The 288,358-nt window shown below is 38.7% G+C and overlaps 1 protein-coding gene across 1 annotated transcript; it reads right to left on the bottom strand.

Moving 5' to 3' along the window:
• Positions 1-121,554: 121,554 nt before the first annotated feature.
• On the bottom strand, positions 121,555-279,670 carry LOC122801248. Its single transcript, XM_044070801.1, has 6 exons — positions 279,376-279,670; positions 268,621-268,845; positions 180,077-180,163; positions 160,802-160,846; positions 148,329-148,471; positions 121,555-123,276 (listed from the first exon to the last, which is right to left on the bottom strand). The coding sequence occupies exons 1-6, from the start codon at positions 279,668-279,670 to the stop codon at positions 121,852-121,854; spliced, it is 2,220 nt and encodes a 739-aa protein (XP_043926736.1). The 3' UTR covers positions 121,555-121,851.
• Positions 279,671-288,358: the final 8,688 nt, after the last annotated feature.

Here is a 288,358-nt window from a genome sequence, read left to right as displayed (position 1 = left end):
AATGAAGAAAGGGCTTGCTGAATATGAGACAACATAAGAAGAGATGTTTCAAAAAATAATAGAATTAGAGGACAGAGCACATAGGGAAACCGTGGAATTTTCGGCTGTACCAGAGAAACTGGAAGGAACAGACTGTATTAATTTTATGAAAGCAAAAATCTGCAACTGGACTGGTATTCACAGCAGGAGTTGTCAATTGAAAGGGCACACAGCACAACGTGTGTATGTTCCAAACCTTGCTATGTGAAAGCAACCCAGACCTTTAATAATAAAGATGCAATCCTACCAGTAGAAGGAGTTGATTCTGACAAAACTGCAGCAGAAGGACAAAGTACTAAAAGTGGAAGACAGCAGAGTGTTTGAGGAGAATGATTACTCATTGTACACTAGGCAGAAGAAGAGTAAATTTATATCATTATTCAGGGAATGCCAAAAAATCAGGTGTGACATTCAAACTGCTGTACCCAGCTATCCTCAAAATATTCTTCCTTGGAGAGGAACAATCATTTTTGGATGAAGTACATACTAAGGAAGAAATACAAAAGTTTGTTCGAGGAAAAAGTGAGCTGTGAAACTGAAGGAGATTCTGTTTATTGTTCTGGTAATAAAGACCTCAGATGAAGTGTACCAGTGAAACCTTTTCCAGTGTTTCAATGGAAAATGCTTGAGAGAAGGATAAAACACAATAGTCGACTAGAAGAATCAAGATTATGTTTGAAATGAAGTAGAGCCAGGATTTTGGAGAGGGAGATGAAGAGGAATAAAACCAGTAACTTGGAAATTGACACATATGGGATTACAAAGCAATAATTATATTTGTGAAGCATGACAGGATAAGAACATCTGGAAATATTGGACTTAGGGGATTCTAAAGCATATGTCCTACTTCATGTCATTAACGTTCATAAATATACTTAAGAGAGGGGAAGAGGAGGGGAAAAGTTAACTGTAAGTAAAATACATTTCTTCTTAATACTGCTGTTTTTATAGTGCATTACTTTCTTTGCATGCTATAAAGTAGTTTTCTCAGTTATGTTTAAATATAATGGGGCTACTAATGTAAACAGGTGTTACTATTTTTATTCTTTTTTCTTTCTCCATTCTTCTCTTTCTCACTGTTCATTTTTAAGAATGTAAAAAAAATCTGGTTAAAAGAACATGATAAAAGAAAATCAGTGTGCTTTTTCTTATTCTTGCATAGGGAAATGACTGGATTAAGGCCCTTAGATTGATCTAGTAACACATTTTAAGAGAAAGCAAGTAAATGAAAAAGAATACTGAATATTATAAGGCTTTTTTTCTAGCAAATAAATGTATGCTTAGTAGCAATTCTGTATCTGGTCTACATGTCTCCTGGAGACAATCTGATAAAGAGAAATGGCTAGGAGATAATGTTTAACTAGCTGGGAGAGCTATAAAGATAAGGGAAAAAACAGACCACACTTAGAAGCACAGGTTGCACCACGTGTCTTAGCATGGATAACTTACCTTTAGGTTAACTCAAGTCTTTGAGTGTGGTTGTCAGTTTGGAACATTTGTTCCTATTAGGAGGTTAAAACTTCAGTATTTGAAGATGTACATAGTTTTGTGTGTTAGTATTAGGTAATAGGTTTTAGGTGGCATTAGATTTTTTTTTGAGAGCTTTCTATAAAGAAAAATGTTTTGTAAGATGTGACATAGGCTCAACTGGATATGACAAGAAACAACTGTATAAAAGATCAAACTTCCAAACAGTGTTGGCATGCAACACAAAAGCTGGAACTTGACAATTAACAAAAAAGCTGTTAAACATAAAAGGTGGGACTAATAACTTTTTAATATAATAATGTTTTCTGTAATATCTTTAAAAGTCAATGGAGTACTGAACTATATTAAAAATGTAGAATGCAAATAGCTATGTCACAGGAGACACACTTGGAAAGAACTAAACATGTGAATTTGATAAAGAAAGGTTTTTGGGATTGTTATTCAGCAGAATACCTGGGACAAAGGAAAAGAGGAGCATTTATACTAATTGCAAGAGGAGCTCTGATAGTGATAGAAGATGATAAAGAAGATAATAATGGTAGATTTGTAGTACTAAGGGGTTATTGGCAAGGGAGGAGTATTACACTGGTATGTATTTATATTCCACCTAAGACTGCTATAATAGAGCTTAAGAAAATTCTGAGAGAAATAATCAGCTTTCAGCAAGGGATGTTACTTATAGATGGGGAATGGAATTTGATTTGCAACAGTGAAGATGTGCCTGGAGGAGGACCAGAAGGGAAAATATAACAAAGGAGAGTAGAGTTTTGAAGAAATTTATGAAAATATTTGGCATGTAAGATGTGAATTCAGTACTAGGAGTTTGGAGTGAATTTACATATTATTCCCCAAGATACAAAAACTGGGCTAGGCTAGACAGAATTTACATTTCATAGAAACATGTGCATTTAACTGAAGGCTTTGATATATACCCAATAACTATTTCAGAGCATGCGCCAATAATAACTAAAATAGAAGCAAAGGGTAATGAAATAAAAATGAGACACAGGTGCTTTTTCACCTGTCTGTTGAAAAGAAAGGAATTTAAGGGATGAGTAGTGGAAATTATTCAGGAGCTATTACAGAAGATAGAAATTTCTACGGAAAATATACCTAGGGAGTGGGATAAAATTAAAGTGGAGTTTAAAAATAGGGTGGAGATAAAAGAAGGGAAGATATGGTTAAGAAGTAACAAGAATTATTTAGAGGAATTGACAAATGTTAAAGTATTGCAAAATAGGGGGAATCTCACAGAACAAGAAGAAGAGCCACTGCAGAATGCTAAATAGAAAATAAGGGATTATCTTGACAATGTGCATGCATTTAGAAACATTGCTGTTAAGCAACTTTTTTATAACAACTGTAGAGCACAAAAACCTTTAGCATAATGACTCAGGCAACAGAAAGTAGAAAGGGCTGCCACCAAGCTTAGAAAGCCTATAACAAGGAAGATAGCAGGAAATCCTGTAGAATTATCAAAAATATTTTGTAAATTCTATAAAAGTCTGTATAAAACAGAAAAATAAGGAAACTATGAAAAGATACAAATGGAAATGTTTATGGAAGAATTAAATACACCAAGGTTAGAAGTAAATGAGGCTCAAATACTAACAGGAGAGGAGACCATGAGATACAAATGGTGATGTGATGTATAACCAATCTACAGAAAAGTCCCCAGGAATAAATAGCATTCTTGTGGAAGTTTGGAAGCTAAGAGGGAAAAAACTGATAAAGATCTAGAAGGTTTTGTTTTACAGTATTTTAAGAGGAGGAGAAGTACCAACATCCTGGAAGAAAATGATGGTGGTGGTAATACCTAAACAGGGTAAAGACCCATCAGATCAAGCTTCATACAGGCCCATTTTAATACTAAACCATGATTATAAAGTGTTTATGTCTATAATGGCTATAATAATGGCAAAAGTGATCCCAAAACTGATAGCTATGGAACAATGTGGTTTTGTGGAGGGGAGGCAAAGATTTGACAACATTAACAGAACATTAAAAAAGAAAAGAATACCTCCAACAGGAAAACAATGGGAACTTCCTTAAGCAGCAAACGTTCAAAAAGAAATAAAAAGAAGTCCCAATAGCCAAGGTGGTTGAAATAAAACTAATTTAATAACACAGTAAGCGCTTTCAAACACAAAGTTCTTTGTCAGACTGTATAAGATAACACCATCAAAATCAAAAATTTAAATAGTTACACAGCCAATAAGAACATCCAAACAATCATCCATGTAAATCCCTGTATTTCAGAACAGGCTTTAAAGAGACCCTGTCATTTAACCCTGGTTTCCTATCAGCACAGAACTTACAAATCCAATAAAGTTCCCTTTCTTCCATAAAATTACTATAGTCACCACCTCTTGGTCCCTTGTAGACTATTTCCACAACTTTAAATTTAAAGTAGTGTAGAGAGCTTAACTCCAGTACATGTCTAGCAAGAACACTTGTTAAATCAGCCTTCTTTATAGCATATTTCTGTTCACGAATTCGCTCATACAACATTCTGTTTGTTTTGCCCAAAAAGAAACTTTCACATGCTGTGCATGTTGCTAGATAAATAATATTCCTAGTCTTACAATGTGCATTTAAATTAAACACAAACTCTTGTCTAGAAGCTGGATGTATCAATACATTTTGTGTTTCTATAGATGGGCAGTGTTTACAATTTCCACAGGGAAAAGTACCATAAGTTTAATGTTCAGCAGGCATATCACCTTGAGCATGCTTATAATCCCTATAGCAAAGCAGTCGTTTCAAAGACTTTTTATTTTTATAGGTATAAAGGGGTTTCACACCCACAATATGTCTAATGCTATTATCCGTAGTCAGGATACTCAAATTTGCATCCACCACATGTCTAATCTGCCTAAAATCACTTGCATATGGTAAAACTAGTGGCACATTATTAGGCTTCCTAGTTACAGAATGATATTCTTCAGCAACCCTATCAGAAAAATAGTGAAAGGCTGAAGTGGACCTCAGAGTTTTAACATCTTCCCTCATGGCTTTTATTTCTCTAGCACTATAACCCCCGGATGCAAAATCATTAGAAAGTCTCTCAAGGTTATTAACAAAGCCTTCATCTGTGTTATTCAAGCAAGAGATTTTCACCCCCTGAGCTTTCATGATGTTCCTGTATACGTGAGAGGGGTGCATACTATCACGCTTAAGGATGTTGTTTTTCCTACAAGGATTCCTGTAAAGCCTGGTCACAAAATTTCCCATTGTGTTCTTTATCACTTGCACATCTAAGAATGTCACTTCTGTAGATCATACATGACAAGTAAATCTCAAACAGGAAGTATTAGTATGTAGATAGTTGACAGAGGCTGATAACTGAAGCTTATTTCCATCCCAAAGCAGAACCATATCATTAACAAGCCTCCTACAGAACAACAATGAAGGTTTGTATATACTATTAAAAACAAATTGTTCTTCCCGTTGAGCCAATACCATGTTGGCGTAGCTATTGGCACATGAAGTGCCCATAGCTACGCCAACTTTCTGCAGATAGTATCCATCTTGAAACAAAAAAACATTACTTTTATTTCAACCGCCTTGGCTATTGGGACTTTTTTTTTATTTCTTATTAACAGAACATTGATGATCCAGACAGAAGCAGAATGTAAGAAAGTGCCACTGTTGTTGAAGGGTCCTGATGCAGAGAAATTATTGGACAGATAAGTGTTATCAAATAATGTTTACTAGTTCAATAATGAATGGTTTTACTGTGTAGTGCATTTTGTAAGATATTATAGTGAAGCACTTTCATATGTATTACTGGAGAGATTCTTTTTCTGTGTCTTTCTTTCTTTCTGATACTAATTGGGGGTACACCTTTAAGCTTGGGTAGAATTTTGTAGCAATTGGTGTATATTAATTGAAATTTATTAGCACATTTAAATGATGGGATATAAAAAGGCTGCTTAAATTGCACTGTTTTATTCCTTGAAGGCTTGTGTAGCCAAGGTACCACTAGAATTAAAAATACAGAAAAAGCAGCTTAATCCTTTTGCTTTTTGACTTCAGTTTTTGGGGGATAATTCCTTGTTCCCTTTTGGGATTGTTGGTTTACTTGAATATGTCTTTGGAAGGAGCATCTGTGATTTCTGGGGTGTTTAAAACCCAAGCTGATATGGAAAGATTGTGGTGTACAGAAATGTGGAAAGAAAGAGATGATAAATTGGTCAATAATGATCCATGGTCCATGGGATTGGAGAGCCGAGTAGATGAGAGGTATGAGCAGTTTGAGAAATTATTTAAAAAGGTAGTTTCCTTATATTGTGATATAAGACTGTTGAAGAAATGTGTCAAAATGAATATTACTCCAAGGGGGTTAAGAGTGGACGGCTGCCAGCATTTGACTTTTCAGAAGATGAAATAGATTTGTTGGAGGAGTGGAAGGCAGTGTCTTTCTTGTGCACCATAAACTGGCTTAAAATCCTAATAAAAAGGAATATCCATGCCACTGTATAACTGCAGGAAGTATTGCTAGCAGAGACATCTGAAAATACCTTTTCCAGCAAACTTCGTGAAATTAAGCTTAGAGTGGCCAAGGATGAGTCGGAAGTTGTTGAAAGAAAGAAAAAGAAGCTAAACTGAGATATCAATGACTATAGCAGCGGTATAATTTTCTCTTAGCAGTGAAAGGATGGAAGGCAGCATATGAATCAGGCCAGTAGAAAAAGTATATCACGTTCAGGTCCTTCCTCTCATGATACATCCCTCTCATCAGGTGAATTGGTGTCCAACGGCCGGAAGTGTTTCATTCGAAGATGTGAACAAAGCGGCTGGTGGGCCCCTTCAAACTGAGGATATGGAGAGTATTGAAAGACAAAATCGGGGGAAAGGAAGGGGAAGAAGATTCCAGGGAAAGGGGAAAAAATTAAACTGTTCTTCCAGACAGAGTAAGGTATGTGCTGCTTATGATATAGACAGTACATTCCCTGTATACACTTTCCCTCAGTCTTTTTCTGTTGAAACCTGAAATTCTGAAAGAACTGTTGTTAATGCCATTTCCAGTAAGACCGTAGAATGTGCTTTTCCAGCACCTTGTGTAGTCAATATGGCTGGTGATGATAATGCAGTGGATTCGGTGCTAACAATTAACCAAAGGAGGAATGTTAATAGTGACATGTCTACAGTAAAAACATTAATTATTGTGAATTTATTGGATTTGCTGTTAACAGATGAAGCAGTGAATGTCCTCCTTAAAGGTAGCAAGTTTGTTCCAACATTTTTTCCTACGCTTGCTGATGTGTTGGGCAAAGTTAAGAAATTTTGCAGGAAACTACATTTGAAGGTATTTTTTGCAAAAAAGGGGCAAAGTGATGTCCATGTTGTTGTACCTAATGATGAACATGGGGAGCGCTCACTGCTAAATATGTCAATTTATGGTAACCCATTTATGGACTGGGACAATGTTTTGGATGTGGAAACTGATACTGATTCTGACTTGTTCAATGATGAAAATATCTTTTTTTCTACTGGATATGGTAAATTGAATGTACCTAAGATTCCTTTTGTTAGTTCTTTTGTACCCCCTAAAGTTTCAAGTGCAGTTAATGTGTTTGAGAATGCATTATGTAAACAAATTGAAGTTGCCTATAGCCAGTTTGTTAAACATTCAAAAGTTTGGAATTTAAACAAGGAGCAATGGTTGGCCTTAAAGCAGCTATGTGGTTTAACTGCAAAATATGTATTTACACAAGCAGACAGGGGGGGGACTGGGTCATAATGGCAAGAAATGATTATAACCGTATGGTATTTGATTTGTTGTCTGATAATACAGTTTATAGAAAATTGCATTCTAATCCTGTAAAGGAATTCAATGAGGGCCTATTTGAACTATTGGAAAGGGGAGAAAGGTTGGGATTTTTTGATCGAAAAGATGTTAAAAAACTATATGTTAAGAATTCTAAGGATGACAAATTTTTCGCAATCCCCATGTTGCATAAATCATTAACTAAACCCCCTGGAAGACCAATAGTCTCGAGGGTGGGGGCATTCTTGCAAAATTTAGGCATCTTTTTGGATTCTCATTTGAAAGTGTTTCTTCCCAGAATTCAGTCACATATTAAGAATACTGCCCATGTCCTAGAATGCATTGGTAAAATTCAATGGAGTTCTGACTATTATTTTGCTTGTGTAGATGTAAAATCACTTTACACAAATATAAAAATAGAAAAGGGCTTAAAAGCAATTGTAAAAACATTGGGTGAGGGCCCTAAAACTGCTTATCTATGTCAGCTTTTGGAATATGCTTTGACACATAACTATTTTGTTTTAGAAGTTTATTATTTGCAGTTAGAGGGAACGGCAATGGGAGCGGAGTTTGCCCCATCTTATGCTATATAGTTTATGGCTTTTTTTCAAAATATGTTTATTTATCCAAGTTTTGTCAAGAACAATGTAATTATGTTTAAATGCTTCACTGATGATTTGATATTTATGTGTAGGGGTGATCAATGTGAATTTAAAAATTTCATGAGCAGAGCATATTAAGCCAGAACTCTTTTGGTTTAGAGTTAACATATAGAGTTAATGATAGAATTATGCAATTTTTGGATGTGAATTCTATGTAGATATAAATGGGAAGTTACAATATAGGCCCTTTCATAAAGCAACTGCTGCAGATCATTTTTTGGAAGCTAGCAGTGCACATCCTTTGCATTTGATTAAATCTTTACCTTATGGGGAATTCAAGAGAACTATGACAAATACTTCTGACAATAAGGTCCTGGAAAATGAATTCATTTTGGTGAAAAATAGATTATGTAAGAGAAGTTACAAAGATGTGTATATTCAGGGAGCTTTGAACAAAGTCAGAGGGGTGGTGAATAAAAGTTGTGATCTGAGAAGTCCCAGGGTTCATCAGAAAATCCACAAAGCTAAAGAAATAGTAAAAGTGGAGTCTATATTTTATGTAACTAAATTCTTACCCTTTTTGGACACATTAAGAGAGTTGGTTAACAAATTATGGCCATTGATTTATAGGGATGAAATGGTGGGAAATTGTTCCCAAAAAAAGTAACTTTTTCATATGGCTGATTCAGTAACTTAAGGAAACTATTGAACCAAAAAACACAGAATATAGTGGTGAAGAGGCTGGGAGCATTCCCCTGTGGAATGTGTAAAGTATGTAAAAGAATAAAAAATCTGGATGGTTGGATAATTAATGGAAAGAAGTTTTGGATAAAAAATGAGTTTAAATGTGACTCATGTGGGGTTGTCTACATCATTGGGCATGGATGTACACCCACAATGTGGTATACAGGACAAAGAGAAAAGTAAAGATAAGAATATTAGAACATTTGGGACATGTTAGGAATAGAAGACTGGAGAGTCCAGTGGCTCAGCATTTTTGTACAATCCATGGAGGAGATGCTGACAGCTTCTTCTTCAGTGTTCTGGCCCAACCCTTTGGATGTCAAAATACAGGGGGAGATGAATTTAGACGTAGACTGTTAAGGTTAGAAACTAAAATTATTGTGAATTTGGGAACTTTGTTCCCCCATGGGTTAAATTTGGAAATAAATTGGAATGTTTAAGGGAATTATAGGATTTAGAATGAGTAATAAGCAGAAATGTGAAAACAAATAAACAAGAAAATGGTATGAGGAACAGCAATAATAGTGAAAAGTGCAATAACGGGTTAGTTACATGTAAACTATTGAATGAAAATTAAAAAATAAATAAATACATTTAGAATAAATATAAGTATTGAATAGAAGCATTTCATAGAATTAATATTAATTTGTTATCAGTTAGTGTTTACTAGTTCAATAATGAATGGTTTTACTGTGTAGTGCATTTTGTAGGATATTATAGTGAAGCACTTTCATATGTATTACTGGAGAGATTCTTTTTCTGTGTCTTTTTTCTTTCTGATACTAATTGAGGGGTACACCTTTAAGCTTGGGTAGAATTTTGTAGCAATCGGTGTATATGAATTGAAATGTATTAGCACATTTAATTGATGGGATATAAAAAGGCTGCTTAAATTGCACTGTTTTATTCCTTGAAGGCTTGTGTTGCCGAGGTACCAGAAGAAGTAAAAAATAAAGAAAAAGCAGCTTAATCCTTTTGCTTCCTGACTTCAGTTTTTTTGGGGGGGAGAATTCCTTGTTCCCTTTTGGGATTGTTGGTTTACTTGAATAAATCATTGGACAGAGTAAAGTTGGACTTTATCATCATGGCATTAGAAGCATTTGTATTCCCTGATAAAATTATAAGGCTGATTAGGATATATGAAGGATCGGTGGTGAAACTTACAGTGGGTGGGTTCCTATCTGATAATTTCTGCTTGAGCAGAGGAACCAGGAAGGGGTGTCCTCTTTCCCCTTTGTTATTTGGATTATTTTTAGAACCACTGACAAAGAAAATAAGGGACTCAGAAATTAAAGGATACAGTTGGTAGGGTAGTCAAGAAAAGCTAGCTCTATTTGCAGATGATATTATTTTATACCAGATTAACCATGAAAGGACAATATAGAGTTACAGAACATTTTGAGACAGTTTCATATCTTCTTGGGACACAAAATGAATGCAGCTAAAACAAAGGTAAGAGTGGCAAATTATGTATCCACACACCAATCGGTTCAGCAATTTCCATATTTATGGAGACATGATAAAATTAAGTATTTAGGAGTATGGATTAAAAATGATTCTGGTGTGGCAGCTAAGGATATGTGGGAAAAGACTAAACAAAAGCTAATTTAAAAACTCAAAAATTGCAATCTCTGTTATAAGAATATGGACGATAAAATACAAGCAGTTAAAATGTTTTTAGTCCCTTTAGTCTAATACACAAGTCAGGATTATTTTTTATTAACAAGAGGAGAAACTGTGGACAGGAATTAATAAAGAGCTAAAGGATTTTATCTGGGAGGGGAAGACAGCAAGTGTCAAGTGGGATAAGCTGATTCTTCCAATAGAACAAGGTGGATTGGAATTATCCAGTCTGATGGGGTATTTCAGAATTACACACTTAAGGCTCCTATACATAGCACAAGCAGAAACCTATAATTAAAAGTGGAAAGGGATGATGATGAAACAGGAGAGAAGCTCAAGAAACAAGGAGAGACTGTGATTTGGAATGTAGACCTTTAAGGAGAATAACAGTAATCATATAGAATATTATATTCATAAAGTAGCAAAAAGTATTCTAAGAATTAAGTCACCTCAAGAATGGAGAGAGGAGATTCTGACAATAGGGATGACTGCAATTAGGGATATAGACAACAGGCAAGATGGGGCTTGAATTTATTGGAGAAAACTGGCAAAGGAACTGGAACCAATGTATTGGGAGCAAATAACTAGAGAGAGAAAGGCAACAGAATGGGGAAATGCCAAGAATTTATTTGGACTGCAGGTTAGTGATTGCCTTCCCTATCAAGGACTGATATCAGAATATAGGCAAACAGAAAGAAATGGGAGTCCTAAATGACAGACCAGCACTGGTAGATTTTTAATAGAATATAGAACAGAAGTTGCTATTAATAAAGGAATAATTAGTAGAACCTATAAAGTATTGCATGATAACTATAAGAATCAATCAGAGAAAGTTAAAAAGGATTGGGAAGAGAGATTGGAAAAGCAATTAATAAAGAAACAATGGGAGGTATATGCTTGTTTCCCAAATATGCAACACAATCTAGAAGATATAGGATTTTTGCTTGGAAATGTTTACATATATTTTTTATACCCCAAGTAGACACCAGAGAATTTTTCTTCAGGTAGATAGCAAATGATGGAGGTGTGATGGGGAAGAAAGAGGTAATTGGGAACATATTTTCTGTGAGTATTATGAGTTGGCAGACTTTAAAGATTTGTAACCTCAGGACATTCTGGCATAAAAATCACTATAATGAGAAATAACACTTACGCACCCCATGAGCATCTCAGCTCAGGCTTCTTTTTCTCTTACCACTTTACTTCACCAAGAAGCAGCCTTCCACAACTAATAATTCCACAACTATTGTAAGTTGAACAAAATACAAAAATTGGAGACATATAAATAATTAATAAAAAATCCTTTTATTCTGAGCTAAGCACTTTCATCTCAATACACAACATAAACTTCATCAGAGATAAAAATCAGCTTAGACCACTTCAGTTAAATACTAATTCATTTCTTTAAACATCCAAAAAAAGTCATTGACATTTAGAAGCATCATCCCTGGTTCAAGAACCACATACACTTTTCTATTTAGTTCTTGTAAGATACCCCCAGTAAATTAATTTCTATTTGTAAAATATCTAGTCTATCTACTGTTACGCTTAGCAATAAAAATTAATAAACATCTCTAAAAATTAAAGATTAAAAAATAGAAAATTGTCTTCCCTCTGTTTTAACATACTGTACAGAGAAATCATACTGTACAGAGAAATCATGTAATTTAAATTGGGCTTGTGTCTGGCATTAAGACATAATTGCCGCATCAGTTCTTTATGCTGCAGTCTTAGTTCACTGCTTCTACCTCTTAACAGTCAAAACCAATTTATCTATAATAAAAAATATATTTTTTGGATCTATATTAAATCAGTGAATGCTTAAAATAGCAAATGCTGATTTTATCGACCCTTTAAGAGCAAAACCTGACAATCCTGAAGACACAAAACAGCGATTGTTTTCCCAGTGAAAAAAAAAACGCTGGGCTGTTTTTGGGACTTTGCCATTTCCTCCACTGTGGTGCGATCTCGGAGTTGGTATATATATAAGTAGGGGGGTGTGGGGGTGAAGCTCCCCAATTTATTTTGTGTTTTGAACTTTTTTTTTTTTTTTTTTTTTTTTTTTTTAGTGTAACAGTGATTTTTTTTCCCTGGGAAAAAAATTGCTGTTCCGTGTCTTCGAGATTAAACGGTTTCGCTCTTAAAGGGTCGATAAATCAGCATTCACTATTTTAAGTGTTCACTGATTTAATATAGACCCTTTTTTTAAAAGCCAAACAGCCTAAAGGATGTTTACATACAGCTTTAATTTGTTTTCCTTTTTTAATATCATATATATGCTCATAGATTCTTTCTTTTAATGTCTGCATCATTTTAACAATATAATAACACTGACAGGAAATACAATTAGTTATATATTCTACCATTTTTGATTTACACTTACGTCTACCGGGATACGTTAAAGTTTTATCAAAAGCGTATAGTATTATATTCTTAAGACTGACACCTTTTTTGTACATTTATTTTAGGATACATTCTTAATTTTTGTTTATATTCCAAAGGGAATATAATTTCCCATGTCTTCTTTATAATATATTTTACCTAGTTGATTGTGTTCAACTGTCATTGCACCTATTTTTTTTCCTTTTTTATTGTATTTTCTTTTATTTTTGTTACTATAAGTTATGTTTCCTATAGTAGGATGGGGATGCTCAGTAAGTCCTTCCCCAAATTAGGAGCAAACTTCCCACTTCTTCCTTTCATATCATCATTTTAAATCAGATAATGTTATAAATTCTAAGATGTCAAGATGTGGCACCTGCAAGTATTGTAGATACAGTAATGATTGACTGTACATTGTTGTAGAAGGTTTTGGTAAAACTTCAACATTTCCTGATAGAGGTAATTATAAATTGAAAATGGTGCTATATATAGCTAATTGTATTTCCTGTCCATGTTATAGCATTGGTAAAATGACACAGCCATTAAAAGAAAGAATCTATGAGCATATATATGAAATTAAAAAAGGAAAATAATGCAGCACTATATGTAAACATTCTTTAGACTGTCCGGCTTTTAAAAACCTACTGGGCAAGCAAATTGGTGTAACTACGGCAATGATTTTTTGAGCTATGACATTGAATCAGATTTGTCTAGACATAGTAAAGCCTTCCTGAGTCTAATTATGGTGGCTGTCAAAAAAGCAATTACTAGAAAATGGAAATCAGTCTAAACCAACTGTAGTAGAAGTAGTGAATATAGTAACAGAGATAAAACAATTGGAATTTGGATCATTAAAAAAAGGTAGAAGCAAATTACATAGGAAAAAATGAAAATTATGGGAATAATACATACGGGGAAGAATGAGATTTAAAAGATGGTAGAATGTGAATGAGTGATGTAATGCTTGACTGACAATCATTGGGTAGGTTATAAGTGATATATAATGTTTGCAACTAAAATTGTGTCAGTATGGTTCATAGGTTCATAGGTAGGTACTAGGCTATTGGCCCAAGGGCCTATGTAAGCCTAGCCAACAAGATTCCCTGGCTTACGCCACCCAAGAAAGTTATTTTCCTGTGCCACTGTCGAGCAGAGACACAGAAGTGATCCCCGGGGTGTATTTCCTATTTCCCACCCACTCATTAAGATTTTTCTTGAAGAGTGCTAATGAAGAACTTTGCTTGACATAGATAGGTAGCCTGTTCCAGAGTATGGGAAGTCTCTGGGACAGGAATCTATCCCTGCAGCATGTCCTGTTTATTGTGGTGACAAGGTTTAGGTCCCTAGAGCGTGTAGCTCAGAGGGATTGGGATTTCTTTAGGTGTAGCATGTCCAACAGCTCTGAGTTTGACATAGCTTTATATGTTAGGCAGAGATCACCTCGGAGTAGGCGATATGCTATGGAGTAAAGCTGGCATTTTTTGAGGCGGTCAGTATAGGGCATTTGTTTGAGGCCAGTAATCCTCTTTGTGAGGTACTTCTGTGGCCTTTCCAGCTGCTGCAGATGTCTTGTGAGTTACATTCCAAAAGGGGTGTTGTACTCTATAATGGGTCTAATGAGTGTCGAATAGAGGGGAATAATGACCTCTTTTTTCCTGGATGAGAAACCTTTTATGATGAGGTGTGCCATGTAGAAGGATATCCTGACTACTGTGGCGATGAGACTATCAAAGGAGAGAGTACTGTCCACCTGGTTCCCAAGGTCTATTATCACACATTCGGTGTTATGTAGATTGCTGCCTATGTGGTAGTTCATGGGTACAGAGTTTTTACTAAAGGGGATGACACTGCACTTTTTGGCATTGAGCTTGAGGCCATGGCTCTGACACCAGGCATCTGTCTCAGTGAGGCCCTTCTGTAGGATGTCCACATCATTTGACTATGGCTGCTAGTTTGCAGTCATCTGTGAACTTCATTAGCCAGAGGCCTTCTGTATTAGCCTGTACTTCAGAGAAGTAGATATCAAACAGGAGAGGTCCCAGGACGGAACCCTGTGGTACTCTACTTGCCACTGCTTTGAGGTCAGATTTGGAGTCTGCAGCTTTTACAGTGTGGGTTCTGTCAGTGAGCCAGTTGGCAACCCATCTTGTGATGCAGGGATTTATACCTAGTTTAGTGAGTTTAGCTATAATTCCAAAATGGGGTATGGTATCGAAAGCCTTGGCAAGGTCAAGATAGGCTGTGTGAACCACCTTACCCTCATCTACGGCTTTGGTGACTGCCTCAAAGAAGTTGCTCATGTTCAGGAGGCATGATCTGCCTTTCACAAATCCGAACTGGGTGGGATCCAGAGTTTGGAGGTTACCAATGTCTTTTTTTATGAGTTCCATGATGATACGTTCCATGGCCTTGCAGACCAGGCTCATCAGGCTAATAGGTCTATAGTTCCCGGAATCAATGGTGGCTCCCCCTTTGTGGAGTGGGATAACTGTTGCTGTGTGTCATTCAGTGGGCACAAAGCCTGATGCAAGGCTATTATTGAAAATGGTGCTTAAATAGGGAGCCAGTTTGTTCTGAAGTTCATGTAAAACGCAGCCTGGGATGTTGTCTGGTCCCATGGATGCTGTGTTTTTGGCTTTAGAGAGTGCAGCTTTTACCTGCGTAGTTGTGATTACAGGGACTCTGCATTCTTTCTGTATAGATATGGGCCCTTTACGGGGTGAGGGGGGGGGGGTAAAGTTAGCACTGAACCTATCTGCCAGGATGTTGGCAATATCAGTTGGTTCTGTAATTTTCGTGCCGTTGTGCTGTAACTCAGAGCAGATCTGGGTGTTGCCATCGAGATTCTTGACATAGCTATAGAATGCTTTGTGGTTGTCCTTAGAATTAGTGGTGATTTTGTTTTCATAGCTAGCTTTGGAGGATCTTATAAGGGATCTCAGCTTCTTACTGAGGCTGACCAGGGATCTCCTCCAGTCATGGGATTTTACTCTCTTTTGCAACCGTTTCTTCCTTCTGTTGTACAGTTTGTTTATGGCAGGGGACCACCAGATTGGCTTCCTTTTTTTGGAGGATAGCATCTTGGTTCTGTTTGGGATAGCGCGATCCATGCACTCGTGTAAGTGCTTATAGAGTGCATTTGTGTAGGATTCAGCAGTTGTAACTGTATTGTCCATCTGCATGGGTGTCATGAAGTTCACCACTTCTGTCTTAAGGAGCATGAAGTTGACTTTGGAGAAATTTTTTACCATGGTTTCCTTAATGGGGGGTGGGGGAGGGATGTGGATATCAAGGGTGATTAGCTTATGGCTGGATTTGACCAACGAGGAGTTGACTTAAGGTGTGGAACACCTGTCACTCATGTTGGTAATGACTAGGTCTAGGATATTGTTGTCCCTGGTGGGGGTGTGAATAAGTTGATCCAGGGCATTGGAGTTTAAGAATTCCAGAAAGCATTGGGCTAAGGAGTTGGTACATGAGTAGTTTTCCCAGTTAATGGTGGGGTAGTTGAAGTTGCCCATTATTAGGGTGTTTGGTTGAACCCTAATATTTTCCAGTACATCAAGAAAAGAGGAGTGGGAATCCTGGGTATGGTGGGGGATCTGTAGCAAGCTACAATCTGGATTGCAGTTTTGCTCAGAGTTAGTTGCACTTGGATAACCTCGGATGCATTATGCTGAGCAACTAGCCTGGAGGTGTGGATATCCTTAATGAATATGGACACACCTCCGCCTTTGGTGTTTCAGTCCAGGTTACATGGCCGAAAAGTGTGGTATGAGTTATAGCCTGGTAGTGCAGGGGTGCTCTCTGGAGCCTTGAACCAAGTCTCAGTCACTGCACAGATATCAATGTTCTCCATTTTAAGGAATACCTCGAGTGAGTGCATTTTGAGATTTAGACTTCTAGCATTGAGTAGCATTACCCTCAGTTCTTGCTTGCCTATTCCTGTTACGGTGGTGAATTTCTTATTTGAACCTTGCCTAAAAAAGGCACTATAGGGGCAGCAAGAGTCTTAGTTAGTATCCAGAATCCCAGGGGCGACAGGTGCAGGCCATCTGTGGCAAAGCATCGTGATCTGTCGACCATGTCATCCCAAGCAGACAGATACTGGATCCCTTTAGAATGACACCATAAGCTTAGTCAATTGCTGAAGTCAATCATTTTGTCCTTGTACTGCAGTATTATTCTGGGTGATGGCATAATGCTACTCAGGACTAGGGTCATACCTGCCTGGGCTACAAGATCAGAGAGCTCTTCCATGTCTCTTTTATTCATGTAGTCCAGGGAGGTACGTCTCAGATCATTCACACCAACATGGACAATGACAGAATCATATCTGTACTTGTTGTGGAGTGACCTGAGTGTGTGGGTTATGTGGCGGATCCTGGCACCCAACAGGCAGCTGACAGTAACCTTCTCCTTGTTTAGCTTGGTGAGTGGGACATCAGTGTGCCTGACTATAGAGTCACTTATGAGTAGTGTGTTGGGTACGTTGTTTTGCCTTATTGGCTGTGGTTGAGTGTCACAATGAGTCTGTGGGCTATGTGTCATTTGGGTTGTGTTTGGGGATGGAGGTTGCTTGCATTTCTGCTTTGGAGGTCTCTGTAGCTTAGACAGATTATTAATGAGAGCCTCCGTGAATGTTTTTGTGTTACTATGTGTGGATTTTGGTGGTGTAGATTTAGTGAGACTATGTGATGAGTGTGGTGTGGTGCAAATGTTTACCTTCTTCTCATGACTGTCAAGTTCAGTCTTGGTTGGAGAGAGCTTTACCTCCAGTTTGGCTAGATAAGTGCATCTCTCACAGGTTGTAGTGTTGGGTGGTAGGAGAGGGTTGTCTGTGTACATGAGGCAATTTCTACATTGCCTCAAGATGCCCAGATTCATCAGATAGACAGGCGAGAACACTGGGAGCTGATCCTTGGACATGCCTGAATAAAAAAATATTTTCCTCTAAGTGAGGAAAGTGAGTACAAGAGCTGTTTTTCTCTAAGCAAGTGAGAAAAGTAAGTACAAAAACTGTTTTCCTCTACGTAATGAGGAAGGCTGAGTGCTATAGTGATTAGTAGCTTATTTAGTGCTTACAAGTTCTGAACAAGTGCTGAGCACGAATAAGCAAATTTAAGTGCTAAAACTAAGAACCTGTATCTGCACTAGATGAGTTACAGGACAGTTTGTGATGTAAAATGCTTATAGCTGGGATTATGTCACTGTGGTTTGTTTTCATTTCTATAAATGTATGATTGCCTATGTCATCAGTGATAATTTAATAAAGATGTTTCTTGTTTAAAAAAACAATATTATTTACAAAAAAGACTGCAGCAAGTACTTGGTACATTTGTAGCATGCAGTTTGCTATAGCTTAAATGAAGAAAACATTTGTTTATTTTTTAAATTAAATCCCAAACTCTGTAGTGCCTATGCAGGCAGAGTATAAAACTGTAGCAACTGTTTGCATTTGTAGTAAGTAATTTGCTACAGTTTTGCAAAGAAAACATTTGTTTGTACTAAAACCTGTGAGCCATATCACTCTGTGCATGCAGGGTATGTTGTTTTTATATCACTCTGTGCATGCAGGGTATGTTGTTTTCCTTTCGGCTTTTACTGGTTAGGGGTCGCCACAGTGGACCTCCGGTCCGCTAATGATTGGTAGTAGATTTTTACGGTGCCGAGGTGCCAGCTCAACGCCCAACCTTCAACGAAGGCACAGCCATTCACACATGTTTTTCGAATGCTACTCGACTGTGGGGAGGACATGCAGACTCCACACAGAAGGTGCTCCAGCCGAGAATTGAACGGGAGAACCTCTTGCTGTGAGGTGACAATGCTACCACTGCACCACCATGGCTTCTGCACCAACTGTTTGCTACACTTGTAGCAAGCAGTTTTTTACAGTTTAAAAGAAGAAAACATTTTTTTCAGTCTAAAACCTGAGTGCCAAAGTGCAGGTGGAGTACAAACTATAACAATTGTTAATAACATTTGTAGCAAGCAGTTTGTTACAGTTTTAAAAAAGAAAATTGTTTTTTAAACTAAAGCCTGAGTGCTGTAGTACTACATGCAGGCAGGGTACAAATTGCAGCAATTGTCTTCTAAATTTCTAGCAAGCAGTTTGCATAGTTTAAAAGAATAAATTATTTATTTTTACTTCAGTGTGAGGAAGGTGGATCAGTTTTTTGGACAAGCATGGGGCACTAGTTGAGCCAGCTACACTTCTGGAAATGGTTATCCTTTGATATATTCCCTCACATTCAACTATTTAAATCCAACTTCAGTCTAATCTCCACTCCTTTAATAACTGGCTAAAAAAACAGAAGCTACACACAAACCTCTCCAAAATAAAAAGTATGATATTTGGAATCTCATAAAACTTGAAAAAATTGTTCCACAAAAATGGTTCCCCAATAGAAATAGACTTACCACCTGTCCCACTTTGTGAGGGACAGTCCCTTTTTGGGCAGTTGTGTCCTGCAAAAAAATTGTAAAAATGGCAAATGTCCTGAGATTTTAGGACAAAATCATTTCCTATATTTTATGTAATAGTTGCATAAAACAGTTATTCTGTTTTTATTATTTTTATTGTTTTTATTGCATAAAACAGTTATAACACTTAAATATTGTAAGAAACAGAATAAGCAACTACAATGCTATAAGAATAAGCTTTTATTCAGACAAAAAAGTTAAGTTCTGCCCTTTGTACTGGCCGTGGGTATGTTTTGGGCTGAAAAATCTGATATTTGTACCAAAAATGTACCACTTTGGGCATTTGAAAAGGTGGCAACCCTAAATAGAAACAACCATATCCTTTCAATATTTAGGTTTATAGCTAGATCAGTCACTTAACTTCCAAAACCACATTGAAAACAGCTTGAAAAAAGATCAGTTGTCTTTTATTGTGAACCTAGAAAATATTTCCTTTTCTTTCCAGACCAGCTACAGCTGCAACAGCAAAGGAGTCCTCCTTGAACAACTTAAATATGGAGTCCCTATCATAGCCATAACTTAAAAAAAAAAACTCATCCATTCTACAGTCCACTGGATATAAAATCTGCCAATTCAGGAACACCACTGCACCACCTTTTCCAAAGCCAAATAGCTACCAGTCACCTACAGAGTTGATCTAGTCCTAGGGGCTCTTCTTTTCAAGTTACTTGAACCAGATGCATCCCCACCTGTTGCAGCCATACTCCATAATAAAACCACCCCTACAACCTCTGTAATCTCTCTTAATTAATTCCCTCACACCAGACACACAAACCAAACTGCACTGTACTGACCATTCCTTCTTCACTCTTGCAAACAAACTCTGGTAATTCCTCACCATTACTTAAAAGAAGTTTCATCTCGGCCCACTTTGAGAGCACAACTCAAAATACACCTTCATCAAAAGTCTGACTGCAAGTGCTTTTCCTCTGGCCATCACCTAACTCACTCCACACTTACATCACTCCTACTTTGACCCTCTGTTCTCACTGGCTGCTTCACTCACATATTTATTACTAAAATTAATCCACTTTTGATTTTCTAGTTTGTTAATAATTACATACTTTTTTGTTGTTTATGGGATTCTCTACCTTCTGTGATTACTCCATGTTTGTGAATTTTGTTCTGTTTTATTTTCTTATGAATTTCTTGTGTATCTAAATTGTCTATTGTAATCAGTGTAGTACCCTGGAAAACAAATTAACTAATTAACTAACTGAATAAATAAAGCAGGACAGCACCCCAGTTTTAATAGGGAGGCTTTAAAGTAGTTAGCAATTTCATCTTAGATAAATCAAATCCCTTGGCAGAATTACACATAAAAGCTCAAAATGTAATAAATAAATGCATGAAAACGGCATAATAGTGTTATGCATGGTAGTTGTCAAATAATTCAGACGAAAATAATATGCATTTGCTTATTGGTGTAATAGTTAAGGTGTTTACCTCACAGATTCAAGGTACAGAGTTTGATTGTCACCTTTGAAAGGGAAATTAGCTAGGCTTAAAATGACACACAAGAGCAGTTATCCTAGTATGAACCTATGAATAATGAACTATTAGTAATGCCTGATAGAGAAGGTTGAATTTTTAGCTGATGACCACCTCTCCTTTAATAATTGTGAATTACATTCTGACAAGTCATAATGCAGTCTGCGTATATCTAGTTTATAATAGTCTGTCACAGGACAACAATAAGCAATGCAGGGTAGCCCTCTTAGTGCTAAATGATTCCAAATCCCAAAACCTTCATCAGGCGAGAGTTAAATAAGTACATTCAAAGCATTCCCATAGTAATTATGCACATATACAAATGGGTAAGCTGCAGGATAGAACTAAAGTCTGTATGTACAGTAGCAAAAGCTCACTGACTAGTCAAAAGTATATAAGGAAATAGAAAGTTCAGGCAGGGTCACCCAACATGTTGCTAAAAGTTGTTTAGTCACAAGTAACATAAGCATAGTTGGAGCAGCCAGTGCCCTGGGTTGGTACTATGAGCCAAATCTCCACATTGGCTTATTACAGTTAGAGCTATGCCCCCCCCCCCCATTAAACTGGAAAAAGAAAACAGATATTCCTTCTACTGGCACACCAATCAGGTGCAGGACATGCCCACCCCTCATGTCCCTGACATTCAGGTCCCATTTCTGTGCCCTGCCTCCAACCCTCATTCAACTTATTTCATTTAAAAAAAGTCTTCTTTTCAACTGTAGCAGTTGCTACAGTTTATACCCTGCCTGCAGAGACCACTATGGCACTCATGTTTTTGTTTTAAAAAATCTTTTTAGATAGTAGCAAAGTTCTTGCTACAAATGAAGGGAATGGTTGTTACAGTTTATACCCTGCCTACATGGAGCACTACAGCACTCATGTTTTAATTAAAAAAAAAACTTCTATATAAATTGTAGCAAACTGCTTGCTACAAATGTAGGGAACAGTTGCTACAGTTTATATCCTGTCTGCATAGACTGCTATAGTGATCAAGTTTTAGTTAAAAAGAAACTGTAGCAAGCATTTGTGCAGTTTAGACCATACATGGAGCACTACAGCACTCAGGTTTGATCGCAAATGTAATATCAGCTTTTAAAAGCCAATATTGCATTAAAGAGAGATTGGGATGAGCTGATCATGCCCCAACACTTTGTGCCCAGGGCAGTTGCCCATTTCCACCCGCCCTAGCTATGCTACTGACAGGTAATTAAACTTTCCATATGAAAATGCCAAAACTGAATTAGCCATAGTGCTGAAAGTTAGATCAGATTTATATTTGAAATGAGCTTCACTACAAGCCCTGGGTATTATGGGATTAACCAGATAAACTGCTAGCCTTCAGATTAATGAAATATTATGAGAAGGTCAACATCATATCACTAAATACCCTAGGAGGATCAGTTACCTCTCTAGATGTGACATTATTTGTATATTTTATTTTTCATAACAAAAGATCTTCCTAACAGTATGTGGAAACTAACCAGGCAGTCACCAGTACATAATGTGAGTAACAAAAGAGCAATAAGCTGCAATATGGTAGGGATAAAAAGCTACTTGTTATATATAAAGTTTGAGGTAAATTGCCTTAGGAAATAGAAGAAGTTAGTTCTGAAAATAATTTTAATGAGGTGGCCACTAGTCAGTCAAGAGGTTAATACAGTAGTTATTAAAAAAAAAACATGCACTCTAAGACTTTAACAGTAAGTCCCAGCATGTGACTAACTGGTTGCTAAAGCAATGTGAATAATGTGAATAACATTGTGTTACTAAGGCAACAGATGTTAAATTGCAATAAGTTAAATGTAATGCTCTTATATAATAATCCTTGCCAACTCTCCAATCATCCATCCATCCACAACACCTTTTTCCCATGGGGTCGGGGTGTATTTATTATCAAATCAGCACAGGAGAAAGTTTAGAATATTACAGCAGTTGTAAGGGTGGTCAATACCAATGACCATTAGCATTTGTCATTAAAGTAATTTTATTTGTTCTTTTGCAAAGATGGACCGAAGGGTTTTCTGGAATGTTTGCAAATGTTTGCACTTTCTGATATTCTCTGGGATGACATTCCACATATCTGGTGCAGTTTTTGAGAAATCGCTTTCACAAATGCTTAGTGTGCCTGATTAACTGAATAGTGCCCTTGTTTCTAAAAGTGTAAGTATGATTTCTGAATTTTACTTTCTTTAGAAGTGGGGGCAGTATCTTTCATATAAAAATGTTTAGGGTAACTATAATGTAACTTTTGACTGGAAGCTATTTACTTGAGTTTAAAGTAGTATAGTTGTGATGATGTTCCTTGCTAACTTGATAAATCTGAACACTTTATTCTTAGCGAGTTGAAGGACAGCAATATTCTGAGTGGAGACAAGTGCAGTTTCTGAGAGACAGCAAGGCACTTGACCAGGCAGTCATCCTTGAAAAGGGTCATGTGCTCACTTGGTTTACCTTGTTAACAAATATATAAAATAAAAAAATATATATTTCAGACAGGAGAGAAGTGCATTAATGGTGATAGCTTATCTTCCCTCTTTAGTGAGTAAATGGATATTTTATATGAGACTTTAAGCTGAATAAAGACTGTGAACTTGTGATTAATGCTGAGATTGGCACTTTCTGCCCCAAACCATATTACGATCTAGGACAAGTTCATTTAGACTCACTACTCATCCTGCACAGCTTCCTTTATTAGTCACACCTTCCTTCTCCCAATTCCAATATGTCTACAAGACTAAGTTAACCAATCACTATTAAAGAGATAAAGGAAACTACATACTCTATTCATTTCTGGTGTCATTCTAAGGGGATCCAGTATCTGTCTGCTAGGGACAACATGATTGACAGACCTCAATTCTCTGTCACTTCTAGGTTTCCGGGTACTGGCTAAGGCTTTTTCCACCCCTATAGTGCCTTTTTAGGCGGTGTTCTGAAGACCAAATTACCACTGTAACAGCTATAAATAAATGCAGTTTAAAGGTCATGCTGCTCAATGCTAGAAGTCTAAATCTTAAGATGCACTCGTTCAAAGCACTCCTCAAACTGGAGAACACTGACATTTGGACTGTAACAGACACCTGGTTTAAAGCAGCAGAAAGCACCCCTGCGCTACCAGGCTATAACTCATTCCACACCTTTCAGCCCTGAAACATGGACCATAGCTCCATAGGCAGTGGTGTCTCCATATTCATAAAGGATATGCATACCTCCAGACTACTTGTTCAGCATAACACATCTGAAACTGTTCAGGTACAACTAACAGTGGGTAGGATGGCGATCCAGGTCATAGCCTGCTATAGGTCCCCAACCATGTCCCTAGACTCTCACTCCATGTTCCTAAGCACCCTGGAATCTGTCAATGTCCAGCCCAACACTCTCATACTAGGAGACTTCCACTACCCCTCCATCAACTGAGAGAACTACTCAAGCACCAATACACTGGCCCAATGCTTCCTGGAATTCATCAAGTCAAATGCCCTGGACCAGCTCATTCTGACCCCCACTAGAGGAAGCAACATCCTTGACCTGGTTATTACTAACATGGGCAACTGTTGCTCTACATCAGTAGTCAATCCCTCCCTGGTCAGATCTGACCATAAACTAATCATCATGGAAATCCATATCTCACCCACACCCCCCACAAAGGTAACCAGCTTGAAAAACTTCTCCAAAGCTGACTTTGGGCTCCTAAAAACAGAGGTGGCTAACTTCACGGCAGTGAAAAAAATGAGAGCCAGCAGACTGTAGCATAAATATTTAATAACTCAAAAGGCATGAAAAGGAGACCAAACAGACCGGTTCCGGCTGTGAAATACAAAGCCTTATTCAGTGCAGTAAAAACATATTCACTTGTTCTCCTTTTTATAGCTAAACACTAAATGAAGCTCCAACTTAGTAAATTAATTATTCAATTAACCATACCAGTTAAAGGTATTCATTAAGCCCTGGTGAAAACAGTGCCCCCAGTTTGATGATCCATTTCTTCTCTTTATTATTTAACATCTGATGTCAACCTGATTTATTTGTTCTCTGTCCAATGATTCTATCAATCACAGTAAAGATGAAGGATGCAGTGTTATGTACCCCAGTATGTTTGTATAAAGCATTCGTAAGCTTCTTGTGTCTGATGTCACTTAAATGTTCAGAGATTCTGAATTTTAAAGGCCTTGACGTTTGGCCCACATAAAATCACCCAGTCAGTCTGACAGTTAGCAAAAAAGAAAATATCAAATACTTGCCCAGTATTCTTGCTGCTGAACTGGCATGTCTTCATCACTCTTCTGCAGTGAGTGCAATGGCCACAGGGAAAACATCCCTTGAGTTGTTCCCCCACAAGAGTTGTTTGTATAGCATCACCTTTACTTCTCCAACTTTTATAATGATTTAAGAATGAGCCCAAATTCATGCCTCTCCTGAAAGAAAATTGACATCTGTCATCCAGAAACTTGCATATTTTGTTATCTGCCAGAAGTATGTTCCAATGTCTAAGACACTATTGATTAGGACATCAGTGTTTTTACCATACGTCGTGACCAGATGGATGGCTGAATCTTTGTTCTTAGTCTTATCCCTATATGTTAAGAGATCCTGCCTGTCACAATTAGCCACCCAATGTCTGGCCCTTAAGATATTCCACATTTTATGTCCTCTGTTCCTGAATCTAGTGGTAAGGACTTCTTGTTATACCTGATAAGTAGCATCACTTGAACATATGTGTTTCATACGTAAAAATTGTGATTTTGGGATGTTTCTGCGTATATGTGGAGGATGAAAGCTGGTAGCATGGAGAAGGGAGTTGTATTGGGGATACTTGTGATACACTTCCGATGTTAAAATATGATCATTGTTCCTAATAACTAAGACATCTAGAAAAGTAATCTTACTGATGTCAAAGGTAACAGTAAAGTGTATACCCCATTTCTTGTCATTTAAGTATCCTACAAACTATGTAAGGTAGTCAAGGTCCGATCTCCATACTAACCAGCAATCATCTAAGTATCTTCTCCAAATATCAATCTCATTTAAATAGATGTTATGTTCATCTTCATAAAGGATGCCAGCAACAACTTGCTCACCACCCCACAGGACATCAAAGGCAGATGGAGGGAGTAATTCCAGCAGCTTCTGAATGAAGAAAACCCCACAAAATTTGTACTGTTCCAAAAACAGCCTACAATGAGAGAAGAAGAGCAACCCACCCTAGAAGAAGTAACAACATCACTAAGGAAAATGAAGTTAGGGAAAGCAATAGGCTGAGATGAGGTCACAGCAGATGTGATGCTGGGTGAGATAGGGAGAAATGACTCCTGAGGGTACTTATAACAGTGTGGAGAGAAAGGCGAATCCCAGACAACTGGAGAATAAGCATACTCATGCCAGTGTACAAGAACAAAGGGGACATCCACACCCGTGTGCAGTACAGAGGCATCAAACTCCTATCACATTGCATGAAAGTTCTGGAGAGGGTGATTGATCAACAGATACACAGAGTAGTAGAACGTAAGATGGGAGATGAGCAGTTCAGATTCAGATAGGGATGCAGCACAATTGACCTGATGTTTGCTTTGAGACAGATACTTGAAAAGTAGCGAGAGGTATGGAGAGAGCCAACTGGGCATTCCTAGACTTGGAGAAAGCATATGACAAGGTCCCAAGAAAGCTGATCTAGGCAGTACTGCAATGGTTTGAAGTCCCAGAAACATAGGTAGAATTAGTGTAGACTATGTGCAAGGACCCAATGATTCAAATACAAACAGTGTTTGGCCTCACAGAGGGGTTCCCGGTGAGAGTGGGTGTACACCAGGGTTCAGCTCTGAACCCACTGATGTTCATACTGGTGATGGATTAGCAAACAGGTCTGAGGGGACAGATCAACAAAGTTACTGTATGCAGACAATGTGGCATTGCAGGCAGACTCTGAGCAAGAACTTCAGCAAAAGATAGGAGAATAGAATGCAAAACTGAAGGCACATTGAGATGTACCTAAGCACAGATAAGACAGTGATTATGGCAGCAAATTGGGGAAATCAGAAGAAGTTGAGAACTGAGATAGAAGGGAAGATAGTGGAACAGGTAAACAGCTTCAAGTATCTGGGAGGGGTAGTTGAGAAGAAGGGAAATCTGAATGAAGAGATCAAAGCTAGCATCAGAGGGGCTACAGCCAACTGGCATAGAGTGTCAGATGTAGTTTATGACAGAAGAATTCTAAAGAAGCTGAAAAATAAGTGCACAAGGCAGTGGTGCAACCAGTACTACTGTATGGTACAGAAACCTGGGCAGTAAAGTCAGAACAGTTGAAGAAGCTAGATGTGATGGAAATGAAGTGCCTGAGAAGGTTGGTAGATTGCACACTGTTGGACAGAAGAAGAAATGACGAAATCAGAGAAGAAACCAAAGTATTTCAAATTGCAGAAAAGATCAAACAAAACAGATTGCAGTGGTTGGATACATGTGCAGAAAAGCTGAAGAAAATCTGGTGAGGAAGATTTGGGAGAGACAGGAAGAAGGCAAAAGGAAGTGAGGACATCAGGCAAAGAGGTGGATGGATCATGCGAAAGAAGATCTATGGCAATCAGGCATGAGTGTTGAAGAAGTCAGGAGTGTGGCACTGAATCAAGAGAGATGGTGACAGTTAACATGATACTCCAACCCCATGTAGAAAATTGGAAAAAGCGGGCTGATGATGATGACTCGATGCCAGAAAAGAATTTGATTCAGTTCGATGGGACTTTATGCATCAATGCTCGAGTACTACACACTTGCTCACCAACAGCACAGCTACAAAATCTCTGTATCACCACAACTATACTAAGTACTATCCTGTACCTCACTATCTCCAACCTTTCATCTAGCAATTAGTACAAGACAGTGATGCCATCTCTCCTTTCCTTTTTCCTTCTTTCCACAGATTCAGTGACCCAATATATCCAAAGGCCTCACATGTTACACAGCAAGAAACTAGGATGGACACCTTTTCAGGTACACTAAGTAAGACATTTTTTATGAAAAGGTGTTATTTTCGGGTTAAATAATTTTCACTCTCAGTGTAAGGACTGAATTTGCTTTTACCAGTATACCAGAAAAACTTCAACAATTGCAAGTTCTTCCCTGCTCCTTAAGTGACTACTTCCCAGTTATCTTCACATGGTCACACAAATGTAATAAATATAAACCTAAATTCCTGACAACCAGGTCAAACTCCGACACTTCTGCTGATATAACTTTGTCTGAGCTAGCTGCATTAGACTGGAAATAATTTTGCCAAAATAATGACCCCACATCAGTCCTCTCCATTCTATGCAACCTACTCACGCCACTATAGCAGAAATTGTTTCCCTCAAAATAAAAAGTATTCAGTTAAGCCATAGTCCTTGGATCACCACTAAGCTCAGACAATTAATAAAAAGCATCTACAACATTTGTGTTGAATGAAAAAAGATCCATCCGATGAACAAAGATGTTATACATATTAGTAACTAAAATGCCAATCAAGGATTTCTGTCAGTAGTGAAAAATAACACACACACACACACACACACACACACACACACATGCACACACACGCTCACACACGCTCACACACGCTCACACACAAACACATGAAATTCCCAGGGAAAGCCATCAGAATTCTCCAATTCTCTACAGCTTTCTTCTTGATACAGTAGTACTGCCACCAATCTGGAATGACATAGGACTTCTTGTTAGTTGCTACTCCTATTAATTAAATTTAATATAAATACAAAAATTGATATCTTTCACTGGTAGTAGGCCTGAGCAGTCAAGTGGTATTCATGCCACACAGCTTACTAACCAAAAGCATAAAAAATTATTACCTTCTCCTCAGATAAATAACAGTATGGATATATCTATATCAATTTAGGATTATAGGATCATAGAAGGTTCATTTGCTATCAACACCAAGGTAATTTCAAGCCTAGCTGTTTCATCCCAATGTAATACCATAGATACTCTAGTCAATACCCAGGACTGTATTTAGTAATGACTGCCCATGTCCAGGAGGTTTGTAAGCACTATCATCGGTATAAATTTATGGTGTTCCATCCACTCGTTCAGGCTCCTTTTGAACAGTGTCATAGAGTTCCTCTATTTCACATGAATTGGCAGCTTATTCCAAAGATGTGTCAGTCTCTAGGAGACAAATTTGTCCATCCAGCATGTCCTATTCAGGTTGCAGGTGATATTTTGGTCCCTGGAATGGGTATCTCTAGTCCTGTTTGATTTATGGATATGCAGCAGATTCATTAGGGTTGGGACGGAGATTGCTCTGTAAGCCAGGCATAAGACTCCCCTAAGAAGTCTATATGATACTGAGTATAGTGGCAGGAACTTTAGTTGGTCTGTGTAGGGCACGTGCTGAAGCCCCTTGAACTTCTTAGTTAGAAACCTCTGAGGTCTCACCAATTGCTGGAGTTGCTTTGTACAGTACATTCCAAAAGGGGTGTTATACTCAACTATGATCCTGATTAGTGATGAGTATAGAGGGATTATAACCACCTTTGCTCTAGAGGAGATGCCTTTGCTAATCAGGTGTGCTATGTAGAAAGCCTTCCTTACTACAGCAGACACATGGTGGTCAAAGTTAAGGTCGCAGTCTACTTGTGATCCCAGACCTCGTACCACTTCTTGGGTACATAGGGTATTGTTGTTAATTTGATAGTGTAAAGGGACATTGTTTTTACTGAAAAGAATGATGATGCATTTCTTTGCATTCAGTTTGAGACCACGGCTAAGACACCAGTCATTGGTCTTTGTAAGACCTTCTAGAAGTATACTGACATCATTTAGGGATTTGATAATTGCATCCAGTTTACAGTCATCTGCAAACTTGATTAGCCACAGTCCTTAGTTTTGCCCTGAACGTCTGAGAAGTATATACCCCAGCACTGACCCTTGTGGCACCCCGCTGGTGACAGGTATGCTGGTTGATATAGAGTCACCCACTTTGATAGTGTGTGACCAGTTTGTTAGCCAGTTGGCAGCCCATCTTACAACAAAGGGGTTTACATTCAGTTTGCTAAATTTATCGGTAATGCCTGAGTGTGGGTTTGTGTCAAAGGCCTTTACCAAGTTGAGGTATGCTGTGTACACAGATTTGCCCTTGTCAATGGCCCTGATCACTTTTTCGAAGAAATCCACCAGCTTTAACATGCAGGATCTGCCCTTGACAAAGCCAAATTGGGTTGGATCCAGGGTTTGGAAGTTGCATATCTCTTTATTTACTGTATGTGGTCCATGATGATATGTTCCATGGTTTTACAGAGGAGGCTGGTCAGACTCATGGGTCTATAATTCCCTGGGTCTGTTGCTAAGCCACCTTTGTGGAGGGGAATAACTGTTGCTCTTCTCCATGCCACAGGAACAAAGCTTATGGTTAGGCTGTGATTGAATAGGGTACTTAATCGTGATGCTACTTAATGTTTCAGTTTGTTTAGAAGACAGTCCGGGATGCCGTCTGGTCCCATATAGGCTGTGCTTTTGGCCTTAGATAAAGCTTTAATGACCTGGTCTTTGGATATGTAGGGTGGGGGGAAGTTGGGGGCAAGGTTTGTTATAAGTTTTGATGGGATAAGAGAGTGAAATTTTTGCTAAATCTGTCTGCTAGCAGGTTTGCTATCTCTGCGGGATCAGTGTGTGTGATACTGTTAGTCACTAGTTTGTTACATGTTGGGTTCCATGTTTTAGGCTACGTACATAGCTATAAAAGGCCCTATGGTTATCCGAGGCTGTGATTTTTCTCAAAATTATCCTTAGAGGATTTGGCATGTTGTCTTATTTGCCTGTTGAGGCTGAGGAGGTTGCTTTTCCATTGCTGGGGCCTCACCTTAGTTTTTTTAGACAGCAATGTTTTGTGTTTGTTATAAAGTTTGTTGGTGATGGATGTCCACTAGTGCAGGTTTTTTTTTACTTTGGGCTCTGGCTTTGATTCTCTCTGGAACAGCAGAGTCTATGCACTTGTACAAGTGATTATACAGGGCTTTAGTGCAAGCTTTGGTATAGTTTACACTTCCAGCTGGGAGTGGGGCTTCGAATGAATTTATACCTATCCCTAGGAGGGTATAGTTTGCTTTGGTGAAGTTTTTTAGTCTGACTTCACACTTTGTGAGTTCTGGTGTTAGTGCCAGTTCAAAGACGACTGATTTGTGGTCAGATTTAACTAATGAGGGTCCAACAGTTGCTGAGATGCATCTGTTTGTCATGCTAGTGAGGAACAGATCTAGTATGTTTGTGCCTCTTGTTGGGGTTTGAAGAATTTGTTCCAGTGTATTTGAGTTAACAAAGTCAAGGAACTTATGTGGTAGTGAGTTAGCTCTAGAGTAGGTTTCCCAGCTGATAGTGGAATAATTGAAATTCCGCATGACCAAGGTGTTTGGCAATATTTGGATTGACTCAAGTTTGGTCAAGTAGGCCTCATGTGCATCATGATCCATAGAGAAGGATCTATAAATAGCTATGACTTGAATGGAGGTCTTACCTACAGCAATCTGAACTTGGAGTAACTCCATGAAGTTGTCCAGTCTAACTAGTCAGGAGGTGAATTTATCTCTAATATAGATTGAAACATTGTCTCCTTTGGATATCACATGTTCGTTTATGTGGTCTGAAGGTGTGGAAAGTATTGTAGCCTTGCAAGACCAGGGTACTCCCTGAGGCGTTGAACCAGGTTTCTGTGACTGCACAGACATCTACATCCTCCAGTGACAGGAATGCTTCCAGGGTGTGCAGTTTTTGGTTTAAGCTCCTAGCGTTTAGCTGCATAACCCTTATTTTGTTATGGTTGGCAATTTTCATGTCAGCAATTTTGCTTTTGAGACCTTGCCTAAAAAAAGGCACTATGGGGGAGGCAAGAGCCTTTGTCAACAGCCAAAAGCCTAGTGGTGACAGGTGCAAACTGTCTCTAGCAAGTCAGCGAGGTTTGTTGACCATGTCATCCCAGGCTGACAGATACTGGATCCCCTTTGAATGACACCAAAAACTAAGCCAATTATTGAAATCGATCATTTTTTGTTTATACTGTGGCATCATTGTAGGTGAGGGCAATATGCTGCTCAAAGCTAGGTACATACCTGCTTGGGACACATACTTGGAGAGCTCAATCATATCTCTCTTCATATAGTCCAGTGAGGTACATCTCAGGTCATTCACCCCAAAAGAGTCATATTGGTACTTGTTGCAGAGAGACCTGAGTGCATATGTGATCTGATGAATCCTGGCACCAGACAGGCGGCTGACATGACTTTCTCATTATCAAACCTGGTGAGTGGGACACCTGTGTGTCTCAATATGGAATCTTCAATTACAAGAAAATTTAGGTGAGACACTGGTGTTGCATGTGTCTTGGGTGTTGTGGGAACTGTGTTAATTATACAGTCTTTTGTTTTGGAGGTCTCTGGCGTGTTTCAGTAAATTTTTTGAGAGAACCTCCGCATATGTTGAGTTACATATCGGATGCATACTATGTGTATGAGTCGTGGTACTATGTGCATGATTAGTGGTACTATGTGTATGAGTAGTGTACTATGTGCATAAGTAGTGGTACTATGTTCTTGAGTAGTGGTGAGTGAGCTGACAACCTCTTCAGTGTTACTGTTTCAAGTGCACGAGAGCAAGGATTCAATATCCTTGGTGTAGATACATCTCTTGCACTCTGTACTAGAGTGAGTTATTAGAAGGTTTTCAATTTACGTAAGGTAGTTGCTACACTGCTTCAGGAGACCCAAGTCAACAAGGCTGGCAGGAGAAAAAAAGGGTAGTCCAACTGTCCATAAATCTAGCTTTGAAGAACTTTTTCATAAAAAGGGTGCTTTCAGGACTGATCTAGGAGGTGCTCTGTAGATGGTTATTTCTGATGGGGTTTTTGGCTGGTAGTTTAATAGGTCACAGCTCACTAGCAATACTTCTTAGATCAGATATATATATATATATATATATATATATATATATATATATATATATATTAAATCTGTGTGTGTGTGTGTGTGTGTGTGTGTGTGTGTGTGTGTGTGTGTGTGTGTGTGTGACAGAGTTTAGATTCCAGTCACAAGTACTGAAAAGTGAATACATGAACTCTGTTTAATTAATAAAGAAAATAATGCATATTCAGATTAAAATATATGTTGAATGGAATTGGCACGCACAGAGAAATAAAATAAAAGACAAGAAAACTAGGACACATACAGAAAATCTATGCTTCACATACTTAAGTTCACTGTCTTTTACTGGAGAAATACTGTCCTTAACTTTCATTAAGTTAGTTAAATTAACAACTAGTACTCACAGATGGGTCTATGGCAAACAAGACAGCATTTCCCAGAGCAAAGTATAGCATGCATTTATACGCAATGTTTTTCCCCAGCCCTCAGTGTTTATTTACTGTTTGTTACCCAGGTATATGGGCTAGTCTAAAGACACAACACAGGCTCAAAGAATAATTTTATAAGAAAAAAAAAACTGTTGCAGTACAATAACTGATTTGTACAAAGTAAAACTGAACATTAATAACAGTAACACAATGACACTCGGTATGTATGTCATTATGTCACTGTGCTTCTGTATGACATACAGTATGTGGAAACTAAAATAGTGAACACCTCCAAGTATACTAAAATAGCAAACACCTGCAAGTACACTATATACAATATTTTGCAAAATTATCAGAAACGATAAACATCTCTATGTACTATTTATCTATCTATGACTATACATATATATATATATATATATATATATATATATATATATATATATATATATATCATGTGTGTGCATGTGCGTGTGTGTTTGTGTAGCAGAATCCTCTGTTGTGAAACATTGGTTACACTGGTTACAGGATGGTTATGTGTAATATGTAGTAATTTCCCTTCTCAACCATTGGTCCTTATACATGTGCACTTGGCTTCATTGTGTAAGTGAGTTTCTAATATTTTTTGTCATTCAATGTGTCTAGATTTTCTTTTACTGGAGTAGATGATTCCATATGACAGGTTCCAGCAAGAAGAAGGCTTTCTCACTTGTTGCAGTTTTGAAGTGGGGTTGAATTACAGTAAACCTACCAAACTAATTGTCCTGGAGGGAGTATGCAAGTTGATTTAAATGGAGGTTTACTCTTAATGGAGATAATATCCCAGTATCATACTCTTAAAAAGTAAGCAGCAGAGAAGATATGTGGCTGTGTGTGTGAGTGGAGGTCCCTGGTGTTTCAGTAAGTTTTTTGTGAGTACCTCCGTATATGTTGATTTATGTGTTGGATTCATACTATGTGTATGAGTAGTGGCATTATGTGCATGAGTACTGGTGAGTTAGTTGACAACCTCTTCAGTGGATGTCTTTTACTGACAGTAATGAACTTAGGAACTTGCTAGTACTGAAAGTCAGAATTTTTTTTCTGTAATGTGGATTCTTGATGTGTTATATGATGAGTGAAGGGCTATTATTGGTTTACAATATTCTAGTTTAGGCAATTGAAAATTTTTAGCTATGCTCTTGTATCAAAGTTTTAATTAGGATAGAATTCTGATGCTAATAATCTCAGTATAAGCACTGAATGTAAGTAAAGGTTCTGGAGTGAGGTCTAAGTGTTTGCTTTCAGTAGTGTTGAGGATGAAATTACCTTTTACAGCTTCTATCCTGACTTCTGGTACACTCAGTACTTTGGTGGTGATGTAAATAGCATGACACTTTTTTGGGGGGGGGTTAATAAGTCATTTGTTTGCAGTGGACCAATTATAAAGTTCAGGAAAGGTTTTTTTTTTTTTTTTACAAGTGAGGACTGCAGTTCTGAATGACTGTTGTTTGCCTCAAGTAGCAAGATATCATCTGCCTATACTGTTCATCACATGACATCTTTCTTTTGCTGGCATGGATCAAAACAGGTAGTTAGGTCAGTCTATCCACTTGGGATTAGAGCCGAATAATGGTCAAATGGGGCTCTAAGCAGGATAATTGATTGGGAGCCCCCCTCCCCCCACAGCAGCCATTCCAGTGCCCCATTAGTTGGCTATTTCTCCTTACCATAAACACTGTTCAGACCTGTTAGTGTGCATACCAGCCAGGGAATTGTTATGGCTAGGCTTGTATAGGCCCAAAGGCTGATAGCCTAGTACCAACCTATGAACCTATACTATTTTCTTCTTTACATCTACAGTGATTACGGATATTTGGATTTAATTTAAAACTTTTAATTCAAATTTTATTGCACAAACACAGTTACACATTTCTAAACAAAACAACACATTCTCATAATAAAAGCAGACTTAGCATTAACAGTAAACTTCCCTGCCCTTGTTTCATTTACAAAGTTGGTGCCTGCTGCCCTTTAAGAATAAATGACCTGTGTTACATAAAAAAATGGTAATCTGCTAATATTGCAATAGGGAATCAATAGCAAAACAACAACAGGTTCATAGTTACAACAGATCTCATCCAAAGGACAACACATTCAGGACTGCAGCATCCCACCTCACCCTTAAAGTACAACACAGTATCAGCAATCCATCTACAGGGGCAGGAGCAGAACCCACAGACGTCTGCATCAAAACTAAGTATGTTACCTGTTGTGCTACTAACACTGCTTTCAAATTCTCTAGCACAAACAGAAATGACCATTTGCTAAACAAAACAGCTGCACATTGAAAATAGACTTGGCTAACCCTGAAGCTCACAATTCCTTGAAGATGCACTAAAGCTAATAGTCTGGTAGTTGGTGTATTGGATTCAGGCTCTTGTCTCCTCTAACATGGGTACAGGGTTGAGCCTGGTTAAATTAACTAACCTGTCACCCCTAACTACAGCATTTCACACAGGTGTGCACGGACACACACACACACACACACACACACACACACACACACACACACACATGCACACAAACACAAATACATACCCACACACACAGCCACAGACTCAGAACATACATACATACATCATTCAGTTGAATTCATGAGCCTACACAACATGCCTGCACAACCCGGAGACATACACACGTACACACACTCAAGGCTCCACTATACTTACCTATACTGCAAGTACGCCCATAGGAGTGAATTGGTGAATTCCATAAAAAAAGAACATTCATATTTTCCTCTTAAAGAAAAATGTAAGAGTTAATCAAGAGTTACTTACATTTTGGGGGGAGTACACCCGGCTAATTAGCATTAGCCACCCCTCCAGGCTGCCATATTAACAAGCAGCTTCCTCAACAGGACCACTTTCTACACTAAGGCCACTATCAGGAGAAACCATAGTGGGAGAGTGGTCCATGAATTGTAAAGGCTTACCACAATGTGGAAACCTTCTGAGATAATGCTTCTGCATCATTATAAGCCTTCTGGAATCCCAGAAAATAATTGGCTATTCCAGTGAGTAAGATTAAACTTGTCAGCATGTCTTCAACACAGACCTTTCAACTTCCCTTTCACATGATGGACCTCTTCTTGGAGGCATGTTCCTATTTTTAGGTTTGATTTACCCGGTTCTAACAATCTTCTGAATCCTTCTTATCACATGTGATTTTTGAAGTTGTTTAGTACAGAAAGAACATACTGCATGACCAACATACTACAGGCACCAATAATTTAAAAAAATAGGACACATATATTACATCTTCCTATTTCAGAAGCAAAAATAAATGACTTTGTGTGGTAGAATTTTTCACTGCAGTTTTCTAAATGTGTTCTGAATAGAATCCCACATTCATGCTGGAAACAAGAATAGTTGTTTGCTATTGGCTATTCAAACTGTATGCTAATGAGATGTCTGCATTTTTGTCTGGATGCATCTTTTTTTCAAGGGCCTTTGTCATATTTTCATTGTCTGCAGGTTGAGAGGCATGCTTCCTCTACAATATATGGCTTTTTCATTTCTGGTTCCTTGGCAGTTGGTTGTGAATAATCCAGTGTTGTCATTATTTCTTCCTTCCTTCTCTTCCTTGTCATTTATTGGTTCACATCTCCAGTCTTTCCCAACAACTTGTATATCATGATATTTGTATAATTTCAATTTGTTAACCTTGCCATATCATTATGTCCTCCATTATGTACACCCTGAACAATAAAAGTGTCACAGCCAACTATAAGTACTTTTACCACTTGTTCGTCTTTACCCAAGACAGCTGTGTCCTACAAAAAAAGCAAACCATGAAAATGCCCAATGTTCTGAGATTTTAAGACAAAAATATTCCTTAAAATGTTGAATAAAACAATTATTCTATATAGGAAGCAATAAAACAAGTACAATTCTACAAGACTGAGCTTTTATTTTTTCAAAAAAGTGAAATTAAATCATTTGCATTGGTCTTCAATGTGATTTATCCTGCAGAATGTAGCATTTCCATAAAATAATGTCCCAGTTTGGGTACCTGAAAAGGTGGCAGCCATAACTACAGGGTGTAATCTGTTGTTTCTAGGCCTGTATTAAAAATCTCCATTCATGTGTATTTTTTGCAAATTATTTGAATTACTTTCCTGAAGCCAGTACCTTCATCTGTCATTAGCATTTAAGTTCACATCACTATAAATATGACTGTTTTTGTTATTTCTGCATGTTGATCTCGCACCTTTATTTCATTCTTGTGCTTTTTTCCACATTTTTCTGCTACCGATTATTCCCCACTTCTGGTTTTAATTTTTCATTATTCATATGTTATTAATGAGTTTAATAAAAGCAATTTATAAAGATGGTCTGGGTTTAATGTGGTCATATTATGTATTCTAGCAAGATGCAACAAGGTGTCAGGTCAAGAACAAAACTACAGACTTGATTCTAGAGGCTGTTTATTTTACTTAATTTCTCAAATGCGTGTGTTTATTTTTTTTCTTCTTTTGTTTCTGATCCTCTGTAGCTCACAAAAAGTGAAGTTTTATGCTGTTAATCCAGTAGAGGGCAGACAAGCAGTTGCATTACATGCAGATCATTTTTAACATAAACTATAGAGTTGCTTGTAACGTCTCCAACTACAGAAGAGGTATACAAGAAAAGCTACCAAATGGGATTGTAAAGTATGTCCTGCTCCAACAAAAATGGAATGTTTCCTCTTACTTCCTTGCACAGATACCTATCTATACTATTCCCAAGTTAACATTACTAATACTGTAATAACTATGTTCCAATAATGTAAAGTTAATTAATGACCAAATAATATACTTTTGGGGTGACATAATGGTGAAGCACTTAGCACTGCTGCCCACAGCACTTGGTTATTTAAATTGCTTCTTGGATGGGGTACCTTCTGGGTGGAGGCAGCATGTCCTTTCCATGTCCATGTGAGTTTTCTCTGGATGTCCACCTTCCTCCAACATCTCAAACATTTGTCATAGGTGAACTGGTATTCCTTCAAATTGCCCAAATGTGTGCAAGCTTTGTGAGAGTGAGTGAATGTGTGTGTGTGTGTGTGTGTGTATGTGTGTGTGTGTGTGTGTGTGTGTGTGTGTGTGTGTGTGTGTGTGTGTGTGTGTGTGTGTGTGTGTGTGTGTGTGTGTGTGTCTGTATGTGTGAGTGCCTGTGGGTGTGGGTGGGTGGATGATGGATGGATGTGGGTGTGCGTATGTGTATGTGTGCGTGTCCTGTGGGATGAGTTTCTACCCTGCTGATTCCAGCTCCCCAGTAACCCTGAAATGGATTATACATTAAGCAGTAAATGAATAAATGAATAATAGAACCAATGATGATTAATAAACAAAAGACAGTTTTGTGGGGTCCATTACTTATCAGCATGCATATATGCACCACATATGCACACATGCATGCTGAGAACTGATAGCTGTTATCTTTCCATGATGCAACCAGTAACTAGCCATGTTCTGGGCAAATATATGCCAGTTTCATAAGTTTCCAGTAATGCTGCATTTAAGTGGAAAGACCCTCTAGAAATGCAACTTCTTACACACACACATATACATACATACATACATACATACATACATACATATATGCATACCCATGTGTGTGTATTTATGTGTGCATTCTTTTTTAACATTATAGTAAGTAAATAAGTCTGTTTTCAAATTCCATATCACCTCAACGTTTGAGACATTGCGTCATATCTGAAAGACTATTATGTTCTCTTCTGTCTGCTCTCTGTATAAAAACTACTGGTTTTAGCTGTCACAGTCATAACAAGTGATCATCGTGAAAAACCTGAGGAATACTGAGAGCTTTCTCTGAGTAAAACTATTTATTTTCTCTTCATAGTCATTGAGAAGAAGAGAAAAAATGTTGTATTTAACAATATTGCTTCTTCCAAATAATTCTCAGATTTACCTAGAAGTTGTTGTTCTTCTTTCGTTTTTTTCCTGGTTAGGGGTCGTCACAGCAGAACTCCAGTCCGCTAATGATTGGCAATAGATTTTTACGGTGCCGAGCCCAATGCCCAACCTTCAATGAAGGCACGCCCATTCACGCATGTCTTTCGAACACCACTCGACCACGAGGAGGACATGCAGACTCCACAGGGAAGGTACTCCAGCTGAGAATCGAACGGGAGAACCTCTTGCTGGGAGGTGAGAATGCTACCACTGCACCACCGCGGCTTAAGTACCCACTATTATAACAGCCATTACTTAGTTTTGCATTATGGGAATGACTGTTATTTCAGTACTTGAACAAAACCTTCCCTTAGCCATGCTACCCAAAATGTATTTAAGAAATATATATATTTTTTCCTGAAGCATGAAATACCAAGCCAACAAATTTCATATAGTGTGGTATTTACTTTAAACCCACAAACTGTGGTTACACAGGGATAAGAATAAATATTAACAGGGTTCGAGGGCAAAACCCCTTTCATGGGGGTGCATGGCTGAACCCCCATACAAGAAATGGTTACAGAACACTATTTTTGGTACCATTTGAATTCTTCAACTTGGACATTTGTGGTTCGCAAAAATGTTGAGAATAGTAATATATCATGCATCTTCATTATATCTAGTCTGTATACACATGTGGCATTTAAACATTGTTTCTACTACAGTTTCCTCACAAAACTTCAGAACTACAGTACAGTGAACAATGGCTACATTTCATGAAAACAAATATCCATTCTGGAAAAAATATAATTTAGACAAAGAGTATCCTATATACTTTATCCCGCAGTGGTGGTGCTGCAGTAGCATTATTGCCTCACAGTAAGACGCTGTCAAGTTCGATTCTCAGCTAGAGCGTCTTCTGTGTTGAGACATGCGTGAATGGGCGTACCTTCGTTGAAGGTTATGCATCAGGGCTGGTAACTCGGCAGATAAAAATCAACTACCAATCATTAGCGGACTGGAGTTCCGCTGTGGCGACCCCTAACCGGGAAAAGCCGAAAGACACAACAACAACAGCTGTAGGACCACAAGAATTACCAGGCTAATAATATGGGCTGGCTAATATTTAGTTTACTCAAAAAGCACTATTTTATGTCCAATGTTCAGTATTTATAAATACTGTGTTGCGTGCGATCTTACTTTAATTTTAAATGTAACAGAACTCACACAAACTGCAGAGACTGATAACACAAGTCTTCTGATTTGTAGACAGAGCTGTACAGACCAAAAATTTTGTGACATCATGATGGTCGCTTCTGGCCTATTAATCAGATTTCCCTTGATTTTACAGGCATATGTCTTTATCCTATAGTTTAAATTAGTGAGGATGCAACATTTACAGATTCAGCGGTCTGAAACATTACATTTCCATACTAGTAGTACATAATACCATACACCACATGCCTGAAGCATTAATAATGTTTTTTGTTTTGTTTTGTTTTTTTACTTAATTAATGGATGCTGTATCTGTACATCTCAGCTTGTTTGGAAAATGGTTTGCTTTAAAATGCAAACTTATAGACATGCAAAAAGCCCAAAAGAAAAAGATCTTTGTTTTTTATTATGCTAACGTCTGAACTGCATCTAAACCCGTGTAGCTGCCCATGACCTTCCTGCCCCTTTTTTCATCTGCCTCAGACATCTTCTATTACCTCTGTCAATCTACAGAACACTGTCTAGTCTAGTTATGGATTTCTGGGCCAAACCACATCTTCTTTAAAGCAGTACCCTCTGAGACCAGAATGATGTCCTCCCTTTTCAGGGACACCTTTGATGATGCCTTCATCTGACCTGTCTTTCCTCCTCAGTAATGTGTTGCATGTTCCTGACATACTGTATCCATGTGACATGATCAGCTTCCCAGTGCTCTCCTCATGTTCCTTGTTTACTGCTCCCAGTATCATCCCATATCATATCATATCAATCATATCACATCATATTATATATTATATCATATCAATGACCTCCCAATGACCACTGGCAACCAGCTTGCTCTCCCACTTATCACTACCAAATAAAGCTTCATCAGTGCCCATTTAATAGCTTCTGCAATTCTTGAGAACAAAACTCTTGCAGAACATTACAGTATGCTGTTATCCTGTGTCATTGCCTATTGACGTTTTGAGTGTGTTTTAGCCTGAAAATTAATAAAGTTAATATCTTTTTTCTGTTTCCATAAATCCAGCCTATTGTACTCCTACTAACAGATATCATGCCTTAACGCCCTATTTTTTCTACCTAAATTTCACCAGTCCCTCAGTTTTCTTTGCCCACACAGTAAGTTGTACGAAGGTTATACTGGACGCTGGCCTCTAGGTTCTTAACCCCTTGTCTAGTACTGCTGCTAACAAGGCATAGTCTGTAATTTCTGGAGCCATTGTAATATTTGGAACAACATTATAAAAAGGACATGCTTATGCCAAGTCACTTCATTAGTCATTGGTTTCTAACAGTGTGTGCCCTACATTGCATTCATACTTAATTGCTTGGTAGCTAGTCAGTTCGCTGTCTATGTTACGTAAGTGAATTAAATTCCCATAGCTCAGTTGTATAAAAGCCTAGCTAGGTTTAAAAATGGAGAATTAAATGGATGGGTAGATGGGAGGAAGGAAGGGGGAAGGAAGGCTCCAAAAATGGGAAATGAAAAGAGCAGCATAGGGATAGTGAGAGAAGTGGGAAGTGCATCTGACAGGTGCTTAGGAAGATTCTGGGAATTTGGCTCAAGGAGTTTTGGGGATGTAGAGGATGTATGGTCTGCAGAAAAATGTGGAACTATGTGGCAAAACATGAGCATGAGAGATGGTTGTGCAATGACAAATCTGGTTAAGAAAGGATATTGTGGATCAGGACAGGCAGAGGCAACAAGAGATCAATGCACAAGATGGGGTGGAAGAAAGTGGGGGGCAGAAGAACATGAGCAGGGGTATTAGAAGATTACAAGCATGACGGCAGCACAGAGTAAGGAGAAGGAAGAAAGTGGGGGGCAGAAGAACATGAGCAGGGGTATTAGAAGATTACAAGCATGAGGGCAGCACAGAGTAAGGAGAAGGAAGAAAGTGGGGGGCAGAAGAACATGAGCAGGGGTATTAGAAGATTACAAGCATGAGGGCAGCACAGAGTAAGGAGAAGGAAGAAAGTGGGGGGCAGAAGAACATGAGCAGGGGTATTAGAAGATTACAAGCATGAGGGCAGCACAGAGTAAGGAGAAGGAAGAAAGTGGGGGGAAGAAGAACATGAGTAGGGGTATTAGAAGATTACAAGCATGAGGGCAGCACAGAGTAAGGAGAAGGAAGAAAGTGGAAGATGCAAAAAAAAGGAAGGAAAAGCAAAATGAGACCAAGATGGAAGCACAGGTGACACCTATAGTGACTAATGATGAAGGGGAGATAGAGACAGAAGGGGCCACGCAGCTAAAGACACTACGACATGCACAGGAAGAACGTGAGCAGGCAGGCTGAATAATTAGAAAGAAGAGCCAAAGGTTACAAGAGAGGGAGAGAGAGAGAGAGAGAGAGAGAGCAGTGGTCCTGTAGGAAGACTATGGAAGGAGTGATAATGAGATGCAGCAAAGTGAGGGTGGCAACTGCCGCAAACTGTGATAAGGGCTGGGAGTTATGAATGTGGATAGGGAAAGGCTGGAAATAAGAAGGGTGGACTCATGGGGTGGGAAGTATAGGAGATAGGAGCTAGTGTTTAGAGAAGATGGCTTTAATAATTAGAAACATTTCATGAAGAGTCTTGGCAAGGGAGGAACGGGACATCAGAGTTTAGTGAAACTCACCCAGTCAGAGTATTTAAATATGGTAAGACATGGGACAAGGTGACTAATGTGATCACCAAGAGATGGAGTGGATGCATGTTGTGGAATGTGTAGGCACTTTTTACCTGTCATAGGAGTCAGCTCCAGTGGTGCCAAGTAGGACTGGAGAATGGATAAAGGTGACAGGACAGGGGTTGGAGGTAGCATTCTCAGAAGTGTTACCGATACCAGCAGCCAGTATGGAAAGAAGAGGAATAAATAGGAAGTATATTAACTGCCTGTGGCAGTGCACAAAGGAGAATTTATGACTGGTAGGAGAACGGAAGAAAACATAACAGAGAACCAGCCCTATGACAGAAATAGGTTCTGTCTTACACCGGAAGAGGAGATGATGTTTAGTGCTGGGTTGGAAAGTCTGCGTGCATCATCTGTATTTTTAAATTGAGACACAAGTTAGAAGGGAGTGGCACAGAAGCAGAAGGCAGAAGTTTCCTGTACTCAGGATGGGAGGACTAAGATCACTTGACTAATGATAGAGTCCGTTGTGCTCATGATAGGAAAGGAAGGTAAGATATACAACAGGCATTTTTTTAATTTTAGAGCAGAGTACAAATAAGAGTACAAACTTATCCACTAGTCACTGACACTGTGTCAGTATACATGGTGGAAAGTTTCCATTAATTAGCCATGTGTTCATAGGATCATAGGATCATAGGAGGTTACTAGGTTATTGGCCCTGATGCCCTTATAAGCCTAGCCAAGAGTTTATCCTATGTTTAGATAAATCAGCACCCAATGCCCCTGTCCAGCAGGGACACGGGTGGAATCCCAAGAGTACATTTTTTGTTTCCTGATCCAGTTATCCAGGTTAGGTACTCTTCTTGATGTGGAGAAGGAGTCTATTCCATAGATGGGGAGTCTCTGGGACACAAATCTGTCCCGCTGACAAGTCTTGTTGATGTCGCAGACCAGGTTGTGGCCATGCATGTGAGTTACTCAAGTGGAGCTTGACTTGCAGATATGCAGCAGTCCCATCAAGGTGGGGTCCATGATCACCTTGTATGCCAGACAGAGGTCACCTTTGAGGAGTCTGCATGAAAATGAGTATAGGGATAGGGCTTTTAGCCTATCTGTGTATGGTAGATGTTTGAGGCCTTGGATTCTCCTGGCTGCATGTACTTTGTGAGATACATGCTGAAAGGGGCATTGTACTCAATAATGGGCCTTATAAGGGAAGAGTACAGGGATGTTATGAACTCCTTATCCCAGGGTGAGATACCCTTACTTATAAGGTGGGCCATGTAGAAGGCTTTCCATACAATGGAAGCAACATGGTTGTCAAAAGACAGGTTGCTATCAAGCTGGGTGCCCAAATCCCTCACGACTTACTGTGTGCTTAGGACATTGTTATTAATGTGATAATTTATGGGGATGTCACTCTCCCCAAAGGGGATGATGATGCATTTTTAGTATTCACCTTGAGGCCATGTTTCTGGTACCAGTCATTTGTCTGAGTCAGACCCTCTTGAGGATGCCCACATCACTAGAGAAATCGATGACAACACCCAGCTTGCAGTCATCTGCAAACATGGTCAGCCATAGCCCACTGGTTTTGGCCTGCACCTCAGAAAAGTATATCCCAAATAACAGAGGCCCCCCAAGACCAAACTCTGGGGTACGTCACTTGTTACAGGTCTACTGCTTGAGGTGGCTTCCTCTATTTTGACTACAGGGTTCTATCAGTGAGCCAGTTTGCTATCCATCTGCAAACATATGGATTGATGCCTAGTTGAGGGAGTTTATCTATTATGCCCACATGTTGAATAGTGTCAAAGGCTTTGGCCAGGTCAAGGTAGGTGGTGTGCACCATCTTCCCCTCATCCATGGCTTTGGAGACTGTCTCAAAGAAGTCGACCAAATTTACCAGACGTGACATCCCCTTGACGAAGCCAAACTGTATGGGATCAAGTGTTTGGAGGTTGCCAATGTCCTTGTTAATGAGGTCCATGATAATCTGTTCCATGGCCTTGCAGATCAGGCTTGTTAAGCTGACGGGTCTATAATTTCCCAGATCGGTGGATGCTCCACCTCTGTGTAAAGGGATGATGGGTGTCCTCCACTCAGCTGGGATGAAGCCAGTACTCAGACTTTGGTTGAATAGAGTGCCTAATGGTGCTGCAATTTCCTGCTTGAGTTCATGTAGGATGCAGCCTGGGATGTTATTGAGTCCCATGGAGGCTGTATTTTTTACCTTTGAGAGAGCAGTGATGACCTGTTTCCTAGACATAAGGGGAAGGGGACAGCTACTGGGGATGTCCTGATTTACTGATGGGGGAGAGAGGAGTAAATGTTTCACTGAATCTGTCAGCCAGCAAGTTTGCTATATCTATGGAATTTGTATATGTTGCATCCTTCACCACCAGTTCTGAACAGATCTGGGTGCTTCCTTTGAGGTTGCGGACATATGTAAAGAAGGCCTTATGATTGTCTCTAGTAGATGTGGCTAATTTGGACTCAAAGTTTGCTTTGGAGGATTTCACTAGTGCTCTTATTTGCTTGTTCATGCTAAAGAGACATTGCTTCTAATTGGGCATCTGTTCCTGCTTGGTCTTAGAGAGCATTGTTTTTTTCCTTTTTGTTATAGAGTTTATTTACTTATTACAGATGTCCACCAGACAGGTTTACTCTTCCTTGCGGGGGATGATTTAATCCTGTTGGGTATTCCTGATTCCATGCATCTACATAAATGCTTGTATAGTGCTTTGGTGTAGTTTTGGATATTGATGCCAGTGCCTACAGAGGGAGAGGGGGATGCAAAGCTGTTTATACCATCCTTCAGGAGGCTGTAATCAGCTTTGGAGAAGTTCTTATGTCTCATCCTAGCTAGAGGGGGGTTGGGGGAGATGGTGACTTCGAAAGTGACCGCTTTGTGATCAGATCTTACCAGGGAGGATGATACTACAGGGATGCTGCAGTGGTTACTCATGTTGGTTAATACCAAGTCCAAGATATTATCACCTTTTGTGGGGGTATCAACTAGTTGTTCCAAGGCATTTGCATTAACAAAATCAAGGAATCTCTGGGAATTTGTGTTCTGGCATGAGTAGTTCTTCCAATCTATGTTTGGGAAGTTAAAGTCACCCAGGATCAGGGTAAAGGGTTGAATCTTGACAGATTCAAACAGGTCCAAATAGGCAGACTGGTCTTCTTGAGTCAAATTTGGGGGTCGGTAACAAGCTATGATTTGAATAGGGGTCTTGGCAATGGTTAACTGCACCTGGAGTGTCTCCTGTGCATCACACTGTTTGACCAGCCTGGAGGTGTGTATGTCTTTAATGTATATTGAAACTCCACCTCCTTTGGCTTTACTGCCCACAGTTTGGGGTCAGAATGTATGATAGGATGAGAGACCAGGTAAGGCTAGGGTGCTATCTGCAGCTTTGAACCAGGTTTCTGTGACTGTGCACATGTCAGCATTTTCCAGGATTAGGAATGCTTGCAATGAGTGCAATTTCATGTTTAGACTCCTAGCATTTAGTAGCATGACCTTTAATTTGAGTTTTGTTGAAATTTTTATGTTGGCAGTTTTAACCTCATCACTTTTCCTAAAAAAGGCACTATAGGGGGGGCAAAAGCCTTTGCCAGAATCCTGAAGCCTAGGTGAGACAGATGTAGGCCATCTTTGGCAAAGCATCATGGTCTGTAGATCATATCTTCTCAGGCTGTCAGGTACTGGATCCCCCTGGAATGACTCCAGAATCTAAGCCAATTGTTAAAGTCAATCATTTTTTGTCTGTATTGCAGCATCATTCTGGGTGATGGCAGAATGCTGCTTAAGGCTAGGGACATACCTGCCTCAGACACATAATCAGCAAGTTCAATCAGGTCTCTCTTCATATAGTCCAGAGAGGTACATCTCAAGTCATTCACGCCAACATGGACTATGACAAGAGTCCTAACGGTACCTGTTGCTGAGAGACTTGAGTGCGTATATGATGTGGTGGATTCTGGCACCTGACAGTCAATTCATCGTGACTTTCTTCTTATCCAGCATGGTGAGAGGCACATCTGTGTGTCTCACAATGGAGTCTCCTATGACTAATATGTTAGGTTTATGGTGAAGCCTTAGTGGCTGTGAGGCACAGGTCTGTAGACTATGCATGGTATGTGGGTGTGGAGGGCTGTGGAGATCGTGTGTGTTTTTGCCTCAGAGGTCTCCTTTGTTTGGGTATGTTTATGTGAAGGACCTCCGCATATGTAGGTGTGTGTTGTGTACATGAGGATGGTGTTTGAGGTGTAGTGATTGTGTTGACAATCTTTTTGGTGCCAGATATACTGGCTTGAGGGGGAGAGAGCTTGGAGTCTAGGTTCCTAATGTAATTGCATCTCTCACAAATTGTGTTCCTAGGTGGTAGTAGTAAGATGGTTGCCCCTGTACATGAGGCAGTTGCTCCACTGTCTCAAGATTTCCATATCAACCAGACTGGCAGAAGAAACTGTAGGAAACTGTCCATCCATATTTGGATGTTCCTTTCTTGTTAGTCATGGTTCAGAGTAAGAATAAACAAACTAGGTGTTGGCCCATTTCTGTAGTTTGCTATGGAACACTGACACACTTACATCATTAGTTAAGGAAGGTAATGCTCCACATACTTAACCAGTGACAACAGTTCTGAAGAAACTAAAAGAGTTGCATGCAAGGAAGAGGCCATAGTCTTGGAATCTTGGAGTAACTTTAATAAGAAAGATGACATTGGAAGATAGTATTTGCACAACCCAACATGAAGACAATTGTTTGGGGTAGCAGGGCATAGATAACAACCAAGTTCTGGATTTGTCTGTGAATAATGATGATTAGTCTGAATGGAGTAAGGGTTCTTTCTTTCTTTCTTTCTTTCTTTCTTTCTTTCTTTCTTTCTTCATGTTTTGTTAGCTGGGTTAGACCCACTATTTTTTTAGGTGACTCCTGAGGTAGTATTCATACCGACTAGGGAATTTTTGGGGGGAGCTGATGAAATTCTACTCTTTTGAACAAGTGCTATTAGATCTCTTACATCCTCCTGACCTACCAACAACTCAGACAGGAGACTATTTAATTTTTTATCTAAAGGACTGCAATCTCAGAAAAACAGAACTCCCCCCCCCCCCCATGTTGTACTGCAGTGTCAGTATTGAAAGCTGAATCTAATCACCTGGTGTGAGAATAAAACCCACAGTCTTTTGATTGGGTCTATATTATATGAATGAAAGTTCATATAATCGAAAATGCCGAACATCTAACCCTTTATTGTGGGGGACTGGGCCCCCTGCACTCCCCAGTAATTATATATACCATCTCTGAGATCACACTACATTGAGGAAAGGGCAAATTTCCCGATCTTCACTGTACTGCGATCTCACAAAAAACACATCGATGTCTGGCATTTCCACTGTTTACAGCGTTCGATATTTTGGACTTTTGTTCTTCTAATAGGGACCCTTTTGATCTTCCACTATCAATAGCAAATATTCCACCTGATGAGATGTTGATATTGACAACTTTTACCCCAAAGTTAGACAATTCACATACAAGTATATGTAGCCATAGGGTGTATTTGGAGTTACTTACTCTGAATTATAGTAACCTATTACAGAGGTAACTCATTTTTTTCAAGAAAAAGCAAACGTCTGAACATGAAGTGAATAATTTTGAGGTGCTATATAGACAAGTAAACCTAAGGTTTCACAACATTCAAGAAATGAGGGTATCAGTATACAGATAGAAAAATTAGCATGTAGAGTCATTGGTAAAATAAAGACTACATCTGCTGAAGAAGTTGAGCTTAGAGTTGTGCCCGAACACTGTCACTGAGTGTTAAAAAGGCAACAGTTAACAGAATAACCCAAAGCAGTGACTGTAATGTTTTGGTGGCTTAAATAAGGAGACAAATTATTCTTTCAAATAATTAAAGTGAAAACTGTAGAGATGCATGAACAGAAGATTTTTGTTTATGCAGCTTTACTATTGGGTATATTGAGGAAAAGACATAGAGTGTTATGATCAGACCACCAACCGTAATGTTATTATGTGTTCGAGACATGGATGGATGCCAAGAAATTCACTCAAGAGGAGAGTCTTAGCATCCATGCTGAAAACACATGACAATGGGCTATGATTGGTGAGACCCAATCATAACTTTTCATAGTGCAAGGAGTTTTATTTAACTTTTACAAAAAAAAGCCAAAGAGTTTTACAATTTTTGTTGAGTAAAACACTTAGTGAGCGTTGTCACATAGACAGCAAGTAAGGAACAAAATCAAGGATAGTTTTTAAATACATCACTAAATTAAATAGGTTATGTATGTGGACAAAGGAGGAGAGATATTTAGAGAATGAAGAAACATAAGATCATAGGATCATAGGATCATAAGCTATCGACCTGGAGATCATTTCAAGCCTAGCCACTTCATCCCAATATAATAACATAAACATGTTAGTTAATACCCAAGACTGCATTTAATAATGGTTGCCCAAGTCCAGGAGGGTTATGAGCACTTTTCCTGGTAAGAATTTACTGTGCCCCATCCACTCGTCCAGGTTCCTCTTGAACAATGTCATAGAGGTGCTCTATTTCACATGAATAAGTTGCCTATTTCAAAGATGCATGTGTCACTGGGAGATAAAGCTGCCCCTCCAGCATGTCCTATTTAAGTCGTAGGCCATATTTAGGTCCCTGGAATGGATAGCCCTAGACCCGTTTGATTTATGGATATGCAACAATTTTGTTCGGTTTGGGTCTGTGATTGCTCTGTAAGCTAGGCATGTCTCCCCTAAGAAGTCTATACGATACAGAGAATAGTGACGGGGACTTTAGTCAGTCTGTGTATGGCATGTGCTGGAGACCCTTGATCTTCGTAGTTAGAAACCTCTGAGGTCTCTTCAATTGCTGCAGGTGCTTTGTACGGTACATGCCGACTGGGGCATTATATTAAATTATGGGCCAGAATAGTGCCAAGTATAGAGGGGTTATAACCTTTTTTGCTCTCCAGGCAATGCCTTTACTAATCAAGTGTGCTATGTAGAAAACCTTCCTTACTACAGTGGATATATGGTGGTTGAAGTTAACATTTCAGTCAACTTGTGATCCCAGGTCCCTTACCACTTTGTGAATACTTTGGCTATTGGTTGTTGATTTGATAGTGCGAATGGACATTGTTTGTGCTGAAGGGAATGATGATGCATTTCTCTGCATTCAGTTTGAGACCGTGACTAAGACACCAGTCGTTGATCTGTGTAAGACCTTTCTGGAGTATACTGACATAATTTGGGGATTAAATAATTGTACCCAGTTTGCAGCCATCTGCAAACTTGATCAGCCACAAACCCTTAGTTTTGACCTGAACTTCTGAAAAGTGTATACCAAACAGAAGGGGGCCCAGCACTGACCCCTGTGGCACCCTGCTGGTAACAGGTCTGCTGGTTGATGTGGAGTCACCCACTATGTTAGTGTGAGTTTAGTTTGTGAGTCAGTTGGTAACCTATCTTACAACAAAGAGGCGCAGATTCAGTTTGCTAAGTTTATTAGTAATGCCTGAAAGTGGGATTGTGTCGAAAGCCTTTGCCAAGTTGAGGTTTGCTTTGTGCACAGATTTGCCCTTGTCAATGGCCCTGTTCACATTTTTGAAAAAAATCCACTAGATTTAACAGGCAAGATCTGCCCTTGACAAAGCTGAATTGGGGGTCTATATGAGAACATCGAAATTTCACAATTTTGAATGTTCTAATATCGACCCCTATTCAGCAAACACTGAAAATAGCGAAACGACAGACAACCAAATTTTTTTCCTAGGGAAAGAATTTGGTTGTCCATTTCTGTCATTTCACTATTTTCAGCGCTGTGGCGGAAAGTACGGGTCAGGTTCAGGTAAGTGTGTGATTGGGCACGGGTTAGGTGAGTTAGGGTTAGGGCATGGGTTAGGTATGTGTGCGATTGTGTGGACATGAGGGTTAGGGTGGTTTAGGTGAGTTAGGGTTAGGGCGTGGGGGAGGTGAGTGTGCGATAGTGATGGACCTTAGGGTTAGGGTTTGGGTTAAGGTAAGTGGATAGTTAGTGGTGTTTGTACAGTTTAGTGTAAGGTTAGCTGTAAGATTTTAGGTGTATGTGTGTGGATTGCTGTTTGTTTTGTGTGCTTGTGTTTTGTGTGTTTCAGAACAGCTAATTTTTTCCCTAGGAAAAAATTCGCTGTTCTGCATGTTCAATGTTGTTAGCGTTCGTTGAATAGGGGTTGATGTTAGAACATTCGAAATTGTGAAATTTCAATGTTCTAATATAGACCCCCGAATTGGGTAGGATCCAAGATTTGGAGGTCACCTATGTCTTTATTTATGATGTCCATAATGATACATGGCCTTACAGATTAGGCTGGTCAGACTTTAGGTCTGTAATTCCCTGGGTCTGTTGCTAGGCCACCTTTGTGGTGGGGAATAACTGTTCTCCATTCTGCAGGAACAAAGCCTGTGGTTAGACTATGATTGAAAAGACTACTTAATGGTGATGCTAGTTCATGTTTTAGCCTGTTTAGAAGACAGCCTGGGATGCCATCTAGTCCCATAGAGGCTGTGTTTTTTGCCTTGGACAAGGCTTTGATGACTTGTTCTTCAGATATGCAGCATGGGGGGAGTTTGGGGGAAAGTTTGTGATAGGTTTGGAGGGGAAAAGGGAGTGAAATTTTCACTAATCCTATCTGCTAACAGGTTTGCTATCTCTGTGGGGTTAGTATGTGTGATGCCATTAATCACCAGTTCTGCACATGCTTGGGTCCTACCTTTTTGGCTACATACCTAGCCGTAAAAGGCCTTATGGTTATCCTTGGCTGTGCTTGCTAGGTTTTTCTCAATGAGGCCCTTAGAGGATTTGAGAAGATGTCTTATTTGACTGTGAGGCTGAGGAAGGTGCTTTTCCATTGTTGGTGTCTCGCCTTTGTTTTCTTGGACAGCAACTTTTTGCATTTAATGTAGAGTTTGTTAAAGTTGGATGTCCACCATGATGGCTTGTTTTTACTTGGGGCTCTGGCTTTGATTCTTTCTGGTACAGCCGAGTCTATACACTTTATGCAAGTAATTGTACAGGGCTTTAATGTAAGCTTTGGTATAGTTACCACTTACAGCTGGAGGTGGAGCTCGGAATGCATTTATGCCTTCACCTAGGAGGGTATAGTTTGCTTTGGTGAAGTGTTTTAGTCTGATTTCACCCTTTGTGAGTTCTGGTGTTAGTGTCAGCTTGAAGGTGACTGATTTGTGTTCAGATATAACTAAAGAGGTTCCAAAAGTTGTGGTAGTGCATCTGTTTAACATGTTAGTGAGGACCAGATCTAGTATGTTTGTTCCTCTAGTCTGGGTATGAAAACTTGTTCCAAGGCATTAGAGTTAACAAAGTCAAGGAACTTTTGCACTTGCGAGTTAGGGCTAGTGTAGCTTTTCCAGTTGATGGTGGGATAACTGAAATCCCCCATAACCACAGTTGGATTTTCTCCTGTTTGGTTAGGTAGGCTAGGCTTCATGAGCATCATGACCCACAGAGGGGAATCTATGACTTGAATGTGATTGTTACCTTTCGCAATCTGAACTTGAAGTAACTCCATGGATTTGTCCAGTCTAACTAGAAAGGAGGTGAGTTTATCTCTAATATAGATAGAAACACCGACTCCTTTGGTTCTCACATGTTCATTTTGCATTCTGAAGGTGTGAAAGGCATTGTAGCCTTCAAGGTCAGGGTACTCTCCAAGGCTTTGAACCAGGTTTCTGTGACTGCACAGACATCTACATCTTCCAGTGACAGAAGTGCTTCCAGAATGTTCAGATTTGGTTTAAACTCCTTGCACTTAGTAGCATGACCCCTATTTTGTTACAATTGACAAGTTTCACATTGGTAAGTTTGTTTTCAAGACCTTGCCTATGAAAGGCACTATGGGGGAGGCAAGACCCTTTGCCAGAAGGCGAAAGCTAGACCATCCTTTATTCCCGAATATAATAGTGCTTAGGAGGTGTATAACATTTGTTACACACCTTTGAAAGTGTTGTTACAGTCGTGTCTCACACAACAGGTGCTCATAACAGGTTTATCTTTTTTATTATTTTGGAGTGTAATCATAGCACTTCATGCACTACAAGTCTATTATCTTATAATGAAGAATCTATGGAGGAAAGATAATTTTTTCAGGAAAATTAAAAATCATCTGGAATGACATTCTCCTTTTTTTTTTTTTTTTTTTGATTTATACAACATGCAAAAATATGCTCAACAGCCTTAAGGATTTTACAGAAGGACTCTAGTTTACCTGCCTGACTTTAAGTTTCAGGATTTTTTCTTCTGGAACTCTTCTCTGTATGAAGCTCAATAGTATTCTTAGACGATAACAAGTAAGGATGTCTTTAAGCATAACAACAGAACTTTTTTATCTTTTATTCCGTGTTATTGTTCAGATCTAAGCTTTTGGTGATTTTTGCAACCTTGTAATCGTTAAACATTTAAAATGTTGTTATATGTTCATATGCACTTTAGAAGGGGATTGGTGAATAAGAGGGAGCATTTTTATGTTTATTTACTTGCTTACTTGGCCAACAACTTTATTGAGCCTAGTAATTGGCATTACATTTAAAGCAAATGTATTGTTTTCATTAATGGGAGGAAAGTTTCAAGTTGATACTCTTTTAAAGTTAGTAACCAATGACTTCTACAAGTATTAGAAGTACTCAGTGAGGTTATTTTGTCTATAAGTGTTAACATGTCGGATGCATTAAAAAAACAAAGAACAAATTCTGAAATATATTAAAGAACAGGGTACTATAGTTTGCTTACAAGAAACACACTGATCTGGTTTAGAAATTAAGAAGATAAAGGAAATCAATATTTAGATTTAGTATTTGTTCATGAATACTGGCACTAAGAAATGTGCTGGTGTAGCAATGTTTTAAGAGTACACAGACCATTGTACTTCAAGTAAGAAAGTTCCAACCTCAGCGGTTAACCAATCAGGAGATAGGTGTGCATTTTCTATACAGAATTAGATATACACAGGATTCAGAATCAAATAACAAACATAAAATAATCAAACATTACAAAGACATGCATCTGGAGCATTTCTCCTCGGGCCTCCACTGAAAATTGGCTTCGTTCCAAATTGGACTTTCCCAGTAAATAAATAAATAAATAATAAATAAAATTATATTTGAATTCAAAAGTAAGGGGATTACAGCAGAGACAAGACAGAGTATAGAATACAATGGCCATTAATTATTATGAACACTTATCTTTGTGGAAAGATTTAATTCTAGAAAGGTTATACTTAGAAAAGTGCCCAGATAACAAGAAGAGTTTAGACTTTAGAAAGCAAAAATGTATATGTTATACTGTTGAAGTGACAATAGAACCCATGTGGAAAAAATAGGAAAGGGTTTCAGATGGATGGATGGATAACTCAGAACAAAGTGATTGTAGCTCAGTGTAGTAAAGTCAGATACTGAAATACAATAGTAGAACAAAAAAATTATAATGAGGGAATATAACCTAGTGATCAATTAAGGATATCAGTAAAGGATATTCAATTTTTAACTCAACTGTGGACTACCTGCTATTTTATTATTTTGCAGTAGCTACTTTAAATTTCATTTTTTATTATTGAACTAGGTGCATAACATATTTCAAGGAGTGAACTTCACACTCTCCACACTGCTAAGTTTCTGCTTGGTTTGTTTTTGACCCAGTATAGGTTGCATACTGGGTTTTCTGAGACTTTTTCTTTTTGCTAGTGATCAATTATCTGATTATATCAAAGTCTTTTTTGAAAAAAACATATACAACTGTGCTTTAGAGGTTTTTGATGCAGATGTATTAAGATGGTTAAATAGCACTCTAAATAAAGTGAACAATATTAAAAAAGATATAAAGGTTGTTGATATAAAATATATATTATAAATGACATGAAGATGGGCAAAACACCAGGACTGGAACATTTCTCAAGAGAAGTCTATAAGAGTTTATCATACAGCCCATCTTTTATTTTATGACAAATTTTACATCTGGTGCATTCACCTTTGTGGAAGCTTCCTAATTCAATATTTGAAGCTGTAGTATTCTGCATCAGTACAGACACTATCTTTACTGAATAATAATTATAAAAATTGAGTGAAATTATTGCTTAAAATAATACTGAAAGCGAATAACATATTGCACCATTCAAAATGTGGGTTTTGTCCCAATAGACAAATAGCTAATGCTAATACAGTATTAAACACCTTATGTACCTCTTTTTTTGCAAAATAAGTTCTCTTAATTTAAAATTATAAATATAACATCATATGATGCTTATAAGGCCTTTAATAGGGTCAATGTGAAATATGTGAAACATGTTTAAGATATTATGAGATATTATGAGTAAATAATAGTTTCTGAATAATTTAAAAAATCTAATGGAGTAAAGCAAGGATGCCCATTAGCAGCAATTTGTTTAGTGTCAACAGTAAGGCCCTCTGTTTGATGTATTTCATAAAGGCCTAAGATTAGTTACTGATTCTATAAAATTTTCTGAAATCGCATATACAGATTATGCAGAATAATCACTATTTCAAAAATTCTGTGTGAACTTTTCAAAGTCAGATAGACTGCTAATTGTCCAAGAGGTTAAAGTCTTTGGTTCTGCATATATCCCTATGGTTTAGGAATGAAAGATTTAATATTTATTAGTGAGTTTCTGTTGGTATCATCTTAAGGGCGTGAAAGTCAGGTTAAACATACATTTACAGAGGAAAATAAACACACGTGAAGGCAATCAATCTGGTTAAAAATGGAAGAGGAGAACATCCCTCACTTCCTCCTTTATTATATAGCGCATGGTCATGTGACCTCTCTTGACCTCTCCACACCAATGACGTCAGTGTAACAGCACAAATACGATCATTCACTCTCTTTTATTATTATCAGCCAACACCCCCATTTGTTTTTATGCTGTATACAAATACATTTTAAGAACATATTTTGGATAACTTTTCCTTCACATTCCAAATACGTAATACATGAACTTTTCAATCTTCGACTTCGTAGCAGGTTTAATAAAGATATCTGCAACCATGTCTGTTGTCGGCAATATTCAATGCTTATTTTGTCATCATTAAGCGCTGACCTAACAAAATGATAATAATGTCAACATGTTTACATCTTTGTTGGCTTACTGGATTCTTTGACAAAGCGATTTCTCCTTGATTGTCCTCAAATATTGCTACTGAGATTGTCAACCAATATAATTAGGACTGTTTTCTCATTTTCAGCTTGTCTAGTGTATAAACGGTGGTCTGCAGGGTTTTGGATAAAACTATTTTAACAAAGATAATCGTGCAACATTTTGTTTCAATCCGTACAATGACTTATTCAGTTTACAAACCAATTTTTCATCATTATTTGATTTCTTTTCAAAGCCTTCAGGTTGCTCCATATATACCTCACAGTCAATAGGAACATGTAAATAAGCCATTTGTACATCCATCTGGTGCAATTCCAAATCGTACTGAGCTGCCATCTGCATTAGACTTCATACAGATGTCATACTTGCAGTTGGTGCAAATGTTTCATTATAGTCTATACCAGCGACTTGACTGTAGCCTTTAGCCACATATCTAGGTTTATAAGTCTCAGTATTATCTGCATTGTCTTTTACAGTGAAAACCCATCTACCCCCCACTGCATTTTTATCTTCTGACAGTGTGCTGAGTGTGAATGTGTTGTTTTCCTTTAAAGACTTAAGTTCCTCCTTCATAGTGCTGACCCACTTCTCCGAGTTAGACAAGGTCATGGCCTCTTTAAAGCTCTGTGGTGTGTTGCATATTAGTCTGTAACAATAGTCAACATTAACTGTCACATAATCATCGTTTTAAACTTTACACTCACAGTCCTTCAAGTATGCAAGTGGTTTTCTCTCTCTTTTAGAGTAGGGTGTTTCCTGCCTTTCCTCTTTTTGTCTTATTTTTCTATCTCCATCATTTATTGTAGATTCTGTGTGATTCACTTGTATTTCTTTTGTGATTTGACTGTCAGCTTTTGATTCAGACTTAACATGTATACTTCTTCTGGTATTAAAATCTTCATTCATCACTTCTGGGTCTGTCTGAATCAGGCATTCAGCTACATTCTTGGTTATGAACTTGACTAACCTGTGTCTAAGAACCCTTCCTGTGTCAGGATAATAGACCAGATATGATGGGCTGTTTTTATTAATTCAACAAAAATCCCCTTATCACATCTTGGGTCTAACTTCCTCTTATCTTGTCTATATGCATAGCCCACTGATCCAATTTCTCTCATTCTTGAAAGATCAGGTTTCTTTTCTGTTAGCATGAAGAATAGGGTCTGCCCCACACACCTGTTGTAACATCTGTTATGAATAAAAGCAGCAGTCATTACTGCATATGTCCACAACTCTTTAGGTAATTCACTCTCCAACATACACCTTGCCATTTTGAACAGTGTTCTCCAATTTCTCTCTGCCATTCCATTCTGATGGGGTGAGTAAGGTGCTGATGTTTCGTATCTTGTCTTATAACATTTTTACTCAGTAGTGACTGAAAGTCTCTCGACATGAACTCAGTGCCATTATCTGATCTGATGCACTTTACCCTCCCTTAAGGGGCTGAATCTGCAATGAACTTTTCAGTCGCTTTGACTGTGTCACCCTTGGCTTTTAGAAAGTAGACAAATATTACACCCGAGTAGCATCAGTAAATGCTAAAGTGTACTTAAAGCCATCCTTTGCTACTGGCTCAATTGGGCCTGCCAAATTAGCATGGGCTAGTTCAAACACAGCTTTTGCTCTTGCATCTGGTTCTGTTTCTGCTCTGGACAAATTTCCCTTACATACAGGTTTCACAATCTAGGTTATTATGATGCATCTCAGAGCTGTTATGACATTCAAGCATGGCATAAAATGCTTGGTCACTATAATTTCGAAGATGTGTCAAAATTAGAAAAGGTGGTAAAAGGAATGAAAATTAAAGGTAAAGTTGAGAGACCTAACCTAGATTGTGAAACCTGTACGGAAGGGAAATTTGTCAGGTTGGAAAGCTGCATCAAAGTGTTTAAACTTTTTCAGGTCGTTAATTATGTGTGATGTGGCGCCAGTGTCCACCATTAATCCCTTCTGTTTTAATTCATGAATCTGATGCTCATTTATTCTGAAGACAAATGTGTGATCATCCACGTCAGTTGCTTGTTTCACATTATCTGTCTTCTTTCGTCTATAGTTACTGTCCCTGTGGCTAGAGGTTTTACACAAACTACACCACTGTCTCTGGCCTTTATATTCTCTCTGGCATTCTCGTGCCTTGTTCCCCTTTTGGCCACAGCTATAGCATATAATCTCTGCTTTTACTCTTTCCCCAAGACCACTCACTTTCATCACATTATCATTACTTACGTTGGCATTAAATTTCTCGGTATGTTCATAGCTTCTCAACCTTGTTTTGAACTCACCAAAGCTCAACTTATCATCATCTTGCATGATGTGGACTGCAAATGGTTTAAAAGTTTTAGGCAACCCTTTCAGGATCATTGCAATTAGTAATCCATCACTGAGCTTCTCCCCAGCATTTCTAAGTGCTGTAATGGCCATTTCAGCCCTAATAATATAGTCTGTGACACTTTCACTGGCGGCCTTCTGGAGGCTTGTTAATTCGGTGTATAGGCTAATTACCCATGGCTTTCCTTTCCCTATATATATATATATATATATATATATATATATATATATATATATATATATATATATATATCATGCATATGTATGCACTTGCATTTTTTTTTATACAAATGTATGGCATTGTTCCATGTAAGAAAAAGTGTATATGTTAATGGGCTGTGAGTGCTGAGCTATTTGGCAACTGGGTGTGAGATGCTGAAGTGCCAACAACATTTATGTTATACTGCCATGTTATTTAATGAAGTTTCTTGTTTGCCAAAGATTACACTGAATCCTGCCATTTCTGAGGTGATCTTCTGCAGAAGAAGTCTGTATTTCATAGCACCACAAAACATGATGCCAGAAATGGGATACTCTCCATGAAGGTAAACCAGAAATGCCTTCATAAGTTATAAAACTGAGCTACTACTGAAAATCACAATCCTGCCTTGCAAAGTGCTTGTTTTACTGAATTGAAAATTATTATTTTTAAAATGCCAAATTTCTTCTGCCATGGCAAAGTTTAAACCACCAGAGACATTTGACTTTTCAAACCATTTGTTGGCTTAACTTGCCTTGAGACAGAGATTTCTATTTTATATAGCAGAAAAGCTAGGTCAGGAATCAGAAAAAATCCAAGTTAACATCATACCTCTCAACCTGGAAACATCAAAAATCTGGACAAAGGCCCATGAAAAATAGGTGCAAATTTGTACGCTGATTAACATAAAATCTGCATACATAATTATGTAACCCCACCCACTCCAGTGGGATTGTGGGATATCAACTTTCAAATGCAAACTGAAGAACAGGCAACCAAAATATGGCCCCAGAGACCCAGACCCTGTAGTAAATGGTATCCATTTTCTTTTAAATGTGTAGCAATGATGCTCACTGGGAAGGGAGAAGATGATAAACTTTAGGATTTTGTTTTTGGTGACTTGCAGTATGTGGGTTTTATGGTAAAAGTAGGGCATTTAATGGTAGGCAATATTCTAATCTTAGCAAAAGAATATTATAGTTTGCTAGGACCTCCAAAAGTCATTCTGCATGGCCTACTGATCAGTGGAGTATCTACAGTTTATGCCACCCAGGACTGTCTTTGGGTTTGACACCCTTCCCCCCCTCACAAAATCATGATTGAATGGGGCCTCCTTATATACAGCCCTCCCCCCTGCAGCCATTCCAATGTCCCATTACTTGGTTATTTCACTCCATTTACCATAAACACTGTAATGTGCATACTGCTTTACTTCTACGATGATTTGGATTTCATTTAAGTTTTATTTTACATTTTACAGCACAAAGACTAATATACATCTGCTAAACAAAGTAATGCAGTCTCACAATGAAAATAGACTTAGCATTAAAACTTCTCTCCCCTTGAAACTCTCATTCATCGAAACAGCATTGAAACCCACATTCAAAGAAAATACATCTGGCCAGTGGCAGATAAAGATTAACTCTTGCTGTTTTCAAATCATAGGCCCCTTGCACACGAAACATACATGTGTTCTTTGATACACCTTCCTGATTGTATTAAATTATATTCCTTGTATAATGCAGTACAGTTGTTAGAGGGTATTTTAAATTTGTTTTGAACATTTTTCCAGTAAACAATGAAACAAAATGCATGTACCAATAATGACAAAACTGCCCAATTCAGAACATTTCCATCAAAAAAGTCTACGCAAACATTTACACTCCACCAGTATCAGTAATTATGCACAATCTCTGCAGAAGTAAAAGCCATCTAAATAATTCCACATTAAAGAGATCTGTAACTAATGAAGAGGTTGCTGCTAGCAAACAACTTTATATTTCATTGTTTCATCTACAAATAAAGTGCCTATTGCCCTTGAGGAATACATTGCCTATGTTACATTAAAAAATGATAAGCTAGTAATATCTCAATAGGGAATGGATGGCAAACTGATAACAGGTTCATAGTTACTAGTTGTCGCTGCCAAAGAGGGACATTCTCAGGACTGCAGCATCCACCCCCTTTAAAAGTACAACACAGTACAGTATCAGGAATGCATCTACATACTGTGGGAGTAGAACGCACAGCCTTCTGCATCAAAAGCAGGCATTCAGCCTGTTATGCTATATACGATACATGCAAATGTAGCGTAAGCAGTACTAAACTTCTCTTCCCCTAAAGCTCTCAGATCCTTGTAAAGTCCACTCGACACTCAACTGTAGCTCTCAACTTTGCATCACAAGAAATCTGGAAAAAGCCAAAATGTATTGGGGGACAAAAGTCCAAAAACCAGGGACTCATTTTAAATATTGCTTGCATAATCTTGGAAAGTTGCTAAAATAAAATCTGTTACTGCCATCCATTTCACTGCCAAGTCTTGAACCCAGGTACCTGTGTACCAGGGTTAGAGCAATATACCACTATGCCAAATCAGCTGTCTCATGAAAGATAAGAAGATTGAAACTTAAATGGATGTCATTTAGTGAATTCAGTTCTCACCATAGTTCTCAACCTCTTAGCACAAAACACCTGGACAAAGTCAATAATGGGGGAATACAGCCCCCAAACATATTCAGTGAATTCAGTTCTCACCATAGTTCTCAACCTCTTAGCACAAAACATCTGGACAAAGCTAATAATGGGGGAATACAGCCCCAAAATAGGGACAAATTTCAAATATTGATCTTATATACTTAAAAAATTGCTAGAATAAAAGGTTTTGTGTTACCATGTATTTTCTGAAGAATATGAAGTCTGAAATTCAAATGCCTGTCATTATTTAGTGAATTCAATCCTTCACTGATTTGCCACAAAAATCCAGAAAACCACAGATTTTATGAGGAACAAAACAGAGCAAAAATATGAGGCAAAAATCTGAACAGTTTTCACAAGTGGCGGTGGGTAGGAAATTCAGGCGATTGTTATCTGTACCCAAGGTACAGGGTTTGAGCCTGACTAACTCTAGCCACCAGGTATATTTAAGTGGGGCATTTTACACAAGTACACACACCTACCATGCAGTGTCAAACAAACCAAATTCCCTTGCAGCTGTAATGTTCCCCGAGACAAACCAAATTCCCTTCGCTTGTAACAAATATTCCAGGAGGAATAAAATCATTCCATTGCAGCTCGCGGAAGAAAGTGTCTTTACCTGGAGCAGCTGGAAATGCTCTCACGTTACCCTTGAGCTCAATTCTGACAGGTTGTTCATGGAGCCGACGTCATTGCGCATGTGATGACATCAGGTCAAAAGGCCAATGTTTAAAAAAAATAAGCTGGGAAAATCAGAAATTAAGGGGTGCCACTTGGGAATCATGGCTCCCCATTATTTGGACCTCAAAGCCGGTAAAAATGAGAAATTCGGTATGGTTGAGAGGTCTGATGAACATGCTTTTGTACACCTTGGGGAGAGAGTTTGAAGAAATTAATAGTTCCTTTGCATTTGCATATGGCCAGTGTTACTTATGAGTCAGTTATTAGCAAGCTCAATGAACATTTTATGTCAAACAGAAAAATACATGAGAGATCAGGTTTGCACAGATTTGTACAAGTAAAGGGTGAGTGTAGAAAAGGGTTTATGAGGCAATTATATGAACATAGAGACAATTGCTGTTTCAACAGCACTAACGATTAACAGATAACAGAACTGTATCTGGCATAGATCTCAATCAGGGACAAATCTCTACAGAATTAATCAGCAGTTAAAATCTTTAGAAAATGAACTGACACTCAAAATACCTTTAGAAAATTCTTTAAGACAAACTACCTACTCCTAAGTGATACACTGAAAAGCTTCAAATCCCCACCAAACCACCAATTAACATTACTGAATGCACAGAATCATGCACCACCACATGATACCATCATATAAACAGCTGCACTGATGCAGCTGTACCCAGTAAGAGCAACTGCAGGGCAAACCCCATATGGTGAAACCATAATATCAACAAGCTTTATAATAAAAGGAAAATAATTTTGACCAAACGTAAGAAAAGTAATTCCCAGAATGTTAGAGCCATTGTCACTGAAATAGACAAAACACTTGGGAGCTTAATAAAATCTTCCAAAGCCAAGTTTGAGGGTAAAATAGCCACCCAAGCCATAGACAATCACAAGACATTTTTCTAGTTATGTTCATAATCTCAAAAGCACAATGCAGCAATACTCTAAGCTGATTGTGAATGATGTTACCTACACTGAGGCAGAAGATATAGCTATCCTACTGGCTAATAAATTTAGCTCTAACTTTACTTCTGTCTCCCCTCCATCTGTCTATCAACATATACCTGAAACTAGCTTGTTTCCAGTTATCACACAAGACCAAGTCCTAAAAGTGCTATACAAAGCTAAATATTCTGCATTGATGGTTCCTGACAATATTCCCGGATGCATCATAAATAGCATGAAGCACAATTTAGCCACACCCATAGCAACACTGTTTAATCTCAGGCTCCATACAGGTTTTGTACCAGGCAATGGAGAAAAGTTACAGTCATTCCCCTGCATAAGGGAGGACCTTTCACAGACCCAGGCAATTACAGGCCCATACGTCTGACCAGCCTCATATGGAAAGCCATGGAAAGACTTATGGAATTAATCAGTCAGGACACAGGGAACCTCCAAACACTAGAACCTTCTCAGTCTGGACTTGTCAAGGGAAAGCCATGCTTACTCAACCTGGTGAATATTTTTTAAAAGGTCACTAAAGCAACGGATGAAGACAAAATGGTATACATCTCGTACCTCAATCTGGCCAAAGCTTTTGACACAATTCCCCACTTGGGCATAGAAGAAAAGCTAAACAAAACTGGGAACAAAGCCCTATGTCACCAGTAGGATTTCCAACTGGCTCACAGATATTTTTTACCTTGTATTGTTTGAGAATGTTTTTAATTGAATGTGATTTACAATTGGCTGGCTGTGATCATATGTTTTAAACATTTTGTATTTAAAATGGGTGAAATAATTGATTTGCATTAGCAGTGAAGAAGGGAGTAGTCCCAAAAGCTTTGCAATAAAGTGGAGTTGTGGCATTCTTGAAGTTCTTTATTTCTGTACTGATTTGTCACAGATTGGATGTACATAATCAAAATAGGAGACATTACTGCAACAAACCAACCACTCACCAGTGGAGGCCCCAAGTTTCTGTGCTGGGACCTCTCCTGTTTGGCATCTACTTTTCTGAAGTAAAAGCCATTACCCAAGGGCTCTGGCTGATTAAGTGTGCAGAGGACTGCAAGCTAGGAGCAGTCATTAAATTCTCAAATGACGTAGCCATCCTGCAGGAAGGTTTCTCTCAAATAAATAACTGATATCAAAATCAGGATCCAAAACTAAATGTCCAAAAATGTGTTATTCTATCCTTTGGGAAGTCATCTGCTACAGGGAACTACCATCTTGAAAATACACCCCTAATATATGACACAGTTGTTTGGGATTTGGGAACATACATGGACAGTGACCTACCTTTTGACCAACATGTGTTTACCATCATAAAACAGTCCTTCTATATTGCACAGCTTATAGACAAGGGATCACGTCTAGATCTAGGGATGTCATTGTCCTCCTTTACTCAGCCCTCATTAGTCCAATCACTGAATATAATGCCCCCTTTGGCATTTATCTGTTCAGACACATGCAACATCTGGAATCCCCACAGAGATACCGTTACTAAAAAGACACAAGACCTAAACAACATGTCCTACATGGATCAACTCAGAGCCCAATCATTATAATCAATATCCTACAGACTGCTAAGATGTATCCTGTGTCTGGCATACAAGGCATCCTTTGACCCATTACTGATGGATTTACTTCACAACAGCAGTCAAATGGCATCAGAAATACTCAGTCTAGGGATCTAAACCTCTTCTGCAACATCAACAGAACAGTTTGTAGGGACAGGTATAGTTCATAGAGGTTACCGCTGGGGTGAAACAGACTCCCCAGCCACATAAAACAAAGTTCATTCCTGTCCATTTTCAAGCACAACATAGATCTATTGATAGGAAACAGAAAATGTACCCCATGACTGCCCCAGTACTATTAATGGACAGAGGTAGTTCCTAAGTGCTTTATCCCATACATGGGTCCCCCTCAAATTATCTATTGTATAATCCCAGTTATTCTCATTAGGGGTAATATGTAAGTATCAACCATGAGATGGGTAAGATCATTCCTCCAAAAAAAGGAAGCCAATCTGGTGGTCCCCTGCTATAAACAAACTATACAACAGAAGGAAGAAACTGCTGCAGAAAAGAGGAAAACCCCAGGATGCAAAAAGCTCCCTCACCAGCCTCAGTAAGAAGCTGAGATCTCTCATAAAACCCTCAAAAGCTAGTTACGAAAATAAAATTGCCAAAGATTCCAAAGACAACCACAAGGCATTCTATAGTTATGTCAAGAATCTAAATGGCAATGCTCAGATCTGCTCTGAGCTACAATAGAATGGCATTAAATATACTGATCCCAAGGATATTGCCAATATCCCGGCAGAGCGATTTAGTGCCAACTTCACCCCCCTCTCACCCCCCCTAAAGGGCCCATCTCAATACCAAAAGATTGCCAAATTCTGGTAATCACGGCCACACAGGAAGAAACCGCACTCTTCAAAGCTACGAATACAGCATCCATGGGACCAGATGACATCCCAGGCTGTGTACTACATGAACTACAAAATGAACTGGCACCTCACCTAAGTATCATGTTTAATCATAGCCTCACCTCAGGCTTCATGCCCACTGAGTGGCACACAGCTACAGTTATCCCACTCCACAAGGGGGGATCCACCTTGGATCCTGGGAACTACCGTCCCATCAGTCTGACAAGCCTGATCTGCAAGGGCATGGAATGCATTATCATGGAACTTATAAACAAAGACATTGGCAACCTTCAAACACTGGACCCCACCCAGTTTGGGTTTGTGAATGGCCAATCTTGTCTCCTGAACCTAACTGACTTCTTCAAATCAGTCTCCAGAGCTGTGGAAGAAGGTAAGGCAGCCCACACAGCCTATCTGGACCTTGGCAAGGCCTTCGACATCATCCCCCACTCTGGAATCATAGATAAACTTACTAAGCTGGGCATAAATCCTTATGTCACTCGATGGGTTGCCAACTGGCTTACTGACAGAACCCAGACTGTAAAAGTAGCCGACTCCAAATCCAGCTCCAGACAAGTGGAGTACCTCAGGGTTCAGTCCTGGGACCACTCTTGTTTGGCATCTACTTCTCTGAAGTACAGGCCAGCACTAAGGGACTCTGGCTAACAAAGTTCACAGATGACTGCAAACTGGGAGCCATTACTGAATCCCCAAATGATGTGGATAGTCTACAAAAGGGCCTTACAGAAACAGATGCCTGGTGCCAGAGCCATGAGCTCAAGCTTAATACCAAGAAATGTATACTAATTCCCTTTGGAAAAAAACATGTCCCCATGAATTACCACATAGGTGGCAGTAAACTAAACATCAAAAGTGTAATGAGAGACTTAGGGACACAGGTGGACAGTGGTCTCACTTCCGATAACCACATCACCACAACAGTCAGGAAATCCTTCTATGTGGCACACCTCATCACTAAGGGCTTTTCATCCAGAAAAAAGGAGGTCATTGTCCCACTGTACTCATCCCTCATTAGACCCATTATAGAATATAATGCCCCATTTGGTATGTACCTCACAAGACATCTGCAACATCTGGAAAGGCCACAGAAATACCTCACTAAAAGAATCACAGGCCTAAAGCAGATGCCATATGCTGACCATCTAAAAAAACTCCAGCTATACTCTTTGGCATATCATCTATTCAGAGGCGATCTCTGCTTAACATACAAGGCCTTGTCAAACCCTGAGCTGTTGGACATGCTCCACTTAAAGAAATCCCAATCCCTCAGAACCATATGCTCCAGGGATCTAAACCTTGTCATCACAATGAACAAAACATGCTGGAGGGAAAGGTTCCTGACCCAGAGACTCCCCATACTCTGGAATAGACTGCCCATACATGTCAAGCAGAGCGCCTCCTTGGCTGTCTTCAAAAGGAACCTTGATGATTGGATGGGAGATAGGAAATTCATCCCGGGGATCATGTCAGTTGCCCTGCTAGACAGTGGTCCAGAGAAGTAAATATTGTGGGAAGAAATATCCAGGGAATTGTTATGGCTAGGCTTATATAGCCCCTAGGGCTGATAGCCTAGTACCAACCTATGAACCTATGAACCTATAAGGCCAATCTATAACCAAATGGGATAGCTTATTTCAAGTACAAAAAGGGAAACTAGCTAAGCGTAAAATGTCCCACAAGGGCAGCTAGCCTAATACTTACCTGTGAATCTATGAGCCTGTAACAAATTGTTAAATAAAAGATCCAACATGATGCAGTTGGTTATAACAATGAATGAAAGATGTAGCTCAACTGGGTTCATAGGTTCATAAGTAGGTACTAGGCTATCAGCCATGGGGCCTATATAAGCCTAGCCAAAAAGGTTCCCTGGCTTTTGCCACCCAAGAAAATTACAGAACAGACATGAATAGAGTACACTATAGTTCCTACCACATGGCTGTATGCAGTTTTGAGGAAATAAATAGTAAATATTTTGTTTTTGATGGCAATATTTATCATCAAATTAAAAAGCATGGCCATGGGTGCTCTCCTTGCTCCAACATACATTAATGCAGTTGTGGAATTAATACACTTATTGTCATGAATTTGTGGAGATGTATGCCATAAAATACTTCACATCTGATAGTGAACCGACTTTCTTATGCAAGGGGGCTCACTAATAACAGAAAATGTATCTAAGGATTTGGGTTATCCTTTTTCTGGAAAGGTCTCTGAGTTACATATACATAGTTTGGATGTATCTCTTATAGGTGTGTTTGGTGAAAAATGGTTACAAGCCTGTATAGCAAAACAACTCTCTGTATTAATTATTAACACAGCAGTAGCTGACACCCACCCCCATTCATACCTCTCAACTGTACAGATTTTCACAGAATGTCCAGATTTGTGCTTTATATTTTTGGTCAATTCTTCATAAAATTGTGGCTTTCTGGCAAATTAGTGGCAAATCATTAAAGATTGAAGTTAGAAAATAATGACAGACATTTGAGCTTTAGACTTCATACCCTTCAGAAAATTCATGCTAATGCAAAACCTGTTATTCTATCAAATGTCTAAGTCTGTAAGAGCAATATTTCAAAAATGTCCCTATTTGTACTACTTTTTTATGGCTTTGGCCAGATTTCTTACTCTAAGAGGTTGAGAGGTATGCCCCCATTTACTTTCATCACTCCCCTAAGGGAAACTTGTTAGAATACAGAAAACTTAAGAAAAGAAAAAACTTTTGATGGAAGTTAAAACACCATACATATGTTCCTTAACAGAGGTTATGATTCTGACTTAGTTTTCAGTCATACTTTAAAGTGGCTTATTAAACAGAAAATGATCTACTGACCCAGTCCTCCAGAAGAATTTGTCTTATTTCATGACATAAGAATTTAAAAAATAATACAAAGATATTGTATTTTATGATAGACAATAACTTACTAAAAAAGCAATTGGGATTATTAAATAAAAATTGTTCATTTTTAACTCAGAATTTTTTTTTCTTAGAAGAACTTATGTAGAACTCCATATTTCATATAAAAGAGGTAAAAGAGCATTAGCGACTTCTTGATTCATAGTAATTTTTTCAAAATTTCAGGATAATTTACAGCTATTGTTAGCTAACCCTATTGGTAGTTTTGCCTGTGAATCTTGCAATGTATGTGTTTCTTTTTATTTGCTGAATAATGATAAATTTAAGCCCAATGGACACTGCTTTTGCAGGATCGAGGGTGCCCTGAGGTGCTTCTGTGGTCTTGTTTATATAAATAGGGCTACTAGATTTAGTACAAGGCTACAGTAGTACACAGAGATACGAGGAATAACAATATGGATTATCTTAGTGTCTCTTACTTTTCTTCTTGTGAATCTATCAAACCTAAGAATTTACAAGCTTACATCCATCAGAAAGTAGAAATAAATATTAGTTGTGGTAAAATTTAAAGGATTTATTACTTCATAAGTAGTTAATGTACATTCTAAAGTATAAAACCTTTAGTCCCCAGGATTTTAATACAGAGTAGAACTGGAAATATCTCCTTTATTAATTGTTCAGTTGCTTTTATACATTGAATGGTACTCATTGATTAATGTTGGGAGGGTGGCCTAATGGTTAAGGTGTTTGCCTTACAAACACAAGGTGCAGGGTTTGAGTCTCACAACGGATAATTAGCTAGGCTTAAAATGGCTCGCAAGGGCAGTTAGCTTAGTACTAATCTATGAACCTATGAATTAATCAACAGTTTTATAGCTTTTGTATTTTGACTGGTGCTTCTGTAGTAAAAGCTACTTCTGAATCTTTACTTCCCTGAAGGCTTTTCTGAGTTGTTCCTGTTATATTTTGGGTTTTTGTTTACCATTGCTTGATGTGAAGGTGGTCATTTGAAACAAGAAATAAGGACCTAGAGAAAATCCCACATATAGCAAAGTATATTGGTTAACTGCTCTACGGATGTCGAAAAGCATTTCTTCAACCTGGGGTTTGTGGACTTGTGGGGTGGTGCAGGAGAAGCAGAGAAAGGGGAAAGGTAGTAAAGGATTGGACACAGAATACCAAATGCACTTAAAATAAACTTGATAGGCTTATTGTCTTCCTATGCTGTCAAAGAAATGAAACACAAAGTCCAGATATAAGCCAGGTTCTGTTTGTTCATCTTAGCATTACTCATTCATTAGCTACATGCAACCTCTTGTGAGCTTCATAAACTATTGCGTTCATTTATCAATATGTTCATTCATTCATATTAGTTGAAAGTGAGTTTGAGAGGGAGCTTAACAAGCAAGTTAGATAAAACAATTCCATAGTTTACTTGCATAAATCATGAGTAAGACCAAATCTGCACTCAACTTAGCAAACAGAGAAAGTAGAAATAAAGAGATCTAAGCAGGAGAATATGCATGAAGATGCATTGACGATGCTCTTTCCAGAGAAACTTGGTTTGCTGTTTTGTGGTGGCAGTCAATTTAATGGCTTGCATTCATTGTCTGTTTTTTGCTTTGCTGATATATGTATACATCATCTTTTGTAGATCATACCAATGAAACACAAATGAATCACCACAAAAGAGTGAAATCACAGATGTGTAATGCACAAAATGAAAGACAGCAGGCAGTGAGAATTAAACCTTCACTCACCATTCTGTTATCTTAGAGTTGGAATATATAAGTAGCAATTGGTGTGGGGTTAGCAGGTGGACTTACCTCCTGCAAAAATGCTGTTTTATTTTTTTTCTTTTATTTTTCTGTGGTGAAAGTTTTGTTGTTTTTTCATCAATCTTTTGAGATTCAGTGATGTTTTTTTTTTTTGTTCACTAGTAACATACACACACACACACACACACACATATGGATACACACACACACACACACACACACACACACACACACACACACACGTGGTTCTACTCTGTATGATTGAATATACTTAATGTCAAATGCAAATACCTGCATTAAGATGCTCAAACATACAGAATATCAACCCCCTAAAGATTAACCCACAAAAGATTGAGAAAGAAAAATTATTTCCTCTCCTGATCTTCACACCAACCCCCCCTTCAGCCCCATAATACTTGCCTCTAATTCATCTGAGTAGTCGCAGTGTTACATTAAAGATTTAACAATTTTTTAAGGTAAAATATAGGGTTAGGATTGGAAGAAGGAGTAGCTCTGCCCCTTGTACCACCAATAAAGTAGACTACTTAAATGCATACAAGTTGAATCTAAAGTTCGATAAAATATTCACTGACCTGAAAATATCATGGAGAGGTTTAGACTACCTAAATGCATACAAGTTGAATCCAAAGTTTTGAGAAAAAGTTCACTGACCTGAAAATATCATGGAGTTGTTTACTTCAAATTGTCATGCTACAGTGCTACATTGTGATTTATGGCTATAGACCTCTTAAGAGGTTATAAGCAACCAGCTTCCAAGAGGAACAAGTCTAGAAGAGTTTCTCCCTGTATCAAGCATCAGTTCTGTATTTGAATATCTGCATCCTCGCTGAATGACTTATTTCCATAGACAGTTTGTTCTATCTCCTACCTGCCCAGTCCTGGAAGTAGTTAGTGCTCAGTTTTGTATGCATTTTCTGCTGTCCGTTTAGGGCATTATTATTTTTGGTATTAATTGGATTCCAAATGAAGATGTTCCCCATTGTACATCCTCTTATTTTGATTGGTCCTGTTTTATTTTGCTATAACCATCTTGTGTATGCAATACCTCTAATTGGTTATAACATGTTAAAGATTATTTTGATTGTTTTTTAATATTTCAGTTGACCAATGAAACAGTAAAATATATTGAACATTCAATATTTTCAGAACAGTTTTAATTAACTCTTGTTACTGATTGGTCATCTTTGTATTTAAATAGGAGGGAATAATTTATGTTTTTTAACAGATCTGAAGAAGGGTTTTAACTCAAAAGTGCATATTTGTACTACATTTCATGTTTGTTTTTGTTTTATTAAAGTATATGCTTTGGACCATGGTAGCCATATTGATTTTTGTTTCCATTGTACGTCCTATAATATCATGATTCATGCTTTTACATATCCATGTTAGGTTTATCTCTGAGCATACTATCATGTACTGAAAATGTTTGAAATTCTTTAATCTGTTATCATTACTTATAATCTTTTAACTCTTGATTTGTCTAGGAAAATTGTTCTGCATTTTCTCCAACCTCATTATGTCTTTTCTACTATATGCAGAAAAATAGGACTCATAATCCAGTATTGAGATGACAGTACTTATAAATTTAGGGATTAAGATGCTTTCATTTCTTAATTAAATACTTTATACTATTGTTTTGATTGTTCTAAAGCAACTTTTTACTGCTCTTGATTTCTGTCCATCAAATTTTAAAATCGAATCAATCAATATTCCTTGGCCTTCTCCTTCATTACATGTTTGAATTATGTAGTAGTTCAGGCTATATTACTACACTGGGTTATCAGCTCCAAAATTAATCAGTCTTCACTATTTCCTATTGGGTGTTACACCAATATTGATAACCCAACTATAGATCTTGTCTAAATAAGTCTGCATTCATAGTTGATTATTTATTCAAGTAACAAGTCTTGCTACTTTAGCATTGTCCACAAACCTTGCAGACCAACACTCTGGCACTTTTGGAATGGATGTCATCAATAAATGGAATAAAACTGGGACCGGTACTAAACCATGGGACAGCCCTGTTTCTATATTAGATCCCTTTGACTCTACTTCCTTCATACAAACTAAAGCCTTTCTATTCTTAAACTAGTTATTATTCCAAAAGCTGGTGTTCTGGTTGAAACTCCCCTTATTCAGGCATTTATAATGCCAGATGAGTAGAACAGAGTGAAAAGTGTTTGTAAGGTACAGGTATAAACACATCAGTAGGTAAGTTCTTATCTAGAGCTCTAAGTACATCTGAATAGAAGTAGGTAAGATTTATTGTAGTTGATCTCTCACAAATGAAGCTATGTTGATATAAAGCAATGAACTTTAACCCTTCAGAAAACTCTATGATACTTAATAATACCTTCTTATAACACTTTTCAACATGGTGGTGAGGCTTATTTGTCTATAATGTTCTGCCTTTAAGGAGTTCCTACCTTTTCATTTAAAACTATTAGTTGGCAGTTTCCATTGTAAGGGAACATATGCTGTTTTAAGGCACACATGTCAATACTTCCTGTACTAGTTGAGGTACCTTTCTTAACCCTATTCGGTGACTGTATCACACATTTAATTATAATTCTTGGACATTTAGCACTTGGTGTAACACATGGTATTAGCATTTATTACCCAACCAAGTCTGATGCACTTGAGAGAATGTGGTGGCACAGCACTCCATTATAACATCTGGAGATGAAATACTAGTGCCATCTATATTTAATATATTCTTCACATTTCCCTTTATATGCACATGCTATGAATTTAAACAAACTCGTCTTATTATCCAGGACATTAATAGGTACCCTATGGTCTTGCTTTCTTTTTTCTTATAATGACTCTAGACACCTCCATACTATTTCTAGATCACATTTTATTATACCTGAACGGGCCAGTTCTCAGCCTTTTTCAGTTTTTGATTTTGTTTTTATTCTAATTCTTTTGTAACCTCAGCTATTAACCAAGGAGGCTGCCTACTTACCTTCCTTTTCCATGTTTTGTCCCTAGTTGAATATTCTTCTATTATACTATACATCCATCCATCCGTCCATCCATCCATCCATCCATCCATCCATCCCTCCATCCATCCATAACCCTTTTTTGCCATTGTTGCACATGGGGTTGGGGTATCACATCAACAGTGACAATCAACTAGAGCCAAGGTTCACAATGCTATTACACTCTCCAATTTACCATGAAAAAACATTCCACATGACCTTAACATGGAATTCTTTGAATAGGTTCATAGGTAATTGCTAAGCTATTGACCGGGAGATCATTTTAACCCTAGCCATTTCAACCCAATGTAACACCATAGAAGTTACTAGTCAATACCCAAGATTGCATTTAGTGATGACTGCCCATATCCAGGAGGGTTGTGGGCACTATCCCTGGTAAGAATTTATGATGCCCTATCCACTCATCCATGTTCTTCTTAAACAGTGTCATACAGGTGCACTGTTACACATTAATTGTTAGCCTGTTCCAAAGTTGTGGCATATGCTGGGAGATAAATCTGTCCCTCCAGCATGTCCTATTTAAGTCATTAGTGATATTTAAGTCCCTGAAAAGGGTAGCCCTAGACCCATTTGATTTATGGATATGCAGTATGTTCATTAGGTTTGGGTCTTGGGTTGCTCTGTAGGCTAGGCATAAGTCTCCCCTAAGAAGTCTATATGATACAGAGTATAGTGACAGGGACTTTAGTCGGTCCATGTAAGACACATCCTAGAGGTCATTGATCTTCTTTGTTGGGAACTTCTGAGGTCTCTCTAATTGCTGCAGGTGCTTAGTACAGTACATACTGAATGGGGCGGGCGTTATACTCAATTATGGGTCGGATAAGTGCCAAATATAGGTGAGGTATAATGTTTTTTGCTCTCACGGCAATGCCTTTACTAATCTAGTGAGCTACGTTAAAAGCTTTCCTTACAATGGTAGATACATGCTGGTCGAAGTTAAGGTCATGGTCAACCTGTGATCCCAGGTCCCCTACCACTTCATGGGTACTTAGGGTATTGTTGCTGATTTAATAGTGTGAAGGGACATTGTTTGAGCTGAAGGGAATGATGATGCATTTCTTTGCATTAAGTTTGAGACCATGACTAATACACCAGTTGTTGGTCTGTGTGAGACCCTCCTGAAGTATACTGACATCATCTGGGGATTCAATGATTGTACTTAGTTTGCAGTCATCTGCAAACTTGGTCAGCCACAGAGCTTTAGTTTTAACCTGAACTTCTGAGAAGTATATACCAAACAGTAGGGGGCCCCAGCACTGACCTCTGTGGCACCCTGCTGGTAACAGGTCTGCTGGTTGATGTAGAGTCACACACTTTGATAATGTGTGTCTGGTTTGTGAGCTAGTCGGCAACCCATCTTACAACGAAGGGGTTTACATTCAGTTTGCTAAGTTTATCGGTAATGCCTAAATGTGGGATTGTGTCAAAAGCCTTTGCCAAGTCGAGATATGCTGTGTGCACAGATTTGCCCTCATCAATGGCCCTAGTCACACTTTCAAAGAAATCCACCAGATTTAACAGGCAGGATATGCCTTTCATGAATCCGAATCGGGTAGGATCCAAGGTTTGGAGGTCACCTATGCCTTTATTTATGAGGTCCTCCCATGGCCTTATAGATAAGGCTGGTCAGGCTTATGGGTCTGTAATTCCTCAGGTCTCTTGCTAAGCCACCTTTGTGGAGGGGAATAACTGTAGCTGTTATCCATTCTGCAGGAACAAAGCCTGTGGTTAAGGTATGATTGAAAAAGGCACTTAATGGTGATGCTAGTTCATGTTTTAGCCTGACTAGAAGACAGCCTGGGATATCTTCTTTTCCCATAGAGGCCATGCTCTTTGCCTTGGACAGTGCTTTAAGGACCTGTTTTTGAAATACGGAAGGAAGTGGAGGGTTTGGGTGAGGGTTTGTTGTATGTTAGGAGGGGATAAGGGAGTGAAATTTTGGCCAAGCCTATCCGCTAGCAGGTTCACTATCTCTGTGGGGTCAGTGTGTGTGATACCATTGACCACCAGTTCTGCACATGCTTGGGTCCTGCCCTTTACGTTATGTATATAGCTGTAAAAGGCCTTATGGTTATCCTTGGCAGTACTTGCTAAGTTTCTTTCAAAGGAGCTCTTGGAGGATTTGACAAGTTGTCTTATTTGCCTGTTAAGGCTGAGGAGCATTATTTTCCATTGTTGGGTCCTTGTCTTTGTTTTCTTGGACAGCAACTTTTTGCATTTATTGTAAAGTTTGTTGATGCTGAAAATCCATCATGGCAGCTTGATTTTGTTTGAGGCTCTGGCTTTGATTCTATCTGCTACAACCAAGTTTATACTCTTATGCAAGTAATTGTACAGGGCATTAGTGTAAGCATCTGTGTAGCTACCAGTTTCAGCTTGGAGTGGGGCTTGGAATGCATTTATTACTTCACCTAGGAGGGTATAGTGTGTCTTGGCAAAGTTTTTTAGTCTGCTTTCACCCTTTGTGAGTTCTGGTGTTAGTGTCAGTTTGAAGGTGACTAATTTGTGGTCGGTTTTAACTAATGCAGGTTCAACAATTGCAGCAGTGCAGCTGTTTGACATGTTGGTGAAGGCCAGATCTATAATGTTTGTTCCTCTTGTTGGGGTATGGACAATTTGCTCCATGGCATTTGAATTCACAAAGTCAAGAAATTTTTGTGCTAGTGAGTTTAGGCTAGAGTACATTTCCCAGTTGATGGTGGGATAATTGAAATCCCCCATAACCAGTGTGTTTGGTAAAATTTGGATTGTCTTCAGTATCGTTAAGTAGGCTTCATGGGTGTCGTGACCCATGGAGGGGAATCTATATCTGGCTAGGACTTGAATGGGGGGTCTTGCCTACCGTAACCTGAACTTGGAGTAACTTCATGGAGTTGTCCAGTCTAACCAGATAGGAGGTGAATTTATCTTTAATATAGATTAAAATACCACCTCCTTTGGTTTTCACATGTTTATTTTGCAGTCTAATGGGGTGGAAAGCATTTTAACCTTGCAGGGCCGGGGTACTCTCTGAGGCCTTAAACCAGGTTTCTGTTACTGCACTGACATCTACATCTTCTAGTGATAGAAGTGCTTCCAGTGAGAGGAGTTTTTATTTTAAGCTCCTGGCATTTAGCAGCATTGTTTTTGACATCTTGCCTAAAAAAGGCACTATGGGGGAGGCAAGAGCCTAGGGGTGCCAGGTGCAAACCATCTCTGGCAAATTAGCGAGATTTGTTGACCATGGCTTCCCAGGCAGACAGGAATTGGATCCCCTTAGAATGACACCAAAAACTAAGTCAATTATTGAAATCAATCATTTTTTGTTTATTCTGTGGCATCATTCTATGTGAAGGGTAGTATGCTGCTCAAGGCTATGGACATACCTTCTTGGGACATATACTCAGAGAGCTCAACCATGTATCTCTTCATATAGTCCAGCAAGGTTCATCTCAGGCCATTCACACCAACATGAACTATGACAGATTCATAGCAGTAGTTGCTGCTGAGAGACCTGATTGCATGCATGATTTGTTGAATCCTGGCACCGGACAGGCAACTTACCATGACTTTCTCCTTGTCCAGCCACATGAGTGGGACATCTGTGTGTCTCACTATTCAGTCTCCAAAGACAAGAAAACTTTTTGTCTAGTCCCATTTTCACAATTCCTCATTTATGGCTGTAAAATCTGCTTTAAAATAGCTGAAATAGTTCCTGTACATTAAACAGGCATTAGTTCCTGATTTGAGAGCCATAGTCTTAAAACATTTAATAACTGAATGGTCCAAGTTGCACTGATTTCCATACTAGATATGTTTACTCTCTTTGAAGTTGAAACTATGTCTAAAATGATATCAGTTCATGTTGGTATGTTTACTTGCTGGGATAGTGCCATGTGCACTGAAGTCGGACAGTAATATGATCTGACCTTTATTTCTCATCATATTGATCCAGTTTATTCCAGGTGAGTTCAGATCTCTTGACCTTATGATATCAGTCCCTTTTGACCACTTCAAGTTCTCTAGCAAAACCTTTCACTTCTACAACTGACTGCCCATGTCATCTGTAGAAGCACTTTATATTTAGGTTCAACTTTATTGCTTGTGTAAATACAGACAGAACTTCTGTCTTATCTGCATTAAAGTACAGTCTTTATTTCATGTAAATATAAATACCTCCTCTTTATTTTTTTTTGTTTTTATGAGCATTATGATAATGTATACATTCAAGAATTTCTGCTGGTTCTCTTGTCCCTTAAAACCAGGTTTCTGGAGTAATTCCCACATCTCTGATCTCTTTATGTCGTAAGATTTATAGTTCTGCAATTTTATTATTTGAACTTCTTGATTTGCATAGTATAAGCTTCAAACTGCATTCACTGTAGGCACAATTCTTCCTTCGCAGAGATTGAGTAACTACTTCTAAACAATTTACATTTTACTCTAGTCTGCAACTCAAAATCATATGAACTCTGTGGCTTACATGGCACCTATCACTGGCAAAATATTCATTTTTCCAGTCATATATTCCCACAGGCATAAGTGGCAACTTTATTTTTCCAGCATTTTTCTTTTAATTTCACTGTTATTTTAACTAGCTGCTTCTAATAGCACCTCATTGTAAAATACTGCTGGAATAATATCTATGAATAATACCTTTGCCATGTGCCTTATCTAATGTTTGTTAATTAAATAAACTTCTTTCATGACATATTCCAATTCTGTTTCAATATCATTATTTCAGAAATCAGTATACGAGAATGTTCTCACTTTCTGTTTACTAGTCAACATAATCTTTTTTCCTTATATCCAACATTTGTCATCCACTTAGTACAGATACTACAACACAATTTTTATGCATGTTTAATCATCTTTATTGAATTATCACTTATGGCATAGACAATCGTACATTTATATAAATAAAAACAATCCATATTTACATATTCTGAGTTACAAACATTATATATCACACATAATCTTCTGTACAGTCATTGTAAATCCAGCATTATATAGCTCATTCAAGTCCTGCCTTCCCTTAAAACTCATTCCTCCTCATCCAGAGCATTATTCTGCATATATTGTTCCCACAATTTCCATTTTTTTTCTATGTAATTTGCTCATACCCTTTTCTAAAGATTCAGCCTCCAGTTCTTTTATCTCTGTTATTATATTCCCTACTTCAAATACAGTTAGTTTAGACTTTGATTTCCTTTTCCTAGTAATTGCTTTTATGGCAGCCACTGGAATTAAACTCAGCAAGGCCTTACTATGTCTAGGCAATTTAGATCCAGTATCCCAGCTCAAAACATAATTTATTTAGCTGTATCAGTTTGCTCTACCAGTATTTCTGACAAAGTAGTATGTAGGGAATTTTTTAAACCCTGCTATTTCAAATACCTATGCAAAGACTTTGAAGCAAAAATCTTAAATATTCTAGACTGCTACATATTTGGGTGCCTTATACATATCCTGACAGTGTTTCTCTGTGAATAATTATTCATTTTCTCTTTATAATCTTTTCTAACCTCCTCTGACTGATTCCTATTTTTATCACAAAATATTTTATATGTCCTAGTAATTATTTCTTTTTTAACAGCAGCTTCAGTTCTATTTCTACCCTATTTTTAAACTCCACTTTCATTTTCCCACTCTCTAACTAGATCATCTAAAGAAATGTCTGCCTTCCCTAATAACTCCTGAATAATTTAGCCAGTCCTTAAATTCCTCTCTTTTTACAGATAGGTGGGGATGTACCAGTGTCTCATTTTTACTTCATTACCCTGTATTTTTAGCATAGTTATTATTGGCGCATGATTGGAAATAGTTATTCGATGTGTATCAAAACTTTCAATTAAATGCACATGTTTATGTAAAATATAATTTCTATCTCACCTAGCCAGGTTGCTGTTCCTTGGGGAATAATATGCAAATTTTCCCTGAGTTCTTAAATTCACATCTTCTATATCAAATATTTTCATAAATTTCTTCAGAAATTTACCATTTTGTTACATTTTCCTTTTTAGCGACCAAGATACATCCTCCCTGATAGAGATTACATTCCAGTCCCCACTTATAAGTAATATGATTACCCCAGCTGAAAGCTGATTATTTCTATTAGAATTTTCTTAAACTCTACTGTAGTAGTTTTAGGTGGAATATAAATGCATGCCAGCATAATCTTCCTCACTTATCAGTAGCCACTTACTATCACAAATCTACCATTGTTATCTTTTTTCCTCTTCTATCACTATTGGAGCTCCTCTAGCAATTAATGTAAGTATTCTCTTTTTCCTTTGTCCCAGATATTCAACTAAATAACAGTTCTGAAATAATTTCTTTATCAAATTTACATGCTCAGTTCTTTCCCAATTTGTCTCCTGTAACATAACTATTTGCACTCTCCATTTCCATATAACTGTGAGAACATACATGTTCTAAGGTTATATGGAAGGTGTTGCCATTATGATAATGAAAACACTCAAACAAAAAAACAAACACACCCCTGGAATACCGCCATAAACTATTAACTTAATACAAACATACACAAAACTATATATTTGTTCAAATAATGAAGTTTAACACTCCTAATAGGAACAATTGTCCCAGACTGACAGCTACACTCACAAGCTTTTATTCACTTATAATTAAGGTTATGCATGCTAAGATGCATGGTACAGCCTGTGCTTCTGCTTACACTAAGCGCTCTCTTCTTTTGTCTTATCTTTATTCCTCTCACAAATGTAGAAAACAATTTGACTGCTTTTAGAAACCATTAACATTTAGCCTTAAAAAAGGTATTGGCCTCTTTTCAGCTTGTCTCCATAGAAATATAAGAACCACATACATGGTTGCCTTCAGCTAAAAGCTTCTCATGTTACATTGTGAACATTTATTTGCTAAAGAAAAACGTTTTATTACATTCAGTCTTCTCTTATTTATTTGCTCCCACTTAAAATGTGTTGTTAGATGAACTCAAGGGCCTTAATCAACTAATTTCCCTATGCAAGAGTAAGAAAAGCATTTCAGCTCTATTTGTATCATGATCTGCATACTTTTATAGCCTACCACTCACCTCAACAACTCAAAATTACAGTCTATTATCTAAAATATGCTTTTGTCCAGGTTTTATTTTTATATTGCAATGCTTACATTGCTTAAAAATAAAAAAGAAGGAAAGAAAGAATGAAGAAAACGGAGCACGTGTTTACTTTAGTATCCATATAACACACAAAAATAATTAAAATGTTATGCTGTATAATATGCAGTTTATGCCATGAAATGTTTTATAAAAATACTGTTAAGTACAAACATGGTTTTATTTACAGTTACCTCTTTCCTTTAAATTAGTGCAAATGCTTTGGAGACCCATACTAGTTTAACAAAGTCAAAAAAGTCCATTATTTCTAGTTTTCCTGTTCAGCCATATTTCACAAATGTGACTGATGCTTAGTAATCACACATTTAGTCATTAATTTCAGAGTTGCTGATTTTCTTCCTGTTGATCTCCATCTCCCAACTCCAGTCTCTAGTTCATTTGTAACATACTCCTAGTTCTTCTAGTCCACTCCTGTGCTTTTCTCTGCCTCTCAAGCATTTTCTTTTGGAACACTGGAAAATGTTTCACTGGTAAAGGCTCTCTATGAGCTTTATTATCAGAAGAATGTCTCTATATGAGCTTTATTATCAGAAGAATAACAAACAGAGCCCCACTTCGTTTGATAGCTCACTTTTTGTTGGACAAACTTTTGTATTTCCTCCTTAGCCTGTGCTACATCAAAAACTGATTTGACCCAACGGGAAACACTATTCTTAAGATGTCTGGATACATCAGCTTGAATCTCACACCTGCCTCTCAACATTCCCTGATTGCTGGAATAAATTTGCTCCTCTTCTGCCTGGTGTATAGTCAGTAATAATTTTCCACAAACACTTTACTGTCTCCAACTTTTAGTACTTTTCCATTCTGTCCCAGTTTTGTCAGAATCAACTCTTCCTGCTGGGAAGATTGCATCTTTACTAATACAGGTCTTGGCTGCTTTCACATGACTAGACTTGGAGCATACGCATGATGTGCCCTTTTAATTAATAACTCCTGCTGTGAAATACCAGTCCAGTTGCTTTTTCATGCTTTCATAAAATTAATACAATCTGCTCCTTCTAGTTTATCTGGTAGAGCAGAAAATCTCACATTTTTCTATATGCTCTGTCCTCTAATTCTACCATTTTTGAAACATCTGTTCGTGAACAGTTTCATACCCAGCCAGCCTTTTCTTCATTTTTATCTCTGATTGTTGCAGTTTTATCAGCACATCTGAATATCTGTTTAAAGCTTCTTCCATTTTTCCAGCCCTTTGTTACTTCAGTTGATATACACAGTCAGTGTCTTTATTTTAATCAGCTCTGAGAACATTTGACCTAGTTTTAACTCTAAATTACTGGAAGTCACTGGTATTTTTTCTCATCTTGTAAATGTAACATGTACCCTTTTTTTATAACTTGTATTTTCAACTTGTTTTAACCATTATGTTGGAGCTTTTCTCCTCGGGCCTCTACTGAAAAAGGATATGTATCCAGCTAGACTAGCCCGGTTAACAAATGTAAAATAAATAAAATATATAAAATAAATAAGTCATGTCTTGCACCAAAGCTGGAGCTTGAATTACATTACATGAACAGCTGACGGAGTCTTCCCAGCCAGTGTCTTCTCCTCACCTTTTGTGGTTGATTTTCTTTCATGGTCTCTAAATTTCTTCTTTGTTGGCATTTAGACAGTGTATTTACTAGCCAGTAACTGACATTTACCCCAAAGGACAAATTCACTGACTCTCTTTTATGAGTTTCTGTTTTCACACTGAGAATGCTGAAATTAAGCTGTTACTCAGTGTGCAGTCATCTTGGAAGGCCCTCCCTGCTTTTATCCATTCTTGTTAAATAATTCCTCACTGGTTTTAATACTGAGTCACCTATTCTTAGAATTTGACTTTGTGTTGCATCTTCTGTCTCATGTTTGTGTGTACTATTTCCTTGTCACTTAAATTCCACCCACCCTTACCAATTACTACCCTTTGCTACTTATCCTAACTTGAACCTGGAATTTTATGTTATATTCAATTACTGAACTTGAAGAACTTACTACTTGCTGTTTTAAATACTCTTCAAATTACATTTACTTTCATATTTTGGCTATCTGTGGGCCAGTTACTTGCTTCTTTTTTGTTACAAATGGAAAAACAATAACATTATTTTTCCAAAAAAAAATCTTTAAAGAAAGTGAGAATACTAACAACACTGAAAGCTGAATTATTATTCAAAATTAATAACTTTCCAAGAAAATAATGCAGCTGACAGAAATAAATATAAGAGTAAAACTGTAAATAAGTAAAGTTATATTTCTGTAGCCTGGGAAAAGGGAAACTATTATTATTATTATTATTTTAAATACTGTATTGAAATGACACCATCATCAACACCAAACACATCACAGACAATGGTATACAAGCTCTTAACCAGTAGCATAATATCTAAACTTAACAAATATATTTACAGGTTAAATCCCCAACAACACAAGAAAATGGAACACCGTTCATTCAAGTCATATGTAGTGTTTTCTTTTAAAGCCTCATGTAGTCTCTTGATAAAACAATGAAGATCTTTGCATAAATTAGCAAGGAATGAATTCCAATACCTGAAAATTATAGCAGATACATAATTTGACAAAGAAAGACAACAAATGCACACTCAAACTATCTGTTCTGAGGTTTATATTTTGAATGCCCAACATCCAAAAAGCTGCATCTGAGAAGAAGCTGGAGACAGTGAAATTATTGCAGTTAGACATATAAGTTCATAGGAGATTACCAGGCTAATGGCTCAAGGGCCCTTACAAGCCTAGCCAGTTTTACACAGATTTTACCCAATTTTCTATCTCTAGGAGAAAGATAACAAGGGTCAGCAAGCAGGGTTTTGACAATTTTTTACAGACTGTCTCTGCCCATAAGGGACATGGATGCCACCCCAGGAGTGAATATGTGATTTCCCATCCATTGGTCCAGATTGCATTTGAAGATAGGGAAGGTCTCTGCTTCATGTAAATAGGAAGGCTATTCCAGAGGAGGGGCAATCTCTGGGACACATATCTTTCTTTCCAGCATTATCTATCCATGCCAGAGATCAGGTTTAGATCTGTGAAGTGGGTAACCTTCATGCAGTTAGTTTTGTGAATATGCAATATTTCCATCAGGGCTGTGTCAGAGAATGCTTTGTAGGTCAGGCATAGATCACCCCTCAGTAATCAGTAGGACACTGAATACAGTGATAGGGGTTTTAATCAGTCCGCATATGACATGTTGGTTATACCCTGTATTTTTATGGTGAGAAACCTTTCAAAACACTTCAACTGTTGCACATGCCTGGTGAGGGACATGCCAAGGGGTGCACTGTACTCAATTATTGGTCTGTTGAGGGCTGAGTACACTGGTACTATAACATCCTTAGATATGGATGCGGTGTTCTTACTTATAAGCTGAGCCATCTAGAAGGATTTTTGCACCACTATGGACATATGGTGCTCAAAGTTCAGATTACTATCTATCTGAGTACCCAGATCTCTCACCACTGGGTCCACTCTTAGGGTGGTGCTATCAATATTGTAATTTGTAGGGTCATTTGATTTCCAAAAGTGTATTATTATGCATTTCTTCACATTTAGTTTGAGGCCATGGCTCTGGCACAAATTATTAGTCTGCATCAGTCCTTTCTGTAGGATATCAACATCATTTGGGCAGTCAGTGATTTCCCCCAAATTGAAGTCATCAGCAAACTTGGTCAGTCAAAGGCCAACTGCATTTGCCATGACATCGGAGAAGTATATCCCAAACAGGAGGGGGCCTAGCTCTGAGACCTGTGGTACTCCACTGGTGACTGGCCTCTTGCTGGATGTGGATTGCCCCCACTCTAATAGCATGTCCTCTCCATGAGCCATTTTGCTATCCATCTAGTGACGTAGAGGTTTATGCCCAATTTTGTGAGTTTATCTATAGTACTCAAGTTGGTTATTATGTAAAATACCTTGGCCAGGTCAAGGTAGGGTACATGCATTTCCTTACCATCATCCATGGCCTTGGTGACCTTCTCAAATAAGTTTACCACCTAAGCAGGCAGAACTTGCCCTTGACAAAGCCAAAGTGGGTTGGGTCTAGAGTCTGGAGATTTCATATGTTGTTAATCAAGTCCAAGATTATCTTATACATAGGCTTGCATATGAGGTTAGTCAGACATATGGGTAGGTAGTTTCCCAGTCTGTTGATGATTCTCCCTTGTGCAGAGGGATGACTATTGCTGTCTTCCACTCTACTAGGACAATGCCTGTTTGGAGACTGTGGTTAAATGGAGATCTGAGTGGGTCCACTAGGTCAGTTTCAAGCTATACAATAGGCACCCTGGGATTCCATCAGGGCTCATTGATGCCATGTTTCTAACTTAAGAGATGACCTATTATTTTGTAATAAAAGGCAAAGGAATAGTAGGGGATATTTCATTGGGAATGACCAGAGGTGATGAGTGGGTGAAATATGTGCTGAATTTATCGGCCATCAGGTTTGCCATTTCTTCTGGTTGAGTATATGCAGTGCCATCTACAGACAACTCAGCACATTGTTAAGAGTTTCCCTTATAATTTTGGACATAAAAATGCTTTGTGATTATCCTTTGCTTTGGGAGGCTATTTTAGTCTCATATTTAGCTTTTGAAGAAGAAGAAGACTTAGCTTTTGAAGACTTGAATTGACTAGTTCCCTGATTTGCCTGTTGAGACGAATAAGGGAGTTTTATCTCTCTGTTGTGCACCCTCCCACTTGTTTCTACACAGAAATTGCTTCTTTCTGTTGTATCATCTGTTTATACCAGGGGCACACTAGGGTGACTTGTTTTTAATAGGATCATAGGAAGTTACTAGGCTATTGGCCCTCAGGCCCTTATAAGCCTAGCCAAGAGTTTAGCCCATGTTTAGACAAATCAGCACCTGATACCCCTGTCCAGTAGGGACACGGGTGGAATCCTAGGGGTATATTTTCTGTTTCCCATTCAGTTATCCAGGTTGTGCTTAAAATGGGGTAAAGAGGTATTCTGCTTGATGTTGAGAGGGAGTCTATTCCATTGAAGGGTGAGTCTCTGGGACACAAATCTGTCCCAGCAAAAATGTTGTTGATATCACAGACCAGGTTGAGGCTGCACATGTGGGTTACTCAAATGGAGCTTAACTTGTGGATATGCAGCAGTCCTAGCTAGACCTGGGTTTACTTTGGTCACGTAATGCTGTTGTTTTAAGTGATTGTACAGGGCATTCATTCATACTTCTGCATAGGGTTTCATGTTTTGAGGGTTATGGGGAGCTTTAAGATAAGCTATGTTATCACTAAATTAAAGCTAATTTGCCTTGGAAAAAGTCTTTAGGGTTTGATGGGGGTTCTACCATTAAATTTATTTCAAGGGAGACCAATTTATGAACCAATCTTACCAATGGGGACATTACACTGGGGGGGATGCAATGTTCGCCCATGTTTGTGAATACTATGTCATGGATATTTGAGCCCCTGGTGGGAGTGCAGACCAGCTGTTCCAGAGCATTTGCACTGACAAAGTCCAGGAATTTCTGAGACCATGTGTTAGTGGTCATGTATGTTTTACAGTTAATGGAGGGTAGTTAAAATCACCCATGAGTCATGTATTGAGCTGAATGGTAAGTGATTTTCATGGTTCATGGTTGAAAACCTCTAACTAGTGATTATATAGTCAGGTACTTTGCCTGTGGTCAGCTGTACATAGAATAGCTCAAGTCAGTCATCCTGCTTGACCAATCTTGCAGTGTGATTTTTTTTTTTTATGCAAATGGAAACACCTCCTTCTTTCATTTTTTTCTTTTCAGAGGATGGTCTGAAAGTGTGATAAACATTACAGCCTTGCACTGCCAGGGTGCTTTCTGCAGCCTTGAACCACATCTCTGTAACTGCACCGACATCAGCATTCTCCAGGATGAGGAGAGCTTCCAGGGAGTGCAGTTTCTTGTTAAGACTCCTAGCATTGAGCAGTAGTAGCTTCAGCTTGGCATTAGAAGATTTTTTTTCAGTGGTAAACTTGTTACTCTGATACTACCTAAAAAGGTTACTATGGGGTGGCTAATGCATTGTCCAGTATTCTAAAGCCTAGCAGCAACAATTGCATAACATCTCTGGCAAAGCACCATGGTCTATCATCATGTCATCCCAGACTGAAAAATACTGAATTCCCTTGGAATGGCACCAGTAGCTAAGCCAGTTATCAAAGTCAGCCATTTTCTGTTTGTATTGTGGTATAATTCTTGGAGAGGGTGGAATGCTGCTCAACACAAGGGTCTTACCTTCCTGGACACTTATTCAGAGAGGTCCACCATGTCTCTCCTTATATAGTCCAGGGAGTTATATCTCAGTTCATTCACATTTATATTCCCTGAAGTGGACAGGAACTCCTGCTACAAGCTTTTTTTTTTTTTTTTTTTTTTTGTAAATGCCTCTTCTAAAAGCAGTTTTGGGGGCAATTAATACAGACGACTAAAGCTCTGAGCTTTTAATGAGCTGCTTCCTGTGCCCATGGTACAGGGTTTGATGCCTTCTACCTTCTTTTGCCAACTATACCACTCTGAGCAAGTCATTTAACCAGACAATCCCTAAGTTACCTATGAAAATGGATGATTTGTCCAGTTGGCTTACTCTGTCAACACATGGGTGAAAAGAGAGAGGACTTGTTAAACAAAGAACTACTGTGTATGATCTTTGGAGAAGGACATTGTACAGGAATTGACAAAATAAAAAAAGCTCTTTTATATTGTACCCATTCCCATAACCATTCAATTCACACATTTCTCTTTCTGTTGGCTGCTGGATATTCCAAATGACTAGAGAATGCTCAGAATGTCAGAAAACACTTTTCAACTGATTATCAGTAAACTGAGATGGCTGCCTCATATAGCTTACTGGAGTACATAGTTACTTATAATGGTATTCAGTTCACCTCTGAGGAACATTAGCACTTCAAGAACCATCATTGTACATGCTTCTGGAATCCTTCTGCAAATGGGCTGGCACAGAGTTATATGCAAATTTCAAGATAGGCATGAGAAAGACTATGTACATCCAAATGAAGCAATTTGATAGGATTTCTTCTTTTTGTTAAAGAACCATTCTACTCCAAACTGCATATTGGTCATTCGCCCTCTAAACCCTTTCTTTAAAGAGATATATATTATGCTTGACTTGATTAAAAGCCAAAGCAACTCTGGCTGTTCATAGAAAGCAATATCTATAAAATGTACACGACAATCAACGTGCTGAGAACATATCCTTTGCTGTTTCTGATACAGTATACCAAATACCTTTGGAGGAGGATGTAAGTGGATCCTAGAGGCTGTGATCCAGCAAACTAGCCTAGTAGTCTATAAGGTGGGAGGAAGAGAGAAATACATTGTATGCTAGAGATAAGTGTATCAGATGAAGCTGAGGGGCATGGTGGGTACACCAGATCCATTGATATTTTGTTCAGCCACCTGTACATTTAGCCTTGGATGTGAAGAGTCTTCCAGCAATGTTAGTAAGTGCAGCACTTTTCAGAGTATTCCAAAAATCAGTGTCTGCAATAAGATGTACGGACAGAATACAGAAAGTCCGCATCATTCACAGATCACCTCAATTCTTAATCTTTAAGTTGAACTGTATACTCTGGGACTAAACAAATACTGTTAAATGTTCATTTTGCTTTTCTATACTAAACTTTCGTTAAGTAGGCCTGCTGTAAAATCAGGTTGAAATGCTAAAGTGTTCCTCCTTTCCTTAACAAAATAATGATAGGTGATGCTTTGGCAACGTAGGACATCAGATGTTAGCAAAGAAGTCTGTTTTTTTTCTCCCCTCTTCCCATACCTCTCAACCTGCAGACAATGGAATCTAGTACAAAGACTCATGAAAGGTAGGTACATCCAGAAAACAAAATACGGGTACCCAATTAGAATATATTTGGAATATCAAATAGTACATGATTTTTCAAATATGACTTTGGGATACTACTCAAAAACATGTTTAAAAACGGAGAGTAACAAAACACAATGCAAAACAATCTTTCACCTTCTTTTGCTCAAGAATCAAGAATCATGGACAAAGCTAGAAATAATGGGGGAGGCACAACATGACAGACAATGTTTAAATATTACTTTAATTTACTTAAAAAGTTTGGTAGATCAACAGCTTTTGCATCAAATTACAATTCCTGATGAATAAGTATAAAGCTGTAATGTCTGGCATTATTGATGGTATGTGTGACAAAGGGACATACTGCCAGCACAGCTATCTGGAATTTTGTAAATAATTATATATCATTTGTGAATATCAACATGATGTATATAAGATGCTTGTGTTACAAGTGTATTAGAACTGTGCATCATGTGTATATCAAACTGCTTGAAGGTATTTGCAAAGTGCAGTTTAAAATGTAATCTCAGTGTACCCTACTGGAATAGAACAGAAATGTACATCCATTAATGTAACTGTTTAAAATGTATATATTTTAACAGTAGAAACTGGACTACAGGAAGTTAACTTCAGAAAAATAGCTGAAATTAAATTAATTTATAGGCTAGGCTGGAGATATAATGTCTGTGCTGAGACACTTTCTGTATTATCTTCAGAGTGAACTAATTACTACCTCTAAAAGTATGAGGGAATGCAATTGTTTTATTACTTCCAGCATCTGCCAAAGATCTGAGGTCTATGCATTTTCACAGGTAGATGCTAAATACTGCCAGCTTCCAGCACTTGGGGTTTCACCTGGGACAGAATCAGATGACAAGAAATGATGTTATTCTGCAAGCTATTTTAGCAGTAATATTTGAGATATTAATTTGAGAACTCTCTGAGTGATAGACAGAGCATTCTGTATTCTGTCTTGGACCTGGCAACAAGAACCATTCACCACATCTGCCATGCTCTTAAGTAAGTTAACTAGGGTATAGTAATTCTCTTAGATTCAGTCAGGAATATAGTGAAGCATTGTTTAGATGTTTTTCGTTATTTATTTATTTGAGACTATCCTGCAATGTTGTTTTAAATATTTCCTGTGGTTTTGAACTCTGATGTCACTGTGAATATATACTGAGTATTTTTTGTTTTTTATTATTTATTATTAAATATATTTAAACATTTCATTGTGGCTGATCTTTGTGAGACATATTTAAGATTTGAGAGTACTTGCATATTTATTTGGTGACACTGTGGCCACTCCTAATATCCTTGCTCTTGGTCAAACTACCATTTGTATTGATATTAATATTACATAGTAAGATTGGACACACTTTGTTAAGGGCCTTAAAGCAGCTGATAAGAAGTTAGCTAGTGGCAGTGATCACTACCTTAAAGTTTGGGCACAAGGAGGCATAGCTAGCAAACCTGTGTCAGCCTTTCCCAGGTGTGTGTGTGTGTGTGTGTGTGTGTGAGCTACTTGGGCAGGGATACGAGGCACTGGTTGGACAGACAGGGTGCTGGAGGTCTTGGCTTGGCCACTCAGCTGAGATCTCAACTCTAGAGCTGTGCCAGTGGAGAGTCATACTGGGGATCTGCAGAAGGAGGGAGAAACCAGCCCTGGACTGACTGTAGTCTCTGTGTGCGCTTAAGGAAAATTACACTTGATGTAGAAAGCTGCATCTGGAAATAATGTGTGTGTACCTGTCACCCTCCCAGTGTACATCCCCCACTGTTGCCAGTGGTGAGGATTGAGGCTGCTGGATTACTGGTCCAGTGGTAGGTCATCACGGTCTGTAATCCTCAAAAATTCACAAAAAAAAATAAAAATAAAAATTTTACAAGGGACAATACAAAACTATGAGGTAAAATCATGAATAATTAACAAAATCACAGATAGCTAAGAGCTATGTCATCAGGTAGAGCAGCATCAGGTCTATCAGAAGTAAGAGTTTTACAGCTATCATCACATGAATAAAATTGTCAAAAATGATTTCAACCTTGTTAAAGGTCTGTACACAACTTGTATTATGTAATGAGAATGTCTATCATAATTGACTGGTTGCAATCCTCACTGCTTTACTAGAAGATCAACAGTACATGACAAAAATAACAGTGAAAATAATGGAAAATATGAAAATACAGGTACAGCTGAAAGCTATATCAGGTACAACAGCCTTAGTTTCGTGAAAAATATGAGTTTTTATAAACTATCATCACAAGAAAGAAATTCATTTGCCATAGAAAAATGTTGAAAAAGTCTTCAAGATGGCTGCCGTCTTCTTGCTTGCTCTACCATCCCCTCCCAACTGATGTTCTGTAAAACATAGAGACTAGAGCAAGAGAGAGACAGTAGCTGAAGGAAACACACACTCACACACACACATACACATACACATGCACACACACACACACACACACACACACACACACACACACACACACACACACACACACAAAATGCACATACAAATGTGCAGGTGCAAACCTGTATCCACATACACACATGCATAAGCATACATGGCTCAACAATTTTTAGCTACTACAATTTACTGAGAAAGAAAACAGAACAAAGAGTTTTGTATCAGTGTGCATTTCAAAAAAGAATAAGTATGCACCTATTACTAAGAAATAGTAAATGCTTTTGTGTTGCTGAGCTAGAAATAATTCTCAACACTTCTCTGAAGTTCTCCGCAATCAAACCTCTAATCTGAGCCCAAAAGACATTGCAAACATACAGGCAAACAAGTTTGCTATCAACTTCTCCCCTGTAACTACAAAACATACTTAATTCATCACAGGTTACTTCCCCCACCTACTATCACTAAGGGTCATGTGATTAAGGTACTTCCTAGGACCAAGGATACTTATTACATGGGTCCAGACAGCAAACAGGGTTGTCTAAAACAAAATGTCAAATACGCACTCACTGATCCCCTTCTTAAACTGTTTAACCTACGCCTAACTACAGGTTGTGATCCCTGAATCCTGGGGCACTGTTGTAGTGATGTACAGTCCTTGTAGAGTGCCTGGAATAGATTTGTCATAGTGTGCATCGTGATGTTATAAGATAGTGCCATCTGTGCCAGGGAGAGTAGGGCAATACATGTGTACATATGCCAGCATAGCTAGCTGGAGTTTTATAAATAATTTTTTATTTGACTATCACACTGATTTGTATAGATGTTTGAGTTAAAAATATATTTGTAAAGCTACATGTATTAAAAATGCATCAAAAGTAGGTCCTACTTGGCAGAAAGAATGTATGCCTCTAAATTAGGTTGTATTGTTTTAGCTGATCAAATGTGTATGTTTATCAGAGAACCCTGGCAGTTTGGAAAGTTTGAAATTGTGTTATATCTTTCAGATCCTGCCACAGACTTTAGCAAAGCTCTGAGTGTGTGTGTGTGTGTGTGTGTGTGTGTGTGTGTGTGTGTGTGTGTTTGTACAAGAGTCAGGTGACCAGAGGTGAAGTCATCCTCTAACCAGCAACTGGTTTCTTTGGAATCCTTGCAGCAGCACTTTGGAACCTGACAGCAAAGATTCCTGACAGGATATATCTCACACATCCACACAGACAGAGATACATCATCTGGCTTTTGCTGTAGTAAGACACTCAGCACACATCAGCTTGCCTTGCTTTAGTAAGTAGTCAGGGAACAGTAATTCTTTAGTCAGGGACATTTAGTGAGAATAGTTTAGTATTGTTTTCTGCATCTGTAAGAAACTATCCAACTATATATTTATTTATATCTCTGTGGATGAAACTCTATTGTAATCAGTATTCTCCTGCTTTCTGTTTTATTATTTATCATTAAATATTTTAATACCTTTCATTGTGACTGGTCCTTTAGAAAGTACTTTTAACATCTTGACAGTACTTATACTTGTTTAGTGACACTATGGCCGCTCCTGAAAGCCTTGTTGCTTTGGTCACACTACCATTTGTATTAGTATTAATTTTACACAGTATAATTCGGTACCCTTTGTAAGAGCCATAGGGTAGTTGACTGGTGGCAGTGTGATTACCTCAGAGCCTGGACAGAACGGGGCACAGTTAATAAATCTGTGTAAGTTTTTTTTCCCAGGTGTATATGTGTGTGTGAAACTCAAATATCCAAATGTGTGTGTCAGATACTAGGGAACAGAGACATAGAGCTCCAAAGTGGTCAGTGTGGGTCTAGAGAGAGGGAGAGTCCAGCCCCAGGTCTGGAGTGTGCTTCCTGTGTGCTCTTCAGGGAAATTGTGCATGGTGCAGGGAGTCCATCTTTGCTTTTACTGAATGGAGCTCACCGGATTCACTGTGGTGAGGATTGAGTCTCCTTCATTGCCAGCTCAGAGTAGTGACCCATCACAAGTATAACAAAAGGTAATAGCCTTAGACAACCATTTGGAATTAGTCTGCTTTGACACCAGTTATCCCTTCTTACCTTCACAAGAAATGAACAATTAATGCTATGATCTGAAAGATTTAGTCCTGTCAAGATAGCATCCGAGTTGTCTGCGGACATCCAGGGCATGGAATATCCTTTCTCCCTCATTTTAGGTTCAGGAACAAAAATGGGGAGATTGATAGTTTGACTTAAAGTAAACTCAGATACCACTTTAGACATAAAGGAAGGCTTAGTTCTAAAAAAAACTTGTCCTTGTGAAAAATGAGGTAGGGTTGACTCACCATAAAAGCTTGCAACTCAGATACCCTTCTTGCAGAGGACAGAGCCATCAATAACACTATTTTCCATGTTAAGAACCTCAAGTCAGCCAGATTAACTAGTTCAAATGGAGCAAGAGTTAGTTTCTCTAACACAAAATTAAGATCCAAAGGAGAAGCCACCTGTTTACATTAAGGCCTATTGTGCAAAACCCTTGCAAGAACATTTTGACATAGAACTGCCTTGAAAGAGGAGGACCCATGGGCAGACATGCTGAAATGTCCATTAATGAACCTTGACAGAGGAATAAGAAAGGCCATAGCATAGTAACTCACACAGGTATTGTAAAATCAGATAACAAGTATCCCTGAATGGGTGCTGATTATGTTGTCAGCACCAACTAGAAAACCTTTTCCATTTGCTAATATATGATTGTCTAATGGCAGGCTTTCTTGCCTCCATTAGTACCTGCTGCACATCCTCAGAAAACAGGTGCCTAAAAGAATTAAGACCTTATAATCCAGGCAGTCAGTTAAAGATGACTGATGTTGGGGTGTATTGAACACCCCCGTTCTTGTGTAAGTAAATCCATTCTGTGAAGAAGGTTGCGTAATTGCCTCTGGCCATTTCCAAAAGAAGAGAGAACCACAGTTGCCTGCATTACCAAGGAGTCACCACAATGATCTTGGGGGATTCCTTCTGAATTTTCAAAAGTACCCTGGATAATACTGGTAAAGATGTAAAGGCATACAGGAATATTCCTGTCCAAAAAAAAGAAAACCAACATCTGTCTTCCAGGCTTTCTTGCATGGAGCCCTGGAACAGAATTTTGCAACTGATTGCTCAAAGACAAAGAGGTCTACTTGAGAAACTTCCCACAGATGAATGAAATTTTGGAAGACCCTAGGATCTAATTTCCATATATCAGTGTCTGCCCTGGTCCTGCTCAATTTATCTGCCACACAGCTTTGCTCTGGTGGAATGTAGCATACCTATAGAATGAGATTGTGCTGTGAAGCTGTATCCCAAGCTAACATGGCTAGTCTACAAAGGGGGTACAATCTAGTCCCCCCCTTGTCTGTTGATGTACCACATCACTGTGCTATTGTCTGTTGTCTGTAACCATGTGAAGAGGTCCCGGGGACCAAAGATGATTCTGAGAATTCAGTGCCTTGATCAGGGCAAATATCTCCTTGACACTTATGTGCTAGTTTTTGTCATTGGTGTCCCACACCCCATACCTCTCAACTGTCCAGATTTTCACAGAATGTACAGATTGTTGTCTCATATTTTTGGTCTAGTCCTCATAAAATGTGTGGTTTTCTGACAAATCACTGGGATGATCTGAAGTCTGAAGTCACTAAATAATGACAAGCACTTGAGTTTCAGACTTCATATCCTTCAGAAAATGTATGTTAACACAAACTTTCTAAGTTTATGAGTAATGTTTAAAGTTTGTTCCCCCCCCCCCATTTTATCAGACTTTGTCAAGATTTCTTGCGCTAAGACATTGAGAGGTATGCCACACCCTCTGCACTTTTATCTCTCCAGAAGCTGCTCCCCAAGCAAAGTCTGAAGCATCTGTGCTGATTGACTGCTTTGGAGCAAGGAGGGAGAAGAGGAAACCATGATTTATGTTGTTGTTCTGTTGTCTCCACCAAGGGATGTCTCTTCTGACAAACCCCAACACTGGGATCTGAAAAGATAAAGGGTGTTGAGACTGAGACCAAAGAGATTTCAGATACCACTGTATCTTTCTTATGTGGAATCTTGCCATGAGACCCAAAATCCTGAGGTATTCCCTCACAGTGAGTGAAGTCTGAGTGGAAAACCTTAGAAATAAAGCTAAATAAATATCCATTGTTCCTGTAGAAGAAATGCTCTTTGAACTGAGGTATCTAGTTGACATTTGAGGAACACAATCCTGTGGGAGGGAATCAAGAAAGACTTTTGAATGATTTCTTGGAATCCCAGCTTGTACAAGAGATGTATCACCCAAGAGAGAGAAATTCCTGACATTTTGAAAAAGATGCTGCAAAGATAACCAAGTCATCTAAATATGGGCAAATTCAAGAAAGAGTCTCTGGAAGATTCCTGTTACGTATCCAAAAAATTTAATTAAATAGTATAATAAAACCACACAAATATCAAACAAGTTAGCGCTTTCGGGTGTTAACCCTTCATCAGACAATGAACAAATGTTACAAAGCACTATTTAAAACAAAATAAAAGCGCTAACTTGTTTGATATTTGTGTGGTTTTATTATACTATTTTATTAAATTTTTTGGATACGTAACAGGAATCTTCCAGAGACTCTTTCTTGACTTTGTGGATCTCAATTGTGTCCTCTGGTTGAGAGATCAGCATCAAGCATTTGTTTTTGGAAATATGGGCAAATGTGGACATCCTGTAGCCTGCACTGAGCTACAACTGGAGCTAGGCACATTGTGAACACTCTTGGTGCAGTTGATAGTCCAAAGGGTAAGGCAGAGAATTGATAATGTGATCCAGATACATAAAACCTTAAGAAATGCCTGAAGTCTAGATGACTAGGAATGTGATGTGTCTTTTAAGTCTAGTTTTACCAGGAAACTTGAATGAGGAAGAAGAGGCAAGAGGTTGTGAAGTGACATGATTTTGAATTTGGACACCTTCACAAACAGGTTTAGGAAAGAGACAGCCAGAACTGGTACCAAGCATTTTCTTTCTGGGAAGGAGGAACTGGTTCTATCATTCCTTGGGACCACATGTGATGAAGAACAGGTGGAAACAAAACAGTCTAAACTGCAGAATGAGGAATGACCCCCTGGAATGGAGGAATTTCCCTCCTCTGCATTCTCTAACCCTGACAAATGATTTTCAGAACTCATTTGTCTGAAGCAATCTGTTGCCAAACAGAAAAATGGAGTCACACTTTCTGGAAGAGAAAGAAGGTCAGGGTGGGAGAAGGTCACAATGTTCCTTACATAGTCATTCAGACTTGTTGGAGTGTCCTTGGTTTTGGGAGGTTTGAGACTTCTTTTGGGGACCTCCTTGACACCTTAAACATCTCATTATCTAGTGAAACTAAATCTCTATCCAAGGGAGAATGTAAAATCTCATTTTTAACATCATCTGAAAGGTTTTGAGAAAGCAGCTAAGAAAACTTCCTCAAAACCATACCAGTGGCGATAGCCCTGGAAGAAATATTGACAGAGTCATACACACACTGCAAACAATGAGTAGTGACCTGTGCAATAGAAGAAACTAAGCATTTTTCTTCACAGGAAGAAACCTTAGGTAAAACATTTTTCATACTGTCACAATACATCAGAATAAACTTTAACATATGAGCCTGACTATTTAAAGTTCAGAAATTCAAAGTTGCAGAAGTATACACTTTTTCCCCATACCTATCAATAATGTTCCCATCCTTATTAGAAAGTGTAGGATTGGAATTAACTAAATGCTTAGTAGAAGAGGAGTCAACTAAGGTTATAGCTGCTGGGTCAGGTTTGGAAATAGTGTACAAAAATTGAAAAGACTCTGGAGCTTTATACATCCTAGTTGCCTTTTTTAGGGACAGCTGGCTGACTATCAGGAAAACTGCAGGCAGTAAGACACACATCTTCTAAAGCAGACAGGATGGGAGGAATGAGTGTAGGTTCTAGAAAATCCGTCCCTAACAACTCATAGTATTTTTGAGGGACTGAGAAACCTCAGTGTTCTCCCACTGAAAACACTGGGACATTCTAGCAAATAGTCTCAGAGAAAGATAAACCACCACACTGATAATCAGAAAGAGAGCTCTCCTCCGAATCTACCTGAAAAGTCTGCTGAGGAAAAACCCTAAATCTGTCCCTGCATCTCCGTGTTCAGATTCAGAATCTTGAATCTCTTCAGGAAAGGAGGCATCCTTCTTTATTTTACCAAAAACTACTCTACAAGAAGCCAGTCCCAGTAACTACTCCTATCCAAAGAAATTTGAAGAGTAGATACATGCTTAGTTTTCTGTTTCTTTTTTGACAGAAACAATGGAGCCAACCATGTTACTAATGGCAGCCGCTGCTTTCCCAGGGATGGGCACAACATTCTGACACAACAGGGAAACCTTCCCTGCCCCCCCCCCCTCAGTACCAACAAGAGTGGTTATCCCTTGCAGACTGAGAGGACCCCAAGAGCCACAGAGCTAGGCCCCGGTCCATAGTGACTGTAGCTGATAGACCAAAGAGAGCCAGGGTAAAAGATGAGTGATCTGAGGTACAACAAATGGCCACAGAAAATTCAATCACCTACAGCTGAGGCAAATTGCTAGCCTGCTGTGGTGGCAAAGGCTGTTTGCTTAACTTTTGTTTTTGTGGCTGGAAGAAGAACCAATCATGGGAGTGACAGTCTGTTCCATGGTAAAATGCAAAATGATGCCTCTATCCTGGGGAAAATGAGCAACAATGCCAGTAAAACTACCACTCCATAAAAGTTATTTTTTTAACAGTAAAAAGCACTTTCAAACACTATGGCAGCCCCACAATCTAAAATAAACACAATTTCTCCACAAAAAATGGTTTATCAGTTAGATAACACTAATTTTAAACTGACAGAAATTAGTGCTCCATTTAAAAATACATTACTGTCTCGAGACGATCTGTTAAAACTTTACTGAAGAGAAAAGTAAAAAAATAAAAGCTGCAGTAAGAACAGGAAAATGGAAGTTTTTCCCCCAAAGGAAAATTATCTGCTCAGCTAAGGAAAGCACAGGCCAACCATCGATCCTCAAAAGACTCAGAGGAGTGTACACTTCTGAGGCAGTAAAGCTCTGAAGGGATTTGTACCCAAACTTGTCTTTCAGTTAGCTCAGCTTGAGTGCTTAACAGTTTGGGTACATGGAAGGAGCCCTGAAGGTTTGAAAGCTGGCTATCTGCTATATCCTTGGCAGGATATAACCCATATAGCTAAGGCTACTGCAGTAGTGATCAATATGAGGAGCATCAGATGGAACCTTGTATATAGACAGGCTGAAATGAAGAAGATAGAGACAGAGCTTTGCATTACAGATGGACCAAAATGAAGGAAACCCAGGCAGAACTCATATTACAGATAGACTGGAATAAAAGAAAAACAGACAGAGCCTTGTATTACTAACAGATTATAATGAAGCAGAAATATAACATTATAGACAATATTATTAGGACAAATATATGTATCCTTCTACTATAGATGGTCTGGAATGGGGGAAATTAAGATAAGCTTCAAAGCAGAGGCCAAGTCCACTTCTTATACTCAAAGGAAATATGATCTGTTCTAAGAATTGACCTGGGAAAGTATAAATACAGCAGGAAGAGATTAAGCTAAGTATATTGGGGCTTTAAGAGAAGAAAAGGCCAAATGAAAGTCCAAGAGTAAGAATAAAAGAGGAAGGGAATGTGGATAATATATGTGGCCTATGGTTCTGCTTAATTCCACCAGATATAAAATTAGGGTAGCAATGAGACAAATTAGCAAATCAGAATATCTTGAGCATTAATGGTTAGGGACTGTGGGTCTTGAAGCAAATAATTCTGATGAAAGTATACATCTCTATCTCTAACTATCTAGGCTGCTTTTGGTGATGTGGGAATTATGAGTGGATAGTCTGAATGGATGAAAAGGAGATTAAAAAATGATTTCTTGAGCTGGTGTTAAAACAGGATATGTAGAGAGCATGAAATGAAGGAGATAAATATGATAAAAAGTAAGAAGACATGTAAGAAGAAAACTGATATCAAAAGTGAGAGGTAACATAGATGAGAGACGCTAGTTAAAAGTAAGGGAAGATGGAAGAAGTTGAGAGAGAATGAAGAACAGATGCAGAACACAGGCACTATAATAAGAAGTAAGACTAAAGAAGGTAACGTAGGAGAAGCAAACTATAAACAAATAGCTGGAGCAACTAACATGAGAAGACAGTGTGTCAAACCAAATTCAAGCACCTCTGCAGGAGGTAAGAACAAGACTAGAGGCCACATTAGGCTGACAATACAGAGACTAAGCTAAGAAATTCAGGAATTTATGGAGTCTCTGAACACAGAGTTAGAAGCTACCATCTAAGCAGAAGTATAGCTGGGACACTGGATAAGATAAAAAAAAAGGATTAATGGTAACTGAGACTGGGTTGATACAGCAAATTGTGAGTGCCAGAGAAAAAGGGATAGCATGCAATAAGGTATGAAAGACTGAGGCTCCTACCTGGACCAAAGGCTGAAATTTAGTATCATTTAATATCACAGTTTTATATATATATATATATATTTATTTATTTATTTTTTACTTTACACATTCAGGTAAAACCACTTAACACAATTGTCCCTTTTCCGGAATAACTCCACAATAGTGATTAGTCCCAGGTTCCAACAACCAATCACAAAATGTCTTCTGTTTTTTAGATCTGTCTACAGTTAGAAGAGAGGTAATCCATAACACCTCTGCACCTTGCTCAGATGCAAGGCTGCTCTCAAGCATGTTTGACTACAGGTTTTTTGAACAATAAAAGGCCATGTTAGCACAAGTCATCCAATCACTAAATAAGAATACATTTTTCAGATGTGAATTCAGACTAGACAGAACCTGAAAAGGGGGAGGGGGCAAGGTGAAGACACAGTAATTGAGGAAACAGCACCCCATGTAGTTGAAGTGGGTTCCATTACTGAAACCTGAATACCAAAAACCTGATATGTGACAATGTTGAAAACTAAAGCCTAAAATAAACAAGGGTGAAAAACTACACTGGAAGCATTTTTTGCAGGTACCCCTGAAGTTAAATATAACAACAATGAAGCTTATTAAACATGAAGAAGGGAGAAATTGTCCAAAACAAAGGAATCACTGTTGATACACACTTAGAAATCACTCTAGCAGTGCTTTTCTAAGAAAAAAAAACAGTCGCTGGCATTTTATTCCACAGCATATTGTGTCTCGGGCACCTGACACTCAAGGAAAAGTGAGTTGCTGGCATGTAGAAAACATATGGATGAGGTATACACAGAAAAAAATAACACAAATCATTAATTTGGGTTTCTGACAACAAATTCTCTTTTCAGCCAACCAAGAATAGTTTTTGACTTTTTGGTTTTTCTTCAAGAATTTTGTCAAATGAAGAGGTGATGTTACTATGAATGAGTTTAACTTGTGTTCTTTCCTGAACTGGAAACTCAGTCAAAAGTACAGTTGCGTAAAATACTACCATAACAATAGATGTCCTTCTCTTAACTGTTTGGATCTCCTGCCACGGATTGCCCAACATCTGACCAGTGTACCAAAGCCTTTTTAGTATCTACAGATACCATAAGTCACAGGTATGCTCCCCGCACAAGGCATAGGGCATAAAGGTGATGTATGGATGCACGCACTTCAGAATTGAAATTCCCAGGAGGTACATATGCATTCAGAAGGAGAAAAGAGAAGTACCTCTTGGCTAGGAGGGCAAAGAAAACAGGCTATAGCAGAGACGCAGGTGGGAGGGAGTGACTATTGCAACAGTGATGAATAAAGGAAAGGACATCTGTTATGGTAAGATTTTACACAACTGCACTACGTCCTTCCATATCACTGTTGCAGTGTTCCTTACCTAAAGGAAAGGCACAAAAGCTCAAGAGGAAACTTGGGAGGAGGATTGCACTGAAGAACCTTCAAGAAACCCATGAACGATAGTCCTGGCAAATGCAGCTCAAGCCAAGGAAATAACATCCAACTTAAGATGCTTAGTGAAGATATGGACTGAAGACCAACTAACAACCTTAAAGATGGAATTGGTATGCAGCCCCTTGAAAAAAGTACCAGAGGAAACAACAGCTCTGGTAGAGTGCACCCTTACTGAAGAGGAAAGGCATTGGCCATGAAAGGAATAACAAAAATAAATGGCTTTAGAAATCCAGGAAGAGATGGTTTGCTTAAAAACAGCTAAACCCAAAGACACGTGATGAAGAGAAATGAAAAGCTGCTCAGACTTGTGAATAACTTTAGTTTTATGCAAATAATATCTGAGCTGTCAATGCAAGTTCAAGGTGTGAAGAACCTTCTCACTGGTATACTGCAGAGAAGGAAAAAAGATGGCAAATAAATAGACTGATTAAGGGACAACTCATTGACCACCTTGGACATAAAAGAAGGATTAGTATGAAGAGACATCCTGTTCCTGTGGAAAGCTAATAAAAGAAGAATAGCATGACAGCCTGAAATTCAGAAACCCACTTGGTCAAACTAAGATCCAAAAGAAGAACAGTCTTCCAAGTACAATGTTGTAAGGAAGTTAAAGCAGCAGGCTGAAAAGGAGCCTGACTCAATTTTCAATAACAAATCAGAGGTCCCAAGAAGGCAATAGGCTTCCTGGGAGGCCTGTTATGAAGGACACCTTTAAGAAACTGTTTGACCTCAAATCTAGAGGCTAGAGGAGGATTCAAGGGCAGACAAGCAGATATTGCTGAAAGGTGAGCTTCATCTGAAGAATATGCCAACCCAGCATCGAGCAGATCACACACATAGGAGAGTACCAGGGAACCTCCACAGATAGAGGACAGGAGAGGCAGCAGACAGAAACTGTCTTCCATCTGGACAAATATGATTTCCCTGGTAGTGGGCTTCCTGGTCTCCTGCAGGGCCTGAAGCACACCCTCAGAAAAAAAGTGCCTAAAAGGGATCAAAGCCCTATTATCCGCAGCATCAGTTGAAGAGTGGACAAGAGGACAGATAAGAGACCTCTTGCCTTGTGTTAGAGGGTTCCCCCCGGTGAGGTAACTTGTGTTGATTGCCCTTGGCCAAGTGAGAAAGAAGGGGAAACCAATGCTACCTGGGACAAAAGGGAGTCACCAATGAGATTTTGGGAGAGGCCTGCTGATCTTGTGTCAGACTCTCAGAAGCAGAAGAAGGGGAGGGAAGGCGTACAGGAACATCCCCTTCCAAGGAAAAGACAAGGAGTTCACGTTCCAAGCCAGAGGACTTGGAATTCTGAAAAAGAAAAAAGAAATTGTCTGTTCAGAGGGGACACAAAAAGATCTAACTAAGGAACACTCCACCAATGGACAATGTCTGGGAAAACACCTCTGTGAAGCATCCATTCATGAGCTTGTGTGCCGGACCTGCTGAAATAGTCTACCACTAGATTGTGCTCTGAGGGAATGCAGACAGCTTGAAGAGTCACTTGATACTAGAAAGCAAGATCCCAAACCTGAAGTGCTGACCTGCAAAGGAGGCAGGACCTTTACCCTCTTGCTAGTTCACATGCCACATCACTGTGGTATTTATCTGTGAAAACTTTGAGGGGATGAAAGAGAGGATGAAAAGCCTGAAGAGCTAGAAACAGAGCCCTCATCTCCTTGATTCTGATGTGGTCTGACCTCTGACGAACAGGCCAGAGACCCTGAACCTTGAGAGAACTGAAGAAAGCTTCCCACTCCCTGTATGAGGCATCTGTAAAGAGCTCTTGAGTCAGGACTGGAGGCTGGAAAGTAAGCCCTGGGTTGAGAGAAAGTTGATGCATCCACCACTGAAGCTCCAGCTTGAAACAAGGAAGGAAGGAAGGCAACTAAAAGATCAAGGGGGTGACAATGTTGAAGCCACACTGACTTCAGGTACCAATGAAGCTTTTTTTAGGTTATTACTTTAAATATTTCATCATTATTGTTTGTCTGACATATTTATTAATGGTTTGTTCAAACTGTTGGATCATAATAAGCTGGATTATATGAGGGTCCACCAGTTTGTTTAATTTGAAATTTATAAATAACTACATTGATCTTCCTTTCAAGATTTTGTGTCAACCTGTTTTATATCAGACATTCATATTTTTATTGAGTTATACTGGGTTATCCATGATATCATTACCTACAGACAATCCTTGGTCAGATATATTATATGTGGTTATTGTTTGTTCCCTGGCATTGATTTTGGTTGGTATTGTATTACGAATGGATATAAATACATTATTGGCATAGGAATGGATGTAGCATTGCTGATAATATTTTTTGGATTTTGGGCATTTATCAGATATATGTTTGTGGAAATCACAGATATATATGGGGGACACAATATTGCATATGGGTGTCTCTCTAACATATTGAAACATATTTTCAAGGTGGAGCTTGGCAAGGGCTATTACTGTCTGTTCCTTTGAATTGATTTTTGCTTGTGATTACATTTTGGATGGGTACAGATACATCATTGAGGAATGAACATAGCATTGCTGGTAAAAAAAAAAAATGTTTGGTCTAGATCTATGCTTTGGCATTACTATTCCCTTGGATTTGACCACTATGGTGTGGCATCACCTATGAATACCAGTGGAGCATTATTTGATATATTGGGATTTTCTCATATTTATCTGAGCTCACTCAATCATCCCCCTTTTTGGGTTTATTTATATTATTATTTTTTGGTACATATTGTGTTTAAATAAGATCAGTCACTTAAATATATTTTGCAACTCATAAGTGATTAGGTCACCACAGAATGGATTTAACCAATATTTTACAAGGCCTATCAGCAGACAGGGATGACTTGGGTATTTTTGTCTTGGGCCCTCTAATGATATTAACACTGGGTTGGACCCAATGGGACCAGAGAATACATACATCTCCCATTTCCAAAAATTGACTAAATATATGAGGTCCTTACGTACCAGTGTTTGGCACCTTAGACTCTTTAAGGCTTACTTAGCCAAGAGAATCTCACTCACTCATAGGACTTAGAGTATACTCCCAACCTCTGGTAGCAAATATTGATACAGAATTGTCCAAACAATGGGCCACAGCCCAACAAAAAGCCTCCATGGGGTTCATGGAGGTACTGGCCGCTTATTATGATTGTTCCACCGACATGAGCATATCAGAGGTAGCCAGGATGTGAGGAAACAAAGAAATTTGAAGGTCAACCTTCATATACCACTTGCTTAAACAAATTGAGTCAGGCTTTGCTCAACTTAGAACAACAACTTAAGGAGAGGAAAATACACAAGTTCCAAAAGAGATGTGGGGGGTTATGAGAGGGGTACTCCCTTCAGCACAAACAAACATGTCAAATTTCAGAATGAGAATAGGAGAACACTTAAGCGTAAATGGCCCAGGTCCATACTTAGGAAGTGCACATCATCTCACAATGGGACATCTGGTGATGATTCATCTTCAGCCACAGACCTAGATATACAGCATACCACAGGCTCCCCTTTGTCCAAACAAAGTAATTCAGAAAACCCTTTAGGGGTAGGACAAAGAGGGCAGGGAGAAAACACACCAAGGGTAAACAGCATAGAGGGCTTATTCAAACTCATAATACAGAAGTAACTGGAAGCAATAATGTGTTAAATATTTCATCATAATCTTTGTCACATATTCAAACCCAATTGTTAAATAAAGGGCTAAATTTCATACCTGCTTTTTTTTGTTTCTGAGGACTCTCTTGCACAGGATGTTACATCCTTTTGCTGACTGCTAAATTTGAAATTGCACTTCCAATCATCTGACAACTCTAGAGTGGATGATGTGTTTAAGTACCATAAATCCAACTTCATGCCCCCCCATGCATCAGAATGTCCAGATGTTCCAAACAAGCATTCTCAAAGATCTACATTTCCATTTCAGGGAACCTGGGATCAAGCCTAATAACCTCTCAAAGATCAAACAAGAAGCTTTACATGAATTGGAAAATAATAAAAATCTGGTGATTCTATCTGCGAACAAGGGAAGGGTGGGGGTTGTTATGGACTGGGTGCAATATAATGTTGAAGCAGAAAGGCAACTGAATGATGGGCGGTACTAGATGCATATGCCTTTAGATCTTAGTCCCAGTTTTAAGAAACAAATTGATGCATTTCTTTCGTCTGCTCCAGAGGAAGGCATTATCTCTGATACAATATTACATCATTTGACTGTGACTGTTCCCAGGAGCCAATATCTTTATCTGCTTCCAAAAATACATAAAGCTCTTTGTCATCCACCAGGAAGACCCATTGTTTCAGGTAAGGGTTTCATCATGGAACCACTCTCTCAATATTTAACAAAACATCTACAACCTCTACTTAAATGGGTTTGCTCCAGGGTTCAAGATACAACTGAGGTTTTACAAATCATTTCAGATATGCAATTAGAACCAGGTTGGTTATTATGTACTTTGGACGTATCTGCTTTGTACACCAATATTCCCCACTGGGCTGGTTTACAGGCACTTGAATATTGGTTATATAGATCTAAACTATACCCACCAGGCTTTAACACCTTCCTTATCTATCTAGCAGAACATGTTCTGACCAAAAATATTTTTTATTATCAAAACAAATGTTATTGGCAGGTCCAGGTCATGGCTATGGGGGCATCCTTTGCCCCCATCTATGCCGATCTCTTTATGGCATTTATAGAGGAACATCTCATTTATGACTCCAGCCATAATATATATTTAGATGAAATTGACATATGAAGGCGTTATCTGGATGATTGCTTGATGGTGTGGAGAGTAGACATCAAATACCTTCAGGAGTTTGTGGAATAGTTGAACAGCAATGAGTGGAGAATGCATTTCACAGTCAACTGTGATGCCCAAAAGATAGCATTTTTGGATGTGTTATTCATCAGAAATGTGGATCATAGTCTACACATGGAGGTTTATCACAAGTATCCTCAGTATAATTCCCTCTTACATGCATCTAGCTTTCACCCACCACATATTACTAGAACATTCCGAAATCTCAATTTCTTCAGATGAAGCATATCTGCTCACATCCAGCCACTTATGAACATTTCAAACAGGACCTGGCCGTGCGGTTTAAAAAGTGGGGTTACAAAACTGGCGATATACTAACTGCCAGTAATTGGGTTTCAGGACTAGACAGAAAGGACCTTTTGAAATATAAAGACAAAACATAGAGAGGTGATACGGTCGGTTTGTAACCACCTATGGGAGAAATACCAACTTATTTTTGGATAGCGTCCAAAGGCATTGGAATATCCTCCTAGCAGACAAGAGGATATCAGAGTTTCTTCAAGACAGATGCTTTTTCTCCTTTTGTAGACGAAGAATCCTTGGATCTCATTTCAGTTACTTCAAACATGGCTTTAGATACACACCAGATCCCATTCAGAGAACTATGACAGGGATTTACTTTCTGGTTGTGTCCCTTGTGGATACTGCACACACTGCCATAGGTTGATGAAATCCAAACAATTTACTAGCAGGAATACAGGGGCTGTCTATGACATCAGGTTCTATGCCGACTGTGGTACTGACTGGGAGATTTATCTTGCAACATGCACCTGTTCCACCTTTTATATAGGACAAACTTCTAGACCCTTGAGACTAGGGATATCTGAGCATTGCAGTGACATTAGAACAAAAAAAAAACAGTAATGCTTTGTTTAAACATTCCACTGCACACAAGAATGCTAATTTTAGATTTATTATTATAGACAGGATTGTGGAGAATAGAACTAATAAAGCAGGGTGGCATTCAATATTAAACACAAAAGAAAAGAAATGGATAATTAAGCTGGGTGGTTTATTTCCAACAGGGCGTAATGAAATTTTTTGATTAACCAATGAGCATGAATTTTGTTTGTATATTGGGCTATATAAGGGCATTGACTTTTATGTTTTTTGACATAACCCTGATGAAGGCTGCTTAACTTGCTCAAATGAAACCAGTTTGTGATTGCTCGTCTTTTATATGCTTTATTAAAGCATTTCTATATCACAGTCTGCTTTTGTGTTTTTTGATGTGACTTGATTCTTTTTGAGGCCACACAGTTGCCATACTTGCAAGGGCTCTGTTACATTCAACCAATGAAGCTTTCTCATATAGAGCCTGCCCAAAGGCAGCATGGGAAAGGTGGACACCATCAAACCAAGGATCCTGAGAAAGTCCCCGACCATGACTGAATCCAGAGGAAGAGACAGGAAAAAGGCAATCAGAGACAGGGCTGTGGGAACAGGCACAGATGCCAGCATGAGGATGGTCTGGATCCTGCAGTCCAGGAAAACATTATCCAGAGAGAGAGCCAAGACTGCTTTTCAAAGTTTATGGTGAATCCCAGATTCTGCAATAGGGAAATAGTATACTGAAGATCCTGAAGCAGAGCCTCGGGGATGAGGCTTGAATGAGCAGATTGAACAGATAAGGAAAGATCTTAACCCCTCTCAACCTGCAAAATGCAATGACAGGAGTGAGGCATTTGGTGAATACCCCTGGGGCTGTTGAGAGGATATGGAGCAAAGCAGAAAATTGAAAATGCAAGGAAGAAACAGAGACAGACAAACATTTCTTGAAAATGAATCTGAAGGTAGGCATTCTTGAGACCAGAAAGACTTGGGGAAAAAGAAGAAATAAAGTTTGAAGAGACAGCATCAAAAATGAGGGGACCTTGAGAAAGGAGCTGAGCTGAGAAAGGAACAGAATTGGTCGCCAGGTGCCCTCCTTCCTTGGAACCAGAAACAGAAACAATCTGGAATAAAAATCCCTCCCTCTTGGGCAGGGGGCACAGCCTGAATGGTGCCCTGGGTCAAAAGAGAATGAAGCACCTCTGGGAAGACAGGAAGCTGTTCTCAAGGAGTTTGAGGGATGCACAGAAAGGGAGGAAGAGATTTCCAAACCATGAAATACCCCTTGTGGATAATAGACAGAATCCAAGAGTCTGCTGTAATCCTTAACAAACTTGGAAAGGACAAGGAAAGACAAAGGGACTAGGGAACCTCGCTAAGGGAAAAGGGAAGCAAATTGTCAAATGGAGCCTTTCTTGTCCTGAAAAGTAGGTTTTTGAGAAATAGAGGTCTGAGTAGACTTAGCAGGAGGTACACATCTAGAACCCTTTTTACCTTTGGGCAGAGGCTGAGAATGTCTGCGAACAAAACCAGATTTGGAAGGGCAATTTCTCTGAAACTTGGTGATAGAAGAACCAAAATATATGTTTCAACTCCTGCAAGGCTTTGCTCTTATCCTGGAGAGATTTAAAAAGTTCAACAGAAGCAGCAGTACCAAAAAGATTTGTATTATCCAAAGGCGCATCCAATAATTTGGCCCTACTGTCATCAGGTAAAGCCTGAAGACGAAGCCAAGAGTTATGCCTCATTACAGAATCAAATGCAGCAGCCTTGAAAGAATCATCAGGTACATCATAACTGCATTTAATAGAGTGGCGGGCACAACTTGAGAGGTAGAATCCAACAAGGAAAGGACTGAAGCCTTCCCCTCAGAATCAGGAAGATCAGAAATCACCTGAGAAACTTGAGAAAGGAGGGCTAAAACATACCTGGTCATACGAGCCTGGCAATTAATAGCCCTAAAAGACAGGGTGGCAGCAGTATAAACCTTTCCACCAGCCTCTCCATGGCCCTACTATCCTTATCTGAAGAAAGCAGCTTGGTAGAGGGCAAGAGCTTGGAGGGTTTGTCAGAGGAAACAGACACCACAGAAGGATCAGCAGAATTGCACTTATACAGGTATTTACAATCATCAGGCACTTTGTAAACTCTGTCAGCTTTCTTAAGAGCTGGGACTGTGAATCAGGGGTTACAGAAGCTGCTGAAAAGGTATCCAAGGGGGTAGCTAAAACTGCAGGAACAGCAGAAGGCTTGGGAGACTTCATCTGGAGGAGCTCACAATACTACTTTTGGATATCAGAAACCTGAGAAAAATCTCACTTAAAGAATTCAATCATATGGGAAATAGTGCCCCTAAAAGCAGAATTCCTCTAAAGGGGAATCTGGACTAATAAAATCCTCTTCCTCTGAATCATAGTCCAAGGGGAAAGGGATCTGAGAAGAGTAGATTAAGGACTTTTCCCTCATCAGAGGAATCCAGTTCCCTGGGTATTTTAAGAGGAATAGAAGACAAGGGAGGGGCAGGTACACAGAACCCTTGAGGGGGTTTTAAAGCCATTAAGCATTAAACAACTCCCGAGTAAAATCCTGTCATTCTCATTAGGGATCCTTCATTACAGTGAAAATATGCTTGGTTTTGTATTTCTTTTTCTGTGGGATGTCTACACAAAAACCCTGGGAGAGCTGGACTTTCATAGACACTCAATAAGCATAGTAGTGATCTCCAACCTCACTCAGATCTGTGGAATCTCCCTCAGCCCCTTGGATATAATCAGCCGAGATTCCCTCTCAACGTCTAGTACATGCATTTAGAAAGCCTCTGAGGATGTGCAAGAAGTCATATCCATGCTGGCCTCTGACAGAAACAAGGTAGAGGAATTTGAATCAATGAGTGAATGATCCTCCAGGGTTTCACTAGCCTTAAGAGAGACTTCCAGGGGATGCTGGACATACCAGAACTGAGTTTTTTTACCTTTTTCTTGACCAATGGCTGACCCTCAGTATGGGAAGAATCCACCATAATACCCTGCGCCAACAGCTAAAGATATTGATTTTCAAGGTAAGTAGACAAGTAGGAGATGTGACTACGTAGGGTCTTGGGGACACGTCTGTATGAGAAGACTGAAAGTTTAAAATCACGAATGCTCTAAAGAGCAGAAATGCCAGACCTTGAAATCATTACTGTGGGGGGACTGCACCCCCCCCCACCCCCCACTAAATATATATTCCAACTCCAAGATCACACTACAGTGAGGAAAGTGCAAATATTCCGATCTTCACTGTACTGCGATCTCAAAAAGAAAGAACTTCAAGGTCCGGCATTTTCACTCTTTAGAGCGTTTGTGATTTTAAACTTTCAGTCTTCTAATATAGACCCCTTGGGGAAAAATGCTTGGCAGATAGAATACTGCATATGGTTATGGGAAGCACCCAGACAGAAGAGCCACTGGTCATGACAGTCTTTATGGGGAAACTGCCTCCACACTGATATTTACCCTTTCTGGATGGTATAAAACCAACAACACTAAAAGTAAAAAAAAAAAAAAAAAAAAAAGGATAAGGAAAAACCCCAATAGGGTATCTGAAAAATGGGTAGGAAGCAGGCACAGAACAAAGGAGTTCAGACCAACATTCAATGATGACATGCAGACTAGCATCAAAAAAGTTCTGAACTGTGTGCATCCACAAGTCAGCTTTATACCCTACACCTTATGTGGGAAGTGCAAGTATGATGGACGGCACCTGCAGATACTACTAAAAAGGCTTTGGTATACTGGCCAGACATTGTGCTATCCTTGACAGAAGATCCTTAATGTGAGGAATACTGCAATAGCAATATGGAAGGACAACTGCTTTGGCAAAGAAAGTTAAATGCTTATTTGTTTTTTAATGAATGACCACAGCACTTTTAGTAATGAAAACCTAAGTGTTTGCAGAAGCTGAATGCTTTTAATCCCATATTGCACCTGTCTGGGTCTGCCCTTGAAGCAAGGCAGATATTAGGGATTATGATTTGAACCTCCCACAAAGTGACTTTTGTAACCTGACCCCAAAAGAAAGACATCTGTCAAATGATTTAAGAGGTGGCAGTACAATACATTTAATGCGATCTGATAAGTGGGAGAAAAACGAACAGTGGGCAAGGTTGACTGTGACTTCTATGTGTTGTTTGCTTTCTTGCCAGCGTGTCTATGAATGGGTCAACAAAAGAACTGTTGCTAGAACACATCAAGCTATTAGTGCTGCTATAAATGAACTTTTAAATAAACATTTTAACTGATAATTTACCTGATTATTTCAGTGTTCCCCTCCCCAGACTGGATTTTATATTTGGAATCTCAAAATGTTATAGATACCTCTCAGCTACCATAAATGCCTATATATTGTAGCAGGGGTGGAGTCCAAAACGGAGCCCTTATTCTTTTTATTGAAAATATTGTAAAAATCTATTGCAGCTAAAAATTCTTCATAGTAGAAATTCCTGAATGGACTGATTAAGTGACAACTCATTAACAACCTTGGGCACAATTGAAGGATTAGTATGCAAGGACACCCTGCCCTTATGGAAAACCAAAAAAGGAGGAGAAGCCATAAGGTCTTCCAAGAGCAATGCTGCAAGGAAACTGTAGCCACAGGTTCAAAATGAACCAAAGTCTTTTTTTTAAACAAAATTAAGATCTTAAGGAGGAGGAACAGGCTTCCTGGGAGGTCTAATATGTAGGACACCTTGGAGGAATTGTTTAGCCTCAAACCTAGAAGCTATAGGAGGAGATAAAGTAAGATAAGCAGAAATAGCTGACAAGTGAGCCTTGACAGAGGAATAGGCATACCCAGCACTGAGCAAGTCACACAAATAAGAGAGAACCAGTGGAACCCCCACAGTCAATGGATCCAAGTTATGTGAAAGACACCAGACAGAAAACCTCTTCCATTTAGATAAGTCGATTTTTTTAGAACTGGGTTTTCTGGTGCACTGCAGAACCATAAGCAAGTCCTCGGAAAAAAAGGTGTCTGAAAGGAATCAAAATCCTATCTTCCACAGAGTCAGTTGCAGAACCGACAGGTGGGGATGGATAAGAGATCATTTGTCTTGTGTGAGAAGGTCTATCCAGTGAAGTAACTTGTGATGACTGCCCTTGGCTAAATACAGAAGAAGAGGGAACCAATGCTGTCTTGGTCAAAAGGGAGTCACCAGTAAGATTTTGGGTTTGTCCTGCTGAATCTTGAAAAGGACCTTCAGAATTGGGGGGGGGGGGGCTGTATGTAAAGAAACATCCCCTTCCAAGAAAAAGATAGGGTGTCCACCTTCCAAACCAGAGGACCTGGGACTCTGACACAAAACAGAGGAAACTGTCTGTTCAGATGGGAGGAAAATAGATCTACTTCAGCAGTACCCCACTGATGGACAATGTCCATATACACATCACTGTGAAGCATCCATTTATGAGGTTGAGTCAAGGACCTGCTCAGAGTGTCTGCACATAATTCTAACTGGAGGTGTACACTGCCTGAAGAGTGACATGATACTGAACTGCAAGCTCCCAAGCCATGACAGCTAGCCTGCAAAGAAGATAAGATTTCACCCCCTCCCCCATTTGTTTACATACTAGAGGACTGTGGTGTTGTCTGTAAACAGCATGAGAGGACCTGGGAGGAAAAGAGGATGAAAAGCCTGAAGAGCAAGCAGAAACACACTCATCTCTTTGATGTTGATGTGCTCCTTTCTTTGGGAAGGTGACCAGACCCCCTGTACCTTCATGGAGCCAAAAGCTGCTCCCCAACCTACATCTGAAGCATCTGTGAACAGCTCTTGAGAAGGAAGAGGAGGATGCAGAGGGAGACCTGGGTTCATAGCCACCTACTGAATCCACCATTGGAGTTTCTTCTTCAGACAAGGAAGAAGAGGAACCAAAGCCTCTAGAGGATGTGCATACTGCATCCAAACCATTTTCAGAAACCACTAAAACTTCCTTATGTGAAGTCTAGCCAGCGGCAACATTGCAATGGTGGATGCAATGAATCCCAGAAGTCTGAGAAACTTCCTGGCTGTGATAGAGTGTAGAGGGAGAAGAGTTTGGAAGAAAGAAATGAGGGACAGAGCCTTAGGAGGAGGGAGAGAAGCCAGCATAAGGTCTGTCTATGTGCTGTACCCTAATAAAACATGATCCTGAGAAGGGGTGAAACATGATTTTGTGAAATTTATTGTGAACCCCAGGCTTTGCAGAAGGGAAATGGTGACGTGTAGGTTCTACAGCAACATCTCTGGGGAACAGGCCTGAATTAGAAGGTCATCTAAGTAAGGGAAAATTTGGATGCCATGAAGCTTGCAGAAAGCAACTGTAGGTGCTAAGCATTTGGCGAAAACCCTTGGGGCAGTAGAAAGGCCAAAGGGCAAAGCAGAGAAGTAAAAATGCAAGGAAGAAACAGAGAAACGTAAAATTTTCCTGTAAGGGAATGGGAAGGTGGGCATCCTTGATATCCAGTGATGTCATAAAAACCTGGGGAAGAATGAGAGGAAATAAAGTCTGAAGGGACAGCATGTGGAAAGAAGGAAGCTTTAAGAAGGTGTTGAGGTGTAACAGGTCCAGAACTGGCTTTCAGGGACCATCCTTTCTGGGTACCAGAAGCATTCTGAAATAAAACTCTCTTCTTCTGTGGGTGGGCTGACACTCATGAATTGTTCCCTGATTCAACAAGTCCTGAAGGACCTCTGAAAATAAATGCAGCTATTCCCGAGGAGGCTATGGAATACCCATGAAGGGAGGAAGAGATTTCCAGATCATGACATAACTATTTTGAATAATGGAAAGAACCCATGTGTCCTGAGTAATGTTTCCCCAAACTGGAAGAGACAGATTAAGATGAAGGGAAACAGGAATAAAGCTTTGGTGATAGTGAAAGTCACAGACTACTGGGCTTGTCAGAAAAGAACTGCTTCTGGTTAGAAGCAGACTGAGAAATCTTTGGTGGAGGAGGCCTTCTGCCACTCCTTTTAGTCTTAGATGGAGGAGTGCAAACCTGTTTTCCCACAGCAGTAGTCTTGGAGGGATAATTTCTGTGAAACTTAGGTACAGGTGAGACAAAAATGTGTTTCAAATCCTGTAACTCCTTACCTTTCTCCTGCAAAGACTTAAACAAATCAGCAGCAGCTGGTAAAAAAAAAGCTTTATTATCCAGAGGAGCATCCATTAACTTAGCTTTAATGTCATCTGGCAATGGTTGAAGTCTTAACCACAAAAACAGTGGATATAAAAAGTGTACACACCCCTGTTAAAATGCCAGGTTTTTGTGATACAAAAAAATGAGATCACAATAAATCATTTCAAAACTTTTTCCACCTTTAATGTGACCTATAACCTGATGTCCAAGGCAGAGTGGGGACAGAGACACCAGAAGGAGGCTTAAGGGCCATCAGAGCATTAAATAAGCCTTGGGTAAAACTCTACCATTCACTTTGTGGATCTCTGAGAGAAGTAGAATGCTTGGTCTTTTGCTTCTTTTTAATGTGCACATCCAACTTATGAAAAGTGGAAGGGCCTGAAGTTGGCCTACACTCCACAACTGTACTCTGGACTTCCTCCCTAACTAATATTGGAGGGATCCCCTAGGACCTTCTGAAATCATGAGTCCCGGTTCCCTTGAACATCCGAAGTGGATGTCTGCAGAGCCTCTGAGGACGTGCATGTCATCAGATCCATGGTGACCTCTACACTGGTTTCAGCTGAAGAATCCTAACAAAGGACAAGACAGATCTCTGGGTCTTCATCAGCCTCAAGAGAGATGTCTGATGCAGGAGGTGCAGCCAAACAGCCAAATCTAGGTTGTTTGGCCTTCTCTTCACAATTAACTCTGTAGAAGAACCAAACATACCCTCCACAGCATCTTTCACTAAGAGTTCAAGACATCGGTTTTCTAGATAAATAGCTAGTGAGGACAGATGAGTACGCATAGTCTTAGGCAGAAAGGCCTGGGAAATGGAACAAGTTGTATGGTCGTGAGTAGGCCCTAAGCAAAATAAGTACTGCCTGTGACTATTTTTATGTGGACTCCCACACTGGCATTTGACTTTTTGGATGACATGAAAAAACTTCACATATACAGTAGCAAATAAGAAGGAGAAAAAACCCTAATGGATCATTTATCTGAAATGGTTTAATACAGTAGCAAACAACTCAGGTGAGCAGACCAAAAATCGAAGATGGCGTCCAGCCTGGTGGCAGAGAAGTTCTGAGGATAGTACTGTGGACATCACATCTATGCCATACATACATAGGGAGCATATGTGCAACATCCCATGTACTTGTAAGTAGTAAAAGACTTTGGTATACTGATCAGTTGTCAGGTTGCCCTTGGCATGGAATCCCTCATGTTATGAACACTGCAACAGTAGAACAGAAGGACATCTCTCAACCTCTTATCTACAGAGCCGGGAAAAAGTCCCGAAATACTAGGACACTTTTTAAAATAATATTAAACCTTTTTACTTGAGAAGTTGACAGAATATGATAATGTGAATTAGCCAGCATTTTCTGACATAAAAGAAGTCTATAACTTTAATTATTTCATTACTTATTAAGTGCAATCCTCCATCTTTTCATTCAAGTTCACCAGTTTTAGGAGGTATTAGGAAGGACAGAAACAAATTTGAGCCCAAATCAGGGATAGTTGAAAGGAATGATAGAAAGTTGGATAAAATTGAGTCCAGTTGTCTATGGATATATTCAGCCAACAAATTATAGTGCTATCTACTTACCTTTCTAAAGCTGAAGAAATTGATCCTATGTGAGAGCGCAGTGTGTGGACTGGATACAGTTCTAGATTTCAGCAACACAAAGATGAGCAGCCAGCAAACTGCAGCACACAAAACATATCCAAAAAGGTGAAGTGGGCTTATAGAAAAGGAAGATTGTCAGATCATTATTAAAAAAAAAGAAAAAAAAGTGGAATGAAAAGAAATCCAGTGGGCAATACAACCCCACTGCAGTTACTTTCTGTAACTGAAATAAATAGGTACAGCAGTACTGCAAAGAAATGAGGTAACTCATCCATGGCAACTGCAGCTATATTTAACAGAAAATCAAAGCAGACTGATGATACAGCTACAGCCAATACAAGCATACAGTCTTCTGTACAGTGCCTGTGTGCACACAGGAGTTCCATGACATCGGCTGACATTTTGTTGACTGCCCTCCCCCACTTTACATACACATACACACACACACACACACACACACACACACACACACACACACACACACACACACACACACAAAAAATCACTGACATCGTTATTCAGATATTCAGATCCCCCCACCCCCAGCCACAAACCTTAACCAAATATATGCTAAAGTGCTAAAGGCACTTTTTTTTTTTTTTTGTAAATAAATAAAAGAGGCGTTAACTGATGATCTAGGTTGCAGGCAGGTGCCTCTGTACCTGTTTAGCGCCAATTCTGTTAGTAAATGTAGCTACGTTGGATGGTTTTCCTCTGCAGAAAGGGGAGGATTAATAAGATAATGTGTTTTTATTTATTAGTTTTTTTTTTTTTGTTATATTTTCTTTACTGGGTTTGCTGCCCTCTGGCTGACTACATGTACTCTGTAATGTACACAGTTTATGCCAATTGACTTCTCTGCATCATATGTGGGGCACTGAGGACATACCTTGATGCAAAAGTATTTCAGTGGCGGTATTGTTGTCTGTCAGCCAAGGATTGATGATGCTTTCAATTTTAAAAGCATTCCTAAGGGAAAACCACTCAAATGTGTAGCTTTATTTCCCTTAATGCAAATGTTTTACTGGAGTTTAGTGTCTCTCAGTCTGAAGAAATCTCATTAATTCGAACCATTAACGTGCTTACTCAGGTTTTCAATAAAAAAGAAAATGTGTACTGTTTTTTTGCCTTTGACAAATTGAATTTTGACTTTTATCCTGGTGGGATTCATAAAGACTTCCTCTTCATGTAACTGAATTACTCTGGTGTAATGTTACTTTGTAAACAGCCTTTGCATCAAAATAACTTGCTTACATTGAAAAAGATCTTGAAATCATACTACGTATATTTGGCTTAAAATTCTGTCCTACCCCAACTGTGATTTCCCCACTGACAGAAAGAAACAATAGAAAATGCAGTTCAATACAAAATAAAGGATGAATTATTCATATGTAAAATGAAACAATATTATTATTAAATATGTGACTGATAAAATCCTGATTAGGTTTATAAAACAGATTTCACATTACTAATTTTTTTATTTCCACGGAGTGACCTCCCCGAAATATGCATATCCACAGCTAGTGGGGTTTGGCTTTATTGGCCTGAAATTGTCCATTAAAACAACGAAACAAGTCATGGGCATTCAAAATCACCAATTAGCTGAAACACCTGATGTTCATAAGGGTCATTTGCATATATCCCATGTGCCTCTGATACAAGAGGTTTGGGAGGTCACTCAGTGGGAGTTCTAACTTTGCGGAGTTTTCATTTTGTTTTCACGGATTGTTTTTTCAGTGACCTTCTCACTTATTGTTTTAAATTTTTTATTTATAATTTATTTAATTACTGTTTTATAACCAGGTAGGTGATCTGGTCAAGGGACCCTTTCCAGTCATGACCCAAAAGTACAGATTATAAAGAAAGCATAGTACATTCCAAACAAAATAGTTAGTTGCTCTACATAAGTCATATAGGTGCAACATATGGTGACAATGCTTTAGGTAATTTCAATGTTACTTATAGTATAGACATCCAAGTAGATTGAGCAGATAAGCAGATACATTTCACAACATTATTCACATAGTTAAAAGCATACATTATGTACAGTGTATTTAGTTGTATTTTTACGTTATTCATAGGTTCATAGGTCGTTACTACACTAATGACCACTAGGGCCCTTACAAGCTTAGTCACACACACCAAGCCACTTGTGTCCCAAGTATCATACAAGTGTGGGGTAGAATGTTAGTAGGCAAGTAGCTAAGGATTTGTGTGTGAGGGTGTGTTAGTCAGGAGAATACTTTTCTTATTGATGACTTCCATCTATAAGGGACATGGGCACCAGACTAGGGATAAAATTTATGATTTCCCATCCAATTATCAAGGTTTTGTTTGAATAGGGTCAGGGATGAATTCTGTTTTACATGGATGGAGAGACTATTTCATAGCATGGGGATCCATTGGGACAAATAGCTGCCTCTCCAGGATGTTCTATTTATGTCACAAGAGAAGTTCAGATCTCTGGATCTAGTGTTGCTGGTGCTGTTTGTTTTGCGCATGTGCAACAGATCCATCAGGGCTGAGCCTGAGGAAGCCCTTTAAGCCAGGTAAAGATCCTCTGTCAGCAGCCTGTAGGACACTGAATACAGAGACGGATCCTTTAGATGATGAGTTTAGGACAGGGTATTCATGCCTTGAATTCTCCTGGTGAGAAATCTTTGCATGCATTCCAACTATTGCAAGTGTCTGGTTGGATACATGCCAAAAGGAGCATTGTACTTAATGACAGGTCTGGTAAGGGTTGAGTAGAGTGATATTATATAACTTTCTTGGAGCTGGATGCCATAACCTTACTTATAAGTTGGGTGACATAGAATGATTTTCTTATTATCTTAGCTACATGTTGGTCAAAGGCCAGATTGTTGTCTACATCTACATATGTTCCAAGATCTCTCACTACTGGATCAACTCTTACGGGTATTTTATTGATGGTGTTATTATCTTGCATTGACAGTTTCCCAAAGGGCACTATAGTGCATTTTATGGCATTGAGTTTTAGGCTATGGCTTCGGCACTAGTCATTTGTCTGTGTTAAACTTACTTGGAAATATTTGTGTCCTGGGAGTAATCTACAACAGCTCCCAATTTACTGTCATCTGCTCCACGCAGCATTTAACTAGAGGTTGGGTAGAAACGGTATGATTAACCATTATTCTTAAAGCAAGTGCACACCACATCACTGAGCAGATGTTCAGATAGGGGCTTTTTTAACTCTGAGTGTTTCAAGGCTTCTAATTTCAGGTGGAAGTTTGTTCCATATGTTTGGTCAGATAGGAGAGTGCCTGTACATGTTTTAAAAGGATATCTCTTTATACCGATATAAGCATTTGCTTTGCATTCAAGAATTTCCAAAATATATTTAATTTTTCTGTATGACAGGACATCTTCCCACATTAACTTTCACCGTGTCTCAGTTTTTCTGCTAACCACAAAGTTAAGCAACCTACTTTTCAGATGATGCAATCTGACTAAGCTGCAGTTGAAGCATAAATGTTGTTGAACAGCACTCCTTAGCAACAGACTATCTCTAATTTGCTGTGTAATGCACTGCAGATCAAATTAGTATTAATGTGTCAGTAATGGTTCCATGGAATAGATGGATGAAGCTGTGAGTGTGACCCAGATAACCCAGCATCTGCTAACACCATGAGTACTGGAGAAGCCTTAAAGAGTGGGTAAGGGTGAACAGCCACTGGCTCTTCCATCTTGGAGTGGATGGTGGCAGTCTGACCCAGTGAATTGCTGGTGTCTCCTGGAGGAAGAAATGTATGGCCTGAAGCATATGAGCCTTGGCTCTACCAAGCTGTATGAGCTTTCCTGAGCACATCTGGTAATGTACATATTGACAGGGTAATACATAACAGTCCTCTTCATCCTGACATGGTAATATACAACAGGTCTCTTCATACTGACAGGGTAATACATAACAGGCCTCTTCATCCATTAGTGTGCACACCTTCTACTATGAATGAAGTTAGGGCCAGAAAACAGAAAGCCTCTCATATCTCTTGCATCATAACTGGTAATGGTAAACAAGCAGATATGCCTGCAACAAGGTCAAAATATACCAACCCGGTAAAAGAGCAAGACTTTTCTTAAATTCACAGTCAGCAAATATGAACTGAAGGGATTAAACCCAGGACTGTAAGATGAAGCTTAGTAACAGTTTTTAGCTTATTGCCAAGCAAGACTCTGAGGTGCTGAGATATAATACTACCATCAAGTCTCAAGCCATACCAAGAAAAACAAATATCTGGAAATGTCAATAAGCCAGCCACCAGATGTAAAAGACAGTGGTATCACAGCTGATTACAACTTAGATGTGACATAGTGAGGGGCCCGTGCCTGTCTACTTCAGCAATAAAACCTGATAGGACAGAAGAATTGAAAAAAAGGAAGATACAAAGTTAGCACAGACTTTTTTTAAAGTTAGCACAGACTTGTGAGTGTGTATTTATATCAGTACTGATCATAAAGTATATCTTATAACTTTCTTATCTTACCAGACGGCCAGAAGGCCTAACAGGTTTTGCAACTTGCTATGCGCACTGCTTTCTCAGTGATGCACTATACATACCCTGTAAACCAATAACTTTTTTTTACTATTTTTAGATGGCAATAAATATGTTTTACTTTTAAATGTACAGTGTATATCATTTCCAATAATTAAAAGTACCATTTTTCTCACTTAATTCCATGCCATTTTGATTTTTATGCAAAAGATGCTTATTTATTTTAATAATTTTTACATACAAAAGATGGGGCCTTACTAACAAATGTAATCAGCACCCTGGGAATAATCTGTATATACCATTTACTGCTATTTATATATTTAACTGCATGCATGTTATGAGAAAATGTTAAATTATAGCCTACATTGTATTTACAATGCATTCCCTACTCTCGTCTGCTAGACTTAGGAGATACCACCCTTTCCTGTTGGTTTGCATTCCCTTCTTTTTGCTGCAGATGTGGTATTTCTTTAATAAACTCTGCTGCCTTAGACATATACTTTTCTTGTTGAAGTTAGTGTGGGAGACTGTACTGTTTATGTTAATGTAAGTATACTTCATAAATTGTGGGTGCATTCTCCATCGTGAAAATATGTATTATATCTAACTACTTTGTATAAATTATACTCCTAGTTTTGCCTTCAATATCTCCACATACAGATATACAAAAATAATTAATCTCAAATTCTTGAATAGTAAATGTAATAAAGTAACTTCACCTCCTCTGTTCTCTGATATAAAAATGACACCTATAAACTAGTGGTGCATATTAAAGACAGCAATCTAAATAAGCTCTCCAAAGCAAATGTTTACTTATATTTTCTTCAAACACTTAAAATGAGTGCTAAAAACATAACAGAAGAAGATATGAACACATTACTGAAACTTAGAAAGAATGTCAGTGGCAGATTAGATCACAAGCCAAGCATCTGCCTAAACAATTAATTAAACATCAAGCCATTCCAGAAATCATAGGGGCTGAAATATTAATTCTGATATGATAATGTTTAGTGGGAGTGTCATACCTCTCAACTGTACAGATTTTCACAGAATGTCCAGATTTTTGCCTCATATTTTTGGTCTGTTTTTCATAAATTTGTGGTTTTCTGGAAAATTAGTGGCAAATCATTAAAGATTGAAGTTAGAAAATAATGACAGACATTTGAGTTTCAGACTTCATACCCTTCAGAAAATTCATGCTAATATAAAATCTGTTATTCTATTAACTTTCTAAGTTTGTAACAGCAATATTTTTGTGCTTGTGTCCCACTTTTATTTATGGCTTTGTCCAGATTTCTTGCTCTAAGAGGTAGAAAGGTATGATCTGATAGCATAAAGATCCCAGAATGTAAACACTGTCTGCTGAAATTTCATGTGGGCACAAAACCATTAATCTGTACATTATAATAAGAAGGATATTTAAAATTTACTTCCTTGACTTCAGCTGTTCACCAGATTGGAAATTAGCTATGAAACAGAGACCTGTATTTTACAACTCATTTCATAAAGTGACAATATTCATATTTTATTGAAGCAATGACTTTTGCTATCAAACAGCAGAGCAACAAGCATTCTAATAATTTCAATGTTTTCAGAAGTTACTATTTCTCCTAATACCCTTGAATGAATGTACAACAGTTTCCTTATATTACTATTCTGAAAATATACTGGGAACAAACTGGCATCATATTATTCATTCTTTGCTACTTATTCTTTGGTATTTATTGAAAATATCCATTTGTTTGCAAAAAATGCGGTTTTCATGCTTAAGAACTAGAATACACACACAAACACACACACTCACTGTTCCATCTTAATAAACAGTAATCAAAAAAGCCACAAATAATTGTAAATGTAATAATCCAGCTAAGACTCATAAAGCTAAGTTCAGTAATTGTTTAGCTACCCTATATGAAGGCAGTCTAATTTGGGTACAATATTTCACTTGCATAGGGAACTTTTTTTTTTTTTAATAACTACGATCATCTGAACTACAAGGAACTTCAAAGTCTACCACGAGGTTAACTGTCCTGAGTTTTGAACCAGTGGAATTTTCAATGGTAGCATGATGTACTAGCTGGAGGGGCATGCTAGATGTTAAATAACCTAAAAAGTATACCGAAAGTATTTTTGTGTACTGTGTTACATTTTAGAATTTATGTCAGGTCTTTTGGAATATAACTAAATTTTATAAGCTGACATGAATATATGTGAATTAATTAAATATACTACTGCCAAAATAAATTGAGGATGCCGCGGTGGTACAGCGGTAGCGTTGTTACCTCACAGCAAGAGGTTCTCCCATTTGATTCTCGGCTTGGCTTGGGAGTGCCTTCTGTGTGGAGTCTGCATGTCCTCCCCGTGGTTGGGTAGCGTTCGAAAGACATGAGTGCGTAAATGGGCGTGCCTTCGTTGAAGGTTGGACATCGAGCTGGCCCCTCGGCATTTCGTAAAAAATCTACTGCCAATCATTAGCGGACCGGAGTTCCGCTGTGGCAACCCCTTACCGGGAAAAAAGCCGAAAGACAAACAACAACTGTCAAAATAAATTAAGCATTTACGATCAAGACATGCAGACATTATATATATATATATATATATATATATATATACACACACACACACACACACATACATATATCATTTTTTTTTTTTACTTTTTGATTTATATTGGCTGTTAAAGTACATTAGTCATTCTCTTTATATGATTACAAAACTAAAAGTGCTAACTAGGTATATTAGTTCAGTTAATGTGTTTTACAATATGCACTTGACTAACAATTGTCTAATAATATGACCTTAGCATGTTAATGAGCCCTTCAAGCATGTGGTTACAGTTCTCTCTGTATGAGTTTGAATTATATAAGTCCACTGGTTCTTTATAATCCCTGAGATGCTATCCATAACCGCTAAATCAATTGTCTCTGTAGCCTCTGTAGGAGTCTACGTGGCCTGTTCTTGAATCATACCTTGGGTCCTGGTGTACATAGCCATAGATTTCATTTTCATCATAGCTGATCTCACCTTCCTTGTTCAAACTGGTGTAAGATTCTTCTCGGTTGCTATTATATGGCCTGTGTACTATTGGTGGCTTCTTACCATATCGTTTATCAGAGGTTCTGCTGTAATAACCATTGTCATCTATATTGTTGGTGTTACTAGGATTCTCAAAATCATATTCTTCATGTTGCCCCGATGAAGTGTCATCATCATAGGGTGTTTCTAGAGTTGGCATACTGTTGTATTTGTCAGAGGTGGTTTTATAATGTTGCACGTGGCAATTAGGGTCATACTTAGGGTCACAGTGTGGATCAGGTTCATGAACACCTTCCGAATAGCCATCAGGGTTAAAATGAGTGTCATCAGGCTTTGCAGGATTATAATGGATGGAACCATAAGGATCTGTTGGTTTACAATCTGGATCATAATCAGGATTGCAGCTTTTAAATGGACTTTTTGGATGAACAGTCTTGCACTTGGGATCATATTGTGAGTCACAGCCTGGAATATTTGGATCACTGGGATGGGGATGCTCACTTGCACATTTAGGATCATTATAAGGATCACATGGATATGTTGACAAAAAAGATGAAGGCTTCTGGGATTTACAGGTAGGATCATCCAAAGAGTTACATTCAGGTTCCTTGGTGACAGTAGAGCTGTGCACTGGGTAACAGTCTTCATCATAGTAAACATAACAGCCAGAACCATCAGCTGTTCTACCTACCAACAGAGGATAAGGCTTACTGCAGCTAGGGTCATATAAGGGGTCACAATCCACAGGGTCTTTCTCCTTTTCACTGTACTGAGAATTAGAAGACTGGCAGTTGGGATCATAACTAGGGTCACAGATGGTATCAGGAGCTGGATGATCCTGAGTTTTGTAGCTCCCTTTACAGTACGGGTCATAGTATGGATCACATTCATATTGTGTGCTGACAGGATCAGCTCTGTAGCCATAGACACTCATATAGTACTGTACACAACGTACATCAGATGGGTCACAGATCTGAGAAATTTGCTCATAGTCAATGGAACTTAGTTGTGGATCAACAGGGTAAGAAACAGGAAGTCTTTGGAGTGATGCATATCCTCTGCAGTATGGATCTGTCCGAAGATCACATGACTTTAGTGGGCCCTGTAGAGAATCAGGAACTGAAGGAACAACACCCTTTGTAGCCAAATAAATAATACAGAGATGATCCTTAGAAGGGTCACATTTGGCGCCACTGGCATAGAGTTCCTGCAGATGCTGTACGTAGTATCTGTAAGACTCTCTTGCCTCAACCCGGTTCTTATTTTGGATATATTGTAAATAGGCTTTGTCCAGTTCATATATCTGAAAAAAAATTAAAAAATCAATAATAATTGTAGTCAGAAATACATTAACAGGTAGTGTACTCAGACTAATTCAAATGAGAGAATACAATGCCTCTTCCCAATGACACCCCCTTAAGCTGGTCTGTGTTATCTTCACACTGTATTAACATGATAGATATACCTTTAATTTTACATTCTGCAACATGGGTACCTTTTTGTTCAGCTAAATAATATAGACAACTGATTTTCTTAGTCAAATTGCATAAATAATTGCCCCTTAAAGCACTTTACTATAATTTAGTAAATGCATTATTGCAAACCACAGAGATCTAAGACAATACATTAATATAAAAGCAATGTGAAAAAGAAGATTCTCTTAAAGTAGTAATTGCTATTACTCTGCTAAGACAAATATCATAATTTTACAGCATTTTCAGTAAAGAAAAGTATAGTTGTGTAAGTAATATTTACCATAACAGTAGATGCTTGAACGATTACTGCTGCAGTGGCCTTAGCTATAAGGGTTACATTATGCCAAGGATATAACAACTGGCCAGCTTCCAAAGCTTCAGGGCACTTTCCACATGCCCAAATTGTCAACCAGCTTCAGCTGAGCTGACTAAAAGACAAGTCAGGGCATAAAACATTTAAGAGCTTACACATCAAAATGGATGGAGGGTTGGAGCAGCTAGTGTAGCAGTGATTGTTCGAACATCTACTGTTATGATAAGTTTTACTTACACAGCTGTACTATGTTCATCATATTGACCATTGCTGCAGCAGCCTTAGCTATAAGGGTAGATTACCATAACTAACTACATTTGTGAGATGGACAGGGAAGAGTCCAGGAGATCCCCGAGAATGGTCCTGGCAAAACCTGATCTGGACCAAGAGAAGGGATCAAGCTTATAGTGCTTTGTAAAAGTATTTACAAAGGACCAAGTAGCAGCTTCTACAACACTTCTAAGATCTAATCCCTTCCAAAAAGCCATAGATGAAGCCAAGACCCTATTAGAGTGGACCTTGATGCTGCATGGAATAGTTTTGTTATGTTGAGTATAAAAAAAAAGGTAATAACTTTAGATAAATATACAGACCGAACTGATATTGTTAACATCCTGGCAGATAGGTTCAGTGCTAACTTTACCCCCCCCCCACCCCCTAAAGAGCCCATCTCTATACCGGAAAAATGCAAAGTTTCTGTAATCACGGCTGCACAGGTAAAAACCACACTCTCCAAAGCCAAGAACACAGCATCCATGGGACCAGACAACATCCCAGGCTGCGTTCTACACGAACTACAGAACAAACTGGCAGCCCACCTAAGTACCATGTTCAATCATAGCCTCACCTCAAACTTTGTGCCTGCTGAATGGTGCACAGCAATGGTTATCCCACTCCACAAGGGGGGAGCCACCATGGACCCCAGGAACTACTGCCCCATTAGCCTGATGAGCCTGGTCTGCAAGGCCATGGAACATATCATCATGGAACTTATAAACAAAGACTTTGGTAATCTCCAGACTCTGGATCCCACCCAATTCGGGTTTGTAAAAGGCAGATCATGTCTCCTAAACCTGATAGACTTCTTTGAAGCAGTCACCAAAGCTGTAGACAAGGGTAAGGTGGTTCACACAGCCTATCTAGATCTTGCCAAGGCTTTCGACACCATCCCCCACTCTGGAATTATAGATAAACTCACTAAACTAGGTATAAATCCCTATGTCACAAGATGGGTTGCCAACTGGCTCACTGACAGAACCCACACTGTGAAAGTAGCAGACTCCAAATCCGACTTCAGACCAGTGACAAGTGGAGTACCACAGGGTTCAGTCCTGGATCCCCTCCTGTTTGGTATCTACTTCTCTGAAGTACAGGCTAACACAAAAGGTCTTTGGCTAATGAAGTTCGCAGATGACTGCAAACTAGGAGCCATATTCGAAACTCCTAACGATGTGGACATCCTACAAAAGGTCCTCACTGAGACAGATGCCTGGTGTCAAAGCCATGGCCTCAAGCTCAATGCCAAAAAGTGCATTGTTGTCCCCTTTGGTAAAAACTCTGTACCCATGAACTACAACATAGGCGGTAGTATACTTAACAATGAAAGTGTGATAAGAGACCTTGGGACACAGGTGGATAGTAGTCTCTCCTTTGATAATCACATCGCCACAGTAGTCAGGAAATCCTTCTACGTGGCACACCTCATCACAAAAGGTTTCTCATCCAGAAAAAAAGAGGTCATTGTTCCCCTCTACTCATCACTCATTAGACCCATTATAGAGTACAATGCCCCTTTTGGTATGTACCTCACAAGACATCTACAACAACTGGAAAGTCCACAGAAATACCTCACAAAGAAGATTACCGGCCTCAAACAGATGCCCTATGCAGACCATCTCAAAAAACTCCAGCTTTACTCCGTTGCATATCGCCTACTAAGAGGTGATCTCTGCCTAACATACAAAGCTATGTCAAACCCAGAGCTGTTGGACATGCTCCACTTAAAGAAATCCCAATCCCTCTAAGCTACATGCTCTAGGGACCTAAACCTTGTCACCACATTAAACAGAACATGCCGGAGGGATAGATTCCTGTCCCACAGACTTCCCATACTCTAGAATAAACTACCTATCTATATCAAACAAAGCTCCTCATTAGCACTCTTCAAGAAAAATCTTGATGACTAGATGGGAAATAGGAAATTCACCCCGGGGATGACCTCTGTGGCTCTGCTCGACAGTGGCACAGGAAAATAATTTTCTTGGGTGGCAAAAGCCAGGGTACCTTTTTGGCTGCGCTTGTATAGGCCCCAGGGCTGATAGCCTAGTACCTACCTATGAATCTATGAATCTATAACCATTTAAAAACAGCCTGTTTTGACACAGGCTGTCCCTTTTTCTTACCTTCACAAAAAATGAACAATTGATGTGAAGAGCTAAAAGATTTAGTTCTGTCAAGATAGTATCGGACTTGCCTGTGGGCATCCAAAGTATGGAGTATCCTTTCTCCTTCATGTTTAGCTTCAAGAAAGAAAACAAGAAGCTGGATTGTTTTGCTTAAAGTAAACTCAGATACCACTTCAGGCACAAAAGAAGGATTAGTTTTCAAAGAAAACCTGTACTTAGGGAAAATGACACAGGATTGACTCACCATAACAGCTTGCAACTTAGCTACCCTTCTTGCAGAGGTTAGAGCAACCAGTAAAACTGTTTTCCATGTTAAGAACCACAAGTCAGCCAGATTAGCTGATTCAAATGGAGCAAGTATTAGCTCCTCTAACACAAAATTAAGATCCCAAGGAGGGGCCACCAGTTTTCTTGGAGGCCTCTTCTGTAAAACCCCTTTCAAGAACATTTTGACATGAGACTACATTGAAAAAGGAGGATACATGGGCAGACATGCTGAAATGTCCAATAAATTAACCTTGATACAGGAATAAGAAAGGCCATAGGAGTAACTCACATAAAATTTGGAAAATCAGAGAACAACTAGCCCTAGATGGGTGCTGATAATGTTGTTAGCACCAACTAGAAAACCTTTTCCATTCGCTAACATATGATTTTCTAGAAGCAGGCTTTCTTGAATCCATTAATACATGCAGCACATCTTCAGTAAACAGGTGCCTAAAAGGAATTAAGGCCCTATCATTCAGGCAGTCAAGTGAACTTGATTGATGTCAGGATGCATCAAACATCCCTGTTGTTGTGTGAGCAGATCCAGTCTGTGAGACTGGTTGTGATAACTGCCCCTGGCCACTTCCAAAAGAAGGGAGAACCACAGCTGTCTGAGCCAGAAGGAAGTCACCACAATGATCTTGGGGATTCCTCCTGAATCTTCAGATGTACCCGGAATATTAGTGGAAATGGTGGAAATGCATAAAGGAAGTTTCCTAAGGAAAAGAAAAGGCATTGCATGGAGTCCTGAAACAGAATCTTGATGGTTGATTTTTTCAGGGAGGAGGCAAAGAGGTCTACTTGAGGAACTCCCCACAGAAGGATCAAATCTTGGAAGATCCCCCATCAAGTTTCCATTGTGACAGTCTACCCTGGTCCTGCTCAGCTTGTTTGCCACACAATTTTTCTCTGGTGGAATGTAGGATGCCTGTGGAATGAGATTGTGCTGTGAAGCTGTAATCCCAAGCTAACATGGGTAGTCTGCAAAAAGGGTACGACCTCGTTCCCCCTGCTTGTTGATATGCTACATGATTGTGGTATTGCCTGTAACCACTTGAAGAGATCCCAACGCTAAATCTTTATCCAAGGGAAAATTTAAAATCTAATTTTTAACATCATTTGGGAGGTTCTGAGAATGCAGTCATGCAAACCTCCTCAAAACAGTACCAGTGATCATAGCCCTGGAAAAAACTATCAACAGAGTTTACACACACACACACACACACACACACACACACACACACACACACACACACACACACACACACACACACTGTAAACAATGAGTAGTGACCTGTGCAATAGAAGAAACTAAGTTATTTAAAGCAGGTTTTTCATCACAAAAAGAAACTGCTGGCAAACCATTTCTCATACTTTCACAATTTGTCAGAGCAAACTTTAACATATGAGCCCAAGAATTTGAAATTCTGAAAATCAAAGTTGCAGAAGTATACACTTTTTCCCATACCTAAAATCCTTATCAAAAAGAGCAGATTGGAAATAATTAAGTGCTTAGCAGCAGTGGGATCTACTAAAGCTATAGCTTCTGGGCCAGGTTTGGGAACTGTGTATAAAACTTTAAAAGACTGAGGAACTTTATACATCTTAGCTGCCTTTTTAGGGGCAGCAGGCTGACTATCTGGAAAATTGCAGGCAGTAACACACACATCCTCTAAAGCAGACAGAACAGGAGGAATGGGTGTAGGTTCTGGAAAATCCATCTGTAATAAATCCTAGTATTTTCTGAAGGACTGCGAAACATCAGTGTTCTCCAACTGAAAACACTAGCACATTCTAGCAATAGTCTCAGAAAAAGAGAACCCCCCACAGGGAAAATCAGAAACTGAGCTTTCCTCTGAGTCAGAATCAGAAACTGGAAGAAGAAAATGTAACCATCCTTGCATCTTCCTATTCAGATTCAGAATTTTGAATTTCTTTAGGAAAAGATGAATCCATTTTTCTTTTACCAGAAACTACTTTACAAGGATCAATAGCCTGAATCAAACTCTGAGCCCAATCCAATAAACTGCTGCTATCCAAAGACATTTGAGGAGGAGTAGATACGTGCTTGGTTTTCTGTTTCTTTTTGAAAGGAAAAATGTGGTCAGCCATGTTAGTAATGGCATTAACTGCTTCCCCAGTGATGGGCACAGCATTTTTACACAACATAGAAACCTTCCCTGTTCTTTCTCCCAGGACTGACAACAGTGGCTCTCCTTTGCCTACTGAGGCTAACCCAACAGCTGCAGTAGGCATGTCTAATCCCCAGTCCATAGTGGCTGTAGGTGCTACACAAGGATCAGAGGCAAAAGATGAATGATCTGCAGTACAACAAATGGTCATGCCAAAAGTAACCATCTGCAGTGGCAAATCACTAGTCTGCTGTAGTGGCTTAATTTTTCATTTTTTGTGACTGGAAGGAGGACTGACCATGGAACCAGTAGTCTGTTCCATGGTCAAGCCAAAAATAGTCCATAGCCACTATGGACCAGGGGTTGGATCCTCTGAGGCTGTTGAGATCCACAACACTGGCAAGGGAGAGCCATTCCTGTCAGTCCTGGGAGAGGGATCAGGGAAGGTTTCGCTGTTGCATCAGAAGGCTGTGACCATCTCTGGGGAAGCAATTGCTGCCATTAGTAAACACTAACAGTCCACAAACATTACTTTTTGACAGAAACACATAGTAGAAAGCACTTAAAAACACTATGCCAGCACCACAACAGTAACATGAACACAGATGCTTCACAGAGAAAATGTTTTCAGTTACTTTAAAACCCTTTTAACTGAAAAAAAACATAGTAAAAATACTTTAAAATACTATGCCAGCACCACAATAGTCACACAAACACAATTTTTCCACAAAAAGAATGTTTTCAGTTACTTTACAACCCTTTTAACTGAAAAAATAGTAAAAAGCCCTTTAAAACACTATGCCAACACCACAATAGTAACACAAACACAATTTCTCCACAAAAAATATATTTTTAGTTACTTTACAACCCTTTTAACATAAAAAACATAGTAAAACGCCCTTTAAAACACTATGCCAGCACCACAATAGTAATACAAACACAATTTCTCCACAGAAAGAATGTTTTCAGTTACTTTACAACCCTTTTAAATTAACAAAAAGCACAGTAAAAAGCATTTTAAAACACTATGGCAGCATTCCAACAGTAGCATGAACACAATTTCTCCACAGAAAAATGTTTTCATTTCCTTTACAACACTTTTAAACTGACAGAAAAAATGAACACTCCATTTAAACGTACGTTATGGTCTCGGGACAGTCCATTAAAACACAACACTCCTAGCTTTTAAAATAACTTTCATGAAGAGGGAAGTAATAAGTCAACAAAATTAAGAAAATGGAAGGCTTTTTCCTAAAGGGAACTTATCTGCCAATCAATCAAAGGAAAGCACAAGCCAAATGTCAATAATTTTCACTCTCTTTCTGTCTTGATCTGAGGCACTTGCTTTAAATCAGTGATAATTGTGTGTTTGTACTGTACCCAGGCAGGAAAGTAAAGCTCAGGATTATGAAAAGAAGGCACATTTGATGACATTTATGCTTTTACTTACTCGTTCATTTAAACAAATTCTTTAAGACATATATCTCCAGTAAGTAAAACTCAGTGAAAATGATGCCCCTCTGGTCATTATAAACATACACTAAAATCATGACTCCCTTTTATAACTAAAATAACAAATATAAATGTTATATTTTGAATAATGAAGGGAGGGTTTTTATCAGTTGTACTACGTTTTTTTCTGAATGTATACCACACTTACAATATGAAATCTTAGAATCAAATTCAGATAAAAATCTATGTTATTCAAAAAAAATTCTTGAACAATATGGCTAACAATGCCAGTGTTAAACTGGCAAGTTAAAGTTATATTCAAACACAAAGCCATCATGAACTGTGAAGTTTTATAAAGCACTGTAAATTCATCTATCACAACTCGTCTACTAGTCAACTCATCACAAAACACTAAAATCAATACCTTCTGCAAGGGGACAAGTCCCCTCAACACCTCCATATTACTTCACCCCAGCCTATTAATTACATATACTAAGTCCATGCCTGTGAAACTGAAGAGGAAATATTAAAAAATAACAGTAACAATATAAACATGGGAACAACAGTGCTCTAAATGTTCAATTAAACTGATTGCAGACACTGTTGAGGAATTATAAAATCATTGATTTGCAACTAACAAAAAGGTGCCTGTCAATATACACCTCATCAAGATGTAGAGAAGCCTGAGATATGCACACCAGTATAAATAAATCATTTAACAGTCCACTGAAAATGGTTACTTAACATTCATTAATGAAACTAGATTTAGGAAAATGCAAAGAAAATGATCAGACACTTTGTGTCACAAGCTATTCTCAAGACTTAATTAAAACAGATATTAAAACGGAGCCCACCTTATGTGTTCACTTACTTATTTTCCTGCTTCAAGGAAGTAAATGTAAAATAAGGACAATTATTAACCTAACATAAGACAGCAATATTTACATGTAATGGCTCACCTTTCATTATAAATAACTTGGCACGTTTAACGACCTCGCTAAAAAGCAATGACAAATTCGTATTTTTACATTTAGAACATGCCTCATTATTTTATAATGGAAAGCATTAAGCTTAGCCAACAGCTCATTTGGGGACATGATCCAGGAGGGGCAGTACACAGCCAAACTTTTGCTCAGATTTGCAGTAGCAAAATGCCTTATTCTGTACAGCACAAAACGGAGAATTATTAATGATCAGTGTAACAAGAACAACTCAGCAAAACATGTAACTGACCTGCATGCCTATTTACACGAAACAGCCATAGTCCCATGGCAAGGACCTCACCTAATGAGAGGAATCAGGACTCCTTGGACTTTCATGGAAAACTTTGCATTTTTGCTAACTTCAGAGAGAAATAAGAAAGATCTCCCATAGAGGAATTATACACGGCAGAGAACAATTCAAGGAAGCAGCCTTCCTGAATTATTCCCACTGTGAAAGCTGAATGGAGGGAGGAATCAGTCTCCCCAAGAGTAATCCGTACAACATCCATAGTAAATATAGCCAGCTCCAAGATTTCAGCAGCTTAACTTAGGTTATGTTCATTCACAGGAGAAAGAATCCATAATAAAAGGAGTCAACAAAGAAGATTCAGTGTCAACTGTTACTCAGCCAACTTCTATTCTAACTTTACTTATGTGCCTGAAAGAGTTTAGGTACTTCTGCCATTTATTCAAGCTTTTTAATTAATTATTTATAGCTTCCATATCTAAAGTGATCAAGCCTTCATTAAAACCCCTTGTATATATAGCAAGCATTCTGTACATTGGTCAATTGATCAGGCTGCATTTTCATTTGCAGTCAGTAATCAGGTTCCTGACTAGACTCAGAGCAATGGTACAAAAGGAGAAAAAGACATGTATGCATGTGACTCTCTCCTATTACGTAAATGGGATACACTGATCTTGACATCCTGAAGATACCCTGATGGAGAACAATGAATAACATATATAACATCACACGGCATGAGGCATACAGCAATATTTAGTATTAGGGACACATGCAAATCTATCTATCTATCTATCTATCTATCTATCTATCTATCTATCTATCTATCTATCTGTTTAACAATGTATGTATGTATTTGTTGACCAGGATAGAGCCGAGATCCAGGTGGCTTATACTCGGCCCATGGGTTGCCACCAGATAAATAAAAGAGTACAACGTAATATAAGAGGTTCTTACGTGGTAAACTGCATTAAGAAAACAGCAATGCAATCAAAGACACAAAGGCAGTTGCAGGATTAATCAGTACAAGGATGGCAATAGGTTGCTAAATTTCTTTTACAGTAACAGTAAATAGACAAGTAAAGGCATTTATACTGCATAATGAGCATTGTGCTACGCTTTGAACTGTAGGAAAGGAATACTACTTTTTGTACTACAAAATGAAACTTCTACAAATATATAAAAACTAGTAAAGGCACACTATTGTACACTGAGACATGTAAGACAGGAGGAGAAGGGTAGAAGCTGATGCAGTGGAGGGATTTCTGGATGCAATTGTGAAAATGGAAACTGTAGATATGGTGAGGTTGGATGGGGAAGAAGATGAAAGTTTTGTAAGGAAAGTTTTAGGGAGTGTATTGTTGTACTTATAAAGTTGTTGAGGAAGGAGGCAGAAATGGGAGGTAAAGAGGAGCTTTGTGAAGGGTGGTAGTAAATTTGTTAGATCTGTATTTGCTGTCTAGAGTAGCCCAGGTATGACAGAAAGAAGGTCTAAGGTTGGATGAATCTGGGAAGGGTGGGGTATGTGTACAACATTTTGCTGTGGGGGTATGTGTACAACATTTTGCTGTGGTGGTATGTGTACAATGTTCTGCTATGCGGGTACATGTATAAAGTTTTGCCATGGGAGTATGTGTATGTTTTGCCGTGGGGGTATGTGTATAAAGTTTTGCTATGGGGGTACGTGTATAAAGTTTTGCCAAGAGAAACTGCGTTGTATCTGTAATGTCCTGGGATGTGTGGCTGCTGCAGTAAGTTCAGTATCTTAATCTGGGCAGTTATGAGGGCTGGGAGACCTGAAAAAAATGATAGCAGTAAGAATGCAGGGAGTGTTGTAGAATAGACTAAGTGATGTAGTATTTGGATTGGTTAAGCAGGACATGGTTCAACTGTTTATGGAAATTAATGATTAGTTGTAATGATTTAATTTCTTCAGGGATGGTTTCCCCAAACTTTCAGTGTCACTGTAGAAAAGGCATGCCTTGTGCATTTCAGGTTAAATAGTGGGGTTTGCAAATGGGGAGTAGTTTGGGAAAGAAAACCTTAGATTATAAGGAGTTGGAGCTCTTTCTGAAATTCTGAGTGAAGAAGGGAATGCTTTCTTCCCATACCAGTTTGTTTAACAGGGGACCAGGAGGAGGGAAGCACTTCAAGGTATGGGCAGCCATTTTGCTTTTGCAAGAGTAAGGTAATGACTCTGCCTTTCAGTAGAGACCTAGCAGATGTTGTTTGAGGTGGTTTGTAGATTAATGCAGCTCATTTGTGAACCAGAAACAAATGAGTGGGAGACCATATTCAAGATGAGAGAAGAGGACTCCCTATTGCTTCCCAAGCTACTGGAAAAAGTAAATGTGACCATTTTCTGAACTAGAACAGTCATTTATTAACTTTGGCTTCAGTAACTTGAACATCATACTTAAAGTTAAAAAAGGGTCTAGCCAGATTCCAATGTATCTAGTATGGGAATGCTGCCAGCAGTTGATTTTTGTTGTAAGAGATGCACCAGGAGTTATAGAATTTGGGCACTTATTGTGGAATTTAGTATTGGGTTATACCTGGTTAGCCAATTATTTAGGGAGGTCAGATCAATTTCAAGCTGCGGTTTTGTGACAAAAGCTGTGGGGCCAGATCTTTAAATGACCATGTCATCTGCATACAGCAGACATGTGAGAGAAAGGGTGTCCCCAAGGAGGTTTTTTAGGAGAAAGTACTGATCCTTGAATAACGTTGTTGGATATATGAAGTGAGAGGAGAGGATATGGATCCAGTTTGTACCCTGAAGTGTCTACAAGACAGAAAATCTTTAAGAGAGTAGTAAGAGAAACTGGCTGACAGTGTCAAAAGACTTTTGTCAGGCCAAAAACATTTGTACCACTTAGTAGCCCATATCTCTACTAATGAGGACATTAAACAGATATTAAAATTGAGCCCATCTTATTTGTTCATTTACTTATTTTCTTTCTTCAAAGGACGTAAATGTAAAATAAGAACAATTATAAACCTAACATAAGACAGTATTTTTTATATGTAAAGTCTCACCTTTTATTATAAATAACTTATGACATTTTCATCAGTCAGTGAAGTGTTTCCTTCTCAGACATCAGCATGCTTTATAAAGTAATGCGGTCTCTATTAGCCATGTTTGTGCCTGCTGCGATGCTTTATATGACTTGTCACCCGGGGTAACATAGAGTGGCCCCAGTTTTGCAGGGAATATTTTCTGGGCTGAATCAAGAACATGCAGACCTGCTAACGTTGCCTTCAGTGTCAGCGGCAGGGACTGTGATCAGAGTTACCGTGCAGCCTAGAAACTTCTTCAGCCTGGACCCGGAGCACACGTCTTTCCATGGTCTACAGCTGTAAGATATTGGGATTTTTGATTTTTTTTTTTCTAATTCCGCCCTTTCTTCGGGAGAAACCGATCCTACCTCAACATTTATGGCTGTAAAGCAGGTAACTCTTCTTGGAAGCAAGCAGGACCACACGGTATAGGAAGGGACTGTGAAAGGACTGCAGTAACCTTATTTGTTTTTCTACACTGATCGGGTGTAAGTCCCTTGTTTTGCAGAACCACTTATTCATGTAGTTATCATTAAATATAATTGCAATTATGGGTATACAGAAATAAAACATTTCGTACACGTTTGTAATGTTGCTATGTTTTATTAATTCACATGGATTTTAGCCTCTGTATTCTCTTCCACAGACACTTTTGAATTTCTTTCTGACAATGAGATAATGTACATGACTCTTTTATTGAATTTATGTAAACTGTATTTCATGCCATCATGATTTTTACTTGTGCCATTTTGAAGGGCCTTCGGACTAGTTCACTTACTGGTAACAACTCTAAAATAAAATGAATGTTAGAGATTGTATGTAATAAAACTTTGGGCTAGGCTTATAAATGCCTTAGGGCAGATAGCCTAGTATAAACCTATGAACCTATGAACCTATGAACTTGGCACATTTAACAACCTCACTAAAAGCAATGATAAATTCATATGTTTGCATTTAGAACATGCCTCATTATTTTATAATGGAAAGCATTAAGCTTGGCCAACAGTTCATTTGGACAACATGATCCAAGAGAAGCAGTACACAGCCAAACTTTTGCTCAGACTTGCAGTAGCAAAATCCCTTATTCTGTAGGACTGAAACAGAGCTAAAGTCATTGGCATAGATAGGAGCTTTTGTTACCAGGACTGGTATGACTCTGGTGATTTTCCAAATTTAGGGCACTGTGTTTTTGGTGAGATGTAAGTTGTGTAGGTGTTTTAGGGTGGATAGAATGTTGTAATTTTGTTAACCAAATAAACCAGGGGTTGTGGTTGTCTGTTCCATTGGGGGCATCTATAGGGATAGTGTTAACAGTGTTTTCTATGTCTTTGGTTTTGATTATTTTAAAGTAGAACTGGGGGTTGCCTGACACTGTCATGATCTTGACCTGAGGTAGAGAGCTGCATAGCACGGTTAGGCAGAAAAGAGATGAATTCCCTAAGAAAGTCAAGGGATATGAGTTGTCCTGGGGTGTTTTGATGGAATCTGAATGAAAGAGTTTCACTGGGAGGGGCTGGTCTGTTGTCTCATTTACTGGGTTCTGAAATTTACTCTAATTGCATTTTAAGGAATCCTGGCAGCTTTTATGTGAGCTACCTTTGTGCCTTTTGTTGGCTTTCTTTACTAAGTTGTACAGCAGAGTGCACTGGAATTTTTTCTTTGACTGGATTTTTTCCAAGTCTTCTTGAGGTGGAGAAAGTACTGTATGATAAATCTGGCTATCTTCTACATCTTATTTATATACCTGTGAAGATTAGATCCCTGCAACTGGTGTTGGTGGAACTTTTAGATGTATGGAGATACAAAGGATCCAGAATAGCTGTATCTCTAATGGCCCTGTAGGCAAGCTATAGATCTCCCCTCAATAATCTGCAAGACACTGAGTAAAGGAACAGTGCTTCCATTCTCTCTTGGTAGATTAAGGCCCTTAAGGCTATGTCTGTCATGCATTGTGATGCACACCCCAAAAGGACATTTTATTCAATATTTCTTCTAATCAATGTAGGTTTTAATGATATGTCCTTGGCAATAGGCTGTGCTAGACAGAAGACTACTACTGTCAAATGATGAACAAACGAGAGAGAATTATCAACCCATATTCCAAGATCACTGACAACAGTCTCATTTTTGGAATGGCATTTCGTCCATGTTGTATACTGAAGGGCGGGGCTGTCTACTAATTGTGACTATACCGCGGTTTGTTTGCATTTAACTAGAGCCCCTTTCAATACACCAGGTATTTACTAGTGTATGTCCTTGCTGACAAATTTTTTAATCAAAGGGATCTTGATAATAAAACCTAATTTACAGTCATCAGCAAACTTAGTTAGTCAGAAGTCTTGTTTACAAAAATAGAAATCAGGAAAACAGATGCCAAAAAAGAGGACCCAGCACTGAGCCCTAGGGGAAGCTGCTGCTCATCTTCATGCTTCCTGATGAAACACCCACCACTCACACTATATGGGTTCTGACATTTAGCCAGTTGACTATCCGTCTTACCAAATAAAGTCCTATTTTGAAAGTGTTGAAATTACTAACAATGCCAGCATGGAGTATGGTGTCCAAACAGATTGCCAGATCTGGATATGCTGTGTGCACAGCTTGACAACTGTCAACAGCCTGCGTAATCCTCTCAAAGAAGTTTACCAAATTCATTAAGTATGATCAACACTTAACAAAACCAAACTGCGGCAAGTCAGATTTAGTGACGTTTATCATGTCACAGTTGATCATACCCATTCTAATCCATTCCATAGATTTCCAGATGAGTCTCATCATTGTGATGGGCCTGTAATTCTAGGACTGGTAGTATGGACACCCTTATGTAGTGGCACTACTATATTAGTCAACCAAACGTCTGGGAAAAATATGTGCTATTCTTTGGTTGAACAGTCTGAGGAGTGGTTCTGTTAGGAAAAGCTTCATACTATTTATTAAGCAACTGGGTACATTGTCAAGTCCCATAGACAATGTGTTTTTGGTCTTATATAGCACCATCAGTAAATGTTCCTACTTGCCAAGAGAGAGGTTAGAAGTACTATCCCTTTACCCGGGGGGGTCCATAGGACTCAGGTAAATACTTAATTATTATTTATTAATTTATTTATTTACATTTCATAACTGGGTAGTGTCTGACTGGGCCAGAAGCCCGTTTTCAGTGGAAACCTGGGGAGAAAAGCTCCAAGGTAGATTTGTACATATGACAATTACAATAGGAGTTCAAACACAAGTTCCTTGACATTGTATGTAAAAGCATAGAACGATAGTAGTACAATAAGCTTATACTATTCATACAGTTAAAAAAAAATATATATATATATATATATATATATATATATATATATATATATATATATACACACACACATATATATATATATATATATATATATATATATATATATATATTTTTTTTTTTTTTTCCATGATAAAAATATCACAAACTGAAGCTAAGAAGGCTCAATTGCCAAGAAATATTGACAATGGGGGGTGGAGAGAAGGAAGTTAGACAGTGAGGGGCTAAATTAGTTAGCCTGGCGGACAACATGAGCAAAGCCTATGTTTGGTGAAATATTCCTTTAGGGACTGTTTAAATGAATGTGTATCATTGATGGACAGAATATGCTGAGGTAGAGAATTCCAGTGTTTGACAATGATATGCAAGTATAAGGAGATGCCATGAGAGTGTTGGGTTTTGTTAACGTTCAACAATACTTCATCACCAGACCTTAGAGATTTTAGGTTAGTGCAGGGTTGGAGAAGGTCAGATAGAGCTGGGCAGTTGTCGGGTGTGTATAAGACTGTATGGGCAGTTAGTAGCCGAGTCAGAGTAAGCAGGCAAAAGAGCTCTAACAAGTTCAGCTGGAGAAGGGCAGTGCAATGATGAGATCTTTGAGACTGATTAGTGGCAAATTTGGCTATTTTTTATAGCAGGATTCAAGGCTATTCAGTTCAGATTTGCAAAGATTGGTAAATATTTGTGAACAGTAAAGCAGGGAAGATAAGAGATGGGTTTTGGCTGTTGCAAGTCTGGCATGGTCAGTAAGATACGATTTAGCCCTATAGAGAGAACCCAGTTTGACATGAACCCTTTTAATTGTTAGTGCAAGGTGTTTGTCAAACTTAAGTCCACTATCAATTGTGACACCAAGAGGTTTTGTATGTTTAACGGGTTCTATTTTTGTGCCATTGGAGGAGGAAATAGAGATAGGTGGTTGTTTGGTTGTTGTTGAGGTATTATAGAAGACTCTAAGCTTAGTTTTATTGGGGATAAGTATAAGTTGATGGGCTGTTAAGTAGTTTTCAATATTTTGGAGGGCTGCCTGAGTTTTTTCTTGGAGTTCCTTGATAGAGGGGGCAGAGTAGATTAGGGAAGCATTGTCAGCATATTGTATGATTGAGGCTGGATTTGCTGAGGAGTTTAGGTCATTGGTAAAAATTGTGAATAAAAGTGCGCCAAAGGTAGATCCTTGTGGGACTCCTACACATATAGGGAACTGGGGGGAAGAGTTTATTGTCCCATAAAGTGGCTTGTTTCCTATCTGACAGGTAGCTAAGAAACCTGCTTAAGGCTTCAGAGCTGCAGTGGTAAAAAGCCAGTTTATTGAGAAGTATTTGATGAGATACAGTGTCAAATGCTTTTGGCATATCTAGGAAGGTAGCAGAGACTAGTTTTTTTTGTTTTTTAGTTGATTTATGGTATTAGTAAAGCTAATTAGAGCTGTACTGGTGCTGTGACTAGGTTGAAAGCCATGTTGTGTATTAGATAATAGATTATTTGACAGAAACCAATCTAAGGTCTTTTGTGTATACATTTGTGGTGACAAAATCTGTGGGTCTGTAGTTGGATACATCAGTAGAGGGACCGCCTTTATAGAAAGGGTATGACGTGAGATATTTTCCAGAGGACTGGTATGCACTGTTCATAGACAGAACAGTTAATGAAAATGGATACAGGGTAAGTGATGGAAGTAGCAGCTAATTGTAGAAAGTCACAGACAACTGGTCTGCAGCTAGTGTGCAAGGTTTTACTTTAGAAAGGAGATTTTTAACATTACTTGTTTGGATAGGTTTGAGATAGAGGAGGGCAGAATTGTAGTTGGAGGCTTTGAGGTATGGACAGAGGCATATTATGGGTTCTGTTTAGTAGAGAGGTTATTGAGTTCATAAAATGGGAGTTAAATTGAGTGGCTATACAATCATTTGGGTTGGTCAGAGTTGGGGCTGGGGTAGTGGGTTTTCCTGGGTTGAGAAGGAGGTTGATTGTTTGAAAGAATCTTATAGGATTTTTCTGGTATTTTAGCCGACTTGTTTGGAAGTATGTTTTTTTGTCTTGTTTAATTAGTTTTTTGGTTTGATTTCAAAGTTGGGACTTTGAAGAGAAGTCCCTGTGGAAAAAAATTACACTTTTTTTTTTAGTTTGTTTGCAATGTCCACAGGGTCCTTTGTGTTACTGTGGATAGGTTCAGAACAATGTTGGGTGTTATTCCTTAGTCAAATGGAGTAGTTAAAGAAGGATTTATAATTTCTCTTTGCTTCATATGCTAACTTATGTTCATGGGCTGCTTTGGTATACTGAATAGTATTATTCAAGTACTTAGTAATATTTCTAATACTATCCTTGATGTGATGGTTCTTGGATCTGTTGTATATTAGTACTTCCCTCTCAATACATCTGGTACTTCCCACTCAATACATCTATCCTGGCGTGCATAGAATTCCTTTGTGAAACTTAAAATACTACCCCCACCATATTTCTAAACTTTGGAACTCAATCCCTCACAGCATCCTAAATGCTACCAACCTACACCAATTCAAAACTCAAAGACCACCTCACTAACAACTGGCTCTGCTCCTGCACCAAGCCAGGCTAATACCACATAAACCCACATATATATATATATATATATATATATATATATATATATATATATATATATATATACATATATATATATATATATATATATATATATATATATAAATAACTTTACTATATTGTAATAACTTTCTCCTTTTCACTAAAGTGCCTATTGTATATTGTACTTTCTTTATTGTCTCTAGATATTTCTGTTACATTCTATGTAAATTCGACACTGTACCTGTCAATGTTGTTCTTGTTTTACTGGAGCTTTTTTCCCCGTGCCTTCGCTGACGGACTATCCCGGTCAACAAATGAAAAATAAATAAAATGTGTTGAATTGTATGTTATCTCCTGAGCTTCAAGAATGTAGCCAGTGTACCCTGCTGGAAAAGAGCAGAAATGTGTATAAACTATATACCTATGCAGATGTACATTTTAATGGTAGAAGCTGGAACATACAGAGATAACTTGCAAAACCTCAAGAAAATAAGTATAAACTGTTTTATAATTCTGTTATCTCTGGTTCAGCTCAGAGCAGACACAATGTCTAGAGTTGTAGGTTTTCCTATTGTCTTGAAACAGAAATAATTACTAGGTTTCAAATGTAAAAGTGCTTGTTTTACAACTTCCAGTTCTAGGCAAACGTCTGAGAGATATGTACCTGTGACACAGAGGTGCTAAATTCTAAGTTTCTGCTAGCATGGGGACTAAAGGCAGAGTGATGACATCCCAGCTAACACAGCAGTAATGTGTAGTATTAATTTAAGATCTCTCTCAGAGAGTGAGTCCGTGCATTTTATATTTGTCTTTGAACCTAGAAACATCCCACTCATCAGCACGTCTGCCCGCATCTTGCTAATAGTAAGTAACTAGGGAAAACTGATTTCTCGTAGATATAGATAGGAATATAGTAGAGATTAGTTTAGATGTTTTCTGTATTGATTTGAGACTGTCTTACAATGTTGTTTTAAAATATTTCCTGTGATTCTGAACTCTGTAGTCACTGTGTTGGGTTGTTGGAGTATTGTCTTGTTCTTTTATTATTTATTATTAAATATATTTAAACCTTTTAATTGTTCTTGGTTTGTTCAGAGATATTTAAACTCTTAAGAGTACTTTCATAAGGATTTGGTGACACTGTATAGGCCATTCCTAAATAGCCTTGAAAGTCTTGGTCCCACTTACCATTTGGATAATAGTAACATTACACAGTAAGATTGGGCATCCTTTGGTAAGTGCCTTAATAGTAGCTGATAAGTAAAAGTGGCTGGTGGCAGCTGGTACTGCCTTATAGTCTTGGCAGAAGGAGGCATAGCTAGTAAACCTTTGCCAGCCTTTTCCAGGTGTGTGTTTGTATATAAATCAAATTTCAAAGTGTGTGTGTGTGTGTGTGTGTGTGTGTGTGTGTGTGTGTGTGTGTGTGTGTGTGTGTGTGTGTGTGTGTGTGTGTGTGTCAGCTACTTGGGCAGGGACATGAAGCCCTGGTTGGACACAGAGGGTGCTGGACATCTTAGTTTGGCCACTTGGTTGAGATCTTAACCCTACAGCTGGGCCTGTGGGGAGTCTTATTGGGGATCTGGAGAAAGAGGGAGAAACCAGCCCCAGACTGACTGTGATCTCTGTGTGCTCTTAAGGAAAATTGTACTTTACTGTGTGTGTACTTGTCATCCTCCTAATATGTACGTCCCTCACTGGTGCTAGTGGTGAGGATTGAGGCTCCTTGATTACTGGGCCAGTGCAGGGGCATCACACTGCCCTCTCAATACATCTATCCAGGCATGCATAGAATTCCTTTGTGAAACTATGTGCTGTAGAAACATTGGGACTGATGTTACAATGGATGACTTCTTCATAGGACATCATGAGTTCTGTGCATCTGAAGTCCTTGAATTCTGAGATTTTGTTAGAAGAGCTTTAGTGATTTTGAATGTAAAAGTCACTATTTTATGGTCAGACTTTACTGAGGAAAGAGATACTTGGGATGGTTGGGGGGTAGAGCACATAGAGACTAAAGTAGGAACCAAATTAACAACATTATGTCTGCTAGAGGCTACATTTACTAGCAAGTCCATGGAGATTTTGTTAATTAAGTCTAATAATTTTTGGAAATATCCTACATTGTAGGTACAGGTGCTCCAATTTTGTGAGGGGTAGTTAAATTCACCCAAGGTAAAGATGTTCTTATTCATAGAAAGTCCATTGAGAGCAGTTAGGTACCCAACATGATTTTCAGATGACATGGAGGGCATCCTATGACAAGCTGTAGATTGATAGTTGGTCCTCTTTAAGAAGATTTGGAGTTTGATAAGTTCATTTTGTGGTTTTCCTGGGACAAAATGCAGGTATGGAGGGAGTGTTTTATTTACATTTAAACAAAGCATCAACAAAAGCACAAACATGGATGTGTTCCAAATGCAATACAACCTCAATATCAGGTAATGTATTTATTTATTTGTTTGTTTGTTTATTGCTCTTGTTTACCTGGAACGTTCAAATGGGCATGAGGCCCCTTTTCAGAAGAAGCCTGGGGAGAAAAGCTCCATATAATAGATTATTCAATTAAGTACACTTGAGACAGGAAAAAAACAAATGATGTACAATGGAAGCACAATTAAAAGACAAGATAATTGAACATGATAGAGTAAGCACTACAAAACCAACATAACTGAACAGGTGGCAGAGTTAATCAAGATGAAGTAGCCATGAACCAGGAAATAACAGGTAAGTTGAAGCATGTGAACTGTAGCAACGTCTTATAAAAGGTAAAGCATTCTCAGGTCGGTAATAAAGGTAAATACAATTATAGACAGTGCTGTTTAATAACTTGGAGTGTGCAGGAATGATTGGAAGAGGATAAAAACAGCAGATGAAAGCAAGGAATATAAGGGAGGAAGAGAAAGGAGATCAACCAGCAGAGGTGATACTGTGAGGGGGAAGAGTAGTAGGAAAAGAAAGGAGGAAATAGGGCCTGGGGTAGGTGCTAAGAATGCATAGCTGAGGTGTATACAACTTATGCAGTCATTGAGACTTCTTGTTGAGACTTGTGACATTGAGTAGCAGCACCTTGATTTGATCCAGTTTTGTGTAAGTTGTGTTTGATATGTTGGAATGATCTTTAACTTGGCAAATCAAGTGGACTTATCAAGCATCTCATCCTATGCTGACACACACAAGAACCCACTGGAATGACACCAGTTTTCTCACCAATTGCTGAAGTCAGTTTTATCTTTTCAATCTTACAGACATTAAGTATTCTGTTTAGAACCAGTGTTTTTCTTGCATTTGGCACATGCATGGGAAGTTCCAACATATCTCTCTGCATGTCTCTCAGGGCTTTTTGCACCAGGTCATTCCCTCCCACATGAACTACCACAATATCGTAGTCATATTTGTCAGAAGAGAGGGTCTTAAGGGTCATTGTAATGTCATACATCTTGTCCAGCCTGGTGACAATTGATTCAGTGTGCCTAACCACAGAGTCACCTACCACTAAAACATTTTTGTTTGTATAGAGATTACGCATAGCAGTTTTGCAGCGATAAGACTTTTGGTGACTGATTATAGGATTTGTGTCTGAAGAAGATGAGGCATTACATTTATGCTGAGAACTAATATGCCTATAAATCTAAGAGTCATTTTAATGTGTTGTTTGTTGTTTTGATTGTGGGGAGTGTGTGATACTCACCGTCTAGTTAGTTTTGTGAGAGGGACATCTCCTGATTTTTTTAGATATTTGCACCTCACATACATTGCGCTGAGTAGAAGGTCGTTATCTCCAAGCAACAGGCAATTGTTACACTGCTTGAGTATAAGGTGCTAAGAAGCAGGCAACAGACTAGCAAAGGTTATGATGATCTTTCAATTGTAACTAGTGATTTGGTAAATTTTGTTAAAAATTTCACAGAATGGCTACATGTAGCTAAATGAGCTTAGATAGGGCAAGAAGTGAGTAGGTATATATACTTATAGAAGGATATGCTGTCTACAATTATACATTTAGGGTATTAATAAGAAAATGGAAAAATACGGTAAAGTTATGAAGAATAAACCGGGAATACAGAATAATAAATGTGGCTGCACTGGATGTTGCCACAATAGTAAGTGCATGCCTTGAACCAGCCTGGCTGTCTTTTCGTACCGCCAGAAGGAAGAGAGTAACTTAAAATCCAGGTTAGGTCACTACAAGTAGTTACAACAGTGCATGCCTAATCAGTGCACTCCAGATAATTAAAAAACATAGATACAGTTACTTAAAGCACATACTTCTTAATGCGTATGGAAAAAACACAGACAATTAAAGAGCTTTAACATTTTGCAGTAAAATTATACAATAAATTGTAAAGCAATGAAAAGTACTTTAGTTTAAGCAGATTTCGGCAATTAAATATTAAAATACAATCAAATAAAGAAACAGACAGCAAATAAAGTCAGTTTTTGCAAATAAAAAAAAATAAACAACATGAAAATCTATCATTTAGCCCAGATTGTTTTGAAGTGTAGAAGTTAGATCTAGTTGGATCACGTGCACAGATAAGGAGCATTTCGCTTGACAAGTAGCAACTCTTTAAACAAGAGGGATAAATAAATCTCCTTCTACTCTTTTTACTAATTGCCTTGGGATCTTTTTTACATCTACACCTGAGCTGCCACCAACTCAGTCAGATGGGACACTCAGGAATGAAGTACCCCCCCCCATATTGCAGTATGGTGTCAGTATTGGAAAATTGATTCCAAATACCTGGTACGGGAATAGATCCAACAGCCTTCTGGTCTTCTAGCATCAAAGTCAAGTGTGTTTCCTTTTGAGACACTGAAAGTCATAGTTAATTATTTATGGTTATATATATTTGTTAACCTAGTGAGTCCCCTGGATACAAGTGTCCCTTTTCAGGGCTGCCCTGGGGGCACTATCTAGCCAAAAGACTTGCTTAGAATCACATGGTATGCAGATGAAGGTGGAAGGATTCAAATACTGTACCAGTTGCTAATGGAAGCATCATGTGAACAGTTTAGAGATTTAATCCTCTACATTAACTATCACTTAACCTATAGAAAATGCCTATAACTAAAATTCCTTATCACCTATAATATATGTTATTGCAACATACAATACATTTTCTTTGTATCACAATCCAACACATAATGCATTTTACTGCTATTCTAATACAGTACATAATAAAACAAATCACTAGAATCAAGTATTTCTCAAAGATATAAAAATGGATATTCTCATTCCACTACCAAAACAAAGCAACCCCAAATTACTAGAAAACTTTAAACATATGCCAGTCCTTTCAACACTATCAAAAATAGAAACAAGAACACTTAAAATATCAACTGTAGCTCTACTTAGATGCATAAACAATCTTCTCTGTAAAAAACAGCATTGATTCAAAAAAGACAATTAACACTAACAGCCCCGATCACCTCCATTGATAGTATCTATAAACAAAAAATATAAATATTAAATGAGCTTTTTCCACAGATTTAGCTACAACATTTAAAAACATCTCTCACAATAATTCTCTACAAACACTTGCTTATTTTGGACTTGAACATATAAGCCTCATGTGGATCAAAAAACACCCAGACAACCTAGCCGTGGGGATATCATACAAAAGCATTACCACCCACCCAATTCACTTGCCACAGGAGTCCCACAAAGCTTTGCACTAGGGCTACCACATTTTACTTTACCCATAAATAGCACCCTTAATATTACTAGCTCAGCAAACACCCTCCTTTATCCAGGGGATCTTGTTAGCTAGTCACTGTGTCAAAATTCAAACTGCATACACAACACTCTGAAATACAACCACAGCACTCTCTGCACATGGCTACAATCTTTTTGTCTTAAAAGTTAATTTCAGTAAAAGTAAATTCATATTACACATAGCGTCGGAGAATACATAAACAACATAACTCCTACTTTCTTAAAGCCTTGCTACTCATTACAAGCTTGCAATATGTGGATCCCAATGTTATATTTAACCAATGCTATATTTATTAATTTATATATAATCAGGTAATTAGGAGCAAATGAGTGGTTACAGAGGGAGTATATAAATTAATGAATGTCTTTAATGATTTTCATTATACTCAACTAGAATCACTTGTTTGTGTGTTTCAATAAAGGTATTCCATTTTTTAACTCAGCTGTGGACTACTATTTTCTTATTTGTAGTACTATTTTAAAGTTTGAATTTTATTAGTGAACTAGGTGCATAACATGTTTCAAGGAGTGAACTCCACACCCTCCACACTACAAAGTTTCTGCTTAGTTTATAATTTACATCTTATTGCAGTTTAGATCAAGCTTTGCAAAAAAAGTTACTGTACACCTGTTATTATCAGGCAGCTGAGAAATGGTGCCTCCTATCTTTGGAAACACTATTGCTCACTGAATGCCCTGTGCATGTTAAAGGCAAGACAACTATAGATGTTCCCATAAGCATTTAAAAACTATGTGAAATGTACACCAAAGACTTCTTTCAACATATGTAAAACATTTACTGCAAGTAACAAAATAGATGGATCTTGTATTCAACATTTTCTGAACTAAAAGGATATGACTGATAAAGGACTTCTATGACAACCACATCTTTGTGAAAATGTAACCCAGTCTGCTTAACTATGGATTATGAATATAGAAGATTGTTGTGGAAACATTGTGTGCCACACTTAAATGTGAGACACTAGTGACTGACACTCTATATTTGTGCAATTACTAATTTATACTTTATGTGAACCGAACTTAAAGATCAAGACTGCAGGCATTGCCTCAGGGATTTCTCCTTATCCCAAGATACCGCAATCTCAAAGTCAATATATACAAGTAGCAGTGCTATGAACAACATAGCTGAGCTCCCTACTACAGGGGTGCAGTGGGTGGAACTTCCCTGAAAAATTCCTTTTTTTGCTTTAGGAGCTTTCAAATGTTGAATTTTTTCTGAAATGTCACTGCTTTGTGATTACACTTGAGAGTGTTAATCATGAGTCACATTTCTGTCTTGAAGTTAAATATTATAAATTATGTTAAACTTATTGGTTGATGATTATCCAGAAGTTGGATGAATATGTGTGCTAAATCAGGTAACAATATGCATTTGTGTACTTTACTTTTGTAATATAGTGAATATGCAACATACAACTGTGTCCTTTGCATCTGTCTGTATGAAGACATTGAAACAGCATTGTTCCCGACCCCGTTTAAATGTGTATTTTAAGACATTTACTGTTATACTGATGATCACCATTGGACTTAGTCCTTTATACCCATTTTATTAGACAAGATTATCTATGCTATTGTGTGCAGACCTGAATTTAATAAGTCAGACTTTCCTCAGATCCTTTTAGTAAAACGTCCTTTATACCCATTTTATTAGACAAGATTATCTATGCTATTGTGTGCAGACCTGAATTTAATAAGTCAGACATTCCTCAGATCCTTTTAGTAAAACAGCAAGTCAAAAGTAAAACAATCTTTCGTAATCTGCTACTTGCATCTCATATCTGAAAAATGCTGCAGCTGATGTAAGATCTGTCAGTTAACACAAGGCTGCAGTTTGAGATCTAGCAGACCAATGAAGGCTGATTCATGTATTTGCCATGCCACTAAATAAGAATCAGTCAAAATCCTGAGGAATTACACAAAAAGAGTTCATTCCCACCATGTTAGCTAAGCAACTCTGAGTTATACTTTCTACGTAGCATTTTTATCTTGAATATAACCTGCTGACAGAGGTTCCTTTCTTCAATAACTTTTATCATCTGTTTGCACGGTATAAATACTGCAAGTATTTAAGTTTTACAGATTTTATTCTTACTTCAAATGCCTTGTCATTTATTAATGTTTAATAGTTTCTCTGTCACTAGACATCTCTAATCCATGGGCTAAGAGAATGTTGCTACAATATCTACAAATATTATTTATTTGTTACTGCTATTTCAGTTGTACTACTCGGATGTGCTTCTACTCACCAAGTGCATTTCCTGATTGCTTTGGTCTTAATTTTATAACATTGTTTAATCTCTCCTTTACCTGAATGCCAAATGTTGCACCTGCACTTTAGTGCTGTCTGAGTCTAAAATGTTTCCATGTATAAGCCACCCTCATCATTTATAAAATAAATAAATAGATACTACTTTTAGAAGAACTTACACCTTCATGATTTCCAGTTTCAGTGAAGTACTGATACCAACTCTGATAAGCAGGGTACAATCTTGCATCTCTTTTCCTCCTCAGTAATCTTCCAAGAAATCCGGAACCTTCCTTTTTATTATCTGTCACCTGTTGGTCTTCAACTTGAAGATAGAGAAGAAAAAAATAAGAGCAATTTATTAAACAGACCATCTAGACTGGCTGCAAATACAACCGTCTGCAGCTGTCGTCTGTTGAAACGTGTTATCATTTACAGAATGACATGCACATTAACAGATCTTGGTTTCTTCCCCATCTATCTAATATTGACCCTTTGCATCCTCTTTACAAATGACATCAGAGAAAAATGAGTAGGCAACACTCATCATAAAGTGTGTGCTTCTTACCTATTACAGTTGTGATGTAACAACCAGTTTGCAAAACAACCTTGATTACTTTATCATGCAGAAAAAGTATTTTACATCATTATACAATAAACGGAAATATCATAAGAGAAACATTTGCTTTCTGGTAAAGTTATTTCAAGAACATGGTGCATAGAATAAACAAAGCATAAATGACATAAAAGAGAAGTCTGTCACACCATGTCCAGAATTTGTAGATATTAATGCAATGAGCAGAGTAAATTAATGTAGGTAGTGATACTGCAGAGTGTGGCCATTTCTGAGACGCAAAGTAGCTGCACTGGGTAAGAAATAGCTCAGTATGCAGTGTATGTAAATGGCCACATAATGACATAGATATGAGGAATCCCATGCAGATGAAGCACACTGATTATGAAAGGCAAACATGGCTGAGCAATTCAGAAACATATAAAACAGGCGCACACAGGACAAACCTATTCTGAACACTGCTGATTTTTCATGTAGAGGACTATGAGTAAGCTAGGAGTAGAACTGCCGATTGCTAAACTTGCTTATGTTAGTAGTCACCATTACCGCCAGTGTCTCCTTTGCATTGTTTGTTGTGGCCATCCACTCCATCACAGGGGGTAACATCATATACCCTTGTACTAGACCTCCTTTCTTTAAAGAGATTTTGAGAACCAAGTCAGATACTTTCCTTCTCTCACTGCCACAAATACATTATACCCCAGTTTTTTTAAATCTTATTAACTCATTCCCTGCAGTACAGCTCTTCTGAGTGTGTACCTTGAGCTCTCAGTGGGTGTGGCTTGATCCTTTAAAAAATGAAGTTATCACCTTACAGTTCTAACAAACACTCGTTAACAGAGGTCAAATATCAATAAAATTGTGTTTGCCATCATGTATGCTTCAGGATAAAATGCTCTGATACCTTGTATGTAGCATGGTTTTGGAATTATTAATGCAAACAAGAACAAGTAATATTTGATGCCTAGAGGTGCAGTAGAAGGTAAATGCAGAAATGCCTGGAGGTGCACTCGGCTGTAGTGAGTTAATCCAGACATAGCTGGTGGGGTGGGGACATGCTTACTGATCTAACAAATGTTGAACAGGAATGGCACATTCATTTAATTGCTTCTTTCCACTAATGATAGGGTCAGTCTCCTCCAAGCAAGACATTTAATTCAGGTACTTTATTGACAGAAGTATGCATCAGGATTCCCAAGTGGCATGGCTCCATATACAGGATAGAAGGATAGAAGGAGCTGATCTCTGAAGCTCTAAGACAGCTACATTGATGGGGACAACACCATTTTGTAAACATTTGCCTTGAAGCTTAAAACTGAATGAAACTGTAACAAGAGGTAGGCAACTATGCATAGCAGGAAGGTCCTTAGTAGGACTGCTAAAGTAATTGGTAAACATAAAAAAATTGTTTTAATCTTCCCAAAGTTTCACTGATTGAATGAGTTGGACTGCCTGACTGCTTACTCCAGCAGCTTCATGGCCAAAAGGAATAGTGTTGGTAAAAGATAGCAGTCAAGTGTGATGCCATGGAGAAGTGGAAATAGTGGAAATATTACTGGAATAGTCACGAGTAAGGCTGTTGAGTTATTGTGTAAGACCATAACTATGGTTGTAGTGATGAGGGGGAAACTAAACTGGCTCAGCACTTGTCCCAGACAACAGAATCAAGTATGGTTGCAGTGTTAGGAGAAGTGTCTGACTTGGCTTTCTGCTTGATGTTAAATAAAACCCAGTGATGTGCCTCTGCTCTTCTACCCTGGAAGATGCCTGATTGGTTGGGGTGTGTGACATGAGGAATAATTGTCTGGGGTGTGTGACATGAGCAATAATTGTCTGGAGTCATGTAACCAAATTTTTATTTATCTGCTAGCTTTTTTCCCACCATACCTGTTAACCATCCCCTCCTATAAGCCATGCAATCCTAATTCCCCAATACTTTGCACCCCTATAGTGCCACAAAAGGGAAACCACCAACTGAAGAGGCCCATTATCCAGTGGCAACCTTCCCTGTGTCAGCAAAAGGGTGAGATTGCCCTAGTCCAAATGGCAATGGACTGAGGGTCTAGCTTCATCCCCTTATACTGGACCTGTCCATTCATAAAACTTGAAGTAGTAAGCACTCCAGATGCTTCTAGACTAATTGCTAATGAACTAAGCTATACCAGTCTGTGTGTCATATGATATACCCATTTTCTAAATAAGTCTTAATTGTAATGCATACACTTATGTGGTTATGATATATCCTCTGTGTTTATTATTAAGCCTTTCAAAGTGACAGTAGGGAGTATAGCAATACAAGCCTGTCTGGTCCAACCTCCCGAGCTACTGTATACTGCAGCTTGATGTTGGTTGATTCACAAAAAAATATATATGAACAGTGAAAAAACAGGAGAATGTGAAACACAAAGAAACTTTTCTGCACATTACATTTAATGTATCTCTTAAAAATCCCTTGCATGCAGAATGTACTGACCAATCAGAGACATAGAAGGTGTTTCATAGCTTGTGGATGTGGAGTAGTTAACCTACCACAGGTTGGATCACAAGTCACCATGCTTACATGTACAGTTACAAAAATCACCATTGTAATGCAGTAGTCACATAGTAGTAGGTAAGAAATGTAAGAGATTTCCTTTAGTACTTTCTGTGACAGGCGGATGTAGTATTCAGGAGTATGAGACAAGGTGCATGTGCAAATAACACTCTTTGCATGAGCTCACCCTTTGCACAGTGGGCTAATACTGGTATATTGTGGATTTATTTAAACTGCTACATTTCAGTAATTTATCTTAGATTTTACACTGGCGCACACTGCTCTGCACCACTGCAAGCCCTCTGTAAAGCTAGGTACTGGTACGTATTTTGAGAAATATGAATATGTACAATACACATTGGTTTCAATCATATATCTCAGTTGTCCCTGATTTTGCAGAGCATCCTTGACTTGTGCCCTGCTCTTTGTTAAATTTTAATTTTTTTTTCTGGTAAATTAGCAAGCATTACAGTCAGTCATTAATGACAGGCGTTAAAGCTTCATACTTCACATTGTTCAGAAAGTACATGTTGATGCAAAACCTGTTGCCCTATTAACTTTTGAATAAATTAGAGTAATATTAAAAGAAATCCCAATTTAGGTCTTTGTCTCATCCATTCATTTTTGTCCGTCTCCAAAATCATGTGCAAAGAAGTTAATATGTATGGTTTCAACAGCCTGAACATCTATACATATAACTTTTTTGTAATTTTTGGGCAAGTCAGTATTCCTCTACACATAAAAAAACTGCTGCAAATACCAAGTTCCAGATGATGTCTCTCACATTTCAGAGTATACATGTAGAAACTGTAATAGAAAACAGTAGCTCCACCTCACTATATGTATGAGACCCCTGTACACAAATTATCAGGGATCTACTCTTCCTCATTTAGTGCAAGCGTACACCATGCCCAGATTAAATCTGCAGGGACTATAGTCAGATGGAATCTAACTGTCTGCAACTTTTGACAGTCTGGACCTTAACAAGCTATGGCAAGTTCTTAGAGAAATGGGGATACTGGGTGAACATATTCTGTCTCCTGAAGAATTTGTACGCAGAACAAAGTAACTTTTAAAAACAACTATGACTGTTTCATGACTGGAAAGGAGCATAACAAGATTATATACTGTCACCTTAATAATTTAAATGATATGCTAAATATATTATGCAAAATGTTTTATGTTAGATGAGTCAGATGCTGGAAACAGAATTATTGGGATGAATATTAACAGCATCAGGTATGCAGATGTTACCATTCTAAAGACTGAAAGTGAGAAGCTGAAAAGCTTGGCAATAAAGGTGAAAGCAGAGAGTACAAAAGCTGGCTTGTTGCTCATTGTTAAAAATAAATAACTAAATAAATAAATAAAATGCTGTCATTTACACCTAGCAATTATTTGCAGCTGGATAGGGAAGAAGTGAAGGCACTTAAAGATCTTATTTTCCTGGGCTTAAAGATCTCTGCATATGATAATTGCAATCCTGCAATTAAAAGACATGATATTTGGAAGGAAAAATATGATAAATGTGGATAAAATTTGAAAGACTAAAAATACTCACGGTCAACAAAGGACGGTATACTCAGAGCTATAGATTTTTTTCTAGTATTAACATATGGCAGTGACAGCTGGATTATAAGTAAGGCTACCCACCGGAAAATTGATGCTTTTGAACAGTGGTGTTGGAGAAAACATTTGAGAATGCCTTCAACTAAAAACGATCAAATCAGTCAATACTTAAGGAAATTAATCCAGACAGCATTTTGGAAGGCCTTATAAATCTTAAATCTTGAATACTTTAGCCTCATGATGTGAGGACTGGGTTCACTAGAGATGACAATAATATTGAGAAAGATGAAAAGCAAAAGATGAAGGGATGAGCAGTAGAGGCTAAGGCAGTAAAACACCATTACTAGTACAAGCAGAAAATTATTGATTTCAACAACTGGCTAAGTTTCTGGTGTCATTCTAAGGAAATCTAGTATCTGTCTGCCTGGGATGACATAATTGACAGACCTAGATATTTTCCAGAGATTGCCTGCATGTCACCTCTGGGCTTCCGGATACTGGCCAAGGCTCTTGCCACCCCTGTGCTTCCGGATACTGGCCAAGGCTCTTGCCACCCCTGTGCTTCTGGATACTGGCCAAGGCTCTTGCCATCTCTATAGTGCCTTTTTTAGGTGGTGTTCCAAAGACCAAATTACCACCGTAACAGCTACAAACAAATGCAATCTGAGGGTCGTGCTGCTCAACGCTAGAAGTCTAAATATCAAAATGCACTTGCTCGAAGCACTCCTTAAAATGGAGAACATCGATATGTGTGCTGTTACAAAGACCTGGTTCAAGGCAGCAGATAGCACCCCTGCACTAACAGGCTATAACTCATTCCATACCTTTCGGCCCCAGAACTTGGACCGAAGCTCCAAAGGAGGTGGTGTTTCATTATTCATAAAGGATGTGCACACCTCCAGACTGGTAGCCCAACATGGCATTTCAGAGATGCTTCAGGTGCAGCTAACATTGGGTAAGACAGAGATTCAGGTCGTAGCCTGCTATAGGTCCCCAACCATGACCCAAGACTCACACTCCAAGATCCTAAGCACCCTGGAGAATATTAGGGTCCAACCTAACACTCTCATACTGGGCGACTTTAACTACCCCTCCATTAACTGGGAAAACTACTCATGTACCAATACACTTGCCCAACGTTTCCTGGAATTCATTAATTCCAATGCCCTGGACCAGCTCATTCTTACCCCCACTAGAGGTAGCAACATCCTTGACCTGGTCATTACTAACATGGGTGACCGTTGCTCTGTACCAATAGTCAACTCCTCCCTGGTTAGATCCAGCCACAAACTAATCACCTTGGAAATCCACATCCCTAACACCCCACTCCCCAAAGGTAAGCACCATGAAAAACTTCTCCAAAGCTAACTTTGGGCTCCTAAAAACAGAGGTGGCTAACTTCACGGCACCCATGCAATTGGAGAAGAGCTGCATGACCGCCGAATCATACTCTAATGCCCTGTATGAACACGTACACAAATGCATGGATCTCACTATACCCAATAGAACCAAGACGCTCTCCTCCAAAAAAAGAAAGCCAATCTGATGGTCCCTGCCATAAACAAACTCTACAACAGAAGGAGGAAACTGATGAGAAATAAGGTGAAGTCTCAAGACTGAAAAAACTCCCTTATCAGCCTCAACAAAAAGTTGAGATTTCTCATCAAATCCTCTAAAGCTAGCTACGAAAACAGAATTGCAGCAGATAGTAAAGACAACCACAAGGGCTTCTATAGTTATGTAAAGAATCTCCGTGGCAATATCCAGATTTGCTTAGAGCTGTTGCACAATGGTACCTCCTATACTGAGTCAACAGATATTGCCAATATACTGGCCAATAGATTCCGTGCCAACTTTACCCCCCCCTCTCCCCCACCAAGGGACCAATCACAATATCAGTAGATTGCCAGGCACCCAGTATTACTGCTGCACAGTTTAAAACAGCACTGTCCAAGGCCAAGAATACAGCTTCTATGTGACCTGACAATATCTCTGGCTGTGTTCTACATGAACTACAGAGTGAACTGGCACCTCACCTGTGTGCCCTGTTCAATCACAGCCTCACCTCAGACTTTGTCCTTACCGAATGGTGCACTGCTACAGTCATCCCACTCCACAAAGGAGGAGCAACTACAGACCCTGGTAACTATTGCCCCATTAGCCTGACAAGTCTGATATGCAAAGCTATGGAATGCATCATCATGGACCTAGTAAACAAGGATATAGGGAATATTCAAACTCTGGATCCCACACAGTTTGGTTTTGTGAAGGGTAGCTCATGCCTGCTCAAGTTGGTCGACTTCTTTGAGTCAGTCACCAGAGCTGTGGATGAAGGCAAGGTAGTTCATACAGCAAAACCACAAAGAATGAAAAAACAGTTCCAAATACTACAAAAATGACCACCACAGCTACAAAAGTAGGAAAATGTAATATACACTTAGCTCCTTGGCATAAAATGCCTTCCAAGAGTAAAAAACATCCTAATACATGAACTTAAATACATCCACTAAATACCTTAATTAGCAAACTCAATAAAACAATTAATTATTTAAATTACATATTTCCAATTACACTTTCTGTTAAGCCCAAAGGGCTCCAATGTGCCATATGTTAAAATAAGCAATGTTTCCTTCTGTAGCAGTTTATTCTTAACATTTCTGCATTCTCCAAGTAATACCTCTACCTTTCTAACACACAACCTTTCAAATCATCAGTCTTAGAATTATGATAATGCAAAAAATGGGCACCTAAAGGACTTTCTAGTCTCGTATTCTTGATGTCCCTAACATGTTCCTGTATGCGTACTTTAAAACTTCTGTATGTCTCTCCTATATAATACAAATTGCAAGTACACTTTAATACATAAACCACTCCCTCTGTGCAACAGGTGTAATGACATCTAGGAGTGAACTGTATTCTGTTAATATATGTAAAATAGGGCACCAAATATTTACAAATTGAGCACTTATTACAAGGAAAAGTGCCCTTTTCTTTTATTCCACTTGTATTTACATTACTAGATGGGAGACAAAAATGATTATATACTACCATATCTTTCAGATTTCTGTCCCTCTTATAAGAGATTTTAATTTGCTCAGGTAGCAAATAACACAATTCCTTGTCTCTTAATAACATGGGCCAAAACTGTTTTACACACTGTACCACTCTATTTGTAAGTACATTACAGATAGTAACAAAATTAAATTTCCTTTTGTGTCTGTCTACCCAAAATTCTATTATTATTTTTTTAGACTATATAATTTTCCCTATTTCTAAAAAATCAATCTCCTTTTCTCTCTTGTCCATCTCTTAGTTCAAAATTTTTGTTCTTTAGCCTCCACTATCTGTTGCTCACCATAACCTCTATTGAGGAACATTCGATTTAATGAGCCTAAAATTTGATGGAATACAACTGGGTCATAGTGTGAAATTTTTAGATATTAAGTTGGATAGACTGAATACAGGTCTATATAATAAATTCACACATAGAAACCAGTTTCTGTATGGAAATAGTTGTCATCCTGGGCATTTGTTAGCTGTTTTGCCCTATAATGAATCTTTGAGAATTAACAGATTGTGTAGTACAGAAGAAGTCTTTAGGACAGAAATAAATATGGCAGAATTAATCTTCCTCAATAGAGGTTATGATGAGCAACAGGTAGTGGAGGATAAAGAAAAAAATTTTGAACTAAGAGATGGACAACAGAGAAAAGGAGATCGATTTTTTAGAAATAGAGAAAATTACATAGTTGAAAAAAATAATAGAATTTTGGGTAGACAGACACAAAAGGAAATTAATTTTGTTACTATCTGTAATGTACTTACAAATAGAGTGGTACAGTGTGTAAAACAGTTTTGGCCCATGTTATTAAGAGACAAGGAATTGTGTTATTTACTACCTGAGCAAATTAAAATCTCTTATAAGAGGGACAGAAATCTGAAAGATATGGTAGTATATAATCATTTTTGTCTCCCACCTAGTAATGTAAATACAAGTGGAATAAAAGAAAAGGGCACTTTTCCTTGTAATAAGTGCTCAATTTGTAAATATTTGGTGCCCTATTTTACATATATTAACAGAATACAGTTCACTCCTAGATGTCATTACACCTGTTGCACAGAGGGAGTGGTTTATGTATTAAAGTGTACTTGCAATTTGTATTATATAGGAGAGACATACAGAAGTTTTAAAGTACGTATACAGGAACATGTTAGGGACATCAAGAATATGAGACTAGAAAGTCCTTTAGGTGCCCATTTTTTGCATTATCATAATTCTAAGACTGACGATTTGAAAGGTTGTGTGTTAGAAAGGTAGAGGTATTACTTGGGGAATGCAGAAATGTTAAGAATAAACTGCTACAGAAGGAAACATTGCTTATTTTAAAGTATGGCACATTGGAGCCCTTTGGGCTTAATAAAGAGTGTAATTGGAAATAGGTAATTTAAATTAATTGTTTTATTGAGTTGATTGCTAATTAAGGTATTTAGTGGATGTATTTAAGTTCATGTATTAGGATGTTTTTTACTCTTGGAAGGCATTTTATGCCGAGGCGCTAAGTGTATATTAAATTTTCCTACTTTTGTAGCTGCGGTGGTCATCTTTGTAGTATTTGGAAGGTGGTTCATACAGCCTGCCTTGATCTGGCCAAGGCCTTTGATACCATTCCCCATTCAGGAATCATAGAAAAACATACTAAGCTAGGCATCAACCCCTATATCACTAGGTGGGATGCAAACTGGCTCACAGATAGAACCCACAGTGTGAAAGTAGCTGACTCCAAGTCAGACTGACGACCAGTCACGAGTAGAGTCCCACAGGATTCAGTCCTGGATCCTCTCCTGTTTGGTATCTACTTCACTGAAGATCAGACCAACATGAAGGGACTCTGGCTGACAAAGTTCGCAGACGATTGCAAGTTGGGAGCCATAATTAACTCCCCAAGTGATGTTGACATCCTAGAGAAAGGCCTCACTGAGACCAATGACTGGTGTCAGAATCATGGCCTTAAGCTCAATGCCAAAAAATGTGTCATCATTCCCTTTGGGAAAAACCCGGTCCCATGAATTACCACATCGATGGTAGTCCACTGAATATAGAAGGTATCATAAGAGATCTGGGAACACAGGTTGACAGTAACCTCTCTTTTGACCATCACATTGTCACTGTAGTCAGAAAGTCCTTCTATGTGGCACATCTCATTACTAATGGTTTTGCATCCAGGAAGAAAGAGGTCAGTGTCTCCCTCTACTCTTCTATCATTAGGGCAATCATCGAGTACAATGCCCCATTTGGCATGTACCTCACTAAACACCTACAACAACTGGAGAGGTCACAAAAATACCTCACAAAGAGGATCTTAGGCCTTAAACACTTGTCCTATATGGACAGACTCAAAAAACTCCAACTATTCTCTGTCTCATATTGCCTACTTAGAGGCGATCTCTGCTTGACTTACAAAGCCATGTCTGACCCAGCTCTGTTAGAAATGCTACATCTAAAGAAATCCCAATCTCTCCATACTACATGCTCCAGAGACCTCAACCTCATTACCACAATCAACAGAACAAGCTGGAGGGACAGGTTCATAACCCAAAGACTGCCCATGCTATGGAATAGACTTCCCATACATGTCAAGAGGATTGCCTCACTGCCCCTTTTTAAGAGAAATCTTGATGAGTGGATGGGAAATAGAAAATTCACCTTGGGGATCACTCTAGTGGCTGGGATCACTCTAGTGGCTCTACCTGACAGAAGCACTAGGAACTAAGGTTGGGTGGCACAATGCTAGGGTAATCCTATGGACAAGTTTGTAAAGGCTCCAGGGCCATTAGCCTAGTACACACCTATAAACTTATGAACCTATAATGAATACGAACTTGAAAGAGCTTAGTGATCATGTGAGATGATAGAAGAGTTGTGCTCTCACAGAGCTCCAATTTCACTATAAGAAAGTGCAAATGCTGCACATCTTTTGTCTAACAGTTTAAATTTTACCTCAAAACCAGGGGTATACCCGTGAGGCAGCAGAAAGCCTGCATGCACCAAATCATCATCCACAGCAATGTGATGAAATGAGGCCGGGGGTGCAGGTGTTTTTTCAACTGGTCCACTGGAAATAATAATGCAAAACACACACACACACACACACACACACACACACACACACACACAAAGGGAGGAATGGTCACTTGGATATAATTAATATCAAATGACTATACAAAACTGTGCAGCTATATTCATTACTGTCATTCAAATGCCCTTGCAGGAAAAAAGGACATATACTGCATACTGTTAACAAGAGAAATCAGTGTGTCCACATGAAGATCAGACAGCAACCTAAAAACAATATTTCAGATAATATTGTAATAGTCAGAAGATGAGACAGGAAAGCTTCTACCCCCACTGCACATTCAAAAGGAAAAGTCCATCACAGCAGCACATCCAGAAATTTGAAAAAGACAGCTGTGACAGTGCAGTTCTTTGGAAGTCATCTCTTCACATAAAATCATTGCCTTGTGTGAAAACATGATTAGAACAGCAACTGGTCACCATTGAACTTCTCAAAACAGTGTAAACTGCATCCTGACCGCACAATGCAAAGGGATAATGCCCTGATTTTGCCCCAGATGACCAATGTCAACTAGCAGCATGGATACTGTGAGGATCAAGTGGAGGAGGGTGGGAGACAGTGGCTGAAGGCTGTGATTGGCTGACACCAGCTTGCTCATTTTGGTGAGTGGAATGGTGTCAGCCAAGGCTCACAGCAATAGCAACATTAAGAGTCTAATAGCTCCACACTGCAAAAGGTGCATTGCTTGGACAGGATGCTGTGCATGAATCTTCAAAATGCAGCCATCACAGGGTTTGCAGGGCTGCTGCAGGGTGTTGGAGCAGGCCGTACTCCCTGACAGCAGTGTGGTCATAGAATCCTTTATCTCCTCATTGATCCTGGACATGGATCAGGTAAATCCAAGGGAAGGCTAAGACAGGGCTGGTAAATGGTAGACCTGGTGATTAAGGAGAGGAGCTGCGCAGCTGGTGGTCAGCTGTGGGAAGCTAAAATAAAAAACAAACATGTTGGAAACTGAATACAAGTACCACATTCAGTTTTGTCAACATGCACATGATCTTTAAAGAAGCAGTTCTTGACAGACAGGCCTGACATGCTAGACAGTCCTTGTGTACATGAAGAGTTCAGTTAATTGAACAAACAATACCAAACTGTCTGTGAAGTCAGCAGTTTAGCATAAATTTTGTTTGTATCATGGAATCCTGCTTAGCATTCACCAGAAGGCTAGTTTTAGCATTTAATAAATGCATAAGTTTACTCATAGAAAAAAAATCTGATCATATTTATGTTTTATAGTAAAACATGTTTGATTAAATATGTATTACAAATAACTTAAGTTTTAAAAGATATTTACAATTCATCACAGATGCAATATGTTTGTATATGCACAACAGTTTGTAAACAGAAAAGTAAATGAATGTATAAAATGAACTCATGCTTCACTTTAGGCAATTAGTTGAAGTTCTATGATAGTGTGTTCATGTTGTTACCTGTTATGAGTGTGCAGCAGGTTGTAAGACAAGATTCAAAATGCTGGCGTGGCACTACAATTACAAGTCTGTGCCAACAGTAGTTACATTTTACATTCAATCATCAGGAAACTATTTCATAGTGGAGTGGGGTGGCAAAGACACCTGATCCCACCTTAGTCAGGTTAGGACTAATGTTAAGATGGAGGGACCTAGTATCCCTTCACCTATCAACATGTACAGTGCACTGCTGTAGACATTCTTTAGTTTCACCTCACTAATGCAGCCAATCTCAACTCTGTATACCATGGAAAGACACAACATGGTAGCTTCAAGATGAAAGATACTATTTTTTTTCGCACAAATGTAAAACAAAATACTGTAATAAAATGAATTATTTAAGAAGCCAGAAATGATTTATAGATGTTTTACATACCATCTCTCTTTCCATTGCTGGGAACTGGGCTTCCCTCTGGGAGATCTGTAAAATACAACATTGAAAAAAGATGTTATAAAGTGGCTGAAAAATCTTTAAGTGATTTCTTCCAAGGTTTCTTTTGTTCATTTAATATGGAATTGATTTGTTGATTTATATTCAAGTGGTGAGTATGCTGGCACTGCTGAAAGGCACCATTTGCACAGAATGTAAATATTGTTAAATGCAACATTAGTATTATATCTACATGGCATAATGTGTCTGCCTCATGGACACAAACATGCAGCAAGTATTGAATTTGCTTGTTGCACAACATTATATCAGAAATAAAACACGTCTGCAAACTATTAGGAGCAACTGCATAAAATGCATTTTTAGCTGCCAGACCAGTGTGATGTGAAAACTTATGTGGCATCTGCTTTCCATGAGAAAAGCTTCTAGAATGCTTATTTATACATGAATATTTAAATCTTTTTTTTCAGAAATCCTGAAACAGACTTACAGATTTAGCTGTTTTAACCCTATTTATATCACTTTCCCGTAATTTAACATAATATGGTTTCTACGTCATCTCAATGAAAACATTCATTTGAGTGTCGTTTTGAATGAAACTACAGTGAAACAGTACATAAACACTGGTTTTACACACAGTTTTTTTCTCAGGGTGCAAACAAAGCTCTCCATCACACTTAAATATAACCAATAATGATGTGGCTTTACCCTGGGAAAAGAGATATTCCCCCCCAGCGAGGTGTCAGTCAATGAAGTACATTTCCATTTAGCTCAGCCTTATCACATAGCTGGTCACCATAGAAAGTGCTGCATGCTCCCTACAACATGACAGAGCTATTAATGTCACACCATGACAAGACATGACATAACAATAGCAATAAATGACAGCACATCTGCCTCTAAGGCTATTCAGGATTGGCAGTTAACTACCTAAGTAACTGTCCCTTGCATGCCAATTTTCAGCATCTTGTCCCAGTCATCACAGCAGTGCAGATCCATCTTCTACAACATAATCCAAGGATCAATATTTTTAGTAAATAATTTTACTTAAATATTATCATTAGTCTGTTAATCTTGATCCTTGTTCCACAACTACCATTTACTGTTACCAGAATAAATCTCCAGTTTTATCTGTAACAGCCATAAAAAATCTACAGCATGCTCTCTTCAAGCAAAAACATGCCAAATGTGGCAGTATTTTCTTCATATAATGGTCTTGCTTAACCTTCTCTAAACTTTCTTAGTGAATTCTATCTCATTACCAAGATATGGTCACCAAAAGTTTTCCAAAAGTAAGCCCAAACAATGCCATACATATATATATAACCCAAACAATGCCATACATACATATATATATAACCCAAACAAGGCCATACATACATATATATATATATATCCCAAACAAGGCCATACATACATGTTGACAGCTTTGTTTCTTTACTGTCTCCAATGCAATAATCTCTAGAAATGCATCACAATGGCCTCTTGACCCTGACAACTGCTTTTAAGACACATTGACATTCCATTGAAAGCAAGAAGTGGTCTGTATCACCCAAATTCTTTACTTTGTGACATCCTTCAAAACTACCTACTACTAATATTCAACTGATTTAGCTTTTTCTGTTATTTGTTTGAAAGTGTATTATAACACATCTCTTACAATGAACATATGGTTATCACTTCTTTGCTCAAATGCTGATTATCTTTAAATATATTTGAAGTGTAGCCTCAAAATTCCATCTCACGCCCCCTAACTTTAAATACAGTTGTCATCCCCCACAACTCACTTAACTACTGCAGCATTTCCTAAGAAGACCTTTCTGTCCATGTATTCAGACCAAATATACTCAGAAGATCTGGAAGTCATACCATTTAAGAGTCTAAAATATTACTGGGCTGTGTTACAGTACTAACATTTATTTTTACTGGAATCCCACAAATAAATCACTCCAAAACCCTGTATACTGAATACCAGTAATCATCTATTTATTTATGTTTGTCATAAAATATTTTCCTTGCCAAGGTTTCAGTAGAATAGCTATACTATTCATTTTACTCCCTTTAAAATGACATTATCATTTCTTTGTTTGGCAATATGCCTTGTATATCATTCCATCTCTGATCACATTTAAAGTGTTAGAACCTCATTCATTATCAGTACATAACATAATACATAGAATAAACCACCAGTACTTTAGGAAAACATTAATTTCTTAACTATTTACGTTCCTAAAACTCAGTCACAATGTGCACTCTATCCAGAAGAAGTCCACATCAATCCCTCTTCTTGCTATATACTACAGACTTGTTTTTATCTCCAAACTAAGGTAAGAAGCGGATGCACAGTCAGCAGGATAGTGCATATTCCCCCACATGCACGCAAGCGCACGCGCACCCACACACACACACACCACTGAACAGATCCATTGCTACCTATTTACACATACTGCTGCAGCACATGTAGACTGCACCACAAAAGCGGATGCACAGTCAGCAGGATAGTTCATATCCACCTACATGCGCGCGCGCGCACACACACACACACACACACACACACACACACACACACACACACACACACACACACACACCACTGAACAGATCCATTGCTACCTATTTACACATACTGCTGCAGCACATGTAGACTGCACCACAAAACATCAAACTTCAGCCCTCACCAGTGGCCAGAGAGTGTGTCAGCATGAGGAGAATCACAGGTGCTACTGTGATCAGGCAATGAAGGATTATTTCTTCAAATAATCCACTGTTTTAAATATGGTGCAAGACTTTTCTTTTTTCTTTCATGTTCTTAAATGTGACTATCATGCCCAACCCTAGCTCTTTTCTTCTAGACTCCACATATTATGTTACTTTTTTCTTTCTTTCTTTCTTTACAGATCCACTTGTACAGGTAGTTTCTTCCTGCTGTTTCTGAACTTACTTTACATTCTCTACATGCTTTCAAGTGTAACACCTCCGAAATTGCAGACTATTCTAGATAGAGAGCCACACTAATTGTCTACAGAGATTACTAACAACATGAAGCAAAGCAGATTGTAACTGCTTACAGTAGACCTTTTGCTAGGTCATAGTGCCCAGAGCAGTCACCCAACTTCTGCCTAATCCCTTGCTGCAGTTATTAACACCCTAAGTTACTAAATACATTCATTTAAGTAGTCACAATTTCACCTCTTGACTTCCTAAGTAAATATCAGTACTACACACACACATAGATTCATAGACTATTACTAGGCTGACAACCCTGGGGGGGGGGTCTTTCTAAGCCTAGCCAAGTCTTCCTGAATGAATAATGATGTCCTCTATCCAAACAGGACATTGAGGGACAGGCATTTATAAGCTACCTCTGTCCATAAGGGACATGGCTGCTAGGCCCAATGTAAATTTCCTATTCCCCATCCACTGGGTAATAAATGAACTTAGCTTCACATGGATGGGAAGCCTGTTCCATTGCACGGGCAGTCTCTGGGACACACATCTGTCTCTCCAGCATGTTCTGTTTAACTCACAGACAAAATTTAGGTCCCTAGACCTTGTGTTTCTGGTACTCTTTGATTTCTGGTACACACACATTATATCTATATATATATATATATATATATATATATATATATATATATATATATATATATATGTCTATTTCTCTACATATATACATATACATATACATACATATATATGTGTGTGTGTGTGTGTGTGTGTGTGTCTGTGTGCGCATGTTTTATACATCTTAGCAGGTATGGCACAGTGGGAGCACTAACTTCAGTTTAATTGTAGTTAAATAGCAAATAATAATCACACTTTAACTTAACACAGTTCTAGCTATCTTACAGTTTGGTGTTTTTCCAGTCCAGTTTTAAAGCTTCTCATTGGACCACAGACCTTCATATTTCACTGTAACACAGACCACAGTGCCTTGTAATCCCCAGGTGCATCCACAAATATGCTCCAGGTATTCTTCAAATAAATTTACAGGAATTTCAGAAATTCCTTTGCCACTTTCACAGCTTCCTGTAGTCAGGCTCCAGAAAGAACCTCAACTCATAACTTAAATTCCTCCCCACTGGAAGAAATGCTTCTGATCACTGTGGATACAAGTTCTGATTATAACAAAACAACATCATTTTAATGTGACCCACGTAAGTTCTTACTGGAATATATACTATATATATATATATATATATATATATATATATATATATATATATATATATATAGTGAGTGTGTGTGTGTGTGTGTGTGTGTGTGTGTGTGTGTGTGTGTGTGTGTGTGTGTGTGTGTGTGTGTGAAGTGTTTAGGGCAGGGTGAAGGGTGCTAGAGGGCATGACTGGTAGTTGCTGATGTAGTTTTATTGCACTACCAGCATTCAGAAATGAATGCATGAATGCCAAGTACTGTAACTGCAGTTAGGGCTAATGTGTTGAGGTTCTTTGTATTTAGTATTGTAACTGTAGAAAGCTACTTGCTACATCCGTAATAGAGTTGAGGGGTGTCAGAGCCATATCAGGGAATGGCACTTTTGTATGAGAAACAGCCACTGTGCCACAATCACCCTCCCCAAACCCACAACATAGATTTAGTTCTATTCTGAATGGGTTGATTTATGGGACCAAGATAACCCGTCTGTATTCCTGTGGCTGTTGACAAACCTATGTCTAATGATGCATCCTGTTACTTGTGCATACAGGGCTACTTAGTGAGTTACCATAATAAAACCATGGCCAACAGTGTTTGCCCACTTAATAGTGAGATATAGATTCCTACTTAGGTAGCAGACTTGGTCTTCCATACATCCTAATTCCTGAGACAAGCTTCCCAAAGTAGAAGGTTTAGTAAAGTCAGGGTCAGCCAAGACTATCTCAGACCATACCTCTCAACCTCTTGGCACAAAAAAACTGGACAAAGCCTAAAATAAGGGGAACAAAGGTCCAAAAATATGGACAGATTTCAAATATTGACTTTAAAACATAGAAAGTTGCTAAAATAACAGGATTTATATTAACATAGTATTTTCTAAATAATACGAGGTCTGAAACTTAAATACATGTCATTATTTAGAGACTTCAATCCTCAGGGATTTGCCAGAAAGCCACACATTTTATGAGGAACAGACCAAAAATACAAGGCAAAAATCTGGACATGTTGAGAGGCATGTCTCAGACCAGGGGATAGATTTCAGTTTACTGTAACTTCAGACTCTCTTGGTACATTCCTGCACATACTGTACTTGGATAATTGTGACTCCCAATGTTCTGAATAAATTAATGTGTCATCAAGGTATAATAATATGTACCCAAAGTGAGGCTGCAGAATTTATCCATGAGGCTTTGTAAAGTAGCAGGAACTGATTGATATCCAGAGGATAAGATATACTGAAGAAGAAATTCAAGGATGGAGAATTCTGTCCTCTTTGGCTTTGGGGGTGAAGAATATCTGCAGTAACAGTTGTTTAAATCTAGGATGGTCATTTACCTAACTCTGTATGGGCTCATCAACTTTGGTCATTTTATATTTGTCATATTTGGATAGTTTTTGGAAATCCCTGCAAAAATATGGAGTCATTCATTTGAGAGACCAACAAACTGGACTGTGCCATTCACTTTAAGACTCCTTAATACTTCACAATTTAATGTTTTTTCACTTCTTCACATCTTTCTTTTCTTTAGGACTCTGGTATCCAATAATGTTTTTGGTTTGCCTTCTCCCTTACAAAGTTTCAATATAATGCTGTAAGATGCATTAAATCTGTTCTATCAGTAGCTTAGGGAGAAAAAAGCTTTCTCTCTCAGTAATAACTGTTTTACTTCTTGCTTCTCTACATTTAGACAACATTTTGTCTACTGAAAAAGCAGGAATAGAATTCCCTGGTACCATAATTTTGATATCTATCTTAAGTCCCAGGCTGTCTACAAAAGTGTCAGCTTCTTTCCAATGTTTGCTTACATTTATGTGATATCTGGTTTTCTATTTCAGTTTGCCATATTTTGTAGTTAACCTTACTCATGTCCTGTACAACCTCAAAGAGTCTTGGCATCTTGACAGGAACTTACTTTCAAAAGAGGTAGCTAATACTAACATTTTGTCTGTAGTTTTAAACGCTCAAAGTGTGGCATATCTATGATATACCCATGACTACACTTCTTGTTCCCTTTGTATATGTTCTTAATTATTGGCATCACAATTTTAACCTAATTTGCAAGTCTTAAAGTTAGCTATCATGCTTTTAAATTAGGTTTTTAATCCTCTCAAGTCTCATTTGTTATGTCCAACAAGCCTCATGAATACCTACCAAATAATAACTCAAATGGAGTACAACCAGTGGAAGTTTTGGGCACTTCTCTTGCAGTTACATTGAAGTAGGAAGGTAACTGATCACAGTTCTTACCATTCTGTTTGTAGCCTTCTTTAGCACAGATGTCAGAATTTTAGTAAAGACTGACCTTAACCCATCTGTTTGAGAGTTGTAAACTGGCATTTTTAAATGCTTTAATTTAAACCAATGGCAAAGCCATTGACTTATCCTGTACATACATGGAGGGGAGGGGGTTACCTTCTCGGAGAGCATTTCTTTGTGAATCTCCGCCCTGGAGAAAAGTAACACTTGTTTTCTGACTATTGACTTAACATTTTATTTTTTGTATTGGTACTGCTTCAGGACAATTTGTATCATAGTTAATAATTGCTATTATGCATTGGTAACCAGTACTAGAGTTTACTAATGGAATTACAAAATCCATAGTTATCTGTGGGATGGAGGTTCAATAACAGACATAGGTATCAGCAGACTTATGAACAAAGCATGTAATGCTGTCTTGTGGCATTCTGAATATGTTGTGCAGACGTTTTCAGTATATTTAATTTACACCAGGTCAAAAAAGCTAGCTACAATTCTAGATGTGGATTTTGTCCATCTCGGAGTGTCCCTCATAAACTATGTCTAGGTGCCATTTTCTGCAGAAGTGTTTCAGAATACTTTGGAACTAGTAACTGATGTGGCATTTTGCTTAAGTTCTGTTTTCTCTGTACAGCAAATCACTCCTCAACTTAAAATATGGGTATGGATCCAATCTCCTCAGCCGGTTTTCTTATTCTGGCTATACTTTTGCTACCCCTGCTTAATGTATTCTCTTTACTTACAATTTTAATTGCATAACTTTAAATCTGTCAGGTCAGGAGCAGTTTTGTCAGTAAAGTGACATGAAGTAGGCGATCTAGTCTCTTCACTTATAAATGCAGGTATGGGTGTTTGTTCTTCTCCCATTCTTTCCTCTAAAAAGTACACCAGTAGCCAGTGACTTTCTTCTTCTTCTTCTTTTGGTTGACAATTCCTTTACTTTTTGTTCAGTAACTTTTGCCCATTTAAGTACCTGTTGTTGAGAGTCCTGTTTCTGACTAGCCTTTTGCTCTGACATTACAGGGAGGGCACCCTGGGCTCTACAGAGATTCACTTTCTTCCCTTAGTGGGTTTATTGCTATGAGTCTCACCGTCTGTATAACCACACACACAGACTTCGTTATTTTAAAGGCTACAATCTTCTAACAATGTTTCATGTCATGGACTATCTGTTCTACCCATTCAGCTTCTGCACTGACCTTTCACTAACTCAGCAACTGGGTGTTTCAGCTAAGACTTAGTAACTCCTTCTAGAAACCACCAAAGCTAACAACTCTTCTGGGGAATCACTCTTCTCAAATGTCATTCCTAAAATATGGAATAAACTGCCAACCCTTATTACCTCCAACTGCTCCACTGTACAGTTTAAAAAGCTCCTAACTGCTGACGTAGCAGACACTTGGCTTTGTTCTTGTAACTCTCCTGGATAAGTATAACCTCAGAATATTTAACTACATGTTGCTCAGCCAGTGCTATTTTACACCAAACCATGACCTCACTTCTATTAATACTGTCTCTCCTACTCATTTAAATCTATATAGTCCTGTCTCTCATATTTGTTTATGTAACATCCAATGAACTGCACCCTCCATCAGTATTCTATCATTGCTTGTGAATGCTACTGGAATCTTATTTCATGTTTCTTAACTTTTACAATACTTGTATTTCGTATGTATGAAGCTCTTCTCCCCAGGCCTCTGCTGAAAAAGTACCTTTATCCAGTCGGACTTTCCCGGTGAACAAATGTAAAATAAATAAATAACAGGTATCTGATAACACACAGGTTCTTCTATCCCTTCAAAGCCATATTCTAGCTCCTTTCAAAGTATCCTCACCTGTCCATTTATCTTTAAATCTTGATCCAGATTTGTGTTGGACTGCACCAGAAGTGTCTGTGAGGTTCTCTCTCCATTCTGGTGAAAAAAAAAAAGAAATCTCTCTCTGTCTCTCAGTCTCTCTCTCGCTTTCTCTTTGAATAGAGTAAGAAAAGATGTAACAGTTATTTCTCCTCAGGTAGAGTACACACTGAGAACATAATCAGTTAACTCTCTGCAGATGAGCTAAATAGTGAAAATGTTCTTGCACTTATAGGATGTGATTTACAAATGGGAAAACAGTGTTGATAGGTTTATATAATGTGCCTGCTGCCAGTCACCAGTGTAGCAGGTGTAACACATTGGAGATGCTTTCTTCATTTTAGGTGTAATTTGTTTACAGTGAAATGTAAAACCAAAGCTTATCTCCAACTTAAACAGAATATAATAAGCATACTTTTGGTCAACTCACAGTTTAACTCTATGTTTATGAGTTCAATTTTAAAGTTTCTCAGTGAAGCACAATAGTCCTTGTTCACATACAAGATGCTGCAGCTCGGATGAAGCTACCTTGCAATCCCCACAGGCATCCACAAACTGGTTCCCGGATTCACCAAGTAAATCCACAAGACTTCCAACAAGCCTTCTGCTACTTCCACAGCTTTCTCTGGACTGGGTCCACCAACAATCCCAACTCTTAGACTTGCAATCCTTCTCTAGGAAAGGCAAATGTCCTTAGCACTATGGCTACAAGGCCTACTTTTAACAAAAGCTTTTTCAGGTTTTTCATATTTACTGGGCTATCATGGGATTTCCCTGCAATATGCTAACTATACAAGTTGCCATCGAGCTTTTACCATAATACATAATGCATTTGTGCATACACACACACACACACACACACACACACACATGTGTGTGTGTGTATGTATATATATATATATATATATATATATATATATATATATATATATATATACATATATATATATATATATATATATATATATATATATATATATATATATATACAGAGAGAGGGAGGGAGGGAGAGACAGACAGAGAGACAGTGTATGTATTTTTGTTGTGTCTTTCGGCTTTCCGGTTAGGGGTCGCCACAGCGGAACTCTGGCCCACTAATGATTGGTACTTGATTTTTAAGTGCTGAGTTACCAGCCCTGACGCACAACCTTCAATGAAGGTACGCCCATTCACGCATGTCTCCACACAGAAGACGCTCTAGCTGAGAATTGAACCGGACAGCATCTTACTGTGAGGCGACAATGCTACCGCAGCACCACCACCGCAGGCAGACAGTGTATGTATACTGAACTGAATAATACTGAACTGAATAACCACTGTAATGCTAGATCAAAATGCAATATATCAAAATAGGAGATACCACACTGGGGAAAAACACAAATTCCCTTAACCCACTGTCTACTGATCTTGGAGAAAATAGTCCTCACAACATAGCTAAGCAATGTAAGTGAATAGAACATACTCATTTACTTGCACTGCTGTACTCAAACAAGAACCAGAGCATGAATCACCTGCAGCCATCAACATAAAAAGATATGGGAAAATGTTGCAATCTACATATGTATCTGTGTGTGTGTGTGTGTGTGTGTGTGTGTGTGTGTGTGTGTGTGCATATATATATATATATATATATATATATATATATATATATATATATGTACAAGACATATGTATATGCAAGCACACACAGATATACAGATACATATACACACTGTAATTCCTCACCCCCATAACATACCTCATAAAAGTAGATGAGAGATTAGGACTACACAACATCATCATACCTCAAGATAATTTTTTTTGTAAAAACTACAGTTTCCGAAAGACCCTTGGCAGTATTAACAGGTCTGAAATGAGGTGGTCTGTATCTAGGCTGTCTGCTCATTGGCATAAGTGCACAACACCTCCAGCTTTCAATACCACATTTGTCATGCAGCTTGTAATTTGACCAGTGTCACTGGTCTCCACTGGAATTATCACTTCTGCCATAGGAAGGAGTATGATGTTATTGAATTAGCACTCCTTCCCTACCCCACCCCACAACTGCTGGCTCCCCAATACCAGACTCAATTGAGAATTACACATGGCATAAAGAAATCTGCTGCCACAAAGCTCATGACTGGAAGTATTTTAAATGTTACTTAATTATGTATCTGATATGCTAAGACACATGCACGAACCACGTATTTGGTACAGCTTTTGACATAAGAGGCAAAGCCAAACAAATATTTTGGTAATAATTATTGTTACAGACTACGTGCACTTTTAATGAAATGTGATATCTTATTTGCAGCACACACACACACACACACACACACACACACACACACACACACACACACACACGCAAATACACTTGCACGCGCGCACACACACACACACACACACACACACACACACACACACACACACACACACACACACACACACACAGACATATGCTATGCATTTGTACTAAGATTTCATAGTAGTGTCCATTTAAAGCAATAGTCAGAGTAAAACTCATATACGCAGTGAGTGAAGCTTACCCTCTTCCGTACAGCTATAATATTTTAGTTTCTATGGCTTTTAGAAAAGTGTTTTAGTGAAAGTGCATTCCTAACATAAAGCCACTGTTCAACTTTGGTTTCCTTCATGCTTTTCCATCTTCCTTAATCAAGATGGTGGTTGTGGTTATGGAAACATTTTTCATTAAACAAATAAAACTTGGACAGCTATTAGTAATTTACCTTCTTGTAAAATAATTTCTTACAAGTTAAGTGGCCTTCTCTGCAATGATATTAAACTGCTGGTTTGTTTTGGATAATCTGCTGATTGCAAAAGATGGGGTATGAGGAGGAAGTTTACATAGAAAAGACTTAGCATGAAATTCAGATATATGGCCACTGCTCTGTACTGCAAGGATTGAGCTAGTTCAAGAAAAATACAATTTTACTGCATTACAGACAAATAATTCTTGCCTTACCTTCATGACTGAAGGTCTCTTTTCATATTAAAGCTAAAAGTCCTCTTGGCACCCAATGCAGAATTAATTTTAACTTCACACAACCTAATTCTTATCTGTTAATGAACTGGAATACAGCTCAGGGCATTTTCAAGACTCTTTGTAAACGTAACTGACACAGCATACCTGGATGATCTCTTAGCATGTAGGAAATTACTGCAAGTGTCACCGTTGTTACTGGTGTTAAAATGTCTTAGCAGGGTGTCCTTAGTTTAAACATAATTATATTGTACAGAAACCAATTTTTAAAGTTTAGTTAACTCTGAGATAAGGCATCTGTGCTCAGATTTCTTGCATTTCCACTTGACCTGGTTATAAATTCTGCAGCCAACCATTAAGAAATTTGAGTACAATCATTCCAAATGGGTATGATGCCTCTAAAGGAGAAGGCCTGTGTACAAAATATTTTCCTAGACTTCAGGAGACTTTTTTTCCTATCTGGTCCCCAGTCAGAAATCTGGGACACACAAAAATGCCAGAGTGCACGCACAAACCCATGTCCTGGCATGGCTTCTAACTTTGACTAAGAGTCCCTTTTGAACTGTCTCAGTTGTTGGTTGGCAGACAGAGTCACTGATTAATGCCACCTGATCAAATAAGATTAGGTACAGTATTTGAATCTGCACTCACTGAAAAGTTTCACAATTTATACTAAGGTTTAGAGACTTCAGTAGTAGCGATACTTAAGTAAATGGATGACAGGAATTGGGACTGAAGCCCCCTGAATGGAGAATCTATGCTCCCTACACATATTGAAATAAAAAAGTTGTGATACATTTCAAATTACCTACATGGATTTGTCCAGTTAGGCTCCTCACCTTCCAAGGACACAGAAAGAAAGAAAGCAAGAGAGAAAGAGAGAGAGAGAAAGAGAGATGCCATCAGGCACCCTGTCTCACCTTTTACAATATTCAGCCTTCTAGAGCTCGGAGTACTTTCCTGATTCCTGAGGTGTGTCAGCAGAGCTAGAGGCAGAAATCCAGCTGTTATACTCCACATTGGCTTTCCTACTCAGCTCTTCTTAGGTCAGACATACATGCAATAGTAGTCATAAACAAATCCACAAAAGTGTACCATGGGACAGAAACCCAACTAAGTCCTTATATGGCTCACTAATCAGAGGAAAGGGACTTCTTTATGGAAATATGCAACAGGGACTAGTTTCACATTAAGCAAGAGATCTCACACTATAACATGGTTCTAAATAAAACACTTACTGTGTATGCTGAATTTTCATCTGTAGTAAAAGGAAAGAAATTCTAACAAGATTAGATCAGATGTACTGGCAAAATAAAAGTGGCACATTTCATGAAATTTAGCTATAACTATACAATTTTCTGCCAAAACCTCCAGTTTTGTCACTGCAGTGTATATTTACAAAATCACACAGCAGCTCTACTTTTCAGCATCTACCTTCCCTTTCAAGGTTACTTTCAGCAGACCTATAATACTGACGCTGCTGAATGGGAATGATTTTTTAAGGTGGTTGGTCACTAGTATTCTTTGCATAAGACACCTGCCCTCTTAAGATGTGACAATTTTCAGTCCACAATCTGTCTATTTTATCATTGTACTGAACACTACACCAGTGTTAAGATCCAAGAAACTGAAAGAGGCAGGTCTTTTGCACTTGGGTAGCACGCTGAAAAGTCTGATGATAGTTGTATTGTTGGCATGAGAATAAAAGAATGTGGTTTTAGTCAGATGTTTATTTAATGGGAACAGTCCTAACTCTGTGGTGTATCACAGAATCTTACATTAGGCTGAATCTGTGTGGTCCTGAAACAAATTTTCTGGCATTTTGCCATGTGGTACTGTACTTAACTATTACTTTGAGTAGCACTTTTTCATAATATCAAATAGTGTTCTGACCATCTTACTCATGCATAGTAACTATGCCCCTGCCCCTATAAATTCATTTACAAAAAAATAGTTTCCCTAACAATAGGATTTGGGTTAGAGACTGGAAAATGAAAATATTTCTTTCCTTTTTGGGTGCTTCTTTTTCATAGTTTTTTTTCCCAGATTTTTTTGTGTTTTGAATTGCTGGCATTGATGTGGTTTTCATCAATGTTTATACAGTTCGATAAAGTGACATATAATCATGTGGATATATATATATATATATATATATATATATATATATATATATACACACACACACACACACACACACACACACACACACACACACACACACACACACACACACACACACACAGACGCTTTACTCATCCAATCTAACAATCTCACATACACTATTGAAGACATAGCCAGCCTTGGCATAGGCCAACTAGGTGGCCACCTAGGGTGTCACTCTAACAGGGGCTCTTTTCCAGTATTTAGTTGTTTATTTTTTGTAGTAAAGTAATGGTTTATTTAAAATATGTTGAATTAACATAGGAAAAATTGAAGAGTAAGACAAGCTGTGAGAAAAAGGAAGACAAAACTAATCTGGATGGTGTAGGTAGACCAGGATGGAGGCACGGGGTAGTGGGGGGGGTGCTGTGCAGCCCTTTTACCTAGAGCACCAGTTGACCAAAGGCTGGCTGTGATTGAAGAAACACCTTACATTCAAATGCACACACACACACACACACACACACACACACACACACACACACACACACACACACACACACACACACACACACACACACACACACACACACTTCTGATAATCTCATGCTCACACACACCAACATTCATCAGCCCAGTAGTCATCCATATACAGGCTTACATCCTTAACTCTTCACTCTCCACTTTCTCTCTCTCTTACACACTCACTCACACACACACACACACACACACACACACACACACACACACACACACACACACACACACAAGCACACACTTTTGTTGAAATAGGAATCAATGAAACAGTGCAGTGAATATCATGTTGAAAATTTATTTTCAGTGGAATGAATGTAACCCATATACATTAATGAAGATCTAGAAATTCAGACCTTTATTGTAAGTCATGTAAAATTTTGTTAAAAAAACAAGAATAAAACACAGCAGCAGCTGTGGAAAAGTACATTTTATTCTGTTAAATTAAACTAAAAATAGATAAATAGATTAAACATAACTAGCAGATTTTAAGCAACACATTTTTTCCAAATTAAGTGTCACGTTTGCATCTTATACATAAGTGTATATATATCACTTGATCGAAAAACCTATTTGTCGAATAACTATTTGTCGAACCTAAATTGTCAAAACGTCTCTTCATCGAATGGCAATTTCATCAAACTTTTTTCACAGGGAAAAGCAACGGTTGGCCATCATTGGGAATTTGCCCTTTTCTCCACTGTAGTGTGATCTCAGAGTTGGTATATTTATCTAGGGGGGTGGGGGGCACAGCCCTCCACTTGGGTGGGTTTTACATTTTTAGAATTTAGTGATGCGCGCTAGGTGGAAAGCCATTTCTTTCCCTGTGAAAAAGTTTGATGAAGCAACTGTTCGATGAAGAGAGGTTTTGACAGTTTGGGTTTGACAAATAGTTATTCGATAAATAGGTTTTTTGCTGAAATGATATAGACCCAGATATAGATATATATAAGTATAGATACAGAGATAGATAGATCGATCAATATACATAGAGACATACATAAATATATATACAAATATATCGAGTGCATGTGTACATATGCTTAAAAAGTTTATTTCTGTTTTAGAGTCGAATAACCAATAACATATGGAACGGGATCATCAGTCAGTATCCCAACTGAACACAAGCAACAAGGCAACTTTGCCAGAACTGGGGCTTTTATTTAAGCAGATAAATACAGTAGTACTTATCTGTGCTGCATTAGCACTGACAGTTTTCTACAGAGCAGCCTGTAAACTAGAAGTGATTGTTCAACAAAAAAGTCATTAAGAGATGGTGTTCAACTGCATTAGGGGGTAATACAAGTGAGTAGCATTGTTATCTCACAGCAAGAGGTGACAATTTGGTTTGATTCTTGGTTGGGGTACCATCTGTTTGGAGTCTGCTTTTTTCACTGAGTATTCCAGTTTTCTCCCACATGCAAAAGATAATTGGTTACACTAAATTTTCCTTTGTGTATGTGTGTGTGTTTGCTTGTGTGTGTGTGTGTGTGTGTGTGTGTGTGTGTGTGTGTGTGTGTGTGTGTGTGTGTGTGTGTGTGTGTGTGTGTGTGTGTGTGTGTGTGTGTGTGTGTGTGTGTGGTACGTAAGAATAGCCTGGCAATCTTCTTCTATTCCCTACTTGCCTAGCAAACTCTGTGGACTGCATTACATCAGCAGCTGACAATAAAATTGTGCAAAAGAAATCTGGCAGCTGTTTATATTAAGACATATAGGGGTGCACAGTAGCAAGCACCACCTCCAGAGTGATCTGGCAGCTGTTTATATTAAGACATATCGGGATGCACAGTAGCGAGCATCACCTCCAGGGTGGTCTGGCAGCTGTTTATATTAAGACATATCGGGATGCACAGTAGCAAGCACCATCTCCAGGGTGATGTCAGTTATTAAGCAGCTGCAGGAATGTAGAAAAGTCACTGCTCACTTAAAGGGTGCTTTATGTTGTGCATTTCTTAACTGGAATGTGTCCAACTCTCAGCTGTCCTTTGTTTTAAAGCATACACCTCTCAATTGTCCCTGGTTTTGCCTTATGTCTTCACCCTATCCCTCGTAATTTTTTTTGTTTGTTTGTTTCTCTGGTACATCACTGATGACTGCAGTTGGTCAGTAATGTTTTATTTTATTTTATTTGTATTTGTTTTCCAGGGTACAGCACTGATCTCCATGGACCTTTTTCACACAGCCCAGGACCAGTGTCTGGTTAAATGACTTGCTCTGAGTCACATCATTAGGCAATGGAGTTTCAAAGTTACACAATTAGGTAATAGTCTCTTTTCCTCATAAAATTTGTAGCTTTCTGGCAAATCAAAATGACAGACATTTGAGTGTAAGACTTCATACCCTTAAGCAAAATGCATACTAAAGTAAAACTTTTTAATCTGGCATTTTTTTTAAAGTTTATAACAGCATTAATTAAAATCCATCCATGATATGATGCCTTTGTTCCCCCATTATTTGTATTGCATTAAATAATAAATACATTATTTTGGGCATTATCCAGATTTCTCTTGCGCTAAGAGGTTGACAAGTATGGCTGGACATAAAGTGCATGTTAATGTAAACAAAAAAAGAAGATAAAAATTGCTGTTCTGTTAACTTCTTGAATGAACTAGAATGATAGTTAAAAACTGTCCCTTAAACTCCAGTACTGTGATAAAGTCCTTTGCCTGCCCTCCTACTTTGTGCAGAAAGGGTTAAACTTCAGTACAGAGCCTGTCCTGACAGTCCCATCAGGATGTCAATCAAGTCAGAACCTTCCACTCATGGGCAAAATACTCTTCTGTGAGTTAATGTAAACAATCGCCAGAAATTCGCGTATCATTGATAGAATATACAATATGTATAATTTAGTACTACCCGATACTTTTAAATATATTTTAAGTATAAATGGGAAAAATAGCTAAATAATAACATTATGAATGAAAAGATGACTGAAAATAATAATATTAAAAATATAAAACTAACACTGATAAGTATAACAGTACAAGTACAACTACAAAATTAAACAACTTAAAGCATATTTTATTTTTTCAAGCTAACATTATAGGAACTTTTTCACAGCCTCATATGTGCAGTTCTGTGATGTATGGTAGCTCGGAAGAACCAATATTTAACACAATACAATCCAGTACAACAACCAATACACCAAACAAAAAAATATATATATCCATATGTATATATATATATATATATATATATATATATATATATATATATATGTGTGTGTGTGTGTGTGTGTGTGTGTGGGTATGTGTCACTTCACCTAAAACCCATTTCACCTAAACTCATTTCACTAAGACCAAATCACCTAAAGTTCATTTAACCTAAAACTCATTTCACCTAAAACTCATTTCACTGACAAGTAGTACAAAAAGGCTAGTCAAAGGTATATGTCCTTTTCCCCACTGTAGTGTGATCCTGGAGTTAGTATATATATTAAGGGGTGTGTGGGGGGCATAGCCCCCCACTTATTTTGGTTTTATGTTGCCTGGTTTTGTTTTACATTATTTGGTAAAAGCAAAGTAGGTGGGGGGCTGCACCCCCCCCCTTAATATATATACTAACACCAGTATCACACTACAGTGGGGAAAAGGACATATACCTTTCAATTGCGTTAGAGTACTACTTGTCAGTGAAATGAGTTTTAGGTGAAATGAACTTTAAGTGATTTTGTGATATATATGCTGTGTTAATGTAGTTACTCTTTGGCCTTTGATTTAGAATTGATTTAGAATAAACACTTTATCACAGTACTGTTGTTTCTTTGTGTGTGCGTGTGTGCATGTGCGCGTGCACGTGTGCGTGAGTGCGCTCGTGTGTGTGTGTGTGTGTGTGTGTGTGTGTGTGTGTGTGTGTGTGTGTGTGTGTGTGTGTGTGTGTGTGTGTGTGTGTGTGTGTTGGTTGTGCTACTGGATTGTGATGCACTACAGAAAAATTTTCACAATATGAAAGGTAGTGGAAAATTTTGATGGGCTTTAATGATAGATTTGTGCTGGATTTTGGTGTATAACAGAAACTCTCCCAAAATGAAAGAAAAAAAGAAACGTTTGGTGGGATATCTTGATATATTTTTACTCAACGGAGGGTATATGCATAGAATGATCCTCTAGCTGGTGTGGTTGGTTGGGCACAAACATTGTAACACACGCTAAGCTTGCATGAGCTACATATAAGTAAAGTTACTTTGCAAGTAAGAAGAAAACAGCTAAAATCCAGAGTATGCTCTTCAAGTATTTACAAGAAATAAAAAGGTTAGGTGGGTAAACATATGAGACAGAATGCTAATATGAAAGGCATGAGGACTGGCAACAAAATGACCACATAAATGAACTGGGGCACCTTGTAAATGTTTGAGCACGCAAACTCTAGCCTACATATATCCCTTAGAATAAACTTAGGGTACCAAAACTTGTCAGATACATTTGGCATGCACTGCTAGGCTTAGAAAGGCCAATGTGGTCATTAGTCTAGTACACACCTATGAACCTATGCGACAAAAGTCACAAGGAGAATAATTAAAATTACTATGACAGTGTGATAAGCATTGAGGTTTACACTGTTAAATGGATGAATCTCTAGCAAAACAATGCAAAGAAATGTCACTGAAAGTCTTCAGGATTAAAATAGCACTTCTAGGAGTGTGCATATTGTTTACTTAACATGTACACTGTTTCACAGCCCTAATTTCTCCTTGTAATTGACTAATTCCTTTTTGGGAAGGGAATGAATGTTAAGCTACAAATATGCATGGGATGCATGCAACTGATGTTAAGAGTGGACCCTGTGCTTAGCAGCTAATAACAGCAGTTTTTTTTATTTTTTTTTTAAACAAGATCAGTATACCTAATGTAAATACATGCAAAGCTACTGTAGCCCAAGGGGAAAGGTATACAGTTGTGACCTAGGGGACCTCAAAATCTGAAGTCTGTTATGTTTACAGTGAATACTGATATTATGGTTACCCTGTAAAGTTATTAAATGCCTCTAAAGCTGAGTCCCTGAAGCTACAGGATCACAATAAATTCAGCCAATATACTATCCATATATGTTGTTGTTGTTGTTTGTCTTTCAGCTTTTCCCGGTTAGGGGTCGCCACAGCGGAACTCTGGTCTGCTAATGATTGGCAGTAGATTTTCACAAACGCCGAGGTATCCATATATAAACTGTACTTATTCAAATCACTTTCTTAATGGAGATCACCTTGGGATTATGACATATGAGTAAAAATTCTTATTAAGAATTGACTGCTAGAGATAAAGTAAAGCAAAAATAAGACTTTAAAACTAAACATGTTTAATACATTTAAAGAACTGTAAGGATGTGAAAAAAGCTTTTCTGACAGAAGTTATTAAATGGAAGGACACTGTCATTTTACTCACCAGGTAATGCACTGATGGACAGAAATACTACTGCCAGAATCAAAGAACCTGCCTTGGATAAGTTCCATGCTGCCTGTGACTGTTGTGCTGGAAAACATAAAAATAAAACAACTGATTACTTAATGCCATCCTGAAAATCTACATCATAGGTCTTCATATGTTTCCCAGTTAAAGTAATTTATGAAAACTCCTGTGTATTCCTATTACATGTACAGCAATGTGTACAGAGCTGTACGCAGAAAATTCATTAAAGGGTCTCAAAAAAATTTTCCTTCAATAGCTGGATATTTAAGAAAACATAGTCATAGTAGAAAAGTTAAATAAACTGGGAATAAGCCCCATGTCACCCACTCAATTGCCAACTGGAACTGCAAATAGCTTCTAATGTACTGGTAGAATGATGAAGTAATATTAATTATTGTTAATTAATAGCAACAGTACTGGGACAGAGAGGAGAGGCATACATAAGTGTGGTATGTGCCCCCCAATGTTCTTCTATTGCTGATACAGATGGACTTGATTTTCTCCACCCTGGTGGGATTTTGAAAGCCAAAAGCTATTTTAACTGCCAGACAAGGAGGGTTGTTTATTTAGCATTTTGCTCAGTCTATTTTGCATATTATATTGGAAAAACAGAAAGAAAGCTGAAATAAAGGATCTATGAGCATTTTTACGAAATTAGTAGAAAGAAAGACACCAACACCCTTTTTAAATACACTTTAGTATATGCAGATGACTGTTTCAAATTTTGAGTGTTGGAATAAGTTGAACAATTTGAGAGGGGTGGTGACTGGGAAAATAGCCTTGAGTTCTGCGAACTTATGTGGCAGCTTAGGCTGAATGCTTGTTCACCCCCAGGGTTCCATTTTAAGGAAGAGAGCCTTAAAGTAAAACTTTGGCTGACAATTTGTTTTTCCTGGTATACTTGGGCATTTGCTGGAAGATGCATTGTTATATGTAGACATAAGTTTTATGTTTAGTTTTAGGTTCAGTTGTATTTTTCATCTATACTCTTGATCCATTTTACAATTATTCTACTGCGTTTGATTTTAAGATATCTTAGACCATATTTTAATACGTAATTATTTGTAATCATTCAATTAACCTATCGCTGGAAGTGTATGTTAATTGATGATACTATTTAAGTGCTTTGAATTTTGGATTGTGCTATTCTGATGAAGTTCCCTTGTGGAATGAAAGCGCTTAATCTGGAGTTTTGTACTGACAATTTGGAGTCTCGCTGTTATTAAAATACCTTGTACAATTTGAATTGTAATTTTCCTCGTAACCAGTGTGCCTGACTGAGGGAATTGTGGATTCTGAGTTTTGGATTTTGCCCTCAGTATTTTTTACCTTGTGGTTACCCGTACTTGCTGGTGTTTAAAAGGATAATTAGTAGGGCATATAAAATTTTGCATGATAACTATAGGAATCAAAGCAGGTTAGTAAAGACTAGAAAGACAGACTGAATAAACAGTTCACAAAGAAACAATGGGAGGATATATTTATGGATCCCAAATATGCAACAAAGTCTAGACAATTTAGGATTTTTGCTTGGAAGTACTTGCATAGGCATTTTCATACCCCAAGCAGACTCCAAATAATTTTTCCTCAGGTAGATGGCAAACTTTGGAGGTGTGATGGGAAAGAAAGAAGTAACTCAGAACATATGTTTAAGGAGTGCAATGATTTGGCAGACTTCAAAAATTCCCTACAGAATATTCTGTCAGAAATATTGGTTGTACAAATGGGTGTAACTAAGGAAATTATTTTTTTGTTTGTTTTAGTTGAGTTACAATATCTGAATTGCTGGGACATGGTAAGGCCTTGTTAATGCTTAATTCTGGTGGCTGTCAAAAAGCAATTACTAGAAAATGGAAAACAAAGTTTAAACTAACTGCATTTGAAGTAATGAATATCATAACAGAGATAAAAGAACTGGAAGTGGGATCTTTAGAAATGGGTGGGAGCAAATTACATAGGAAAATGGAAATTATGGGAAAACATGCAGAATAGTGTTTTAGAGGAAGAGGAGTAACATTTAAGGAAAAGCAGGAATTGAGCAGTTGGTGTAATGTCTGGTTGATGACAGTTGTACAAAAAAAACATATGTGATGTGTAATGTTTGTAACTAGGAACATGTTACTATGGGTTGTTTTATAAAAATGTATGTTTGCCTATGTCTGAAATGATAATTCAATAAACGTAGTAAAAAGTAATTCTATCCCCCTCGGTTATACATTATTCAAAGTTTGTGCCTGACAGTTAAATATGTGTACTTTGATCCATCCATCCATCCAGATCCATCCATCCATCCATCCATCTATCCATCCATCCATCCATCCATCTATCCATCCCTCCATCCATCCATCCATCCATCCATCCATCCATCCATCCATCCATCCATCCACAACCCCTTTTTCCCATTTTTGGACATGGAGTCAGGGTGTCACTTCAACAGTGACAATAATCTAGAGCCAAGGATCTCGCCATTGGGTAGTTAGCCCTGTCACTGTTGCTCTTCCACACCAAACACTCTTGTGCACACTCACACCTATGGCCAATTTAAAGTATCCAGTCCACCTACTGTATGCCTTTGGCATGTGGAAGGAGACTGGAGCACCCACAGGAAACCCATATAAACACAAGGAGGGCATGCAGAGTCTGTACAGAATACGTCCCAGTTGAGAATCTAACCAGGGGAACTATCTGCTGTGAGGCAAAAAATGTTCAATCTGTAAGTCAAGCAAAGGGGCTAGTTCTCAAACACTGTTTACAGCTATGACCAAAAATATACCATACATGATAAAAAAGAAAAAAATATATATACACACATTTTTGTAGTTGTTAAATACTGGGAGACCAAGTAAATGTCAGACATTGTATGTCTATTGAGCACATATTCTCACAAAACAAGCAGTGTAACTGAACAAAAACACTTGACCAGTACATCACTGTTACTAAGGTTGTAGCTAAAGAAATACTTGCAAGGCACACAACAGTAAAGCTCGGAATATACGCCCATGGGTGTCTTTCATTTCCCTTAACAAGCTTACAGCCTGCTAATTGTAGTGCGCTTGCAATGTTCTCCTTACAACAGATTTGGCCAACACATCTTAAAATTACTGACAAACTGACATCTCACACAGGCATTAGGGCAGAGGAACAGACAAAGCTAGCATTCTACAAATTAATTAATTTTGTAAGATATAGTATTTACCTTAAATAAGCAGAAACCTAACTCAGAAGGAAAGCTTTCAACAAAAGCATTTCACAGTATTCAAATACCTTTCACACTTGTGTTCTTCTGTAGTGGGATGACACGCTAGTCTATCTGACACACTTCTATCTTGTAGATTCACCCTCTGGGCATGACAATTATGATGATGATCACAGCCGATCAGATAACTGCTTCTGAATCATTCAATCTGCACAATGTCCACATCTGGTAAACATCATGCACATTTCTACAATGGACCATGCACACACCAGCTTTGCAGACATGCGGGAAGACAATTATGTTAGAGTGGAAAGAGTTGTCATCCCAGATTAAACGATATGAAAATCAAGTCACTGCACAGCACATATTCCAGAAGCATACAGAAGGAGGGAAGCTGCATGTTTCAGACCTTAAAGTATCATTGGGACTATAATAATACAGTACCTATACTTTATTAAATTGCCATCCATTGCACAAAGAGATGGTCTTTGCTATACAAAGGCAGTGAGATGCAAAAACTACCATATTTTTCCAAATGATTGATACCATGGCCCAAATTACATTAATATTAAATTGAAAAAATTGTTTGTTGGGATATCTGCATTCACATTTTGTGGGGATAAGGTTAGTATGCTAACCTTTAGAACACTGTACAAAAGAAAAAAAAAACATCAGACATGATCTGTGCTTCTAGCATATTTTGACCAGTTTTCCTTAAAAAATATCTTTAGATCATCATTATTAAAAAATAATTTTTGCTGTGGTTTACTTCATAACATTCCAGCTGACATACAAAGGATCACATTCCACACAGATCTCCCTTCTGGCCATCTGAAAGAACTTGGAAGTACAAAATGGTCAATTTGGCATTACACAACACTCTGAAATCTAAGTATTGAATTATTCTAAATTAATTTTACCCAGATTAACCGTCAATTTAAAGGAAATGATGCACAAAATCTCAGAAAATGCATATGTTGTGGACTTAATTTGTTTCTTTCACCTTCTAGCATTCTGTTATTTCTATTTTTCCTGAGCTTTTTTATAATTTGTTTTTATTTTTCTGCACATTTAGTGTCGTGATAAGTTTAAATTATTTTACTGATTTCAATATGCTGCATTTTCCCTATTATACCACTAACAATCAGTAAAAAGTAATTTTTATCCCTAACTTGCTAATAGTTACAGACAACTGCTTATTTTCAGAGGAGCTTTGATCAGGTTAACTTGTTTAAGCAGACAAAGGTTGTTATACAGAAATACATTGGAAGTAGGATCCATCTGATTTGCCTCAACTACTGAGTTATTTACAGTTACCTACAGTTCTACACTAAAATTAACAACTCAGTATTTCAAGTCCTAGCAGAGTTGAACATCACTCTGCAAACCATAGCAAACGTTTATTGCTATAAATGGGAGTTTTTTCACACTCTCAGCCCTGCTATTACCCCTCTCAGATGCTGACTCATAGTCTTTAAGACCAGTAGCTTATATCGATTAAGAGAGTATCCCATTTGAGAACATATAGTGCAGTTACAGTTTTGTTACTGCCTTTGTGGTTGTTGTTTGATATTCTTTTCTTCCTGCTGATGTTATTTTGTTATGTATTGCTGCATTGTGCCAGAATGTCAACGTTCACCTGTCATGATGACCTGCATTGCATACCACCACTCATCATAACAAACAGTGATGTGATTACAGAAAATACTCCTTTTCATAAACATATATTCACTGGAAGGCATAATATAGTCACATTCTGCCTAGCAAATTTCTTCTAGTATGTGTTCTGACAGCCAAGACTTTGTTTCTGATTTTGAGTACATACAAGAGACACACTGTATCCCATAGGAAACAGACTATGAAGTTATTCTTAAATTACACAAATTCTAAATGTCTGCCAGCTTTCTGCCACCTTGTGCATATGCAGAGCTGTCATACCTGATAAATGAGAAGGCAGCTAGCAAACTGGAATAATATTTGCTTTAGAAATGTGTGATTTTGCTGGACACATTCCAACAGTCTCAGAATCATCTTCACTACACCCAGAAGGAATTTAACTGAAAAGAGCTAGAGCAAATTATAACATACCAGCTCTCTAAGCACATCACTGGAGCTGGTTTAGTTGGAATAAGTGGCAGCCTTCTTCTCATGTTGAACTAAATGTATTAAAACTTAGTGTATGAAGTTAAGAAACCATCAGACACTGTCCACTGTGCCTGACTGAACATGCGTGTTGCTTCTTTCCTGAAAGTGATAGTAGCACATAGAGAAGTCACAATGTAGTATGCACTATGCATGCATGCATGCGTGTTGATGCTATGTGTTTAATTACTATATAAAAGGTACTGACGTTCATGGAATTGTATTGCTCTGTATTAACTCTGTGTTTCTTTCCCATGTTGTGGCACAAAAACGGTCCATGGGTAAGTTCATTTCATCCCACATCAGTAGATGCTGGAAAGGAAACAGGCAGGTAGACTTAAGCATGAGCAATTAAAGACTTGTATTGTTTGCAATTAAAGACTTGTACTGTTCTTTAAAGTCCTTATTAACAAATAAGTAAAGAAACAAGTCCCTTTCCAATGTGTTAGTTTCTGAAGTTAACTAAGGGAGCAGTTTTGATATTTTGTGGAGCAGATTCTCACACTGTGATACACCTTAAATCAACAGATGGCATGATAACAGCAACAGTGTAGAACGGTCATATTTAATTGTAAATTAACTGGAAACATACAAAGTGAGTTTGAATTAAGAAGTAGTAGTGGTAATGGGAGACAGATATCAGACACCAAGGAATTCCAAACTCTCCCATACTTCAGATTTCTTCACTTAAGTTTAATTTTTAACTTACTGGATGTACCAGCAGAAGATAAAACGTGGCCATGGGAACCATCAAAGCAGTGGAAGGGATAACATCACAGATGTATGGTGGATGCATGTTGTTAATCCACACTTCTTTTCTGTGCACATATTTCCAGCATGTCATACAGATAGAAGTAGGCAAGTAATATGTTAAATGCAGAATTTCTGCAGCATTACATCTGATACTACATACAGCACTAAAAGGATACAGGGCATAAACAACATGTCCTACATGGACTGACTTAATGCCCTGTCACTACACTCTGTATCATGTGGACTGCTAAGAGGTGACCTGTGTCTGGTGTACAAGGCATCCTCTAATTCATTACTGATGGATTTACTGCACATCAACAAGTCAAATGGCATCAGAAATACAAAGTCAAGGGATCTAAACCTCTTCTACAATATCAACAGAACAGTTTGGAGGGACAAGTATATTTCTCATGGGAAATGGAAAAGACTCTCCAGCCACAAAAAAATTAAGGTTCATTTCTGTCCATTTTCAAGCATAACTTAGATCTATGGATGGGAAACAGAAAATTTACCCCAAGACTGCTCCCTGTACTACTAATGGACAGATGTAGCTCCTAAGTGCTTTATTCCATGCATGGGCCTCCTCAAATTATCTATGGCATGATCCCAGTTATTCTCATTAGGGGTAATACATAGTTATCAACCATGGGATGGTTAAGACCAATTTATAACCAAATGGGATAGGTTATTTCAACTAGAAAAAGGGAAACCCTAGGCTTAAAATGGTCTGCAAGGGTAGCTGGCCTAGTACTTACCTATGAACCTATACAGATGAAAATGGATTTTACAGCCACATAAACAACAGGTGGAGTGTTGTTTGTGTCAGTGTGCTAGGAGAAGGCAGCACATGCATATTTGTATAAAACAGATCAGTATTACAATAAACATAACTATCAGAAATTATATGATGCTATACATTTGTATCAGTCCGTTACTTTAAAATCTGAGGTTAATACAGGAATAGAAATGACACAAAACACCAAGGCTCAAACTTAACTTATTAATTTATTAAGCAAAACTTTTCTTAAAGTACAGTAAGGCTAAAACTAAATAAACAAAAACTAATAAATCATGTACTTACAAGCATATGCATAAACAAAATCATCTTTGCCACTGATAGGGAAACTTCAAATCCTATCCAGTGCAGCTATCTGTTCAGTCAAGGCAAGGCCGACACTGGCGAAATGTCTCTAAGCTCAGTTCAGGCTGGTGCTGTGATCAAATTCGGATGCTGATGATGATTTTCATCTTAGCCTTTGAGCTTTTATAGTCTTTTTTTGAGTTGACAGAATATTGTAGAAAGATCTGACATTACAGGCTCATCATGAGCTGATGGAATATTTTAGAAAATTACAGATCATTTCCTAAGTTGTAAACAGGTCTAGTAATGTCTGGTCCTGTGCCCTACTTCCCTTTTTCAGGGAACAGTTAGCTCACAATCTTGTGATATAGTTCCTCTTTGAAATCCCCACATTCTGGTAAACATCTTTTAAGCTGATAAACAACTTATGGGTTAACAAAAGTTCAATGATACCAGTAATCAGTGAGCAAGGCCTGCTCTTAAGCATATTGTATTGTTTCAGTATTAGCAGCATATAGTGAGGTAGTGGCATATCAAGAACTAGCAATAATCAATCTGGCAATAATTAAACATACACAGTGATACGTGGCTCGAGGCATAGCAAAAACTGGTAGGCTGTGTGGATCCGTCACAGGCCACCCCTTGCATCGAGCAACGTACGCTGTGTATCCCTTATAATGGTTAAAACTGACAACATCAGTTTGTACCTTCTCATCACTTTACAATAAATGCAGCATGATATTATGCAAAATAACACAGAGATCATTGTGGTCAAAAGTAAAGGATGCAATAACAAATTAAACCACACTGAAGCCTTAGATGACCACATAAAAACATCATACCAGTGTGAAACAGTTATATCCTGTATTTCATTTGCAATTTTTACAATGGTACCTTTATCCTTAATCATTTTAATCACTGTTTGATGCGCATCATTTAGTGTTTTATTTAACAGTTGCAACACTGTTTGTCCTTCCTGCTTAATCTGTTGAAAGTCCGGGTGGACTAGAGATGGCCACTTAAAAGTATGTAATGGTTCTATGCTAGCATTAAATGTGACATCCATCCATCTAGTCAGTCTAATCAATTCTCCAGTACAAAATCAATAATTGCATGGATATTACTTTTACAGTATGCTCCACTAGTTGTGATCATTCCATCACTCCAGGCTAATTTACAGGAGGATATCACACAAACAGTGGTATCATTTAGCTGGTAGATGTCTGTACCATTTACTACATACCTGTGCCAGGTACATTCCCCAGTTCCATTATGTAAGCATGGGAGAGGCTTCCTCTTCACTGTCATGCACACCCACCCCTGGGGCCAGGTTTCACAACTTGTCACATCAACGGGTACATCATTATAATCAATTAAAGTGGATTCAATTTGAGGTACCCACCAATTATTTTCAAATTGCAAGGGCAATGTAACAAATGGACAGACCTGCTTTGTTCCTTTTTTACTAGCAAGATAGTCAAAAATCAGTATACAAGACTTATTTTCACACGTAAAATCTATTGGCTTTAACCACTGATACAGTTGCAGTTCCTTTTGCCAATGGGCTGCCTTTTAGCCCCCCAAGTTTGAGTGAATTGCAAATATTGCTGGTTGGCAGCCAACTGAGATAAAATACAAAAAGTCTGATTTACTTCTGCTGTGAGGTTATCTAAAATCTGTTCTGTATATGTATTTGTATGTTCAATCCACCTCCACAAGACAGTTTGAGTTAAAATACTGTCTACAGTTCTTTGTCCCAACTCGGGATCATGGTCTGCTAGTAGCTTAAAGGCCATATTTAGGTCAGTGCCCAAACGGCTCAACTTGCTACGTAGGGTATCTATATCTACACTGTTTAGGAATCCAGTCCCTGTTCCGACTGCACCTAGTGCAGTACCAAGAATACCTGTTACATCGCTTTATTTCTTCTATATTTGTAATGTTTGTATTTGATATGCAAAGAATCAACTGGCCATAATTGTGCAATTTTACAATGTGGATACCTGGTGGTAATATCCACTGCTGACATGTTAACTATCATTTTAATACGTTGTATAATTTTAGCGCTACTTACAGTTTTACATCCTCTGGTATATCTTACCACATGTCCCAAACCATTAAATACAGTTGAACTATTGTCCATGGCATATATCTCCAAGTCCGGAGATAGGGTTTCCGCAGTGTCATTTTCCCTTTGAAATTCAGCTATACAGGAGGAATCTAATGGAGACTCAGCTAAAGAAAATCCCGACTCGTTTAACCTTTGGTACAGACCTCCAGAAGGGTTGGAAACACATTTTTCAGGATGTCTATTACAGTTTAGTCTACATACAGTTGTAATGTTTTCCGTCTGAGTGATGCTCCAAGTTAAGGCAGGCTTCGGTGTCACTGCATATAAATGGTCTCCCAATTTCCAATAAAAGTCACAGTCAGCTGTCAAATTTGCAACATCTTCCCCTTCGAATAAAGGGACAGGATCAAGACAGTTATATGGCCCCTCTAAGTGTTGTCGTCGGAAAAGGTTGGCTCCTTCCCAAACAGTGGCAATAATCTATGGAGAGGAAAGTACAATGGTTGTTTAGCAGAATCAAGTAATACTAAAACAGTATCACCAGGTCCATCACAAATTACTGTCCCATGTTCATTTGGCTGATTGGGTGTGGTCACTATAACTTTCATTCCCAGCCATTTGCTTGGTTTAGTATCACAGTCTTGTAGTAGAATAACAGCATCTTGATGCATACAAATTTCTACTAAAGGTTGTCCTTTCTGAATCATTTGTGTCTTGTTATCTAAATTGATAGCCTTCACTACCACTTCTCTTTCTGGCTCCCATAATGTAAAAACCTCCCAACTTTTACCTAATAGCCCTTTTTGCCCCCAGTGCCAATTTTCTGGGAGAAAGTTTTCAGCCTGTCTCAGCTAATGCCATATTTTGTGCTGGCACCCTTTGTTCAGTCAATGCACATAGCCAGAATCGAGTTTGATCAGTATTTGTCAGAAGAGGGTATATGGCATTCGGATTCAGCTTTTCTATTTTCAAAACACAGCAGTTAGATCGAATGTCACTCATATGCATTTGCAAGGGAGTTCCTTGATGCTTTCGGGGTCTGTTATTCAGCTGATTCACAGCTAATTCTAGTACCTTTGCCCAGCCTTGCAATGTTCCATTATTCGTATTCTTTCGAATTTGTTCTTTAAGGAGCCCATTATACCTTTCAATTAAACCAGCAGCTTGGGGATGATATGGGATATGCAGTACCCATCGAACTCCATTTTCCTTTGCCCACTCTTGGACCTCTGCTCCGGTAAAGTGGCTGCCTTGGTCACTTTGGATTTCAGCTGGAATCCCATATGTCACACATAATTTATTCAATCCTTTTAACACTGCTTGCTGGTTTGCCTTTTTGCATGGGGACACCATTAGTAATCCTGAATAAGTGTCCACCATCGTTAGGCAGTATTGCTGGTTTTGATCCAGTGGTAAAGGACCAATAAAGTCTATTTGCCAGATTTGTGCTGGGCTGCCTCTGTGAATGTGTCCGCATGCTTCTGCTTGCAGTTGCTTCTGTTTATTTCTTTGACAAATTTCACACTGTTTTATAACATCCTTAGTTATTTCCTTATTTAACTGCATACCATGCCTTCGGGCCCATTCTATCGTCGCATCTCTTTCCAAATGTCCACTCCGATCATGGGCCCATCTTGCCATACTGGCACTTTCGACTTTCTCTTCAGTAACACGTACCGCGGCCATCTTATCTACCTGCTGGTTATGCCTCCTTTCATTTGTTACAAGTGATGCATGGGCATCTACATGTCCAACACTGATTTTACATTGTTGAGCTTTTTCCCAAATCCGTTGCCAATCTTCTGAGCCTCCCCACAGAGGTCTGCCATGGATCTTTTAATCCTGTTGCTGCCAGGCAGGTAACCAGGTCGTCAGTCCTTTATAAACTGCCCAGCTGTCAGTATAGATGTATGCTTCGTCCTCCGGTGATAAACTATCGATGACCAGGGCAACAGCTCGTAATTCTGCCTGATTATTTGAACCGGCAGTACCTTCATTAAATAACACAGTTTTTGTTCGTGGGCAATAAGCCACTGCAGTCCAGGTCCTACCATTTGATCCAATTTTGGCAGAACCATCAGTAAACCATGCAAATTTTTGTTTTTCTGCATCTAAATTATCAAATGGTAATGCTTCAGTTATTGGAGACTGTGGGAGCTCATATCACTGTTGTTCTATCGCATCAGCATCATCCAGAATTACCAGTCCAGCCAACTGTTGTTGTACCTGAGACACCCCAGGCACGATGTTGGCCCTTTCCTGTAAATACCACTTCCACTTTTGTACGGTCGAAGATTGTGCTATCAAGGTTTTCATTAAGGTATTGTCTCGTAACCACCACTGGATTGGGTAGTCTATTTTAACTGTCACTGTTTGTTGTTTGGTTATCCCTTTTACATGAATCAATGCTGTGTACACCGCCAGTACATGCTGCTCAAGGGGCTGTATCTCACCTGCGCTCCAGTTAGGGATTTGGACCAAAATCCCAAGGGTCTCTTTTTCCCAGTGTCATCCTTCTGCCACAGCCCCCAAGACATAATATTATTGGCAACTGTTACTTCAAGGACAAAAGGTTGTTGTGGATCAACTGGGCCCAGCCCCACGCTCTGCTGTAGAGCCTTTTTTGCTTCTTCAAAAGCCGTTTGTTGCTTGGGACCCCATTGAAAATCACATTTTTCCTAGTTACATAGTGAATGGGTCGCAAAATCAGTCCAAGATGAGGTACAAATGCTCTCCAAAGCCCATTGCTCCCAAAAGGCCTGTGCCTGCTGTTTCGTTTTGGGACTGCAATTTTTGGATACTCTCCAGTGCTGCTGCAGGAATTTTCCTTTTAAGCCCGTTCCAAATCATACCAAGGAATTTTACCGATGTCCCTTGTTGTGTCTTATTCTCATTTATAGCCCACCCTCTGTTCTGAAGGTGCTGCACTACAGTCTTTAATGCGGTCTCCACCTCGGATTTTTCTCCAGTAATCATTATGTCATCAATGTAATGAAAAATAGTCACTTTGTCTAGCTGTAACTTGGCTAGGTCTCTAGCCACTAGTCCATGACACAGGGTAGGGCTGTGCAGATATCCTTGAGGTAACACTTGGAAGGTATACTGCCTCCCCTCCCAGGTAAAAGCAAACTGGGCTCTGCTTTCTTCTGCTATCGGAATGGAGAAGAAGGCATTTGCCAAGTCCAAAACTGCATGATATGGTCCAGCAGAGGAAGACAATCTTTCGATCGTAACAATGTCTGGAACAGCTGCCGCTAAGGGTGGGGCCACCTTGTTCAGACCTCGATAATCTACAGTCATTCGCCATGATCCATCAGGTTTCCTTACTGGCCACACCGGACTGTTGAATGGACTCACTGTTGGCTCAAGTATGCCAACCCGAAGCAGTTCTTGGATCGTCTCAGTAATTTCAGCGTGCCCACCTGGGATACGATATTGTTTGATGTTCACTATTGCTTTGCCCGCCGGAATACAAAGCGGTTCCCACTTAGCATTGCCTCGAACTACAGCCTTAACTGCGTTGACTGAACAATGCCGCACTCCAAACCTAAATGGCCCTACAGTGGTTTCCAAAGTTCTACCCTTTAACACATCTATTCCTAAAATGTGTTCAGGTACTGGAGCTATCACTGCTTCAATGTAAATAGGAATACCATCCCCAAAAGCTATCTTAATCTTGGTTTTGGTACCTAGTGTCTTTGCCCCTCCATAACCATTAATTTTTACATATTGTCCACGAAATCTACGGGGGTTGCCTGCAAAAATGGTTACTTCTGATCCTGTGTCTACCAGAGCCATCACATGTTGTGGCCCTCCCTTCCAAAAATGGTAAGAAGGGATGTGCCGGCGTCGGTCCCCAGGTGTAATTGCTCTTACTGTACCCCTAGCTACTGGGGACCCGCCTACTAGTCAATTTGTCTTTGTTTTTTCGACTGGGGTTCTCCATTCCTTCCCTCCCCAGTCTCTCTCGTCATTAAATTCCCCCTTTTGCCACTGTGCTAGCTCCTCATCAGTAGGGATGTCAGGATATAATTGATTCCATCCTACCTTCCCTTCAGTGGTACTCCTGGTTGGACTTTTTGTAGGGGTTTGCTTTTTACTTTCAGAACTTGAACCTTTTTCTTTTTGTTTCTGCTTTTACTTTTTATATAATTCTTCAGTAGCTATCCCATCTATTTCCGCAGCTCCAACCCCCCACCTCAACAGATCCAAAAACATTTGCTTTCTCGTAACCTTTTTTCCAGATTTATTTTTTGATTTCTCCGCATTTGCCTTTCTAGCTCTTTTCTGTTTTTTTTCTTCCACTAATTCTGCCATTTGATTTAGAGTGGCTATTACGTCCCATATCTGCTGACCTACACCACCTGCCAGGGCAGCCATCAGCTGCCCCTTCCACCACTGTGGTGCATTTTTGATTAATTTGCTCCTCATATTACTAGTCATAATTTGTGCATCTGGCCCTCTCGGAAGCACCAATACACCATCCCTCAATTCCATTGAGTAAATGGCAGCCAACATAGCCATTTCTCTTAACTGCTGTATGGCCTCTGCTATTGTTTTCCAAGGCTTATGTTCATCAGCTACTGCTGTAGCATCTGGCCAAGTAGCGCGGAAAGCCGAGGCTAACCACACCACCAGTGTATTCACCTGGGAATCACCATGATCTATATTGTTTACTATTTGCTTTAGACGTGGGTGAAACACCAGACATGCACACTGGTGCATCTCTTCAGCATTTAGAGACACCGCTTCTCCCCTGTGTCCCAAACCCGAAGAAACCACGCCAAAACAGTTTCCCTGGCCTTTGCTTATAGATTTGGATTATATTCAATAATTCAGCTTATGATAACTCCGCACCTCCACCCATTGTTGTGGTGCTGCCTCCAGTCCACTGTCCCTTTTTCTCAATAACTGGGCCTCCACTGACGGAGGATTTACTATTTCAAAATCACTATCACCCTCATCTGTTGAGGGGAAATCACCTTCCCACTTCTCAGGATCAAACTCTGCCTTACACAGCAAAGCACGAACCCGAGGCCTTGAGGGTGGATGGCATTGTTTTCTCCCATTTCGTTGTCTACGCTGTTGTATTATCCGAGTAGCTAAAGTCACTGAATTAGATTTCCAGTGCTCAGCTTCGCATCCTACTTTAACAAGTGCCATGTTTGCCTTCTCCAAGGCATCTCTATCTAATCTATGTGTGTGTGTGAGTTCTTTACATCGCTCTTTTAATTCTGAAACTTTTTCTTTTAGTGAGTCTACATCTCTGTCTAATTCCTGAATCGCTTCAAAGAACAGCCATCCGGCTGCCCCTACCCCCTCCTTCACCTTTTTTTCCTTATCATCCAATTTTAACCCTTCTAAAGCTCTAGCTAGGCTATCGGGATCTGCCTTAGGTCTTTCCTGCAAAGGTTTTGGAGAAGGAGGAGGAGAAACTTGACTCAATACCTTAGCAAGAGGATCCCACTTCCCAAATAATGCTGTCAAAGTAGCATCAACACCCAACTTATTTGGAGTGCTTAATGCAACATCCTTCTTACCTATACCTAGGTGTTTTAAAGGAAAACATTGGTTGTTGTTGTGACATCTCTACTGCAAACCCCAGATCCTGCCGACTACGCCAAGTGTATCAGTCCGTTACTTTAAAATCTGAGGTTAATACAGGAATAGAAATGACACAAAACACCAAGGCTCAAACTTAACTTATTAATTTATTAAGCAAAACTTTTCTTAAAGTACAGTAAGGCTAAAACTAAATAAACAAAACTAATAAATCATGTACTTACAAGCATATGCATAAACAAAATCATCTTTGCCACTGATAGGAAACTTCAAATCCTATCCAGTGCAGCTATCTGTTCAGTCAAGCCAAGGCCGACACTGGCGAAATGTCTCTAAGCTCAGTTCAGGCTGGTGCTGTGATCAAATAGGATGCTGATGATGATTTTCATCTTAGCCTTTGAGCTTTTATAGTCTTTTTTTGAGTTGACAGAATATTGTAGAAAGATCTGACATTACAGGCTCATCATGAGCTGATGGAATATTTTAGAAAATTACAGATCATTTCCTAAGTTGTAAACAGGTCTAGTAATGTCTGGTCCTGTGCCCTACTTCCCTTTTTCAGGGAACAGTTAGCTCACAATCTTGTGATATAGTTCCTCTTTGAAATCCCCACATTCTGGTAAACATCTTTTAAGCTGATAAACAACTTATGGGTTAACAAAAGTTCAATGATACCAGTAATCAGTGAGCAAGGCCTGCTCTTAAGCATATTGTATTGTTTCAGTATTAGCAGCATATAGTGAGGTAGTGGCATATCAAGAACTAGCAATAATCAATCTGGCAATAATTAAACATACACAGTGATACGTGGCTCGAGGCATAGCAAAAACTGGTAGGCTGTGTGGATCCGTCACAACATTATAATGTGAAGATCAAACAAAACACAGCCCCCCTGGTCAACATGGTTGATCTTTGATTCACTGTGAAATCAGTCAAGAGATGCAATGAATCAGGGGTATACCTAGAAATTCATATTTGATACTGAAGTCTCATTTTGTTGTCTCCCATCTCCCACCTATCAATTAAAAAATATACTCAACACTCAAAATGTTTCCCTTATACACTTCAGAAAGGGGTACACTATTTTCAGTGTTGCCACTTATAAGCATAAAAAGAATATTTTAAGAGGTACTCTTCCTATCATGTAAGCATGCTTTGACTGGTGATGCGCAACAGACACTAGTTTAGATGGTCCAAAATATCCTGTGCTGTTACATGTATAAAATGTCCAAAATTATGTTCTGAAAAATGTACTCATTTGAGTACCCTAAGTATGCCTAGATACACCCTTACAGTGAATTAACTAGCATTAGACATACTTATTATATGATCAGGCAAGAGAGGAGAGGAAACCACTAGACTGTCATGGACGTTTTTCCCATTAGCCTTATAAATGGTATATGAAAGGCATTGCGTGCTGGAAAGTTTTGGATGTGCATCATTATTACAGGGATATATCTCAAGAAGTAAACAAGTCTAACACTGAACCTCATCTGTTTACTTGTGACACTGTCCATCATATACCCATGTGTGGTCCCATACATAAAATTTCTTGAGTCAGGGTAATGCCAGGGCTTTTAGGGTCCTGGATCATTATACCCTGCCCAGTAATGCATTTTTTTAAATTATCTAATAATGTTGCTACTTCATGTAATGTTGTTGACTATTGTCAACAGTGGCATGCACACCCATGGAGCCATGTGCATGCTACTGTCTTAAAACAACAGACAGGCAAACGTGTAGTCCACTATGTCCCCTGTAGTTAGTCTTCAAAAAGTTGGAACCTGCCTCCTTCACCTAAGAAAGAAGAACCAGACACACACTACTTGCCCTTTACTTTCAGGCTATCTTCCAAGATCGGGGACATTAGTTGTACCACAATGCACTGGTTGGCATCCTGTATCAATAGACAAGGAAAGAAGAGAGAGCTTTAATTTCCACTATCTTATTACTACCTGGTAGGCAACTGGAATAATTTTCTTTAGTCATGCGTTCTCTGCCTTACAAAATACAGCTTTACCACAGTAAGTAACTCTTTGACCATTCTGCATGCTGTCTTTGAATTACTGTAAATGCCTCTGGATTGTCAATATACAAATATGAGTCTCCCAAGGTGAGTTCTACTCTAACTGACATTTAGATCAGTTTAGTCTAGGAGTGACAACTTTATGAAAGCATTCAGTGTCAGTTTGGAGAAAATGTTTATGAAGATATCAGATATTATATTTGCATCTTTTCTCCACTGAAGTCAATAGCATTTGATTTCACTTGCTTCTCTGGAGTGAAGGTCTTAAGAAGTATTGCTTAGCACAAACCTTAGACAAGAAGGCACATACACAAATGTGCATGCACGTATGCTTACACATGGAATTTATTTACCTAATTATGGCAGTTGTATGAGATCCATAGTCCATCACCCAAAGGTGTTCACCAGGAGGGTTCCATCAGAAAAACATTCTATCTCTGAGATTTTATGACCACAGATTTAGTTGATTAGTTAAAGTAGTGGAACTGAATGATGCCCCATGGGATGTTTGGAGTTTACCCTCTAAAAAAATAATGATACCCCTTTTCATAGATGGGGTCAATGGACTATGGTTCTTTAAAATACATTTCAATTAGGCGTACTGTAGCCCCATATGCACACAAACACATATATACAAAGACAGAATACTATTACTGAGCACTCGTCCCATCTCAGGAAATCGTTACAGTAAGCTACTTTGTAACATATGTAAAGTAAATCTACTGTAACCCCATATGCACACAAACACATATATACAAAGACAGAATACTATTACTGAGCACTCGTCCCATCTCAGGAAATCGTTACAGTAAGCTACTTTGTAACATATGTAAAGTAAATCTACTGTAACCCCATATGCACACAAACACATATATACAAAGACAGAATACTATTACTGAGCACTCGTCCCATCTCAGGAAATCGTTACAGTAAGCTACTTTGTAACATATGTAAAGTAAATCTACTGTAACCCCATATGCACACAAACACATATATACAAAGACAGAATACTATTACTGAGCAGTCGTCTCATCTCAGGAAATCGTTACAGTAAGCTACTTTGTAACATATGTAAAGTAAATCTACTGTAACCCCATATGCACACAAACACATATATACAAAGACAGAATACTATTACTGAGCACTCGTCCCATCTCAGGAAATCGTTACAGTAAGCTACTTTGTAACATATGTAAAGTAAATCTACTGTAACCCCATATGCACACAAACACATATATACAAAGACAGAATACTATTACTGAGCAGTCGTCCCATCTCAGGAAATCGTTACAGTAAGCTACTTTGTAACATATGTAAAGTAAATCTACTGTAACCCCATATGCACACAAACACATATATACAAAGACAGAATACTATTACTGAGCAGTCGTCTCATCTCAGGAAATCGTTACAGTAAGCTACTTTGTAACATATGTAAAGTAAATCTACTGTAACCCCATATGCACACAAACACATATATACAAAGACAGAATACTATTACTGAGCAGTCGTCCCATCTCAGGAAATCGTTACAGTAAGCTACTTTGTAACATATGTAAAGTAAATCTACTGTAACCCCATATGCACACAAACACATATATACAAAGACAGAATACTATTACTGAGCACTCGTCCCATCTCAGGAAATCGTTACAGTAAGCTACTTTGTAACATATGTAAAGTAAATCTACTGTAACCCCATATGCACACAAACACATATATACAAAGACAGAATACTATTACTGAGCAGTCGTCCCATCTCAGGAAATCGTTACAATAAGCTACTTTGTAACATATGTAAAGTAAATCTACTGTAACCCCATATGCACACAAACACATATATACAAAGACAGAATACTATTACTGAGCACTCGTCCCATCTCAGGAAATCGTTACAGTAAGCTACTTTGTAACATATGTAAAGTAAATCTACTGTAACCCCATATGCACACAAACACATATATACAAAGACAGAATACTATTACTGAGCACTCGTCCCATCTCAGGAAATCGTTACAGTAAGCTACTTTGTAACATATGTAAAGTAAATCTACTGTAACCCCATATGCACACAAACACATATATACAAAGACAGAATACTATTACTGAGCACTCGTCCCATCTCAGGAAATCGTTACAGTAAGCTACTTTGTAACATATGTAAAGTAAATCTACTGTAACCCCATATGCACACAAACACATATATACAAAGACAGAATACTATTACTGAGCAGTCGTCTCATCTCAGGAAATCGTTACAGTAAGCTACTTTGTAACATATGTAAAGTAAATCTACTGTAACCCCATATGCACACAAACACATATATACAAAGACAGAATACTATTACTGAGCAGTCGTCCCATCTCAGGAAATCGTTACAATAAGCTACTTTGTAACATATGTAAAGTAAATATACTGTAACCCCATATGCACACAAACACATATATACAAAGACAGAATACTATTACTGAGCACTCGTCTCATCTCAGGAAATCGTTACAGTAAGCTACTTTGTAACATATGTAAAGTAAATCTACTGTAACCCCATATGCACACAAACACATATATACAAAGACAGAATACTATTACTGAGCACTCGTCCCATCTCAGGAAATCGTTACAGTAAGCTACTTTGTAACATATGTAAAGTAAATCTACTGTAACCCCATATGCACACAAACACATATATACAAAGACAGAATACTATTACTGAGCACTCGTCCCATCTCAGGAAATTGTTACAGTAAGCTACTTTGTAACATATGTAAAGTAAATCTACTGTAACCCCATATGCACACAAACACATATATACAAAGACAGAATACTATTACTGAGCACTCGTCCCATCTCAGGAAATCGTTACAATAAGCTACTTTGTAACGTATGTAAAGTAAATCTACTGTAACCCCATATGCACACAAACACATATATACAAAGACAGAATACTATTACTGAGCAGTCGTCCCATCTCAGGAAATCGTTACAGTAAGCTACTTTGTAACATATGTAAAGTAAATCTACTGTAACCCCATATGCACACAAACACATATATACAAAGACAGAATACTATTACTGAGCAGTCGTCCCATCTCAGGAAATCGTTACAATAAGCTACTTTGTAACATATGTAAAGTAAATCTACTGTAACCCCATATGCACACAAACACATATATACAAAGACAGAATACTATTACTGAGCAGTCGTCTCATCTCAGGAAATCGTTACAGTAAGCTACTTTGTAACATATGTAAAGTAAATCTACTGTAACCCCATATGCACACAAACACATATATACAAAGACAGAATACTATTACTGAGCAGTCGTCCCATCTCAGGAAATCGTTACAGTAAGCTACTTTGTAACATATGTAAAGTAAATCTACTGTAACCCCATATGCACACAAACACATATATACAAAGACAGAATACTATTACTGAGCACTCGTCCCATCTCAGGAAATCGTTACAGTAAGCTACTTTGTAACATATGTAAAGTAAATCTACTGTAACCCCATATGCACACAAACACATATATACAAAGACAGAATACTATTACTGAGCACTCGTCCCATCTCAGGAAATCGTTACAATAAGCTACTTTGTAACATATGTAAAGTAAATCTACTGTAACCCCATATGCACACAAACACATATATACAAAGACAGAATACTATTACTGAGCAGTCGTCTCATCTCAGGAAATCGTTACAGTAAGCTACTTTGTAACATATGTAAAGTAAATCTACTGTAACCCCATATGCACACAAACACATATATACAAAGACAGAATACTATTACTGAGCAGTCGTCCCATCTCAGGAAATCGTTACAGTAAGCTACTTTGTAACATATGTAAAGTAAATCTACTGTAACCCCATATGCACACAAACACATATATACAAAGACAGAATACTATTACTGAGCACTCGTCCCATCTCAGGAAATCGTTACAGTAAGCTACTTTGTAACATATGTAAAGTAAATCTACTGTAACCCCATATGCACACAAACACATATATACAAAGACAGAATACTATTACTGAGCACTCGTCCCATCTCAGGAAATCGTTACAATAAGCTACTTTGTAACATATGTAAAGTAAATCTACTGTAACCCCATATGCACACAAACACATATATACAAAGACAGAATACTATTACTGAGCACTCGTCCCATCTCAGGAAATCGTTACAATAAGCTACTTTGTAACATATGTAAAGTAAATCTACTGTAACCCCATATGCACACAAACACATATATACAAAGACAGAATACTATTACTGAGCACTCGTCCCATCTCAGGAAATCGTTACAGTAAGCTACTTTGTAACATATGTAAAGTAAATCTACTGTAACCCCATATGCACACAAACACATATATACAAAGACAGAATACTATTACTGAGCAGTCGTCCCATCTCAGGAAATCGTTACAATAAGCTACTTTGTAACATATGTAAAGTAAATCTACTGTAACCCCATATGCACACAAACACATATATACAAAGACAGAATACTATTACTGAGCAGTCGTCTCATCTCAGGAAATCGTTACAGTAAGCTACTTTGTAACATATGTAAAGTAAATCTACTGTAACCCCATATGCACACAAACACATATATACAAAGACAGAATACTATTACTGAGCAGTCGTCCCATCTCAGGAAATCGTTACAGTAAGCTACTTTGTAACATATGTAAAGTAAATCTACTGTAACCCCATATGCACACAAACACATATATACAAAGACAGAATACTATTACTGAGCAGTCGTCCCATCTCAGGAAATCGTTACAATAAGCTACTTTGTAACATATGTAAAGTAAATCTACTGTAACCCCATATGCACACAAACACATATATACAAAGACAGAATACTATTACTGAGCAGTCGTCCCATCTCAGGAAATCGTTACAGTAAGCTACTTTGTAACATATGTAAAGTAAATCTACTGTAACCCCATATGCACACAAACACATATATACAAAGACAGAATACTATTACTGAGCAGTCGTCCCATCTCAGGAAATCGTTACAATAAGCTACTTTGTAACATATGTAAAGTAAATCTACTGTAACCCCATATGCACACAAACACATATATACAAAGACAGAATACTATTACTGAGCACTCGTCCCATCTCAGGAAATCGTTACAATAAGCTACTTTGTAACATATGTAAAGTAAATCTACTGTAACCCCATATGCACACAAACACATATATACAAAGACAGAATACTATTACTGAGCACTCGTCCCATCTCAGGAAATCGTTACAATAAGCTACTTTGTAACATATGTAAAGTAAATCTACTGTAACCCCATATGCACACAAACACATATATACAAAGACAGAATACTATTACTGAGCAGTCGTCCCATCTCAGGAAATCGTTACAATAAGCTACTTTGTAACATATGTAAAGTAAATCTACTGTAACCCCATATGCACACAAACACATATATACAAAGACAGAATACTATTACTGAGCAGTCGTCCCATCTCAGGAAATCGTTACAATAAGCTACTTTGTAACATATGTAAAGTAAATCTACTGTAACCCCATATGCACACAAACACATATATACAAAGACAGAATACTATTACTGAGCAGTCGTCCCATCTCAGGAAATCGTTACAATAAGCTACTTTGTAACGTATGTAAAGTAAATCTACTGTAACCCCATATGCACACAAACACTTATATACAAAGACAGAATACTATTACTGAGCACTCGTCCCATCTCAGGAAATCGTTACAGTAAGCTACTTTGTAACATATGTAAAGTAAATCTACTGTAACCCCATATGCACACAAACACATATATACAAAGACAGAATACTATTACTGAGCACTCGTCCCATCTCAGGAAATCGTTACAATAAGCTACTTTGTAACATATGTAAAGTAAATCTACTGTAACCCCATATGCACACAAACACATATATACAAAGACAGAATACTATTACTGAGCACTCATCCCATCTCAGGAAATCGTTACAATAAGCTACTTTGTAACATATGTAAAGTAAATCTACTGTAACCCCATATGCACACAAACACATATATACAAAGACAGAATACTATTACTGAGCAGTCGTCCCATCTCAGGAAATCGTTACAATAAGCTACTTTGTAACATATGTAAAGTAAATCTACTGTAACCCCATATGCACACAAACACATATATACAAAGACAGAATACTATTACTGAGCAGTCGTCCCATCTCAGGAAATCGTTACAATAAGCTACTTTGTAACATATGTAAAGTAAATCTACTGTAACCCCATATGCACACAAACACATATATACAAAGACAGAATACTATTACTGAGCAGTCGTCCCATCTCAGGAAATCGTTACAATAAGCTACTTTGTAACATATGTAAAGTAAATCTACTGTAACCCCATATGCACACAAACACATATATACAAAGACAGAATACTATTACTGAGCAGTCGTCCCATCTCAGGAAATCGTTACAATAAGCTACTTTGTAACATATGTAAAGTAAATCTACTGTAACCCCATATGCACACAAACACATATATACAAAGACAGAATACTATTACTGAGCACTCGTCCCATCTCAGGAAATCGTTACAGTAAGCTACTTTGTAACATATGTAAAGTAAATCTACTGTAACCCCATATGCACACAAACACATATATACAAAGACAGAATACTATTACTGAGCACTCGTCCCATCTCAGGAAATCGTTACAGTAAGCTACTTTGTAACATATGTAAAGTAAATCTACTGTAACCCCATATGCACACAAACACATATATACAAAGACAGAATACTATTACTGAGCACTCGTCCCATCTCAGGAAATCGTTACAGTAAGCTACTTTGTAACATATGTAAAGTAAATCTACTGTAACCCCATATGCACACAAACACATATATACAAAGACAGAATACTATTACTGAGCACTCGTCCCATCTCAGGAAATCGTTACAGTAAGCTACTTTGTAACATATGTAAAGTAAATCTTGTCTCCAGGTTAGACAGCAAAATACCTGCTTCCCCTCTTTTTGATTTCACTGGCTACCATAATTATGGGGGCGTTACATCTGTTGGAAGTGTATCAGTCCATAATTATAGGGGCGTTACATCTGTTGGAAGTGTATCAGTCCATAATTATAGGGGCGTTACATCTGTTGGAAGTGTATCAGTCCATAATTATAGCGTTACATCTGTTGGAAGTGTATCAGTCCATAATTATAGGGGCGTTACATCTGTTGGAAGTGTATCAGTCCATAATTATAGGGGCGTTACATCTGTTGGAAGTGTATCAGTCCATAATTATAGGGGCGTTACATCTGCTGGAAGTGTATCAGTATATGTTCACAGCAGTCTTCCTTCATCAATTGACTACTCTTGCTTGGGGAATTTACAAGGAACCCCACTACTCATGTTAAGGGCTGCAGTAAAAAGGCTCTGTTTCCTTGATGTAGTATTTTGAGATTCAGAGACATATCAGCCATAATGAGGAAAGACCACTTTACTGGCAAATTTGTATACCTCTGAATCACTGTTGCTGTAAGTGCAGATCAGTACTTTCTGAGGTAGTTATCAGCGACAGCGGCAACATCTTGCAAGCAGAGGCACCCCCGTTCACTCTCCTATACACAACACACACATTCAAACACACATACACACCACATACACCATATCTGTCCCTGTGTTGTAAGAATGTCCTCAGTGTCCCATTTCCTCTCCTCATAAATAACAGATGATATCAGTCAGTCATTAATGCCAGACATTAGAGTTTCACATTTCATACCCTTTAGTAAAATCCAGAGTAGTATAAAAGCCATTAGGCTAGTAACTTTCTAAGTTTGTTGATGGCATCATTTAAATCAGTCCCTGATATTGTCCTGTCTTGAGCTACAAAGTTGAGAGGACTACTGTTCCCCTGTCCCTCCTCCTTGTGCATCACAAACTGTTGCAGACATAGAATAATGCTAAAGATCCTCAATATATATATATATTTAAAAATAACTCTGCTCCCTAAATTATCATTTAGCACAACAAATAGTGCTGAGGCTTACAGTAGCAAGGGTGCAGGGCTAGAATCCTTTTACTTCCCCATGTAGATTTATTATTTTTTTTTACTCTTTTTTTAAATGGTATCCTTGGAGTCTAGTGGTGGTGCAGAGGACTAATATCCTCACTGGGAGGTGGGAGGACACAGCTGGAATCCATTTTACTGCCTTTAAGGCATGATACTTAATAGTATCACTGGTGTCCAGTGGTTTCTTGCAACATTTTTTTAATAAAGTGTTTTTAAGGCACACTATACAGAGTATCCCTTGTGTTTAGTGTTGCTCTCATCTCCATTATGTGCAAGTGCTGTTATGGCACGAGATGTTACCTCTGGTTGCCAGTGTTTGCCCATTTCATATAGCTGACGTACTCCCTGGTGGCTAGTGTTCCCCTGATCCATATATTTGAAGTAGTCCCTGGTGGCTAGTGTCCTTCCCAACTCATATAGTGGAAGTAATCCCTGGTGGCTAGTGTTTCCTTAATACGTGTAGCTAAAGTAATTTCCAGTGGCTAGTGTTTCCCCAACCAAGGTAGGTGAAGTAGAGGTATGACAACCACCCCAACCCTCACAGAAACACACACACACACCAATCCCAGGTATAATACAATTATTAAGCCACTTGACATTCACAAATATAATCTGTGAAATACTTGAGGTCTCATCTTTTGCAGTGGAAAACACTTTGATTTCATAGATATTTTATATATCAGTGGCTCCAGGAAATATGCTGGGTATAATTATTAAAATGTTAAGCAATGGTTTAGTACTAATTTTGGTTGACATTGTACAGACATTAAACTTTGGTTTTGCACCTGATCTATAGAGACAGGTTGCAGCAGTTCCATTTAATTTTCATCATATTAGTTTAACAAGTACTGTTGGGAAAGTATTTGAAAAATTACTTATGAAGCATTTTCCTAATAGTATTAACAGAGTAATTTGATATAAATTGGTATGGTATTATTAGAGGAAAATTGTGTTCCACAAATGTGTTTGAGTTTTATACCACTACCATAAATGTTGTAGACAAGGGCTTTGGCACTGATTCAGTATATTCAGATCTACATAGGGCATTTGACAGCATTCTTCATGGTTATATAATGCATTGGCTTGTATATTACAATGAAAATCTCTGCAACATAGGGTAAATTGCTAACTGGTTGTCTATTGACGTATTGGTCCATCAGTGTTAAGAGTAAGTAAATATCAATTAGGAGACCTGCAAATAGGGAAATTTTGCAAGGATTTGTGTTGTCCCAGCCTGTTTAATTTCTTTATGTCATATATGTCAGTACTGCTTGGTATATGGTAAAATTCTGCCAATGACAAAATAATAGCATATCATTTTCCAAATGCACAAGATCATAAATGTTTGTATTTGCAGTTGCACATTTTTTTATGTGAGCTCAGAGATACAAATTAGAATGAAATGTTTCAAATGCTCTGTACTGTACGTTGGGAATGAAAATAGTGGGTACCCCAAAAGTCATGTTCTGAAAATGATCACACTTTGGGAATGAGAATAGTGGGTACCCCAAAAGTCATGTTCTGAAAATGATCACACTTTGGGAATGAGAATAGTGGGTACCCCAAAAGTCATGTTCTGAAAATGATCACACATTAAAATTCTTCAATAATCTTGGCTGCCTAGGTAACATATGGGATATGGCACTCACATAACCTGTTATTGTACACTATGCTTCTTCTGGTCTCTATTCAACTAAGAATGTAAGAAAATAAGAGTACATACAGGTGGTATATACAAACCTAAAAGCATGACAGAGCTTTGACAATCAACAAATACTTTAAGTAGAACTTGTATTCAGTTTATTACATAATTCTTAAAGATTATCTTATTAAAATGTATATAGGACATCAAAATGAAATTCAAGCAGTTTTAATGAATATAAGACACAAACATATGAATAATAAAAAAATATTTTTAGTTCTTACTGACAATGTTAAACAGAGAATAAACAATGGGTTACTTTACATTTGAGCACTAGGAATATGGAACAGATTATCAAAGTTAGTTAGCAATCACACTAAAGAAATTTAAAATTAACTTTGATTTTTAATTTTTATTTTAATCTTAGGTATAGGAAATTTCATTAAATCCTTAGTGGGCATGAGTTTGTTAATCATAATTTGATCTTTACCATTAAAATTAAATCAAATGTATAATCTAATAATGTTGGAATTTGAATGCTTTACAGAACTTTTCTTTAATCCTCTTGCAGCTATGTAATTATCAAACAAAAATAATCAGACTCATTGGATACCTCAGCTTACTTCATTCATCATTCTAATCTTCTTCCCCAATGACCCATTAAATAAAGGCATTAAAGATTAACAAAATGTAATTTTCTAGTATAAACATCATCTAGTGCTGACTCATTTAATCAAATACCTTATCATACATCTCAACTGTCTAGATTTTTGAAGAGTATCAGGATTTTTGCCTCATATTTTTAGACTGTTGCTCATAAAATGTGTGGTTTACAAGCAAATCACTGAGGAATGAAGTCACTAAATAATGCTATACAGTTCTGTTTCAGACTTCATATCTTTCAGAAAATGCAAACTAACAAAAACCCTGATGTTCTAGAAACTTTCTAAGTTTATAAGAGCAATATTTAAAATGTGTCCATGTTTTGGGGCCTTTGTCCCCCAATAATGTTAAGCTTTGTCTGGACTTCTCGAAATAAGAGGTTAAGCTGACAAGTCTGATCTGTAAAGCCATGGAGCATATTATTATGGATCTCATAAACAAGAACATAGGCAATCTCCAAGCAGTTGATCCAACCCAGTTTGGATTCGTCAAGTGCAGATCTTGACTGTTGAACCTGGCTGACTTCTTTGAGACTGTCACCAAGGCCATGGATGAGGGAAAGTCAGTACATACAGCTTACCTTGACTTGGCCAAGGCCTTTGACACAATCCCCCACTCGGGCATCATTGAAAACCTAACACAACTTGGTGTAAATCCCTATCTCATCAGGTGGGTGGTCAACTGGATCACTGACAGGACCCTCAAAGTCAAAATAGGCACCTCCGCTTCCGATAGCAGACCTGTCACTAGTGGAGTTCCCCAGGGATGTGTCCTGGGATCCCTACTGTTTGGCATCTATTTCTCAGAGGTCCAGGCAAAGACAAAAGGCCTGTGGCTGACCAAGTTTGCAGACGACTGTAAGTTGGGTGCTGTCATTGACTCCCCAAATGATGTTAACATACTGCAAGAGGGTCTCACTGCAACTAATGGCTGGTGCCAATGCCATGGCCTCAAGCTAAATGCAAAGAAATGTATCATCATACCATTTGGCAAAAACACGACCCCTATTGATTACCACATCAATGGCAACCCCCTAAGCACACAACCATGGTGACAGACCTGGGCACTCAGGTTCATAATAACCTCACATTCAACCATCATGTAGCAGCAGTGGTCAGAAAAGCCTTTTACTTGGTTCATGTCATAAGTAAAGGGATTGCATCCACAAAAAAGGAGGTTATTACCCCTTTATACTCCTCCCTCATTAGACCAATTATTGAGTATAACACCCCATTTGGGATGTACCTCTCCAAATATCTGCACCAACTGGAAAGGCCACTGAAATACCTCACAAAGAGAATCCATGGCCTCCAACACCTGTCCTATGCAGAAAGGCTCAAATCACTTTCACTCTACTCGGTATCGTACAGATTGCTCAGGGGGTGATCTGTGTCTCGCCTACAAAGCAATCTCAGACCCTGCCCTACTAGAGATGCTCCATATCCGTAAGTCTAACCCCTCATCCACTACCTGCTCAAAAGGCCTGAATTTAATATGCAACATCAACAAAACCTGCTGGAGAAACAGGTTTGTCTCCCAGAGGCTGCCCAGTCTCTGGAATAGACTTCCCATACACGTCAAACAGAGCACCTCGCTGACCCTCTTCAAGCACAACCTTGGTGATTGGATGGGAAACCACAAATTTGTTCCAGGGGTTCCACCTGTGTCCCTCACTGACAGTGGTGGCAGGTGCTGACTGAGGTTCCTTTTTGGGGATAAACTCTTGGCTAGGCTTGGAAGGGCCCCAGGGAGCCTAGTAACCTCCTATGATCCTATGATAGGTATGGACCTTAGGTATATCACATGCAGATAGTTCTACTACTCTGCAGCAAAACTTAGGTTGAAAGATTCAAGTGTCAAGCTTATGACCTACTAGCTGTCAAGAAATCTGACAGCTTTAGCCCATGCTAATATTTCATACTTCACATATATACAGATAGACATGCATGCATACATACATACATATATATGCACACACATACAGATATATGCAAATAGAATAATTCTATTGCTGATATTTCTATTATAGTATCAGGTTCTCTGATATGGTGTAAGCTTCCCCAGCAGTACATCCACACATTGCCTTGTACCGAAGAGATAAAGAGCACCAGTAACTTATAACAAACAAAATATAATAGCAATTCCTGATACTTTTCTGAATAGTTCAACTTTGATTTTTCTAATAAAGCACTGCATATTACACACCTATGAACCTAGAAACCTCTGTTGTGCCTTTTGAAGTTGTTTCAGTTGGCTTGTTCTTTGACTACAAAACGCAGTATTGCATTCAATAACGAGTAAGATCACTGATGTGTTAAAATGATAGAATGATCTCCCTGGAGTGACTAGATATGCTACTTAGAATTAGATGGGTTACAGAATATGTTTCAATGGTTCTGTTAAATGCACACTGTTCAAGGTACGTTGCTGCCAACCATTGCTCCTAAATCTTCAATAATTCTGTTTTTATAGTTTGAACATTTATTTTTTAATTATACTTGATGTCTTTTTTTGCCAAATCTCAAGATATTATATTTATTGACATTAAAATGAGATTGTTTTTACTGCCCTGGGTGTGTATTTTTTGAAAACTAGCTTGTAGAACGTTGATATCTTCTACTGACATGGTCATGTTGCCCATTTGGTAATTATCAGTATATTTGGTTATCTATGGCCTATCTCCTACCTATATTGTCTGAAAATTCCAGTCCACAAAAGAGGAATCCCATTGCAGAACCATGTAATGCACCACTAATAACCATCATTTGGATTGACAGATAACACCGTCTCACCCTGACTTGGAACACTGCTGTTCATCTAATGTCTTACTTAATGAACTACACATTGATTGACCTTAAGAAATGAGTTATCAAATATGCAATCTCACAATTTCCAAATTATATCTAAAGAATGCATCCAGTCTCTCTCCCGCAAACATGGAACAATGGACTGCACTGTGACTACTAGGATCCTCACTTTTGTTACATATTGCTTAAGTTGCTTAAATTTAATACTAGCTTCAGGTCTTTTGCCTTCTTGGCCACAAAAAAATAACCTTGAATAAACTCTAGGTCTTCTCTGCTCTGGTGAGGACACCTCTCAGATTGCTCTTTTTAAAAAATGGTTTGCTACATCCACTTTGGCAACTTGCCTTTAAAGGGGTTGAAGTCTGTAATTATGGATCCTGGCCTTGATGGGAATATAAAGAGGATTTTACAGTCACTGGCTACAAGCTCTCTGATTCATGTATTCTGTGTGTGATAATTCATCGTGGATGAAAGTGCAGGGAGATCCAACTCCTGACTGCCTTCAAAGAGAGACTGTAGGGTAAGTCCTCAGGTATTTTGTGCTGCTTCCAGGGGAGGGCCATCAAATCCTTGATTTTGTGAACTGCCTCTAGAGTGACACCCATTCTGCAAACCTCCACTACTGCATCAGTTTATATCAGAATGCAGTTTAAAGATCAAATTCTGAAACTAGATAATAAAAACAGCTTACCATTTTCCTGATCACATCTGTAGCCTGCAATCATTAATGGATTGTAAAAGGAAAGTTCTACATAAGCTTTTTACTGAAAAAAATAACTTTAAAAAGATCCTGCCAAAGCATGAAACTAAGCAATGACTGCACATTGGCATTTTCTTTTAATTAATACATGCATACAGACACACTAATGTCAATCTGGAAGCATAGATTACATTTCATAGTGTAACCACCACTGACAGAAAGTTTAGTTGCTTTCTGTAGAGGCCGCCAAAAGGCATCCAAGTCATGTGAGTGTTCCTGTCAAGAGAATGCATCAGCAGAACCTCATTCTCCAGTTTCTGGATTTGGAGGGTTTTTTTAAGTTATTTTTTTTTCAGGATAAAGTTTACATAGAGTGTTTCCTTTCAAGAACAATTAGCAATCACAAGCCCAGAGATATGATCAGGAAAACAGAAAGGCTTTTTATTATATGGTTTTGGTACTCTGATGTTGGCTCTTCTGAAACCATAAGTCCTACTCACACCTTTGGATATGTGTAGAGGTCCTCTGATTGGACCAGGAGAGGAGAAATTAACTCCAAAAGCCACAAGCATTGTCCTCCTTGTTCACTCTTTTGCAGCTTCTGTTTCACCTGAGGACCAAATTAGGATTAGTCATCATAAGGGATATTGGAGAATAGATACCTTAAATGTGCCTGCAAAATTTCTGTCTGAGACAGATGTGAAGGCAGTATGTGGTGAAGTCTGGCCCAGCAGCCATAACCATTTCATATATGGTGTAATAAAGCAGGCTGAAAGAGATTATTGACACTGGCTAAAGCAACCACCTGGGAAAACAACCTCCTCTGTAAATTCCAGTGAGAAACCTGTTCAGCATCCCCTAGTATTTCTTTTCAGCTAAGCTGCATGGAACCTCTCATGTGCATCAGATAATTCACTACCTTTCCCAAAATGGTCCAAAGACCTGCTTCTTGCTGTGAGGATGGGTGACAGAACTATCCTCAGATGGCTCTTTAAACACTGCTTAATCCACTGTCTGTTGAACAACAGCCCCTTCTCATCCAATAGGCTCCTTCATTTCCCATCAAAAGGGAGAGGGTCAACCAGGAGAGAACATCATTCTGTCATTTAAACACCCATTAGGGCTGTTTTGATGGTTTTCCTGTTTAAGCCTAAACTACACTCTCTCCAGGAAGCCCAGCTCATGAAGCCAAAGGGGTACATGTAGTGGGTTGTTCAAACTGGTCATCCTTAACTTCAACAAAGGCATTGCTGTTAAGCCAGCTATATTCCTTTCTTCAAGACAAAGGAAGTGGTTTCTCAGACCAGAGAAACCACTTTCCCATGTGCTCAACAAGCACTTGCTACCCTCCATAGGTTCATAGGTGTTTACTAGGCTAATGACCACAAGGGCCTTTTTAAGCCTAGCCATGCATCCCAAATCTCTGACAACTTCTGATACCCTTGATAAGTGTAAGCATGGGCCTGGGAAATGAACCATTTACAGGTTACCTGCTTGCATCAGAGACATAGGTGCCAAACCAGGGATGAATTTCCAGTTTCCCATCCAATTGTCCAAGTTGCAGTTGAATTGGATTATGGAGGAACTCTGCTTCACATGAATGGGGAGCCTGTTCCACAGATGGAGTAGTCTCTGGGATACGTACTTATCTCTCCAGCAGGTCCTATTGATATCACAGACAAAGTTTAAGTCTTTAAAACAGGTAATTCTGGTACTATTTGTTTTGCGGATATGCAGGTGGTCCATCAGAGTGAAGTCTGACAATGCCCTGTATGCCAGGCATATATCTCCCCTCAAAAGCCTGTAGGAGACAGAATACAGGGATAGGGCCTTGAGGTGGTCTGCATAGGACATATTGCTTATTGTTTTAGTGAGAAACCTCTGTGGATGTTCCAGTTGTTGGACATGCCTAGTTAGGTACATACCAAAGGGGGCATTGTACTCAATGATAGGTCTGGTGAATGCTAAATACACTGGAACAATGACCCTTGGAATTAGATGCCATACCTTTGTTTATAAGTTGCACAATATAGAATGATTTCCTCACCACTGTAGACACGTGATGATCAAAGGCTAGATTATTATCTATGTGATGTGTGTCCCTAAGTCCCTGGCAACTGGGTCAATTCTAAGGGGTGTGTTGTCAATATGATAGTTACCAGGGATGGATGACTTCACAAAGGATACTCTTATGCATTTCCTGGCATTTAGTTTTAGTCCTTGACTCTGACAGCAGTTGTTTGTCTGTGTCAGCCCCTCTTGGAGTCCACACCCCCACTGCAGAGGTGAGAGCCCCATGCCCCTTCACTCCTCTCAGTCCCTTCCTTCCTGCCTCCTCCAGTGTCAGAGACACTAACTGAAACCTGGTCAGCTGGACAGGTCTTTTTTAAAGGCAGATACCATTACCACTGAGTTAAGCAAGGGTGCTTTACTCCAGCGTCTGTGATTCCTAGGAGGTATATAGATCTTGTATAGTCTCCTAGGCATAGGATACACCACATCTAGTTATCACCAAGACATCTGCATAACAACTGAGACCATTTGTTCTGCAGAGGAAATTATTCAAACAGTTCTGTAGGGTGAGCAACAAGTATTCCACAGAGGCCATGTTGGTGGGCCATGACCACCACTATCTCATTAGTTCCAGCATCTCCCCAAATATGGGGTCATCATGGGGATACTGCAGAATCCTTACCTTCAAGGTTGTTATTAAGGTGAGTGGCTCCAAAGGACAGTTTAGATGCTTCCTCTTACACTCTACACCTGTTGGGACTTGTCTGAGTATTAGGAAGAATCATCATCTTCATCATCAACCTGCTTTTTTTCCCATTTTCTAAATAAGGTCAGAGTGTTGTGTCACTTGTTGACATCTACTCCTATTCAGTCCCACTCTCCTACCATCTTTGACACTCATGACTGCCTATCACAGGTTGTCTCTCACACAATCCATACATCTCTTTGCTGGATGCCCTTGTTTCCTCTTTCCTTCTTCCTGTCTGCAAATCTTTTTCACCAGATTGACTTCTGCTTTCCTGTTCATATACCCACACCACTGTAATCTGTTCTGTTTGACACTTTATGCAGTTACAGCTAGTTTGGCTTCTCTTTTGTCTTCATTTTTGTCTGTCCCACAGTGTGCATCCTACCAGCCATCCTAAGAACTTCATCTCCATCACCTCTAGCTTCCTCAATGTCTCTGCCTTTACTACTCAGGTTTCTATACCATACAGTAGTACTGGTTGCACCATTGTTTTGTACGCCTTACTTTTCAGCTTCTTTCTGTGTCAGTTGATTGCACACCTTTTATTCTATCCTTATCCTCCCCATTCAGATTTTCCCTCTCCTCAACCATCCCTCTCAGATACTTGAAGCTGTTAACCTGTTCCACTGTTTCCCCTTCTATCTCAATTTATAGCTTCTTCTGAATTCCCCCATTTTCTGCCATTACAACTGTCTTATCTGTACTCAGTTTCATCCCATGTGCCTTAAATTTTGCATTCCAATCTGTCTGTAGTGCTAAATTGTCTCCCAAGGGGGTGGGGAGGGTAGCAAGTGCTTGTTAAGCACATAGGGAAGTGTGGTTTCTCTAGTGGAGACTTTGTTGTCTTGACATAAGGACTGTAGCTGCTTGCAAGTTTTTTGATATATCCTATCCAGCCCATTTACCAATGTAGCCCATCACCATTATGAACAGTACTGGGCTCAGAGCTGAACCGTGACACACATGCACTTCCACTGAGAATCCCTCTGAAAGACTGAACACTATCTGTACCTGAGTCACTGGGTCCTTGTACATAGCTTGCACTAATTCTACCAATGCATCTGGGACCTCGAACCACAGCAGGACTGCCCAATCAGCTTTCTTGGGACCTTGTTACATGCTTTTTCCAATTCTAGGAATGCCTAGTTAGACTCTTTCCTCATTTCTATCTTCTTCTCAAGAATCTGTTTCACAGCAAACATTGGATCAGTTGTGCCATATTCTGATTAGCATACTAACTGCTCATTTTCCATCTACTTCCTACTACTCTGTGCATTTGTTTATCAATCACCCTCTCCAGAACTTTCATGTGCAGTGTGATAAGAGTGTAATACCATTATACTGCCCACAGGTGTGAATGTACACTTTGTTCTTGAACAATGGCACTAGTATGTTTATTCTCCTGTCATCTGGGATGTCTCTTTCTCTCCATTCTACTATGAGTACCCTCACAGGCTGTTTCGCCTATCCACTCAACATCTTGATCATATCTGCTGTGATCTCATCTAAACCTGCTGCTTTCCCAGACTTCATTTTACTTAGTGTTGTTTTCACTTCTAAGGTGGGCTCCTCTTCTTGTCTCAATGTAGTTTTTGTCTGGGGCAGTACGGCTTCTGTGAGGTTGTCTTCATTCAGAAGCTACTGGAAGTACTTCTTCCATCTCTCTTTGATGTCCTGTGAACTGGTGAGAAGGCTGTTGCTGGTATCTCTTATGAAGGGTGTTTGACTATCTTAATCTTTGTCTTTGCCTTGCAACCTGATAAGAGTTTCTTTGTGCCATCTACTGACTCATTTTCCAGAATATGGTAAAGTACCTCTGATGCCTTATTTTTTGCTATTGTAACTGCTTTCTTATCCTCTTCATTAGCCAACCTGTATTCTTTCCTAGTCTGGTCTATCTTTTCTATCTCCCACTTTTTTCTGCACTCCTTTCTTTTGATTATTTCCAGAACTTCTACATTCCACCACCAGCTTTCCTTACATACCTTATTTCCACACCTGACTCAGGCACATGTCTCTTCTATAACCCTCACACATGCTGTTTTGAGGTGCTGCCATTCTTCTTTAACTCCGCCTATTTCCTCTTCTTCCTAGGAAGCTAGAACCCTGATAATTCCTTAAACTGTTGTGCTTTCTCTCCAGTCAACTTCCTGGTCATCGGCCTGGTCTCTGTTGACCTTAGAGCCTTCTCTGACCTCTGCTAGCAGCTGATTGTGGAAATCAGTGGTTTATGCTGTGGGACGACTGTTTCACTGGGGATGATGATTTTTCTAATTGCTGATTCTGCCTCAGTGCCCTTTCCTTACTAGTAAAAAGTCTACCTGGGTTGCATGTTGGCCACTTTTGTATGTGATCTTCTGACTATCTCTCTTTCTGAACCATGTGTTGGCTATCATCAAGTTATTTGCCAAAACAGAAATCTAGAATGGCCTCTCCTTCTTTATTCCTGTGCTGCACACATGTGGTCCCGGGCAGTCCTCATATCCTGTTCTGTCTCTCCCCATATGTGCATTCAGGTCACCCATTATCAACAACAATTCCTGTTGTCCTGCTTTATATAGTAGGTCCTGCAACTGCTATCCGAATACACTCTCTTCTTCACTATTACAACCCTGCTGAGGGGCATAGGCTGAAATTATGAATACTGCCCTATCATTGCACACTGGAGTCTGACTGCCATGAGTTTATCATAAATTCTGATAACATCACTCACCGTCTTCTGAAGCCTTGCCCTCACCACAATCTTCACACCATTTCTAGCCTGTCCTCCAGAGTAGTAGACTTTGGATCATAGGATGTCCAGCATCCTCTTTACCATCATGTCATCCAATTTTAAGCCTTGTCCTGCCACTGAACCACCACTGAATGTGGCAATTCTTAGTTCATGTTTGGCATATTGATTGGTTTTATGTCCAGCTTTTGCTCAACAGAGCTATCCCGGGTAGCTCAAGCTGGCCATTTGGACACCAGCCAGCCAGTAGCTTACTGACCCAGGGCTACTGTACTTTAGGGCAAGCACACACAGGGGCAAATATACTCCTCCCACCATTAGTATAGGTCCCTGGCGTAGGTCAGAGTAGGCCTGGTCCTCAACCCTCTTATCACTGGCAAATAACATGCCCATTTTGGGGACATTAGTCAAAATGACCAGATCACATAAAGCCATATTTTTACACCATCAAGTGGCTAGCCCTGCCATGGTACTCAGTGTGTGATCTGTGTTCTCCTATCTTGGGGATACTGCACACAACAGTAGATGCCCAAAGTGGTGGGTCTATACAGCTCTTCCCCCTATAGGGCACCATCTAGAGTCTGTGCTGCTGGCCACAGCTCCAGTCTTAGTTGAGTTTGAGATGGGAACACTCAGCATGTTTTTTTGAAGGTGGAGGTGGGAGGAACCTTAAAAGACACAGGGAGAACATGTAAACTCCAAACAGGCATTGGTCATAGGTCAGGACTGAACCTTATACCTTGCGCATGGGAAGCAAAGACCATAACCATTACACCAACTGGTCTCCTAGAGGATAAAGGAACTATAATATATGATATGCCCCTGCTTTGGCTCGCTGCATCTTTGTCTCCATGGGAATAAAATGATTGGGATAACAAACTACAAAGAGGAATTTCATGCAGTGAAGCCAAAGACTGTGCTGAATCCAAAAAAAAATGTCCATCAGCTCTTTCAGTTAATTCAGCATGAGTTCCAGATCTCAATTAACTGTTACCAAATCACTCGATAGAAAGGAAGTTGGAAAACTCCTTGTCAGTAATACCAAAGTATTAAACATTAAAATAAAGAACATAAATGTCTGAACCACCAGGTTAAAAGCAAGATAGGCTTTAATAAAATAAAATAACAAATAAAACAGTAGATAAGCACTTTTGGGATGTATTCCCTTCATCAGATGTCACATTGAAAGAAACAAGGTTATTTAAATGGTAAAGAACCAATCACAAATCAGAAATGAGGTCTCCGCCCTTTTAAAACAGGTTTTTATAGGAAGCATCCCATTCATACCTGAACATCTGTCTGCCCTAAGCTCAATTATCCATCGAGTCTCATTCAATTTCGTTAGATTTACTAAGTCCCCATCCCTCACATTCACATTTGTAATCTGTAAAACCAAAAAAGCAAAGGTATGTCCCACATTGTTCTTAACGTGCTGATATCAAGCATTATGTACATTCTGTGAATGTATCTTTTCCTTTTTTCTTGGAAAGTATTAAACATTGAAGGTAACCCTCAGAGCTAAGGAGAATGTTAGTACTGATGTTCGTTTTGTTGCCAAGGTGTCAAATGCCAATGTGGTTGACACCAATGGCCTCCAGGGCATGAGGACCAAGATCTGTGCTGACTCACCGAAAATGATGATAAGTCTTACTAACCCACAACAGAGAAAGGCTCACAGCTGAGGTTAGAGATGATGAAGTGAACATCAGTACTAATTCTGCAGCTGATATCAGTACCATTATTACCAGACAATACCAATGCCCTGTAACAGGACTTGGACAAGAAGCAGTAGAAGTTAAAAGAATGGACGTTCGCTTGCCTCCCAAGAAGCAGAGGGCGAAGGGAACATGAGAACTTTATCGAAGTTTCATCAGTGCTCTCATCATTTCCCCCCAGTCAACATGGAGAGAGGAACTCTGAAGATATCTAGAAGAAGACACTGACTCCAAGAATTGAAGTAATTCTTTCTCAGATAAGAAGCTATGGACCTTCTTTCCAGCATGAGGTAAGGTACCATGTGGACCTCCAAATGTGAATTTGCACTGGCCCCAGTCTGTATCCCAGAAGCTGACACAGAATCCTTAGGATCATTCCCTCAGGTTTTCTATTTTTTTTTTCTTTTTCTTTCCTGAGTTGGACCCAGTAGTATCAGAGGGAAACAACCCCTTTAAAATGACCTTGTTTTGGCATTCCTGAGAAGCACAAGACCAAAACTTCTTCTCCCATATCTCACACTTGGAACTAGGATGATCCATCCCTAAGCACACAAAGCGAAAACATGTGTGTCTTGAGAGAGGGAATCTTGTGCCTGCATTTTGAGCATTTGCGAAATACAGCAGTTTTGTCTATGACTAAATTCACTATAACAACCAGCTGACATGCTAAAAATCTAAGAAATATTCAAATTACTAAGACAGCAAAAATAAAGGAAAACAAAGTGTCAGTGGCTTAACAGGTAACACACATATCTGTGATGCTGGAAGATCAGAAGGCAGAGGGTTCTATTCCCACACCAGCTGCATGTATTCATTTCTATGCACTGACACTATAGTGCAGCAAAAAGGGAATGCTGCACTTCTGAGTGTGCCATCCTTTGGATTAGACATTAACCTGAGTCTCCATCTGCCTAAGTTGGTGATAGCTCAGATGGATGTAAACCAGTCCCATGGTGCTTATCAAAATGTCTGATTGTCCTAAGTGCACTGCCCAAATTTTCCCTAGACAGTACCATCCCCAGTCTCTTTGTAAGGAAGTCACTGGCTTCATAAGGCAAACCTGGTCAACACCCCATGCGAGCTATTAAGACAGTCAGCAGAACAGTAAAGTAAAAAACAGCAACTCATTTTAAAACTATACCAGAAACACACAGCAGTGGCAACGGAACAAAAAGCAAAGATCTGACATGACAATGCAATCTAAAGGTCATGCTGCTCAACGCTAGAAGTCTAAATCTCAAAATGCACTCGCTCAAAGCACTCCTTAAAATAGAGAACATCGACATTTGTGCTGTAACAGAGACCTGGCTCAAGGCAGCAGAAAGCACCCCTGCACTACCAGGCTATAACTTATTCCACACCTTTCGGCCCCAGAACTTGTACTGAAGCTCCAAAGGCGGTCATGTTTCTATATTCATAAAGGATGCGCACACCTCCAGACTGGCAGCCCAACATAATGCATTAGAGATACTTCAGGTGCAGCTAACATTGGGTAAGATAGTGATTCAGGTCATAGCCTGCTATAGGTCCCCAACCATATCCCAAGACTCACAGTCCACGTTCCTAAGCACCCTGGAGAATATTAGGGTCCAACCTAACACTCTCTTACAAGGCAACTTCAACTACCCCTCCATTAACGGGGAAAACTACTCATGTACCAATACACTTGCCCAACGTTTCCTGGAGTTCATTAATTCCAATGCCCTGGACCAGCTCGTTCTTACCACCACTAGAGGTAGCAACATCCTTGACCTTGTCATTACTAACGTGGGAGACCGTTCCTCTGCACCAATAGTCAGCTCCTCCCTGGTTAGATCCGACCACAAACTAATCACCTTGGAAATCCAGCCCGCGCCCGACACACACACACACACACACACACACACACACACACACACACACACACACACACACACACACACACACACACACACACACACACACACAAAGGTAAGCACCATGAAAAACTTCTCCAAAACTAACTTTGGGCTCCTAAAATCACAGGTGGCTAACTTCATGGCACCTATGCGAATAGAGAATAGTTGTGTGACTGCTGAATCATACACCAATGCACTGTACGAACACGTACACAAATGCATGGATCTCACCATACCCAATAGAACCAAGACACTCTCCTCCAAAAAAAGGAAGCCAATCTGGTAGCCCCCTGCCATAAATAAACTCTACAACAGAAGGAGGAAACTGATGAGGAATAAAGTGAAGTCCCAAGACTGGAAAAATTCCCTTATCAGCCTCAACAAAAAGTTGAGATCCCTCATCAAATCCTCTAAAGCTAGCTATGAAAACAGAATTGCAGCAGATAGTAAAGACAACCACAAGGGCTTCTATAGTTATGCAAAGAATCTCCATGGCAATACCCAGATTTGCTCGGAGCTACTGCACAATGGTACCTCCTATACCGAGTCAACAGATATTGCCAATATACTGGCCAACAGATTCAGTGGCAACTTTACCCCTCCCCCCCAAAGGACCAATCACAATACCAGTAGACTGCCAGGTACTCAAGTATTACTGCTGCACAGGTTAAAACAGCACTGTCCAAGACCAAGTATACAGCGTCTATGGGACCTGACAATATCCCTGGCTGTGTTCTACATGAATTACAGAGTGAACTGGCACCTCACCTGTGTGCCCTGTTCAATCACAGCCTCACCTCAGGCTTTGTCCCTATCAGAATGGCACACTACTGCAGTCATCCCTCTCCACAAAGGAGGAGTGAATACAAACCCTGGGAACTATCACCCCATTAAACTGATGAGTCTGATATGCAAAGCTGTGGAGCATCATCATGGACCTAATAAACAAGGATATAGGGAATCTCCAAACTCTGGATCCCACACAGTTTGGTTTTGTGAAGGGTAGATCATGCCTGTTCAACTTGGTTGACTTCTTTGAGTCAGTCACCAGAGCTGTGGATGAAGGCAAGATGGTTCATACAGCCTACCTTGATCTGGCCAAGGCGTTTGATACCATTCCCCACTCAGGAATCATAGAAAAGCTCACTAAGCTAGGCATCAACCCCTATATCACTAGGTGGGTTGCAAACTGGCTCACAGATAGAACCCACAGTGTGACAGTAGCTGACTCCAAGTCAGACTGCCGACCAGTCACAAGTGGAGTCCCACAGTGTTTGGTCCTGGGTCCTCTCCTGTTTAGTATCTACTTCTCTGAAGTCCAAGCCAACACAAAAGGACTCTAGCTGACAAAGTTCTCAGATGATTGCAAGTTGGGAGCTATTATTAACGCCCCAAGTGATGCTGACATCCTACAGAATGGCCTCACTGAGACCAACAACTGGTGTCAGAACCATGGCCTTAAACTCAATCCCAATAAATGTGCCATCACCCCCTTTGGGAAAAACTCAGTTCCAATGAATTATCACACTGATGATAGTCCACTGAACACAGAAGGAATTATAAGATATCTGGAAACACAGGTTGACAGCAACCTCTCTTTTGGTCACCACATCGCCACTGTGGTCAGAATGTCCTTCTATGTGGCACATCTCATTACTAAGGGTTTTGCATCCAGGAAGAAAGAGGTCATTGTCTCCCTCTACCCTTCCCTCATTAGGCCAATCATTGAGTACAATGCCCCATTTGGCATGTACCTCTCTAGACACCTGCATCAACTGGAGAGGCCACAAAAATACCTCACAAAGAAGATCCTAGGCCTTAAACACATCATACATGGACAGACTCAAAAAACTCCAACTATTCTCTATTTGATATCGCATACTTAAAGGCGACCTCTGCTTGGCTTATAAAGCCATGTCTGAAACAGCTCTGTTAGAAATGCTACAGTCTAAAGAAATCCCAATCCCTCTGCACCACACACTCCAGAGACCTCAACCTCATTACCACAAGTAACAGAACATGGTGGAGGGACAGGTTCATAACCCAGAGACTGCTCATGCTATGAAATAGACTTCCCATACATGTCAAGCAGAGCACCTTGCTGACCCTTTTCAAGAGAAGTCTTGATGAGTGGATGGGAAACAGAAATTCACCCCAGGGATAACTTCAGTGGCTCTACTCGACAGAGGTACTGGAACTAAGGTTGGGTGGCACTATGCCAGGGTAATCCTATGGCTAGGCTTGTAAAGGCCACAGGACCATTAGCCTAGTACACACATATGAACCTATGAAGTGTGAAAAACCTGAATAAAAGTTCTTTTTTCAGAAAAAAATGCCAAAGAATGCTGAACAATGAGCCTAGGATTGTCTCTCAGTGAGGGAAACAATATCTGGAGAGAAGAGGAAATGTGATGCATAATGGGAGATTGCGGAGGTGTTTGGGAAACTGGGAGGTTTTAAAGATGCCAATCAACTGCTGCTTGTGGCTATGTAGTCTAGATATGGGACTGGTAGCCTAGATCTTCTAAGATATGTTTTTGTTTTACATTTCAGTGAGGAGAAGCTTCAGCTGGACATTTCAGCCAGCTGAAGCATCAGTTAATGTAATCGTGATAAAATGTAGTAGATCCCTTTTCTAAGTATACACATAAGAAACAAACTGGTATATGGACTGCATACAGCTATGATGATGACCCATATAATTAATTGTTGGCATGCACAATTTTAAGCCATTCTCGAACTGGAGTTAGTAGTAAACTTATACTGAAAGAAAAGAAACAAAAATCATCCTTTTGTAAACCATAAAAATGAAGCCAATGGTAACACCACTCCTAGTGCCATCACGGTGAACTCTGTCTCTATCAGTGGGGGTGCAAAGTTGAAAATGCAAGCTCTTTTTCAATGACTACATCAACACCATTCTCAAAGAGACACATTGTAAAATTGGTGCACTACACAGACTCACACAGCTTTTAACACCAGAAATCATGAAAAGATGTGGCTTAAGCTGTTTTACCACCTAAAATGATGTATACAACACTGATCATGGGCAACATCAGCAAACATGCTAATGAAAGTTTGTAAAGTCCCTACAATAGAACTACTAGATTTGCATATAGACTACCATTGTCTGCTTACCACTGCAATGCACTACTGATTAACTTTCATATACAGAATTCAGTATGAGCAATTCATGCCTGAACTTACTGAATTTAGTTGAATGGCATTGGCCAAACAGATTAATAAAATCTTCTCTGCAAAATATCTTACATCCCAAAAATAACTTCAAAGGTGGGGATACAAAATCAAGTCATTTCTTTCCAGTAGCCTGGAACACTTTTCATGCAAAATTGTCTCATCACCGTCTTTAACCCCACTTTTCCCATATTTTCTATTTTCTCGGGTTGGGATATTTCCACCTGTCTTGATTCAGTGCCATTCTTCTACTTTCTTTGGCAGTCATGCATGAATGTCACAGACCTTCTCTCACACAATCCATACAACTCTTTGCTAGGCATCCTTGCTTCCTCTTGTCTTTTTCCTGTCTCTTCCAAATCCTCTTCATCAAATCATCTTCAGCTTTCCTGCACATGTTCCAGAAACACCATCATCTGTTCTCTTTGACATTTTCTGCAAATAGAGTTACTTTGGCTTCTGCTCTAATGTCATTTCTTTGTCTGTCCCACAGTATACATCATACCACCTATCTAACGCACATTATCTCCATTACCTGTACCTTCCTCATCCTCTCTGCGTTCACTGCCCAGGTTTCTGTACCATACATAACTGCATTACCAGTAGCTTCCTCATCCTCTCTGCATTCACTGCCCAGGTTTCTGTACCATACAGAACTGCATTACCTGTACCTTCCTCATCCTCTCTGCGTTCACTGCCCAGGTTTCTGTACCATACAGAACTGTTGGTCGCACCACTGTTTTGTACACCTTACTTTTCAGCTTCTTTGGCATTATTCTGTTGCACACTACCCCTGACACTCTGTACCAGTTGGCAGCAGTGACTCATATTATACCTTTGACCTCCTCATTCAGGCTTCCCTTCTCCTCAACCATACCTCCCAGATATATGAAACTGTTAACCTGCTCCAGTATTTTCCCTTCTCTCTCATCTTTCAGCTTCTTCTGATTTCACCAATTTGCTGCCATGAAAGCTGTCTTGTCTGTACGCAGATTCATCCTTTGTGCCTTCAGTTTTGTATTCCCTTTCAGTGTACTTAGGGTGAGACAAAAGGGGCAATGGCCCCAGGTGCAAATTGCTGGGGATGTGATTGGCCGATCCAGATCACTGTTTAATGCATGTCAGCTTTTAAAAGCTGGTGTTGCAGTTGCTGTAAAAACTTGAGTTCTGCAGTACTCCATGTGCGAGCTAAACTATAGCAAGCAGTTTGCTGCAGTTTAAATGTAAAAAAAAAATCTTTTTTTTTTCAACTAAAGCTGAGTGCCATAGCACCTTCTGCAGGATTTAAACTGTAGCAACCACTTCAGCCAATTACTATTTGTTACATTTGTAGAAAGTAGTTTGCTACAGTTTAAATGCTAAAAAAAATATTTATTTTTTAATTAAAACCCAAGCTCTGTACAGTTTAAAAAAAAAAAAAATAAAAAATATATATATATATATATATATATATATATATATATTTTTTTTTTATTTTTTTTTTATTTTACTAAAATGTAAATGAGGGTTAGGAATGGGGCACAGAAATGAGACATGTATGGATGGGGGGGCATGTCATGTATCAATCTGTCTGGCCAGCTAGTTGATGTGCCAGTAGAAGGAATGAACTTTCTTTTTGTTTGTTTGCTGTTCAGTTGAAGAGCTGAGGGAATGGGGTGCTAGTTGGTGGGACCAACACAGGGCACTGGTTCAGCTAGCTATGCTTCTGTTCCATTCCTCTATCATTTGCAGAAGTTCCTATTCAGAGTCTGTATGTAATGCTACATTACCTGCATACAGCAGTTTTGCTGATCCATTTCCTCAAACCTCTTTGCTTATGTAGTCCATCACCAATATGAACAATACTGGGTTCAGAGTTGAACCCTGATGCACAACCACTCCCACTGAGAATTCCCTCTGTGAGTCCGAGCTCTATTTGTACTTAAGTCATTAGTTCCTTCTACATAGCCTGCACTAATTATACCAATGTTTCTGGGACTTTAAACCATCACAGGACTGCCTAAATCAGCTTTTTGGGACCTTGTCTTATGCTTTCCCCAAATCTAGGAGTGCCTAATTGCCTAGTTGGACTCTTTCCGCATCTCCAGCTTCTTCTCCCCTAATCTCACTGCAGACATCAGCTTGGTTGTGCTGCATCCTAATCTGAATCCAAACTGCTCATTTCCCTTCCTACATTCTACTGCTCTACTTATTCATTTAACAATCATCCTGTCCAGCACTTTTGTGCAGTGTGACAGGTGTTTGTTACCTCTGCACTGTCTACAGTTGTGAACGTTCACTTTGTTCTTGTTCTTGCAAAGGTCTTGATACCAGAAGTAGTCACAAATGTATTAAACATAGTTTGTATTTCAATACTGCAAAATTGATTAACCATCTTAGATCATGCTCCCCTGGGCTTATCTGACACTATCTTCTCTTGTGTTTGGGTATTATGTGATGGATCAGTCGTTAATTTTGTGCAGTCTCTCATCACAACTTTGTTCCCACAGTGCATCCGGCTCTTACAGTGATAATTTTCTAAAGCAGCTATCATTGCTTAAATGTTATTTTCATATAGAACTATGAAGCAGATCAAACAATTCCAGCATTATTTTGCAGACAATCTGGTCAGATTATACTCAAGTATTGAAGGGGTGGCATATTGTTGTCAATTTGCTGGAGTTTCATTTTTTTTTTTTTGTTTTGATCTTCTTAATGTTAGTTTTAAGTTGTACTTTAAGATCTTTATCCTTATTGCACTAGTTTCTGATGACATCATCGTTTTATGTTTGCTGATGCCTTTAATAATTACTTTACTGAAGCCATCCAAACTCTAGCTAATACATTACCACCTATTACCACTTCATTGGTATCCCAAACAACCCATTTCCCACCTTTCATATACAACCTGTACCCACATCCCTCATTTGCAACTTCCTTCAAAAACTCAAACCATGCTCTCCTTCTTCTGAGTGCCTACCAGCAGAATACCTGCAAATTGCAGCGAAAGCCATTGCCTATCCCATTTCCATCCTTATAAATAGAACTATTACAGAAAGCACAATCCCTTCCATATGAAATGCCTCCCACATCATCCCTCTACATAAAGGTGGGTCATCTACCGACCTTTCCAACTTTCGCCCAATTGCCCTACTCTCCCCAATAGCCAAAATAATGGAAAAATGCATCCACCAACAACTCCTTGACCACCTTCTCCATAATAATTTACTTGCTAACTGCCAACACAGTTTTAGACCATTCCATAGCACAACAACCACCCTGCTATCCTTTTCTGACTGTATAAAGAAAAATTGTAACATTAACTCTCTTTCCTCTGCATTATTTATCGACCTTTCAAAAGCCTTTGATATGGTTAATCATCACCTGCTTACTGATGTACTAAAAGCCCACTCACTCAACCCACAAGCACTACTTTGGTTTAAATCTTATTTAGAAAACAGACAGCAAGCTGTGCTCTGGGACAATAATCTTTCCACACCCCTGCCTGTGAACATTGGAGTACCCCAAGGCTCTATTCTAGGCCCTCTTCTCTTTTTAATATTTATTAATGATCTAAATACCAAAATTCCTCATGCCACCTGCATTCAATATGCAGATGACTCAGCTTTAATATGTTCAGCCAAGTCCATAACCTCACTCCAGACCCTCACCCAGTCAGTATTTAACACTGTAGAAAATTGGTTTATGCAACACTGCCCCCTCCTGAACCCTAAAAAAACTAAATTACTGCTCTTTGCTCCTACTCAAAATTCTACACAAATTCACTTCACAATAACTTCTAACAATGGAACTAGCATTTCCCCTGACACTACAACCCGTCTCCTGGGAATAACAATAGAAAACAACCTTAGCTATGATGACCATATCAATACTACCATAAAATCTGTTAACAAAAAACTAGGCTCCCTTTATAGAATCAAGCCCTTCCTTACCCCAACAGCTAGAACCACTATTGCTCAAACCCACCTGATCTCTACCCTATTCTATGCTTCTGCCATATATACCAATCTATCTAAAAACAAACTTAACAAACTATCAACCAGCTATAACAACATAGCCAGATTCGCAACTGGCACCCACTATCGAACTCATCATTGTATCAACCTCCAACAACTGGGATGGTTAGAACTCCAAAACCATCTACTTTGTCAACAACTTGTTATCATCCAAAAGATCCTCTACCACCCTAATAATACCCCAATCCTCACTAATCTGATTACTCCCTATAAAAATCTGGCTACATTATGCTCAGCTAATAGGCTTCTAGTTTCGACTATTAAATCCAACAACAAAGCTGGGGCCTCACTTTTCACCAACACAGTGGGAAAAACGTGGAACCAGCTTCCAAGTGAACTCTCAACTCTTGCATCCTCAATGCTTTTTAAAAAACGTCTCAAAGAACATCTTAAAATACATTGGCTTTGTTCCTGCTCTAACCCAGACTGATACCTCAGTGCCCCATCTTGCACTCCCTTTACTTCTCTACTCTACTGCTCTATGCTGATTACCTGTAGTAACAAGTAAGCCAACCTCAACTTAGAATCTAAAGAGATTAAAAAAATAAATAAATAAATAAATAACAAATCTCTATACTGTTTCTTTTATATATATTTTTTTTTCTCTTTTTTTCTCTCATATGTTGTTTGTTCTCAGTATTTTATCTTAGCTTAATCCTACTATAAGACTCTATACTAGCCTCTCTCATGTACAATCTGAATAATGTATTATAACTCATGTTACTATTGTATATATTGTATTATTTGTTACTGCCTATGCTTGGAGCTTTTCTCCCCGGGCCTCTACTGAAAATGGACATATATCCAGTTAGACTAGCCTGGTCAACAAATGTAAAATAAATAAAATAAAATGTTAGATCTGTTTATTAGCACCATATGTATTTGTATGTAGAAGCTCTTGTTTCAGTACGGTATAAAAAGTCTGTACTTGAAGTTTTTCTCACCAGGTTCCCCCCACCCCCCACAATGCGCTTAGCCAAAGTAACCTCACTAGCTAACTAAACATTTTTAAAAATGAATGGAATACAATACTCTAGATTAGGCCTTACTAGAGCCACATTTCATTCCATTAACACAGCTACATCCAGGATTTAAATCTGTAGTTCTTGCATTGCATTACAGTCTATATTGTTTTACCAATAGCGTTATCTCTACTTAAACCATTTAACTTAGGTTAAGTCAGCACCTCACCTATTTCCTGGCACATTCTATCTTTCCCAGCCAGAGCCCACTGTAGACCATCATCTTTGCCATATAATACCATTACTCATATTTTGGCATAATCACCAGTGAGAAAGGTATCTGTTTTCTGAGTGGTAACAGGCATCAGACATACAAATATCCAACAATAAAAGTACAATTACTGATCTTTGATGGAAATCATGGGATACAAGTCTTACTGACAATTTCATACCTCATCAGAACATTTAGCACAATTCCTTCCTTTCAATTATTTATACGCACTGTTTACCATGTTTCTCCTAGGTACCTAACCTGTTAACCTTGTCAAGCACTATCCTGTGTGGTACTTTAAGGCCCTGTTAATGTTTGCGCAACCCTTTTTAAACTAAGCACCATTGGTCCTTTATAGCCATTACCCAGTGATAACACTCCATGAGATACATTCCGCAAGCTTCCTTTTCTTCAATACTAAATGTGCAGTCTGTTTATTATCAGAAGAGATATCATATCACTCTTTACTTTAACAGTTTAGAGGGTTTGGCTTAAATGATTAAGGAACTATTAACCAGCTGTTGACTTAGCGGATTGAAGAGCTGTTAATGAGCTGTTTCCTGAAGTCCAGTGGTGCAAGGTTTGATTCCCTCAGCTTCCATTGTCTAATTGTGTGACTCTGAGCAAGTAACTTAATCAGACACCAATCCCAGGCTGACTCTGAAAATAATCCATGGAGATCAGTGTTGCAATCCAAAAAATACAACTAAATAAATAAATACAACTTGTTGTGTTTCTCAAGCCCTGATATCAGGTTATTGGATTTGATACCTTCTGACTCCAAGGAGACACCACCAAGAAGTAAATATTACCTGTATATAAACTTGTTACACTCTGTATGTTTGTTTCTGTTTTCTAGTATGGTATTTACATAGTGACAATGCAATATTGTTGACTGTGTTCAGATGATAATGCATTTAATAACCATCTTTGTACACAGTGTATGAAAGGAATGTTTTTTTCTGTATTTGACAAGCTAATACTATACTACTGTTTACTAATGGGAAATGTTCTCCCCACATCCCCATCTATAAATTATTTCTTCACCATAAGGCTAAACTGGTTTACCTTTATAAAGCCAAATCACAGTGGTTCGAATGCTCATATGAGCAACTCGAAACAACGAAAGTGAAGATGGCGACAGTCCTTAATGTTCGCAAAGCAGCAAATCGAAAAGCAGATTCGCTGTTTTTCGAACATTAATGTCGAACGAAAAAAAAAGAAGTGTAAAGCAGGGGGGCAAGCCCTGCAGCCCCCACACCCCCCTACTTTAATATTCTAACTCTGAGATCGCACTACAGTAGGGAAAGGGACCATTTCCTGATCTCCACTATAGTGCAATCTGCTCCACAATGTTGAATGTGCAATGACCGAATGTCAATGTGCATTCGCTTACTGCACATTCAAATCTTTTTCCATTCGGCATTTGCAAATCTTGCAAACTGCCTTTCGCCCAATTGCTGTCCACCTGTGTGCAATACGCACATCTAAAGGTAAACCGGCTAAACTATTTAACAAAATACAAATAAATAAAATAACAAATAAACACATAATGAAAGTAGCATATCAAATAACTCTCTTACTACTACTCTTAATGACCTGCGTGGCACCTACAACTTATCATTTCTTAGCTACTGCTTTCTACTGAACTGTGAAATGAAGAAAAAAAATGGTACACGTGTGTCTTTTTGTTGCATGATTCTCTGCAATGTTACTGCAATGATTCTTTTTCCTCACTACTTTTCCTCAGATGTTGAAACTTCTTTCCCCCATTGCTTCTGTACATTTGCATGCAAACTAAGCAATGGCTCTTTCTTTATTCCCTCTGCTCTCTTTAAGCATCTACTAGTCTAGACCTTTGTGCCATAATGACTTCTTTTCATTAATTGTTAATAAATGTATTCATCGTCTCAGTGATGCTTGGAATTTACTAACAGCACTTCAGAGAAACATCACATTAAAACCATCATTTTTTGTTCTGATGTCCATGTCTCCTAGTATATTACTGTAGTGGAAAAAAATGAGACAGTCTGAAGATATAGATTGGACTAGAAAGGAAATAGGGTATTTCATTATGATCAGAAGGATAACTGGAAGAAAAGTAGACACATGTACAAAATGCATTGAACATAGAGGGTTAAGACTAAATAAAGCAAGAAACACTGGCTATTTTATTCATCCAGCTACAAGTATATTTCCCAACACATTAACAATAAATATCTATTGAATATTGCAACCTGTCAGTCAGTGATCACTGCACATTAAGTCCTGAGCTCAGCATGCCCCATATAACAAATGTCTTAGTTTAGAATATATGTTTACTTCAACAAGATCAGGAAATGCTGCCTGCTTCATACAACTGCAGGCAGCTGCTTGTCAAATGACTTCCTTGGTATACCTTTATTAACAATCATATCATAAAGTGAAGTCTAGCAGAAAGCCCAGGCCATAATATTTTGGATAAAATGCATTCCACTTCTGAAGTGCTAGGAAAAGCACTTTGCTACAACAACTGATAAAAGCCTTGTAAAGTAACAGTTCCCCTTTAACACTCATAAAACGCAGTGATGAACCATGGGACGAGCAATAGAATCAAAACAATTACTATTATTTTTTAAAAGACAGAATAACTGACTCTCTGAACTTATTGCTGAAGCATAGGTAAGTCAGGCTGTTCCATGCCTTAGGCCTAGTGTAAGATATTGAGATAGGGACTGTGAGAAGGAGGGTGACACAGAGGGAGCATGCAGGAATTATTTCTGCACTATGCCGGTAAAGTGCAGTTCATTACAGTAATCATTACACACCTTATCAGCACAGTGAATGCTACCATCCAGGTGTCAATGGACTGTCCCTGCCATGGAAGTCCTTTCTGCATGTTGCTCTGACGTGCCACAGGATTTGGATTGTCTGCTTGTATACAGTGAAGGAGCTGGAAGTGACCAGAAATGGTATGCAGGTTGTTCCTTTTATGGAAATAGCATGGTGACGGGAGGCTTTGACATCTTCTGACAAGGCATTAAGATATGAAGCTGTAGGCTAAGAATTCTGAAGGGGACTGCGATGGTAGGCGGGGGCCTCAGTCATTGATAGGATATTGATGAAAGTAGTCAGGGTCGCCAAACTCTAACAAGACACCAGCACTGGAGACTATTATGGATTCTAATTACCGATCGGGCAGTGGGGTGAAAATATGCTGTAATCACCAGTATGGCACTCATGAAGCGAAAAGTCAAAGGTAATCAGTCACTGAGAGGTAAAGTGGCAATTAGGGGACTACAATCACACATTTATCACTACCAGAAGAAGATATGAATCACTGACCACTCTGAAGTAAATCTATAACTGATAGTCAAAAGACAGTATCGGCAATGGACAGAAGATTGGCATATGAACCTCAAACTGACACTCACCGGTATACCTACTACATCGATGATCAAGTCATCAAAAAACAGGAAAAGGCCAAAGCAATCCAATGTGTAAACTCCCAACTCCAGTGTAGTAACAAAAGTAACCACTACTGTGCCATGAAATCTGCAGTATGTCTTTTCCACTGTACAGAATCCCAGGGTGATACATAGTGAGGAACACCACACAAATTCATAGATGAGGAACAGCAACATCAAAGACATGAATAGTGCAAACACAACATATGGCACATCAGGAAATGTCTAATTACTTACATTTTTACTTTTTTACTTACATAATTACATTTTACTTACATAAGATGGCCCTAAGAAACTCTGTACAAAGTAGTCTGCCTTCCTCTCCAGCACATTGGCAAACTTTTCCAACTGCTGCTGCTGTAGCTTCCTTTTCTTGGGTGACAATGAGCGGCCTGTACTCAGCTGAAGGTGAAGTTCATAGGTTCTCCTCTGCTCCCTGACAAGTACAATAACCACTGATTTGAGGTCAGATATTCCACCTTTCAAGTAATCGGTGTGAACAACAGTGCCATGCCTCCACTGATTTTTGTGTGCATGTCAAAAATAGACAATTGAGTGATGACATATCCCAAAAGTTAAATGGAAACATTGCAGGGAATCTAGTCATAGCAGCTGTCCTGGTTTTGAATTTACTTGGCTTACTCAACAAATAATAATCAGACAAGTAATGGGTCAACTCTGTACTCGCCTTTGCAAATTCCCCATGTAGCTCCTCAAAGACATGCTACACATCTGCTTCATGCAGAAAGGCTAAGGCTATCGATTTCTTTATCTGAAGTTGAAACTTAATACTAGTGCCATACAGGATAACCAAACCTAACTTCTGCAAGTTTCACCAAACATTCTCTGAGAAGTGGAATAGGTACCCTTTTAACACAGACCCATTTACACTGAACATGATATCCTTAATGGCAACAATTTCAAAATCACAGATAATATACTGCACATTAGCTGTAGTATCCTCCTCACTTAGTATTTCAAGCACACACTACAACATTGGGATATAGCTTTGCATAAATTTTCTGGACAGCAGACAAAATACCAATGATATTGTTTTGGTAGTGACATATAAAGTAATACAGCCATGTATACTGCAGAGCTGTCTGCAGTGTTTACCAATCATAAGGGCAGTCCTATCCATTACCTTAAATCATGCAGGCTTTTCTGGGTGGAAAGAGCAACCACCATTATGTGATTTACTGCCTCGGACATTTTCTTGTCTATAAATGTGCCATTCTTCAAATGAAAATCTTGCATGCTGATATCGTCTGTTTATACATCTTACTCTACACTTGTTATCTTATCAGTAAGCAAGGTACATCCCTACACATAGCTGCACACTGCCTTAGGTCTGCACATGCTACAAATCTTTCTAATCCAGTACAGTCATTTACATAATGGTGCACAGTGGACTTCCACAGTTCTTCCCCAGCCATCAAGCTGCAAGTAATGGAATGCCCCCTACATCTCTCTTACAATTTTAATTTGTACTCCCAATACTTTTGACTCTTGTTGGTTTTCTCAAGGATGTAGATGTACCATCCAAGAGTGGAACATCCTTTCCTTTCTGTGATCAGATGGTTGGGTATAATCTGCCTAATGTGTCCAGAGTGCAAGATACCTTATCAGCTTCCTCCATCCTAGCTTTCCATTTCCTGATGTATGTCCTTCCCCATAATATCCTTGTCTTGATACATACTCAGTGTGTTGGTTATCAGTATAAGGGGTATTCCACTAAGTGTCAATTCAAGGTTCAGACATAGATCTTCAGTCCGTTGTTGATATAGTCTTTTGATTACTGGTCATAGATCCCCCATAAGCTGGGAGGTTGTGGACTCAATAAGAACTGCTTAAGCTAAGATCCAATGCATCTACCAAGGAATACAACTTCAGACAATATCATCATCATCATCAACCCCCTTTTTTCCAATTTTTTCAGCATGGGGTGGGGGTGTCACGGTGCTACTCTCCCAGGTTCTTTGACAGTCACACCTGACTGTCACAAGTCTTGTCTCACACAATCCATCCATCTTTTTGCTGGATGCTCTCATTTCCTCTTGTCTTCTTCCTGTCTGTCCTAAATCATCTTCACCAGACTGTCTTCTGTTTTTCTACACATGTACCTGAACCACTGTAATCTGTCCTCTTTGACCTTTTCTGCAATTGTCACTACTTTGGCCTTTACTCTGATATCCACATTTCTTCATCTGTCCCACAGTGTGCTTCCTATGACCCATCTATGGCACTTCATCTCCATCATCTCTAGCTTCCTCAACTATTGCCCAGGTTTCTGTACCATACAGTAGTACTGGTCACACTACTGTTTTGCAAACCTTACTTTTCAGCTTCTTGGGCATTCCTCCATCAAACACTATCCCTGACACTCTGTGTCAGTTGGCTGCAGCCCATCTGATTCTAGCTTTGACTTCCTAATTCAGACTTCCTTTCTCTTCAACCACTCCTTCTAGATACTGGAAGTTGTTAACCTGTTTCACAACTTTCTCTTCTTTCTCAGTTCTCATCTTCTTCTAATTTTTCCATTTGCTGCCATTACAACCGTCTTATCTGTACTCAGTTTCATCCCATGTACCTTCAGTTGTGCATTCCATTCCCCTATCATTTTCTGAAATTCTTGCTCAAAATCTGCCTGTAATGCTACATCATCTGCAAAAAGCAACTTTGTTGATCTGTCCCCTCCGACTTCTTTGCTAATGTAGTCCATCACCACAATGAGCAACAGTGGGCACAGAGCTGAACCCTGATGCACACTCATTCCTACTGGGAACCCATCTGCGAGACCGAACACTGTTTGTACTTGAATCACTGGTCCTTGTACATAGCCTGCACTAATTCTGCCAATGTTTCTGGGACATTGAACTACTGCAGTACTGCCCAAATCAGGTTTCTTGAGACCTTGTCATATGCTTTCTCCAAGTCTAGGAATGATCAGTTGGATTATCTTCTCTAGTTTCTTCAAAACTATTTATCTCACTGCAAACATTGAGGCAGTTGTGCTGCATCCTGACTGGAATCTGAACTGTTCATCTACCATCTTACTTTCTACTACTCTGCTTATTCCTTTATCAGCCTCTCCAGAATGTTCATGCTAAGTGACAGGAGTCTGATACCACTGTACTGCCCACATTTGTGGATGGCCCCTTTACTCTTGTACACTGGCATAACTATGTTTACTGTCCAGTCATGTGGGATAAATGTTTCTGTCCATACTGTTATGAGTACCCTCAGGAGCATTTCTCCCCACAAACACTTTGATTATATCTGCTATGACCTCCTCTGAACTTGCTGCTTTACCGGACTTCATTTTCCTTAAAGAAATTCTTACTTCTTCTAGCATGGGCTTCTCCTCTTCTTTCATCGTAGGCTGTGTCTGGGGCAATACAGATTCTGTGGGGTTTTCTTCATTCAGAAGCTGCTAAAAGCACTCCTTCCATCCGCCTTTAATTTCCTGGTGGCTGGTGAGCAGGTTGTTGCTGGCATCCCTTATGAAGGGTGCCTGACTATCTTCTTTATTCTTCTGTCTTTGCCTTGCAATCTGGTAAACTTTCTTTGTGCCATCTACTAAGACACTTTCTAGAAGCTGGTAGAGTGACTTTTATGACTTGTTCTTTGCTATTGCAATTCTTCTATTAGCCTTGTTGCTAGCATATCAGTATTCCTTCTTAGCCTGTCCTGTCTTTTCTATCTCCCACTTTTTCCTGCACTCCTTTCTTTTGACAACTTCTGGGACTTCTGCATTCCACCACAAGCTTTCCTTATTTACTTTACTTCCATATCTGGCTCAGCCTTTTGTAGTCCTCACACATGCTGTTTTGTGGTGCTACCATTTTTTTTCAACTCCACTCATTTATAGTCTGTGCTGCTGCCCACACTCAGCATGCTTTTACGAGGTGGGAAGAACCACACAGAGACCAAGTGGGAACATACAAACTCCATACAGGCATTGGCCAGAGGTCAGTATCAAACCTTGTACATGAGAGATGAAGAATTTACCCATTATACAACTTCAGACATAGAGGAAAAAGATTAGGATGGTTGTAAATAGCAGGGCAGCTCATCGGAGCAATCACTGCTCCAAGGTCAGCGGTTCAGTCCTTACCTCCAGTCACTGCCTGTGTGAAGTCTGCATGCTCTCCCCATGCCTACACTGTTTTTCAGCGTTGAATTTTAGTCTTGAAGCATTACACTGATGCTTATTTTAACAAGTAATGCATGTTTTGATCATGTGCATTTAGATTTATGATAGTAGTATAAGTGAATCTTGCATTAGTTTCATCTTACACAGCTGTTGGCATGCTGAGATATGGATGGTCTGTGCAAGATCACAGATAGTGGGTTTTGGGAGTTTGCTATTTTCCACACTCTACTGGTATATGATCTCAGAGCTGGAATATACAATTTTCAGGTGGGTGTGGGGGTGCAAGGGGGGCTTTCCCCTTGCAAGAACACTTTTATTTTATTTTTATGTGTGTCATTTTAGGTTAAATGGGTCAGATATATTGAAACATCTAATTAGTGAATTTATCTTTCAATACAGATTCCATATCTATCTATCTATCTATCTATCTATCTATCTATCTATCTATCTATCTATCTATCTATCTATCTAACACACACACACACACACACACACACACACACACACACACACACACACACACACACACACACACACACACACACCACATTTATCTTTTACCTTTGCCTTTGTGGCCAGTGTCTTGGTTAAAAGGGGACCAAAAAGAACCAGTTCACTTATTTGGTTAAAAATAATAAATTAAACTTAAATTAAATTAAAATATAATTGCTCAGCACAATATTTAGGTAGTAAATACAATCTCTCTGGAGATGTAAATAAGAACTATTTAAAACCAAGAAGTTCATATACTTTTACATTTTTTTATACAGCTTTGTTAACCAGGTTAGCCCACTAGACAGTGGTGTCCCTTTTTAGGGGTGACCCAGGAACATTGTCTGGTTAAGTAAGTTCCTCTGAGACACAAAACAAGCAAATGAAGATGGAAAGAGTCAAACCCTGTACCCCTGGTTGCAGGATGCAGCTAATTAACAGTTTAGAGCTTTAATTTTCTGCACTAACTACTAGACTGGTCTGACATGGATTAATGGAATGCTAACAAACAAACCTGTGTACTAATTAAGGTGCAGTCGTTAAGCAATACACCAGGGCGTACACTACTTTATAGCTTCAGTCATACAAAGAACTGTCTTCCCAGCTCTAAACTCAAAAGCAACGTCTTTCGGCTTTTCCCAGTTAAGGGTCATCACAGCAGATCACCAGTCCGCAGATTGACTGGCAGTGGATTTTTACGGTGCTGAGTTGCCAAGCCCAACGCCCAAACTTCACGGAAGGCACACCCACATGCACCTACCTGCATGCCTTTAAAGCTCACTCAGCCGCAGGGAGAACATGCAGACTCTGTACAGAAGGAACTCCAGCCGAGAATCGACTGAAGAGCCTCTTGCAGATATGCAAAAATGCACCAATACAAACAGCACTGATTTACTGAGCAAGCTGTGAGCTATATTCAAAAATAGGAAAGACACAGGAAAAATCCCAAATAGGGTATGCCATGCAGTTGACTTGTTTCTTCTCCCAAGCCACCCCTTCCTAAATTACAACCAGGCTAACTTATCATGGTACAGTAAAGGTGCATTATGTGACTGAGTCAGGCAACACAAAAGTCTGTAGTTAAAGGATAGATATGAAATAAATAACAGACAGCAGTAGTATACAAAGCAATTATGAGAATATCGGTCACACTAAATACTACCCATGTGCTCATTCCAGTGATTTGTTTATGTTACCAGACTGAATTATTACATGTCACATTGATTATTATGGGACTGATTTGTCTTATTGTTTTCAGCAGCTGAACAAATCTTGTCTACAAGAATTCATACAGAGTAAATGTTATTCTTTCTTGAGAGTAACTTCAGCCTCATGCCCCCCATTATGTCATGAATGGCAGAATAAGTGAAATACCTGAGCAGAAACAGGGATAAAAACAGTTAATGTTTCTATAACGACTGTTATGCATGAAATATTTTCAGGACAAAATAATGACTACATTAAAAAAAAACTCATAAAATATAGACAAGTTCCAAATTGTATACTATCATTATATCATACAAAGAGCTAATTTCAAGTTCTACCCTAATAGATAACTCAGTAATCAGACAAGGTGAAATTTGAGGATTTCAAAATAAATTACCTTACAGAAAACAGTAATTTCTCAGCAAACTTATTCCTGATTCTTTTAAAGTATTGTACTACCCACTCATATGTGGAGATTAACTGCATATTCACATTTGCTCCTAGTTACTCACTAATTACTGTGACTATACTGCATGTGATACATAAAATGCAAGGACATTCAGAAGGAGAATCAAGTTTTGTGCTGTAACTGTGGTTTAATAGCGTTGAGTGCTGTCTCAGAGACGTGGTATTCCATCCCCAGATGGTAGCTAGTGAGTAACGCAGTTCCTTTTTCAGCATTGTGACACAAGCATTTATTTAGATCATACAGAACAGTCATACAAAACACACAACGCTACTCTGCAAGTACCACCTCTACAATGACCACGGTGTTTGTTGCTAGCCTGTGCCTCTTCAGGGGCCCTGCACACTTACTAAAAGCAAATACCATTAATTAAAACTAAAGTTATATGTAATGCTTTGGGAAGGAAGATCTTACCATACTAAATATTATGCAACACTTGAAGTGAAACACAGCACCTAAAGTTACCTTAACATTTTGGTACTTTTATTATTTGTAACTCTAGCATTTACAGTGACAGAACTCTTTTTTTCTTTTACTAATAATTTTAAGTGGCACTGAATATGCAAATAATATCTTCCTCGTCTGCCCACACATACAGTACACACACGCACGCACACGCACACAGAAACACACATGCGCACACTCACTCACACGTGTGGGCACACACACACACACACACACACACACACACACACACACACACACACAATTCCACTGTATGCCCTATGCTCACACACTTTTACCACTTTTTTCTTTTTCTCTTTCATGTGACCAAGGAAGTACCTGATATAATGCACAAAAAAGTGTCAAACAACTGAAAACTTGTCAGTAATGATCTAACTTATTGTCTCAGAGTTAAACAACAGACTGCAAGTTTTATTGAGTTCAGCACACTAAGGACGGATGTAGCCAATGGAATTAGGGATATGAAAGCAGTGATCACTTGTAGCAAAAGATGATTTTCTAAAATTGTCCCACAGTTATAACATTTCTTTTGTATTCAGCACACTTTAAAATAAAGTATGTTTTTCAAGAATGTACAAAAGTAAATCTGTCTGGTAATAACTCTGCAATATCAGTACAAAACCCCTCTCACTCAGTAAAAGAAAGAACTTTAAAGTTAATATCACAATATCACTACAAAACTCCTATCACTCAGTAAAAGAAAGAACTTTAAAGTTAATATCACCATACAGCTGCACATTTTTAACTGCATGCCCACTTTCTGTTCTTCATAGGTTCGTACTAGGCTAACTGCCCTTGTGAGACATTTTAAGCCTAGCCAGTTATCCCTTGTGAGACACAAACCCTGCACCTTGTGTTTGTAAGGCAAACACCTTAACCATTACTCCACCCTCCCAACTCAGTAGATATGTCAGTTATAGTATGATTATTCAAGTCCATTTCTAGCAAAATACCAATTAAGCTAAATTTAGAAATCAACAACTACAGTACCCCTAGTTAAAGGAGGGACAAGAAGACCAGACCCCATGCAGGGGCTTAACCCCCTGCATCTAATTACATTGCAATCTCTGAGATTTGCAGTCTTGGAACAATAACTAAACAGTCCATCACTAAAAATGAGCACTATTAAACACATGAAGTTCAGTATTTTAAAATAACCACATATCACTTGCTACAGAATCAAGAGGACATGTATTTAAATTGTTAATGAAGACACTTAATGTTGCTTGAAATTGTGTGCTATATGATGGGAATTAGCTTCTGTGGAAACCTATAAATTAAAAAAAAATAATAGCAACACAAAACATGTGGTATGTGCCAGATGTCATAAAAGGAATACATGAAACTATTTTCTTCCAGCTTGATAGATTTACAAATGAACCAGTTTTAATGAAACAGAAGGTTATTTTTACAAGTAATACTTACAATAAAATGATAAAAAAAAACCAACCATCATAAAAATGTTGATTTAGACTACATGGTATTATAAATATCTTCTGAATTTGCTTTAAAGGAAAGGAATTGCATCTATCTTTATGGCATATGGGTGGGGCTTTTTTATTCTAAAAAGTACTTTGATGCATGCATTGCTTTGCTGGTTCTTTGAATCTGACTAACATCATGAAGTATCTCATCGACTTCTGCCTCAGACATATCCCTCGCCTTTTGTTCCTGCAGCAATACCACACTGGCACACAGGATGACAAAGCTCTCATTCTGACTTGGCAGGACAATTAAAAGCTCTGGGTTAATCAACAGGCTATACAAAACATTATAGCATGCAACTGCCGCCATGGGACAGAGAGACATCCCCCTGGCTGTGGCCCAGATGACCCATGATTAATCAGCACCCCAGCCAGTGGAGAAGCCATCAAAGAAGAGTAGAACTGTGGTGTGATCATAAGCTCATTCATGGAGGAAGGAAGGGAGCAGCCAGAAACACTGCAAAACTGGCTGCAAACAGAGGAGGCAGACAACTACATGGAGAAATGGAGCCATCAGTGTCTCCCACAGTGTGCACAGTACAGTACAGGCTGGGGATCCCCATGAGGTAACATGGGGTGCAATGATCTGGAGGCATCAGGGAATTAATGAGTGACAGAGTAGCAGAGGGATGATGGCTAACAAGAGACTAAATAAAACTGTTAGTGTGCAGTATTGCTTTGTTGCCCAGATTTTTATATGCCTGGAAATGTGCTTTCATTCAAAGGCAATACGATGCGGTTCCATGCTCCTGCTGTCGAACAGTGCTCACAGTACTCTAATAACTAATCAAGTCAGTTTAATCTTATTTGTTTATTTATCCATCTTTTTGACTGAAATCAGAAAAAGTACACAGCAAATTATAATTAAAACAGCAGGCAAATTCACACAACCACTGTTCTCTGCCATCTTTGAATGGTCACTTGTCACTTGGATAGACACTGCAAACTTCACTTTCAGAGTCAATAGGATAAGCCACAGTGTGCAGAATATGTTGACACCAAACAGCTACCCTTCCTGCAGCACCTCCATGTTCTAATGCTGGTATCAGAAATCAAAAGAAACCTAAGTGATCAAAAAATGCTGAATGAACATGGCTGTCCTCCACTTAAACAATGCCTCCAATTCATAAGCATATCCTTCTCCCTCAGAAGCACTAACACCAACCTCATTGGGCCACTGTATACCATAGTAAATACAGACTGGTCCCACTCTTAAAATAGGACCAGAATACTAGAACAAAATATCTGAAGACATTACATCTGGTACATGATTAAATGATTTTTGATGGGATTCTTTAGTAATTTTCTAAACTGATCTCAATGTATTTGCTTCGACATTCATGGCTGTGCTTCCATCACTCAGCACCAGCTGCGTTAACCATACTACTACTGTTCCACTGACTACCAAGTTGTCCGCATCAGCTTTTATCCCACGGCTTTGCATGCACTTATCCTCTCACCCTTTCTAACTCTTTATCTTAACGTTGTGGCTCTGACTGTATCGACAGTATCCCTCCGCCACCCTCACCATCTCTTTTCCCTAAAGACTATCGTAGTGTCACTGGTGTGTACGCACTACGTATGCGTTTAACTAATCTCTTCTTCCTCCTTAATATAACAAATATGTCCTTCACTAACCACCCCTTTTGAAACAGGAATCAATACAATATACTATATGTTCTACCACTTCCTCTAACTTACTCTTGTCCCTGCTTCTCATGCACTCTACCATATACTATTTGAAATAAAAAATTCCCTACCTCCACTTTTTTCATGCTCCCTTTGACTTTTATAACTATTATGTCATTACTGCTCTGCGGTAACTTTTCTTTGCATTTCATCATACTATAACATATTCACTTCCTTTTGCCTTTTGACTCGGGTCATGCCTGAAAAGAGTCTTTGGATCAATGCACCTACCTAGTAAACAAATGTATGTATAAATAAATTAATTATTACAACATAGTAAATGCAGACAGGTCATACTCAAAAACATGACCAGAATACTGGAACAAAATTCCTCAAGACATTACATCCAGTATGTGACTAAAAGACCTTTGATGTTAGTAAGATAAGTTATGCTCATGAGAATTTTAAACAAAATAAAATCATTTGTGATTTTTTAATAACTATTATTTCAGCAAAAGCCTACTCCTAGATGCCTTATAAAACAGACTTTTATGGCATTTCAGCAAACACAATCAAAAGCAAGATGAAAAAGATTTTATCTACTGTACCGCATACAAACATGTTCACGAATTATGACCAGAATGAACTCTTTGTAGCAGTTCGTTTCTTACCCGAGTAGTACTGTCAGTAGTTTTCTTCTGCCACTTTCACAGTAAGTGTACAAGGATCTAAACAAAACAGCTTGCTGTACAAGACTGAGGAAATCTCAGCTGTCTTTGGGAAGCCTTAGGACACCTTTATCGCCCTTTACTGAGACCATCTGCTTCAGATGAAACAAGCAGCATCTTAAATGGAAGCCTGGTAATCCAAAACAAAAGGTGGGGCACATGAAGTGAACATGCTATTTACATATTGGGGATTGGTTCTTACCACCTCCTTGAATGGCCCAACAGGTTCCTATAATTAAGCTGTGGTTTCATCCCACATCTGTGACAGGGAGTGCTTTCAGATTAATAGGCTATAATTTAGACATACAAGGTTTCACTTAAGAGGAAAGAAAGGCACATGCATGCCACATATGCAGTTCGTATTATTTTCTAAAGTCTGCTGGTTGTAGACTTGCATGCTGTTTCATTGATAGAACCCTCGCAAATCCAACAATAACTTTGTAAATGACAAACTATGCCCTGTGGCCTATCTTATCAAAGTACTAGCCGAACAAAATAACAGAATAAGGTTAAAATGAAAAGAGTGAGAATAGAGCATCATTTGAAATCACAGCACGGTGCGTTTATAAGGGATGAGTTTCTGTACATTAACAAACTACTTGCAGCTTGATGCATGATGTCCTATATTGTCCATAGAATGTTCATAGATTAGTACTAGGCTAACTGCCCTTGTGAGCCATTTTAAGCCTAGCCAATTATCCCTTGTGAGACTCAAACCCTGCACCTTAACCATTAGGCCAACCTGTCATGTTTCTTATCCTTACATGTTTTCTAAGTCTGCAGACAAAAATTCTACACATGTTAGAGGATTACATCTATTGTAGAAGGGGAACTACATGCCAGAATTTAGCATATTATTTAAATAACTTTTAACAGTAAAATTAGAAGGTGCTTCTTCTATTAAATGGGATGCAGTGATCACAAAAACACTACATCCTGAATTGGCACATAGTTTTCTTTGCAAGTCAGACAATTAAATCTGCAACAAGTTGCTATTTGTGCTCAGAAGAGACAGTGGCTAGGATTCAGAAACATTTTTCGCAGTGTAGGTAGCAAGTGTACAAGATAAACAGCTACATGTAGGATATCGTGATTCAGAGACACAATAAATGCAAGTAAGTGAGGCAGATAAACAGAGTTGCTCGTACTGCATGCTAATGGCAGTGTAATGACATAATAATGAGCAACAGAATTAAAACGAGGAACTCTGAATATGCAAATGAGGGAAAACAATACGGCTAAGCAATTCATACACACATAAAATCCATGGCATGAAGCACCACCATCAATGAATTTGACCACCATAAATCCTGATGTTACAGCACAGGTTTGTGCAACTATGTTAGCAGTAGCTGCAGCTTTAACAAATGTTTAAATGTAACAGGCTATTATTGCTGTTAGTAGCCATGCAGTTGGGTGTTGTCACCCTCAGACGTGCCATGTCATCCCATTGCACTTAACATTGCATGGCCTTCATGACACTGACATTACAGACAAGTACTGTGTGGATGCATTCACCATACAGGAGCTGTTGGATATGCGTCACCCTCATTTGTAGACCTGTGACAGTTTTAGACTATCTGGCTATGCTAAAGTATGTGTGTCTTTCAGAATATTAGCTACAGAGACCTTTCAGTGACCAACATGGGACAGAGTGGGGGTATCTCAGGAATCTAACTCAAAGATACTCAGCAAGTTCCTTAATGCCATACTATGGCATGTGGAGGAGCATATTAGTTTTTTTTCTGTAGTACAGAGGAGAGAGCAAACACCAAGCAGTATTTTTAAGCTATAGCCTGTTTCCCTGAGATACTGGGGGCCATAGACTGCACACACACATTGAAATAAAGGCGCCACCTGATGAATAGGGAAGAAGGAATGTGAACCACAAAGGTTACCACTGTATCATCTACCAGTGATCTGTAACAAATAGGATGTCATCCAGGCAACATCTTTGACTTCCACATATGGCACACGTGCAACTTGTATCAATGGTTTGTGAGCGGTAACCTTCTCCAGGTGCATACTATTAGTGATAGCAGACTTGTCCTCAAACCACGGCTGATGACACCTATCAGAAATCCACATACGATGGCAGACAATTGATACAACTATGCCCTGACACAAACCTGCATCGTTGCCGAGTATGTGTTTAGGGTTCTAGGAGGAACATCTGCCACAGCAACAGGCAGTCAGTTGAGCTAGATGAGGAGCCAGTGGAGAACCAAGCAGCAGGGGATGACCATGCCAGATGAAGGAGAATGCCAAGAAGCTGCAAATAGCACAAAGCTTTGGACCTTAGTAAAGTGAATGCACTACAGCAAAAGTGTTGCATGCAAATCTGCAACCAGATTGTTTTTATCCATGCACAGACTAGATACATTGTGCATTACACATAGGCAATATAAGTAACCAATTGCAAAAGGCTGGGCACAGTTATTATTTGCAGAGTTAGGGTCAGGAACACGTGTGCAGTGTCTTCTATGGAGTAATGTGTACATGCTGCTGTAACAGAAAATAATTTGTGCAGTGTGTCTCTGATGTTGGAAGGACTATTGTAGACTACTCTAGGAATGGCCACTGTTACTGTGTGTGGGGGGGAGTGGAGCTATGGGTCTGCGGAGGACACAGCCTCAGCAGATGTTGTAGACTGTGGCTAGGTCAAAAGGACAGAACGAGAGCACCCATAGAAGATATGCAGGCATACTGTGCATGCCCCCACCCAAAGAAGCTGCCTCTCCCAGGAGTTTCACAAGTAGTAACATGGCCTTGGGTAAAGATAAATGTGCTCAGTGACCATGAGCAACACCCTCTATGGGACATGGTACTGGTATGGACACTGCTGTAGATGTCCTCTCCTGCCCATAGACATCTACACAGCTCCACACCTCCACACTAGATGTTGCTGCGGAACTAGTGGCACCTTGTGACTTTGACCTATGCCTCCCATGTCCATGACAGCCATCAGCACTAGATCCAGATGTGGACCAGCTATGTGTTGAATGCCTGGCATGCATCTCATGAGCAAGAAAGGAAGGGGAAGGGTCTGAGTTGCACCAGCAGGTAAGAAAGCATATCCAGAACGTCACACATATGGGATGATCTTTCCTGTTGTTCATAACATATACCCTGCAATACAAATACCACCTATGCAAAGACCAAGGTGTTGCTATGCCTGTGCCTCTATGATGGCCCTGCACATTAATTTGGTCATAGATATTGAGGCAGCTACTTTCAAGGAGGTTAGTACCCTTGGTTTCTGCAGTCACCAGTATGCCAACTCACACAATCATCCCCATTCCTGATAGAGCTTGCAACAGATAATCAGTGGTGTGCCACTGAAGAAGACATATTTTCCTGGCAAGGTCTGCCACTGAAAACCTGCTGTAGAGTGGAACTCCATGTATCCTGTGTGGGTTTCATAGGCACAGAAGTGATAAATATTGCCTGGCTAGAGCATGTGCTTTGCATATTTGCCACTGTCAGCACTGACACTGTGCTCCCTAACCATGCCAGCTGTTCACCGCCACCATTGTCAGACTAGTGTTCAATATAAAACAGAAGAATATCCACAGAGGTGGAAGCAAACAGTATAACTGCCTTTGAAGACACCAACACACAATAGCTAGTATAACTATTACCAATCACCTCTACTTTATTCCCAGTGCAAAAATAATATCTATGCTGAATACTGTTACTACTGAAAAAAATAGACCTTACCTTCTCTACATAATAAAAAATGACAAAGTAACTGATATGCTCTACACTGCACAGATCAAAAGCATGCTCTTCCCAATAAACCACTGAAACTCACCTACAACATCCCCTATGTAGAGTCTTGTGGCACTCTGTAGCTCAGCACCTAGGTCCAACTCCACCCTAGGAAAGTGATGAATTTTATCCCTCATACAGTAGCAAGAAAGTCCTCCATCTCAGCCAATGGTGGTTCAGCTGAGAAGCCACGTCCTGTTGCACTAGCCTGCAGTGCATATCATGCACCACACTTTTGGGCATATCTAATCATGATCTTGACTACAGGAGACAAGATCCTTAATCTTCTACACCAACTATCAGACTGCTAATTTAGTTATGAGAGTTGATTGAAATGTGCTGAAGTGGGTAATTGCCTTTCATTGGTTCATACATTTTGTTTCACTGCTTACTGGAAAAAATTTTCAAAACTACAGGGCTGCATTTTCCAGGAATGTGAGCTTCAGTGCATTTTCAATTAATGCGAGTTCAGGAAGAAAAGTTTACTTTTGCTAGTACAAAGTCTTTTTCAATGTGCAAGTGCTTTGTTTAGCAAATGGCCATATACTGATGCTATAGAATTTCAAAGCACTGTCAGTAGCAGAACAGGTAGGATACTTCCTTTGGTGAAGAAAGCAATAGGTTCTACTCCCACACCATGTAGATACTGTGCAATTTTCTGAATCCTCTTCATCGCATGATTTCTTTAAAGCTGTCTAGTACATAGAATACCACAGTACATGACTGACATACTAGTAGGAACAATAGTGTAAAGAAAGAAGACGCACATCTTACAACTCCCTTTTTCTGAAGGAAAATTAAGTTATCCTATGTGGAAGTTTGCAATACAGTTTATTGTATTTACAAATTGTTCTCTGATAATATGTTTATATTTTTCTGTCATTTTTGACACTCTGTTTTTAAATGTTTCTGAGTGGTATCTTACATTCCTGTAGGTTGAGTCTCTCTCTCTCTCTCTCTCTCTCTCTCTCTCTCTGCCTCTCCCTGTCTCTCTCTCTGTGTCTCTTTCTGTCTCTCTGTCTCTCTCTCTCTCTCTCTCTGTCTTTCTGTCTGTCTCTGTCTCTCTGTCTCTCTCTGTCTCTCTCTCTCTGTCTCTCTCTCTCTCTGTCTCTCTCTCTCTCTCTCTGTCTCTCTCTCTCTCTCTCTGTCTCTCTCTCTCACCAGTGCGTTGTGTCCCTTAACCAAGCAGCTGACACACACACACTATTTGAGATTTCATTTGCATGCACACACACCTGGGAAAAGTTGCCACAGGTTTTACTAGCTATGCCACCTTCTGCACAGACTATAAGATAGTTACTGTCACCAGACACTCCAAAGCCATCTTCTCTAAGGTTCTTACAAGGGTACCCATTTATACTGAGTGAAATTAATATTAATACAAATGCTACTATTTTGACCAATGCAGTTAGGCTTTCAGGAGTGGCCACAGAGTCACTAAACAGATATAAGTACTCTCAAAAGGTTAAACTATTCTCTAAAGGACCAGCCACAATTAAAAGTTTAAATTTAGTTAATAATTAATAATAAAACAACATGAAAATGTAAAATATCTATTTACAGTAAACACCAGAGTTTCAACCACAGGAAATATTAAAATAACAGATGAATAGATTCACACAGATACAGAAAAACAGTACTTAACTAATCTCACTATATTTTCCTGACTAATTTAAAAAAATATTATTCCCTGGTCACTTACTAGCACAAGGCAAGATGAAGTGGGTGAGAGATCCTATTATGTCAGTTTCCAAGAAAAAGACTGCCATGAGACTTCAGTCTCACCTAGTTTTAAAATTATTTTAGTGATAGAGTCTAGAGTGGCATCACATACATCTGGTCATCTGACTACTGGTTCCCATGCAAACCCCCATTGCCAGAAACTGCCAAGATTTAGCACCCATGTGTCAATAAAACATGCACATAGTGCCTTGCTATGATCTGCTGCAGCTCCTGGAAGTCATAAAATCATAACACACCTCCACTCTTCCTACAGGAGCTAATAAACCATACTTCTTATAGACATCATGTCTCTGGCTTCATTCAAAACTGTGATATAACATCTTTATGGCCTAGGCACAGTAATTTAATTTCTTACTATTTCTCAAATTTAGCTGGAACTGAGCTTAACCTCTTCTCTTCCAGTATCATCTGTTAAAACATATACATTTAAACAGTTACAATACAGTACAGTCTGATATACATGTATATTTCTTTTCAATCCAGCAGGGCACACTGTTGATACATTTTTAACACAAGCAACTTTACAAATGCCTTTTTAAACACAAGCATATGTACAAATCAGTTTGATATACAAATTACATATAATTCTTTACAAAATTGCAGCTAGATGTGCTGGCATGTTACACATCCACTACCCTACTTCTCCTGGCATAGCTGGCAATGCCTCACATTGTCTGTCACACCTCCCGTCAGGCCAAACTGTCTGTGAGCAGGAGTATACATAGCTTTCACAATGGGACCCATCCTTTTTTAAAAGGAAAAATGGCCATTTATCAAACAACTAACTGCAAAGGATCAGTGCTAATACTTGAATGTCTGTTCTTTTCTTAAATTTGTACCTTTGCATCATGCCCTTAACAGTTCATTAAATAGTTAATATTAGTGTGAGCCAATCCTATTGTTGGTAGTCATTTTACTGCTCACTGCCTGCCACATACTGTGTGAACTAATTACCTTCATGTTACGTGGTGTGTGGGTAGAAAACAGATAGGCACATAGCTGCTGACTTGTTCTTTTAATTAACTAAATTAAGTGAAGTTTGATAGGTATATTTGTTAGTTTGCTATTTTAAATGTCACTGCAGGCTACTATAATCAATTGTCAGAAGCTAAACTTGACAATCAAATGACAGTTTCTACTGGTATGTGTACTCCTTAAAAGCAGATATTTTGTTTATTCAGAATTTAAAACTTGCAAGGAGGTACACTAGGGGCCAGATTCCTAAAGACTTTCTCCAGCGTAAGCTTGTCCCAGTTGAAAAGACTTGTTCTCAGTGTAAGTGATTTACTTTGGTGCAAGGCATATCTATAAAGACAGGCTTATAGAATCCAGACCCCCATTTAGGTAACTCACCACCAAATGACTTCTATTTGATAAAAGTAAGTCTTTTACTTTTTTTTTCTTGGATAAAACAGAAGAATGATGAAAAAGTCTACATGGATGCATTTTGTACTATTCAGTGAGTATTACATGGAAATATATGCTAATCCTTCACAAACACTTAAATGATACAGGAAATATGGGAGTATTTTGACTATACTTAAGAAATGCCTGTGTTTTATAACAGGGACATCTACTTCATTTGCAGAAAAGGATGGGTTGACTGTACTATATACACTTGGCATCAAATGAGTTGTATAATGCCATAAATGGGTACAATATTTTGAAACAGTTTGCAGCTTGAAGTGATGCAACAATATCAGTCCTACACAGATAAGCAAAATAACCTAAAAATCCTATGTCTTCCCCACTCCTAGCTAAGGCTGTCCATCCTTAAATCATAGTGTGATAAATATCTAAAGATGCTTCAGGGAGGCAAATACCTTGCAAATTAAATAAATGAAGCCTAAAGGGAAACAATCAGTACTATAAGCCACCAAATGTTTTTTTCTCTATGCTAGCATAATCTTTAACTCATCCATTAAAATAGAAAATGGTACTGCTTGGTGATGAGCATTCGTAATCCCCATCAATACTCAACAAACAGGGCATTTCATGAATGACTCCTAATAAGTGGAGATCTGCTAACTGAGCCCACAGAGAAAGTATAGCTGTGTAATAACTTCCCATAACTTTACATGTTTGAATTCCAGACTGCAGCAGTATCCTTTGGCTTTTGGATTGTTTCCTGTCTAGGAAGCAACAACCAGACTGCTTCAAAATCTCCGGCTCCTTCTCACTCCTTCCCTCTGGTTGTTGATTGGCCAGAACAGATCAGATACATAGTAGCCCGAAGGAAGTGACTTCAGAACTTTCTTGCTACCTCACAGGAAGTAAATAAGGAGCTTTTCAGAAGCAGGAATCAGTCTGCAGCTTCATTTCTGGCAGGTAATTCCCATTTGGGGAGCTCTTCCACACAGAATTTATTGCTCTCTTTAAGATTAGAGTATATTTTTCTAAATTTTGACACTGTTTAAGGATAGATTTATAGTACATAAAGATGATATTCTTACTTTAGCGGGAGTTTACTACAGGTAGTTAGTCCTGGAATTCAAAAATCCTTACCTGAGCATTATTGTGATGCAGAAAATCCTGAAAGCAGTCAATCAGAAGAGTCTGACTTTGACAGAGACTGCCCTGCTGCTATGGATACTAACCATTTACTACTCTCTCTTACATTAATAATGAAATGTCAAAAAATAATCTAAATGTCTGGTCTAGTGATAATAGGTCCCAGTGCTGATAAAAAGACCCCTCCACAACCCTATTATGCAAGACACCTGTGCATACTTCAAAATGAGAACCATCATATTAAAGGGACAACAGAAAGGCACTTTCAAGAAAATACTTTCAAATCCATATTTTTACATTCATAAGGAGAAATGAAATGACACATGGCTTGCATCAATATATATCAGTGTTGTAGACTGAGTTAAATAGTGTCTGTGTATGCTTACTGTATTGAGACTGAGCTAAATAGTGTCTGTGTATGCTTACTGTATTGAGACTGAGTTAAATAGTATCTGCATATGCTTACTTTATTGAAACTGAGTTAAACAGTGTCTGAGAAAATATCAGGAAAATCCTACTAGGACAGCTGAACTTTATTTGGGGTTAATCAAACTGACGGCAGGTGTGTACCCAAGAAGACTTAATGCTGTAATTAAATCAAGAGGTGCTTCAACAAAGTAATAGTTTAAGGGTGTGCACACTTATGCAACCAGCTTATTGTACATTTTTTATTTTTTATATTTTTCCCCTAACAGATTTGTTTGTTTTTCAATTGAATTGTACAGGTTATAGGTCACATTAAAGGTGAGAAAAGTTTTCAAATGATTTATTGTGGTCTCATTTTTTTATATCACAAAAACCTGGCATTTTAACAGGGGTGTGTACACTTTTTATATCTTGTGTGTGTGTGTATGTGTGTGTGAGTGTGTGTGTGTGTGTGTGTGTGTGTGTGTGTGTGTGTGTGTGTGTGTGTGTGTGTGTGTGTGTGTGTGTGTGTATATATATATATATATATATATATATATATATATATATATATATATATGAAAATTAATTAAAGTAACCAAAGAAAAGCTTGAGCTCCACAAATATAGTATTCATACAATGCTGCCATACCCTATCCTCCTGCCCCATCATAAATTCTCCAAGGGGATTGCAAGCACTGTTTCCAACAAAAATTCTTCCGTTTTTATGATAGCAAACAGTCATTTATAGTCGAAGTGGCGTTACTGAAAAGGGGGTGGAAGCACATTTAGCATTCCACTTTTTAGTGAGAAAAACAGTATGAAATACAGTGTGAAGCCCTGTATCAGTCAGTGGTGTAGGATCAATGGAATATTCCCATCATGTGCAGCAAGTATAAAAAGCAAATCACAGCACTACAGGCCATACAAACACATATAAAACGTATAAGAAAAAGAATGAACGTGCCACCTCTTGCTCTCAAATATTTAGATAACTGAAACACTCTCAGTACAAACAGCAGTTTAGGTGGAAGCTTAGTAGCTCTTACAAGAACCGTTGAGCTGTTACAAACAGCAGTTTAAATTGAAGCTTTCTAAACTATTGAGCTGTTAACAGCAGCTGAAACACTCGATACAAACAGCAGTTAAAGTGGAAGTTTGCTGGCTCTTACAAGAACTGTTAGGCTGGTAAGAAACAGCTGAAGCACTCAATATAAACAGCAGTTTAAGTTGAAGCTTGCTAACTCTTATAGGAACTGTCGAGCTGTTAAAGACAGCTGAAGCACTCTTGATAAACACCAGTTTAAGTTCAAGCTTACCAGCTCTTACAAGAACTGTTGAGCTGTTAAAAACAGCTAAAGCACTCTTGATACAAACAGCGATCTAAGTAGGAGCTTCCCAGTTCTAATTAGACTGTTAAAAACTCTTTATTATATAAAACAAATAGTAAAACAAACAGTAAAATACAGGATAAGTGTTTTCGGTTATGCTTAACCTTCTTCAGATCCTGTTAGAAATAAGAAAAACTTCCTTTTTATATACAAAGCAGTTGCCACTCCCATTCTGAAGACATCATTCCTTAAAGTGAAAGCTTATATTGTATTCACTTTTTATTTCTCAGGCCTCGCTCTTTTAATATAGGTTTTAGGGGTACTACCCCATTCAGTCCTGGGGATGATCTGTTCTCAGATCCATAATCCAACTTGCTTCTTCAGCTTCCATTTTATTCATTGGGTCACCACCTCGTATACTTTCCATGCTAGTCCATTTCTATCTAATACCCCATTATTTTGCAGCTTACTAGAATTGACACTGGAAAACAATGTGTTTACTTATGGCAATACTTATTACTGGCAGAGATGGGGGGTAGCCATGGGGACCCCCTGCACTAATAGCTATGCCAATCTGGTACTTGCCCAATGGAAAAAGGAATGGTTGGATGACACCAGAAATACTTGGACCAACAAACTACTATTGTATAGTAGATTTGTGGATGATATCTTTACTGGATGGGAAGGAAGTGAAACTTCACTTAACAATTTCATTGATTTTTTTTGAGTATGACAACTACCTTCCTGAAATTCCAGGTTAAAAGCTCACATCATGAAATAGAATTTTTGGATGTGAAATTGAGTTTAGATCCTGTAAAAGGTATTGAAACAATGATATACAGAAAATCTATGTGGCGTAATCATATGCTACACTACTCAAGCATGCATCCCAGACATATTTTACACAATATAGTGGACAATCAAGCAGTACGAGTATCGAAACTTTGTACAAACGAAGACATTTATTTGATGGAACATGAGAAACTGTTGAATAACTTTATGGAAAGAGGGTATAAAGAAAAAAGACTACTAAAGGCAAACAGCAAATATTGGGAATACGTGAACATAAAGGTAGACCTCCTTATTCTAAGAGGAGTGAACAAGAGATGAAGCAGAATAAAGAAAGCTGCTCCAAAGAACACAAAATAAGGTGTACGATCACATATAGCACAGACAATGCAGCTATATGTGGCACTATTAGGAAATATTGGCCGATTTTAACTTCAGATATTAGAATTAAAGAACTGGTAGGAGAAAAACCCAGCTTTGCAGGGGCGGCTCGTGTTATAGGACTGCAGGACTGCAGCCTTCCCACCTAGAAAACAAAAAAGTAAAAGTAAAGAAACACAAAAACAAAGTACAGAAAACATGTTAAGATCGCCGCAATTCCTGGAAGTATTCCACGCACGCACAGGAACACTCTGACTGCTTTCTCAGCAGTCTAGATGGGGAAAGGCATCTCTGCCCCGCACATGCCCAGCAGTCTGTGCGGTGGTGATGTCACAGACTGGAGGCACTCCAGACTGCAGCAGCAGCAGGCTTAGGGTTACCACCTGTCCCACTTTGCGAGGGACAGTCCTCTTTGGGCAGTTGTGTCCTGCAAAAAAATTATAAAAATGGCAAATGTCCTGTGATTTTTAGGACAAAATTATTTCCTATATTTTATGTAATAGTTGCATAAAACAGTTATTCTGTATCTGAAACCCCTAAATGTTATATGAAACAGTATAGCAACTAAAATGTTACAAGAATAAGCTTTTATTTAGGCAAAAAAAGTGAAGTTCTGTCCTTTGTACTGGCCATGGGTATGTTTCGGCCTGCAAAATCTGACGTTTGTACGAAAAATGTCCCACTTTGGGCATTTGAAAAGGTGGCAACCCTAAACAGGCTGGACCAATCAAGGTGCATTTAACTAGCACAGCAGCTAACAAGGTGTGCTGGACCAATCGTGTTTAACTAGTGCTGCAGCTGACGTACACAGGACTTTATTAGCACGGGCTCAATGGATATCATAGAGGACTGGTCTTGGCTCAATGGATGTGTTATGCTCGGGCTCAGCAGGAAAGAGATGAAGGTGAGCTTCTAGTGTGTGTGTGTGTCTGTGTGTGTGTAATGCCCCAGTTGCTGTATACTGTTGGCTAGAGAGAACTCATGATGATGTTGTAGGGAATACCTCAGGCTTGAACTTTGTACCTTGTATGCAGGTGGCAAGGGCCTGAATTCCCTACCCACTACCATTTGTAAAAAAAATTGCAGATTTTTGCCTCACATTTGTTCTGTTCTGTTCCTCATAAAATCTATGGTTTCTATATTTTTATTAGTCAGTGGTGCAGGGGTAGCATTGTTGCCTGATAATTACAGCTTCTCTGGTTTGATTCTTGGCCGGGATGCTTTCTGTGTGGAGCCTGCATGTCCTCCCATCTTAGTACAGATTTCTGCCTCATATTTGTTCTGTTCTGTTCCTCTTAAAATCTGTGGTTTCTGTATTTTTGTTTCCCTACACAGTCAGTGGTGCAGTGGTAGCATTGTTGCCTGACAGCTACAGCTTCTTTGGTTTGATTCTTAGGTTCATAGGTTCATAGGTTCGTACTAGGCTATCTGCCCTAGGGCATTTATAAGCCTAGCCAGAGTGTGTGTGGCTTTCACCACCCCTTAGGATGAGAATACTACGCCCTTTTAGGGTTTAGTTTACTGTGCCTCTGTCTAGTAGTGACACAGAGATGACCCCCGGGGTAAACCTACGATCTCCCATCCACTCGTCAAGATTTCTCTTGAATAGAATCAGTGAGGGGCTCTGCCTAACATGGACTGGGATTCTATTCCAGAGTGTAGGGAGCCTCTGGGTTATGAATCTGTCCCTCCAGCATGTCCTATTTATTTCTGTGTTGAGGTTTAAGCCTCTTGCTCTCGTGGCTCTGATGGATTTGGATTTTCTGAGGTGGAGCATGTCCATTAATTCCGGATTGGACATGGCCTTGTACGTCAGGCACAGATCACCTCTGAGTAGGTGGTATGCGACTGAATAGAGCTGGAGTTTTTTCAGTCAGGCAGCATATGACATATGTTTAAGACCCTTTATCCTCTTGGTGAGGAACTTTTGGGGTCTTTCCAACTGCTGCAGGTGTCGGGTGAGATACATCCCAAATGGGGCATTGTACTCAATCATTGGCCTGATAAGAGAAGAGTACAGGGCACAATGACCTCTCTTGATCTAGATGTGAAACCCTTCATGATAAGGTGGGCAATATAGAAGGTCTTCCTAACCACTTTGGCAATGTGAGTGTCAAATGAGAGGTTACTGTCAACCTGGGTCCCTAGGTCCCTGATTACCTCTTCCATACTTAATGGATTACCACCTATGTGGTAATTTGTGGGTACCTTGTTTTTCCCAAAGGGTATGACTATACATTTTTTGGCATTCAGCTTAAGGCCATGGCTCTGGCACCAATTTTCCATTTCTATGAGGCCTCTCTGAAGGATGTTTGTGTCCGCTGGAGTATCTATTATGGTGCCCAGTTTGCAGTCATCTGCGAACTTTGTCAGCCACAATCCTCCTATGTTTGCCTGTACCTCTGAAAAATAAATGCCGAACAAGAGGGGTCCCAGGACTGAGCCCTGTGGGACACCACTTGTGACTGGCTTAGAGTCTGACATAGCTCCAGCAACTCTGACCCTGTGAGTTCTGTCCTTGAGCCAGTTTGCAACCCATCTTGTGACATATGGGTTTACATTTAAGCTGGTGAGTTTGTCTATGATGCCTGAGTGGGGTATTGTGTCAAAAGCTTTTGCAAGGTCAAGGTAGGCTGTGTGAACTGCCTTGCCCTCATCAATGGCCTTAGTGACTGTTTCAAAAAAGTCGACCAAGTTCAAAAGGCAGGATCTGCCCTTGACAAAGCCAAATTGGGTAGGATCCAATGTCTGTAGGTCCCCAATGTCTTTGTTTATGAGTTCCATAATGATCCTCTCCATAGCTTTGCAGACCAGGCTCGTCAAGCTTATGGGGCGGTAATTTCCAGGGTCCGTAGAAGCACCGCCTTTGTGAAGTGAGACCACTGTTGCCGTACGCCACTCTTTGGGTACGTATCCTGTAGTAAGGCTAAGATTAAACAGCAGCCTTATGTGTGGGTTTAGTTCCTCTTGGAGTTCATGTAGCACACAGCCCGGGACACCGTCCGGTCCCATTGATGCTGTGTTTTTAGCTTTAGAGAGGACGGCTCTCACCTGGGCATCTGAGATGTTAGGGAGGCTATACTCTGCTGGGATAGTTATTTCTCCTTTTGGGGGGAGGGGGAGGAGAAATTGCACTGAACCTGTCTGCCAGAATGTTGGCAATGTCAGTGGGTTCAGTGTATTTTGTGTCATTTTGGACTAACTCTGAGCATATCTGGGAGTTTCCACCCAGGTTTCTAACAGAGATAAAGAAGGCCTTGTGATTGTCTTTTGTGTCTTTTGCGATTTTTCTCTCAAAGTTGGCCTTGGATGATTTTATGAGTGATCATAGTTTTTTGCTAGTACTGATCAGAGATGCCTTCCCTTTTGGGGATTTTGCTCTGTCGTGTAGTAGCTTCCTCCTCCTGTTGTGAAGTTTGTTTATGGCTGGGGTCCACCAGACCGGGCACCTGCCTTTGGAGGAATGGGTCTTGGTTTTATTTGGGATTGCATGATCCATGCATTCTTGAAGGTGCCTGTAGAAGGCATTTGCAAGGGATTCAGCAGTGTGGGTTGTGGTTTCCACTGGCCCAGGGGCCTTGAAGGATACCACTTCAGTCTTAAGAAGTGTGAAGTTGGCTTTTGAGAAGTTCTTCACTGTGGCCTTTTGTGCAGGGGGTGGGGGCGGGATGTGGATATCCAGTGAGATTAATTTATGGTCTGATCTTACCAAAGAGGGATATACTTCCAGTGTGGAGCATTTTGTCCCCATGTTTGTGATGATCAGGTCTAGTATATTGTCTCCTCTTGTGGGAATGGTGACTAGTTGTTCCATTGCATTTGAGTTTATGAATTCTAGGAACCTTTGGGCTAGGGTGTTGGGGCTTGAGTAATGTTCCCAGTCTATGTTTGGGTAGTTGAAGTCTCCCAAAATGATGGTATTTGGAGAGACATTCATACTCTCCAGTGTCTTCAGGAAGGCTGTGTGGGGTTCCTGAGTTTGAGAGGGTGGTCTGTAGCATGCTACAAACTGTAAGGCAGTTTTGCCTATGGTTAGTTGCACCTGGATGGTCTCCGATGCTTCGTGTGTTGCCACTAACCTGGAGGTGTGAGTATCTTTGATGAATATGGATACTCCCCCTCCTTTTGTGGTTCGGTCCAAGTTTTGGGGCCGGAAAGCATGATATGAGGTAAAACCTGATAGTGCTGGGGTGCTCTCAGGAGCCTTGAACCAGGTTTCAGTCACTGCACAGACATCGATGTTCTCCATACTGAGGAGGGCTTCGAGGGCATGCATCTTGAGGTTTAGACTTCTGGCATTGAGCAGCATTACCTTTAGTTTTTTTCCACTTGTGTTTTCTAGGGAGGTAGGTTTGTCATTTGAGCCTTGCCTAAAAAAGGCACTATGGGGGTGGCAATACCCTTGGCCAATATCCAGAAGCCCAGGGGTGACAGGTGCAAGCCATCCCTTGCGAAGCAGCGTGGCTTGTCAAGCATGTCATCCCAAGCAGACATACATTGGATCCCCTTTGAATGACACCAGTAATTAAGCCAATTGTTAAAACTGATCATTTTGTCTTTGTACTGTGGCATCATTCTTGGTGAGGGTAAGATGCTGCTCAGGGTCAGGGTCATACCGGCCTGGGCTACATAATCAGAGAGCTCCTCTATGTCTCTTTTCATGTAGTCCAGGGAGGTATGTCTCAGGTCGTTCACACCGGCATGTACAATGACTGAGTCATATTTGTACTTGCTGTAGAGTGACCTGAGTGCTTGTGTTATGTGGCGGATTCTAGCTCCCGACAAGCAGCTTACCGTGACCTTTTCCTTGTTCAGTCTGGTGAGCGGGACGTCAGTGTGTCTGACTATGGAGTCACCTATTACAAGTGTGTCTGGCATGTTATTTGGCCTTAAGGGCTGTGACTGTTTAGCACACTGACTTTGTGAACTGTGTGTTGGATGTGCTATGTCTTGAGGTGGCGGTTGCTTGGGTGTCTGCTTTGGAGGTCTCTGTTGTTTTGGTAGATTTTTAATCAGCGCCTCCAAGTATGTTTTTGTGTGTTTATGTGCTTGGTTTGTAGTTGTGATAGTTCTATGTGAGACTGCGTTTGTGGTGTGCGTGGTTACCTTCTCCTCCTGACTGGTCTTGCCAGTACTGAATTGAGAGAGCTCAGCCTCCAGTTTGGCTATATAGTTGCATCTCTCGCATATATTTGTATTTGTTGGGAGGAGGAGAGGGTTGTCTGTGTACATGAGGCAATTGTAACATTGCCTCAAGATTCCCAGATTCACCAGCTGAACAGGAGACGACGCCAGCAACTGACCCTTCAACATGCTAGAAATAGTGAAAAAGATTGCTGTGTAACTGAGTCAGAAAGGACCTATAGGGAAATGGGTACTCAAGGGAATTTAGGTGAATGAAGTACTTTCTTTTGTTTAAGAGTGCTTTACCTGTATAAAAAATGCTTTAGGAGCAAGTGCTGAGCTTTTCAGATAGAGTATAGGCTGTTTAGATTGCAAGTAGAACAGTTCTAAGGGAAAAATTGAAGAGCCGACTTTACGGAGCCAGAAATAGTTTAAACTTGATTAACCGGCGCTGCCCTATGCTGCTCTATGAGCAACTCTAAAACGCGCTAAAGTGCGCAAAAGCTGGCTTTATAGCAGGGGGGTTGAAAAGAGCCAGGAATTGACCCAAAATGGCCAATAAACTACAAGTTACTGGGCTGGAACCAATCCTCTAGGGACAAATAGGTTGCTCAGTGCTCCCCACTCCCACTGGTGAACAAAGAAGCTTCCTCTTATCCAAATAAGAATATGGATAGCACAGGAACTAAGACAAAGCCCAGAGATCAGCAAAATCTGAAGACTGGACTATTCTAGTTCAGAAAAGCGGGAAAACAAGGATTTTTTTTTTCTTTTTTTACAGAGAAAGGAGAAAAAGATACAGTAACAAACAGTAAATGCTATAAAACGGCTAGCGCACTTGAGTGTGTTAGCCTAACAATTAAATTAAACAAAAAATAACTTTTTAAAGTGCTAACAGTATAAATTCTGGGATGGCTGGGATGCCTTCTGTGTGGAGTCGGCATGTCCTCTCATCTTACAAAGACATGTGTCGGGAGTATTTCTCGCTGGGCCTGTGCTGAAAATTGGCTTTTGTTCCAAATTGGACTTTCCTGGTTAACAAATGTTAAATAAAAATGACAGGCATTTGAATTTCAGACTTCATATTCTTCAGAAAGTACATGGTAACACAAAACCTTTTATTCTAGCAATTTTCTAAATTTATAAGATGGATTTTTGAAATTTGGCCCTACCTTCTGGACTGTATTCCCCCATTATTGGCTTTGTCCAGGTTTTTTGTGCTATGGTTGAGATGTATGGTGAGAACTGAATTCACTAAATGGTAGCCATTTAAGTTTCAGTCTTCCTCTTTTTCACAAAATAGCTGATATGGCATAGTGGTATGTTGCTCTGACTGTTTTGCACAGGTTCCTGGGTTCCAGACTTGGCAGTGATATGTCTGGTGGTAACACGGCATTTTATTCTAGCAACTTTCCAACATTATACAAGCAATGTTTAAATGTGTCCCTGATTTTTGGGCTTTAGTCTCCCACCCCATAAATGTTGGCTTCCAGATTTCTTGTGCTGTAAAGTTCAGAGATACAGTTGTGTAGAGTAGATTTTACAAGGAGTTGAGAGATGCAGGGGAACTAAAGATTAGTGCTGCTTATGCTGAGTCTGCTTGTATTGTTAATAGCACAACAGGTAGTGTACTTGCTTTTGATGCAGAAGGCTGTGTGTTCTACTCCCACAGTAGGTAAATACATTGCTGATACTGTACTGTGTTGTAAAGGGGGGTGGATACTGCAGTCCTTTTTGGTGAAGATACCTAGTAACTATCAACCTATAAGTTTGCCATCCATTCCTTATTTCAATATTACTAGCCTATCATTTTTTAATGCAACATAAGCAATTTATTCCTCAAGGGTAACAGGCACTTTATTTGTAGATGAAACAATGAAATATATAAAGTTGTTTGCTAGCAGCAACCTCTTCATTATTTGCAGATTTCTGTAATGTGGAATTATTTGGATGACTTTTACTACTTCAGAGATTGTGCATATTTACTGATATTAGTGGACTGTAGAAGTGTGAGTTGACTTTTATGATGGAAATGTTCTGAATTGGGCAGTTTTGTCATTATTGGTGCATGCATTTTGTTTCATTGTTTACTGGAAAAATGTTCAAAATAATAAATTTAAAACATCCTCTAACAACTGCACTGTATTGTACAAGGAATATAATTTAATACAATCAGGAAGGTGTATCAATGAGCATGTGTATGTTTCATGTGCAAGGGGCCTATGATTTGAAAACAGCCCAAAGTTAATCTTTATCTGCCACTGGCAAAATGTATTTTCTTTGAATGTGGGTTTCAATGCTTTTTCAATGAATGCGAGTTTCAAGGGCAGAGAAGTTTTAATGCCAAGTCTATTTTCATTGTGAGACTGCATTGCTTTGTTTAGCAGATATTTATTAGTGTTTGTGCTGTAAAATGCAAAATAAAACTTTCAAATGAAATCCAAATCATTGCAGAAGTAAAGCAGTATGCACATTAGTGTTTATGGTAAATGGGGCAAAATAGCCAAGGAATGGGGCACTGGAATGGCTGCAGGGGAGAGGCTCCATTCGATAGTGATTTTGTGAGGGAGGAAGGGCAGCAAACTCAAGACAGCCCTGGCTAAACTTTACTTCTCAACTGTTCAGATTTTTGCTAGCAAATTATTTAGGAATGAAGTCACTAAATAATGACAGACATTAAGTTTCAGACGTAACCTTCATAAAAATGCATGCTAAAGCAACACCTGTTATTCTATCAACTGTCATAAGTTTATACAAGAACAATTTTTAGTACTGTTTGTATATTCCCCCAATATATTTGGCCATATCCAGATTTCCTGCATTAAGAGGTTGAGAGGTACGTGCAAATAAATCGCTTTATAGAATAAGGAATATCCAAACCTCTCAACCGTCCTCAATTTGGGCTCAAATTGTTGCTCTCCCCCTAATAATCCCTCCGCAAAATAGCAATTTTGGAAGAAAACATGGAGGGTTTACAATTATAAATAACTTTAATGTTCAGAGTTATAGATTACTTTTATTTCAGAAATGCATTTAGATTCTCTAATTTTGTCAGCTGCTCAAGTTGACAGTACTAATATTAAAACGGTGTCCCTTCTTTGACAGGCTCCCAGCTGTATTGTGTGGCAATTTTATATTTTTGCATCACGTTTGGTCCATTTTTCATAAAATTGTGGTTTTCTGTCAAAGTAGTGGCAAATCATTAAAGACTGAAGTTAGAAAATAATGGCAGACATTTGAGTTTCAGATTTCATACCCTTCAGAAAAGTCATACTAATGCAAGACCTACTACTATTATATTATCTTTCTAAGTTTATAAGAGCAATATTTAAAAATTGTCCTTATTTTTGGGCCTGTGTCCCACTTCATTGTATGGCTTTGTCCAGATTTCTTGCTCTGAGGTTGAGAGGTATGACTGTCAGAGCCATCACCGTCAGCCAGAGACATTTCAAATTGTGACATCCTTGTTGCACCCCACTCCCCAATGTAGTGACTCTTGATGTGTCCAAGCAAGGCAAGGAGCAGTTATACAGTGTAAGTGTGCAGAGTATTCCCCATCCAAGGGGGACACAAGTACGGCAGTGGCTTTTCATCTTTCCTTGATTTTGCAGAATGTTCTAGTCTTCTGTCATATTTTTATACTGTTGATTTATGCTTCTTATTATTCAGAAAATGCATGCTGTCGGAGTGCCCTGTTGCTGTATGTTTAGGTAGCAATGCTATAATGACCATCAGGTAAGCTTGTCGAAGATTGTAAGATGCAAGCAAGTTTTAATAAGCATACTGTTAAAGAATTACCAATATTGAAAGCCTTTTTTGTTGCCATGCAGAGAATATTTACATAACTAGATAACATATAAGCCTTGGGTAATGAAATGCATATGACAGTATTTGTAATATAGGGCAGGATTACCATATTTTCAGAAGCTCATTACATTTGTTGGAGACTTGCAGTCATCTTTGCAGGCTTTACCCATAAACTAAACAGAATGCTAATCTATTATGTGTGGTCCATAGCTTGTGCAGTGATCCTTTAAGCAAATTATCTTGAGCTTGTTTCTTGTTTGCTGTTCATTTTTTACTTTCATCATGTCTTCCCCATGAAACAAGTAGATAGTTGTTGTCAGGCAGCAGGTCTTTTTTGGATAAGAAACATTTTTACAAGTGGGGGTATCATAGATTGCTACTTTCAGCATGTTACTTGGTAATTTTATAAAGCTGAATATAAATTATAATTGGAACTGCACTGCAAGGAGAAGTGGTTTGACTTGAGTGTTGCTTGTTTTATACTTGATTTTGACTGGCATTCCAGTAATGTATTTAAAAAGTAATTTATTTTTCATCCCTTACAACCTTTGTGTTTCCCTCTAGATATTAAATAAGCTGTCATGTAGCCAATGCATTGAAATATTTTTTTCTTTTACACTTCATTTTGTCTTGAATGGACTCTCGTAATGATGGTTTGGCACTTAGGGCAGCGTATTTAAAGTTCCAGTTGTTGTGGTTTTGAGCATAGCTCCACCCCTTCCCATTGGCCCCACCCAGTCAGCTGTCTTCTGCAGTCCCCCTTTAATTTGAAGTCACCAGCCATCACTGCAGCTTTGCATTTAAGAACAAAAAGAATCTAAAGGGCTTTTATGCCAAAAAGATGGAATAGAGATGAGAAATGATATTACTCAGGCTGCTCCTACAAGGCCTAACAGAGGTACACACAAATGTGGTTGCTGTAAAGCATGTGCTTGGATTAACATACAAGATACATTTATACATCCTGTAACAAATAAGATATATGCTTTCCAAGGGCTAGTGAATTGCAATAGTAGGAACCTAATATATGTTGCAACCTGTAGTATCTGCACAGCTTATTATATAGGCAAAACAAACAGAACAAGGAACGTATTCTTCACCACATATGTAATATAAGAAACAAGGTAGAAACTAAGTCTCTCTACCAACATATCTCTAGATTTGAGAACCACCCTTTTAGATTTATGGCTTTATTGAACATAAAAGAAAGTATACAAGGTGGTGACCTAATGAATAAAATGGAAGCTGAAGAAGCAAGATGGATTATGGATCTGAGAGCAGATCATCCCCCAGGACTGAATGGGGTAGTACCCCTAAAACCTATATTAAAAGAGCGAGGCCTGAGAAATAAAAAGTGAATACAATCTAAGCTTTCACTTTAAGGAATGATGTCTTCAGAATGGGAGTGGCAACTGTTTTGTATATAAAAAGGAAGTTTTTCTTATTTCTAACAGGATCTGAAGAAGGTTAAGCATAACCGAAAGCGCTTATCCTTTATTTTACTGTTTGTTTTACTATTTGTTTTATATAATAAAGAGTTTTTAACAGTCTAATTAGAACTGGAAAGCTCCTACTTAGATCGTTGTTTGTATCAAGAGTGCTTTAGCTGTTTTTAACAGCTCAACAGTTCTTGTAAGAGCTGGTAAGCTTCAACTTAAACTGCTGTTTATCAAGAGTGCTTCAGCTGTCTTTAACAGCTCGACAGTTCCTGTAAGAGCTAGCAAGCTTCAACTTAAACTGCTGTTTATATTGAGTAATTCAACTGTTCTTACCAGCCCAACAGTTCTTGTAAGAGCCAGCAAACCTCCACTCTAACTGCTGTTTGTATCGAGTGTTTCAACTGCTAACAGCTCAACAGTTTTAGCAAGCTTAAATTTAAACTGCTGTTTGTAACAGCTCAGCAGTTCTTGTAAAAGCTACCAAGCTTCCGCCTACACTGCTGTTTGTACTGAGAGTGTTTCAGTTATCTAAATATTTCAGAGCAAGAGGTGGCACGTTCATTCTTTTTTCTTATACATCATGTGCAGCAGGTATATGTATAAAAACCCAGTAGTCACCAGTATTAAGAGTCTGTGCATAGGTGTACAAGGCAGCAGAAAAAGTATTAAATTTAGGATGCTATTCAGGTGTTCTTGATTCACTCCTAACCCAATGCCTGTCTCTATTCTTAGCAACATTTGCAGGTCTATAAGAAATGGTTCAGTACCTACAGTTTCAATGGTTGCAGATGATGCGCTCACAGTTCCAGATGGCAAAAGCAAGTGAAACAATGAAGGGAATCACAGTAGCTGTCCCAATAATAGGTCCATAAGAAAAAAAAAAGGACTGTTGGAACTGGAGAGGGTTTTGAAAAAAATGCAAACATGGGTGTTGAGTCGTCTACTCATAGTCCATATGAAATTGATCACCAAAAGCACTGACTGGAGATGACTTTGCAAATGAATTCTGTTTCGATAATGTATTGCCTATGTCAGTGTACAAAAGGCATGATGAATCTTCAATACTGAATTCGGAAGCAAAAGAAAACACTGTTGATATTAAAAAAGAATCACTAAAGTTTACTTCAGGTCAAGATGAAGTAAATTAGTCACATGATTTCACTTCCTGGTCTAATACAAAAGGTAACTTAGCTGCATTCACTTCTGTATACAATCTAGATAGAGAATCTGGAATTCACTTGTATGTCAAATAGTTCACATTAATTACTGGATCTGATCCAGATAAAAAAACATTAGCTTTCACTTCTGGATATACTGGTATTCCTGTTTTTTCATCTGGTTGTGCTTGTGATAGGTTCATGTGGAATGATGTCAATGGAGTTTCAGCTGCACTCATCACAAGGGAGGGTCTTCCTGACATGTGACAGATGGGTCCAAGGGGGGAGATCTTCACGATGGATGGCAGTAGCAGTTGCAAGCAAAACCAAGTAGGGTCCCTTCCACCTGGGGCTGAGTGCCTCTCTGGAAGTGTACCATAATGTAGAAAAAAATCTCTGGGCTGCAATTCATGGCTTTTTCATTCTGTAGGTCATTGTACTGCATGTAAAACAGATTTATGATAATTCTGCAAGACAGAATAGAAAGAATTGCAATACAACAAAATCGATTCATCAACATCTTGTAATTCCAGATTCTTGGGAAGGGTTGTAGCAGGCATTCGCAGTTTTCACACAGGGATACACTTCTACCTATCTAAGAATAAAAAAGTGTCAACGACTGCTAATGTATATTTACATTTTTCTATTTGACGAAGCTCAATAATGTTCCATTGCATGGAGTAAAGTGGCCCTCAAGGATTTTCAGTATATAAATCAGTGCAGCTATAGATTTAGACTTACTGTGTTCTAGGCAAACTACACAAGAATTTACAAAATATTGAGCAACTTCTGAAAGATATGGGAAATACCAGTCATTGCAAATCTGTTTTATTAAAGCATTTTTGCCCTAATGAAAATGTAATTGGAAAATAATGGGTGAGTTGAATGCACATATTGGGACAGACAGAACAGGATATGAGGACTGCCTGGGTCCACATTGGTGGGGCAACAGGAATAAAGAAGGAGAAGCCATTCTAGACTTCTGTCTGGCAAACAGCTTGATAGTAGCCAACACATGGTTCAGAAAGAGAGACAATCACAAGGTCACATACAAGAGTAGCCAACATGCAAATCAGGTAGACTTCCTCCTAGTAAGGACAAGGCATTGGGGCAGAATCCATGATTGCAAAGTCATCCCCAGTGACACAGTTGGCCCACAGCATAAACCATTAGTTGCCACAATTCGCTGTAAGCAGTGGTCAAAGAAGGCTCTAAGGTCAACAGAGACCAGGCTGAAGACCTGGAAATTGACTGGAGAGAAAGTACAACAGTTCAAGGAATTACTCAGGGCTTTAGCACCCCAAGAAGAGGAGGAAATAGATGGAGATGAAGAAGAATGGCAGCACCTAAAAACAGCAGGTGTTAGGACTACAGAAAAGATATGTGGCTGAGCTAGGTATAGAAATAAGGTACATAAGGAAAGCTGGTGGTGGAATGCAGAAGTCCAGGAAGTCATCAAAAGAAAAAAGGAGTGCAGGAAGAAGTGGGAGACAGAAAAAGACTGACCAGGCAAGGAAGGACTACTGGTTGGCTAACAAAGATGCTAAGAAATAAGTCGCAATAGCAAAGAATAGGGCATCGGAGGCACTGTACCAACTTCTGGAAAATGACTCAGTAAGGGGCACAAAGAAACTATACCAGGTTGCAAGCCAAAGACAGAAAGATAAAGATAGTCAGACACCCTTCATAAGGGATGCCAGCAACAATCTGCTCACCAGCCCAAATGACATCAAAGCCGGATGGAAGAAGTATTTCCAGCAGCTTCTGAATGAATGAAGAAAACCCCACAGAAGCTGTACTGCCCCAGAAACAGCCTACGATGAGAGAAGAAGAGGAGCCCACCCTAGAAGAAGTAAGAACAGCACTAAGGAAAATGAAGTCAGGGGAAAGCAGCAGGCTCAGATGAGGTCACAGCAGATATGATAAAGATGCTGGGTGAGGATGAGGTCATAGCAGATATGATAAAGATGCTGGGTGAGATAGTGGAGAAATGGCTCCTGAGGGTACTAATAGCAGTGTGGAGAAAAAGGCATATCCCAGATGACTGGAGAATAAGCATACCCATGTCAGTGTACAAGAACAAAGGGGACATCACAACTGTGGGCAATACAGAGACATCAAACTCCTATCACAGTGCATGAAAGTTCTGAAGAGGGTGATTGATAAACGGATATGCAAAGTAGTAGAATGTAAGATGGGAGATGAGCAGTTTGGATTCAGATCAGGATGCAGCACAACTGACCCGATGTTTGCATTGAGACAGATACTTGAGAAGAAGCTATAGATGAGGAGAGAGTCCAACTGGGCCTTCTAGACTTGGAGAAAGCATATGACAAGGTCCTAAGAAAGCTGATCTGGGCAGTACTGCAGTGGTTTGAAGTCCCAGAAACATTGGTAGAATTAGTGCAGGCTATGTACAAGGACCCAATGATTTAAGTACAAACAGTGTTCGGCCTCACAGAGGGGTACCCAGTGGGTGTGGGTGTACATCAGGGTTCAACTCTGAGCCCACTGCTGTTCACACTGGTGATGGAATACATTAGCAAATAGGCTGGAGGGAACGGATCAACAAAGCTGCTGTATGCAGATGATGTGGCAGTGCAGGCAGACTCTGAGCTAGAACTTCAGCAAAGGATAGGAGAATGGAATGCAAATCTGAAGGCACATGGGATGAAACTAATCACAGATAAGATGGCAGCAATTGCAGCAAATTGGGGAAATCAGAAGCTGAAAATAGAGATAGAAGGAAGACAGTGGAACAGGTAAACACCTTCAAGTATCTAGGAAGAGTAGTTGAGGAGAAAGGTAGTCTGAATGAAGAGGTCAAAGCTAGAATCAGAGGAGGTGCAGCCATCTGGCACAGAGTATCATGTATAGTCTATGACAGAAGAATGCCAAAGAAGCTGAAAAGTAAGGTGCACAAGACAGTGGTGTGACCAGTACTACTGCATGGTACAGAAACCTGAGCAGTAAAGGCAGAACAGTTGAAGAAGCTAGAGGTGATGGAAACGAAGTGCCTGAGAAAGGTGGTAGGATGCACACTGTGGGACAAATGAAGAAATAAGGACATAACAGCTGAAGCCAAAGTAGCTCCAATTGCAGAAAAGGTCAAAAAGTCTAGATTACGGTGGTTTGGGTACAAGTGCAGAAAAGCAGAAGACAATCTAGTGAGGAAGATTTGGGACAGATAGGAAGAAGATAAGAGGAAGCGAGGATGTCCAGCAAAGAGGTTGATGGATTGTGTGAAAGAAGATCTGTGACAGTCAGCCATGAGTGTTGAAGAAGGCAGGAGTGTGGCATTGGGCCTGATGATGATGATGATGATGAAAATGTAAATGGAAAGACTAGACCAACTGAGTTAAGAAATTATTAGGTTACAATCCATCCATCCAGGTGGTGTCACAAAGTCTGGAAACTACAGCAGAGTCCTCTATCTGGTTCTGAAAAGGCAACTCATGCAAAGTATTGTTAGTTTCGTTTAACTGCTGCAAAAATAAAGCTTGAAGAGGATATGTCCTGCCACCATATCTGCAAAACTATCTCTCTTAATTACAAAGAAATCATCATTTCTATGTGTGGCACATTTAACCATAGCAACTTTCCTTGGTAATAATAAGGCATCTAATAAAACATTATCAAAACCAGCATTTTTAATAACAGTTCCTACTGAACTCAAATAACCTCATTCTTTAAAAGTATCACAAAATCATAAACTCCACAAACCTGTGAAAATGGTTACTGATGGATCTTTGTCAGTCTTACAGGCATCAGTAATAGGTACAAGTTCATCTACTTGAACAGACACATTTCCATTTAATTGTCCAGTTAACAAAATTCTGTCTTGTGCACAAACTGAAAAGGCTGCTAGTTCAACATTGTCTCTCTTAACGCAGGAGCCATCCACAAAAATATTTAGATCTGGATTCTGCAAAAGAACGTATTTTAAATCTAACTTAGAAGGAAAAAAAGTGTTAATCAACTACAAAGTTGTGAGGTTCTTCTTTCACTGTAGAGATTAAAGAAGCAGGGTTTAGTGGTAGACATCAGACAATATGTAAAAACAATTCATATTTAGACAATTGTGCTGCAGATAAGTATTGCATTTTAGTCTTTAACAATGCATCTATGGAATGCAGAACTGTCACACGTCTCGTGCCTGAGAGTTAGAGTAGGTGCCATTTCCTCTAAGTGCACTGTTGAGGTGATTGCCCTAAGGCAGTGAGGAGAGACCTGCTGCTACAGGATGGATTAAGATTCCCAATGGAATAAGCAGCATGTCTATAACCATCATTCCTACTTTGTGCCAATAGTCCTAATACTACTTTATTCCTTTCACTATAGAACAAGAAAAAACTTTTACAATGGTCTGGTAACCCAAGCACAGGAGGGTTTAAGAGTAATGTTTTTAATAGTACAAAAGCTTACTTATGACAGGCCTGCCAAAGTAGATTTTCACGGGTACCTTTCTTTAGTAATTCTAATAAAGGTTTTACAACTTCTGCATAATTAGAAATTCATTATCAACCATAACCTATTACACATATTGCATGGTGCAGTTTGTATCACAGGAATGGGTGAAGGCAAAATCTGTCTAGCACCTTCTGAAAGAAAATGTCCCAAGTATTGAACCTGTGATTTGTATAACTGCAATTTGTGTTTATTAACCTAAAATCCTAACTTTGCTAAGTTAGAAGGAAAATAGTATCCTACTTGTAGTCATCTAGGGATTTTGCAGCTAAAGGCAAATCTACATATTGAATTAGAATAGGACTAAAAGGAAATTTAGTCATTTCTCTGCAGAAAAGGGTGGGTGATTCTACATATCTCTGCAGAAATCTACTCCAGGTGTACCACAGATGGAACGTTACGGTGAGTACATTAACTTCTTTATCTGATGTTGTCAATCTTCATTTATCCTTGACCTATGGGACTGAGTCCCCAGCTACCTTATATCTTGGGAGGCATTATGGAAGGATATTCCTGAGCACCATAGAACCAAATGATGCTCTTCCCCTGGAGACCATATCCACTTTGTAACAAGTAATAAAGGTATGTGGAGAAGCCACATCGCGGCTGCATATATGTCATCCATGGAAGCCTTGGAATGAAAAACAGCAGATGTGGCTATAGCTCTTGTGGAGTGTGCTCTAATTGGGGTTGCCAATTTGAGGTTTTTCCTGTTGTAGACAAAGGTAATGCATTCTCTTAACCATTTAGATGATGTAACTTTACAAACTGATTTACCCATGGAAGGACCTGAAAAGGAAAGAAATAACTGGTCCAACTTTCTGAAATATTTAGTTTTGTCGAGTTAAAAACGTAATTGTCTGTGGACATCCAATAGATGTAAGCAGTATTTTCCATTGCTGATAAAATTAGGGAAGAACACTGGCAATTCAATGGATTGATTAATGTTAGTCTCAGAAACAACCTTTGGAAGAAAGGATGGATTGGTTCTCAGTGATACCCTGTCTTTATGAAAAATCAAATATGGAGGTTTTGAAGATAACACATGAATCTCTAAAATCCTCCTAGCAGATGTAATAGCTATTAAGAAAATGGTCTTCCATGAAAGGAATTTCAAATCACAGGTAGCCACTGGCTCAAAGGGGGATTGGACCAAGGATTGTAAAACAATAGTAATATCCCAGGGGACAAGAGGCTTTAACCTTAATGTTTCCTTTAGAAAAGCCTTGCACAGCCTATGTGCAATTAAACAATGCCCTTCAAAATCGTTATGGAAATTAGAAATACCAGCAAGATGAACTCTGATGGTAGAAGAAGAAGCTCCTTGTTTGAACAATGTAGACAAAAATTGCAAAACCTCATCAACTGGTGCCAAGAAAGGACCAGGTTCATTATTGAGTGCCCATAAGGAAAATCTTTTCCATTTGCTGAGGTAGAGTCTCCTTGTGGAAGGTTTATGGGAAGCTAGCAAAAAGTTTCAAACTGGGGAAGATAAGTTATTCCACCTGGAAATCAATGGAACTAGAGCAACCAAGCTCTAAGCTCGAGTTGTTTAAGGCTGGGATGAACTAGTCACTGAGGATGGGACAGGAGATCTGGATCTGGTCCAGAGTCATGGACGTTGATGTAAATAAGGCCAAAGAAAGGGGAACCAGACATGTCAAGGCCAAACTGGGGCAATACGAATAATTTTGCTCTTCAACGTTATGGCCTTCTTCAAGAAGAGGGGTATTAAAGGAATGGGGGAAAGGTGTAGAGTAGTCCTGAGGGCCAATCATGAAGAACAGCATCTCTCAGGGACTCCCCCTAAGGGGGGATTACAGCAAAGTAACTGCTGCACTTGTTGTTCTTGGCAGATGCAAACAGGTCACAGCAAGGCTGGCACCAGTGACGGAAAATCTCCTTTGCCACTCTGGAATTGAGACCACTCGTGAGGCAAGAGAATACATCTGTTCAATTTGTCCGTGATCACATTTGAGCTCCCCGGGATGTGCAATGCTACCAGAAAGTGGTTTGAAGAGATCACCCATTGCCACATTCTGAGGGCTTCTCAACAAAAGGGGTAAGAATTGGTTCCGTCTTGCTTGTTGATGTATCAGACTACTGACATGTTGTCTGACTGAATTGCAATTGTTCCTAGAGGAAGGACTGTCTGAAAGGCTTAGAACACTAAGAGCACTGCCCTCAGTTCCATAACATTGATATGCAGATTGGCCTGTACTGGAGACCAGGTGCCTTGGACAGTCCTTCCCTGGAAATGCCCCCCCACTCCATCTGGGAGGCATCCACCAAGATAAATCCTTCTTGCAACGACTGGTAATTTGGGTGAGGTGAGACAGAGGATGAGTGAGAATAGACCATTGATAGGATTCTCATGTGGAACCTTGCTAGTGGTACTAAAGTAATGGCCACTGCCATAGATCCCAAAAACTTCTATAACTAGTGAAGCGGGAACATTGTCATTGGAGAGAATAATGTATACCTGTGGTCTTATTTTCTGTGAATAGGAAGGGAGGCTATGCAAGAGGTCACAGACAGGCTCCTATGAATTCCAATTGTTGGGCTGGGCTTAGCTGAGATTTGGCAAGATTCACCATTACACCTAGACAAAGGCAAATGCTTAGGGTGAAATCTCATGACTGTTTGAGTAGATGCCTGGTAGGGGCGGTGAGAAGCCAGTCGTCCAAATATGGAAACAATCAGAATCCTTGCAGTCTCAGGTGAGCTGCTACTGCTGCCATACATCTGGTGAACACCTGGGGGCTGTGGTGAGACAGAAGGCCGGAGCTCGGAACTGATAACTACTGGCTCCCAGATGGAAGGGAGGAACCTCCTGGAGTGTTTGTCCATTTTTATGTGGTAGTATGCATCCTGGAGGTCTACAGAGCACATCCAATTGTCTTTCCCTAAGAAGGAAAGAATGGAATGAACTGTGACCATCTGGAATTTTGTCTGTTGAACATACTTGTCCAGAACACTGAGATCCAAAATTGGTCTCCAGTCCCATTCTTTTTTGGCACCAAAAAGAACCTTGAGTAGAATCAGGTTCCTATCTGATCTGGCGGAACTTCTTGGATGACTCTTTTTTTCTTATAGCTTTTGAATTTCCAGAGCTGCCCGATCCCTCTGATTGTGTGGAACATCTGGGATCTTTCTTCCTAGTTTTGGGGTAAGGTCAAATGGAATATAGCATCCTCTGTTAACTATCCTTACTACCCAAGCATCTCTGGTTATCTTTTGCCAGACTAGTGGGTGCAAGAACAGTCTTCCCCCGACTGCCTCCAGAGGCAAGCAATCAGGCCTACTTTCAGAAGCACTGGTAGGGTTTCCCTGAGAAGGAATCTCTGGAACCCTTATTTTGCAGGCCACCTCTGCCGCATGGTCGATGTCTTCCATTATAGCTCCCCCTCTGCCTCGGAGGGAGTTATTACCAAGTGCATCCTGGAAAGGTCCTTGGATCTTCTTGAACCACATCTTCCCACTTCTCTGGGTCCTGGAATAGGAATGTTGGAGAGTGGAAAAACATACACCCATGGCAGAAAGGGTTTTTCCATCCATTTTACACCTGGCTAATGTATCTTTCACTTTGGGGTCAAAAAGGGAAGATCCATCAAATGGAGCATTGAGGAACAAAGACTTGAATGGCTCCACAAACTCACACATGCACATCCAGGCATGCCTCCTTATGACTACGCCTGAACCTGCTGACCTAGTCATCCCTTCAGCTGCATGTACAATAAGCCTCATGGACAAGTTACAAATAGACTCCAGTGTAGCAAGCTGGGAGGCTACCTTATCTTGTACCTCATCAGACACAGCTCCTGTGAGGGTATCTGAGAGCTCCTTGATCAGATTCCTCTGAAGTCTAGTGAAATGTGCCATGAAATTCAACAACTGCAAGGCAAAGGTCAAAGAAGCACAGACCCACGTCCCAAATATGTCTGTTGCCCTAGACTCCCGGTTAGGGGGATGAAGAGTGGAACTTTCTTCTGGTAGTTCTTTCTTGGTGACTGCCACAACCATCATGGCATCCACTACTAAACCATTGGCCCAGTATTGATGGTCCTCTGGAGCTGAAAGGATTTTACCTGGTCTCCTGGGGATTGGTTCTATGGAGTCAGGGGCCTTCTATGCCAGCTGGGCAATCAGTTTAATAAGATCGCCAGCCAGCAGGGGCAACCAAGAGGTAGATGAAAGGCCACCGAAAGCTTGAAGGTACACATACTCCTCTGAGGATGGGTCCTGGGACTTCCAGCCACCTTTCTGTTTTAATATTTCAAGAATGTCTCCAAAGGAGACTTCTTCTGGGTGTGACCTGGGGGAACCCTCCCCATCATAGAAGTCTGTGTCTTCTTTGAAGGATTCCTCCAGAGAATCAAGGTGTTTCCTCTTACACTACCTTGTCTGAGGCACCTCCTCAGTGGGAGCTTTTGTGGATGAATCGGAAGAGCTGGGGCCCTGTACTGGGATGACATGCTGCTCAGTGTCCTGACATGGAGGATGGTAAAAACTTTAGACCCGAGGGGGTTCTGGGAAAATGCTCCAGTGGGGAAGAGACCCACTGGGAGCTTGCAGAGATCAAGGTCCTCTCCATAACTTGAAAGCCAGGTTCCCCCCAAAGAGGGATGGGAGCCCAGAACCGGGAAAGACAACCATGGAACCATGGTCTCACCCCACTCCGGAAAACCGCCATCAAGGTTGAAGCCGAGGAAGAGCCCACAAATGGCATCATGGAACTACAATCCCAGGGACCATTGGTGCCAAGAAACTGAGGAACTCAGGGCAGATACTGGGGCTGAAGACATGAGAGCTGTCAGTACCAGAATAGCCAGAGTCGGGGAAATCAGAGCCGAGGTCTCTAAAGCTGCAGTAGTCAGAGGAGGAATGTGTGGTGGAGTCCTTGGAGAAAAGAGCCCATCTCCTGAAGGGAGTGAAGCCTGGGAAGACATGGAAAGACCCCTCACCACAAAGAGGTGATCCACCAACCTCAAGATGTCGACTTCCATCAGATTCCTAGAGGAATGCACCAAAAAGGCTAAAGGAGATTCTGGCCTCTCCAAAAAGGGACTTGACAGTTGCCCCACAAAAGCGTCTACCAAAGGAGAATACCTAGTTCTAGGAACTGAAAGAAACCATGATTCCTGGGCTATATGTGCCAGGGAAGGAACTGGTTCCAAAAAAAACATTGGCACTGTAACCGGTACCAACGATGGGGAGGTGACATCAAAGGTCGGTGCCGAGGTGGACAGTACCAAAACTTGAGGTCCCAAAGCAGTGACTGCTATGGGAACTGAGGGAGACTGTTCTGTAAGTTTTCTGGTATCCACCTTCTGTTCCGCTGAAGCTGTGGGAGCCGAAGGTTTCGATTTCTTATGAGCTGGAGCCAAAGGGGTCGCTGGCACCGAGAGACTTCTCTTTTTAGTATGCTCAGTTTTTGAAGAAAAAGAAGAGGATGATGAAGTAGAAGACATTTCTGATTTAGCACTTTTAGGTAGACTGGACAAGCCCTCTTAAAAGGGCATTTTTATTAAACCTTTTAGAAAAAGTTTATTTTTCCTCGCTACCAGGGTCCGATGGCTAAAAGCCTGAAAAATATCACACTGTTGTTCTAAGTGTGCCGGGCCTAAGCAATAAAGAGAAGAAGCATGACCATCTGAATTTGGCATTTTTTCTGCCACAACCAGAACACTGTTTGTAACCAGTCATTCCCTTGTTCTTATCTGCCATGTTGAATGGTAAAAAGATCAATGGCACAAACACTCACATTCACACACACACACACACACACACACACACACACACACAGAAAAAAAGAGAGAGAAAGGATACCAATGATGGTAAGCCAAAAGCTACCAGAGGTAGAAGAAAGGGATAGCACTACCAACAATGGTAGGACAGATAACACACGAAAACAAGGAAGAAACGGATAGTACACTCACTCAAATAAATGGTAAATATTGAGAGAGAGAGAGAGAGACTACTAGAAAAGGATACAAGTAAGCTAACAGGGTAGGAGAAAAATGGGGCTTTAGAAAATCTGAAATAGCATTGTAAGAAACAATAAATTTTACTTAGCGCAAGAAGAGTTCTTCTGATGCATCTTTACAAGAAGAGCAGCAAACGAGATTTGAGATAATTTGCAGAGAGGCATTCTGGGTTAGAACTTGGCTCAGGAGTTTTTGGTTTACGTGAGCTGTTGTTACAGCTGAGCCAGGTCTGAGACTCAGAACTAAATTCCCATAGGTCAAGGATAAATGAAGATTGACATCATAAAATTTTTTGGTTTTGTGGCAAATGATCGGCAAATCCTTGAGGATGGAGGTCAGAAAATATTGACAAGCATTTGAGTTTTAGACTTCATATCCTTCAGAAAATTCATGCTAATGGACAACCTTCTAAGTTTATAAAAGCAATATTTAAAAATTGTCCCTATTTTTGGGCCTTTGTCCTCCCATTATTTATTGCTTTGTCCAGATTTCTTAGTCTAAGAGGTTGAGAGGTATGATAGGCATAGAAAAGAAAGCAGACAAAATATCTGTCACTGAAAAGGTTGTGGTGTCTAATGGAATAGAACTCAGTATTGTTGCAGGTTTAGGGACTACCAGAAATGTTAAAACTGCAACTCCATTCATTGCTTGAAAATCTTCTGCAAATCTATATGCATTTTTCTTTGGTTTCTTAACTGGTAAAATGGGAATAACTGAAATACCATCCTTGTAGAAAATGCACCCAGGAAAAAAAGAATAAAAATCCAGTAATTTATTAGTATTAAGCACTTTCATCTCCTGTAAGAGGCTTCATCAGAATACAACTTCCTACTAAAAAAGAACCATTTAACTACTTTTAATGAATGATATCATAACTGAAACTCATTAATTCCAAAAAGTTTTATACATAACATTAAAAAAAAATGTCATAAAATTTTGAATACATTCGAAACCCCACTAAATTTCATATATTAGACATATAAATTCTACTTGCTAAAAGTAATATAATATAAATTCACATACATAAATAAATGTCATGTTAAATATATGTATATATATATATATATATATATATATATATATATATATATATATATGTATTGCTAAAACCTATTAGCTCTTTCCAACAACATGGGAGCAATGGAAACAGTCTTATTCAGACCGGGTGGAAACATTGCAGCTAACGTAAGCTGCCACTGAATTTCTCTTTTCTTTAATAAATTCTTAAAATCCCCACCCCTAGGGTTCATTTTGACAATGTCCAATATTCCAAACACAAATTTCACAAAACCTATACAAATGAGGGAATGCTTATACAGAGCAGTAGATAATTTATGATTTTTTATATCATTGTTATGCTCATACACTCTGTTTGCTGGCATACGTTTTGTTTTTTCCACATAATAGTGAGTACATGACACACATACTGCCAAGTAAACTAATCCAGTGGTATTACAATTTCCCTTCTTAAATGTAATTTTACTTTTCAAGTTATTGTTCAAAACCATACTACTCTGCCTGCTAATGTATAAGCATTGTGCACACATCCCACATGGTCTAGTGCCTAAACCCACCACATCAGTCCTATATATTTTCATTTCAAAAAGTTTTTTCAGATTTAGACCCATCCTATTAATGAACATTGGTTTCTCTCCCACTTTATTGAAAATATCCCTGTTAGTTCTAAAATATTCCAGTTAGATTCCATCACTTTCTTTATACTACTAGTATTCCAATTATACTGCAATACACAAGTTTTTCAACCTTTTTGGTCTGAAGACCTTCACTGGAATAGTTCACACTTGTAGTGAAACCCACCCCCAGGAGTGCCCTTTCTGTATATTTTGACCTAAAATCATCAATTCCTTTTGAAATATAAGTATCCAAGTAATTTATACCTTTGGTATCATACTGATATGTAAAATCCAAAAAATCCGTACTAGAGTTCAAGTACTGAATAAACCTGGGAATTTCAGACTCACTACCCTCCCAGGATAAACCCCAAAATTCCCAAGAATCCTTTACTAAGTGGGGGGTCTTGTCTGAGATTCCCAGGTTTATTCAGTACTTGAACTCTAGTATGGATTTTTTGGATTTTACATATCAGTACTCGGATACTTATATTTCGAAAGGAATTGATGCTTTTAGGTAAAAAATATATAGAAAAGGCACTTTTTGCGATGCATATTTGCATTTTCAAAGTAACCACCCCATGGGACAAAAGAGAAGTATTGTTAAGGCTCAGGCTATCAGAGTGGCCCATATGAATTCACATTTGGAGGATTTGGGCCCTGAACTAGAAAAGGTTTCCAGCATGTTTCAAGATAGGGGATACCCCAAATATTTAGTAGAAGAAATTTTGAATTAAGTATATGTGAAATGGAGTATTTTTTATAAACCACTCCTGGGGGTGGGATTCACTACAAGTGTGAACCATTCCAGGGATTGTCTTCAGACTAAAACGATTGAAAAACTTGTGTATTGCAGTATAATTGGAATACCAATAGTATAAAGAAAGTGATGGAATCTAACTTGAATATTTTTAGAACTAACAGGGAAATTTTCAATAAAGTGGGAGAGAAACCAATGTTCATTAATAGGATGGGTCTAAACCAGAATAAACTTTTTGAAATGAAAAGAGATAGGATTGATGTGGTGGTTTTAGGCACTAGACCATGTGGAATGTGTGCACAATGCCCACACATTAGCAAGCAGAGTAGTATGGTTTTGAACAATAACTTGAAAAGTAAAATTACATTTAAGAAGGGAAATTGTAATACCACTGGATTAGTTTACTTGGCAGTATGTGTGTCATGTACTCACTATTATGTGGAAAAAACAAAATGTATGCTAAAAAACAGAGTGTATGAGCGTAACAGTGATATAAAAAATCATAAATTATCTAGTGCTCTGTATAAGCATTCCCTCACTTGTACAGGTTTTGTGAAATTTGTGTTTGGAATACTGGACATTCTCAAAATGAACCCTGGGGGGGATTGGAATAATTTATTAAAGAAAAGAGAAACTCAGTGGCAGCTTAAGTTAGCTGCAATGTTTCAACCTGGTCTGAATGAGACTGTTTCCATTGCTACCATGTTGTTGGAAAGAGCTAATAGATTTTAGCAATATATATATATATATATATATATATATATATATATATATATATATATATAATTTTAAACATGACATATTTATTTATGTATGTGAATTTATATTACTTTTAGTAGGTAGAATTTATATGTCTGATATGCGAATTTTAGTGAGGATTTTGAATGTATTCAAAATTCTATGACATGGTTTCTTTAATGTTATGTATAAAACTTTTTGGAATTAATGAAGTTCAATTATGCTATCATTAATTGAAAATAATTAAATGGTTCTTTTTTAGTAGGAAGTTGTATTCTGATGAAGTCTCTTAAAGGAGATGAAAGCACTTAATACTAATAAATTACCGGATTTTTATTCTTTTTTTCTTGAGTGCATTTTTTACAAGGATGGTATTTCAGTTATTTTAGTCACATTTGTGTGGTAAAATAGGAATGTTAAAGGGACTTTGAGTTGGGACAATGATACCTTGTATAAGGCAGAAATAATAGGTTCAATTCCTTTTTCTGCTTCTACCGACAAAAGATGCTGAACTACCATAGGCAGGCTCTCACAGGGTTTCAATGTTATACACAAGTTCTGTCTTTTAAAAGCCCTTCCTCATTTTCAAGGTTAATCCACAACTGTGGAGTGAATTTTTTTAATTACTCCAAGACAGCATTTTCTACATCTCATTCTGATGTTAGAATAGCAACGAGGGCATCTTCATCTCTACAGATGTTACTTAAGTATAACCCTAAATGTTCCCTGGGAATATATGGAAATACACCATATGATGTACAATAAACGGTACATCTTAATTTACATAATAAACCTCTACCTAACATATTAAAGGGGGCAGAATTACATACAATAAAAGTATGTTGTTCTTTTAGCGGATCAGTTTGAATGGGAACAGGTTGTTTCTCCCACATACAGAATTGTTTGAGACGTGGAAGACGTTCAGCATTTGCTGAAGTAATTGTAGATCCAGCAGCTCCTGTATCAATGAGAAATGGTATAGATGAATTTTGCACTGTAATATCAACAGGACTATCCTGGTCAATTGGTACCAAGGGAAGTAACTGTGGTTTCCGCTCATAGCTGTCCCAGTTTTTTTTGTTTTTTGTTTTTTGCCACACTGGTGTCTGACAAGCAAAGTTCCATATAGGATTTCTTTCAGCATGCTGTGGTGCTTGAATATTTGGCAAATTTGTCTGATGTAGAGACATTGGGCACTCTTTTCTTCAATGTCTTGACTGACCACAATTAAAACAAGTGCTTAAATATGATGCACATTGTGGTCATTGTGGTGGGACATGGGGATAACTTTGTTGATATTGTCCTGAGGGGGTTGAGTTTGGAAAAATTGGAATCTACCTCTTCCCCCCACTATCTCTTCTTCCCATTCCCATCCCTTTGAGTCGGTATCAAACTGTTGGAGATATCAATTTTTTTCTTTTTTTCCTTTAGTATATTGTCATATATGCTTATTGTTCTTGATTCACAGCTTCATGAATGTCCAAACTTGGCTGATTTAAACAAACATTTTTGAATTTGTTCTTGCATGGGAGGTAACAAGCCCTATACAAAAGTTGCTAACAACCTATTGGCTGCCACACTTTCTGTAGATTCTGGATGTGCAGAAAAGGCTTCAAATGCAGCTATAACGTGCTGCAAATATGTATCAAAAGATTCATTTTCCTTTGCACAACAGCTTTGATTCTTACCCATTTAAGAGTTGGGGGGGGGGGGGCATACTGTGGTAATGAGTTACTCCTAGCAGCAAAAAATCCATCACCTGTGTGTTTTGGGATGTTATCACCTATTTTTGATTTTTCCCATATTTTTCTGAAAATGACAAGGGGTGTAGAGAATCTTAATACTGTTCTCAAGTCTTCAATAGTTGGATTTTGTAATTGTACATATCCTTCTAAAATATGTGCATATTTAGCTGAATGTGTTCAATTAGGAGGGAAAGAATCTACAATGGTTTGAAAATCCACCACTGCCCATGGGCATATTACCTTGGTGGTAGGTTCAGCCAAGATATCTCTATTTGCTGCTGAATTCAGTACTTCTTGCAATGGATGCATCTGTGTGCAGAAGGTATATCAAAATCAGAAGAATCAGAATCTGTTTCTTCTCTGTATTTTGTTTGGCAGGGAGTGTCCAATGATATTCCTCCCCTCTATGACAATCAGAAACAGAGTACTGATTTGAAAAATATTTTTTACTGTTAGCTTTTGGCAAAGAACTCTTATTAGGGAATCTTTTTAATTTTCCCACATGTTTAGAATCAGATCTGTGTTTATTTTTGTGAAAAAAGAAGTTATATACTCACCATAGTGTTCCATCTGAGTAGTTATACTTCATTTTCTGCAACCTGTGGGTCTTCAGATCCATATCAGATCCGAGCCGGCAACATTTTTACAAGCATCTGCTCCAAGCTCCAAGCTCCTCCCCTTACCCATAATCCCTCACATCTCCTACCTTCCCTCAGATCAAATTTGCCACTAATCAAACTATTAGCAACTCAATAACACTAACCGAGAACAGGTTCGAGGGAAGGAGGGTTGGACGGTTGCAGAAAATAAAGTATAGCTAATCAGATGGAATGTTATGGTGATCAAGAAGTTGTTGAAGGCTAAGGAATAGAGGTTGGATTTGTATAACCAAAGGAAACAGCTAGAATTCCTGATCATGTGGAATACTTGTATATAGTGAAGCCACATCAAGAGTACAGAGCAACCAGTGAGATTCTAATTGCGAATCATTGATTATATTAAGAATTCGGTGGTATCCTTAATGCGAGACCTAATAAGCGGCAATAAAGGTTTCAAATAATGAGTCAAAAAAGCTGACAATGGTTCCGTTAAAGAACCTCTACCTGAAACTATAGGTCTCCCAGGAGGATGTAATGGATCTTTATGTATCTTCGGTAACATGTATAAATACTGAGAACTAGGCTCTTCTACCTTAAGTTGCAAGCCTACCTGTGTAGTAATGATACCTTGTTGCACCGATAAATCCAAAAAATCATCAATTTCTCTCTTAAAAGATAGAGTAGGATCCACATTTAATACCATGTAAAAACTAGAATCTGCTAACTGTCGCAAAGCTTCCTGATTATATAGTGAAGTGAAAATAGACACATGTTTGTTCATGGGGGGAACAAAATTAGATTTCCTAAACCTAAAATCAAATGATCTTTGAGTGTTTTCCTGATCTGCAAAAAAGATTTTTAGGTTAAGAATTCTACAAAATTCATCAACATCTTGTAATAACTGAGTTTCTGAAACCAATGATGAAGGTACAAAAGAAAGTCCTTTATTCAATAGTTTGGTATGTACAGAAGAGAGTTCAAAGGAGGAAATATTATGTATATTATCAATTACGTCACCATTTGTTGTAACAGGGATTGTAAGGTTAGGTTGCCGGAATCTGTTCCTATGTTTCTTACCACCCCGCCTCCTACCCCTAACTCTAAAGGGGGGGCTGTTTCCTTTTCGCTGCTGGGGACACCTGGCGTAAAGAGCCCTCCCCATCCATTACAGAGGAGGCCTCCTCCTCTGAAGTAGTATCAGACATGTGTCTATTTTCAGAGAGTGTATAATGAAAGAGCTACATTTTTCCAATTTATATGGGCCCACTGAAAATAATTTAACAGCAGCTGAAAGGCAAGCTTTGGTTGAGCTTGGTAGTAATCACAATATAGTTATAACTATGGCGGATAAAGGAGGAGCAGTTGTGATTTTGGATCATTCACTATATAATCAGGAAGCTTTGCGACAGTTAGCAGATTCTAGTTTTTACATGGTATTAAATGTGGATCCTACTCTATCTTTTAAGAGAGAAATTGATGATTTTTTGGATTTATCGGTGCAACAAGGTATCATTACTACACAGGTAGGCTTGCAACTTAAGGTAGAAGAGCCTAGTTCTCAGTATTTATACATGTTACCGAAGATACATAAAGATCCATTACATCCTCCTGGGAGACCTATAGTTTCAGGTAGAGGTTCTTTAACGGAACCATTGTCAGCTTTTTTGACTCATTATTTGAAACCTTTATTGCCGCTTATTAGGTCTCGCATTAAGGATACCACCGAATTCCTTAATATAATCAATGATTCGCAATTAGAATCTCACTGGTTGCTCTGTACTCTTGATGTGGCTTCACTATATACAAGTATTCCACATGATCAGGGAATTCTAGCTGTTTCCTTTTGGTTATACAAATCCAACCTCTATTCCTTAGCCTTCAACAACTTCTTGATCAAGCTTACTGAACTTGTACTACGGAAGAATATCTTTTATTATGCAGGCAAGGCCTATTGGCAGATTAAGCAGGGGCTGCGATGGGTGCTTCTTTTGCACCCATCTATGCAGATTTGTTCATGGGTATTATGAGGCTAGGTATATATATGATGACCAACATAACAAATTTCTACAACATCTGGATATCTGGCGTAGATATCTAGACGATTGCTGGATGGTGTGGCATGGAAATAAGCAAAGTTTAATACAGTTTGTGGATTATTTGAACAACAATACTCTTGGCATCCGGTTTACGGTTAGTATTGAACATTCAGAGATTGTATTTTTGGATGTTAAGGTTTTCAAACTTGCAGATAATACTTTATCGACCACTATATATCGTAAATTCCCTAAATACAATACTTTATTACATGCCAAGAGTTCATCCACGCACACCATCCATAATATTCCAAAATCTCAATATATGAGAATCAGGCGATTTGTTCGTCTGATCAAGATTATTTGGATTGTAGTCTGGATTTATCTCGCAGGTTTTTACAAAGGGGTTATGAATCTCAACTCCTAGCCAAAGCTGAAGGACAAACCAACAGAATGACACGTCAGGATCTATTATGTTATAAAGCAGATAACAGGGATTGTAAGAAAGTAAATAACAATCAACCGATACGGTTGGTAACTACCTATGGTACTAATACCAATCGTTTCAGGGATGTCATTAACCAACATTGGGGCATTCTTTTGTCACATGTGGTTTTAGGTAGGTTGTTGCCTGAACACTGTCAATTTTCCTATCAGGAAGAAACATGAATTCTCACTTCACACATTATAAAAGATACATTCCAAGTATACCACAACAAAGAACTTTAAGTGGTGAAATACTAAGGGGGTGTTATCCTTGTGGTCATTGTGCTGCTTGTCAACATTTGCAGCAAACAAAAGAATTTTCCAGCAAAAATACGTCCCGAATTTTTGAGATAAGGGTTTTTGCCAATTGCAGCACAGATTGGGTTGTGTATTTGGCTACCTGTAGCTGTTCTGCATTTTATGTCGGGCAAACGTCGAGACCTGTCAAATTTAGAATAGGGGAACATTTAAGTGCAATTAAGAATAAACGTGTTGCCAATGCCTTATTCAAACACACTTTGGAACATGCTTCAGCAATTTTCCGGTTTGTTGTTATAGATAGGATAACCCTTCATAGGGGTTTCAAAGCCGGATGGCACCAAAGCTCAATCAAATGGAAAACAGGTGGATAATTCAATTGGGTGGTTTATTTAGACCTGGGTTAAATATGTTAGAATAGACTTTTTATAAGTCATGTATACATATTATGATCTATAGAATGGTGGTTTATGTACCATTTATGGATTTTGGTTCAAGGGATATTTGAAAATTAATAGGAACATGGAATATGTATATACTATTTCCATGTTTTATTGAGTTTAGTTTATGACATCATAAATTTTGTGTATATATTATACAGTATTTGGATAGCCTGAACCAATATTGTGATATTAGTGGGAATGAATATTTAAGATCAATACAAATTTTGAGGTTCATTAATATATAAAATATATGTCATTTATAAAAAATTTTTTGAAAAAATTTTTTTGATTATTTTTCAAGGCCCACACAAAAAATTTGGGTTATGGTACATTCCCTTGTTCTTACAATAATTTTGAGGATGTTTATGATCATAAATGTATTCTACATGTTTATTATGTTGAATTATGACCATTATGGGGGTAGAAATGTTGTCTTGTTCCAATATATTTAATTATTGTATAAGGATACATATCACTTTAAATGTGGATTATATATTGGTTGCTCACTAGGGGTCGGGTTTCCTGACTTGTATAGAACTTACAGTATTGATAAAGGCCATGATATGGCCGAAACCGGTATGCTTTGTAACTTAGGATTCCCAAATATTTAGTGGAATCTGCTTTAAAATAAACTTGGGTTCGAGTGAACTGTACGTGCTGGCTCATCTTTTTTCAGAATGTTTATCGATTGGTTGGAGCCGTGCACGTTGTCCGGCGTGCGCGTATCCTGGTTCGAATGTGTGTACAATGCCCACACATTAGCAAGCAGAGTAGTATGGTTTTGAACAATAACTTGAAAAGTAAAATTACATTTAAGAAGGGAAATTGTAATACCACTGGATTAGTTTACTTGGCAGTATGTGTGTCATGTACTCACTATTATGTGGAAAAAACAAAACGTATGCTAAAAAACAGAGTGTATGAGCGTAACAGTGATATAAAAAATCATAAATTATCTAGTGCTCTGTATAAGCATTCCCTCACTTGTACAGGTTTTGTGAAATTTGTGTTTGGAATATTGGACATTCTCAAAATGAACCCTGGGGGGATTGGAATAATTTATTAAAGAAAAGAAAAACTCAGTGGCAGCTTAAGTTAGCTGCAATGTTTCAACCCGGTCTGAATGAGACTGTTTCCATTGCTCCCATGTTGTTGGAAAGAGCTAATAGATTTTAGCAATAAATAAATATATATATATATATATATATATATATATATATATATATATATATATAATTTTAAACATGACATATTTATTTATGTATGTGAATTTATATTACTTTTAGTAGGTAGAATTTATATGTCTAATATGCGAATTTTAGTGAGGATTTTGAATGTATTCAAAATTTTATGACATGGTTTCTTTAATGTTATGTATAAAACTTTTTGGAATTAATGAAGTTCAATTATGCTATCATTAATTGAAAATATTTAAATGGTTCTTTTTTAGTAGGAAGTTGTATTATGATGAAGTCTCTTAAAGGAGATGAAAGCACTTAATACTAATAAATTACCGGATTTTTGTTCTTTTTTTCCTGAGTGCATTTTTTACAAGGATGGTATTTCAGTTATTTTAGTGACATTTGTGTGGTAAAATAGGAATGTTAAAGGGACTTTGAGTTGGGACAATGATACCTTGTATAAGGCAGAAATAATAGGTTCAATTCCTTTTTCTGCTTCTACCGACAAAAGATGCTGAACTACCATAGGCAGGCTCTCACAGGGTTTCAATGTTATACACAAGTTCTGTCTTTTATAAGCCCTTCCTCATTTTCAAGGTTAATCCACAACTGTGGAGTGAATTTTTTTAATTACTCCAAGACAGCATTTTCCACATCTCATTCTGATGTTAGAATAGCAATGAGGGCATCTTCATCTCTACAGATGTTACTTAAGTATAACCCTAAATGTTCGCTGGGAATATCTGGAAATACACCATATGATGTACAATAAACGGTACATCTTAATTTACATAATAAACCTCTACCTAACAGATTAAAGGGGGCAGAATTTCATACAATAAAAGTATGCTGTTCTTTTAGCGGATCAGTTTGAATGGGAACAGGTTGTTTCTCCCACATACAGAATTGTTTGAGACGTGGAAGACGTTCAGCATTTGCTGAAGTAATTGTAGATCCAGCAGCTCCTGTATCAATGAGAAATGGTATAGATGAATTTTGCACTGTAATATCAACAGGACTATCCTAGTCAATTGGTACCAAGGGAAGTAACTGTGGTTTCCGCTCATGGCTGTCCCAGTTTTTTTTGTTTTTTGTCTTTTGCCACACTGGTGTCTGACAAGCAAAGTTCCATATAGGATTTCTTTCAGCATGCTGTGGTGCTTGAATATTTGGCAAATTTGTCTGATGTACAGACATTGGGCACTCTTTTCTCCAATGTCTTGACTGACCACAATTAAAACAAGTGCTTAAATATGATGCACATTGTGGTCATTGTGGTGGGACATGGGGATAACTTTGCTGATATTGTCCTGAGGGGGTTGAGTTTGGAAAAATTGGAATCTACCTCTTCCCCCCACTATCTCTTCTTCCCATTCCCATCCTTTTGAGTCAGTATCAAACTGTTGGAGATATCAAATTTTTTTCTTTTTTTCCTTTAGTATATTGTCATATATGCTTATTGTTCTTGATTCACAGCTTCATGAATGTCCAAACCTGGCTGATTTAAACAAACTTTTTTGAATTTGTTCTTGCATGGGAGGTAACAAGCCCTATACAAAAGTTGCTAACAACCTATTGGCTGCCACACTTTCTGTAGATTCTGGATGTGCAGAAAAGGCTTCAAACACAGCTATAACGTGCTGCAAATATGTATCAAAAGATTCATTTTCCTTTGCACAACAGCTTTGATTCTTACCCATTTAAGAGTTGGGGGGGCATACTGTGGTAATGAGTTACACCTAGCAGCAAAAAATCCATCATCTGTGTGTTTTGGGATGTTATCACCTATATTTGATTTTTCCCATATTTTTCTGAAAATGACAAGGGGTGTAGAGAATCTTAATACTGTTCTCAAGACTTCAATAGTTGGATTTTGTAATTGTACATATCCTTCTAAAATATGTGCATATTTAGCTGAATGTGTTCAACTAAGAGGGAAAGAATCTACAATGGTTTGAAAATCCACCACTGCCCATGGGCATGTTACCTTGGTGGTAGGTTCAGCCAAAATATCTCTAGTTGCTGCTGAATTCAGTACTTCTTGCAATGGATGCATTTGTGTGCAGAAGGTATATCAAAATCAGAAGAATCAGAATCTGTTTCTTCTCTGTATTTTGTTTGGCAGGGAGTGTCCAATGATATTCCTCCCCTCTATGACAATCAGAAACAGAGTATTGATTTGAAAAATATTTTTCACTGTTAGCTTTTGGCAAAGAACTCTTATTAGGGAATCTTTTTAATTTTCCCACATGTTTAGAATCAGATCTGTGTTTATTTTTGTGAAAAAAGAAGTTATATACTCACCATAATGTTCCATCTGAGTAGTTATACTTCATTTTCTGCAACCTGTGGGTCTTCAGATCCATATCAGATCCGAGCCGGCAACATTTTTACAAGCATCTGCTCCAAGCTCCTCCCCTTACCCATAATCCCTCACATCTCCTACCTTCCCTCAGATCAAATTTGCCACTAATCAAACTATTAGCAACTCAATAACACTAACCTAGAACAGGTTCGGAGGAAGGAGGGCGGGACGGTTGCAGAAAATGAAGTATAACTACTCAGATGGAACTTTATGGTGATGGTGAGTACATAACTTCTTTATCTGAAGTGGTTAACTTCATTTATCTGCAACCTGTGGGACAGAGTCCCCAGCTACCAAAGCTCCTGGGAGGCCCTCATGGAAGGATATTCCTGAGCACCACAGAGCCAAAGGATGCTCTCCCTCTAGAGATCAAATCCAACTTATAATGAGAAATAAATGTATGTGACCTTGCCCAGGTCGCTGCTGTACAGATATCATCCAGAGAAACCCTAGACCAAAAGGCAGCAGAAGTTGCCATAGATCTGGTAGAATGAGCTGTAGAGGACCAGGTGGGGACAGGCCTTTAGCCCTATAGACTTGCAATATACATTGTGTAATCCATCTAGCCAAGGAGATCTTGGAAATGGCCTTGCCCAAAAAGGGTCTGGAAAAAGACACGAATAATTGGTTAGACTTATGGAATTGTTTAGTCCTGTATAAATAGAAACAAAGCTGGCTACGAACATCTAGCAAATGCAGCTTATATTCACCCTTGTTCTGGAAATTTGGAAAGAACACAGGCAGATTAATCATCTGGTTAATATTAGA

This window comes from Protopterus annectens, chromosome 4.part1 (genome assembly GCF_019279795.1).
Source record: "Protopterus annectens isolate FY-2018-M chromosome 4.part1, PAN1.0, whole genome shotgun sequence".
Taxonomy (NCBI): domain Eukaryota; kingdom Metazoa; phylum Chordata; order Ceratodontiformes; family Protopteridae; genus Protopterus; species Protopterus annectens.
The sequence above is the reverse complement of the archived record's forward strand: the minus strand, read 5'-3'. Positions and strand labels throughout refer to the sequence as shown.

Bases quoted from the DNA above. Each gene is read 5' to 3' on its own strand.
- LOC122801248 (XM_044070801.1), bottom strand. From the start codon at position 279,670: ATGTCTCTACATCAGACAAATTTGCCAAATATTCAAGCACCACAGCAT. The intron at 268,846-279,375 runs GTATGTGGGAGA...CTTCTAAGTTAG, and splicing joins TCCACGTCTCAAACAATTCT to ATTTAAAATACGTTCTTTTG. The intron at 160,847-180,076 runs GTGAGTAAAATG...TGTATTTTACAG, and splicing joins GTCCATCAGTGCATTACCTG to ATCTCCCAGAGGGAAGCCCA.